General features: G+C 35.1%; 5 protein-coding genes and 3 long non-coding RNA genes across 8 annotated transcripts; all 8 read left to right on the forward strand.

The window, feature by feature from the left end:
* Positions 1 to 1,433: 1,433 nt before the first annotated feature.
* On the forward strand, positions 1,434 to 39,083 carry LOC145303927 (uncharacterized). The gene is made up of 4 exons (XM_080145598.1): positions 1,434 to 1,528; positions 37,123 to 37,302; positions 37,574 to 37,650; positions 38,016 to 39,083. The coding sequence occupies exons 3-4, from the start codon at positions 37,576 to 37,578 to the stop codon at positions 38,664 to 38,666; spliced, it is 726 nt and encodes a 241-aa protein (XP_080001724.1). The 5' UTR covers positions 1,434 to 1,528; positions 37,123 to 37,302; positions 37,574 to 37,575; the 3' UTR covers positions 38,667 to 39,083.
* Positions 18,415 to 137,533, forward strand: LOC145304363 (uncharacterized). The gene is made up of 6 exons (XM_080146230.1): positions 18,415 to 18,474; positions 95,300 to 95,358; positions 96,012 to 96,066; positions 96,697 to 96,865; positions 97,196 to 97,272; positions 136,895 to 137,533. The coding sequence occupies exons 5-6, from the start codon at positions 97,198 to 97,200 to the stop codon at positions 137,531 to 137,533; spliced, it is 714 nt and encodes a 237-aa protein (XP_080002356.1). The 5' UTR covers positions 18,415 to 18,474; positions 95,300 to 95,358; positions 96,012 to 96,066; positions 96,697 to 96,865; positions 97,196 to 97,197.
* LOC145303929 (uncharacterized) lies at positions 24,587 to 189,566 on the forward strand. The gene is made up of 6 exons (XR_013873869.1): positions 24,587 to 24,680; positions 184,669 to 184,726; positions 186,074 to 186,230; positions 187,507 to 187,565; positions 188,480 to 188,649; positions 188,891 to 189,566. It is a non-coding gene; the product is annotated as an uncharacterized LOC145303929 (long non-coding RNA).
* Positions 106,926 to 113,783, forward strand: LOC145304364 (uncharacterized). The gene is made up of 4 exons (XM_080146231.1): positions 106,926 to 109,547; positions 110,987 to 111,046; positions 112,677 to 112,844; positions 113,086 to 113,783. The coding sequence occupies exon 4, from the start codon at positions 113,094 to 113,096 to the stop codon at positions 113,781 to 113,783; it is 690 nt and encodes a 229-aa protein (XP_080002357.1). The 5' UTR covers positions 106,926 to 109,547; positions 110,987 to 111,046; positions 112,677 to 112,844; positions 113,086 to 113,093.
* On the forward strand, positions 149,502 to 153,134 carry LOC145303928 (uncharacterized). The gene is made up of 5 exons (XR_013873868.1): positions 149,502 to 149,571; positions 149,791 to 149,922; positions 151,220 to 151,277; positions 151,674 to 151,817; positions 152,852 to 153,134. It is a non-coding gene; the product is annotated as an uncharacterized LOC145303928 (long non-coding RNA).
* On the forward strand, positions 160,141 to 165,034 carry LOC145303926 (uncharacterized). The gene is made up of 3 exons (XM_080145597.1): positions 160,141 to 160,353; positions 160,837 to 160,912; positions 161,489 to 165,034. Exon 3 carries the CDS (start codon positions 162,652 to 162,654, stop codon positions 164,935 to 164,937), a length of 2,286 nt encoding a protein of 761 aa, XP_080001723.1. The 5' UTR covers positions 160,141 to 160,353; positions 160,837 to 160,912; positions 161,489 to 162,651; the 3' UTR covers positions 164,938 to 165,034.
* Positions 189,567 to 225,545: 35,979 nt separating the features above from the next.
* LOC145303930 (uncharacterized) lies at positions 225,546 to 244,939 on the forward strand. The gene is made up of 10 exons (XR_013873870.1): positions 225,546 to 225,830; positions 228,771 to 228,829; positions 229,395 to 229,443; positions 230,635 to 230,674; positions 230,862 to 230,923; positions 231,951 to 232,001; positions 242,256 to 242,311; positions 242,561 to 242,619; positions 244,184 to 244,253; positions 244,884 to 244,939. It is a non-coding gene; the product is annotated as an uncharacterized LOC145303930 (long non-coding RNA).
* Positions 244,940 to 245,710: 771 nt separating this feature from the next.
* Positions 245,711 to 246,893, forward strand: LOC145335348 (uncharacterized). Its single transcript, XM_080181083.1, has 2 exons — positions 245,711 to 245,834; positions 246,213 to 246,893. The coding sequence occupies exons 1-2, from the start codon at positions 245,760 to 245,762 to the stop codon at positions 246,891 to 246,893; spliced, it is 756 nt and encodes a 251-aa protein (XP_080037209.1). The 5' UTR covers positions 245,711 to 245,759.
* Positions 246,894 to 285,148: the final 38,255 nt, after the last annotated feature.

The raw sequence follows: 285,148 nt of genomic DNA on the forward strand, positions 1-285,148 counted from the left end.
TTATCTGTGTGTTTGTACCTAAGGATCTCGCTAACTGCTGAACCGATCGGGTTCTCCTTAACAGGGTAGCTTCTCATAGGTCCTGGGAAGGTTTATATCTTTTTTAGTGGAGGGTACCACCACCCTCCCAAGAGGAACCACAAAATATCTATTTTTTACTTAGAGACTTGAACCCAACATTTAAAAGCTAACATTTAAAGTGACAATAGAGGCTTCAAGGGGCTCCGCTAGTAATGAAGAAAGTATATCTATTTATCACATGATTTAGTTGTAGAGAAGCTTTGCTGCCAAGGAATAACTTGTCCTTTGAATTTCGATATCTGACATCATTATAATAAAGTAACAGGATGAAGGATCTCGCTAACTGCTGAACCGATCTAGTTCTCCTTAACAGGGTAGCTTTTAAAAGGTCCCGGAAAGGTTTATAACTATTTTGGGGGAGGGTTTTATTATCCGCCCAAGAGAAATCACTAAAAATCGAGAAAAAAGATTAGATACACTGAGTGTAATTATTAATGGATATATTTTAAATTTTAGTTATAGAGAAGCAGAACTTGGTCTTTGTGTTATCTTTTATGCTTAGGTAAGGGTTAAAATTATACATTTTCATAAGTAGCGCAGCTACTTGTTAACCAGGTTATGTTTGTCCTTTCCTCTAAATTCAACCCCCCCACCCTAATTTAATAGTTAAATTTCTAAAACTGACAATTAATAATATTGAAGAATTCAAAATTCTTACCAAGGCTCATACAAATAAACCCAAATAAGATTATAGATACTTATATATGATGTAATTATTAATAGACGGATCTTTTGTTTAGTTATATATAGAGAAGCCTTGCATTATAGAAATAATTCTGACCTTGGTGTTATCTTCTGAAGGTAAGAAATAAAATTATATAACTCAGCTACTCTATAAGTCACGTATGTCAGACCAATTCTCTAATTATCCGTTGGATTACAACCGGTCTCAGCCATACTGAAAAATCATATATAGCATTGTATTACAAACATTTTTCCACCAATACTAATTTACTAAAATAAAAATTTTAATCAGTTTTGTTAGCCTGGGCCTTTGGCTGGTTGCGCCTAACAAAACTGGTTTAAATCTTTCATTCTAATATCTGCGGAAAGCTGTTTGTAATACGATGCGATAAATAACTAGTATATAAAATATTGCAAAAGTATATTAGTGCTTTCACCTAAAGTTTAATTTTAGCACATATACCCACCCCCCTTTGTTTAAATAAATTGAATATATTTGAGTGGGGTTCCAGTGAAAAGCCCTACCCATGAGTTCTACCAAGTATCCAATCTAACCTAATCTGACCTAAAGTAACAAACAAACAAATGCAGCTTAAAGCAACAACAAAATTAATTCGGGATTAATAAAAAACCTATACGTTGGAGATGCAACACTTAGTAGAGTCAGTATATTTATTTATAGATGTATTTATCAATTTAGTTATAGAGAAGCTTTGCTCCTAAAGAATAACTTGGCCTTGGAGTTATCTTCTGCGTGGTGAATGTAGGTTTTAATATTTCATAATTAATAGTGGCACAGCTACTCCATATCTAATATATGTCCTCTATTTATGTCTATTTTCTATATTCTTTTTAAAAGCAATTATAAAAGGCATCTACTCCACAACTTCTTTTGTCTGTTAAACTTGGCTTTCTGTGTCCATCCATAATGATATGAATAATTCCTAAAAATGTAGAAATAACTTTGAAGTTAAAATGAACTGCCAATTAATATGGAATCATGTAATTTCTTGTAATTACTATTGTAACATGCAACTCCATTTTAACTCAAATTCATAAAATATTTGGCAATGCAATTATATGCTATGGATGTTGACAATTCATATTTTTTTATTTGTTTCATCTTTATCATGAGATATAAATATGATTATCAGATCGCAAAAATACTAGACAAGGTTATGAAGAATAATTAAATAGATTTGACAATTACAATTATAAACACAGGAAGCACAAATACAAAGCTAAAACTTTACATGATTAACAAGACAAACCTTACTACTTTACGTAATTGAATGAAAATTTTATAGTACTTGACATAGCTGAACTATTACTATTTAGCATGGAGTAGGGGTAATTCTTAAACTTGGGATCTCTGAAGAAAAATTTTAGGTTAATTAAGTCTAGTAATTATCCTTAAATTTTAGGCAGTTCTGTTGACAAGAGTGGTGTTTACAAAATAGCAACAGCAAAACAAATACATAAACTAGCAGATCCTAGATCCTCCAGTTTGAGTGGCTACCACAACAACAGCTGGGAGTGCTGTTACTACTCCTGCCAAGAATAAACTTGTTTGCAATGAGATAGCTGTATATTTAGTTGAGGTAAGTCTTTTCACAGTATTACAACTTAGCCTTTTTTCTAAAGAGAAATAATCTATGTCTGACTTCAACAAAAGGTTTCACTATCAGCTACAATTCAATTCTACTTTACAGGGAAGCTTCTTATACTTCTTAGGAAAAACTATATCTACAATGAAGGAGAGCAAGTAAATTTAGAAAAAGTTATAGAAATATTAAAAAAACATAGTTTGCAACAGGAATCAAAGATTTTGAAATAGTTTTATTGAACATTACCGTGTTAATGATTGAGAAAGGTAAAAAATTCCTTTTTAAAAAAAATCATCTTACAAATTATTATTTAGAAATGGAGGAATTAGGCAGTAGAACTGAAATGGATGAGAACACAGGTTGTGCAGGTCCTGGTAGTGATACTAAAAAGGTATGTATTCTGTAAGTGCCTAAAACTTGGTATTAGTATTGAAAATTATACAAAAGAAATATTTCAGTCACTCTAACAAAATATTCAAAGTTGTAAGAAAACTAACATATCCTAAAATACCAATACGTAGTAAAAGATATTCTAAAGAATAAATGCATATTACAATTTTAAAATCCATGTATGATCTTGCAGGCCTTTATCCTCATTGTCTACAGGAAACTTTGTATGTCTCTTCTGTCCACAATTTTTCATTTAAAACTTAAATATATAGTTAAATAGTTCAATTTTATGAAAATCTTATACCATTTTCATGATGTTACATGCATTAAAGAATATTTTACTAGGAAAGAACCTAAAAATCATGACTTAATACATGATATTTTCAGAATGAAGATGAGATGGGGTCTACAAAACCTTCTGTGTGTACATGTGAACTTAAATTTGGAGTTTCCCCTCTAACATCTCAAGATTCAAAATCTTCAAATTTGACCAAAGAACTTGGTAATATGAGTATAAATTTTCAAGGCCCTGCAGGAGAATATCAAAGAATGCTAGCCAAAGAAAAGATTGAAGAGATAAAACAGAAAGTAGCTGATTATTATTATGATTCAGAGTGTAAGGTTATAGCTATTCCAAATTATTTTGTAACACCCAAAAATCCAACAGTGTTAGGAAAAGAGGGGAAGGAAAATCAAGATTCTCAGATTTTGGATAAATATCTTGAAGAATGTTTACATCATGAGCTTGTCAATACTGCAAGAAAATCAAAGTGGAAAGCTTTCATTATGAATAGCTTCCAATCTGGAGATTGCATTCAGCAACTAGTTAAGAAGGGAAAAGACACCAGAGGAAAAGATCAAACTGCAGATTTCAATAAGCATGAAATAAAAATAAAGGCATTGTTGAACATTGAAGATATTTCTAGGGAAAAACTAGATTTATGCATAATGGAGCATTTAAAATGGAAAGAAAACAAGCTTGAATATAAAGATGCAAAGAGCTGGCTGTTTAGAAAGGAATGTTTTATAGATAATGCAAGGGTGGGGAGCAGTTACCATTTTATAAATATATCTTGTTATGATATTTTTATATGCTATAAATCAGATTTGAAGATTATTACTAAATGAATATGCATACAAAATATAAAACATTTAATAATATAGGTGCATAAAGAGCATGGAAGCAATAAGAAAAACAAAATTGAAAACACATTCTTGTATAAGTTTCCTACCAGCGATCTAGAGAAATTTTATACCTATCAATACTATAACCACAGTCTACAAGAATCAAAAACAGAATGGGATTCTCTAATAATTATCCCAGAACACAGCACTATTATAAATATAGAGGTAAAACTTGGACCTAAAGATCAAGGAGATAAAACCAAACTACTGAAAAATGCTTCAGATCAAACTAAACAGCACTTTTCATTCATGAAGAAATTATTTGGAGATATGCTTTCCAAAGATTGGGTGTTTGTGAGGGCTGCATGTGTTCCTTATTTAGAGATTGTTGAAGGTGCAGAAATACCTTGTGTCAACTGTCAGCAATTCATTCTACAAGATGTTAATGATGTAACACCTTGGTTGAATCAGATATTTGAACACAAACTTGTTACATCTGATAATCATGATCAAACAGTATATGAGGATCTAGTTGCTGAACTGATATACCACATTTCTATAAAAGCGTCAAGTAGATTTAATCAATTGATATCTGATCCATTAACCATTAGCAAAGAAGTTGAGAAAGCATTGACAGGAAAGTCTGATGGAATAACAGGAGAGAGTAATGTTCCTGTTTACATGCTCAACAATGAACAACTGCAAGCAGTAAACTCAACATCCAAGTTCCTTATCATAGATGGCGATTATGGTACTGGGAAAACATATGTTTTAAAAGAAAGAGCAAAAAAGTGTGCCACTGACAATCACAAAGATATAATATTTTACATTGATTTAACAACAATAATAAATTATGAAGAAGAGAGTTATACATCCCCAACATCTGTTATGGATGAAATGGCTAAGGTGGAGTTTGAAACTTATCCTAATGTAAGAGTTATTACAATTAAAGATCTAATTGATGATTTAGATACATTGGATTTAAAAAATATTGAAGAAATTATGTATTCCATAAATAATTACCTTAGAGACAATCTTTATGATCACCTATTCATTGATGAGATGATAATTGGAAGTTTTGAATTTCCTGGCTCTGTGAAAACAATTTGTATGACTATGAAAGTAGATACTGAAAATATGAAAGGTAGATCAGAGTGGATAGAAACTATGATAAAGAATCAGAATGCTCTAATGTTTAATCTTACAAAGAACTTACGAAACAGTCATCTCATACATAAGTTTTCTGAAGCTTTTAATTCACAAACTTCTTTAAAACATCCTGACAATAATGTCATTGGTAGCCATATATATTACTATCATAATATTCATAATATATTACCTGGCTTATTAGCCATTGCTGCAGTAGAAAAATATTTCTTACTTCAACCACAAGAAGGTGTAGTTGTATTAACAAATTTATATTACAACTCAATGTTTGATTTGTTAAAGAAACACTTTTCCTCAACTAGACCAGTTGTGTCAGACTGCAAAGCATATATGAACAAACCTGAAGGAATATTAGTAACAAATTTCTATGAATTTCAGGGTGCTCAGGCAAGGAACATTATCATAATTGATGATATTACAGAAGAAGGATATAATATTGCCTTTATAAGAAATATAAGAAATATGATACTTAGAGCAATGTCATTTGCGATTTTCATTTCAAGACAGAAAGTTCCTGAAGGAAACAAATTTGGAGCAATTCAAGATAAAAATTTACATGGCTTTATTTATGCTGAAAGAAAAGCTATAGATTGTCATCACTATCACAACAAAGAAAAACATGATATTAGTGACATTACTATGGCAATATTAGATAAGTACAAACTATTGGACAAGGATGAGGGTATTGTGATTGTAACTTACCAGAGAATTTCTAAGAATACAATTAGAGAAGCAAATACAAAGAAGTTTCTTAGTATAACTAGAGAGGAAAGAAAGAAACAAGTTAGGGAGAAAATCAAATTAGAAAATAAAGAGCTTTATAAAGAATTAAAGAGAAATATTTCTAGAAAATATGATGAAATATCTTGGAGCTACTATGATGATGATTATTATGAAATTAAAGATCTAGTAAACAAGCCAAGACATATCAATTATATCAATATAAACGATTATATCACTATCAATTATTACTCAGAAATTTATTTCAATGAAGCAATGGATATTATTGTATTTGCTGATGAAAATATAGATCATAAACATGAATTTGCAGCTTGGGGAAATGCTTATGATACTTTAGATTTTTCAGATAATGAGACAAGCATAGATGTTAATTGGAGTAAGATAAACAGAAATAAATGTGAAGCACATAGCAGAGATGCAATCTGGGAAGCACAATCAAAGTTTGCAATAATTGTTCATGATGGTAAAATAGAAACATTTAGTCAACCTAAAGAAGCTCTCAATCTAATAGAGAATGATAACCTACATGAATACATAACTAAACAAAACACAAACCTATTGACGGAGGAAGAACATACAACTAAAGAAGTAGAACAAGTCAACAACCTTCCAAATCAATAAGAAAACATAAGAACAGTATTGTTTTTTTTAATACCAAATCTACTTATATTCCAGAAAAATTTGTATATATTTTAATTCTTTAATGATAATGTATTATATAATATGTAAATTAGGTAAAAATAAGAGTTTAAAAATATTTTTTTTTGTTCAAATATTTCTGACTTCCACTACTCTATAATATATTTTGTTTGCAAGTGGTTTTGATTCAAAGAGATTTTTGGGATTACATTTCTACAAATTGTTTTCATTTAATAGCTTTTCTTAGACAGAATGGCTTTTAATTCTACTTTATAACATTAAATTTTATATTTGGTGGGTTAGAAGTTGCATGATTTGAATAAAAGGTTGCGCGTTTTTTACATCACTGACAATCTTGTCCATAGGTAGCTTCTTTATATAGATATTTAGATCTAGATTTAGCCTCTAGGGGCACTTTAGAAAGGGGGAGTTGAATTATATCTTTTATTTTAGATTTAAAATGAATTTTTTTTGAGGGGGGGGGGACGTGGTTATTGTTCTAAACCTTCCCAGGACATGTAAGAAGCTACCCTGTAAAGGAAAACCATAGTGGTTAGCAAGATCCACTGGAACAAACATTGTTTGTCAAACAGACAGACAAACATCCTGTTACTGTACTACAAAGAGGGGGCGTAGCTACTAGTAATGAATCTATAAATAAAGCCCAACAGATTAGATACAGCTTTCGTTGTAGATTGGCCTCTCATTGGTCAGGAGCCATTCAGAAGCCTATCTCTTATAGCAGCCAAGCAATGAGCGTACTTATCCCATTATTCAATGTTTTTTGTCTGAAGTTTAAGATCTCAGATACTGCTGGTCTGAATTAGTTGTACTTTTTGTGTAAGGTTTATAAATATTTAAGCTATTTTTTTACCTCCCCCCGCTCTCTCCTACAAGATAGGGGGGAAGCAATTAGTATAATTATAAAGCAACAGACAGACAGACAAAAAATAAAAGTTTTAGAATATATTCGCATTAATCCCAAATCAACAACTAATCAACAAATTTTGTAGAATAGAGCGCTGTACTTTGAAAGCAAAAACATCAAGTTTCTTTAAATTTATTTCAGCACTATAATGTACAGATTTTTACAAGATAGCATAGTATACTACAGGGTGTTTCAAAAGAAATGTTATTTTTAAAAAAACTTAATTATGCATAGAAACAAAAAACAAATATATAAAATGAATATATTTGGAAAACCTGTTCTGTTACATTTATGTTTCAAATATTTAAAAATGGTTATTGAAATAAATTATTGAAAAGTTGGAACATGTTACCACGTAGCTCCTATACTATACATAGCACAGGAATGATTCTTATATATCCAAAAACTAGACCATATTACGACTTTAAAGTTATGCACAAAATTTTTCTACTATTAACACAAGCAGCGCAGTTTGAATTTTAAAAATGTGCTCATTTTTAAACAACCTTCAAATCCATACACCATCAAAAATAAGGCCTTTGGAAAAATAGGTTTTTTAAGGCATATTACGTTGAAATAATCATTTTTGAATATTTGAAACATAAATGCACCAGAAAAGGTTTTCATTTATATATAAAGCATTTTACATAATTGTTTTTGTTTCTATGCATAATTAAGTTTTTAAAAGTAATATTTCTCTTGAAACACCCTGTATATACAGATATAATACAATAATTAAATTTTTATACTTTAATTTAAAATACCTCATAGCCACTAAAATTATAAGCTTATGTAAATATATCAATAAATAATAGTTATTCATCGTATTATAGACAGCTTTCTGCGGATATTAAAATGAAAAATGATAAGATCAAACCCTAAGGCTTAACCCCTCATCCCCCCCTCCCTACACTTTTCCCTATCCCCTCCCCAGACCACGGAGAAAACTTATTGATCAATAAATGAGGTATATATTAGCAATCTATGTCCATTTCTTTCAATAATTAAATTCTAAGTTATGATAATCAAATGCTAAAATACAAATGTCTAAGTGTTATAACAAAATTATTACTAAAATGGATGTATAATAGCTGGATATTATGACAGGGGAATTTTTGTTGCTAATATAGTCCTCAAATATTGATCAATAAGTTCCTCAAGGTTGTAGTAAAGTCATAAGGGAGGGGAGGGGGAGTATAGATATAGTGATAACCTGGGTGGAGGGGTATTGTTGTATTAGCCACTTTTGAGAAACATTTATTAGGGTATGGGAAAGAATCTCTCACAATATCCATGTATTATATATCCATTATTACTAAATTTATTTGCATTGAAATAATTAAGCTTAAAAAATCAATGTAAAAAACATAGATAATTCAAAAAAAATGCACAAAACAATGTGTCTTAAAGTGTCTTAGAAATAAGCCACGTGACGTCATAAAAATAGAGAGATGAGAGGAGAAGTGGGAAAGAAAACCCCTAAAATTAAAATGAGATGGATAATCACTCACTTATGACTTCACATGGCTGATTTTTGAGATACTTTGTCCCGCTACACAAAACAGCACTTTTGTCAAAAAAATTATTAAATTATAAGATTTAATGTAAAATGAGTATTATTTGAATTATTTATGATGTATAATTGTACAATATGTAGCAAGAAGAACTTATAATATATGGTTACCATATGCTTTATATAATTAAATTTTGGTGATTAGTTTTCGAATCATGTGTGACGTCATAAAAATACGTCAAAAAAGGAAGGATGAGTGGAGAAGTAGGAAAAGAAACTAATAAAAAAAGAGATGCATATAGACGTATTTTTATGACGTCGTACATGACAATTTCCATATTTTCAAATTCAAATTTAAATCTTTCCAATCTGACATTTTAATATCATATTTTTTTATGTAAAAATATTCAATGCTGTTTTTTTGTGTGTGTATATTGTACAAGCATGACTGGGAAAATAACAGTCTTTTCTTTGGTATCTAATATTTAAAAAGTCCTTAAATCAAGATTTTAAAAATTAAATTACAATTTAGAAAAGTTAAAAATTCCTAATTTAATCAAGCTCTTAAAAATTATATTTTCGTGCTTTCTCTTAAAGTAAGTGCCCAGTTTATTTAGTAATTGTTCAAAATAAAGAGGGGGGTTGCCCGTGGGGGTAATATATGTTCTGTGCTCGACTAAGTGCTCGATTGAGGGAAATCACCCTACTTCAGGAAAAATGCCTTTCATGGTAACTTTACAAAGTGTCTAAAAAACAGCCATGTGACGTCATAAAAATGAGGGATTATCCATTTCTTTTTGTAGGGGTTTTCTTTCCCACTTCCCCTCTCATCTCTCTTATTTTTGTGACGTCACATGGCTGATATTTGAGACACTTTGTAAAATAAAATTTACAAGCCTAGCCTAGGAGTCAGGGATCTAAAGGGATAATTAAGACAATGGCCAATAAAATGGTGTACATCCCCAATAATGATAAATAAAATTCCCTCTTCTGTAGATTACAATTATTGGTTAAAACGTTTGGATACTCAACTTAATGAATTAACTAATCAAAATTAATTAAAAGTCCCCAAAGTTGTTAAGACATCGAATAAGAAAACGTTATTAAAAACATTTTCATATTACAGCTTTAAAATAAATGATTTTGAAATGGAAGCTTTTGAATAGACAACTTATGTATGTCTGTTTAATCTTCTGTAGTTCTATTGATGTACATCCCCAATGATGATAAACAAAATTTTATTCTTCTATAGTTCTATTGTCTAGCAGCACATCATCATCTTCGGCATCTCTGAAAGATTATTCAAATTAGTGGTCGAAACATTTGGACACCTAATAAACCAATCAAAATCCACAAAGTTGTTAAGCCAATGAGAATAAGAACACGTTATTATAAAACTGTGGGGACTAGTGCAATAAACAGACCAATGTCCCCTCCCTTCCTGAGAGGGATAAGACAATGGCCGATAAATTGATGTACAGCCCCAATAATGATGATGCACAAAATTACAAGTTTTACCAGTAATTGAACAGTTTATCAGTTTTTTTTCTTTGCAACTTTTAAAGTGTCCTAGCCGTTTGGTATATCTGAGAGTATATAATCTCATCAATTATCTGTTATGATTGAGGCTGATGTCCATGAGACCCTATATATACATCAGGTCCAACAACCAAGGATAACTAAGGGGAATCATATCTCTCCTTTTCTGTCCAAGCACCCGGGATATTGGGTTAAGTAACACCTAACAAACAAACAACTCTTTGATTGCACAACCTTTGCCTGGAGGTCCTAGTGTGACTGGTAATGAGTTGTGCCTGTTTTGGGCCAAGGCATTTCAACTAAAATTCTATTAATGTCACACATCTGACGTAGCAGAATTAGGAACATTTTTTTAACATCTTTAGTTATGACGTGATGTTAAGAGAAGATTCAGTAGAGTACATAAACACAGATATATAGACATCCTGATATTTTAGAAGATATAGACCATATTTTTTAACATCTTTAGTTATGACAAGTCAAGATTCAGTAGAGTACATACACACAGATATATAGACATCCTGATATTTTAGAAGATATAGATTATAGTTTTTAACATCTTTAGTTATGACAAGTAAAGATGCAGTAGAGTACATACATCAGATATATAGACATCCTGATATTTTAGAAGATATAGACTACAGTTTTTAACATCTTTAGTTATGACAAGTCAAGATTCAGTAGAGTACATACACTCAGATATATAGAAATCCTGATATTTTAGAAGATATAGAGTTTAATTATTTCTCAATAACGGAGATTTTCAAAGCATATTGAATGCTCAGAACGGAAAATCTAATTTTGTAATTTTGACCAAAGACATAATGAATAAAGAGAAAAATATTATAATAGCCAAAAACCTGCAAATAAGCAGTCCGATGGCCATGGATGTTTCATTCAGTTTCAGCGTGCTATCTTTTAAACTTGCTAGAATTGTTCTATCAATTTTAAACTTTGCCTGATGATTCCTAAGGTATGATTTAGGAAGCGTAGCAACTCTGCAAGTATTACCATTTAAAACATGTTGATTTTTTTGGTTTCAATTATCCTATTCATCTGATTTTTCAAAAATGATTGATATTACACAAGGTATAATGTTAGAAGCAAATAATCAATTACTAAAATGTAAGTATGTCCTTAAAAAATATCCAGTATTTGCTCAGTTTTGCAAAAAAAACTTACCTACAATTTTGTTTATACTCATACATTATATTTTGTCATATACAGTCCTGAAACTCTACAAGTGTTGTTGTCTATTTGTCCTACTGTTTCAGAGCTTTGCTTAACCCTTTACAGTCGGGCCCCTTGCCGCACCTTAATCGGTCGGGGGGGGGGGGGAGGGCGTTCAACGCCCCCCCTAATTATCTCAGTTCCTATTAGAGCTAGAGGGCTAAATTTTTTTGTGCAAGTCCCCTGTTTGATAATGAATTTCCGACCTTTCATAAGTCTAAGTCAATTTTCGCTTCCTTCACCCTTTTATTTAACAACCTTTGTTTTTAGGTCTTTTTTTATTTAAAAATTTCAAACGGCTGTAATTTTCTTATTTTTGAACCTAGAAGAAAAATTTTTCCCAGAAAATGTTTATTTTTATGTAAATTTTACATTAGAAATATCAAAATATAAATTTCAGCGGCCGCAGCTGTACTTGGCAGCTGCCAGCCGCCGCAGTCGGCGGTCGGCGGGAAAACGGCGGCGGATCTTCATGAAATTTTAATACGTTATGTAGACATGTAAGAAAAGCTTAAGTTTAAAATTTGAAGTCTCTAAGTAAAAAATTGCGGCCACAGGAGCCTTTTAAAGATTTCTGGAGACCTGGAGGATCAGGACCTGCAGGATCATACCTGGAACCTGAAAGTGACTTGAACACGTGTATATCATATAAGGATGTACTACTAGAGGATTTTTTAGTATTTTGGTATGATAAAATGCTTTGTTTTAGTCAAAAAAATATTTTTGCTCTTTACCTGGATGACCCTGCCAGGTTTGCTGGCATCCTGTGCCCGCCAGGATGGAGATATTCAAAAAATTCCAACTCTCAGTTATGTGTCATACCCATACTTAAAAAGTCAAGCAGTTTGGGCTCTTTATCTTTCACACACAGAAAATGAGATAGAAAAAACCGGATGGGGGGGCGTTCAATGCCCCCCCCCCCCCGACTGTTAAGGGTTAAATGGATTTTGTCATCCTTGTTAACCAATAAGATATATGTTCTAAAATAACTTTCCTTTAAGATTTAAAATTTTAATTAATTTCAAATTTCTATGGTAATCTATAATTTAGGTTATTATATATTAGAATTGATCCTATCTCTAAAGATCTATGCTGTTTTACTATCTCTTTTTCAATATTTTAATCCTTCTATATCTCTCTTTAGTATTTACTAGCGGCTTCGCCTCTAGCCTCTAGGGGCTTTGCCCCAAGAGGTTTGATCAAACTAATTTTTTTGGTGGGGGGGGTTAGTCGACCCCACTATTTTAATTTTAGTTTTAAAAGAAAAAGAAAAATTTGGAAGGGAGGGGTATTTTTTATTTTTTGGGGGGTTGGGGGTGTCCCACACCCCAAGAAAATATCTTAAAACCACCACAGGACCAGTAGGTATATTCCCTGAAGAGTAGAGCCCATTCGGTTCAGCGGTTACCGAGATCTTAAGCTTCAGACGGACAGACATCGTTCTACTTTGTATTATAGATAATTTCTTTGTAATTACATACTTTATTATATTTGTTTCCAATTATGTTCAACAAAATTGCATTTTCTTTAGATTTAAAATATTGTTGGAAACTTAATAAAGTGCCACAAGATTTTGCAAATAAATGACACAAGTTAAAACTTTGGGGACAAGTATAATATACAGCCCAATATCTCCACCCAATGAGATGTCTTTATGATTAATAAGTAAGAGGATGTTTATCTGTGTTTCTGTTTGTCTGTGTAAACTGAAATATCTCTCTAACCACTGGACCTATATGGACCTATATGGATCCTTTACAGTGAAACGTCTTATGGATCCTGGGAAAATTAATAACTCTGTTGGGGAAGGGGAACCTCCACTCTCCTTAGAAAAAATTGTCCCTTAACCCCACCCCCTCCATTTTTTACATATCTTATTAAAACTTCAATGTAAATTGGAGAGTTGATTTCCCCAATTTCCCCTAACCTCTTGTAGAGTAGATAATATCTTATTATATAAAGCAGTAAGGTTAAGATTTGGATAAACACTGAACTAATTGGAAGATTCCTAAATTCCAGGTTTAGGCAATTCAACTTTTAGATTTACTTAACACCTAGATGCTAAAGACGCATCTGCTAGTTTATCCTATTATATAAAGCAATAAGGCGTTTTTCTTCTGTAGCTAAAAATCTTGCTAACCAAGAACCGATATGGTTCTCCTTTAGAGTTAAGTTTCTCATAGCTCATGAGATGGTTTTAGGCTATTTAATATTTATCAATAGAAAGTAGCTTGATGTTTGTCCGTCCGTCTGTCTTTTTGTTCATTAAGATCTTGGTAACCACTGATTCGATTTGATTCTACACTTCAGGGAGTATACCTACTGGTCCTGTGGTGGTTTTAGGCTATATTCTTGGGGGGTGGGACACCCACAACATCCCCAAAAACATAAAAATTCCCCCAATTTTTTTAAAGCAGTTAATTTAAAATGTAAAGGTACTTTTTCTAGTTTCTCATAAAGGAGAAAGTAACCATATGAAAATGATTGAAAGGCAATAAAACACGCATTTTATTATATATATTATGAATTTGAAGCCACCTAGCTCTGACGTCAAACTTTCTATCCAGTTTTTCATATTACAAAAAGATACAAAAATATTCATACTTTTTTTGATATTTAGTTTAGATAGATAGATAGATAGATAGATAGATAGATAGATAGATAGATAGATAGATAGATAGATAGATAGATAGATAGATAGATAGATAGATAGATAGATAGATAGATAGATAGATAGATAGATAGATAGATAGATAGATAGATAGATAGATAGATAGATAGATAGATAGATAGATAGATAGATAGATAGATAGATAGATAGATAGATAGATAGATAGATAGATAGATAGATAGATAGATAGATAGACAGATAGATAGATAGATAGATAGATAAATAGATAGATACATAGATAGATAGATAAATAGATAGATTGATAGATAGATAGATACATATAAAAGTTTTGATGCGCGCACTAACACACACAAACACACACAAACACGCACACACACACACACCTTTGAGCTTGGTTAGATATAAAATATGCCCTAGGCCTGCATGATGAGAAAGAAAAGTACTCTGTTATAGCCATACATTTTCATAAATTTCCCTTACCATGCTCTGAACCCATCTTTTAATATGTTTTTTTAATTTTGATAATCTGATATTGCTGCCATGGACTCTAAGTAAGAGTAGGTAAAAGAATAGGTAAAGAATAGGTAAAAGGCTCCCCCTGGCTTTTTAAAAAGTATATTATCTCCCTTGCTTTTTTTCCCTGTACAGATTTTAGATCCATTCTCCCCCCCCCCTAAAAAAAAGGTTGAACATTATTGACTGCTCCTATTGTCTTAATCTTGATAGAGAAAACCTTACTAATTTACTCATTTATCCACACAACTATCTTTAATTAAGGGCGTGCACATGATTTAATCTGCAGGGGATAGAGGGGCTACACATCAAAAATCAAAAGTATAGGAATAAAAGGCCGGCTGTGTGGGGGGGGGGATTAGGGGGCTGGAGTGTAACCCCTCTTGATGTATTGACATGGGTTTGAAAAAAAATAGAATATATTTAGAAATATAAAATGTGCAGAGGGTTATTTTAGTATTCCAAAAATCAGATCACTAGAAAAATTACATCACATAAAAATTTGTTCTTAACAAATTTAAAAACCAAAAAGTTTTGCATGGTAATGATTACTACAGAAATCACCAAGCAAGGTTTGAAATTAATAGGATAGTTCTAACATGCCTAAATTGGAAATACAAGCGGTTGGACTAACCCTAATTATAGTAAAAGCTGTTCTTTTAAAAAGAAAATATTTAAGAATTTTGATCAATGTAGTATCAAATCCTTACAATAAAGTAACAGGATGTCTGTCTGTTTGTCTGTCTGTGTGTCAGTATCAAAGGATCTCGTTAACCACTGAACCGATCAGGTTCACCTTTACAGGGTAGTTTCTCATAGGTCCTGGGAAGGTTTATAACTATTCTGGGGAAGGGTACCACCCTCCCAAGAGAAATCGCCCCTAGAAAAAAATTACCCCCACAAAAGATTTTTTAACTAAAATTAAAAACGAGGGGGGGGGGCACCCCCCGGGCCCTCCCCCTTTGGAGAAAGTAACCATAAGAAAATGATTGTTGGACACATACATACATATAATTTAATACCACCACTCTCTGACATCAAACTTTCAATCCAGTTCTACAACACTTTTAATACGCGCGCACACATACACAGTAACAGGATGTCTGTCTGTTTGTCTGTCTGTGTGTCAGTATCAAAGGATCTCGTTAACCACTGAACCGATCAGGTTCACCTTTACAGGGTAGTTTCTCATAGGTCCTGGGAAGGTTTATATCTATTCTGGGGGAGGGTACCACCACCCTCCCAAGAGAAATCGCCCCTAGAAAAAAATTACCCCCACAAAAGATTTTTTAACTAAAATTAAAAACGAGGGGGGGGGGGGCACCCCCCGGGCCCTCCCCCTTTGGAGAAAGTAACCATAAGAAAATGATTGTTGGACACATACATACATATAATTTAATACCACCACTCTCTGACATCAAACTTTCAATCCAGTTCTACAACACTTTTAATACGCGCGCACACATACACAAACACACACACACACACACACACACCTACAAGCTTGGTTATAATATAATATTGCCTGAGGGATGGTGAGAAAGAAAAAAACTCTCTAAATTTTTTTGATTTCCTCTGTAGCTTGTTCTGTACCCAACATGAATGTTTTTTTTTAGACACATTCTTATAATTTAAAACCACCTCTCTCTGACGTCAAACTTTCCATTTAGTTCTACAAAACGCACACACACACACCTACAAACTTGGTGTATAATTTTGCCTGAGAGATGGTGAGAAATAAAAATACTCTCTAGATTTTTATAATTTCCTCCGTAGCTTGTTCTGAACCCAAAATTTTTTGAACTCTGAAGATATTATATTGCTGGCATTGACATTTAAGATGGGAAGGGTAAATTTTAAACACAAAATGTGGGTTTTTCCCAAAACTAAATTTACAGAATGGGGGGGGGGGGGTTGATGGGGTAATTACCCTCAAATATGAATTTTACCATAGTAATGATTTATGAAAGCACATTCCACAATGTAGGTTTTGTGTCCCCCCCCTCCCACAAAAAAAAGCTTGGACGTCATTGGTTGCTGCTATATTTTAAATCAGGTAGATAAGGAAAAATATACTAATTAACCATACAACCTTTTAGGAGGGTACCCATACAATTGACAAAGTTGGGAAAATAGAGGGGGGGGGGAGGGGTCCCACTATTATATTGATAAGTAGTATAAATGGAAAGTAATTATAAGTTATAACATAAAAATATGCTTTTCAATGTAATTAGAAATTTTATGAAGTGGTTATTTTACATGGAACATTTTATATTAATGGGATTATACCAACCAACTAAGTTTTATAAGCATAGATATTATATGTACATTCTGAATACATGCAGGGATACAAGGATATGTCTAATAAAACAAAAGGAAAGATCTGCCTATCTAAAATCTTTGACATATTTCCTAATTATGTTGTAAAAGAGGGAAATAAGATATTATATTTAATTGGACATTGTCCTTACCTTCCCTGAAGTCACTAAACCATGAAAATATTTTTGCTGTGCTTCACATTTCAAATTTTTAGCTGTTCCTAAAGATTCATATTCACAAACCTTTTTGTTAGTATTATACATAAAATCTACTGTGATTTCAACTGAATAAGACTTTAGACCCATGATTATTAAAATCTAGTCTGTCTGGGCCCGGGGCAAAAGAGAGAGTTGAGTTGGCTAGTTCAGTTCTTTGTGTGCTGTGACTAGGTTTACTTCTTTAGATATTTTTAGCAGGGGATAGTACAATAGTGATTAAATTAATCTAGTATCCATTCTTCTCCTAATTTCTTTCTATAAAGTAAATCTTATAATGTGGGGAGAAGATAAATATATCATCTATTATTCTTTCACTGTATCTCTATGATTATTAGATTTTCAACAAAGATAATTTATTTGTAGGGATAGGACAGTGGACTAGAAACTATTATTTCCCATATCATTATATTAGAAATAATACTTTTTTGTTAGATATAATCATTGGTGGAAATATGAAAAGATTATTGGTTTGTATTCTATAATATCTAAAACAAAGACATCCAAGCTTTTTATTTTAGGAAGGGGTGATGTTTCAAAACCTTACTATTAGCTATAATTACATTTTTGAGGAGGTTGGGGGGGGGGGGGATGAATGCCTAAATTTAAAATTAAAATTTGTTTTTCCTGTGGCAAATTAACCCCCTATAAAAATTAAGAGGGGGTAAAGAGGGGGGGGGGAGGCGTATGGATAGGGGGGTGGGTGTAGATTTAAAAGGTTTTTGTTTAGTGGGGAATGTGGGGGAGATGTAATATTAAAAAAACACTTCTCTTTATAAAAATCTGTTAAAAAAATAGCGTTTGGGGGTTTATTGATAGGCAATCTTTTTAAGGGAAAGAACCACCTTTGTTTTATAGATGTTGTCATCCTTGTCTATATATTGAAATATATGATGTTTGTTTAGTGGGTAATGTGGGGGAGTTGTAATATTAAAAAACCCCTTCTCTTTATAAAAATCTGTTTCAAAAAAGGGTTGGGGGTTTATTGATAGGCAATCACTTTAAGGGAAAATACCAGCCTTTCTTTTCTTGATGTGGTTATCCTTGTTTATATTGAAATTTATGAAGTATTCTAAAATTTCATTTATTTCAGATAAAAATTAGCAGTATTGTTGAAAATTTGTTCTAAGAATTGAGATATACACCTGAAGGTAAACATAAATAATTACATTTTTGAAAGTGAATAATAATCATTAACAGAAAGTCTGGGTGCTTGCTTACATGTGAAGACCAGAGCACCAAAACCCCCCCCCCCCCGCTTAGTTTTGACAAAAATCAAAAATAAGGGGGGGGGGGTAGTTTTTTAATGTCTGGAAAACGGCAAGGAGGAAAAAAGCAAGGCAAGGCAAATAATTAACCCCCCCCTTAATTTTAAAGAAAATCAAAAATAAGGGGGGGGGGGGGTAGTTTTTTCACTGTACAACACGCCAGAAAGTTGAGTAAGGTAAATCAAGTAAATCCAGTATACCAGAGGGGAAACCTTATAACAGGGATATTCATGTTTTGGAGCATAATTTCCTTATTTATTGACTGATTTTAGTAATTGATGTATCCCTGAACAGGTAGTCTTAAGGAGAATATATCAGAAGTGTTTTCATGGGGACAGTTAATTAAAAAAATAACAACCTTTGAGAGGGGGATTTTTTCTTTCCTTAGGGGGTTATGGGTATCCCAGCCCTCAGAAAAAGCTTAATACCATCAACCGACCAGAAGGTTTACATCTTAAAGAGTGTAGCCTAATCGAGTGAGGGGTTACTGAAATCTTAAGCTTCCGACAGACAGACAGACAGATAGACAGAAATTGTTTTAGTTTGTATTATAGATATCAAATTTATTGTTATTTTGAATTGATATTGGACATGTCTCTTTACTTTGGGTAGCTTTGCTTTTAAAATGTTATTTAAAAACATGTAAATAGATAGACATATAAAGTCTGTGATATTTTTATATGTTATATCATGTAAATCATGTTATATCATGTAAAGAGATAGACATATAAAGTCTGTAATATGTTATATTATGTATTTGGCCATAACTCCATCAACAATTATTTCAAAACAGACCTTTTTAACCTAAGATACTGAAACAGTTCCTTTATAGGTCCAAGTAATCAGTTTTGTAATATCTTACTATTTCATGGAAGACTGATGAAAATACTAATAACATGCAAATTTGGGTGTAAGTTTTTATATATATGGAAGCCATATAATCATGAAATAGAAAGATATTACAAAACTGAATAATTTGGCTTAAAAGGAACTATTTCCGTATCTTAGGACAAAAAGGTCTGTTTTGAAAGCATATTTTTTACATAGTTATGGCCTAATACATGATCAAACATATAAAAAACTTACAGACTTAAGTAGAATGTAAATAAACAAATTTGAATGATATTGATTTGATGGTTAGTCTTATTAAAGGAATTGTATTAATTATGATAAAAAACAATAAAGGTCGCAGGGAGGGAGGAGTTTTGCTACCCCTCTCCCCCTCACTCTAACAAGGTCTTGCTAAGGTGTTAATCTTTAGTGGTTAGATATTAAATATTTTTTTTCTGTTCTATAGGATTCAGATAAGAAACTATGATAGAGTGCAGAGACAAGAGACAAGGATTCTGACAAACAATTGTAATTTAAGAATTCCATTGTAGCCACCTCCTTTAACTCTATCCTTTATACTATAAGTTGCTCAGTTACACAATCATGGATTGTATTTAATAAAGGTAATAACTTGTATTATAAACAAGGATGACAACATCCATAAGTAGCATAGCACAAAATCATGAATACAAAAACAGACAATGAGATTTAAAGAGCATTTGTTAGAGTTAAGAATAGATTTATAAATGAAAAAATATGAAAACTTTCTTAAGAATATTTATATTTTATATGAGGACTGACAGACTGACAGTCAAAGTTAATCAAAGTGTAATGATTATTTTATAAAAGTGTTACTTTTTATTGAATGTCCTATTAATTAAATGTTTTTTTTTATTGGTGTTAAGATAAAAAAAGCACAATTGAAAATCAGGTAATATCCTGTTAGAATTTTTTTTCTTCAATTTTCAAAATTTGATTACATCCCTCCCGCAGCGCTCATCCCCCTTGCCTGCCTAGCCGCAGCACTTGGCTCCCTAGCCTATAACCTAACCTAACCTAAAATAGTTGTTTTCTGTCGGTAAGGTACTAAAATTTTCAAAATTGAAAAAAATTTTTTGAAGAGGATAACGCCAAAAATCCTAAATAGCCTTGATGTTAAACATAGGAAAATATTTAAAATTGAACTTCTGACAATATGCACATAATTTACTATAAAACTTTCTGTGAAATTCATTGATACTTGATAAGGAACTTTAATTATCATTTTTTAAACAAGAAATATTCTAATTAGTTTCACATTTAAGGTTCAAATGTGAAAATTGGATGAAGCACCTCATTTCATAGAAATATGTCTTCCACAAAGGTAAATAGATAGTTTCTATATCATTAGATATCATTTATAACTCAACATTTAAAACTTTTACCACCAATCAATGGATTTTTAAGACATCACATGACTTTAAGTGTAACAAAGTTTTTACTACTGAAATGGCAATCCTTATACAAAAATAGCCGAGGTGGATTCTTAAAAAAACTTTTTGGCTCACTGCCTTACTATAATCAGTGAGGCTCGTTAAAAATTAGGTGGGGATAACTTTGCCTCACTGCGAGCCTAACTGATTTTAGTGAGCCAGGAAGCCAAAGACGTTTTATAAGAATCCACCTCAGGATCTTTGTATACCTGTACTTAAAGATCTTGTTAACTGCTTAAATGATATGGTTCTCCTTTACAGGGTAGCTTCTCATATGTTCTGGAAACTGTTTATAACTGTTTTTGGGATGGGTACTCCTAACCTTCAAAGAGAAATTGCGTCTAGAAACAAATCACCAGACACCCTAAAAAAATTACATTTTTCTTTTTTAAACTAAAAGTAAAAATCTTTATAATAAAGTAACATGATGTCTGTCTGTGTGTCTGTGTATATGTTTATACCAAAGGATCTCGCTAACCGCTGAACTAATTAGATTCTCCTTTACAGGGAAGCTTCTTTTAGGTCCAAGGAACTAATTTAACTATTTTGGGGGAGGGTACTACCACCCTCCCAAGAGAAATCACAACTAATCAAGAAAAAAATTTATTATACTTGATTTTACGAGGAGACTTGAACGCAACATATACATATTTGAAATAAAAAAAAATATTTAAAGTGCCACTAGAGGCCTCTAGGAGCATAGCCACTAGTAAAGGTTATACCATGAGAAATAATTACTATTTGTTTAGGTATCAATGCATGAAGTGAGAGAGTGGTAATAAAGTGGTCTTATCTAAATTAAACAAAGATTATTGAATATTTCCATTTCCTGGTGAGAGAAAAAAGGAGGACTATACTACAAAAAATGTTGTCATCACACTAGGAATCTGTAAAATACCTTGGTGTAATTGCAGGTACATGTTTATTTTATCAAAATCAATACCATATTTTGTGAGAAATGGACATTGAGTGTAAAAAAATATCCATCTTTTTTTCAACTCTTATGATTTATTTAGACAAACAGAATGGAGAATGTGGGGGGGGGGGGGGTAATTGCATAATAATTGCATAATTTTTGAAAATACAGGGTGTCCAAAAAATAGGAAAATATTGATCTGGTCAGAAAACACTATGGCCAAACATACTAAGACACATATTAGAGTAATTTGAAAAAAATAGCCAATTTAGACCAAGTTTTAGCTCTACAAACACAAAAATCATATTTACAGGGTGTTCCAAAATGAAATTTGACAACCTTATAGTCCTGGGTCCTCCAAACCATTATATACCACATATGCCCACAGATAAAACACAGGATTTAAGCCAAAAAAAAATGATTTTTTTTGGACAGGTATTTTGGGTATTACGCTAGATATCCAAAATACACTTTTTGTTGGACACCCTGTAAAATTAGAGTTTTTGCCAAAATAGCATTATGTGCGCTTTTTACATGAATAAACGATCATTTTGGTGTATAAAATGTATAGGTTGGATGTAAGATTGATGAAAAAATTAATTTTTAAAATTGTGAAAAAATAGGTGTTTTTTAAATTTTTGTTACCTACCTTTATAGATAGCTAGATATCTAGACATCCAGGGACTCTGAAACTTTTTTTTGGCCATCCAGCATCCTTGAATCACCCAATGGACCAAAATATAGAGTATTAACAAAATCGGAGAGGTAGTGCAGAAAAGTGGTACATTTGGCAAATAATGCACCATACATATAATTTAATACCACCACTCTCTGACATCAAACTTTCAATCCAGTTCTACAACACTTTTAATACGCGCACACACACACACACACACACACCCACACACCCAGCTAAAAACTTGGTTATGTATAAATTTTGCCTGAGGGATGGTGAGAAAGAAAAATACTCTCTAGATTTTTATAATTTCCACTGTAACTTGTTCTGTACCCAACATGAATGTTTTTTAATGTTGCTGGCATTGATGTCCAAGGTGGGGAGGGTTGTAAAGGGGTGAATACACCCACACTTAAAAAAATGTTTGGGGCGCTCGGCACTATAGTATATTTTGAATGTAAGGTTTTCCCACAAAAAAATTTACAGAATGGTTGGGGGTGGGATAATTACACTCTAGTATAAATATTACCAGGGTAATGATTTTTACATCCATCATATTTCACAAATTATAAGTTATAACATATAAATATGTTTTTCAATATAATTTGAAATTTTATAAAGTGGTTATTTTACATGGAACATTTTATATTAATGGGATTATAGCAACCAACTATGTTTTATAAGCAAAGATATTATATGTACATTCTGAATACATACAGGGATGCAAGGCTATGTCTAATATAATAAAAAAACGTTCTGCCTATCTTAAATCTTTGACATATTTCCTAATTATGTTGTAAAATAGGGAAGGGAAATATTTTATTTTATTTGTCATTGTCCTTACCTCCCTGGAGTATCTGAACCATACAAATATTTCACATTTTAATTTTTTAGCTGTTTCCTAAAGATTCATATTCACACACCTTTTCGTTAGTATTAGACATAAAATCTACTGTGATTTCAACTGAATAAGACTTTAGACCCATGATTATTAAAATCTAGTCTGTCTGGGCCCGGGGCAAAAGAGAGAGTTGGCTAGTTCAGTTCTTTGTGTGCTGTGACTAGGTTTACTTCTTTAAATAGTTTTAGTAGGGGATAGAACAATAGTTATTAAATTAATCTAGTATGAATTCTTTTCCCAATTTCTTTCTATAAAGAAAATCTTATAAGATAAATGTATCATTCATAGTTCTTTTTATGCATTTCTAAGATTATTAGATTTTTAACAAAGTTGTATTTATTTGTAGGGATAGGACAATGGACTTAAACTTTTATTTCCATTCTCATTTCACTGCATCTCTAGGATTATTCAATAATCAAGAAGATATATTTGTAGGGATAGGACAGTGGACTAGAAACTATTATTTCCAATATCATAATAATAAAAAAGAAAAGACTTCTTTGTTAGATAAGATCATTGGTGAAAAAGTTAGAAGATTATTATTTTGTATTCTATCCTTATAATAAAGTAACAGGATGTTTGTCTGTGTGTTTGTCTGTATGTTTGTCTGTGTGTTTGTATGTTTGTGCTAAAGGATCTCGCTAACTGCTGAACCGATCACCAATCGGGTTCTCCTTAACAGAGTAGCTTCTCATAGGTCCCGGGAAGTTTTATAACTATTTTGGGGAAGGGTACCACCACCCTTCCAAGTACCCCTAGAGGCCTCTAGGGGCGTAGCCGCTAGTAATATATAAAGCAAAGACATCCAAGCTTTTTATTTTCAGAGGGGGTGAGGGTTCAAAATCTTACTATTAGCTGTAATTAGATATTTGAGAAGGTCGGGGGAGGGGGGGGGGGGTTTGAATGCCTAAATTTAAAATTAAAATTAGTTTTTCCTGAGAAAATTTACATGAGAGAGTAATTTACCCCCTATAGAAATTAAGAGGGGGTAAATAGGGGGGGGGGACATATGAATAGGGGGGTGTAGATTTAAAAGGTTTTTTTAGTTGGGAATGTGGGGGGGGGGGAGGGAGTGGAAATATAAAAAAACTACTTTCTTGTATTAAAAATCTGTTTAAAAAATAGCATGTTTGGGGGTTTATTGATAGGCAATCACTTTAAGGGAAAGTACCAGCTTTTCTTTTATTTATGTTGTCATCCATGTTTATGAATTATTCTAAAATTTCTTGTATTTCAGATAAATTACCAGTATGGTTCATAATTTATTGATAGAATTAAGATATGCATTTAAAGGTAAACTTAAATAATAATCTTTAAAAGTGAAGCTTTTCTGTATTTAGAGTTGGTCCATCAGTCTGTAACATATTTGTAATTATTATGGTTAATTTAACTAGTGGATACGCCCTTAGAGGCCTCTGGTGGCACACAGAGGGGGGAGGATAGTTTAAACCCATAACTATTTTTATATTTTAGTTTTAAAAAGAAAAATCTAAAGAAAAAAAACATTTTCGTGGAGAGTAATTTTTTCTAGGGGATATTCTACTTGGGAGGGTGGTTGTACCCTACCTCAAAATAGTTATAAACCTTCTCCCACGACCTATGAGAAGCTACATTTAAATGAGAACCATATCAGTCCAGCGGTTAACTAGATCCTTTGGTACAAACACATGCATAGACAGATGAACACAGATCCTGTTACTTTATTATTTATAAGGATTCCCAAGTATTATCAATTATAAGTTCAAATTAGAAATGAATGAATAGACATATAGTGAATTGAATTTAAAAAGTTGAATGATATTGATTTGATTATCAGTTCAATATATGGGAATGGATTATATATGAATGATATTGATTTGATTATTAGTTCAATATAAGGGAATGGATTACATATGATAAAAAATAATAAAGTATTCTAACAAGAGTTTGCTCTGGGCGGGCTTAATATTCAGGTGTCAAAACATTAAATATTTTTTTTGTTATCTAGGATTCAGATAAGAAACTGTAAAATAGTGCAGAGACAAGGATTCTGACAAACGGATTTTATTGTAGCCACCTCCTTTAACTGTACTCTTTATACTATAAGTTGCTCAGTTACACAATCATGGATTGTATTTAATAAAGGTAATGACTTGTATTATAAACATTAAACATGGTTGACAACATCCATAAGTAGCATAGATAAAAAATCATGAATAAAAATACAGACAATAAGATTTAAAGAGCATTTGTTAAAGTCAATAATAGATTTATAAATGAAAAAATATGAAAACTTTCTTAAGAATATTTATAATTCATATGAGGACTGACAGTCAAAGTTAATTAAAATTCAATGATTATTTCATAAAATTATTACTTTTTATTGAACTAGCGGCTTCGCCCCTAGCCTCTAGGGGTTTTGTCCCAAGAGGTGATAAAAAAAAATTTAGGCGAAATTCATAAAAGGACCAAGGAAATCTTCTGCATAAAAAAAGGACCAAGGAAATCTTCTGCAAAAAAAGGACCAAGGAAATCTTCTGCAAAAAAAAAAAAAAATGAGGGGGAAATTTTCCTTTTTTTGGGGGTTGGGGGTGTCCCACCCCACAAGAAAATAGCTTAAAACCACCACAGGACCGATAGTTGACCCTGAAGAGTAGAATCCAATCGGTTCAGTGGTTACCGAGATCTTAAGCTTCAGATGAAGGGACGGCCAGACAGACATCAAGCTACTTTGTATTATAGATGTCCTATCAATTAAATGTTTTTTTTTAGTAGCGAAGCTACACTATAATTCGAAATGTCCGTCCGTCTGCCATCTGTCCGTCTGTCCGTCCGTGTGAGACAGAATAGGGGAAACGTGATTTTCTCGGCTCCTATTAAAGATAGACAGCTGAAATTTTTTGACAACATTCCCATTATTAACGAGCATAATTAACTATAAAACATCAAGGGCGGTCGGACCGCTTTTTAGCAGGTTTTAGGCTATTTTTGTATTTTTCACATTTCCACCATATCTTCAGTGTTTATGGTCCGATTTTCAAAATTATTTCAGTTATAGATATCAAAATTAAATTTCCTGTCGTTTAAAGAAAACAACCATGGCGGTCAGACTGCCTTTTATCAGGTTTTTGGCTATTTTTATATGTTTTACATATTTCCCCATATGTTTGGTGTTTTTGGTCATATTTTCAAATTTTTTTTGGATATCAGTATCAAAATAATTTTTCCCATTATTATGAGAATCTTTTATGTAATCTACTTTGACCGTCGTCAGTGAGCCAAAGAAGTTTTATAAGAATCCACCTCAGGATCTTTGTCTGTCTATACTTAAGGATCTCGTTAACTTCTTAAATGATATGGTTCTCCTTTACAGGGTAGCTTCTCATATGTTCTGGAAAGGTTTATAACTGTTTTTGGGATGGTTACTCCTAACCTTCAAAGAGAAATTGCGTCTAGAAACAAATCACCAGACACCCTAGAAAAATTACATTTTTCTTTTTTAAACTAAAATTAAAAATCTTTATAATAAAGTAACAGGATGTCTGTCTGTGTGTTTGTGTATATGTTTATACCAAAGGATCTCGCTAACCGCTGAACTGATTAGGTTCTCCTTTACAGGGAAGCTTCTTTTAGGTCCAAGGAACTAATTTAAGGTACTACCACCCTCCCAAGAGAAATCACAAATAATCAAGAAAAAAATTTATTATACTTGATTTTACGAGGAGACTTGAACGCAACATATACATATTTGAAATAAAAAAAAATATTTAAAGTGCCACTAGAGGCCTCTAGGAGCATAGCCACTAGTAAAGGTTATACCATGAGAAATAATTAATATTTGTTTAGGTATGAATGCATGAAGTGAGAGAGTGGAAACAAAGTGGTCTTATCTAAATTAAACCAAGATTATCAAATATATCCTTGATGGTGAGAGAAAAGAGGAGGACTATACAACTGTAGATTTTGCCGTCACACTTAGAATCTGTAAAATACTTTGGTGTAATTGCAGGTACATGTTTATTTTATCAAAATCAATACCATATTTTGTGAGAAATGGACATTGAGTGTAAAAAATGCATAATATCTATTAGTAATGATTTCTAATTCTGGAAAATATCATTAAGGTTTGAAATTGCTGACCAAGGTGCCTAAATGTTCAGGGGTGATTTTTAAAGATACTTTTCATAATGAAATATTTATTTCTTCCCTGATGATTTAGAATCAGTAAATTAGGAAGCCAGATGGGGGATGTTGTATTTGCTTAAATTCTGTTGAATTATAAGCTTTATAATTTTGAGTGAAATTTCAAAGATACTTATAATGATTTAAATATCAATCTCTTATGAAAATTTTCTTTTTAGATTAAGGATTGTGAAATGGAAGGTCCTGGGCCAGTAACAACTTGCTCCAGCACCTGTGGCCTTCAATTTGGTGTATATTCCTTAACTTCACAAGATTCTCAAACATTGAATTTGACTAAAGAATTGAATAACCTAAGTATAAACTTCCAAGGGCCTGCAGGAGAAAATCAAAGAATTTTGGCTAAAGAAAAGATTAAAGAGATAAAACAGAAAGTAGCTGATTATTATTATGATTCAGAGTGTAAGGTTATTGCAATTCCTAATCATTTTGTAACACCCAAGAAACCAACTGTGTTAGGAAAAGAAGGAAAAAAGATTCAAGATGATCAAATTTTAGATAAATACTATGAAGAACTATTACATCATCAAATTGTAAATGCTGCTAGAAAATCCAAGATTTCATGTTTTGTGATGAATGGATTTCAGTCTGGAGATTGTATTCAACAACTAGTTCAAAAGGGAAAAGAGTTTAGAGGAATTGATGAAACTGCAGATTTTAATGAGTATGAAGAAAAAATAATAAAATTATTAGACATTGGAGAAATTCCTAGAGATAAACTAGAATTATGCATAGATGAACATTTAAAATGGAAAGAAAAAAAGATTGATTACAAAGATGCAAAGAATTGGCTGTTTAAAAAGGAATGTTTTATAAATAATGCAAATTCATTTCAGGGTAGGTATTAGAAATATATAAGATCTCTATAATATTTATAATCATTAGGGGAGAGGGGAGGTGTTGAAGCCCATCCTATTATCTCAGCTCCTATTAGAGCTAGAGGGCCAAAAAAAATGTTTATGTTAAAGTCATTTTCACTTTCTTCCCCCTTTCATTTAACAACCTTTGACAGGCAGACAGCAGGAAAATAGCAGCATATCAACATGAACTTTTTATGTCATATCTAGCTTTTTGGGATTTTCACATTACTACAAATTGGCAAGGGTTACTGGGCCAATTTAAAAGCCTGTGAAACTTGAAAGGGGTTTTGTAATCTAAAAACAACGGGCATGTTGCATATCAAAATAACCTTATTTAAATACTGAGCAAGAATCTGTAAACCGATTGAAAAATATTGATTCAGTCTGTAATGATCTTCAAATAACCTACCAAAATAAACGGTTTTGGCTAAATCAGCTGTTTTAGGTACTTAATGGATATTAATATGAAATTTTAAAATCGACCAACTCTATTGTACACCTATATTTCATATAAGGATGTACTACTATAGGATAATTTAGTATTTCAATAACATAGATTTAAGTCAAAAAATATTTTGCTTTTTACCTGAATGATTGAAGATCTATATATTTTCTATAACACTTTTTACTTTATAATTTTACCAGGAAAGGTATTTCTATTGAATTTTGGTTTATTGGTTCCAACCTACTAGTGATTAAACTTTTCAACAAATAATTTTGATCTCTATAAGGGGTAATTTAGTTATCATAATTTGGGTTATATATCAATGTATTGGGCTATGTCTTATCCCCAAAGTTCCCTGTATTTTACCCACCTAAAATGATATTGAATTTGTGGTACTAGGGGCGAGTACAGGGCCCATATGCTGGAAACTCACAACACAGAGCCCCCTATGCTAAAATGTCCGGTCTGCAACTTTGAAACTCTTACAAAGACTGGCATTAAGAAACATATTATCAAGTAAGATATTTTTCTCTCAATTTATCTATTTATCTATCTTACTATGTGTATTATTAAGTAACTATATGTACATATATCTATCTGTTTATATACACAGACAGTTTTGAACATGATAATAAGACTGACATTGAATAGCATATTATCAAGTAAGAGATATATCTAAATATTATAGAGCTATTAATTATTTTTTTTATCTTAACAAAAACTTCAATCAAGATATTCAGTTATGTGCAATACACATATTTAAAAAGTCACTCAGTTGTGGCTCTCAATCTTTCACACAGAGAAAATGATATAGAAAAAAAGCTTGCAGGGTAGTTCAATGTTCTGCCCTCACCCCACCTCCCCAAGACCATTAAGGGTTACATTATGCTACATCATAAGATTTGAAAATAAATATTTATGAATTAATATGCATAAGAAATATAAAATATTTAATCTTACAGGTGGTAAAAGATAAAGGAAAAAGTAATAATAACAATATTTAAACCACATCCTTGTACAAGATTCCAGCAAATAATCTTAAGAAGTATTATTCCTATCAATACTTTAAGTACAGCCTTCAAGAAACAAAAACAGAATGGGATTCTCTTATCATTATTCCAGAACACAGAGCTATTATAAACATTGAGGTTAAACTTGGACCTAAAGATAAAGGTAACAAACTTAAACTTCTGGAAAATGCTTCAAATCAAACAAAAAATCACTTCTCTTTCATGCAGAAATTATTTGGAGGAATGCTTCCCAAAGATTGGGTGTTTGTCAGGGCTGCATGTGTTCCTTATTTAGAGATTGTTGAAGGTGCAGAAATACCTTGTGTCAACTGTCAGCAATTCATTTTACAAGATGTTGATGATGTAACACCTTGGTTGAAGTGGATATCTATACACAAACTTGTTACATCTGATAATCATGATCAGACAGTATATGAGGATCTAGTTGCTGAACTGATATTCCACATTTCTATAAAAGAGTCAAGTAGATTTAATCAATTTATATCTGATCCATTAACCATTAGCAAAGAAGTTGAGAAAGCATTGACAGGAAAGTCTGATGGAATAACAGGAGAAAGTAATGTTCCTGTTTACATGCTAAACAATGAACAACTGCAAGCAGTAAACTTAACCTCCAAGTTCCTTATCATAGATGGCGACTATGGTACTGGGAAAACATATGTTTTAAAAGAAAGGGCAAAAAAGTGTGCCACTATTAATCACAAAGATATAATATTTTACATTGATTTAACAACTATAATAAATGATAAAGAAGATAGTATTACAAACCCAATATCTGTTATGGATGAAATGGCTAAGGTGGAGTTTGAATCTTATCCTAATGTAAGAGTAATTACTATTAAAGATATTATTGGCATATCTAGAACGCATTTTACAAAAACTGAAGAAATTATGTATTCAATAAATAATTTCCTTAGAGGCAATCTTTGTGATCACCTATTCATTGATGAAATGATAAGTGGAAGTTGTGAATTTCCTGGCTCTGTAAAAACAATTTGCATGACTATGAAAGTAGATGAAGGCCTTATGAAAGGGAGATCAGAGTGGATAGAAACTATGATAAAGAATCACAATGCTCAATGTTTTAATCTAACAAAGAACTTGCGTAACAGCTATCAAATATATAAGTTTTCTGAAGCTTTCAATTCAAAAACACCTCCTAAGCTTCCTGACAATAATGTGATTGGTAGCCATATTTATTACTATCATAATATTCATATTATATCACCTGGCTTATTAGCCATTGCTGCAGTAGAAAAATATTTCTCATTTCAACCACAAGAAGGTGTAGTTGCATTAACTACTCAATATCATGACTCAATGTTTGATTTGTTACACAAACACTTTTCCTCAACTAGACCAGTTGTGTCAGACTTCAAAGCATATATGAACAAACCTGAAGGAATATTAGTAACAAATTTCTGGGAATTCCAGGGTGCTCAAGCTAGGAATATTATCATAATTGATGATATTGCAGATGAAGGATATGTTAATGTCTGGATAAGAAATATGATACTTAGAGCAATGTCATTTGCGATTGTTATTTCAAATTATATTCCTTCAGGAAACAAATTTGGCGCTATTAAAGATGAAAATTTACATGAATATATTTTTGCTGAAAGAGAAGCTATAGATTGTCATCACTATCACAACAAAGATAAACAAGATATTAGTGCCATTACTATGGCAATATTAGATAAGTACCAACTATTGGACAAGAATGAGGGTATTGTGATTGTAACTTACAAAAGAATTTCTAAAAATATAATTAGAGAGGCAAATACGAAGAAGTTTCTTAGTCTAACTACAGAAGAAAGAAAGAAACAAGTTGGGGAGAAAATTGAATTAGAAAACAAAGAGCTTTATGAAGAAATGAAGAGAAATATTTCCAGAAAATATCATGAAATTTCTTGGAGCTACCATGATGAGTATGAAATTAAAGATCTAGTAAACAAGCCAAGACATATCAATTATATCAATATCAACGATGATTCAGAATTTTATTTCAATGAAGCAATGAATATTATAGTATTTGCTGATGAAAATGTTGATCATAAACATAAATTTGCAGCTTGGGGAAATGCTTATAATACTTTAGATTATTCAGATAATGAGACAAGCATTGATTTTGATTATTGGAGTAAGATTATCAGAAATAGATGTGAAGCACGTGGCAGAGATATATTCTGGGGATCACAACCAAAGTTTGCAATAGTTGTTCATGATGGGAAAATAGATACATTTAGTCAACCTAAAGAAGCTCTCAATCTAAAAAAGGATGATAACCTACATGAATACATGACTAAAAAAACTTTGGAAGATCGAGTAAAGGAGAATAACTCTCTCCTGTCATATTTAAGGGCAGATATTAAAAAACTGTCTGAAACTGTTAGTAAAGAGATAAGTGCTCAGTCAAAGTTCAGAACTGACACTGAAAGCTCCCTAAAATTACTGACTGAAAGGGTACAAAAGCTGGAGACTGATGCTGCTGAAAATGTTGCTGTCATCCTTAATCAGCAGAAAAACAAGATTTCTGAACTAGAGGATAAAGTTGACTATTTGATGCAGTGAAGTAGAAAAAGGCAACAACCTTCCAAATCAATAAGAAAACGCAAAAAAACAGTATTATTCTTAAATACCAACTCTACTTATATTCCAGAAAAATTTGTATATACTGTAATTTTTTAATCATAATGTATAATGTAATATGTATATTAGGGAAAAATAAGAGCTTAAAAATATCTTTTTTTTTCTTCTCTATATTTATGACTTCCACTACTCTATAATTTATTTTGTTTGCAAGTGGTTTTGATTTTAGGGATTATAGTTCTACTAATTGTTTTTACTGACACTCTTGTCCATAGGTAGCTTCTTTTTTTTTTAGATGTTTAGCCTCTGGGGGCACTTTAGAAAGTGGGTGTTGAATTAGATTTTGTTTGTTAGATTTAAATTTTTTTTCTTTTAGGGGGGGGGGGGTCAACCAACCCCAACCATTGTAAATTTAAGTTTAAACATTTTTTTTTTTTTTGGGGGGGGGGGTTATTGTTATAAACTTTCCCAGGACATAAGAGAAGCTATCCTGTATAGGATTACTATATCGGTTCAGTGGTTAGAAAACAAACAGACAAACACCCTAATACTTTATATTATGGTTTTAGTTTTCAAAATATGAAATATACTTTTCATTTTATCAACCTTACTTTTATTTGTTGAATCACTTAACTTTGTTTTTAAAAGCGAAGCTTTTCTATAATTAGAGTCGGTCCGTCCGTCAATCCGTCCATAAAGGATAGCTTTTATCATTAATTTAGGCATGTTAGAATTGTCAAATCGATTTCAAACTTTCTATTATGATTCCTGTAGTAGTTAGGTCGATATAGAAAGCGTAGCAACTCTATAATCGTTACTAGAATGTCAGTATGTCAATTTCAAACTTGTTGATTTTTAACTTTTTAACAACAATTTTTTATATGTTAAAATTATCCAATTTGATCTAATTTTTGGAGTACTGATTCCTATTACAATAAGATAAATATTATAAGCAAAGCATCTCTATAATCAAGTCCTAAAAGTGTAAGTATGTCCTTAAACATTACCCTGTTTTAACCAGTTTTTAGACAAATTTACATTTATATTCTGATTTTTTAGCTCTAACACTATACAAGTGTTAATGTTCGTCTGTCCTTCCGTTTCATAGTTTCGCTGTTATGGTTGTTGTCACCCTTGTTAAAAGCGAAGCTTTTCTATAATTAGGGTCGGTCCGTCCGTACGTCCTTCCGAGATAGATAGCTTTTATTCGTTAATTTAGGCATGTTAGAATTGTCCTATCGATTTCAAACTTTGCATGATGATTCCTGTAGTAGTTGGGCACGATTTAGAAAGCGTAGCAACTCTATAATCATTACCAGAATGTCCGTACGTTCATTTTAAAAATGTTGATCTTTCTACTTTTTTAACAACAAATTTTCAAGTGTTCTAATTATCCGTTTGATCTGATTTTTGGTATATTGATTCCTGGGACAACAACGAACAATATTATAAGCGAAGCAACTCTACAATCAAGTCCAAAAATGTAAGTATGTCCATAAACATTATCCTGCTTCAAGCAGTTTTTTTCAACAAATTTACTTACAATTTTGCTTCGACTCTAATACTTTTAAATTCTGATTATTCAGTTCAGATACCATACAAGTTTTAATGTCCGTTCGTCCTACCGTTTCAGTGCTTCGCTTTTATGGATGTTGTCATCCTTGTTAATTAATAATCAAGACTGACGACATTTGGATAAACTTTGATTTAAGTTTGAAAATATTATCAAATCTGGAATTTTTTCGGTATTTTATATAACATTCATAAAAGCGAAGCTATAAAATAAGAAGGAAGGACAAACAAACCTGCTTCAACAATGAATTTAATTCAGAAAAAAAATCACGAAACCTATACGTGTTTTTCAGCTGTCATTGGGGGGCAATACATGGTAAAATTATTTTAGATTTATTTCGCTTGTTACCCCCCCAAAAAAGTTCGATAATAGGTGCAGTGGTTAGCGAGATCCTTCGGTACACACACACACACACACACACACAGATCCTGTTACTTTATTATAATGGGATATACTTGCTTTACTTGTAAAACTATGCCAAAAAGATATAGGAATCATCATTTCAACAATTAGTTTAATAAGACATCTCTGTCGTGCAGCAAATGTTGAGGTCAAAATGAAAAAAAATGAGTTGTAGCTTATTATCATAGTAATCATCTTTCCAGTATATATGGCTTTCAAACCGATTAATGTCCGCTGGATAAGAACCGGTTCTCAGCCATACTGAAAACAATCTTATACCACATCGTATTAAATAATGACAATTTTCTGCGGATATTAAAATGAATAGTTATTGAAACCTTTGAAACCTCAGGGGTAAAAAAAACTATTAATTTTAATATCCGTGGAAAGCTGTCTATCATACAATGCAAATGATAACTGTAAACATGCCTAACTAACAGTGAAACGACAATTTGCTGATAAAAGATATTACCCAGAGATCTAAAGGGATAAGACAATGTCCGAAAAAATGATGTACATCCATAATGATGATACACAAAATTACTCCAAATTATTGATTTAAACGTTCGAACAATCAACTTAGTTAACTGAAAAAGTCCCCAAAGTTGTATAGTCAACGAATACAAAAACATTGGGGACTGTCCATCGTCCCCTCTCTCTATCTGATTTTATCAGTGTATATTTATAAAGAAATTGGAAATCCTTATAATAAAGTAGCAGGATGTGTGTTTGTCTGTCTGTTTGTTTGTACCGAATGATCTCGCTAACTGCTGAACCGATCGGGTTCTCCTTAACAGGGTAGCTTTTCATAGGTCCCGGGAAGGTTATAACTATTTTGGGGGAGGGTACCACTACCCTCCTAAGAGAAATCGCCCTTAGAAAAAAATACCCCCCCCCCATTTTTTTTATAACTTTTTCTTTGAAAAATCTAAAATAATAAATTGGGTTATCAAATTCGACACTTCCCTCCTAAAATGCCCCAAGAGGCCTCTAGGGGCGTAGCCGCTAGTACCTAGATACATTGAAATAAACATTTACACATATATTAAAAAATATTTAATTCGCTATCACTCAATTCAATTTAGACACTTCATCTTTTAAAACAAAGTCTACTTAATATTTTCTAATCTTAGACATTTTAATATGACCATTAAACTTTAAAAATTAACAAAGATAGCAACATCCATGAAAGCAAAGCTCTGAAACGTTAGGACAAACAAACGTTAACACTTGTAGATTGTCAGAACTGACTAATTAGAATATAAATGTAAAAGTCGAAATGAATTTGTTAAAAACTGACTAAATACAGGATAATGTTTAAGAAAATACTTACATTTTAGAGATGCTTTATTTATAATATTGTACTTTGTTGTCTAAATGCCTAAATTAATGAAAAAAGCTATTCGTTCCGGGCAGAAATCAACCCTGAATATAAAAAGATTCGCTCTTAAAAAGAATCCTAAACATGTCTAACAAGCTTTTCTGAATTAACCTTGTTTATAAAACGCCTTGGTGAAAAACCTTGAAAACCCCCATTATAGTGCCTATAAAAAATGACGCATACTGGCCTACCATTGGTCAATTAAGATATATACTTGCCTGCCATTGGTAATTTTGTCTGAGTATTGGCCTATCATTGGTCAATTGTATTTTATGACGTCATATTTTTATAGCCCGACTATAAACACAGAGAGAAAGGGGACATTGGGCTGTTTATTACACTAGTCCCCAAAGTTTCATAATAACGTTTTCATATTCGTTGACTTAACAACTTTTAATTAATTTTTATTGGTTGATTATTAAATTGAGTGTCAAAATATTTCAACCCCTCAAGTAATCTACAAAAGTGAATATTTAGTGTATCATCATTTACAACAGGCAGAACTACAACTGGCTGTTTTTAAAAGCGAAGCTTTTCTAGAATTAGGGTCGGTCCGTACGACCGTCCATACGTAACGGATAGCTTTTTTAGATAATTTAGGCAGGTTAGAATTGTCCTATCGAATTCAAACTTTGCATGATGATTCCTGCAGTAGTTAGGTAGGATTTAGAAAGCGTAGCAACTCTATAATCATTACCAGAATGTCCGTACGTCCATTTAAAACATGTTGATATTTTACTTTTTTAACAACAAATATTTATGTGATCTAATTTTCCGATTGTTCTGCTTTTTGGTATGCTGATTCCTTGGACAACAAAGTACAATATTATAAGCAAAGCAACTCTTTAATCAAGTCCTAAAATGTAAGTATGTCCAAAAACATTATCCTGTATCAAGAAGTTTTTCAACAAATTTACTCACAATTATGCTTTGCCTCTTATTCATTTATATTCTGATTATTCAGTTGTGATACTAAAGTACAAGTGTTAATGTCAGATGTCCGTATGTCCAACCATTTCAGAAACTGCTTTTCCCTTCCGGCGACTAGTGATATACAGTATACACAAGCAGCACAAATAAAAAGCTAAAACTTTATATGATTTGGAAGATAAACTTTACTACTTTACATAATTGGATGAAAATATTATAGTACTTGACATAGCTGCACTATTACTATTTAGCATGGAGTAGGGGTAATTCTCAAACTTGGGATCTCTGAAGAGAAATTTTAGATTAATTAAGTCTTTTAGTCTAGTAATTATCCTTAAATTTTAGGCAGTTCTGTTGACAAGAGTGGTGTTTACAAAACAGCAACAGCACAACAAATACATTAACTAGCAGATCCTAGATCCTCCAGTTTGAGTGACTACCACAACAACAGCTGGGAGTGCTGTTACTACTCCTGCCAAAAAAAAAACTTGTTGGCAATGAGATAGATATATATATATGGTTGAGGTGAGTCTTTTTACAGTATTACAACTTTTTCCCAAAGAGAACTTATCTATGTCTGTCAGCAACAAAAGGTTTTACTATATGCTATAATTTAATTCTTCTTTACAGTGAATCTTCTTAAAGGCAAGTCAATTTAGAAAGAGTTAACAAAATGGTAAAAAAATATAGTTTGCCAGTCAAAGATTTTGGAATAGTTTATTGAAGATACATTTTTATTATAGAGAAAGATCAAAATAACTTTTTAAAAAATATAATTTTACAAATTATTATTTAGAAATGGAGGAATTAGGCAGTGGAACTGAAATGAATGAACACATAGGTTGTACAGGTCCTGGTAGTGATACTAAAAAGGTATGTATCTGTAATTTTATAGTGCCTAAAACTTGGTATTAGTATTGAAAATTATTCAAAAGAAATATTCAAAGTTGTAAGAAAACAAACATATCCTAAAATACCAATACCTAGTAAAAGATATTCTAAAGCATAGATGCAAATTACAATTTTAAAATGTATGATCTTGCAGGCCTTTATCCTCAATGTCTACAGGAAACTTTGTATGTCTCCCCTGTCCACAATTTTTCATTTCAAACTTAAATATATCTTACATAGTTCAATTTTGTGAAAATCTTATACCATTTCCATGATGTTACATGCATTAAAGATTCTTTTACTAGGAAAGAACCTAAAGATCATGACTTAATACATGATATTTTCAGAATGAAGATGAGATAGGGTCTACAAAACCTTCTGTGTGTACATGTGGACTTCAATTTGGAGTTTCCCCTCTAACATCTCAAGATTCAAAATCTTCAAATTTGACCAAAGAACTTGGTAATATGAGTATAAATTTTCAAGGTCCTGCAGGAGAATATCAAAGAATTCTAGCCAAAGAAAAGATTAAAGAGATAAAAGAGAAAGTTGCAGATTATTATTATGATCCAGACTGTAAGGTTATAGCTATTCCAAATCATTTTGTAACACCTAAGAAACCAACTGTGTTAGGTAAAGAAGGGAGAAAGAATCAAGATGATCAAATTTTGGACAAACATTGTGAAGAAACCTTACATGATCACATTGTTAATGCTGCTAGAAAATCGAAGTCTGAATATTTAGTGATGTTAGGATTTCAATCTGGAGATTGCATTCAACAACTAGTTAAGAAGGGAAAAGACACCAGAGGAAAAAATCAAACTGCAGATTTTAATGAGCATGAAAAAAGAATAAAGGCATTGTTGGACATTGAAGATATTCCCAAGGAAAAACTAGATTTATGCATAGAGGAACATTTAAAATGGAAAGAAAACAAGCTTGAATTTAAAGATTCAAAGAGCTGGCTGTTTAAAAAGGAATGTTTTATAGTTAATTAAAGTTCATTTGAATGGATTAAAAGCAGTTCCCCTTCTATTAACCCCGTACAGATCAGGGGGGGAGGGGGTGCTGAAGCAATCAGGAACTTCCGTTTTTTAGGAAGGTCATGGCAGTTTGATTGCTCCTTGACCGATTTTCTAAAGAGCAATATGACAAATATGACTAGAAATAGATATTCTTTTGTTATAAAATTTGGTAATCTGAACATCAAAATTGGCCACTCTACTGTTGTTTTTATATTTAGCAGTTGGCTGCTAAAAAGCGGCTAGGAAGCAGTCTGACAGCCGTGATTAGAAAAAGTAATTTTCTCTAAAAATGCACATGAACCACCAGAAAAAAAATTTATGTCTTTATCTGTAACAGTAGCCGAGATACAGGTGGGAGTGGTTAATAAGCCCCCCCCCAAAAAAAAAAAATTCTATTAAGGTGCAAATTTGGGTCCCAATTTGTAAGGGTTAATATATTTCGTGTCATTTATTTTATTTCTGTTATATGCTACAAAAAATATTTAAAGTATTATTGAATATGTATAAGGAATATAAAACATATAATATTGTAGGTTCTTAAAGAGCATGTAGGCAAAAAGAAAAACAAAATTGAAAACACATTCCTATATAAGTTTCCCACCAGCAATCTAGAGAAATTTTATACCTTTCAATACTATAACCACAGTCTACAAGAATCAAAAACAGAATGGGATACTCTAATCATTATTCCAGAACATAGTACTATTATAAATATAGAGGTAAAACTTGGACCAGAAGATAGTGGTGACAAACTTATACTACTGAAAAATGCTTCAGATCAAACGAAACAGCACTTTTCATTTATGCAGAAATTATTTGGAGGAATGCTTACTAAAGATTGGGTGTTTGTCAGGGCTGCATGTGTTCCTTATTTAGAGATTGTTGAAGATGCAGAAAAACCTTGTATCAACTGTCAGCAATTTATTCTACAAGATGTTAATGATGTAACACCTTGGTTGAATCAGATATTTGACCACAAATTTGTTACATCTGATAATCATGATCTAACAGTATATGAAGATCTAGTTGCTGAACTGATATACCACATTTCTATAAAAGAGTCAAGTAGATTTAATCAATTTATATCTGATCCATTAACCATTAGCAAAGAAGTTGAGAAAGCATTGACAGGAAAGTCTGATGGAATATCAATAGAGAGTAATGTTCCTGTTTACATGCTCAATAATGAACAACTGCAAGCAGTTAAATCAACAGCCAAGTTCCTTATCATAGATGGTAACTATAGTACTGGAAAAACATATGTTTTAAAAGAAAGAGCAAAAAAGTGTGCCACTGAGAATAGTAAAGATCAAATATTTTACATTGATTTAACAGCAATAACAAATCATGATGAAGAAAAGAGTTTTACATCCCCAACATCTGTTATGGATAAAATGGCTAAGGTGGAATTCGAATCTTATCATAATGTAAAAGTTATTACTATTAGAGATCTTATTGGCATATTTAGATTGTCAGTTAAAAATACTGAAGAAATTATGTATTCAATAAATCAATTCTTTAGAGACAATCTTTGTGATCACCTATTCATTGATGAAATGATAAGTGGAAGTTGTGAATTTCCTGGCTCTGTGAAAACAATTTGTATGACTATGAAAGTAGATAATGGCTTTATGAAAGAGAGATCAGAGTGGATAGAAACTATGATAAAGAATCACAATGCTCTATGTTTTAATCTAACAAAGAACTTACGAAACAGCCAACTAATACACAAGTTTTCTGAAACTTTCAAATCAAAAACACCTCCTAAGCTTCCTGACAATAATGTCATTGGTAGCCATATTTATTACTATCATAATATTCATAATATATCACCGGGCTTATTAGCCATTGCTGCAGTAGAAAAATATTTCTCGCTTCAACCACAAGAAGGTGTAGTTGTATTAACAAATTTACATTACAACTCAACGTTTGATTTGTTAAACAAAAACTTTTCCTCAACTAGACCAGTTGTGTCAGACTTCAAAGCATTTATGGACAAACCTGAAGGAATATTAGTAACAAGTTTCTTGGAATTCCAGGGTGCTCAAGCTAGGAACATTATCATAATTGATGATCATTCAGAAGAAGGATATTATAATTACTGGATAAGAAATATGATACTTAGAGCAATGTCATTTGTGATTCTTATTTCAAGACTGAAAGTTCCTGAAGGAAACAAATTTGGAGCAATTGTAGATGAAAATTTACATGGCTTTATTTATGATGAAAGAGAAGCTATAGATTGTCATCACTATCACAACAAAGATAAACAAGATATTAGTGCCATTACTATGGCAATATTAGATAAGTACCAACTATTGGACAAGAATGAGGGTATTGTGATTGTAACTTACAAAAGAATTTCTAAAAATATAATTAGAGAGGCAAATACGAAGAAGTTTCTTAGTCTAACTACAGAAGAAAGAAAGAAACAAGTTGGGGAGAAAATTGAATTAGAAAACAAAGAGCTTTATGAAGAAATGAAGAGAAATATTTCCAGAAAATATCATGAAATTTCTTGGAGCTACCATGAAGGGGATGTAATTAAAGATCTAGTAAACAAGCCAAGACATATTAATTATATCAATATCAATTATTACTCAGAATTTTATTTCAATGAAGCAATTAATATTATAGTATTTGCTGATGAAAATGTTGATCATAAACATAAATTTGCAGCTTGGGGAAATGCTTATAATACTTTAGATTATTCAGATAATGAGACAAGCATAAATTTTAATTGGAGTCAGAGATACAGAAATAGATGTGAAGCACGTAGCAGAGATATAATCTGGGAATCACAAGCAAAGTTTGCAATAGTTGTTCATGATGGTAAAATAGATGAATTAAGTCAACCTAAAGAAGCTCTCAATCTAATAGAGGTTGATACATACATACTACATGAATACATACCTACCAATAGAGTTATTGATTTAATTGCTTTTTTCAATAAGAAAACATGAACCTATTGATGGAGGAAGAACATACAACTAAAACAGTAGAACAAGTCAACAACCTTCCAAATCAATAAGAAAACACAAGAACTGTACTGTTTTTTTTTAATACCAACTCTACTTATATTCCAGAAAAATTTGTATATACTTTAATTTTTTAATAATAATATATTATATAATATGTATATTAGGGAAAAATAAGAGCTTAAAAATATCTTTTCTTTTCTATATTTATAACTTCCACTACTCTATAATTTATTTTGTTTGCAAGTGGTTTTGATTCCTATTGATTATATTTCTACTAATTGTTTTTACTGACAATCTTGTCCATAGGTAGCTTCTTTTTTTTAGATCTTTTGTCTCTAGGGGCACTTTAGAAAGTGGGTGTTGAATTAGATTTTGTTTGTTAGATTTAATTTTTTTTTGTTTAGGGGGGGGGGTTAACCAACCCCAACCATTGTAAATTTAAGTTTAAACATTTTTTTTTTTTGGGGGGGGGGGTTATTGTTATAAACTTTCCCAGGACATATAAGAAGCTATCCTGTATAGGATTACTATATCGGTTCAGTGGTTAGCAAACAAACAGACAAACACCCTAATACTTTATATTATGGTTTTAGTTTTCAAAATATGAAACATACTTTTCATTTTATCAACCCTACTTTTATTTGTTGAATCACTTAACTTTGTTTTTAAAAGCGAAGCTTTTCTATAATTAGTGTTGGTCCGTCCGTCAATCCGTCCATAAAGGATAGCTTTTATCATTAATTTAGGCATGTTAGAATTGTCAAATCGATTTCAAACTTTCTATTATGATTCCTGTAGTAGTTAGGTCGATATAGAAAGCGTAGCAACTCTATAATCGTTACCAGAATGTCAGTATGTCAATTTCAAACTTGTTGATTTTTAACTTTTTAACAACAATTTTTTAATATGTTAAAATTATCCAATTTGATCTAATTTTTGGAGTACTGATTCCTATTACAATAAGATAAATATTATAAGCAAAGCATCTCTATAATCAAGTCCTAAAAGTGTAAGTATGTCCTTAAACATTATCCTGTTTTAACCAGTTTTTAAACAAATTTACTTACAATTTGTTTCGACTTTTATACATTTATTTTCAGATTTTTTAGCTCTAACACTATACAAGTTTTAATGTACGTTTGTCCTTCCGTTTCAGAGTTTCGCTGTTATGGTTGTTGTCATCCTTGTTAATTAATAATCAAGACTGACGACATTTGTAAGTGATAAACTTTGATTTAGGTTTTAAAATATTATCAAATCTGGAATTTTTCGGTATTTTATATAACATTCATAAAAGCGAAGCTATAAAATAAGAAGGAAGGACAAACGAACCTGCTTCAACAATGAATTTAATTCGGAAAAATCACGAAACCTATACGTGTTTTTCAGCTGTCATTGGGGGGCAACACATATAAAAAATTATTTTAGATTTATTTCGCTTGTTACCCCCCAAAAAAGTTCGATAATAGGTGCAGTGCAGTGGTTAGCGAGATCCTTCGGTACACACACACACACACACACACAAATCCTGTTAAATTATTATAATGGGATATATTTGGTTTACTTATAACACTATGCCAAAAAGATATAGGAATCATCATTTCAAATCAGTTTAATAAGACAATTATAAATATTAATTGATTATATCTTGTTAAAATAATACCTTATTATTACAGTAATTCTCTTTCCAGTATGGCATTGAAACCGATTAATATCGCTGGATAAGAACCGGTTCTCAGCAATACTGAAACAATCTTATACCACATCGTATTAAATAATGATAATTTTCCATGAATATTAAACAAAAATCATAAGATTTATACCAGTTTTGATAGTCCGAGCTTTCGGCCCCTCAGGGCTAACAAAACTGGTTTTAATAAATTTTCATTTTGAAATCCACGGAAAGCTGTCTATAATACCATGCGATTGATAACTGTAAATATGCCTAAAGATCTGAGAAACTTGTAACGGACAAAGAAACCCTAAACGTAGAAAAGATTTGCTTCTAAAAGTATTATCTTGGGAGGGAGGGGACAATCAGCTGTTTATTACACTAGTCCCCAAAGTTTTGTAATAATTTATCACATTCGTTAGCATAACAACTTTGGGTACATTCATTGAATTTTCATCAAGTTGAGTGTCTAAACTACAAAAGGGGTAACTTTGTGTTTCATCATTGGGGATGTACATCAATTTATCGGACATTGTCTTATCCTTTTAGATCTCTATTATCAGTGTTTTGCTAAATTAATTGGAAATAACTAAATATGTAGATACATATAAATAAACATTTACACATAAAAAGATATTTGATCATGGAAAGAAAACGAAGTTGCTGGTTTCGTCGTTTTTTCACAGTAGCTTTTCTCCTATTTCTAGTCCCTGCGGGGGGCTCTAGCCCTGCGGGGCATATTTTCTAACCCCGTGGGGCAATCATTAACATTTAATTAACCTAACCTAACCTAAAATAACCCTTCTAAAGCTAGTGTGAAAATATGACTATAAACACAGAAAGAAAGAGGACATTGGGCTGTTTATTAAACCAATCACCAAAGTTTCATAATAACGTTTTCTTATTCGTTGGCTCAACAACTTTTAATTAGTTTTGATTGGTTGGTTAAAATGTTTTATTGTTATTGGGGATATATATCAATGTATCGTCCATCGCCGCAATTTTTACAACCGGCAAAACTACAACTGGCTGTTTTTAAAAGCGAAGCTTTTCTAAAATCAGGGTCTGTCCGTAGGTCCGTAGGGTCTGTACATAACGGATAGCTGTTTTTGTTAATTTAAGCAAGTTTGAATCGTCCCCTTGGTTTCAAACTTTGCATGATGATTTCTGCAGTAGTTAAGCACGATTTAGAAAGCGTAGCAACAATATAAACGTTACCAGAATGTCCGTACGTCTGATTTTGGTATTCTGATTTCTGGGACAAAAAAGTACAATATTAAAAGCAATGCAACTCTTTAATCAAGTCCTAAAATATCCTAAAATTTACTCACAATTTTGCTTGGTCTCTTATTCATTTATATTCTGATTATTCATTTCTGACACTATACAAGTGTTAATGTCCGTATGTCCTACCGTTTCAGAGCTTCGCTTTTATGGATGATGTCATCCTTGTTTTATTTTGTTCACTACAATAACTTTAAAAGTAAGATAAGTAAGATAAGAAAAATATTTTGTATAATGAAAAATTGAAATTAATAATTTATTAAATATATCTGGCTACGCCCCTAGAGGCCTCTTTGGGTAATTGAGGAGGGGGGTTAATCGTCAACTCTCTTTTTAAATTTTAGTCTCAAAAGTAAACACTATTTTTTTGGAACAAGGGTGTTTCACCCCCCAAGAAAGTAGCTTAAAACCATCACATGACCAGTAGGTATATTCCCTGAAGATTAGAGCCCAATCGTTTCGGTAGTTATTGAGATATTAAGCTTCAGACAGACAGAAAGACATCGTTCTACTTTGTATTATAGACAAGCGGTTACGTCCCTATAATCTAAGGACTCCCTATTTATAGAGGCAGAGTGGGGCTAGAATAAGAGTTAAAAGAATCTCAAGAGAACCTGATCGTTTCAGTAGTTATTTAGATTCTAAGCTTCAGACATAAAACCTTACTACTTTGTTGTCATTGCCCCCTTTTTTTTGCTATTGGATCTAATACTAGGATCTCTGTCTGTCTGTTTGTTTGTACCAAAGGATCTTGCTAACCGCTGACCAATATGGTTCTTCTTTACCATCTCATAAGTTCGATATATATTACTTATGGATGTTGCATCATATACAATTGTAATTCCAGCTGGCTAAACAATACCCCATCCCCACCCGTACTACTGGAGTAAAGTACTAACCAATAAATGAGTAACTTAAGAATATGGAAGGTGGACTGGGGGGTTTCAATGCTCAATAAGGTACTTTTTGTGAAATATAGCCCGAAATATATTGTACGTTCTAAATAACATATCATTTAACCAAGGTTGTGTTTATCGTTTCATAGTCAGTTGGCCGCGGATGCGGAAATAATAAAGAACTGGTTTCTATCCACCGGATATGAATCAAATCCAGAGAAAAATGTTAAATTTTGTTTTGTCTTATCTTCATATAAGCAGATAAGCTGTTGTCAAAGCATAACTACTCTTATATATACTAGCGGCTACGCCCCTAGAGGCCTCTAGGGGGCATTTGAAGAGAGTCGAATTTTATAACCCAATTTTATTATTTTAGATTTTAAAAGGGGGGAGGAGGAAATTTTTTTCTAGGGGCGATTTCTCTTTGGAGGGTGGTGGTACCCTCCCCCAAAATAGTTATAAACCTTCCCGGGACCTATGAGAAGCTACCCTGTTAAGGAGGACCCGATCGGTTCAGTGGTTAGCGAGATCCTTCGGTACAAACACACAGACAAACAGACATCCTGTTACTTTAGTATAAGGATAGTTTTTTATCTTTCTTTCTTTCTCTCTCTCTCTATTTTTCGCTATTCTCTCTCTCTCTCTGTCTCTCTCTCTCTCTGTCTCTCTCTGTCTCTCTCTCTCTCTGTCTCTCTCTCTCTCTGTCTCTCTCTGTCTCTCTCTCTCTCTGTCTCTCTCTCTCTTTCTCTCTATTTATCTATTTCTCTCTCTCTCTCTCTCTCTCTCTCTTTCTCTCTAAACTTTATTAACTGTAATGGCTGAGCTACCTATAGACGTATCTTACTTGTCGTAGAGTTCACTTAAAATAAGGAATATAGACTGTTCTTCACAAATTTAGTCGAATAAAATCATGTAAAATATGGTTTTTTTTATCAACTATAATTTAATTATACCAACCCTTAACATATTTTTGGAAATGTTTTTTTTTACTTCTAAGATAAAAAGCTGATTTTGTTGTGATTTTTTTCTTCAAAGTTCTACTCAATAAATTATTCTGACTTTTTATTTGACAGGTTGTTTCCCTCAATGTGTCTTATTGAACAAAGAACACCTTTAGCCTTATTTTGAAATAAATTTTAAATACCTTTAGCTGAGGCTCTGCTGCCCTAAGTGTAATAAGACACAGCTGCCGCAACTGTAATGAGACACAGCTGCCGCAACTGTAATGAGACACAGCTGCCGCAAGTGTAATGAGACACAGCTGCCGTAAGTGTAATAAGACACAGCTGCCGCAACTGTAATGAGACACAGCTGCCGCAACTGTAATGAGACACAGCTGCCGCAAGTATAATGATACACAGCTGCCGCAACTGTAATGAGACACAGCTGCCGCAACTGTAATGAGACACAGCTGCCGCAAGTATAATGATACACAGCTGCCGCAACTGTAATGAGACACAGCTGCCGCAACTGTAATGAGACACAGCTGCCGCAACTGTAATGAGACACAGCTGCCGCAAGTATAATGATACACAGCTGCCGCAACTGTAATGAGACACAGCTGAAGCAACTGTAATGAGACACTGCTGCCGCAACTGTAATGATACACAGCTTCCGCAACTGTAATGAGACACAGCTGCCGCAACTGTAATGAGACACAGCTGCCACCTTTAATTTGTGCCCTAGTGACAGCAGCTTATTTTTGTGCTAGCTGCACCCACATTATTTGCCACGTATTATTAAAAATTAAACTGAAAGATAAGTAAGGATTATTAATATTTTAGTTGTTTCTTTACCTCGTTGTGATAATAACAAGCAATTAGTTATAGATTTTATTTAAAAGGTAATTATTAAAACGTTTACATCCTATACACATAACAAATAATGATAATAATAATAGTATTATAATACAGGTATTAAATATTCATATATAAACAATAAAATTGAATATGAATAAAAATTAAGGACAGATCAATCAAATAATAATTATGTACATTGTCAAAGGAATAAACAATCTCGTGAGAGGTACGGCACCTCGGGGCTAAACAAAGCTGGTTTTTATCTTATAATTGTACATTCTATATCCGCGGAAAGCTGTTTATAAAAGCTGCGAGAAATAACTATTCCCAGCTTTAATTGTGTAAATCATTTCAAAACTTTCATTTTGAAATATGATTATAAAAATGAAAAAAAAGTTAAACATAGTAAGGATGGTATAGTGTTAGGTACTCATGATTTAGATAGATTAATTCTGTTTTATAATAATTATTTTAGTTATAGAGAAGCTTCGCTTTCAAGGACTTTGCCTTTTAATTATCTTTTTTTTGGTTGGGGGTTACATTTTTTTCTAGGGAACGATTTCTCTTTTCAGGGTGGTGGTACCCTCCCCCCGAAAATAGTTTTAAACCTTCCTGGGACCTATTTAGGGACAAACAAACAAACAGACAGACAGACATTGTTCTTCTTTGCATTATAGAAAAAAATAAGGAAGATATAGTGTTGGATACACACATACATGAGTTACAATTATCAATAAACATATTTCTTAATTTAGTTGTAGAGAAGCTTTGCTCCTCTAGAATAACTGTGACCTTAACACCCCGTCATAACTAAAGACGTGAAAAATTCCAGGTGTATGACATTAATAGTTAGTATAAGGAAAATGCCTTGGATCAAAACAGGAGCAACTTTATGGAACTTCCAGACAAAGGACGTGCAATCAACATGTTAGTTGTCTGTTGGGTGTTACTTCACCTAACACACTGGCTGTTTGGAAAGAAAAAGCAGAGATCTAAAGGGATAAGACAATGGCCGATAAATTGATGTATATCCCATGTGATGATACTCATAATTACCCCTTCTGTAGATTAAAACTAGTGAAAATAGTTGAAATGTTTGAACACTCAATTTAATGAATCAACTAATCAAATTCAAGAAAGTCCCCAAAGTTCTTAAGCAACCCAATAAGAAAACATTATTAAAAAACTTTGAGGATTAGATAAAAATTAAATAGAAAGCCTTTTTTTAAATGCTGTCCACTGAAACAAATATAAAATTTTGTAGAGCAGATACTCTGTGATTATGGTATGTTTGTATGTACATTTTTGCGTTACTCTGTATTTCCTAAATTTAAAGGGGGGTGTAGGGGGAGGAGGGAACATCTAGGGACAGTTGTCCTTCCCCTTAATTTTGCCAGGGGGAAGGGGGAGGATACACTTTTGTATGATACAGAGTTTTATCCTTGTAGTAGCAATGCTTCTCTATAATTCACATTGTCTGTCAATCCGTCCGTCATTCAGTCAGGACTTTACAACTTAAGAGTGAAATTTAAGAAACCAATATAAAGACAGAGAAAATGGGGAATGTTATTCGTTGGTTCAAAATTTTTTGGGTATTTTATTGAATTTTATTGTTTGGTTCAATTTTAATCTACAAAAGTTTGTAAAATGGACATTGGGTATGTACATAAATTTATCGTCCATTATCTTTTACCTTAAAGGAAGCATGCAAGAAATACCACGCTTTAAATGCTGAAAGACTGCCACAAGTAGACCAAATACCCCAAATTTGAAGCCTTCAGCTTCTATAACAAAAAAGTTCTAGGCATTTTAAAATGACATTTTATGTACAATGTAAATTTTGAATGAATTGCAATGCTCATGTTGAAAATTAATTATTAATTATTGAAACTTTAAAATTAAACTACGTGGCCTAGAAACAAAATTAAAAGCTTATTTTTGTCATAAATTTAGGTTTCCAGTAACTAATTATATTTTTACAATAAAAATATCCATTTTTATAGTCAAAATCATTAAAAAAAATTAAGTTTTACTTGCGTTGTACCGAATGTACTGTAGCCAATCAGAAGGCTGAATCAGCTTAACAACCAATCACAGCTAAGCTTGTAATAGTTTACACCTTTGTTTCCGCTATGATTTTCGTTTAAAAATGCAATTTAAATCGAATTTTTTTCATAGATTTTGACTATGAAATGTGGTGTTTTTATTGTAAAAATGTAATCAGTTACAGGCAATCTAAGTTTCTGACAAAGATAAGGTTATAATTTTATGTCTAGGCAACGTAATTTAATATTGTTTTTTCTTTTATGAGCATTGGAAATCTTTCAAAAATTCCATTGTACATAAAATGCTATTTTGAAATGCCTAGAACTTTTTTGTTATTGAAGCTGAAGGCTTATAATTTGGGGTATTGGGTCTTCTTGTGGCAGTCTTTCAGCAGTTAAAGCGTGTTATTTCTTGCAGGCGTCCTTTAAGATCCCTTGAATTGCGTGCTTAACGGAGCATTAACCTGCTTGAAAGACCAATATGACGTTCGGACAAACTCTTGTTATTGAGAATAGCTACGATCCTGAAAATGTTTGTTTTTTAAAAATCACGCTTGTTTTTTATGATTAAGATAAACTTTTATTCTTTATTGACACTTTTTAACGTGCCCTTCATTGACGTCAATCCTTGATATCTAAAACAAGGATGTGACAACATTTTTTTCGGTTTTTGAAACATGAACGACAGACAGACGAACAAAACATTTATTAGAATTGCATATGCCATAGAAATCTTCACTGAAAAGTTCAGCTGTCTATCTTAAATAGTCCCGAGAAAATATCATTTCCCCCACAATGTTATGTACTTACTGACTGACGGACATATAACATGAATTATAGAGTAGCTTCGCTACTTATAAACTTTATTGTTGTTTTCCAATGATTTGTTGACTTAAGAAGTGAACACTTTTTAACGTGTCCTAGATTGACGTCAAACGGTCAGTTATATCTATAATACATTTTACTGCTGTAATAATAACTAGCGGTTACGCCCCCTAGAAGCCTCTAGGGGCACTTAAGGTAGGAGGGGGAAAAGTCGACCTCATTCCATTTTAAATTTGAGTTTCGAAAGAGTAAAAAAAATATTTTTTTTTATGGGGGGGGGAGAGGTGTGAAGACACCCTCCCAAAAAATAGTTTAAAACCGTTCCAGGACCTATAAGAAGCTTCACTGTAAAGGAGAACAATATTGGTTCAGCGGTTAGCGAGATCCTTTGGGACAGACAAAAAGCACTTACTACTTTATAAAATAGGATAATTAGTGAAGTTACTCCATAATGTTGGGGTTGCCTAAAACAAATCTCGCAAGTACTTGAGCGAACCAAAGCCACTAGTTTTAAAAAAGAAAATAAAACGCATCCTTACAAATAATTTCAAAAAAATAATGTACAAATAAAAGAATTGAAGTAGGTTTTGACTGAACACAGTAATAGTGTCTGACTAATTATGACGTAACAAAAAAAATTAGCCAATGAGAGGCCACTATAAATTTTACCATTGGTCAATAGCGCCCTCTCATTGGCTAATTTTTTTTGTTACGTCATAATCAGTCAGACACTATTACTGTGTTCGTTTTGACTGTTTTTTTATGTTATTATTTTTCAGTATTGTTATCAATATCCGCTGGATTAGAACCAGTCCTCACCAAGTATGGCATCGTATTACAGACAAATTTTCTACTCGTATATTTAAAAAATGTAAAATTAATAACAGTTTTCTTATCCTGGTTGTTGTTGTTGTTGTAGCCATGATTCTCTGAAGTTAGGACTCAGATGCACACGGAGACTGGAAGTGAGAATCTTTTGGCCAATCTTAGATTGGTAAGCTTCGCGCACAGCTGATTGCATTCTATGCTACATTACAAGCTGACCCGCAATTCTCGTGGAAGCTACTCAATTATTACATCACCCTGGCCTAGAGTTTTGGCGGGTGTTCCATATTAAGCCACCCTAATTAATGGCACTCTCATACGAGGAGTATGGATGAGGGAAAGCATGGTTAGAGCTGCTTGATTTGTAGATTCCTAACTTTCTACAAATCTCCCCCCTTACAACCCTAGGGCATCTTAGGGAAGGTTGCGTGATCATAATCTGACAAATTGCGACAGCATTTGTCAACCAAGTGCAAAGTCTATGTGGGGACTTGAACTCGGTTTCTCCTAACCACAGCGTAGTGCGCTAACCACTACACTATGGGATCCTACTCTAAATCCTGGTTATTCGGCCCCTCGGAGCTAACAAAACTAGTTTTAATTATATATTTTTTTTTAAATTTTGATATCCGTGGAGAGCTGTCTATAATACGATGCGATAAATAACTATTAGCTGTCAATAGCTACTGCACTAGCTTTAATCGATAAAGTAAATAAATTTGGAGATTTCTTTCTAACAAACTAGGATGACAACATCCTAAAAGGCACAGCACAAAATTAGATACTAAATTATGATAAAAAAAGTTATGATAAAAGAAAGTCGATCTAAAATTAATAATTACAAGACCATTAATTCTTTCTATGAAGACAATTTTAGACATGATTAATTTAATTTGCAAGATTTTTAATGACTTTTAGACGTCATTTATACAGTAGCTTTAACTGATTTTAAAATGTTCAAACATACCCCAATATATTTACTAGCGACTACGCCCCTGGCATATAGGCATTTTTAAAGGGTTAATAAATCTGCAGAGAAAAAGCCTAAAACAATCTGAAGACTGAAATCTAAACATAAACAGCCTAAATTATCCCAGAACCTATATGAAGCTTTCCTCTTATAATGAGAACTTAATCAATTAAGTAGTTAATGAAATCTTATGCTTCAGACAATAAAACTTTACTACTTTATATAATAGGATAGAAAATGTTTGCTTATAATAAAAACAAGGATGGAAACATCCACAAAAGTGAAGCTCAACAAACTAAATAGTCAGACAAACGACCATACTTACATTTCAATACTAAATTTTAGAGATGCATAGCTATTAGCATTATGTCTAACCGTCCTAGGAATCAAGGATAATTATATCAAATGTAAATTTAATCAAAATTTGTATGTAATAATATTATAGAGTTGCTCCGCTTTCTAGATTGCACCTAACTGTTACAGGAACTATCCTGCCAATTTAAAATCTATAGGACAATTCTGTCATGCCTAAATTAACGAGCTATCATCTATGGACGTACGGACTGACAGAATGTAGAAAAGCTTTGCTATTATTAAAAAACACAAGGGAAGGGGACATTGGGTTGTTTATTATTATGTGGTAAGCCAAAGCGTTTCAGCTCACCGGTTGCGAGTTCGAGTCCAACGAGCCCTAGCCTTGAAGTATTCTACCAAAACAAACTAGCAGGATTTAGTCATACAGAAATTATATATTTAACTGAATAATATTTACAATGGATGTTTACTATATATATACAACAGATTATAACAATAGGTTAGGTTTGAAGGGGGTGTGGGACACAAGGGCTTAGCCCACGGCGGTAGACAGTCTGTGGGGGTAGCTGTGGTAAAAGGGGAGGCAGCGCCTCCCGGTTGTATAATTGTGTGAGGGGCGCGTGATAGCTGCGTGTCCGTGCCCCTCCCCATATTTAGACAGGCCAGTTTGACTGCTGGACAGCGGGGTCACCGGCGGTCATGAGGTAAATGGTGATATAATGGGATTAGTGCAGAAGGCTTGTTATGATAAGTCACTGCGTAGCAATTCTGTAAACTGCCCGTCCGTCTGTTGCCGTATTACCACAACCTCCCCTTCAAGGGCTGCGGGGCTCCCAAGCCACCAGGCCTTGAACCTGGGGATACGGCAACCTCTGTCTGTGCATGACAACATCTTCCTGGGGCACAGCTCGGTGGAGGACAGCTCTGGCTATACAGGCTCCGCGGGACACTCGCTGCTCTGTCTGGCTGTGGTTGGATATCAGCATTGTCAACTCCCGGTTGGCTTCCAGCCGTGGGTTGGCGACGGCCAGGCCCCGTCGTTGGAAGTTTTGCCTTGTTTGCAGGACTAGTTCTGTCTCGGCAGGTAGCTGGACACGGAGGCCTAGGCTAACTCTGGAGGCTCCCAAGGGGGGAATAACGATGGAGGAAGGCGCGTAAAATTCCATGGGGGCGCCTGCCTGGTCCAGGTTACTTGGCCTCCTAGCTCCCACTCGGATGGGGACGGCTGTCATCAGCCGGGGGCACATCGCTTCAGCTTCATCCTCTGGGGCCGCCTCTTCCATCTCAGTGGCCGCCTCTCCTCCTGCAGGCTCGCTGCTGGCCGGCGGGTTCTCCATGTCAGTATCAGGGTTCCAGATGGCATCCCTAGGTGGCTCTGGAGCTGGCGGCGGCGGCGGTGGTTCGTTGGGTTGGTGCTGCAGGTTCTCTTCTACAGGGTCGCGATCCTGGCCGCTAGGCTGTGGGGCGGCGGCTGCTGGCTGGTACACTGGGAACTGTCCTGGGTCACTAGCTGGCAGCACGCAGCTCCGGCGGGCAGCTCGGTGGCGTCCTCGTCGCCGTCCAGGTCGCCTTGGATGTCTGTTGGAATCTGATGGGCAGTTACATCTCCAGTGTACTTGCGCAGTCGGCCAACATGCGCGGTGATCTCCAAGATCTTGGCTGTTGGAGAGGCAGGTTTGATGACATAATGGACGTCTGTGGCTTGTCGCACTATCTTCCAAGGGCCAGTCCATCTCTTGGTAATCTTGGCTGCCTTCCCTGGCACCAGGCGGGGGGCCAGATACCAGACCAGGTCTCCAACTTTGTACTTGGCCGTGCCTTCGTAGGCGGCTGCGCTCCTCCGGATGGTTCCCTCCTCTCGCTGCTGGATTGCGTCGTACACGGCATGGTAGCGTTGCAGGAGAGCTTGGACGTTGGCTGGGACCGAGGCATACTCAGTGTCTGGCAGCCGGAGCACCATGTCCACCGGAAGCTTGGCCTCTCTCCCAAAGTAGGCCAGGAACGGGGTCACGCCCGTGGATCTGCAGGCCTTGGTATTGTAGGCAAAGGCAATGGCAGGCAAGTGTGGCTCCCAGTTGTTATCGTCTCTGTCTAGGAACAGCCGCATGCCTGTGTTGAGCGTCTGATGGAACCTCTCCACCCGGTTGGACTGCGGGTTGTAGGGCGGTGGATGTGTCAGGCCAATCTCGAGCTTGGAGGCCAGTTCCTTGAATACCTGGCTGGTAAACTCCATCCCATTGTCGGAGTGGATCTTCAGGGGACATCCGAACGTGGCCAGGTGGCGGTGCAGAAGGGCTTCAGCAACCGTGAGAGTGCGCTTGTTGGGGATGGCGTAGAGGCTGACAAACCGGCTGAACCCATCCTGACAGGTGAGGATGTAGCGGTTCCCAGCTGGGGTCTCTGGCAGAGGCCCCACTAGGTCAATAAACAGGACTTGCTGTGGATACCCCTGGCGGGAGGGCACGTGTATCCCTAACTTCAACCTTTCCTTGGTAACCTTCTGTACACACTCAGGGCAAGTCTGAACCATCAGGCGGACGTCACGGGACAGGTTGGGCCACCAGAAATGCATGGCGACGCGGGCAATAGTAGCGTCCATTCCAAAGTGCCCGGCCATGGGGGTCCCATGGGCCAGAAAGAACGCGTCCTGCTGGAGGGCCGAAGGCAGCAGGTATCTTGTTCTCTCTCCTGTCAGGGTCTGGTCAGTGGTGGTGAGGCAGCCATGCTCGTCGAGTCCCAAGGCTGCGAAGCGGCTGGCGTACTGCTGCTCGTCTCGTTCCTTGCCGCGCAGCTCAGCCTTAGTTGGGGCTTTGCCATCGGCCACCCACTGGCGGACACGGAGCAAGAGGGGGTCCTGTGTCTGTGCCTCTAACACTCTAGCCGGGTCCAGCCGCGCGGCAGAGGGCCGGCCAGCTGCGGGCTCCCCTAGCTGGCAAAGGGTGTGAATGTACTCAGCTTGCTCTGCTAATTCTTCGGCGGTGGCTGTCGGCATATTATCGTCCTCCCGGCGGCTGAGGGCGTCAGCATTGGTGTTCTGGGTGCCAGGACGGTGGCAGACAGTGAAATCTAGGGCCGCTAGCTCCTCCTGCCAGCGGGCCACCATCCCTGTGGATGTGTTCAGTGACTTCATCTGTAGCAAGGCTGAGGAATCAGTGTTGATCTGGAAGCTACGGTAGGACAAGATGCCGTGGAATTTCCGAATTCCATACATGATGGCGGCCATCTCTCCCTTCCAGGACGGGTAGCGAGTCTCGGGGTCGGTTGTCTTGCGCCCCACGGCGGCAATCAGCCTCTCCTTGCCGTCCTGGCATTGGCTGAGGATGGCGCGGCTGCTGAAATCTGTGGTGAGCTGGAACACAGCTGGCAAGTCAAACCTGGGCGGCGCTCGGATGGGGGCTTGGCGAAACTTGTCCTTGAGCTGTAGCAGCTGGGCTTCCATCTCAGCCGTCCAGGTCAGTGTCTTGGCCGTTTTCTGCCGATTCATCTCGTAGGTGAGGTCGGCATACTCTGGGATGAACAGGCGGTAGTATCCAAAGAACCCCAGGAGCGCCAGCAAGTCCTTGGGGGTGATGGGGGCCGGCCAGTCAAGGATGCGGTCAATATAATCCTCTTGCATGGCTATCCCCTCACGGCTGAGGGTGTGGCCCAGATAGTCCACCTTGGCTCGAAACAGCTTGGTCTTGGCTGGCTTGAGGCGGATTCCTCCCCTGCGGTGGGCTTCCAAGACTTCCCGGAGCCTAGCCAGGTGGGCCCAGGTATCCTGGTGAAAGGTCAGGACGTCATCAAGATATGACTGGAGGTTGGCCGTGCCTAATGGGTTCAGGACTCCTGCAATAAATCTGGAGTAGACAGACGGTGCCGTAGCGAGGCCAAAGGGCATCCTTTTCCATTGATACAAGCCCCTAGGGGTGGTGAAGGCGGTGCAGGGCCGGCTGTCCTCGGACACTCGGATGGTGTAGTACGCAGCCACCGCGTCTAAGGCACTGTAGACGCGGTGTCCTCCCGCTCGTTCTACCAGCTGCTGGATCCTGGGCAAGGGGTAGCTGTCCAGCTCAAGGCACTTGTTGAGGGCTCTGTAGTCGACTGCCCAGCGGGTGCTCCCGTCCTTCTTCTTGATGGGCACCAGGGGGCTGCTCCAGGCGGAGTCTGAAGGCTCTATGACTCCCTCTTGCAGCCAGGTGTCCAGTTGCTTCTCCAGCTCAGCCTCCTGCCGCGGGTTCAGATCCCTAAATCTCTGGCGGATCGGCTGGGTCCCTGATTTGAGGCGCAGCTGTAACTCTACTACGTCAGTGCAGCCGGGGGTAGAGTTTGAGAAGACGTCCCTGTACTCTGATAACATGGTCCAGACCTCCTTCTTGAGCAGGGGGTCCTTGCGCAGAAATTCGTTCTCCTCCATCTCAAGGGCTGCCCACAGCTCCTGCATATCTGGGGGCTCAACAGGCTCTTGGAACGAATGAATACGAGGGGGAGGCTTGTCAGAAACCTCCAAAATGTCAGGCTTGATCAGCTCCCCAGCCACGGGGAGGCCGGCGTCCAGCAGGAGGGGCATCTCCCCTTCATTTACCACCAGCACTCGAAACACGCTGGCGGAGCCAGGCCTGTGGGCATACAGGCCTTCTGGGATGACAAGATCCTCCCCAAACCTCTGTTCTGGGGCAGATAGTTGGATGGCATCCTTAGTACCGTGCCCCACTAGTTCAACAGGGACAGCCATGACACCGCGGCCAGGCAAGACCACCCTCTTGGCTGTAAGGAGGTGGGGTGGTTGGCCATCAGTTGGGGTGACAGTGCTTAGCCTGTACGTGGCTGGCACGGGGTCAGCTTCGGCTCCGGGATCCACCGGCCGCGATTTGACGGGCTCGGCGTCGGGAGGGGCTGAGGTGTCGGAGCCAGGCATGGCTCCGAGGGCGTCCGGCCACGATTTGACGGGCTCGGCGCTAGGAGAGGCCGGGGCGCTGGGACCAGCCTGGGCTCCGTGGGCGTTCCGCCGCGACTTGACGGGCTCGGCGCTAGGAGAGGCTGAGGCATCGGAGCCATGCGTGGCTCCGGAGGCGTCCGGCCACGACTTGACGGGCACGGCGCCGGGAGAGGCTGATTCCTGGGGGTTGAGCGTGGCTCCGGGTGCATCAGACCGCGACTTGACGGGCCTGGACTCGGACTTGGCCGGTTGAATTGCTGGGGGCCCCAGGTAGAGGGGGCCAGGTGGACACGGCTGGCCGTTGATGAAGGTGTCGGCAGAGAAGATCGGCTCTGGAGGGCTGGCAATCTCGGGAAACGTCGTTGGCAGGTTCTCTAGAGGCACCTTGGGCACTGGGGGCAACCCCATGGCTAGCAGGTTGGTCCCCCTATGGGCGTTTAGCGCAGCATCCACCCAGTGCGTGCCTTTCTCAACTACACGCGGCTGCTCTGGCAGTGGGCCTGGCAGAGGCCCCTCGTAACTCAACTCTCTCTCGGCTGTCTCCCGGTCGATGGGGACACCATGGAGTGGGATGAACTCCCCACGCACCCACAAGCAGGGGGGTTGCATGTCGAAACAGAGCCTAGTTCCGAACTCCTTGAGAAAATACCCTCCTAGGTTCAGAGGGTGTGAGAGATTCCGTACCACAGTCACGTGGTACAGATGGAGTATAAGAGTGTGTGAAACTGCCATATATAATTCATATAATTTTCCGATTACCTGGAGAGGCTGGCCTTCCTCGTTAGCAGTCAGGATTTGGGTGTTGTCTGGAACCAACATCTGCTGCACGCCCATTGCGTGCATGAGGTGTTCAGAAATGACGGCAGACCCTGGTACACGGTTGCCAGAATCGACCATGGCATCAACCTGTACGTGCTGGGTAGGGTCAGGAGTAGGAAATCTCACCCTGACATGGCAGGGGAAGTGGAGGTCCTGCCCTTGAGACAGGGGGGCCTCCCGCTCGGCTGGGGTCGGCAGAAACTTCGGCGGTGGCCGAACCGCAGCTATGGTAGTATCGCTTACCATGGTGTGTAGACCGCTGGTGGTGGCTTAGACTGTAGCTTCGAATCACTAGTGCTTATCAATTATCACTGGGTCAACAATTTTATATTTCTTTTTATCACTTGGTTGACATTTATACACACTTATGTGTAGTTATCACTAGGAGCTCTAGGTGTGATTCTGGAAGCACTGGCAGCAGGGGAATGTCCGTCCTGCAAGGGTCAGAGGGATGGCGGCGGCAGGGAATGTCCCGTCCTGCAGCGCCGCTGGTTCGAATCCCGAAAGATGGTGGCAGGGAATGGCCCTTCCTGCAGCGCCTCGGGTTCGAATCCTGGGAGGCAGCGGCAGGGAATGTCCCGTCCTGCCGTGCCTTTGGCTCAAATTCTGCTATCCGTCGCAGTGGTAGGCCTTACTTGTGTGCTGAAGCTTCGCAGCCACACATTGCCTTCTCAGGGAGACCAGCACTTAGCTGTCCGTCTCGTAGGTTTGGCCTGGGTGTCCTGGGGCTTGTCCCAGCTACACTTGCCAATTTAGACTCAGTTTTGTAGCCGTCTGAGCTAAATTATCCGATAACCGTGGCTGCGCACCTAGCGCTACTCCTACACGGTACGGAAAAAACGCCGTAAACTGGCGCTTTTAGCAGGCTAAATCTGCTTGCCGTAGGCCAGAGGCCTACATAATGCGTTCAAATGATGGAAAATCGACCTAAAAAGGCCGTCTCACGGGTCAGTTGGCTTCTCAGTTGGCAGCTGACTGTCCCCTTACTTGCAAAAGGGTCCAATCAGAGGTAGAATAGGCTAATTTCTGTAGGGCTCGATTGAAACACGCTGACACCAAGATGTGGTAAGCCGAAGCGTTTCAGCTCACCGGTTGCGAGTTCGAGTCCAACGAGCCCTAGCCTTGAAGTATTCTACCAAAACAAACTAGCAGGATTTAGTCATACAGAAATTATATATTTAACTGAATAATATTTACAATGGATGTTTACTATATATATACAACAGATTATAACAATAGGTTAGGTTTGAAGGGGGTGTGGGACACAAGGGCTTAACCCACGGCGGTAGACAGTCTGTGGGGGTAGCTGTGGTAAAAGGGGAGGCAGCGCCTCCCGGTTGTATAATTGCGTGAGGGGCGCGTGATAGCTGCGTGTCCGTGCCCCTCCCCATATTTAGACAGGCCAGTTTGACCGCTGGACAGCGGGGTCACCGGCGGTCATGAGGTAAATGGTGATATAATGGGATAAATGCAGAAGGCTTGTTATGATAAGTCACTGCGTAGCAATTCTGTAAACTGCCCGTCCGTCTGTTGCCGTATTACCACAATTACACCAGTCCCCAAAGTAGTAAAGAAGGAGTAATTTTGTGTATCACCATTGGGGATGCTTTTTTTAGATTCTATTGTTTTTTTTCCTGTTAAATGAGAAGATGGGTGCAAAAAGTCCTTATAAATTGCTAATTATTTTTTATGAACAACATTTTGGAGCTTTGAAATTTTGATCTTAGCCCTTTGAAAGTAAAAAAATTTTCATTTTATCCATATTAAACAAAATGAAATATCGGCTATTATGGGTTAGTTTTAATTTTTTTTTTGATAAGATTAAGTAACAACAATAATTATGTATATACCCAAAAGGATTTTTTCTTCAGTTGAAAATATAAGTAGAAAATAAGTAAAACTTGTTTAGTTTTCCTCTAAATTTTTTCACATAAAATGGTACCTCCTGCAAAAACGGCTGCATTTTGGATTTTATTGAAAAGTGAAATGAAGTTACCTAACCTAGGGTAATGAAATGTCCTAATTCAGGTTCTGACACAAAAGTCAAATCACCCTTCAAATGCACTGTGATTGCTTTATAAAAGTACATGAAAATCTAGTGCAACATCCATATAGTAATATATCAATTCATGTTTTTTTGTACACTATATTATGCACTGGGATTTCTAACTACGTTTTATAAGAAATTAATATTATTAATTACAAACAAAGTGAGCACAATAAAGTTCAGGTTTTAGACACATTACTTTTTCTTTACATAACCTTGCTTTTTAATTGGAATTTCTAATTACGTTTTAATAACTAAATATTTATTGCCATTTTTACATAAATAGTTTATTGATGACGAGTAAATTAAGAGTCCGTTTATTTATAGTTTTATTAAAATGTACAAAACATAGAGATTTGACATCAAAATATTATTTGAACTTTTAGAGTGTATGTCCAGTAAAGTCTTGTAAACCACTAGATTAATGACTACATGTTGTTTAGGAAATTGTGGGTAAGGTCATTAACAGGTTTTAGGCTATTTGGTTTGTGACTGGGGAATGGAGTTTAGGTTGAAATCTTAATAAAAGTATTAGGGTGACTATTCGTTTGTCTGCATTGAAAACTTCTATTTTGATATGGCTCTGTTTTACAATGAAGCTTCTTATAGATCCCAAGATGGTTTTCAACTATTTTTAGGGAGGATACCTTCAATTTCATGAGAGTAATATAAGAAAAATACCAACCTCCAGAAAAAAATATCTACTTGAAAGCAAGGGAATCAATATTGATATTATAGTAAAAAACTAGATAGTCAACTAGTTCCCTATTGCATTGACCTTGTGTCAACTCTCAATTGAGTCTTTTAAAATCAACCAATGGTAATGAGAATATCAACACAGCCAATAAACAGAAAGATCTTTTATCTCAACTTACCCACCCCTCTCCCCATACCCTTTTTAAAGTGTTCCTAGAGGCCTATACGGGCGAAGACTCTTGTGTTGAGGAGAAAAACAAAACATTGATAAAAATTATGCATCCGGCAAAAAAACGTGAACTATATCATATATTCAATTGAAATTTCAAGAATAAAATTATTAAAAAATGCATAGTTACAAAATACAAAGATAAGAAAAGAAAGATTGTACATTAAAACAGACAGGAAGGCCATTTAATGTTCAAACAAGGATGTCAACATGACCCTGGAAAGGACCCCTCCAAGATTTTCTTTCATACTTCTTTTTTTTTTTAAACTTAATTGGAAAGTGAAGCCACTTACAACCCTGAACTCCTCCCCTCCCCCCCCCCTCACCTCAAATGTCCCTAGAAATGTCTTGGGGCGTAGCCGCTAGTATCTTAAATAGGAGCTGAGAAAATCCCATTTCCTCCATACAACTTAGACACACGGATGGACGGACAAAGTGAAATAAAGAGTAACTTTAAGTAAATAAATCTTTTTTATCTTTTTGTAAACCTTGCTTTTGTTTTGGAATTTCTAATTACGTCTTTTTAAAAACGAAACTTTTCTATAATTAGGGTCCGTCCGTCTGGAACGGATAGCTTTTTACGTTGGTTTAGGTATGTTAAAATTGTCCTAGTGCATAGTGTTTCCTGCAGTAGTTAGGTGGATTTAGAAAGCATATAAACTCTATAATCAGAATGTCCGTACGTCCATTTTAAACAACAAATTTTTATGTCACAAAATAATCCGATTGATCTAATTTTTTTAATACTGATTTCTATGATAACAAAGTAAATGTTATAAGCGAAGCATCTCTATAATCAAGTACTAAACATGTAAGTATGTCCTTAGACATTATCATGTATTTAAGCAGTTTTCAGCAGTTAATTTTGCTTCGACTGTTATACATTTAAATTCTGATTATTTAATTCTGAACTCTATAAGTGTTAATGTTCGTTTGTCCCACCGTTTCAGACCTTCACTTTAATGGATGTTGGCATCCTTGTTGCATTATTAACGCAGTTACTTAAAAACACTCCATATATTATTACTTGGATGTAGCACCAGATTTTCATGTACTCTAATAAAATTATAATTGCAGCTGGCTAAAACTCGATACCCCCACAGTCACACACCTCCTATAGTATATACTTCCCTTCTGCTGTATGAACGAACTGACTAATGAATGAGTTCCATATAATTATTAGCAACCTAAATTGATGACAAATTTTACCCCTGTCAATATATCCACGTATACTATATCCATTTTTAAAACAAATAGCATTACAGACTGTTACACACCAGAGAAAGAAGAACAATGCATTGCTAATTACACAAATCTCCAAAGTTTTATGATAACGTTTTCTTATTCGTCAGCTTGACAACTTTTGGGACTTCAGTTAAGTTTGATTGGTTCGTTCATCAAGTTGAGTGTTCAAACGTTTTAACCACTAATTTTAATCTACTACTTATTTACGTACATCATTTTATCGGTTATTGTTTTATCCCTTTAGATCCCTGTGTACACACACAACTATCCAGACTGGTACATACACACACATAAACTTCCACATATATGTACTCATAATCCTGAACCAACCTATGTATGAACACAATCTCATATACACAACATTACAGACCAGTACACACACACACACACACACACACAAACATATATATTAACTATACCAGTACAAATTCACTATCTCATACAGTTGGGGAGTTGAATCCATTTTTATAGAAGCAGAAATATAATCTATGAATACGGTTTTGACCCTCTAAAAACGTGATCAACCATTCCACTTTCCCCTCTCTTGGTGATGATATCATCAACGCCGATATGATTTTTGTAATCTACCATTCCAATTTTGCCTCTATTGGTGATGATATCATCAATGCCGATACGATTTTTGAAATGTACCATTCAATTTTCAAGAGAGGCAAAACTGGAGTAGTGGTTTACACTTTTAACATCAACATAATTAAAACCATACATACTATTTTTAAATTATGTTAATAATAGGAATATATAAAATACTTTTTATAATAAATTTTTTTATGTAAAATAAAAATAATAACTAGAATATACCATTAATATTCACATAGCGATTCTAGAGCAAGAAACTTTAACTTTCAGCAATCAACAAACGAAAACTTCAGTCCTATGTAATTTTGGGTCCAGAATCATAATCTGTTAAAACTAAAATCCTATGTCTTCCTATTTGCAATAAAATCGCATTAAAATTGCAACAAATATTTGCGATACCTTATTTTCATCTTATAAGAAACAATAATTTATTTTGCTAAAATAAAAATTAAAGTTAACCATTTATTAAATACTTTCATATCTTTAAATTTGCAAAAAAAGATATTTTTTTGCAGAATAATGCCATTTATGTCAGCGATATAAAAAGTCTCCTTAAAAACAGATTGTTAGAAAAAAAAGTAAATGTAAGTATTATAATATGTTTTTCTGAAGTCATTTAATAAATTTATACAGTAAAAACCAGAATTGTGCAACTTATTTGAATGAAAAGCCAAAAAACGTAATTTGCAAAAAAATTGCAACCCCTAAATCACCTAGAAAAATAAACTTTTAACCAAACTAAAGTAATATGTTTTAAAAAACATTAAAAAATATTAATCTTTTATAAAAGAAAGTTTGTTAAAAAAGTTCTAATCAAATAGAACAAGGCAAAATTATTTTTTCAAAATGTAAACAAACACTTAACTTTGAATATTTCTATACTTTTTCTAAAACTTAAAAATCAAATCGTACTTAAAATCAATGTTTTGTTTGTTAAATCTTCTTGTGGCGAGATTTTTAAATGTTATTTTTTCATATGTATTGAATAATCATAAAAAAAGAAAAAAAATTGCATTAAGCCGATTCAAATATATTAAATATTTCCTTATAAAGACAGCAAAATAAAAAAAGGTGTTAAATAAAAATCATTTATATTTATTTCTTAAGCTGTATAACTTTTTAAAAAATTTTAAAACATGATTTTTGCTAAAATAGATATTTTTTCATTAAAAGGAAATATTGTTTATCAAATCAGCTGTTATTAAAGAATATATCGTTTTCTTATGTTGGGCTACGAATAGTAATTTCAAGGGATCGACAGCCGCGCACAAGCCTAAAATTCCGCAGGTGTGCAAAATAAGATTTTAATAAGGAGAATTGTCTGTTAAGAAACAAGTTTAGATTTTCAGCTTAATTTTAAAGATATAATATGACGATTTAACTGAGGCTTACCCGCGGCTGTTGAACCCTGTTAATTTAAATTAAAAACTATATATCTTTAACAGTCTTTAACCCTCAAAAGTAGGACCCCTTTCCGCATCTTAACCAGTTGTAATTGGATGTCCTCCTTATTGAACAAAACTCAAATAAAAGTTGGGTACGATTTAGGAAGCGAAAAAGCTATATATTTCTGACCACAAAATGCTGATTTTTACTTTTCTAACAGCTTTTGTTGATAAAATTATCATATTCATCTAATTTTTAGATTACTCACAACAATTTTATAAGTGAAGCATCTCTATATTCAAATGTATGTTCTTCAACAGTATTTACGTAATTTTGCAACTTTATGTACAATTTTGTTTAATAACTACAAATTAATTGCCTGTTTATAAAGTTCTCACATTCTACTTTTGCACGCATCTGGGCCCTATTTTTTCATTTGCAAATTGAATACATGTTTGCGGGAGATAATTTAAATTTCGTCTTGGTTACCGCAAAATAATGCGGCACTGCTTTGACTGTAATAAAAAAACTCCAATGCTAATTGCCTAATAACACGTTTTTTATAGTATTATTTCTTATAAAATCAAATACGAACGCTAATGCATTAAAAATCTGTTATAAATTACAACAAATTAATACTATTATTTTTTTACCACTGGGAGTTATTTATATGAACATTTATGTTATGTTGTGAACATTTTGGCAGACAATTATTTATTTTAAATTTATAAAGGTAAAATTTTCAGGGATCTAAAAAAAAGTTTAGATTTTTTTTCATTTTAAAAGATAATTTAATTAATTGTCAATAATCGTATTTCAATATAATATATTTTTGATAGGCAATATATTAGTCCTAAAAATTGAAAGTCGTCGTACTGATTTTAATGATAAGGTTTTTAATTTAAAAAAAAACTTAAATATCTCTGAAGAAGGGGAAAGAAGGATTTAACTGTAAATGAAAACATGAAATATAGGCCTTAATTTTATCGCCACACTTTGCGGATTCTTGCGGAGAGGTGTGGATAGTATAATTCGCCTCTGACTCGATGTGTATTATGTCGATTTAAATAAGGAAATCAATGTTTATGAATTCGCTGATATGTAAACATAATTGTACCATTCCAGTTTCGCCTCTATTGAAAGTGGAATGGCACATTTCAAAAATCGTATTGGCGTTGATGATATCATCATCAAAAGAGGGGAAAGTGGAATGGTAGATTACGTTTTTAGAAGGTCAAAAACATAATCATATATCTGCTTCTATAAAGATGGATTCAACTCCCCAACTGTCATATACACAACTTTACAGACCACTATAAACACACACACACACTATGAAAATACCCCATTTGTAGATTACAATTAGTAGTTGAAACGTTAGGACCCTCAAATTTATGAATCTATATTAATTAAAATTCTCCAAGGTTGTTAATCCAACGAATAAGAAAACGTAATTATACAACTTTAGGGACTAGTATAATAAACAGCTCAATGTTCCCTCCCTCCCTGGTCCATAATGTAGTGCTTCATTTCAATGGGGGTAAAGTAATTTTTTAGGCTTCTGTATAAAGATTGATTCTGAAATTTGTTAAGAAACTTTTGTTGGTCAATATATATTATTTATATATACAATAGACTGGCCCCAAAAAATGAATTTCTAAATCTTTACCATATCAATTTGCTGATACCTTGAAGTTGTTACCGACTCAAAACAGACCTTCTAGTGAAAACTAATAAAAATTAATACTGCAAAAAATAATTTTATTGTTTATTATTAAACCAGGAACAAAGAGCAAGGCATATCTTTAATTAATTTTTGTCAATGATTTTGCAGTATGAATTAGCTTTCCCAAATTATTGTAATTGTACATAAATATATTTTAACACTTTCAATCTTCATATGTTTATTTCTGGTGATTTAATATTTTATTTCAATGTTTGTAAACAAAATCAGACAGAAAATTTGATGTTTTGCTTTAAATCTCGTGTAAGGCTTTCTTAAATGGGGAAGAAAAGGTAAAAACAGGGATCGGAAGCCTCACGTAAGCCGCGCATAAGCCTCAGTTTTAAACCTGCTTGTGAGCAGAAAAAAAAATTTCAGAAAGAAGGATTGTCTGCTAAAGAGCCGTTTTATACATCCAGCTGAATTTTATTGTGATAAAATCACGATTTCACTGAGGCTTACACGCGGCTTACGTGAGGCTTCCGATCCCTGGGTAAAAATAAAAATGCATTTGATGAGGTAGCAATAGATTTTTTCTTAAAATCAATTATAGGGCTAAAATCTACAAGCAATGCGTGTAGGGCGGGTCGATTTAAATCTTTTTTTTTTGAAATTTCACATAAGTAGACATTGGCAAGGGTTACTGGGCCAATATAAAATCCTGTAAACTTGAAAGTTTTTTTTTTACTCCAAAAACAATTGGCGCGCAGGGGTTATTAAAAGTGCCCTCCATTATAACACCAAAAATTGAAATTCCTTCAAACAAGGCATGTTTCAAATCAATATATGATATATTGATATGCAACATGCCTGTGTTTGAAGGAATTTCAATTTTTGGTTTTATAAGGGGGCGGGCACATTTTATACCCCCCCCGCGCCTGTTGTGTTTGGATTAAAAAACCTCTTTCAAGTTTCACAGGGTTTTATATTGGCCCAGTAACGCTTGCCAATGTCTACTAATGTGAAATTCCACTTTCAGTGCATTGAAAAGCTATTTGGGCCATTCTAATATATTTACAATTAACAAAAGTAATGGATATAGGTTTTAAGTAGATGTATTGACAGGGGAAAGTTTGTCGTCAATTTAGCTTGCTAATAAAGACCCAATTTATTGGTTAGCTCGCTCATCCAATGTTATCATCACTTTATCAGAGTTTCAGAGTTCGTGAAAATCTGGTGCAACATCCAAGTAATAATATATCCATTAAACAAAAGTTTGTTATAAATTATCCACGTCATATTCTAATATATATAGAAAATTCAAGAACAAACATAAAAGGTTTTATAACTGCTTCGCTTATCTCTATCTTGCCATTGGATTTATTATTACCTGGATCTTACAACAGATTTTTATGTTCTTTAATAAAGTGAAACTTGTAGCTTTACCTTTGCCCCATCCCATCCCCTCCTACTGGATAAACAAATTATTGATATGAACCCTTAATGGTCGGGGGGGGGGGGTCAACGCCCCCCTACCTCAACCAATAAAGATGCGGCAGGGGGCTATAAATGAAAATTGCCACTTAAATTAACGACAACTTTTCCCCTGTCATAAAATCCATTAGAACATATATAATAGTTATTTATTGTATCGTATCATAGACAGATTTCCACGGATATTAAAATGAAAAATATAACGTTAAAACACAACTTCTTAGCGAAGGCCCGGGCTAATGATACTAGGATAAAATTTATTATTTTCCTTTTAGATTTGTGGAAAATTGTCTATAATATGATGTTATATGAAGTTTTAATCCAGCGGATATTAATCGGTTTCGAAGCCATACTGGTACAGGATTTCAACTGCACTGCCTTATCTCTTCCTCGTCATATTTAAATCTATATAAAATAAACACTTTTTACTTTTATCTTTTATATTTCAGGTAGAGGAGTGCATGTGATAACAACTCAAACAAGGTCACAATAAAAGGTAAGAAATTATTATTTTAGTTAACTTCCATTTGCATTGTAAATCTTAAATACTTGTTAAGTATGGCCTTGAACTGAATAATATCTTTGGTGTTTTGGTCTGATATTCAATGTTTTCAATGATAATAGTATCAAAATTAAATCTCCTGTTGTTTTGAGCATCAAGTATGTAATTTACTTTGACCGTCAGTCTGGCAGTTAACATACAAAAATCAAACATTAAAATATAAAGAAATATGTAAGAAAAATTTCGTGATTTTTTCTCTTATATTCTTGATTTTAACAATTGCTCTTTAAATTATTTGTTTATAGTCTTATAGAAATGTTTTTGGCTTTGCTACTTACTCTCTCACTCTCTCTTTCTCTTTCTCTCTCTCTTTCTCTCTCTCTTTCTCTTCTCTCTCTCTCTCTCTCTCTCTCTCTCTCTCTCTCTCTCTCTCTCTCTCTCTCTCTCTCTCTCTCTCTCTCTCTCTCTTCTCTCTCTCTCTCTCTCTCTCTCTCTCTCTCTCTCATTCTCTCTCTCCTCTCTCTCTCTCTTTCTCTCTTTCTTTCTTTCTCTCTCTCTCTTTCTCTTATATGCATAAAAAATGAGCATGTTGGAAATGGACATATGGTAATGATTATAGAGTTGCTGCGCTTTCTAAATTGTGCCTAACTGTAACAGGAATAATCATGCAAACTTGACTCCTCTATGCTATGACTATCTATGCTATGACTATCTAATGTATGTCTGTATGTATAAAAACATTACATATAGTAAAACAACGTTTTCTTTCCTTCAATTTATCTTAAATTTTTATGCTTCCACAATCTTCATATAACATTAACACTTTGTACTTTGTTGTCCTAGGAATCTGTATTCCAAAAATCAGATCAATCGTGTGATTTAATCACATAAAAATCAACATTTTTAAAATGGACGTACGGACATTCTTGTAACCATTACAGAGTTGTAACGATTTCTAAATCATACCAAACTAATACAGGCAAAGTTTGGAATTGTAGATTCTAATCTAATTAAATTACAAAGAGCTAACAGTCCCTGACATACGGACGGGCGGACAGACTAACCTTAATTAAAGAAAAGCTTCGCTTTTAAAAATATGGAAGAAATATTGCTTCTATCGCATATATTTGTTTTAGTTAAAGAGAAGCTTCGCTCCTAAGAATAACTGTGGCCGTGGCCTTGGTTATAATCCGTAGTTAGGTAAGGATTATAATTTCATAATTTTTAATAGCGCGACTACTCTTTAACAATGATATGTCTGTCCGTTATTTTAAGTTAATATATTTATGAATTGATATTTTGTCTGTGAGTTAACCTTTCACATATGTATTTAGAATTTACTGATTTTTAAACTCATATTAGTTATTCATAAAATACAGAAAATGAATAAAATAAAAGATGTGTTAGGTACACATATATAAGTTTGAACTATTGAAAAGGTATTTGTTATTTTAGTGTTAGAAAAGTTTTGCTCCTCTGGAATTACTGTGGCCTTGTCGTTGACATTCGTAGCTTGGTAAGTGATAAAACATTTACATAAGTAGCGCAGATACTAGGTTATGTCTGTCCGCTCATACAAATAACTTTTTCTCTATTTTTTACCACCAAAAAGGGGATTTTTATCTTTTTGGAGGGTTGGGCGTGTCTCAGTACCAAGAAAAATAGAGTAAAGGTCTAATGTTAGGGACACAAATATATACAGAATTATTTAGAATTATTGATTGACGTATTTATTAATTAAGTTGTAGAGAAGCTTTGCTTCCAAGTAATAACTTGTCCTTGGTGATATCTTTTGTTTTTAGGTAAGAAGTATAAGGTCAACTGTATTTGAGTTGCCGATTGTGTACATAGTTTCCTCGTGCTATCTCAATATTTAACAATAATAAGCTTCAAACTTTGATTTTTTTTGGAAGTTTGAATTTTTTTTTATACATTATACATTCAAACTTTTAAAGTTTGTTTTTGTAGCTAGTAGTAAATACTGAGATAGCATGAGGAAACTATGTACACAATCGGCAACTCAAATTCAGTTGACCAAGTGTAATTATTCATTATTATAAGAATCACAGCTACTCTTTAATCAGGTTATGTCTGTCAGTTACATTATCTATATATTCTCTATATTACATACTAGCGGCTACGCCCCTAAAGCCTCTAGGGGCACTTGAGAAGGGAGAGTCGAATTTGATAACTCGATTTATTATTTTAGACAGAGATACATCTTGTTACTTTATCATTTTATGAAAAAAACTTTGCCTTGGTCTTTTCTTTCGTTTCTTTCCTTTCCTCTAAATAGATGTTTATATTATTTAAAACTTTTTATTGGCCTTTGCATTGCAAAATTTAACAACAAATCATACAGGCAGGGAAAAGGGAATGATATTCTATTAATTCTAATGGAAAATTTCCCCAAAACCCCCTTTCTCTCCCCTTCCTACCCACCCCCCCCTCAGATTAAAAAAAACACTTTAAACGGTTTCATGATTTTTTGTAGAAAACTTTAAAAGGTTTCGTGATTTTTTTGTATAATTTATTGTTAGAAAAGATACCCCTGAATACAGGAAAAGTCATAAAAAAGAGGCTCATAGAAAAATACAGGAGATTATATACAGAAAGTGTTATTATTAATGGATATGTTTTTAATTTTAGTTATAGAGAAGCTTTGCTTTCAAGGACTTTGCCTTTGAATAATTTTTGCAGTTTAGGCAAGGAGTAGAATTATTCATTTTAATAAGTAGCGAAGCCATTCTATAATTAAGTCTGTCCCTTCCCTTAAATATCTGTTTTATCATTTTAAAACTTTCTATTGGCCTTTGAATTTCTAAATCTGACGAGAAATACAGGAAAAGTCATTAAATCAAGATTAAAACAAAAATAAAGAAGATTAAAACCTTCAGAGGAAATTATTAATAAATATATTTATTATTTTAGTTATAGAGAGGATTTGCTCATAAAGAATAACTGTGACCTTGGACTTATCTTTAAGCTTAGGTAAGTGTTAAAATTATACATATTCATAAGTAGCGCAGCTACTCTAAAAGATATGTATGTTCATTCCTCTAAATAGCTGTTTACTCATTTAAAAACTTTTCTTGTCTTTAAATTTCGAAATCTGACATCCTTATAATAAAGTAACAGGATGTTTGTCTTTGTGTTTTTGTATGTTTGTCCCGAAGGATCTCGCTAACCGCTGAACCGATCAGGTTCTCCTTAACAGGGTAGCTTCTAAAAGGTCCCTCAAGGTTAATAACTATTTTGGGGGAGGGTTCCACAACCTCCCCAAGAGAAATCACAAAAAATCGAGAAAATCTTTAACATAGAGACTTGAACGCAACATAGAAATAATTACATATTTGAAATAAAAAAACAAACATTTAAAGTGCCACTTGAGGCCTCTAGGGGCGTAAGCGCTAGTTAAATAATATAGGAAAAGTCTTAAACCAAGGCACATACAAAAATAAAGAAGATTAGTTTAATTGTAATTAATAATGGATGTTTTTGTTATCTTAGTTACAGAGAAGCTTTGCTTTCAAGAACTTTGCCTTTGAATTATCGTTGCAGTTTAGGTAAGGTGTAGAATTATACATATTAATAAGTAGCGCAGCTATTCTATAATTAAGTCTTTCCCTTCCCTTAAATATATGTTTTATCATTTTAAAACTTTTTATTGCTATGTATCAAATTTTTATTCACTACATTATTTTTCTAGTTTTCTCTATTTTACATATGTATTTAGGAAAAATTTTATGTTCAAATTAGAGTTAATAATTGACGTATCTATCAATTTAGTTATAGAGAAGCTTTGCTTATAAGAATAACTTTGGCCTTGGACTTTTATTTTGTTTCTTTCCTTTCCTCTAAATAGATGTTTTAATCATTTTAACAACAAATCATACAGGCCGGGTAAAGGGAATGATATTCTGACAAACAATTCTCATGGAAAATTTCCCCACAACCCCCTTCTTCTTTTCCTCCCCTTCTTACCCACCCCTCCTCAGTTAAATGAAACACTTTAAAAGGTTTCGTGATTTTTTGTAGAATTTATTGTTAGAAAAGATACCCCTGCATGTAGGAAAAGTCATACAAAGAGGCTCATAGAAAAATTAAGAAGATTAGATACTATAGGGGTAATTATTAATAAATATATTAATTAATTTAGTTATAGAGAATCTTTGCTCCTAAAGAATAACGGTGGCCTTGGTGTTATCTTTTAAGCTTAGGTAAGTGTTAAAATTATATATTTTCATAAGTAGTGCAGCTATAAGATATGTATGTCTGTTCATTCCACTAAATAGCTGTTTTACTCATTTAAAAACTTTTCTTGTCTTTAAATTTCGAAAACTGACCTTATAATAAAGTAACAGGATGCTTGTCTGTGTGTTTGTGTTTTTGTATGTTTGTACCGAAGGATCTCGCTAACCGCTGAACTGATTTTGTTCTCCTTAACAGGGTAGCTTTTAAAAGGTCCCAGGAAGGTTTATAACTATTTTGGGGGAGGGTTTTATTATCCTCCCAAGAGAAATCACAAAAAAATCGAGAAAAAAGATTAGATACACTGAGTGTAATTATTAATGGATATATTTTAAATTTTAGTTATAGAGAAGCTTTGCTACTAAGCAGAACTTGGCCTGTGTACTATCTTTTATGCTTAGGTAAGCAGTAAAATTATTCATTTTCATAAGTAGCGCAGCTACTTGTTAAATAGGTTATGTTTGTCCTTTCCTCTAAATTCAACCCCTCCCCCCCAATTTAATAGTTGAATTTCTAAAACTGACAACAAATAATATTGAAGAATTCAAAATTCTTACCAAGGCTCATACAAAAAAAAAAACCAAATTAGATTAGATACTTAAGATGTAATTATTAATAGACGGATCTTTTGTTTAGTTATAGAGAAGCCTATCATTATAGAATTAATTGTGGCCTTGGTGTTATCTTCTGTGTAGTGAAGGTAACAATAGTTATTTCTCGCATCGTATTATAAACGGATAAACGCGGATATAGAATGTACAATTAAAAGATTAAAACTAGTTTTTTTAGCCCCGTGGTGCCGAAGGCACCGGCTAAAAAAACTGGTTTTAATCTTTTGATTGTACATTTTTATATTCGTAGAAAGCTGGATATAATACGGTGCTAGACATAGTTTTTTCGTATGGTTGAGAACCGGTTCTTATCCACCAGATTCGAATGAATACAAGAATAGTTATTTCTTGTATCGTATTATAAACGGCTTTCCACGGATATAGATATATCCCGTGGTGCTGAAGGCACCGGCTAAAAAAAATAGTTTTAATCTTATGATTGTACATTTCTATATTCGTAGAAAACTGGATATAATACGATGCTAGACATAGTTTTTCGTATTCATGAGAACCGGTTCCTATCCACCGGATTCAAATGCATACGAGAAATAAAATTATAAAACTCAGCTACTATGTATGTCGGGGATTATAACCGGTTTTTAGCCATACTAAAAAATCATATATAGCATTGTATTACAAACAATTTTCAACCAATATTAAAATGAAATCCAAAAATTAATACCAGTTTTATTAGACCGGGCCTTTGTCTGGTCGCGCCTAACAAAACTGGTTTTATTCTAATATCTGCCGAAAGCTGTTTGTAATACGATGCGATAAATAACGAGTAAATCAAATATTTCAAAAGTATATTGGTGCTTTCACATAAAGTGCATTTTTAGCACATATAACCCCCTCCCCCTTTGTTTAAATAAATTCAATATATAGGAGTGGGTTTCCATTGAAGAGCCCTATCCATTCGAGTACCCAGTTCCCAATATAACCCATCCTAACCTAACCTAACCTGAACTAAAGTAACAAGCAAACAAATGCAGCTTATAACAAGAACAAAATTAATATGAAAAAAAAATTACGAAACCTATACGTTGAGGGGGGGGGGGGCAACACTTAGTAGAGTCAGTATATTTATTAATAGATTTATTTATCAATTTAGTTATAGAGAAGCTTTGCTCCCAAAGAATAACTTGGCCTTGGTGTTATCTTCTGCTTGGTGAATGTAAGTTTTAACATTTCATAATTAATAGTGGCTCAGCTACTCTATATCTAATGTATATCTGTCAGTTATAAGCAAAGCAACTCTATAATCGTTACCAGAAAGTCAGTACACACTTTAAAAATGTTACATTTAAACCTTTTTAACAACAATTTCTAATGTGTTATGATTATCATCTTATTTTTGAAATATAGTTTCATCATGGTTTTATATGGAAAAAAAAACTTTGAAATATAAGGCATTTTTTGATTCAATATCATCGAATGTTTTGTTGAGTTCAAATGACAAAATAAAAAAACACGGCATAAAGCACCAAATGCTGTAAATTGCAAAAGTACAAGAATTAAACTGCTTACAATATTACCAACCCTTCTTTTAATATACATTTTTTATTGAAATAATATACTTTTGTGTCAAAGCTTTTGAAAGAACAGTTTGAACTCAACAAAACATTTGATGATATTGCATGAAAAAAGCTTAACATTTCAAAGTTTTTTTCATATAAAACCATGGTAAAACCTATCTTTTTAGTTGATATACGAAAAATTAAACATAAACCCAGTATATTTTCACTAAAAAATATTATGGATCAATGCTGGAAGGTGCTTAGAATAACTTGGTCTCGTTCATTCATAGCCCCCTTTCAAATATGGGGTAGGGTTGCTTTTTTGTTATGCCATCCCTGCAGAGGTCCTAAGTCTGTTCGACTAGGCAGTTTGATGGAAACATCTAGAAAATAAATGATGAAATTATATTAACTTTGTTTGAGACAAACCCTTTTTTTCCATAGAAAAATTGGTCAGGTTAATTTCTTGAATTTGGAATGGTTCGTTTAACACTGAAAATAGATAGATAGATTGAAATATAAGATTGATGTGAAAATCCTATTTGGAAGGGTACATTTGAGAACAATAAAAATTCAAACTTCAATAACTTTTTTTGCTTTTGATACGTTATTTCAGGTTAGGTTAGGTGATTGCCCCGCAGGGTTAGGCAATTGGCCCCACAGGGTTAGAGCCCCACGCAGGGGCTAGAAATAGGAGAAAAGCTACGGGGAAAATACGAAGAAACGCTCCTTAAGGGGCGTTGCCACAAAAGGGATTATACTCGATTCTTTTACTGCAAATGCATTACATTCAAGAAAATGATAAAAATAGCAATTTGCAGTTTCTTAAAAATGCTTTTCTGGAAAGCTGAATAGCAATTCATCTTTTAAACTTATTAAAATACTAATTTTCTTTGATCTTTGTCTAAATTAATATCGAAATTATAAGATTTTTTTTACAAAATAGAAGAGTTTTCTTTATTTTTTTTGCACAACATTTTTCACATAAAGAATTTTTTTAAACTATATACCTATCATATAAGCCGCATTTTTAGAGATAATGAAAAACACCTTTTACAAATTTAATGTACTTTTTACATAGAACAAGGACATATAATTATTTTTTTTTCTGTATTCCCTCTGTTTTTTTTTCTGAAAATCTGAAAACTCTTTTTATTTTGAATCACTCTGTATATACAGATAACTAACTCCCCTTTTTTCAATTACATGTATTTTTTACACTGTATTTTTTTATATTCTTTTCGTAAACACTTTTCCCCTGTGATAGTTATATATCCATAATAATTTTCTATTGCTATTTTCATTATAACCTTTTGTAATGCTGATTCACATGACAATAAAGCACATTAATGCGAGCAATTCACACATATCATTTAAGCTCTGAAATTGAAGGATAAACAAACATTAACACTATAATACTAAATATGCAGAATATTCATGCTTAAGTCTATAAAGAGTTGTAAATTAGATATCCTCAAACTTATAAATGAATTCATGCATGTATTTACACACTTATTGTACCTTGATCATAATCACTTTAAACAAGGATGACAAAATCATACAAAGCTTAGAAGAGCATATTTGCATATAAAAGACTTGAAAAACTTAATGAGATGCTTTGCTTCAAAATTATTCTTCTCGGGATCTTTTATCAAAATTGAGATAATTATATGTAAAAACTTTCGGATCAAGTCAAGCTGAGTATGCCAATAGCCTGTTTTGGCACACGCTACTTGACTTGGGGAATATTGGCATACTCTACTTGACTAAGGTGGAAATTGGCACACGCTGCTTTACTTGACGTAATATTGGCATTCTCTGCTTTACTTGTCAAGATATGCTTTTTCTTAAATTTTAATATATGTATATATACTAGCGGCTCCCGCCCCGCCCCCCCCCCCTCAATGTCTGTAGGGGCATTTGAGGGAAGGAGAGAGCTGAAAATCTCCTTTATATTTAGGTTTTAAAAAGAAAAACTAGTGTAACAAAATCATGGTATTTTAAAGAACCAACAAGAAGCTTCATTGAAAGAAGAACCATATCAGTCCATCGATTATTTTGAAATTTAAATGGTTTTAAGCTAATTTTCGTAACTTTTCTACTACTTTGAATAAAGAGCTCCTAGATGCTAGGGACGCACTGCTAGTTTTTATATTTTACGTACATAAAGTAGTAAATTTGTAGGTTGAATTATTAAAATATAAATCGGAAAATATGTTAAATTCATCTTTTCAAAAGCGAAGCTTTTCTATACTTAGGGTAGGTCCGTCCGTACGTCCGAACGTCCGTCCGTAACGGATAGCTTTTTTCGTTAATTTAGGCATGTTAGAATTGTCCTATCGATTTCAAATTTTTATACAGACATTTTGGTAACTAAAATAGATTTTCTACGTTATTTATAATGTGCTTTACAGGAATCATAAATGCCAGGTTTAAAATCGATAAGACAATTCCAAAATGCCTAACTATATGAAAAATTGTTAAAAAGAAACATGTTCAAAATGGACTTATGGACTTTATGGTAACTAATATAAAGTTGCTACGCTTCCTAAATCATACCTTTTGGATATAGGACAATTCTAACATGTCTAAGTTAACAAAAAAGTTAACCATTCCAGACGGACCAACTCTAAATTATAGAAGAGCTGCACTTTTAAAAAGATTTAAGTAATGTTTCCGTGAAATTCCATTCCCCTTTATTAAATTATTTCACGCTTATTGTATAAAATGCCCCATCCACATTATAATTAAATTATAGGTACAGCTTCTATTCCATGCATGTCCGTTCGTCTTTATGACTAGTGATCGTAAAGGGTGTGCAAAAAAATGTGTAGATTTTTAAATTCAATTTGCGCGGTTTGTGTTGATAGTAGAAAAATGTTACGAATACCGTTGAACAGCGAACCTCGTAAAAGTGTCTGACTATGACGTCAGAAAAAATTAACAATTAACCAATGAGAGACCGCTGTATATTTTACCATTAGTCAATTACAGTGAATAATGGCTTCTCATTGGTTAATTGTTAAATCTTTCTGACGTCATAGTCAGACACTTTTAGGAGGTTCTAGAACAGCGTCTATTTTTTGGAAATATAAGAATGAATCCTCTGCTACGTATAGTTAGGGAGCTACGTGTTAAAATGTCCCAACTGACGTAAAACTTGACTTGCGAGTAAATTTTAGAATATAACTAAAAATTAAAGAAGATAATTTGTAAAAAGAGATGCCTACATTTTAAATTTCAAATTGAGCGGCTTGTGTTAATAGTAGAAAAATGTTACGCATACCGTTGTATTTTTTGGAATTATAAGAGTGGTTCCTGTGCTACAAATAATCTAGGAGCTAGGTGGTAAAATGTCCCACAATTTTCTAGCAAGTAAAGTTTTCATTCAGTTGGGACATTTTAACACGTAGCTCCTAAACTAAGCGTAGCAAAGAAATCGTGTTTATATTTCCTAAAAATAGACTTCTTAAAGGTTTTAACGGTATGCGTAACATTTTTCTACTATTATTAACACAAGCCCTCCAATTTGAATTTTAAAAATCTACGCATTTTTTTTGCACACCCTTTAACTCAGTTTTGTTCATATTTAAAAATAAATTATTTAAAGAAATATCCATATATTTTCCCAAATGTAGCTGAGTATCCAAAAATGAACCTAATTGTAGCTGAATATCCACGTGGATACTCAGCTACTATTGAGCTATGTAATGAATCTTTTTATAAAGGAGCATTTAGTATGTCATCTAATAAGTCCTTGGTTTATCAGTAATGCTCTGATGAAATTTTCTTTAAGAAAATTTATTATAATTGGCTGCTATAATAAATTATTTTTTTTTACATCTATTTTAATGCCAGAGGTAAAGACTGAATAGTCTGTATTACTTTTAGCACTTTTATAATATCTTTTATATCAAATGCTTTTTTTATGTCAAACCTGAAAAAGATTCTTTTGTTGTTTTTTTCCTGTTAAATGAGAAGATGGATGCAAAAAGTCCTTATAAATTGCTAATTATTTTTGATGAACAACCTTTTAGAGCTTTGAAATTTTAATTTCAGCCCTTTGAAAAGGATTTTTTCATCAGTTGAAAATAAAAGTTAAAAACTATTTAGTTTTCCTCTAAAATTTTTACAAAAAATGGTAACTCCTGCAAATACGGCTGCTTTTTTGTTATCTTTGTGTACACTATATTATGCATTGGGATTTCTAAGTACGTTTTACAAGAGATTAATATTATTTACAAATAAAGTGATCACATTAAAGTTCAGGTTTTAGACACATTGCTTTTTCTGTTATCTTTACGTTTACATAACCTTGGTTATAATGTGGTAAACGGCAGCAGACGGACGGGTAGTTTACAGAGTTGCTACGCAGTGGCTTATCACGTCAAGCCTTCTGCACTAATCCTATTATATCACCATTCACCTCATGACCGCAGATGACCCTGTTGCGCAGCGGTCAGATTGGATTGGCTAAATAGGGGAGGGGCACGGACACTTAGCAACCCCACACCCCTCAGGCAACTATACAACCGGGAGATGGTGCCTTCCCTTTTACTACAGCTTACCCCACAGAATGTCTACCGCCGCGGGCTACGCCCTTGTCTTCCACACCCCCTTCAAACCTAACCTATTGTTATAATCTATTTTGTATATATATAGTAACCACCCATTGTAAATGTATTCAGTTAAATATAATTTCTGTATGAGTAAATCCTGCTAGTTTGTTTTGGTAGAATACTTCAAGGCTAGGGGCTCGTTGGATTCGAACTCGCAACCGGTGAGCTAAAACGCTTCGGCTTACCACATCTTGGTGTCAGCGTGTTTCAATCGAGCCCTACAGAAACTAGCCAATTCTACCTCTGATTGGACCCTTTTGCAAGTAAGGGGACAGTCAGCTGCCAACTGAGAAGCCAACTGACCCGCGAGACGGCCTTTTTAGGTCAATTTTCCATCATTTTGAACGCATTATGTAGGCCTCTGGCCTACGGCAAGCAGATTTAGCCTGCTAAAAGCGCCAGTTTACGGCGTTTTTCCGTACCATGTGGGAGTAGCGCTAGGTGCGCAGCCACGGTAATCGGATAATTTAGCTCAGACGGCTACAGAACTGAGTCTAGATTGGCAAGTGTAGCTGGGACAAGCCCCAGGACACCCAGGCCAAACCTACGAGACGGACAGCTAAGTGCTGGTCTCCCTGAGAAGGCAATGTGTGGCTGCGAAGCTTCAACACACAAGTAAGGCCTACCACTGCGACGGTTAGCAGAATTTGAGCCAAAGGCACGGCAGGACGGGATATTCCCTGCCGTTGCCTCCCAGGATTCGAACCCGAGGCGTTGCAGGAAGGGCCATTCCCTGCCGCCATCTTTCGGGATTCGAACCAGCGGCGCTGCAGGACGGGACATTCCCTGCCGCCGCCATCCATCGACCCTTGCAGGACGGACATTCCCTGCTGCCATTGCTTACAGAATCACACCTAGAGCTCCTAGTGATAACTACACATAAGTGTTTATAAATGTCAACCAAGTGATAAAAAGAAATATAAAATTGTTGACCCAGTGATAATTGATAAGCTCTAGTGATTCGAAGCTACAGTATAAGCCACCACCAGCGGTCTACACACACCATGGTAAGCGATACTACCATAGCTGCGGTTCGGCCACCGCCGAAGTTTCTGCCGACCCCAGCCGAGCGGGAGGCCCCCTTGTCTCAAGGGCAGGACCTCCACTTCCCCTGCCACATCAGGGTGAGGTTCCCTACTCCTGACCCTGCCCAGCACGTACAGGTCGATGCCATGGTAGATTCTGGCAACCGTGTACCAGGGTCTGCCGTCATTTCTGAACACCTCATGCACGCAATGGGCGTGCAGCGGATGTTGGTTCCAGACAACACCCAAATCCTGACTGCTAATGAGGAAGGGCAACCCCTTCAGGTAATTGGAAAATTATATGAATTATATATGGCAGTCTCACACACTCTTATACTCCATCTGTACCACGTGACTGTGGTACGGAATCTCTCACACCCTCTGAACCTAGGAGGGTACTTTCTCAAGGAGTTCGGAACTAGGCTCTGTTTCGACATGCAACCCCCCTGCTTGTGGGTGCGTGGGGAGTTTATCCCACTCCGTGGCGTCCCCATAGACCGGGAGACAGCCGAGAGAGAGTTGAGTTACGAGGGGCCTCTGCCAGGCCCACTGCCAGAGCAGCCGCGTGTAGTCGAGAAAGGCACGCACTGGGTGGATGCTGCGCTGAACGCCCACAGGGGGACCAACCTGCTAGCCATGGGATTGCCCCCAGTACCCAAGGTGCCTCTGGAGAGCCTGCCAACGACGTTTCCCGAGATTTCCAGCCCTCCAGAGCCTATCTTCTCCGCCGACACCTTTATCAACGGCCAGCCGTGTCCACCTGGCCCCCTCTACCTGGGGCCCCAGCAATCCAACCGGCCAAGTCCGAGCCCAGGCCCGTCAAGTCGCGGTCTGATGCACTCGGAGCCATGCCCAGCCCCCAGGAATCAGCCTCTCCCGGCGCCGTGCCCGTCAAGTCGTGGCCGGACGCCCTCGGAGCCACGCATGGCTCCGATGCCTCAGCCTCTCCCGGCGCCGAGCCCGTCAAGTCGCGGCCGAACGCCCACGGAGCCAAGGCTGGCCCCGGCAACCCGGCCTCTCCTAGCGCCGAGCCCGTCAAATCGTGGCCGAGCGCCCTCGGAGCCATGCATGGCTCCGACACCTCAGCCCCTCCCGGCGCCGAGCCCGTCAAATCGCGGCCGGTGGCTCCTGGAGCTGAAGCTGACCCCGTGCCAGCCACTTACAGGCTAAGTGCTGTCACTCCAACCGATGGCCAACCACCCCAACTCCGTACGGCCAAGAGGGTGGTCTTGCCTGGCCGCGGTGTCATGGCTGTCCCTGTTGAGCTAGTGGGACACCGTACCAAGGATGCCATCCAACTGTGTGCCCCAGAACAGAGGTTTGGGGAGTATCTTGTCATCCCAGAAGGCCTGTATGCGCACAGGCCTGGCTCCGCCAGCGTGTTCCGAGTGCTGGTGGTAAATGAGGGGGAGCTGGTAAAGCCCGACATTCTGGAAGTCTCCGACAAGCCTCCCCCTCGCATCCATTCGTTCCAAGAGCCTGTTGAGCCCCCAGATATGCCCTTGAGATGGAGGAGAACGAATTTCTGCGCAAGGACCCCCTGCTCAAGAAGGAGGTCTGGACCCTGTTGTCAGAGTACAGGGATGTCTTCTCAAACTCTACCCCCGGCTGCACTGATGTAGTAGAGTTAGAGCTGCGCCTCAAGCCAGGGACCCAGCCGATCCGCCAGAGATTTCGGGATCTGAACCCGCGGCAGGAGGCTGAGCTGGAAAAACAACTGGACACCTGGTTGCAAGAAGGAGTCATAGAGCCTTCGGACTCAGCCTGGAGCAGCCCCCTGGTGCCTATCAAGAAGAAGGACGGGAGCACCCGCTGGGCCGTCGACTACAGGGCCCTCAACAAGTGTCTTGAGCTGGACAGCTACCCCTTGCCCAGGATCCAGCAGCTGGTAGAACGAGCTGGGGGACACCGCGTCTACAGTGCCTTAGACGCGGTGGCTGCGTACTACACCATCCGAGTGTCCGAGGACAGCCGGCCCTGCACCGCCTTCACCACCCCCAGAGGCTTGTACCAATGGAAAAGGATGCCCTTTGGCCTAGCTACCGCACCATCTGTCTACTCCAGATTTATTGCAGGGGTCCTGAACCCATTGGGCACAGCCAACCTCCAGTCATATCTTGATGACGTCCTGACCTTTCACCAAGACACCTGGGCCCACCTGGCTAGGCTCCGGGAAGTCTTGGAAGCCCACCGCAGGGGAGGAATCCGCCTCAAGCCAGCCAAGACCAAGCTGTTCCGAGCCAAAGTAGACTATCTGGGCCACACCCTCAGCCGTGAGGGGATAGCCATGCAAGAGGATTATATTGACCGCATCCTTGACTGGCCGGCCCCCATCACCCCTAAGGACCTGCTGGCGCTCCTGGGGTTCTTTGGCTACTACCGCTTGTTCATTTCCGAGTATGCCGACCTCACCTACGAGATGAATCGGCAGAAAACGGCCAAGACACTGACCTGGACAGCCGAGATGGAAGCCCAGCTGGTACAGCTCAAGGACAAGTTTCGCCAAGCCCCCATCCGAGCGCCACCCAGGTTTGACTTACCAGCCGTGTTCCAGCTCACCACAGACTTCAGCAGCCGCGCCATCTCTGCCATACTCAGCCAATGCCAGGACGGCAAGGAGAGGCTCATTGCCGCCGTGGGGCGCAAGACAACCGACCCCGAAACTTGCTACCCGTCCTGGAAGGGAGAGATGGCCGCCATCATGTATGGAATTCGAAAATTTCACGGCATCTTGTCCTACCGTAGTTTCCAGATCAACACTGATTCCTCAGCCTTGCTACAGATGAAGTCACTGAACACATCCACAGGGATGGTGGCCCGCTGGCAGGAGGAGCTAGCGGCCCTAGATTTCACTGTCTGCCATCGTCCTGGCACCCAGAACACCAATGCTGACGCCCTCAGCCGCCGGGAGGATGATAATATGCCGACAGCCACCGCCGAAGAATTAGCAGAACAGGCTGAATACCTCCACACCCTTTGCCAGCTAGGGGAGCCCGCAGCTGGCAGACCCTCCGCAGCACGGCTGGATCCGGCCCGAGTCTTAGAAGCACAGACCCAGGATCCCCTCCTGCTCCGTGTCCGCCAGTGGGTGGCCGACGGAAAGGTTTTTCCTGGCCCATGGAGCCCCCATGGCTGGGCACTTTGGGATGGACGCCACTATTGCCCGTGTCGCCATGCATTTATGGTGGCCCAACCTGTCCCGTGACGTCCGCCTGATGGTTCAGACTTGCCCTGAGTGTGTACAGAAGGTCACCAAGGAGAGGCTGAAGTTAGGAATACACGTGCCCTCCCGACAGGGGTATCCACAGCAAGTCCTGTTTATTGACCTGGTGGGGCCCCTACCAGAGACGCCAGCCGGGAACTGCTACATCCTCACCTGTCAGGATGGGTTCAGCCGGTTTGTCAGCCTCTACGCCATCCCCAACAAGCGCACTCTCACGGTGGCTGAAACCCTACTGCACCGCCACCTGGCCACGTTCAGATGTCCCCTGAAGATCCACTCCGACAATGGGATGGAGTTCACTGGCCAGGTATTCAAGGAACTGGCCTCCAAGCTTGAGATTAGCCTGACACATCCACCGCCCTACAACCCGCAGTCCAACCGGGTGGAGAGGTTCCATCGGACGCTCAACACAGGCATGCGGCTGTTCCTGGATAGAGATGACAACAACTGGGAGCCACACTTGCCTGCCATTGCCTTCGCCTACAATACCAAAGCCTGCAGATCCACGGGCGTGACCCCTTTCCTGGCCTACTTTGGGAGAGAGGCCAAGCTTCCGGTGGACTTGGTACTCCGGCTGCCAGACACTGAATATGCCTCAGTCCAAGCCCTCCTGCAACGATACCATGCCGTGTACGACGCAATCCAGCAGCGAGAGGAGGGAACCATCCAAAGGAGCGCGGCCGCTTACGAAGGCACGGCCAAGTACGAAGTTGGAGACCTGGTCTGGTATCTGGCCCCCCACCTGGTGCCAGGGAAGTCAGCCAAGATTACCAAGAGGTGGACTGGCCCTTGGAAGGTAGTGAGACGAGCCACGGACGTCCATTACGTCATCAAACCTGCCTCTCCAACAGCCAAGATCTCGGAAATCACCGCGCATGTCGGCCGACTGCGCAAATACACCGGAGATGTCACTGCCCAGCAGATTCCAACAGACATCCAAGGCGACCTGGACGGCAACGAGGACGCCACTGAGCTGCCAGCCGGAGCTGCGGCGCTGCCAGCTAGTGAACCAGGACAGTTTCCAGTGTACCAGCCGGCAGCCGCCGCCCCACAGCCTAGCGGCCAGGATCGTGACCCGGTAGAAGAGAACCTGCAGCACCAACCCAACGAACCACCGCTGCCGCCGCCAGCCCCAGAACCGCCTAGGGAAGCAGTCTGGAACCCTGATGCTGACATGGAGCCCCTACCTGCCAGCAGCGAGACTACAGGAGAAGAAGCGGCCACTGAGATGGAAGTGGCGGCCCCAGAGGGTGAAGCTGAAGCGATGTGTCCCCTACAGATGACAGCCGTCCCCATCCGAGTGGGAGCTAAGAGGCCGAGCAACCTGGACAAGGCAGGTGCCCCCATGGAATTCTACGCGCCTTCTTCCATCGTTGTCCCCCCCTTGGGAGCCTCTAGAGTGAGCCTAGGCCTCCGTGTTCAGTTACCAGCCGAGACAGAGCTAGTCCTGCAAACAAGGCCAAACTTCCAACGACGGGGCCTGGCTGTCGCCAACCCGCAGCTGGAAGCCAACCGGGAGTTGACAATGCTGATATCCAACCACAGTCAGACCGAGCAGCGAGTGTCCCGCGGAGCCTGTATAGCCAGGGCTGTCCTGCACCGAGCTGTGCCCCAGGAAGATGTTGTCGTTCGCAGACAGAGGCTGCCGTATCCTCAGGTTCAAGGCCTGGTGGCTCGGGAGCCCCGCAGCCCTTGAAGGGGAGGTTGTGGTAATACGGCAGCAGACGGACGGGTAGTTTACAGAGTTGCTACGCAGTGGCTTATCACGTCAAGCCTTCTGCACTAATCCTATTATATCACCATTCACCTAATGACTGCAGATGACCCCGTTGCGCAGCGGTCAGATTGGACTGGCTAAATAGTGGAGGGGCACGGATACTTAGCAACCCCGCGCCCCTCAGGCAACTATACAACCGGGAGATGGTGCCTTCCCTTTTACTACAGCTTACCCCACAGAATGTCTACCGCCGCGGGCTACGCCCTTGTCTCCCACACCCCCTTCAAACCTAACCTATTGTTATAATCTATTTTGTATATATATATAGTAACCACCCATTGTAAATGTATTCAGTTAAATATAATTTCTGTATGAGTAAATCCTGCTAGTTTGTTTTGGTAGAATACTTCAAGGCTAGGGGCTCGTTGGATTTGAACTCGCAACCGGTGAGCTGAAACGCTTCGGCTTACCACAATAAATTGGAATTTCTAATTACGTTTTATTAACTAAATATTTATTGTACAAAACACAGAGATTTGACATCAAAATAATAATTCTACTTTTAGAGTGTATGTCCAGTGAAGTCTTGTAAACTGCTAGATCAATGACTCCATGCTGTTTTGGGAATTATGGGTAAGGTCATTAGCAGGTTTTAGGCTATCTGGTTTGTGACTTGGGAATGGAGTTTACGTTGATATCTTTATAAAAGTATTAGGGTGACTTTTTGTTTGTCTGCATTGAAAACTTCTATTCTGATATGGCTCTGTTTTACAATGAAGCTTCTTATAGATCCCAGGATGGTTTTTAACTATTTTTGGGGAGGATACCTTCAATTCATGAGAGTAATATAAGAAAAATACCAACCTCCAGAAAAAAATATCTACTTGAAAGCAAGGGAATCAATATTGATATTAGAGTAAAACATTGGAGAGGGAAAGGGTAAAATAACTATTTCACTATTGCATTGACCTTGTGTCAACTCTCAATTGAGTCTTCTAAAATCAACCAATGGTAATGAGAATATCAACACAGCCAATAAACAGAAAGATCTTTTATCTCAACTTACCCACCCCCCTCCCCATACTCTTTTTAAAGTGTTCCTAGAGGCCTATACGGGCGAAGCCTCTTGTGTTGAGGAGAAAAACAAAACATTGATAAAAATTATGCATCCGGCAAAAAAACGTGAATACTATCAATGATATTCAATTGAAATTTCAGAAAAAAATTATTCATAATAGCTTAGTTTTAAAATACAAAGATAAGAAAAAATTTAAAAAATATTGTACATTAAAACAGACAGGGAAGGTCATTTAATGTTCAAACAAGGATGTCAACACTCAACATGACCCTTGAAAGGACCCCTCTTTTAAAAAACTTAATTGGAAAAAGAAGGGGACTTACAACCCCCAACTTCCCCCTCCCCTTACCTCAAATGTCCCTAGAAATGTCTTGGGGCGTAGCCGCTAGTATCTTAAATAGAAGCTGAGAAAATCACATTTCCTCCATACAACTCAGACACACGGATGGACGGACAAAGAGAGATAAAGAGTAACTTTGCAAATAAAATCCAATCCAATGGAAATTTCCAGAATATGAATCTTTGTTATCTTTAAATAAACCTGGCTTTTGTTTTGGAATTTCTAATTACGAATTCTTTTTAAAAACAAAGCTTTTCTATAATTAGGGTCGGTCCGTCCGTCTGGAACGGAAAGCTTTTTACGTTGGTTTAGGTATGTTAAAATTGTCCTATTGATTTAAATCTTTGCATGGTGTTTCCTGTTGTAGTTAGGTACGATTTAGAAAGCATATCAACCTATAATCGTAACCAGAATGTCCGTACGCCTATTTTAAACAAATTTTTATGTCATAAGAAATCCGATTGATCTGATTTTTTCAATACTGATTTCTATGATAACAAAGTAAATGTTATAAACGAAGCATTGCTATAATCAAGTACTAAACATATAAATATGTCCTTCTGCTATTCAAAACTAACTCAGCTAGTTAGCGGGGCATTGATGCGCTAGTACCCAAAGTCAGCCAGAACCTGCTGAATTCGTGCACATTCCCTTTAAGCCAGTACCCAAAGTCTGAGACTCTTTAAAATTGAATATTCGAACCATTGTCCCCTCTTTACTCCCTGAAAATTACCCCTTTTGTTTATTACTATCAGTAGTTGAAACGCTAGGACACTCAACTTTATGAATCAAAATTAATTAAAAGTCCCCAAGGTTGTTAATGCAACGAATAATAAAATGTTATTATATAACTTTGGGGACTAGTATAATAAACAGCCAAATGTCCCCTATATATCGATTAACAAAAGTAATGGATATAGGTTATAAATGGACATATTGACAGGGAAAAATTTGTAGTCAATTCATGAAAATCTGGTGCAACATCCAAGTAATGATATATCCATTAATCAAAAGTTTATTATAAATTATCCACGTCATATTATAATCCTTATAATAAAGTAACAGTATGTCTGTCTGTTTGTCAGTGTTTTTGTGTGTATGTTTGTACCGCTAACCGCTGAACCGATCAGGTTCTCCTTTTCAGGGTAGCTTCTCATAGGTCCTGGGTAGGTTTATAACCATTTTGGGGGAGGGTACCACCACCCTTTCAAGAGAAATATCCTCTACAAATCCCCCCCCCCCCAAAGGAAAAAATTAAACTTTTTTTAAAGTCTAAAATTACAATTATTAATTTTCCCCCTTCTAAAGTGTCCCTAGAGGCCTCTAGGTGCGTTGCTGTTAGTATATGTATAAATTTCAAGAACAAACATAAAAGGTTTTATAACTGCTTTGCCTTATCTCTATCTTGCCAATGGATCTAATATTACTTGGATCTTACACCAGATTTTCATTCCCTCTAATAAAATGAAACTTGTAGCTTTACCTTTACCCCATCCCCTCCCCTCCTACTGGATAAACGAATAATTGATATCAAATAGTAATTTAAATTGACAACAACTTCTCCCCTGTCATAATATCCATGTATATTCTACATCTATTAGAAAAAAATAATAGTTACTTATTGTATCGTATTATACACAGCTTTCCGCGGATAATGAAATAAAAGGTATAAGGGTAACATTAAGACCATTTTATTAACGAAGGGCCGGGCTAACAAAACTAGTATCAAATTTATGATTTTTATTTTATTATTCCTGGATAGTCGGATGTAATACGATGCTATGCATGATTTTATAGTAGATTTTAAAGTTCTAATCCAGCGGATATTAATCGGTTTCAAAGCCATACTGGAAAAGGATTTCAACTGCATTGTCTTATCTCTTCCTCGCCATATTTAAATATATATAAAGTAAAGACTTATTTTTATTATTTCAGTTAGAGGCGTGCATAGTGATTACAACACAAACGTCACAACACAAGGTAAGAAAATTATTATTTTATTAAACTTCCATTGTAAACTTAAATATGTACCTATGTGTTAACTTAACACTGTTTTTAACACTGTTAAGTATTGCCTTAAAACTGAGTAATATCTGCTGAATTAGAACCAATCATGAGCCATACTGAAAAATCATGAATTGCATCGACAATTTTATCAGGAATAAGTTATGACAATAAATCTAAAATAATATTTGGGGGGGGGGCAGATGTATAGGTCGTCAATTCTAAGATTATAAGCTATAGATATTTGGTTTAATATCCACAGAAAGTGTCTATAATACAATACTATAAACAGCTATCAAAGTGTTCATATACTCTGGATCAGAACCGGTTCTAGGCAATATTGAAAAATCGTGTATTGTGTTTAGACAGTTTTCTTTCTTTCTTTTTCTATGTTATTCTTCTGTTACATTTCTTTTATGGTCTATCTTTGTTTTTCTCTTTATCTACCTTTTTAAATAATAATTTGAAATGTCCGTCTTTCTGTCCGTACAGCTGCAGCCGCAGAAATTTATATTTGATATTTCTTATATAAAATTTACATAAACAAAAACATTTTCTGCAAAAAAATTTTCTTTTAGCTTCACAAATAAGAAAATTACAGCCGTTTGAAATCATTAAGTAAAAAAAGACCTAAAAATAAAGGTTGTTAAATAAAAGGGTTAAGGAAGCGAAAATTGACTTTGACTTACTTAAGGTTGAAAATTCATTATCAAGCAGGAGACTTGCACAAAAAATAGCCCTCTAGCTGTAATAGGAACTGAGATAATAGGGGGTGGGGGGTAGAAAGCTCCTCCCCCTGACCGATTAAGGTGCGGCATGGGGCCCGACTGTTAAGGGTTAAAAGATAGAAAGAGCTTCTTGTAAACACTTCCATCAAAATAGAGCATAATTAAGTATAAAACATCCATGGCAGTTGGACTACTTTAAGACAGGGTTTTAGCTACTTTTTTATTTTTCACATATAATATGTAGAATGTAAATTTAAGCAATCCCTGAAAATTTCAGCCCATTATCATTAGAAGGAGTTGTTAGGAGTTGAGAAAATGTAGGAATCGATCTAGCACCCCAAATAACAGACGGATGGACAAAACAATGTAAAGATTAGATGGGCATATGATGTAAGAATCTTATCTAAAAATTTCAGCTGTCTATCTTTTATAGGAGCCGAGAAAATCACGTTTCTCCCACTCTGTCTCAGACGGACGGACGGACATTTCGAATTATAGAGTAGCTTCGCTACTAAAAATAAGGAAGATATAGTGTTGGGTAGGTACACACATATGAGTTGGAATTACCAATAAAGTTGTTTATTAATTTAGTCGTGAAGAAGCTTTGCTCCTATGAATATCTTGGTCTTTGTTTTATCATCTGTAGTTAGGTATGTAATAAAATTATATATTTTCATAAGTGGCGCAGCTACTCCATATTAGGGTTATGTAGGAAATGTCAATAAATAACTATAAAACACAAGGATGACAACATCCATAAAAGCGAAGCTCTGAAATGGTTGGAAAAACGAACATTAACACTTGTAGAGCGTCAGAACTATATAAGCAGAATAAAATATATACGCTTAAATAAATTTTAAGTAAATGTAATGCAAAACTACTTAAGGGCAGGATACTGTTCAAGGACATACTTTTAAGACTTGATTACAGAGATGCTTCCCTTATAACATTGCACTATGTTGTCCTAGGAATTAGTATTATGAAGAACAGATGAATAGAATAGAAATATCACATCGACATGTTCTAAATGGACGTTCGGACTTTATGGTAATAGTTATAGAGTTGCTACACTTTCTAGATTGTTCTTAACTGTTGAATTTGATAGGACAATTCTAACATGTCTATATCAACAAAAAGCTAACCGTTACGGATGGAAGGGACAACTCTAATTATAGAAAAGTTTTGCTATTAATGGATGTATTTATTATTTTAGTTATAGAGAAGCTTTGCGGTCAATCCTTGCAGTTATCTTTCATGATTAGGTAAGGAGTAATATTTCATAATTGTTTAATAGCACATCTACTTTATAACTAGAGTATGTCTGTCAGATTTATTTTCTATATTATTTTTCTAGTATTCTCTATATAACATATTGACGGCTACGCCACTAGCAGCCTCTAGAATGTTTTCTATTCAATCTTGGCTAAAATCAGCAGTTTATTTATGTTAGTTATGCTTTTTTTGTTTTAGCTGTTTAACAAAAATATAAAAATATCCTCTAATTGGCGTTTTAATTTTGTTTTAAATTTTGGTGATTTCTCTTGGGAGGGTGGTTGCACCAATGCACACCCTCTTTCAATATTTAAAAACTTTTCTCGTATTCATTCGAATCCGGTGGATAGGAATCGGTTCTCATCCATACGAAAAAACTATGTCTAGCATCGTATTATATCCAGTTTTCTACGAATATACAAGAAATGCACAATCATAAGATTAAAACTAGTTTTTTTAGCCGATGCCTTCGGCACCACGGGGCTAAAAAAACTAGTTTTAATCTTATAATTGTACATTCTATATCCGCGGAAAGCCGTTTATAATACGATACGAGAAATAACTGTTCTTGTCTTTGAATTGCGAAATCTGACATCCTTATAATAAAGTAACAGGATGTTTGTCTTTGTGTTTTTGTATGTTTGTCCCGAAGGATCTCGCTAACCCCTGAACCGATCGGATTCTCCTTAACAGAGTAGCTTCTAAAAGGTCCCAGGAAGGTTTACAACTATTTTGGGGGAGGGTTCCACAACCCCCCCAAGAGAAATCACACAAAATCGAGAAAAATTTTTAACATAGAGACTTGAACGCAACATAGAAAATTTTTACATATTTGAAATAAAAAAACAAACATTTAAAGTACTACTTGAGGACTCTAGGGGCGTAAGTGCTAGTTAAATAATATAGGAAAAGTCTTAAACCAAGGCACATACAAAAATAAAGAAGATTAGATTATTTGTAACTATTAATAGATGTTTTTGTTATCTTAGTTACAGAGAAGCTTTGCTTTCAAGAACTTTGCCTTTGAATTATCGTTGCAGTTTAGGTAAGAAGGAGTAGAATTATTCTTTTTCATAAGTAGCGAAGGTACTCTTTTATAACTAGGTTATTACCTGTGACGTCAAAAAATGAGTGAGATGAGATGAGAAGTGGGAAAGAAAACCCCTAAAAATGAGATTGATAATCCCTCATTTTTATGACGTCACAGGAATCAAAAGTAGGACAGATTGGGCTTTGTCCAAATAAGGAATAAAATTGAAAACAAAGATATAACATAGGGAATACATTACATATACACAGTAGAAATCTTAATTTACGTATTTTATTTTAGTTATAGAGAAGCTTTACTCTTATAAATTACTCGTCTTTGGTGTCTTTTATGCTTAGGTAAGGGTTAAAATTAGTCATTTTTATAAGTAGTGCAGCTACTCTATAAGATATGTATGCCTTTCCATTCCACTAAATATGCCTGTTCTTTCCCTTAATTAGCTGTTTAAATGATTTTAAACTTTTTTATTGGGCCTTGAATTACAAAATTTAACAACAAATAATATAGGAAAAGTCACAAAACCAAGGCTCTTAAAAAAATAAGAAGCTTAGATACAAATAGTATAAATAGTATAAATGCATAGACGTCCAAGGGGGGGGGGGTAAAATGGGGATTATCCCCCCAAACGATTTTGGGTGTGCCGTAGGCACCCCCAAAATTTTTTTTTCATTTTATCCCCCCCCCCATTTAAAATTTACCCCTACCCTGGGAGTGCCGTAGGCGGCACCCCCAACCATTTAGGGGGGGGGGGGGTAATTACCCACCCCCAAACAATTTTTGAGGGGTAAATACCCCCCCCCAAAATAAAAAATATCTAACAAAAAATTTTTGCGCGCTTCGCCCGCATTTTTAATACTAAATATTTAATAAAATTTAAATTACCAACCCAAAAAAAACTTTTCCCCGGGGGTAAACAAAATTTACCCCTGCCAACAGATTTCAAGGGGGGTAATTAACCCCCCCCCCAAGCAAATTTTACCCCCGCACATAGGGGCAAATCCAGAAACAAGGGGATTTAATTATTTAGAGCCCGAATTTCGTGTTCAAAATGTCATATTAGGGGTTTTTGAGGACAGGGAATGCATTTCTAAACTTATCAGAGAAATTTGAGAATTTTTCAGTAGCGCAGCTACTCTATAACTAGCTTTATGGGCCCTTTAAAGTGTATCTATGTCAATTGTAGTCCGATTTTAGTGTTCAAAGTGTCAAATTAGGGTTGTTGGGGTCTGGAAATTCATTTTAGTATGAGGGGAGGGGATGGTGTAAAGGGGGTGGATGGGGAATCCTTATTTTAGCTAGCTACAAGTTTCACTTTAAGTAAAAATAAATTCATTATAAATGTGGGCATGGTTGACATCAATTTTTATAAACTTATATCTATATTTATAATGATATAAAAATTCTTGTTTACCGTTTATATGTATATTAGCGGCTTTGCCCCTAGCCTCTAGGGGCTTTGCCCTAAGAGGTATTAAAAAAAATCAAGTATCTCTGGTGTTGCAACCACTACATTAAAAAAAAAATATGGGGGAATTTTTGTTTTTGGCTAGGTTGTGGGTGTCCAACCACCCAAGAAAATAGCATAAAACCAACACAGGACCAGTAGGTATATTCCCTGAAAAGTAAAATCCAATCGGTTCAGTGGTTACCAAGATCTTAAGGGACAGACAGACATTAAGCTACTTTGTATTATAGACTAGCAGCTTCGCCCCTAGCCTCTATGGGCTTTGCCCCAAGAGGTAATTAAAAAAATAATACCTCTGGTGCTGTAACCATTACATTTTAAATTAACTGCATAAAAAAATTGAGAGGGATTTTTTTTTTTTTAAAGGGTTGAGGGTGTCCCACGCCCCAAGAAAATAGCTTGAAACCACCGCAGGACCAGTAGATATATTCCCTAAAGATTAGAATCCAATCGGTTCAGTGGTTACTAAGATCGTAAGGGACAGACAGACGGACATACATCAAGCTACTTTGTATTATAGATTAAAACCCAGGGATCTAAGGGACAAAACAATGACTGATTAATGTATGTAATATTGATGCAGCAAATTATATTACAAAAAAAATAATTGTCTGTAGATGAAAATTAGTGGTTGAAACGTTTCAACACTCAACTTAATGAACCAACCAATAAAAAATCAAACAAAATTCATAACGTCGCATTGTTAAGCCAACCAATATAAAAAAGTTATTATAAAACTTTGGGGACTAGTGTAATAAATAGCACAATGTCCCCTCCCTACCTAAATAAAACTGCAAACATTAAACATGAAGACCATGTGACTACATAATATGAAAACAAAGCATTACCAATAGACAGACGGATAGGCTAAAATAATTGACGGGGATTTTTTGTTTTTTGGGAGGGTTGAGGGTGTCCTACACACCAAGAAAATAGCTTAAACTCAACACAGGACCAGTAGATATATTCCCTGAAGATTAGAATCCAATCGGTTCAGTGGTTACTTTAATCTTAAGGGACAGACAGACGGACATACATCAATCTACTTTGTATTATAGATTAAAACCCAGGGATCTAAGGGACAAAACGATGACTGATTAATGTATGTAAATCCCAAATATTGATACACCAAGTTTTATTACAAAATTAATTTTCTGATGATGACAATTAGTGGTTGAAACGTTTTGACACTGGACGTAATGAACCAACCAATAAAAAAAATTCCTTAAGTTGTTAAGCCAACGAATATAAAAATATTGTTAAAAAACTTTGGGGACTAGTGTAATAAACAGCCCAATGTCCTTCCTCAATAAAACTACAGACATTAAACATAAAGACCATGTAAAGGCATAATTTTAAAACAAAGCATTACCAAATGACAGACGGATAGGCTACTTGCTAATTCCAATTTAGAATGATTATTAGAACACCAAGTTTTTTGCATATTAACTTTACCTTTTCGCAGTGAGGAGGGGACATTGGGCTGTTTATAACATGTTTTAACTGCTAATTTTAATCTACAAAAGGGGTAATTTTGTATATTATCATTGGGGATGTATATCAATTTATCAAACTTTATCTTATCCCTTTAGATCCCTGATATTTGTTAGAATCTATAGAAACGATTATTTAGTTACAAAATCTCGAACATAAAGAGGTTTATATTTAGGCTTACCCCCCCCCCTTCATCATTTGAAAATATTTATTACTAACTTTAATTCAAAGTCTGAATAAATATTTCTTATATTTTGCGTCTTTTATTTATATGTATTACATCTCACATTTTGACTTTAAAAGCGCGTTTAAAAGATTTTCCTAACTAACTTTTCGTGCACCCACCCTCAGAAAACGCACTAAAAACCCCTACGGGGGCGCGGAGGGGTAAATGAAACCAGTACAGGCGATTATAATATGTCTTTGGGTAATCAAATATCGTATTTTTAGCCCGTGGCAACCGGTGAAAACATGTTTCCTCTTACTGTTTAATTAAATGTTGATTATAAAACAAACAAAAAAAAACTAAAATCTTAACTTCAACTAGAATTATTAAGGACTTATTTCTTTAATTTGTGTTTTTTTCTTTTATATTGTCAAAATACATGTAGTTCATGACTCACCTGAAGTTATTTTGTCTAATTACGTTAATTCTAAGAGATTTTATAATACTTTTAAAATTGTTGGTGAAACACAAAAAGTATGCCTTTTTCTGTAAGAATAATTTTTTGCATTTCTTGACTTTCAGGCATTAGAAAGCGTACTTAAAAAGCGTATTTTTATGATTCCTTTGAAACCTGATGTACATTGGGTATGATAATACTCATAGGATGATTAAAACTTGATTTGGGGGTGGTGAATTGAATCCCCTTGTTGCCCCTATGTGCCCCGGGATAAAAATTTTGGGGGGGGGGGTAAAAAAAATTGCGGCGAGCTTCGTGCGCCATTTTAACCCCCCCCCCAAAACTTGGACGTCCCTGTATTAATGTGTATATTTTTCATATAGTCATAGAGAAGCTTTGCTCCTAGGAATAACTTGGCCTTGGTGTTATCTTGTGTGCTTAGGTAAGTGTTAAATTATTCATTTTCATTAGTAATGCAGCCACTCTTTATCTAGGGTGTGTCCCTCCCCCCTTATCATTATTCACTTTTTACACTTCCTTGTCAATAAAACAAGGATCATCATTAATCATTGATAACCCCATCCCCTTAATTTTGTAGATAAATTGAATATAAATGGGTTGTTTGTATGCCTAAACCCAAAGGGAAGCCAAGTAAAGAACTCGATATAACCCAACCTACAGAAATGATCAAATGAAAATATACCCTACAATGTTTAAATATATTTATTAACTAACAGCTACGTCTCTAGAGGCCTTTAGGGTTACTTTAAGTGATGGGGGTTGAATTCGACCCCCCTTTTTTATTGTAGAAAAAGAAAATAAGGGGGGGGGGGAGGGTTACAGTTAAAAAAAAAACATTTTAAACCTTCCCAGTACCTAAGCAAAGCTATACTGTTAAAGAGAATAGACAGATACAGACAGACACAGATCTTGTTATTTTTATAAAAAGATAAATGTATTTATTGTTTAGGTACAGAGAGACTTTACTCTTATGAATATAAGCTCGGCCAGGATGAGGATGTACTTAAATTTATCAGCCCTGGATCCCTTCTATCATTAAAAAATGAATGTAAATTATCAATTTTTATTTTGCAGGTACTGAGTAGCTTTGCTCCTAACAAGTACTTTATCCTTTGTGTAGAGGTAAAAGGTAAATAATGATTATTTCCTTTTTATACAGCAGCTACATCATAAGTAGGGTGTGTCTGTTCATCCCTCTTTTTCTTTCTTTCTTTTGTTTTTTATCTTTTTCCTTTCTTCTTTTACTCTTTTCTTTCCTTTCATATTTAATATTTTTTGGTATTAATGATTTGCTGTTTATTGATAGAATTAACCATGTTAATATAAGAGTAGTATATCTATGATTTGATTAGATATTGCATATTAAATGACTGAAAATGTAAAGATTTCTAAAAGGCATCTACTCTACAACTTCTTTTGTCTGTATAACTTGTTCTCTGTGTCCATCCATAATGATCTGGAGTAATTACTAAGAATGTTGAAAAGACTATGAAATTAAACTGAACTGCCAAATAAAATGGAATCATGTAATTTCTACTATTGTGTTTCTAACTTTTTACAAATTCAACTTAATAAGTTTTTGGCATAAGACTCTGCTATGGATTTTTACATTTTCTAATTTGTTTTATCTTTATCCTGATAAATATAAACATGATTATAATGTAACACATAAATATTTTTCATAGACAACAAGACAAAACAAACCTTACTGCTTTACATAATTGGATAAAAATATTGTAGTAAAACTCTTCAATTTTAGGCAGTTCTGCTGACAAAACTGATGACAGTTCATCAAGTATATAAACTAGAAGTACAGATACTTTAGCTTCACTGGCTACCATAGCAACAGCTGGGAGTGCTGTTACTACTCCTTCAAATCCTTCCATAATAAACATGTTCACAATTAGATAGATGTATATTTAGTTCAGGTAAGTCTTTTCAAAGAATTACAACATAACCTTTTCCCAAAGAGAACTTATCTATGTCTGACTTCAACAAAAGGTTTCACTATCAGCTACAATTCAATTCTTCTTTACAGGGAAGATTCTTATACTTCTTAGGAAAAACTATCTACAAAAACTATCTACAAATAAGGAGAGCAAGAAAATTTAGAAAAAGTTATAGAAATATTAAAAAAACATAGTTTGCAAGAGGAATCAAAGATTTTGAAATAGTTTTATTGAACATTACAGTGTTAATGATAGAGAAAGGTAATAGATTCCTTTTTAAAAAAAATCATCTTACAAATTATTATTTAGAAATGGAGGAATTAGGCAGTGGAACTGAAATGAATGAAAACACAGGTTGTACAGGTCCTGGTAGTGATACTAAAAAGGTATGTATTCTGTAATTTTATAGTGCCTAAAACTTGGTATTAGTATTGAAAATTATACAAAAGAAATATTTCAGTCACTCTAACAAAATATTCAAAGTTGTAAGAAAACAAACATATCCTAAAATACCAATACCTAGTAAAAGATATTCTAAAGCATAGATGCATATTACAATTTTAAAATCCATGTATGATCTTGCAGGCCTATATCCTCATTGTCTACAGGAAACTTTGTATGTCTCTCCTATCCACAATTTTTCATTTCAAACTTAAATATATCTTACATAGTTCAATTTTATGAAAATCTTATACCATTTCCATGATGTTACATGCATTAAAGATTCTTTTACTAGGAAAGAACCTAAAGATCATGACTTAATACATGATATTTTCAGAATGAAGATGAAATGGGGTCTACAAAACCTTCTGTGTGTACATGTGGACTTCAATTTGGAGTTTCCCATCTTACATCTCAAGATTCAAAATCTTCAAATTTGCCCAAAGAACTTGGTAATATGAGTATAAATTTCCAAGGTCCTGCAGGAGAAACTCAAAGAATGCTAGCCAAAGAAAAGATTAAAGAGATCAAAGAGAAAGTTGCTGATTATTACTATGATTCAGACTGTAAAGTTATAGGTATTCCAAATCATTATGTAGTACCTAAGAAACCAATTGTGTTAGGTAAAGAGGATAGAAAGAATCAAGATGATCAAATTTTAGATAAACATTGTGAAGAAACCTTACATAATCACATTGTTAATGCTGCTAGAAAATCGAAGTCTGAATATTTTGTGATGTTAGGATTTCAATCTGGAGATTGCATTCAACAATTAGTTAATATGGGAAAACACACCAGAGGAAAAGATCAAACTGCAGATTTTAATGAGCATGAAAAAAGAATAAAGGCATTGTTGGACATTGAAGATATTCACAAGGAAGAACTAGATTTATGCATAGAGGAACATTTACAATGGAAAGAAAACAAGCTTGAATTAAATGATTCAAAGAGCATCTTGTTTAAAAAGGAATGTTTTATAAATAATCAAGTTTATCTGAAGTTGGAGATTGATAGTATTTAACTTTCATAAATAAACATCTTTAGTTTTGATATATTTTTCTAATTATAAAACATTTAATATTACAGGTACTTAAACAGCAAGGGGGAAATAAGAAAATCAAAATTGAAAACACACTCTTGTACAAGTGTCCTACTAGCAATCTAGAGAAATTTTATACCTATCAACACTTTGTCTACAGACTTCAAGAAACAAAAACAGAATGGGATTCTCTAATCATTATCCCAGAACACAATGCTATTATAAATATAGAGGTAAAACTTGGACCTAAAGATAAAGGAGATAAAACCAAACTACTGAAAAATGCTTCAGATCAAACTAAACAGCACTTTTCATTCATGCAGAAATTATTTGGAGGAATGCTTTCTAAAGATTGGATTTTTGTCAAGGCTGCATGTGTTCCTTATTTAGAGATTGTTGAAGGTGCAGAAATACCTTGTGTCAACTGTCAGCAATTCATTCTACAAGATGTTAATGATGTAACACCTTGGTTGAATCAGATATTTGAACACAAACTTGTTACATCAGATAATCATGATCTGACAGTATATGAAAATCTTGTTGCTGAACTGATATATCACTTATCAATTAAAGAGTCAAGTAGATTTAATCAATTGATATCTGATCCAATAACCATTAGCAAAGAAGTTGAGAAAGCATTAACAGGAAAGTCTGATGGAATATCAATTGATAGTAATGTTTCTGTTTACATGCTCAACAATGAACAGCTGCAAGCAGTTAACTCAACATCCAAGTTCCTTATCATAGATGGTGACTATGGTACGGGGAAAACATATGTTTTAAAACAAAGAGCCAAAAAGTGTGCCACTGACAATCTTAAAGATAAAATATTTTACATTGATTTAACAGCAATAACAAATTTTAGTAAAGAATTATATTATACATCCTCAACATCAATTATGGATGAAACAGCTAAGATGGAGTTTGAATCTTATCCAACTGTAAGAGTTATTACTATTAGAGATCTAATTGATGAATTAGATACAGACAAAAAAACTGCAGAAATAATGTATTCAATAAATCAATTCTTTAGAGATAATCTTTGTGATCACCTATTCATTGATGAAATGATAATTGGAAGTTGTGAATTTCCTTACTCTGTGAAAACAATTTGCATGACTATGAAAGTAGATAATGGCTATATGAAAGGTAGATCAGTGTGGATAGAAACTATGATAAAGAATCACAATGCTCTATGTTTTAATTTAACAAAGAACTTACGAAACAGCCAACTAATACACAAGTTTTCTGAAGCTTTCAATTCAAAAATATCTTCAAAACTTCCTGACAATAATGTCATTGGTAGCCATATTTATTACTATCATAATATTCATAATATATCACCTGGCTTATTAGCCATTGCTGCAGTAGAAAAATATTTCTCACTTAAACCACAAGAAGGTGTAGTTGTATTAACATATTTTTCTAACAACTCAATGTTTGATGATTTGTTAAAGAAACACTTTTCCTCAACTAGACCAGTTGTGTCAGACTTCAAAGCATATATGAACAAACCTGAAGGAATATTAGTAACAAATTTCTTTGAATTCCAGGGTGCTCAAGCTAGAAATGTTATCATAATTGATGATAATTCAGAGGAAGGATATGCTAATGTCTGGATACGAAATATGATACTTAGAGCAATGTCATTTGCAATTGTTATTTCCAAACAGAAAGTTCCTGAAGGAAACAAATTTGGAGCAATTGAAGATGAAAATTTACATGAATATATTTATGCTGTAAGGAGAGCTATAGATTGTCATCACTATCACAACAAAGATAAACATGATATTAGTGCCATTACTATGGCAATATTAGATAAATACAAACTATTGGACCAGGATGAAAGTATTGTGATTGTAACTTACACAAGAATTTCCAAGAATATTATGAAAGAAGCAAATACAAAGAAGTTTTTTAGTTTAACTGTAGAAGAAAGAAAGAAACAAGTTAGGGAGAAAATTAAATTAGAAAACAAAGAGCTTTATGAAGAAATGAAGAGAAATATTTCCAGAAAATATGATGAAATATCTTGGAGCTACTATGATGCGTATGCAATTGAAGATCTAGTTAACAAGCCAAGACATATTAATTATATCAATATCAATTATTACTCAGAATTTTATTTCAATGAAGCAAGGAATATGATTGTATTTGCTGATGAGAATATAGATCATAGACATGATTTTGCAGCTTGGGGAGACGAGACAGATTTAGATTATTTAGATAATGAGACAAGGATATATGTTAATATGAGTAAGATAAACAGAAATAGATGTGAAGCACGTAGCAGAGATATAATCTGGGAAGCACAACCAAAGTTTGCAATAATTGTTCATGATGGGAAAATGGATGCATTTAGTCAACCTAAAGAAGCTCTCAATCTAATAGAGGATGATAACCTACATGAATATATAACTAAAGAAAACACAAACCTATTGACGGAGGAAGAACATACAACTAAAGAAGTAGAACAAGTCAACAACCTTCCAAATCAATAAGAAAACACAAGAACTGTATTGTTTTTTTTAATACCAACTCTACTTATATTCCAGAAAAATTTGTATATACTTTAATTTTTTAATGATAATGTATAATATAATATGTATATTAGGAAAAATAAGAGTCTAAAAAATATCTTTTATTTCTATATTTATGACTTCCACTACTCTATAATTTATTTTGTTTACAAGTGATTATTAAAGATTTTAGGGATTGTAGTTCTATAAATTGTTTTCATTTAATAGCATGTCTTAAACAGAATGGCTTTTATTTCTACTTTATATACATTAAATTTTATATTTAGTGGGTTAGAAGTTGCATGATTTGAATAAAAGGTTGCGCGTTTTTTTACATGTATATTTGGCATACTTAATATTACCACTGACAATCTTGTCCATAGGTAGCTGCTATATTTAGATCTTCAGCTTCAGATAAAAAATCTTATTTATTTATATTATATTTAGTAGCGGCTACGCCACTAGAGGCTACTAGGGGCACTTGAGAAGGGGGGGAAGTTGAATTAGATAACTCAATTTTTTATTTATTTTTTGAAAAATTGAGAGGGTGTTGATATCCCCAAAATAGTAATAAACCTTCCCAGTATTTAATAGAGGAATTATATTTTTTTTTCTGTCCAAACACCTGGGATAAAAGATTAAGTAACACCCAACAAACAACCAACATTTTGATTGCAAAACCCTTGTCTGGAAGTCCTAAATGTGCATGTTGATGAGTTGCACCTGTTTTTGGCAAGGGATTTCCCTAATCTGAATATTAATGTCATAATAAATCTAGCAAAGCAGCAGCAGGAACAGTTTTTTTAACATCTTTAGTTATGACGTGGTGTTAAGACGAGATACAACTCTGATTACGAGCTGACATGCTACATGACAAGCCATGGTCGTGGGTATAATTATAGTTATAAACACAGATATATTTAAATCCTGTATTTTATTATAGCATATATCTATGCCTTGAAAACTTGTGTTTTTCCAAAGTATATGATATTTTTAGATATGAATTAGACAAATTTACAAGGTTATTGTTCTGACAAAATAACTTTAAAAATTGTCTTCTCTTCTTGTGGTGTCCTAAAATGCTGAAGTTATTCTTTATAGCGATAAAGGTCTTTTCACGCTATCTACCTGTTGAGCACGGATAACCCCAATTTTTATTTCCTAAATGAATTAGTAGTTTTGTTTACTATGCCTGACCACTACAGGGCCTATATCTGCAGTGATCCAATATTGCGGGGCTACCCAGTACAGAAAATATAACCTAACCTGACCATAAACAAGCAAACGAATAACTATCCTTCCTTTCCCAACCCATCCTAAATTTTATATTTTTTAATCAGAGCTGGGAGGAAGGGGGGTATCAATGTTCAACAAGGTACTTTGTGTGAACGCGCCTGAATATATGGCAAGTGAATATTAAAAGATTAATCACCTTCAAAATTTCCCTGATTTCTATCATAAAATGTTTTGAATCCATTCTCATAAATCTTTCATCTTTCTCAATATTCATTTCTTTATCTAAAATAAAAAAATAAAATCATTATTGAGAAAAGCACATGAATGATTTTACTGCTCAATGGCACCGATGTCTGTTCGCACATCTATAGTACTGGAATTTGATAGGTTTAATGGAAAACTGGTAAAATCAATTACTAAAAATACGCGGGAATTGAATATGCAAAAATGCACAAAAAGATGAAATAACAACTTCTCCAGTATTTAGAGAATCACGCAATTATATTATCAAAGGGTAAAGTAGTAAGTTTTTTTTTGTTTGTAGCTAAAGATCTTGTAAATTGCTGGTTTGAATAGGGTGTGCTTATCAAGGAAGCTTTTTAAGTGTCTTGATATGGATTTATTGGATTTCTGACCTTTCCTGCCCTCCCCTAGGGGCTATGGGCGAGGCTTCAAGTATTATATTTATAGTATTATTGAAAGATTAAACCTGGACAACGACATTTTTAGTAAAGTTAAAATCAAAATTAATATGAAATTAGGTATAGGATACTTTTTAGTAGCGAAGCTACTTTATAATTTGAAATGTCGGTATGTCCGTTTGAACCGTTAAGGTCGAAACATGATTTTTTCGGCTTCTTTTCAATTTTTAGGGATTAATTATTCACATTTTTACATATTTTCACAAAGTTTCATTAATATCTCCTAAATTTTCACTTTTTTATGATTTGTGATTTAGTTTAATGTTTATTTATTTTAACATTGCTCTATATTTCATTTTTTCTGGATGTCCCTCGATAATAAGCTTTACTACTTATGGATGTTGTCATCCTTGTTTATTCAGAAATGTTATTGGTAAAATTAAGACAACATATATGTTATTGTACAAGGATAACAACATCAATAAAAGCGAAGCTCAAAATTGTTTGGACAAACTAAGGTTTTTTTTATAGTGATGCTTTGCTCATTATACTGTACTTTGTTGTCCTAGGAATTATACCTATTTATTATTATACATCTATCATTTTGAGTTACAAAAGTGAAAATATTTACTTGACATAAGATTCCCATTCCAATAAAGACAACATCAAAATTGAGAAATGTTAGAACCAGAGTATTGAAGACTTTGCACTTGTTTGTCAAATATGTATGTTGTCACTAACCCTGCAGGGTCTTGCAACAATGCTGTGCATAAGTAACCTAACCTAAATTTTGTATGATTTGCCTATTAAAATTCTGTGAAAAACTGGTTTTTGGTTATAACCCATGACAACATTTCAACTTAGATTAAAACTATTGGTTGAAACGTTTGGAAATAACTTAACTTAAGCAAAAAGAACCAAAAGTTGTTTAGCCAATGTACATATAAGATAACGTGGTTATAAAACTTTGAGTGTCTGTTTTATTTACAGTCCACTGTCCCCTCCCTCTTTCTAAAGAACTTTTAAATAAAGAATTTGACCAATGTTTTGTTAAAATATTAATGACAACAAGGATGACAACATCCATAAAAGCGAAGCAATGAAACGTTAGGACAAACGAAAATTAACTCTTTATAGTGTGAGAACTGAATAATCAGAATATAAATGTTTAAAAGTCAAAGGAAACAAAATTGTAAGTAAATCTGATGAAAATCTGCTTAAATACAGGATATTGTTTAAGGACATACTTACATTTTTAGGACTTGATTATAGAGTTGCTTCGCTTATAATATTTTTCTTTGTTGTCCCAGGAATCAATATACCAAAAATCAGATCAAACGGTTAATTAGATCACATAAAAATTTGTTGTTGAAAAAGTAGAAAAATCAACATGTTTAAAATGGTCGTACGGACATTTTGGTAATGATTATAGAGTTGCTACGCTTTCTAAATGGTACCTAACTACTACAGGAATCACTATGCAAAGTTTGAAATCGATAGAACAATTCTAACATGCATAAATTGACTAATAAAAGCTATCTATCTCGGACGGACGTACGGACGGACGGACCGACCCTAATTATAGAAAAGCTTCGCTTTAAAAAAACTTGTAATTTGTACTACAAATTACAAGTTTTAAAACGACATTTTCTTATATGTGTTAGCTCAAAAACTTTGGGTGCTCTTATCAAATTTTAATTGGTTGATTCCAATCTGATAGTGTCTAGACTTTTCAACCATTGCTCTTCATTATTGGTGATTTACATCAGTTTATCATCCATGTCTTATCCCTTTAGCCATAATGAAAACTCATGTATAGAATCGGATTACAAACATTTTCCACGAACATTAAAATAGAATCAATACCAGCTTTATTAGCCTTGGTCTTTGGCTCCTTTCATCTGACACAACTGGTTTTCATTGGAAAGCTGTCAATAATACGATGCGATAAATAACTATGTATTATCTATTATTAAAAAATAATTGCTCTTGGTAATTTTTTTTTTATTACAAGAGATCTAAAGAGAAAAGAATGATCTATAAATTGATGCAATAAAATATTGTAATAAAAATTAACCCCTTCTATAAATTACAATTAGTGGTTGACACGAGCATGCAGACACTCAACTTAATAAATCAACCAACAAAATTCAATAAAAGTTCCCAAAATTGTTCAGCAAAAAAAAAATAATAAGACATTATTATAAGACTTTGGGGACTGATGTAAATATAAAGACCAATGACCCCTCCCTCCCTGTGTTTATGAATATTCAATTACTGAAATAGAATTTGTGACGGGGTATTTTTTCTCGTCAATTTAGTGTGCTTATGTAGTTCTCAGATATATTATTGGTCATTTTTAATTCCTCAAAGAAATATGGTCCTAAATGTTCTTGATATAATAGACAATCCTAATTTTTCAAATAAATGATTTATAGAACAAGGAAGACAACATCCATAAAATATTAAATATCACAATATAACTTGTGTCAGAACTTAGTAAGCATAATAATAATAATTTGTAAGTCTAAAAAAATGTACATTTTTTTTGCAAAATTACTCAAATACAGGATATTGTTGAGAACACTAATAGTATGAGTAGTATAGGTAGTAATTATAAGTTATAACATATAAATATGCTTTTCAATATAATTTGAAACTTTCCAAAGTGGTTATTTTACATGGAACATTTTATATTAATGGGATTATACCAACCAACTATGTTTTATAAGCAGAGATATTACATGTACATTCTGAATACATACAGGGATGCAAGAATATGTCTAATAAAATAAAAAGAAAGATCTGCCTATCTGAAATCTTGGACATTTTTGCCTAATTATGTTGTAAAATAGGGAAGGGAAATATTTTATTTTATTTGTCATTGTCCTTACCTCCCTGGAGTAACTGAACCATACAAATATTTTTCCGGTGTTTCACATTTTAATTTTTTAGTTGTTTCCTAAAGATTCATATTCACACACCTTTTCGTTAGTATTAGACATAAAATCTACTGTGATTTCAACTGAATAAGACTTTAGACCCATGATTAATAAATCTAGTCTGTCTGGGCCCGGGGCAAAAGAGAGAGTTGAGTTGGCTAGTTCAGTTCTTTGTGTGCTGTGACCATGTTTACTTCTTTAAATAGTTTTAGTAGGGGATAGAACAATAGTGATTAAATTAATCTGCAACTAATTCCTCTCCCTATTTTATCAAAGTTAAGGAAAGACATTTTTTATCTCAAAGATTTTTTGGAGGGGAGTGGGGGGGGGGAGAAACATTGTTTTTGTGTGACATATTTAAATTTTCCTGATTTATAAAAAGCATGGGCTTCAAACAATAGGGTACATGACAAAAAATATTTTTATTCATGAACTTCAACTTCTTTTATTTCAGATAAATGATACCAGAATTATTCAAATTTGTTCCCAGAATAAAGTAAAGGTAAAAATAATTGATTAGATCATTTTTAAGTGAAGCTTTACTGGTTTATGGTTGGTCGGTCAGTCTATAATATATTATAGCTTTTATTATTAATTTGGGCATGCTAGAAGTTCGTGGATTCATACCCAAGAGTTTGGGCTATTTTTTAATTCCTACCCTTTCGAAAAAAGAGCCCCTATATACAGCTAGGGGCACAACCACAAGTAAGATAAAAAATATTAGCTTACTATCTTTGATTGCAGCCGAGTAAAATAGAGACAGAGAGAATGACAAGATAAAATTAAGAGTGGGTGAAGTGGGGGAATTTGAAGCATTTGAATGCAAGGGGGTGTGGTGTAGATTTAAAAGGTTTTTGTTTAGTGAGGAATGTGGGGGGAGGTGGGAGTTGTACTATAAAAAAACTACTTCCATTTCTTAAAAAATTGTTTAAAAAATAATGTTTTGGGGTTCATTGATAGACATTCACTTTATGGGAAAGTACCAGCTTTTCTTTTATGGATGTTGTCATCCTTGTCTATATTGAAGGTAAACGTAAATAATTACATTTTTGTAAGTGAATAATAATCATTGACAGAAAGTCTGTATGTCCATTTTCAATATAATAATTTTGGTTCTTTTAAACAATATCTTGTATTATACTAGCGGCTTTGCCAATAGCCTCTAGGGAAGAAGCCCTAAGGAGTATTGGGAAGTCTCCTCCTATATAAAATCATTTGTTCATAATTTGTAAAAAAAAACAAGGATGACAACATCCATAAGTAGCGAAGCACAAAAAATTTTGGATGGGAATACATAGAAGTAAATTTAAAGTGTATTTATTAAAATCAAGAATAGATTTATTGGAGAAAATAAATAGGAAACCTTGTTTTATTTTGTATGATGAAGACGGTTAAAGTAAATTACATACTAGATGCACATAACAATGGGATAATATTTTGAAACTGTTAATGCAAAAAAGTTTTAAAATTAAACCAAAAATACAGGGAAATATGTCAAACATATAAAAATAGCCAAAAACCTGCTAAAAAGCCGCCATTGTTTCTTTTCTTAAAACGCCAGAAATTTAATTGAAAACTTTTTGAAAATTTGACCATAAACACCAAAGATATGGGTAAAAACATGATAATATAAAAATAGCCAAAAACCTGCAAAAAGACAGTCTGACTGTCATTGTTGTTTTCTTCAAATGACAGGAAATTTAATTTTGATATCTTTAACTGAACAAATTTCGAAAATCGGGCTATAAACACCAAAGATATGGGGAAAAATGTGAAAAATATAAAAATAGCCAAAAACCTGCAAAAAAGCAGTCTGACCGTCATCGTTGTTTTCTTCAAACGATGGAAAATTTAATTTTAATATCTTTAACTGAAAAATTTTTGAAAATCGGACCATAAACACCAAAGATATGGGAAAAATATGGAAAATATAAAAATAGCCTAAAACCTGCTAAAAAGCAGTCCGACCGCCATTGATGTTTTATAGTTAATTGTGCTCCTTAATGATGGGAATGTAGTCAAAGAATTTCAGCTCTCTATCTTTTATAGGAGCCGAGAAAATCACATTTCCCCCAATTCATTAATTAGGGACGGACAGACGGACGGACAGACGACGGACAGGCGGACGGACGGACGGACGGACAGACGGACGGACATTGTGAATTATAGAGTAGCTTTGCTACTAAAAATGAGAGGGTGGGTAATTTTTTTCAAGGGGGCTTCACTCCAGATTTCTGTGGGAGTTAACCCAGTCTGCATATTAATAAAAGAAAAACAAGGATGACAACATCCATAAAAGCGAAGCTCTGAAACGGTAGGACAAACGGACATTAACACTTGTATAATGTCAGAACTGAATAATCAGAATGCGAATGTATAAGAGTCAAAGCAAAATTGTAAGTAAATTTGTTGAAAAACTGCTTGATACAGGTTAATGATTATGGACATACTTACATTTTTAGGACTTGATTATAGAGTTGCTTCGCTTATAATATTGTATTTTGTTGTCCCAGGAATCAGTATACCAAAAATCAGACCAATCGGATAATTAGGTCTCATACAAATTTGTTGTTAAAAATGTAAAAAAAATCAACATGTTTAAAATAGACGTATGGACATTCTGGTAATGATCATAGAGTTGCTACGCTTTTGAACTCGTACATAACTATTACAGGAATCACCATGCAAAATTTGAAATTGATAGGACAATTCTAACATGCCTAATTTAACGAAAAAAGCTATATTAAAAAGTTAAAAAACAACATGTTTAAAATGGACGTACGGACATTTTGGTAATGATCATAGAGTTGCTACGCTTTCTAAATCGTACCTAACTACTAAAGGAATCACCATGCAAAATTTGAAATCGATAGGAAAATTCTAACATGTCTAAATTAATGAAAAAAGCTATCCGTGACGGACGGACGGACGGACGGACCGACCTAATTATAGAAAAGCTTCGCTTTAAAAATCTTTGAGAGGGGGGATTTTTTCTTTCCTTATGGGGTTATGGGTATCCCAGCCCTCAGAAATAGCTTAATACCATCAACTGACCAGAAGGTATACATCTTGAAGAGTGTAGCCTAATCGAGTGATGGGTTACTGAAATCTTAAGCTTCCGACAGACAGACAGACAGACAGACAGTAATGTCAGAGCTGAATAATCAGAATGCGAATGTATAAGAGTCAAAGCAAAATTGTAAGTAAATTTGTTGAAAAACTGCTTGATACAGGGTAATGTTTATGGACATACTTACATTTTTAGGACTTGGTTATAGAGTTGATTCGCTTATAATATTGTACTTTGTTGTCTCAGGAATCAACATACCAAAAATCAGATCAAACGGATAATTAAATCACATAAAAATTTGTTGTTAAAAAGTAGAAAAATCGATAGGACAATTCTAACATGCCTAAATTAACGAATAAAAGCTATATATCTCGTACGGACGGACGTACGGACAGACCCTAATTATAGAAAAGCTTCGCTTTTAACAAATTTGAATGATATTGATTTGATGGTTAGTCTTATTAAAGGAATTGGATTAATTATGATAAAAAAAAACAATAAAGGTCGCAGGGAGGGAGGAGTTTTGTTACCCCTCTCCCCCTCACTCTAGCAAGGTCTTGCTAAGGTGCTTAATCTTCTGTGGTTAAATATTAAATATTTTTTTTCTGTTCTATAGGATTCAGATAAGAAACTATGATAGAGTGCAGAGACAAGAGACAAGGATTCTGACAAACAATTGTAATTGAAGAATTCCATTGTAGCCACCTCCTTTAACTCTATCCTTTATACTAAAAGTTGGTCAGTTACACAATCATGGATTGTATTTCATAAAGGTAATAATTTGTATTATAAACATGGTTGACAACTTCCATAAGTAGCATAGATAAAAAATCATGAATAAAAATACAAACAATAAGATTTAAAGAGCATTTGTTAAAGTTAAGAATAAATTTATAAATGAAAAAAAATATGAAACCTTTCTTAAGAATTTTTATATTTTGTATGAGGACTGACAGACTGACGGCCAAAGTAAAACAAAGTTCAATAATTATTTTTTAAAATTATTACTTTTTCTTAAATTTCCTATTAAAAAAATGTATTATTTATTGGTGTTAATCCTTACAGATTGGGGGGGGGGTCATGGTCATATTGACCCCCCCTCTAGTTTTTTCAATGTCATTTTTTTTGTAGGTAAGATAGAGAGTTGTGACTTCATGACTTTTTAAGTTTAGTAATTTTACGTCTGCAAGAGTTGATATAAGGATATCTGGTCTGTGTCGGTCGTGGCGTCCGGTCAAAGTCGGTTAGGTGGCACCAAATTTAGAAAAAATTCTAAATAAATCTTAATTTCTTCATTGTGTATAAGATAGAGACCTAATTTTTTTTCTGGTGAATACTGGGATATCAATGAACATCTGAGAATAGTGGTGTTATGACTGTTTGACCGCTTCCTGACCGATTTTATGACTGATTTTATATCCTGTTTTTAATATGGACTTATATCATGTATATTGTGGCTTCTATTACAGCAAGGGACCTAAAAATTTTTGTGGTACATCCTTGAGCAATAAAAAACTTCCGTGAGTAGTAAGGTCATGACCGTTTGACCACTCCTTGACCGATTTTTGAACGATTTTCTATTTCCTACCTGTAATTTTGCCGTTTGTAAGCTGCCAGCAGCTGAATTTCAAAACAGCTCTAGACCAACCAAATTTTTTATATAGTCTATTATTGTGATCAGAAAAAGATAAAAATATTAATAGGCGCCGCTAACCGCCGTAACCGCCGAAAATGGCGGTTATGGTCAGAAAAAGTTTTTGTTATAAAAAATGAAAGTTCCACCTAAAATTTGGTGATCCTAGCTTTAAAATTTGCCACTCTACAGCTGTTTTAATATTTAGCTGCTGGCTGCTAAAAAGCGGCTAAGGAGCGGTCTGACCACTATGACTAGAAAAGGTAATTTTCTCTAAATATGCACATTAACCACATTTTTAACTGTAATAGGAGCCGAGATAGAGATATGACCCCCCCCCCCCCCAAATCTATTAAGGTGGGAATTGGGGCCTGATCTGTAAGGGTTAAAATAAAAAAAAGCACAATTGAACATCACAAATAGCCATTGAGTTCAACTGAGGAAACTATTTTAATTGAACTTCTGACAATATGCACATAATTTACTAGAAAACTTTCTGAGAAATTCATTGATACTAGATAAGGAACTTTAATTATCATTTTTTAAACAAGAAATATACTAATAAGTTTCATATTTTAGGGTTCAAGTGTGAACATTGCATGAAACATCTTATTTCATAGAAATATGTCTTCCACAAAGGTAAATAGATATTTTGTATTTAATTAGAAATCTTTTAAACTCGTTAAACATTTATAAACTTTTATCACCAATCAAAGGATTTTTAAGACATCACCTGACCTTACACATAAAAAAGTTTGTACAAAAGAAATGGTAATCCTTATGTAAAAGTAGCAGGATTTTTTTTTCTTTCTGTACCTAAGGATCTTGCTAAACACTGAACCAATATGGTTCTCCTTGTTAAAGGAACCCTGCAAGAAATACTCCACTTTAATTGCTGAAAGCCTGCCAAGAGTAGACCCAATACCCAAAATTTGAAGCCTTTAGCTTCACTAGCAAAAAAGTTACAGACATATCAAAATGATTATTTTAGTGCAATGAACTCAGTACACTCAATACAACGCAAATTAAACTGAATTTTTAAAAATGATTTTGACTATAAAGAAGTGTTTTTATTGTAAAATATTATCAATTACTAGCATCCTAAACTTCTGCCAAAAATCAGCTTATAAGTTTCTTTCTAGGCGACGTATTTTAATAATGAAAATTCTATTATTAGCAATGAAAAACTTTCAAAATTTTCATTATACTAAATATATGATTTTGAAATGTCTATAACTTTTTTGTTTTGGAAGCTGAAGGCTTCAAATTTTGGGTATTGGGTCTACTTGTGGCAGTCTTTCAGCAGTTAAAGCGGTATATTTCTTGTAAATTCCTTTAAGAAGGTTTATAACTATTTTAGGGGGAAGATATCACAAACTTCCCAAGATAAATCGCCCCTAGAAAAAAATCACCTGCCCACCTAAAAGAAATTTATTTTTTATTTTTAGAACTGAAATAAAAATATGGGGTTGTCGACTCCTCCCTATGCCCAAGTCTCCCTAGAGGCCTTTAGGGGCGTAGCAACTTGTATTGAATTTACAGTATACCATAAAAGTTATTAATATTTGTTTAGGTATTAATATACATGAAGGCATGGAAACACAGGGGTCTTATCTAAGTTATACAAAGATTATTAATAATTCAATGTCCTTGATGGTGAGAGAAAAAAAGAAGTTGCCTATACTACTGAAGATTTTGCCATCACACTTAAAATCTATAAAAAATACATTGGTGTAATTGCAGGTATATGATGTAATTTTATCAAAGATTACAAAAATTAAAAGATATTATGTCAGGAAGGGATATTTAGTGTAACTTTATCAATGATTTAGAATCAGTAGTTAAGGAAGGGGGGGGGGGTATTGTGATAGCATAAAACCAGTTGAATTTTAATCAATCAATTTTCATTTTGGGGGGAATATATGATTTTAAAATGTCTATAACTTTTTTGTTTTGGAAGCTGAAGGCTTCAAATTTTGGGTATTGGGTCTACTCGTGGCAGTCTTTCAGCAGTTAAAGCGGTATATTTCTTGTAAATTCCTTTAAGAAGGTTTATAACTATTTTAGGGGGAAGATATCACAAACTTCCCAGGATAAATCGCCCCTAGAAAAAAATCACCTGCCCACCTAAAAGAAATTTATTTTTTCTTTTTAGAACTGAAATAAAAATATGGGGTGGTCGACTCCTCCCTATGCTCAAGTCTCCCTAGAGGCCTTTTAACTTGTATTGAATTTACAGTATACCATAAAAAATATTATATTTGTTTAGGTATTAATATACATGAGTGCATGGAAACACAGGGGTCTTATCTAAGTAATCCAAAATTATCAATAATTGAATGTCCTTGATGGTGAGAGAAAAAAAAAGTTGACTATACTACTGAAGATTTTGCCATCACACTTAAAATCTATAAAAAATACCTTGGTGTAATTGCAGGTAAATAATGTAATTTTATCAAAGATTACAAAATTAAAACAAATTATGTCAGGAAGGGATATTTAGTGTAACTTTATCAATGATTTAGAATCAGTAGTTAAGGAAGGGGGGGGGGGGGTATTGTGATAGCATAAAACCAGTTGAATTTTAATCAATCAATTTTCATTTTGGGGGGAATATAGATGTTCAAGATAGTTTTGATGATTTAAATATATATTACTTATAAAAATATTGATTTTAGATTGTGAAATGGAAGGAGCTGGCTTAGTACCAACTTGTTCCAGCACTTGTGTCCTTCAATTTGGGGTATATCCCCTATCTTCACAAGATTCTCAAACATTGAATTTGGCTGAAGAATTTAGTAAAATGAGTATAAACTTCCATGGCCCTGCAGGAGACAATAAAAGAATATTAGTCCAAGAAAAAATTGAAGAGATAAAACAGAAAGTAGCTGATTATTATTTTGATCCTGACTGTAAGGTAATAGCTATTCCAAATCATTTTGTAACACCTAAGAAACCAACTGTGTTAGGAAAAGTGGGAAAGAAAAAACAAGATTCTCAGATTTTGGATAAATATCTTGAAGAATGTTTACATCATGAGCTTGTCAATACTGCAAGAAAATCCAATATGAAAGCTCTCATCATAAACAGCTTTCAATCTGGAGATTGTATCCAACAATTAGCCAAAAAAGGGAAAGATACCAGAGGCAAGGATAATTATGCAGATTTTAATCAGTATGAGAAAAAAGTAAAGGAGATCCTTGGCATTGAAGATGTTGAAGAAGAGAAACTAAAGTCTTGTATTGATGAACATTTGAAGTGGAGGGAAAATCCAATGGAATTTCAAGGCCCAGATAACTGGTTGTTCAAACAGGAATGTTCATATTTCATATTATATATTTTGTCCTTTAAACCTAAGATTCATTTCATCATTTAAGGCAGAATTATTGTTTATTTTGATCGAATATATATTCTTAATTTGATATACCTTTTCATACTTTTTGTCAAGTTTGCTAAAAAATTTATTTTTGACTTTTAATTGTTGTTTCTTTTCTATAAAAAAATATCATTTATTATTACAACAAATAAACATTCCATTGCAAAAAACTTGATATTTGGTTTAAGTAAATATTCTTTTGTTTTGCCTTTTTCTAACATTGTGATTTAAATAACGTGGGAAAATTTTTTGATCGCGATATTTGGTTTAAGTAAATATTCTTTTATTTTGCCTTTTTCTAACATTGTGATTTAAATAACGTGGGAAAATTTTTTGATCGCGATATTTGGTTTAAGTAAATATTCTTTTATTTTGCCTTTTTCTAACATTGTGATTTAAATAACGTGGGAAAATTTTTTGATCGTGAGAACCAATTATTTTGATTTAAATGACACATACAATTTTCATTTAATTTCATATTTTGGACTTGTTGGAAAATTTTTTGACCATGAGAACCATTTAATTTTCATTGAATTTCATATTATTTTTATTATAATTTTCGGTATTAAATATCCATTTATGCTAAATTTTGTTTGCTTAAATAACTCATTTCAAAACATGTGAAATATTAGCTTCAATTATATTAGGTGTTTAAAAGTCAGATAGACAGAAAACGTTTCAATAATGAATCCAAGCAAGAGGTAATTGAGAACAATCAATCTGATTTCCAGAAGATTATCACTAACAGCTCTAACCATGATCCTTGTTCTTCAAGTCCAAGTCCTAAAAGAAAAAAGTTGTCTAATACAATTAAAAATGCATTCCTATACAAGATCCCTGATAATAAACTAAGAAACTTTTACAAATATCAGTTTTATAATTTTAGCCTTCAAGAAAAAAAAACTGAATGGGACACTATCATGATAATTCCTAAGCATAATGTTATCATCAATATAGAGGTTAAACTTGGACCTAAAGATCAAGGAGATAAACTCAAACTACTTAAAGATGCTTCAGATCAAACTAAACAGCACTTTTCTTTCATGCAGAATTTATTTGGAGGAATGCTTTCTAAAGATTGGGTGTTTGTCAGGGCTGCATGTGTTCCTTATCTAGAAATTGTTGAAGGTGCAGAAATACCTTGTGTCAACTGTCAGCAATTCATTTTACAAGATGTTGATGATGTTACATCTTGGTTAAAGCAGATAATTAATCACAAACTTGTTACATCTGATAATCATGATCAAACAGTATATGAGGATCTAGTTGCTGAACTGATATATCACATATCCATTAAAGAATCAAGTAGATTTAATCATTTGATATCTGATCCATTAACCATTAGCAAAGAAGTTGAGAAAGCATTGACAGGAAAGTCTGATGGAATATCAATAGATAATAATGTTCCTGTTTACATGCTCAACAATGAACAACTGCAAGCAGTACACTCACCAGCCAAGTTCCTTTTCATAGATGGCGACTATGGTACTGGGAAAACATATGTCTTGAAAGAAAGAGCAAAAAAGTGTGCCACTGTTAATCATCAAGATTTAATATTTTACATTGATTTAACAGCAATAACATATAACTATGAAGATTGTTTAACATGCCTTTCATCTGTTATGGATGAAATGACTAAGGTGGAATTCGAATCTAATCCTAATGTAAGAGTTATTACTATTAGAGATCTAATTGATATATCTAAACCTTTAATAAAAACAACTGAAGAAATAATGTATTCAATAAATAATTTCCTTAGAGAGAATTTTTGTAATCACCTATTCATTGATGAAATGATAAGTGGAAGTTGTGAATTTCCTGGCTCTGTGAAAACAATTTGCATGACTATGAAAGTAAATGATCACTTTGAGAGATCAGAGTGGATGGAAACTATGATAAAGAATCACAATGCTCTATGTTTTAATCTAACAAAGAACTTACGAAACAGCCAACTAATATACAAGTTTTCTGAAGCTTTTAATTCAAAAACACCTCCTAAGCTTCCTGACAATAATGTCATTGGTAGCCATATTTACTACTATCATAATATTCATAGAATATCACCTGGTTTATTAGCCATTGCTGCAGTAAAAAAATATTTCTCACTTCAACCACAAGAAAGTGTAGTTGTATTAACTACTCAATATCACAACGCAATATTTGATTTGTTAAAGAAACACTTTTCCTCAACTAGACCAGTTGTGTCAGACTTCAAAGCATATATTAACATACCTGAAGGAATATTAGTAACAAATTTCTGGAAATTCCAGGGTGCTCAAGCTAGAAACATTATCATAATTGATGATAATTCAGAGGAAGGATATGCTAATTACTGGATACGAAATATGATACTTAGAGCTATGTCATTTGCGATTGTTATTGCAAGAGAGAAAGTTCCTGAAGGAAACAAATTTGAAGTAATTGAAGATGAAAATTTACATGACTTTATTTATGCTGATAGAAAAGCTAAAGATTGTCATCAGTATCACAACAAAGATAAACATGATATTAGTGCCATTACTATGGCAATATTAGATAAGTACAAACTATTGGACCAGGATGAGGGTATTGTGATTGTAACTTACAAAAAAATATCTAAGAATATATTTAGAGAGGCGAATACAAAGAAGTTTCTTAGTTTAACTAGAGAAGAAAGAAAGAAACAAGTTGGGGAGAAAATTGAATTAGAAAACAAAGAGCTTTATGAAGAATTGAAGAGAAATATTTCTAGAAAATATGATGAAATATCTTGGAGCTACTATGATGATGATTATATTGAAGATCTAGTAAACAAGCCAAGACATATTAATCATATCAATATCAATGAATTCTCAGAATTTCATTTCAATGAAGCAATGAATATTATTGTATTTGCTGATGAAAATGTTGATCATAAATGTGAATTTGCAGGTTGGGGATACGAGACTTTAGATTTTTCAGATAATGAGACAAGCATAGATGTTAATTGGAGTAAGATAAACAGAAATAAATGTGAAGCACATAGCAGAGATGCAATCTGGGAAGCACAATCAAAGTTTGCAATAATTGTTCATGATGGTAAAATAGAAACATTTAGTCAACCTAAAGAAGCTCTCAATCTAATAGAGAATGATAACCTACATGAATACATAACTAAACAAAACACAAACCTATTGACGGAGGAAGAACATACAACTAAAGAAGTAGAACAAGTCAACAACCTTCCAAATCAATAAGAAAACATAAGAACAGTATTGTTTTTTTAATACCAAATCTACTTATATTCCAGAAAAATTTGTATATATTTTAATTCTTTAATGATAATGTATTATATAATATGTAAATTAGGTAAAAATAAGAGTTTAAAAATATTTTTTTTTGTTCAAATATTTCTGACTTCCACTACTCTATAATATATTTTGTTTGCAAGTGGTTTTGATTCAAAGAGATTTTTGGGATTACATTTCTACAAATTGTTTTCATTTAATAGCTTTTCTTAGACAGAATGGCTTTTAATTCTACTTTATAACATTAAATTTTATATTTGGTGGGTTAGAAGTTGCATGATTTGAATAAAAGGTTGCGAGTTTTTTACATCACTGACAATCTTGTCCATAGGTAGCTTCTTTATATAGATATTTAGATCTAGATTTAGCCTCTAGGGGCACTTTAGAAAGGGGGAGTTGAATTATATCTTTTATTTTAGATTTAAAATGAATTTTTTTGAGGGGGGGGGGGGACGTGGTTATTGTTCTAAACCTTCCCAGGACATGTAAGAAGCTACCCTGTAAAGGAAAACCATAGTGGTTAGCAAGATCCACTGGAACAAACATTGTTTGTCAAACAGACAGACAAACATCCTGTTACTGTACTACAAAGAGGGGGCGTAGCTACTAGTAACAAATATATAAATAAAGCCCAACAGATTAAATACAGCTTTCGTTGTAGATTGGCCTCTCATTGGTCAGGCGAATCTCAGAAGCCTATCTCTTATAGCAGCCAAGCAATGAGTGTACTTATCCCATTATTCAATGTTTTTTGTCTGAAAATATGAAATGATAATTGGAAGTTGTGAATTTCCTGGCTCTGTGAAAACAATTTGCATGACTATGAAAGTATATGATGGCCGTAAGAAAGATATGAAGAAACCAGAGTGGATACAAACTATGATAAAGAATCACAATGCTCTATGTTTTAATCTAACAAAGAACTTACGAAACAGCCAACTAATACACAAGTTTTCTGAAACTTTCAAATCAAAAACACCTCCTAAGCTTCCTGACAATAATGTCATTGGTAGCCATATTTATTACTATCATAATATTCATAATATATCACCGGGCTTATTAGCCATTGCTGCAGTAGAAAAATATTTCTCGCTTCAACCACAAGAAGGTGTAGTTGTATTAACAAGTTTATATTACAACAAAATGTTTGATTTGTTAAAGAAACACTTTTCCTCAACTAGACCAGTTGTGTCAGACTTCAAAACATATATGAACAAACCTGAAGGAATATTAGTAACAAGTTTCTGGAAATTCCAGGGTGCTCAAGCTAGGAATATTATCATAATTGATGATTTTGCAGTAGAAGGATATGATAATGTCTTGATACGAAATATGATACTTAGAGCAATGTCATTTGCGATTGTTATTTCATATTATATTCCCACAGGAAACAAATTTGGCGCTATTGAAGATGAAAATTTACATAACTTTATTTATGCTGAAAGAGAAGCTATAGATTGTCATCACTATCATAACAAAGAAAAACATGGCATTAGTGCCATTACTATGGCAATATTAGATAAGTACAAACTATTGGACAAGGATGAGGTTATTGTGATTGTAACTTACAATAAAATTTCTAAGAATATTATGGAAATGGCAAATACAAAGAAGTTTCTTAGTTTAACTAAACAGGAAAGAAGGAAACAAGCTGGGGTGAAATTTAAATTAGAAAACAAAGAGCTTTATGAAGAATTGAAGAGAAATATTTCTAGAAAATATGATGAAATATCTTGGAGCTACTATGATGATTATGAAATTAAAGATCTAGTTAACAAGCCAAGACATATTAATTATATCAATAGACAATGGAATTCTGAACTTTATTTCAATGAAGCAAGGAATATTATTGTATTTGCTGATGAAAATGTTGATCATAAACATAAATTTGCAGCTTGGGGAAATGAGAATTTTTTACACTATTCAGATAATGAAACAATTGATGATTACAGTGAGAAGAACAGAAATAGATGTGAAGCACGTAGCAGAGATATAATCTGGGGATCACAACCAAAGTTTGCAATAGTTGTTCATGATGGTAAAATAAATACATTTAGTCAACCTAAAGAAGCTCTCAATCTAATAGAGGATGATAACCTACATGAATACATAACTAAAGAGGTGGAACAACCTAAAGAAGCTCTCAATCTAATTGAAGATGATAACCTACAAACTGATGAGGTGGAAAAAATTTCCAAATCAATAAGAAATAACAAAAAGTGTAATATTCTTTAAGATCATATATATTTTTCAAAATTTGTATATAATGTAATTTTTAATAATAATGTATTATATAATATGTATTTTAGGGAAAAATAAGAGCTTAAAATATCTTTTTTTCTATATTTATGACTTCCACTACTCTATAATTTATTTTGTTTACAAGTGTTTGTGATTATAGTTCTAGTAATTGTTTTCATTTTATGGGTTTTCATAAAAAGGATGGCTTTTAATTCTACATTATAACATTAAATTTATTTTTAATGGGTTAGAAGTTGCGTGATTTAAATAAAAGGTTGCTTTTTTACATGATGTATATTTGACATAATTTATATTACCACTGACAATCTTGTCCATAGGTAGCTTCTTTATATAGATCTTTAGCCTCTAGGGGTACTTTAGAAAGGGGGAGTTGAATTAGATTTTGTAATTTAGATTTAAATGAAATTTTTTCGGGAGGGGGATGACCAACCCCCACCATTCTAATTTAAGTTTAAACATTTTTTTTAGGGGGGGGGGGACGTGGTTATTGTTCTAAACCTTTCCAGAACATATAAGAAGCTACCCTGCCATGGTGGTTAGCTAGATCCTTTGGTACAAACACTGTTTGTCAAACAGACAGACAAACATCCTGTTACTGTACTACAAAGAGGGGGCGTAGCTACTAGTAACGAATCTATAAATAAAGCCCAACAGATTAAATACAGCTTTCGTTGTAGATTGGGATCTCATTGGTCAGGGGAATCTCAGAAGCCTATCTCTTATAGCAGCCAAGCAATGAGCGTACTTATCCCATTATTCAATGTTTTTTGTCTGAAGTTTAATATGTCGGAAAATTGATCCAAATTGGTTGTACCTTTTTGTGTAAGGTTTTCAGCTATTTTCTTACCTCTCCCGCTCTCTCCTACAGGATAGGGGGGAAGCAATTAGTATAATTGTAAAGCAACAGATAGACAGACAAAACAAGTTTTAGAATATATTCGCATTAATCCCAGAGAACTAATCAACAAATTTTGTAGAATAGAGCGGTGTACTTTCAAAGCAAAAACATCAAATTTCTTTAAATTTATTTCAGCACTATAATGTACAGATTTATACAAGATAACATATTATACTACAGGGTGTTTCAAGAGAAATGTTATTTTTAAAAAACTTAATTATGCATAGAAACAAAAAACAATTTTATAAAATGCTTTATATATTTGGAAAACCTGTTCTGGTACATTCATGTTTAAAATATTTAATAGTCATTTCTCGCATCTTATTATGAACAGTTTTCCGCGGATATAAAATTCATAGAAAGCTAGATATAATATGAAGCTAGACATAGTTTTTTCATATGGATGAGAACCGGTTCCTATCCACCGGATTCGATTGAATACGAGAAATATGATTATTTAACAAATTATTGAAAAGTTGGAACATATTACCACGTAGCTCATATAATATATGTAGCACAGGAATGATTCTTATATATCCAAAAACTAGACCTTATTACGACTTTAAAGGTATGCACAACATTTTTGTACTATTAACACAAGCAGCGCAGTTTGATTTTTAAAAATGTGCTCATTTTTAAACAACCTTCAAATCCATACACCATCAAAAATAAGGCCTTTGGAAAAATAGGTTTTTTAAGGCATATTACGTTGAAATAATCATTTTTGAATATTTGAAAAATAAATGCACCAGAAAAGGTTTTCCATTTATATATAAAGCATTTTACATAATTGTTTTTGTTTCTATGCATAATTAAGTTTTTAAAAATAATATTTCTCTTGAAATACCCTGTATATACAGATAAAATAATACAATAATTAAATTTTTATACTTTATTTTAAAATACCTCATAGCCTCTCAAATTATAAGCTTATGTAAATATATCAATAAATAATAGTTATTCATCGTATTATAGACAGCTTTCCGCAGATATTAAAATGAAGATTAATCATAAAATCCTAAGATTAAAACTGGTATTAATCTTAGGATTTTTATTTTTTTTTGTGGAAAATTGTCTGTAATATGATGCTATACATGAGTCTTCAGTATGGCTAAGAACCGGTTCTAATCCAGTGGATAACAATCGGTTTTGAAGCCATACTGGAAAAATCCTGCCCATTATTGTGTGGGTTATTCGGTCAGTCAATAATAGGTATAACCATAAGATATTCGAAAAAGTAATTTTGGTAAGGTTTCGTGATTTCAGCTGTATTTTGGGGACCATTTTTACCTTACAGAAACATAAGTTAATTGTAATAATTTAGCTTATTATTAAAAATATGATGCCGATACAAAGTCATATTTACGGCAGTAATTAAATGTTAAGTTCATGAAAAGAAAACAAATAGCGAGTTTCCTCGTATTTTTCCAGTCACTTTTGATGGTTTTTTTTGGGGGGTATGTAAATGTTGATGATTGCTTCACAGGGTTAGGTAATAGGCCCCGCAGTGTTAGAGCCCCCCGTAGGTGCTAGAAATAGGAGAAAAGCTACAGTTCCTATTCAGGATATGAACGATAGATTGATGAAAATCCCCACTGATGATACACAAAATTACCCCTTCTGTAGATTAAAATTGGTTGTAAAAAGTGAAAACGTATGGACACTCAACAATCAAAACTCAATGAAAGTCCCCCAAAGTTGTTGGGCCAACGAATAAGGAAACGTTATTATAAAACTGTCGGGACCAGTGTGGGGACCTCTCTCTATGTATTATTAATTACTAGTATTTTGAATTCCTAAATAAAAATTTTTCTCTTTGCTTGCAATTAAGACTTTAGAATCACCCACATCCCCCCCACTTAAAAATTTTCCCTATCCCCTCCCCCTGACCATGAGGAAACGTACTGATTAATAAATGGAGTACATATTAGCAATCTATATCCATTTCTTTCAATAATTAAATTCTAAGTTATGATAATCAAATGCTAAAATACAAATGTCTAAATGTTACAACATAATGATTACTAAAATGGATATAGAATACGTGGATATTGTGACAGGGGAATTTTTGTTGCTAATATAGTCCTAAAATATTGATCAATACGTTCCTCCATTGTCAAGGAATGATAGGTTGAAGTAAAGTGATAAGATGGTGGAAGGGGTATTGTTATATTAGCCACTTTGAAGAAACAATATCCATTATCATACTACAGCTTTAAAATATATGATTCTGTATAAACAACGTTTGTCTGTCTGTTTATACTTCTATAGTTCTATTGATGTACATTCCCAATGATGATAAACAAAATTATTCTTCTATAGTTCTATTGTCAAGTAGCACGTCATAATCTTCGGCATCTCTGAACATAATTAAAATTAGTGGTTGTAACGTTTGAACACCTAATAAACCAATCAAAATCACCAAAGTTATTAAGCCAACGAGAATAAGAACACGTTATTATAAAACTGTGGGGACTAGTGCAATAAACAGACCAATGTCCCCTCCCTTCCTGAGAGGGATAAGACAATGGCCGATAAATTGAAGTACAGCCCCAATGATGAGGATGCACAAAATTACAAGTTTTACCAGTAATTGAACAGTTTATCAGTTTTTTTTCTTTACATCTTTTAAAGTGTCCTAGTCGTTTAGTATATCTTAGAGTTCATAACCTCATCAATTATCTCTTATGATTGAGGCTGATGTCCATGACACCCTATATATAACAAGCCCAACAACCAAGGATAACTAAGGGGAATCATATCTCTCCTTTTCTGTCCAAGCACCCGGGATATTGGGTTAAGTAACACCTAACAAACAAACAACTCTTTGATTGCACAAACTTTGTCTGGAGGTCCTAGTGTGACTGGTAATGAGTTGTGCCTGTTTTAGGCCAAGGCATTTACTATAATATATATATTGATGTCACACATCTGACATAGCAGAAGTAGGAACATTTTTTTAGTTATGACGTGGTGTTAAGACCAGATTCATTAGAGTACATACATACAGATATATAGACAGACATCCTGGTATTTTTGAAGGTACAAAGTTTAATTATTTCTCAATAATGGACAAGGAAACTAGATGCTCAGAAAAACGGGAAATCTAATTTTGATATAGAAAACTTTTGTATAGGATATGAGGAAAAATAAGAAAATAGCAAAAAACCTGCTAAAAGGCAGTCTGAAAATCATGTCATCAACATCATCAGGCGCGTCTCTCTATTTGACTATTTGAAGTTAAGAGAATACGGACACCCTGTTCCTGAAAATTATGTATATTTACCCAAACATCGAGAATTTTAAATATGCAAGTTATGTTTTATAGGAGCCAAGAAAATCACACTGTTCCCAAAAAGTTTCAGAATCGAAGGACATACATATAGACAGACATATCAAAATATAGCGTAGCTTTACTACTTAAACACCCACAATTAATTAAAAAGAAATTAAAACTAATTTTTATGAGCGCAGTAACTCTAGAATTTTGCTGATGTATCTGTCCGTCAAATGCACAAATATATGACACAAGATGTTTATAAAACTTTGGGGACAAGTATAATTTACATCCCAATATCTCCACCCAATGAGATGTCTTTACAATTAATAAGTAAGAGGATGTTTATCTGTGTTTCTGTTTGTCTGTGTAAACTAAAATATCACTCTAACCACTGGACCTATATGGATCCTTTACAGTGAAACGTCTTATGGGTCCTGAGAAAATTATTAACTATTTTGGGGGAGGGTACCTCCACTCTCCTTAGAAAAAATTGCCCCTCAAACTCCCCCCACCCGTTTTTTCCTTATCTTCTTAAAACTACAATTCAAATTGGAGAGTTGATTTCCCCACCTTCCCCTAACCTATGACCCTAGAGGCCTGTTGGAACATAGCCGCTATTTGTTAATAAAGAAAAACATTTTTAAATGCTGCACATTTAAGATTAAATTATCTAATGAAAAATTTTGTTTACATTTTTAAGTCAACACTAGCGGCTACAGTAATAAAAATAATGAGAAAAAATTCTTTTTGAGAATGGTGCTACTTTCCACGTCAAATTCAAGACAACTTTATAATAATAACTAAAAAGAAAACAGGGATTAAAACATCCATAAGAAGCGAAACTAAAAAAATATGGATAATTATCGGTAAAAATGAACTATAGAGCAGTTTCATAAAAAAAACATTAAACTAAAAAAATGACAAAACCTAGTAAGATTTATACGTGAAAATCTTGGAATCGATCTAGCACCGAAACCAATAAGTAAATCTTAATGAAACATAGTAGGGATATGTAAATTGTGAACTTATTTACTCCCTAAAATATCAGCTGTCTATCTCAAATAGGAGTAAAGAAAATCATAAAAACTTAAAAATCTAACAATTGAACTAACACCACAACCAATAAGCAAATCTCAATAAAACTTGATAAAAGTTTACAGAATATTAAAGTATACAATCCCTTTATTTCAGCCGTCTATCTCGAATAGGAGTTGAAAAAATCATGAAAACTTAAAAATGTAGAAATCGATCTAGCACCCCAATTAATTAACGAATCATAATGAAACTTGGTGATATGAAGAATAATAACATATTTACTCCCTGAAAATTTCAGCCTTCTATCTTTTAAAGGAGTCAAGAAGATAACATTTCCCTTCTGTCAGACAGACAGACGGACGGACGGACAGATGGATGGACATTTTGAATTATAGAGTAGCTTTGATACTAAAAGATGAAGACTTTATAAATGTACTAGCGGCTTCGCCCCTAGCCTCTAGGGGTTTGCCCCAAGAGGTGATCAGAAATTTTTTTTTGGCGAAATTCGAAAGGACCAAGGAAATCTTCAGCAAAAAAAAATGGGTGGGATTTTTTAGGTGGGAGGGGTGAGGGTGTCCAACCTCCCAAGAAAATAGCCTAAAACCACCACAGGACCAGTAGGTAAATTCCCTGAAGAGTAGAATCCGATCGGTTCAGTGGTTACCAAGATCTTAAGGGACGGACAGACAGACAGACGGACGGACAGACGGACGGACAGACATCTTTCTACTTTGTATTATAGATTATAAAATTTTAGATAATTTATTCTTTATTACTTGTTTACAAGGTTCATGTTTTATATTTCTGTGAACATTCATTTCTCATGGTATACAAGAGAAAGTAACTATAAAAAAATGATTGATAGACACGTACATATAATCTAAAACCACCTCTCTCTGACGTCAAACTTTTAATCCAGTTTTTAAAATTTAGGAAATAAGATATTTATTCTTTTTAAGAGCAGCTCTTTTCCAAAATTAGGGTAGGCTCGCCCGTCCATAACGGATAGCTCTTATCATTAAATTAGGCATGTTAGAATATTTGGAATATGGATTCCTTTTGCAACTAGGTACAATATTATAAGCGAAGCAGTAAAGCCCTAAAACATTACCGTGTAAATAAACATATTTTTCAACAAGTTTTTGTTGTCTCAGTTGTACTGTACAAAACAATTGATGCGTGCACTAACACACACAAACACACACACACACGTTCACACACATACCTCTGGGCTTGGTTATATAAAATATGCCTTAGGCCTGCATGGTATGGCCACAGTTTTTCATAATTTCCTCCTAATCAGGTTCTGAACCCATCTTTTAATATGTTTTTTTACTTTGATAATCTGGGGGGGGGGGGTGTAAAATGGTAAATACACCCTTCATACAAATATAGGGCTGACAAATCACCCCCTAGGTTTAAAAAAAGTACATTACATTTTACTCCCTGTCAGAGAGACATACCTCCAAAGCTTGAAACCCCGCTTCGTGTAATGGTTGAAAGCTATAGATTTATTAAAAATGGGTTTACGCCTACACCTTTAAAAACGTCAGGGGCGGGGGGTAATTACCCCTTGTATTTTTAATTGTAATTTTATCCCAATGGAAAATTTAAAAATCAACCTTGTTTTTCTCCCTTTCCAGATATTTAGCCCCCCCCCCCCCCAAAAAAAAATACACAAATTTACAAATTTATCCATTCAACCTTCTTTAATTAAGGGCGTGCACATGATTTAATCTGAAGGGGATAGAGGGGCTACACATCAAAAATCAAAAGTATAGGAATAAAAGGCCGGCTGTGTGGGGGGGGGGGGGATTAGGGGGCTGGAGTGTAAACCCTCTTAATGTATTGACATGGGTCTGAAAAAAAATAGAATATATTTAGAAATATAAAATGTGTAGAGGGTTATTTTGGTATTCCAAAAATCAGATCACTAGGAAAATTACATCACATAAAAATTTGTTGTTAACAAATTTAAAAACCAAAAAGTTTTGCATGGTAATGATTACTACAGAAATCACCAAGCAAGGTTTGAAATTAATAGGATAGTTCTAACATGCCTAAATTGGAAATACAAGCGGTTGGACTAACCCTAATTATAGTAAAAGCTGTTCTTTTAAAAAGAAAAAATTTAAGAATTTTGATCAATGCAATGTAGTATCAAATCCTTACAATAAAGTAACAGGATGTCTATCTGTGTGTCAGTATCAAAGGATCTCGTTAACCACTGAACCGATCCGGTTCACCTTTACAGGGTAGCTTCTCATGGGTCCCTGGAGGGTTTATAACTATTCTGGGGGAGGGTACCATCACCCTCCCAAGAGAAATCGCCCCTAGAAAAAAATTACCCCCCCCAAAAGATTTTTTAAACTAAAATTAAAAATGAGGGGGGGGGCACCCCCTCCTCCTTTGGAGAAAGTAACCATAAGAAAATGATTGATAGACACATACATATACATATAATTTAATACCACCACTCTCTGACATCAAACTTTCAATCCAGTTCTACAACACTTTTAATACGCGCACACACACACACACACACACCCACACACCCAGCTAAAAACTTGGTTATGTATAAATTTTGCCTGAGGGATGGTGAGAAAGAAAAAAACTCTCTAGATTTTTATAATTTCCTCCATAACTTGTTCTGTACCCAACATTTAATGTTTTTTTTAACTCTGAAGATATTATATTGCTAGCATTGACATCTAAGATGGGGAGGGTAAATTTTAAACACAAAATGTGGGTTCTTCCCAAAACTGAATTTACAGAATGGGGGGGGGGGGTGGATGGGGTAATTACCCGCCAATATGAATTTTACCATAGTAATGATTTTGAAACCACATTCCACAATGTAGGTTTCGTGTCCCCCCCCCCAAAAAAAAGCTTGGACGTCATTGGTTGCTTCTATATTTTAAATCAGGTAGATGAGGAAAAATATACTAATTAAACATACAACCTTCTAGGAGGGTACCCATACAATTTGACGAAGTAAAAGGTTGGGAAAATAGAGAACTGTTGGAGGGGGGGGGGGGGGAAGGGTCCCACTATTATATTGATAAGTAGTATAAATAGAAAGTAATTATAAGATATAACATATAAATATGTTTTTCAATATAATTTGAAATTTTATAAAGTGGTTATTTTACATGGAACATTTTATATTAATGGGATTATACCAACCAACTATGTTTTATAAGGAGAGATATAACATGTACATTCTGAATACATACAGGGATGCAAGAATATGTCTAATAAGATAAAACACGTTCTGCCTATCTGAAATCTTCGACATTTTGGCCTAATTATGTTGTAAAATAGGGAAGGGATATATTTTATTTTATTTGTCATTGTCCTTACCTCCCTGGAGTAACTGAACCATACAAATATTTTTCCGGTGTTTCACATTTTAATTTTTTAGCTGTTTCACACACCTTTTTGTTAGTATTAGACATAAAATCTACTGTGATTTCAACTGAATAAGACTTTAGACCCATGATTAATAAATCTTGTCTGTCTGGAGGCAAAAGAGAGAGTTGAGTTGGCTAGTTCAGTTCTTTGTGTGCTGTGACCATGTTTACTTCTTTAAATAGTTTTAGTAGGGGATAGAACAATAGTGATTAAATTAATCTAGTATGAATTCTTCTCCCAATTTCTTTCTATAAAGAAAATCTTGAAAGGTGGGGAGAAATGAATCATCCATAGTTCTTTCACTGCATTTCTAAGATTATTAGATTTTTAACAAAGTTTATTTGTAGGGATAGAACAGTGGACTTAAAACTATTAATTCACATATTATGATATTAAAAAGAAAAGACTTTTTTGTTTGATTAGATCATTGGTGGAAATGTTAAAAGATTATTATTTTGTATTCTTTCTATCCTTATAATAGAGTAACAGGATGTTTGTCTGTGTGTTTGCTGTATGTTTGTTTGTTTGTCAGTGTGTTTGTATGTTTGTACCAAAGGATCTTGCTAACCACTGAACCGATCAAGGATTGGGTTCTCCTTAACAGATTAGCTTCTCATAGGTCCCGGGAAAAGAGAAATCGCCCATAGAAAGTTTTCTTTTACTTTTTCTTTTAAAATCTGAAATAAGAAATCTGGTTATCAAATTTGACTCTCCCCTCCTCAAGTACCCCTTGAGGCCTCTAGGGGCGTAGCCGCTAGTAATATCTATAGCAAAGACATCCAAGCTTTTTATTTAAAGGGGGATCAAAATCTTTACATTTTTGAGGGGTTCGTGGGAGGGGGGGGGGGGTGAATGCCTAAATTTAAACCTGTTGCAAAATTTACATGAGAGAGTGATTAACCCCCTATAAAAATAAAGACAGGGTGAAGGGGGGGGGGTGGAAACATATGAATGGAGGGGGGGGGGTGTAGATTTAAAAGGTTGTTTTTTAGTGGGGAATGTGGTGGGGGGGATACTAATATAAAAAAATTACTTCTCTTTATAAAAATCTGTTTAAAAAATAGGGGTTGGGGGTTTATTGATAGGCAATCACTTTAAGGGAAAGAACCACCTTTGTTTTATAGATGTTGTCATCCTTGTCTATATATTGAAATATATGATGTATTCTAAAATTTCTTTTATTTCAGATAATAATTAGTAGTATTGTTGAAAGTTTGTTCTAAGAATTGAGATATACACCTGAAGGTAAACATAAATAATTACATTTTTAAAAGTGAAGGTTTGTCAGTCCCTTACATACATATAGCCCTTATTGTTAATTTAGGCATGTTAGAAAGAGTATAATGATTCTCATAACATTTCAAAACTATATTTTTTATTATACTAGCGGCTTTTGTTAATTTAGGCATGCTAGAATTGTCCTATTGATTCCTAACTTTGCATGGTGACTCCTATAACAGTTAAGTACAATCTAGAAAACATATCAATTCCATAACTGTTGCCAGAAAGTCTGTAGGTCCAATTAAAACAAGCTGATTTTTTACTTTTTTACATATTTTTTTGTAAGATATTCATCTGAATTTTGGATTAATGAATCTTAGGACAACAAGGTAAAGTATTATAAGGAAGTTAAAATTTATAATCAAATTCTAAATATTTAAGTATGGACTTTAACTGTATCCTATATCTGCACAATTTTGCACCAAATTTATATACAATTATTTAGATTTAGAAATGAATGTTCTGCTTTTTAAGTTCTGACACTCTACAATAGTTATTGTTTGTTTGTCCTTTGGTATGCACATAAATTTACCATGGGGGTTAAAGCGTCCTGTCCTAGAAAAATTTTGTTAAAAGTTTTTAAAATCTGCAAAAAGACCTCTTTTTAAAGCTTTCGTACCATCTCAATTTTAAAGATTTTTACAAAATTTAAATTCTAGTGTTCCAAAAAGTATCTGGCCCTTTTATATAGGTATGCAATTTTGACTTTGGAAGATTACTTGCTACATCTTTATATGTTACTAGCGGCTACGCCCCTAGAGGCCTCTAGTGGCACTATAAATGTTTTTGTTTGTTAAAGTTAATTTTTTATGTACGATACCACCTTATTTGACGTTGAAGTCTCCCCTAAATTTTGAAAAATTTGGTTTTTTTTTTCATTTCTCTTGGTAGGGTGGTGGTACCCTCCCCCAAAATAGTTATAAACCTTCCCAGGACTTATGAGAAGCTACCCTGTTAAGGAGAACCCGATCGGTTCAGCGGTTAGCGAGATCCTTCGGTACACACAGACAGACAGACACACAGACAGACAAACACACAGACAGACAAACATCCTGTTACTTTAGTATAAGGATTATTGACAAGAATAAAATTTACTACTTACTATAATTGGATTAGAATACTATGAAATATGAAGTACAATAATGCAAGTGTGGTATTCGGCAACCGTGAGCCATGCCTATGGCAACCCTGACCTGGGTTCGGGGAAGGGCCGAGGGCCCTCCCCCGAGTCCTGGGGAAGGGGTCTGCCGACCCCCTCCCTATGCCTAAAATTAATGATAGATTCTGACAGCCTTATTATGGTTAAGCTGTATTGTTAATTCCCCCCCACCCTTTCCAGGGATGGGGGATCATTATTGCCCAAACTGACTATTGTATATGTATTATATTGATTCTGTTTATGATTATTTATTCCTATCTGTGTATTTATTGTTTGTTGTATATAACGTTAGTAAACCTTAGACCCTGAATAAAGGAACAACTGAATAGACTCTGTTTATTATTTAGTGATTGCTAGAGAAGCGTAGCTTCTCTATAGTATAGGTGTCCACGTCTGTTCACACTGCCGTAGTCATTTGAACTCTGGTGTCTGCCATTTATCCTAGGCGGATACCACACAAGTACTAGATATAACCTTTCTAGCATGGGGGCAGGGTTGTTACTCAACCTTAGGATTTTTAAAAGAACTTTATGTTAATTTAATTTTTAAATAGTATTATAATTCTCCTTCAATTTCAGGCAATTCTGTTGCCAAGAGCAGTTTCTCAAAATTTTTTGACAACAAGTGCAACAAGTATAGAAACTAGAAGTAGAGATCCAGTTTTACTTACTTCACTAGCTTCTACAATAACAGATGGCAGTACTGTTGCAGCTCAAGGCGAGAATAAACTTGATTGCAAAGAGATAACTTTATATCTGTTTAAGGTGGGTCTTGCTATAGTATTACAATACAGTAATATTCTGTTATAGGAATTATCTGATTATTATTATCTGAAGCCAAAGGTTTCCCTGAGAGCAGCTAATAATTTTTTAGATTGTTTAAAGGGACGGTGAACAAAAATTTCTCATCAAATCTTAACATCATCTCATTCACATAATCTCAAAGATAGGGCAAAACAGGCTCTTGTTTCCTTAAATAATGGCTTATTCCGCCGATTTTTACTATATCCAAGATTAGGGAAAGAATTTCCGGAGTATATAAATGTGCAGTTAAATGTCTTTTTTTCCTTCTATAGCTAAAACTAATCTTTTGGACATAGTTCGTTTTTCCTAACGGTTAAGTCTACTTTTAACATAGTCCTTGCTTTAAACCAAACTGTAATTGCTTTGAAATTGATAGAATAAGCAATATTTTTTTATTTAATATCAAATACAATAACAAAGCAAAAGACAGATTTTCTTATTAGTATCCAAGTAACGTCAGTTGGCCCATCTCTCGCCAACCTTTAATTACAAATTTGTATATAATACAGGTGCAATATTTCTTTATAAACAGTCTGATAAAAGTGTAATCTAAATGTGGGTTATTTATTGTCCGGCACAATATAAAATATTATCATTTCAAATAACCTATGAGATTCAACCCTTTGTAGACAGTGAGGTATTTGTTTGTCAATAATACGAATTTAAAATCAATCTTTATTACCTAATTACTATGTTATTAAAACATAAATTGGCAATTTTATGTTATAAAATAAATCCTTAACAGTAATTAAATCATGTAAACTATGTATGACAAGTTAAATATCCCTAGAAACATTTTGATAAATAAAAACGTTCAGATTTTCCCTGTTTTTCCATTTTTCCCTCTTGAAATGCTGTAAAATCCAGGAATAAATCATCGATATTTTTGTTAATAGAACGTTTTTGGTTGATCAGTATAGTGAAAGGTGCTTAGAAAATGTTAAGATTTGATAATATGATGAGAAATATGTACATTCACAGTCCCTTTAAGTCTAGTGCAGTTCATGGTAAAATGATTCTAAATGTGATTACCTCTAAAAACCAGGAATATTTTACTGTGAACTGCACTAGAACCAATTTTTCATTACAGGAAAGATTTATTATATCTTTTATAAAAGCCTATATCAACTTTTGGGTATATCAATTTGGACAATACTAAAGATTGGAGGCCAAGCCATTTTATTAAAAAAAAACCAATTTGCCAAAGCTGAGGGAACAAAGATTTAAAGATATTGTTAAAATGGTCATGGATGTTATTGTGTTAATTAAAAAAATATTTCTAGGTATTGTATAGGAAAGATCCAAAATTACTTGTGCATTTTTCTAATCTTAATCTTGAATCTAAATTTTTTTTTCATTTAGAGATGGATGAATTAGGCAGTGGAACTGAAAAGGATGGTAACACAGGTTGTACAGGTCCTGGAGATGATACTAAAAAGGTTTGTATTTTGTATTTTATGGTGCTAAAATTTCTGGTATTAGTCTTGTTTTACACAAAGATATTTTGTGATTTTAAAGGGACTGTGAACGTAAATTTTTCTCATCTTAATATCAAATCTTAACATTATCTCATTCATAATATCTCACAGATAGAGCAAAACGCGCTTTTGTTTGCTTAAAAAACGGCTTTTTCCGACGATTTTTATAAGGTACGGGGAAAGGAAGAAATTTTCCGTATTATATAAAATGTGCATTAAATTGCTTTTTTCTCCCATTATAGCTAAAATTAAACTTTTTCACATAGTTCTAGATTTTTCCTAACAGTTAAGCTGACTTTTAACATAATCCTTGCTTTAATCCAATGTATAGTTACTTAGAAATTGATAAAATAAGCAATATTTTTTTATTGAAAACCAAATACAATAACAAAGCCAGAAACAGGTTTTTTATTAGTATCCAATTAACTTTAAATGGCCCATCTCTCGCCCACCTTTAATTACAAATTTGTAAATAATGAAGACGCAATATTTCTTTATAAACAGTCTGATAAAAGTGTAAACTAATTCTCCAAAGTGGGTTATTTATTGTTCAACACAATAAAAAAGGATATTATTATTTTATATAACCTATGAGATTCAACCCTTTGTAGACAGTGAGGTATTTTTTTTGTCAATAATACGAATTTAAAATATGTCTTTATTACCTAATTACTACGTTATAAAAAAACGAATTGGCATTTTTATAGCATAAAATAAATCCTTAACAGTAAGTAAATTGTTTCAACTATATATGACAAGTTAAATATCCCTACAAACATTATAAGAAACAAAAACGTTCAGATTTTCCCTGTTTTTTTCCTTTTTCCCTCTCAAAATACCATAAAATCAAGGCATTATTTCTGGATATTTTTGTGAATAGGACATTTTTGGTTGATCAGTGTAGTGAAATGTGCTTAGTAAATGTTAAGATTTGATAATCAGATGAGAAATTTTTACGTTCACACTCCCTTTAAAATCATTCAGATAGGCTACTATAATATTCCAGAATTGGGATCTACTGCAGTTCATGGTAAAATATTGCTGGTAATGAATGCTTCCTGTTTCCTAGCAATGTTAGAAGATTCCTGGATCTAGCATAGCAAGAAATATTTCTGTAGCTACCAATGTTTAACTTTTCTGGTTACCAGCAATTTATGCATACTCCTGGCCACTGCCATGTTTGAAATATTCCTGTTAAAAAGCAATATTTCCCTTTTTAATTCACATTTCCCTTTTATTACACTTACCCCACAATTAGAGGTTGATAAGATTCACACAACTCAAAATTGGCTATTTTGGCATGTTTGTCTGATGTGGTGAGGGGAGGGGGGGGGAGGGTAGTGGTGTTTCTCAGTACTAATTGAGGGAGTTAGGAAAAGCTATAAGATCCGCTCTGCAACAATTCACATTAAATTAAAAACCTTACACTGATCAAATTGTTAAGATAACAAATTTAAATAAAATTTACATATAATTTGTGGCATACCATTTTAATACCTTTAAAGATAACCCGTCTTTGGGCACCACAAGTATATGCAGTATTGATAAAAAATTTGTTATCTTAAGAGAATAAAGAGGTGAAATAAAAAGAGTAATGGTAGAATCCAAAATGTACCCAAAAATGTATAATGCATCTTTAATCTCTTAAAATTTAAGACTATTCACATGGACGGGTAAACTTTTATTAACTTTTAAACAGCACTGTAACATAATTTCATACTACTATTTGGACTTAATTTTTTTATGACAGTGCCAACCCTCTGGGTGTCGGAAATAATAGATAGAAAAACATTAAATGCTACTTAAAAGAAAATTCATTTGTTTATTTTTTTTTGTGAGCTGTACTTATTCCAAAGCCCTCTTTCAAGGACCTTGTATGCATATTTATTAAAAAACTATTGAAAATATAATTTGATGTGTTAGCACCGGAGCTCGCAAAGAACTGCTACTTCTTCCAAACGGTGATTGTGTTGAGGGGCACCCCTGCCCTGTGTGTGTAGGAGTGGTAAAGGTTGGTGTTGAGGTAGACACTCTGCACAGTGTATATAAGAGAGGGGGGGGGGGGTATAGATATTTACAAAAGCTAGCATATATTATCCACAAAACTACAGCATAGTAGAGTACAGTAATTCTTAATGTTTAAAGTATGGTTTTATGTTGTTACAATAGCATAATATGGTAGATATATATGTTTTGAGGATGGAACAAAATATAAATAATGAATTAGAGAGAGGGGGGGGGGGAACTGAGACAAATATCATAAAAATTTCCTTACTTCCCAAAAAAAAATAAACCATGAAACCTGGCCGCGGCACTTTTTTTTATAATTAGGTTAGTTTAGGTTATAGGGGCTAGTATTAAGCTTTGGCATTCTCTAGGCGTTCAAGTTCGTTGGTTTTTCTGTTTGATTTCAAAGCCTCACTTAGAAATAATTTAATTTATTAATACGATTAAAATTACAAATTTATCTCCCCCACTTTTCAATATATTATAAAAACAAAAAGTGGCGCCTAAATTTTGGCGCGGAAATGGATATTAAGATAGAAACAGTTAAATTTATAGGTAAAGATCCAACTACCCCTATATCCTTCTCCCACCTCTATTAACCCATTAGTGCCGAACCGGGCATTAAAACCCGGTTCCGAAAAATGGAAAAAAAACGGTTTCCGGCTTCATAATTGCATCATTCTCAGTATGAATCCCTATCTACTACCCTGGCTTTCATTTCCCCCTGGAGCAGGCAGTTTAGCTTACTTCCGTTTGCTGGTAACAAAATTTGAAAATCATGATAATTCAAAATACCCCTTCTAACTTTTTTGTTTTTATAGTAAAGTCGCTGATTTTTTTCGTGAAATCTAATGTTTATTGACAAGTACATCTATTTGTGAATTCGTTTTATCCAAATTATTATTTTTTATATGATTTTTTTATCGTTTTTTTACGCCCTATTATGACCCGGTTCGGCTTGGCCATAAATACCCAACAGTTTTAAAACCAGGCTCGGTTTCGGTTTTTGTTACCCGGTTTTAACTTTTCAACCAATAAAAATAACAGTTTACATCATTAGTAAGGGTTTGAGCCACCCTAATAACCCTAGTAATCTCTATAGGTGTCACCCAATAGTTTTATGCTCGTTTTCTGATATGTAACACCCAAATTTTATATGTTCTTTTTTTGTAGTGTGTGTCTTTTAATACTTCGAGCAACAGGTTTTTTTACCCGAAAACGGCAGCACCTATAACCGAAACACTAAATTTGAAATAAATTGCTTCGTATATTACTTGTAGCTCTATAGATTACATGAGGTTGTGTAGTTTTCAATTACGGATTGTATCAAAGTTCTAAAAAGTGTTCATCTCACTTTGGGCGTTCAAAAATTAAATTTTTGATTTTTGGTAGAAAAAACTGGGTTTTTACTACAAAACCGGGTTTTAATGCCTGTGGAAACCGCCCAAAACGGGTCATAATGCCTGGTTGGTATTTATGGCCAGGCCGAACCTGGTTTTTTTGCAACTTTCCTGTGCATGCCACTAGAGCAAAACAAAAATAAAAGTGGCGCTCGGCACTAATGGGTTAATAAGGTAATTGAAGCAACTGTCCCTTATTAATCATTGCTGTTTACCCCCTAGGAAAATGTGATAAGGGGTATGGGGTAAAAAACTCCTGCAAGCCAGTAATCTTCTCTCATTGCTGGTAACCTGGAAAATTTGCAGATTGCCAGCTAACAGGAACATAGGATTTAGGGGAATATGTGTGCTGCTGGATCCAGGAATCTTGTAATATTGCCAGGAACCAGGAAGCATTCGTTACCAGCAATATTTTACCATGAACTACAGTAGATCCCAGAATTGTAATAGATATCATGAAGTATCCATCAACTCTTATTATACCCATCCAAAATAAAATAAAAATTATGGGGGGGGGGGCCAGGGGTGAGGGAAAATACCCTTTTACCTCCTTTTTGACTTTCTTGCTTTAATAGCCACAAGACATTCAAATTTATAGAAAATCTTTTACCATTTTTCTGCTTCTTGCTGGCAAATGTCAAAAACCATCTCTAACTTCTACATTGAAAATAACTTTAGATATTGGTCTATAAGAAATAAAAAATCTTAAAATTGAAGGTTGCTAAATTAATGAGTAAAATAAGTGAACATGTCATTAACCATGATTGTGTCATAGTCAGCCATTTTTTATCAAACAGAAACAGTCAGGTTAACATATTATACATTAAGGATGAAAATGAGATGGAGTCTACAGATCCTTCCATTTGTACTTGTGGATTTCAACTTGGGTTTTTTCCTTTATCATCACAAGATTCTCAAACATCAAATTTGGCTGAAGAATTAAGTAAAATGAGTATAAACTTTCATGGACCTGCAGGAGACAATCAGAGACTTTTAGCTAAAGAAAAGATTGAAGAGATAAAACAGAAAGTTGCTGATTATTATTTCGATCCAGACTGTAAGGTTATAGCTATTCCAAATCATTTTGTAACACCCAAGAAACCAACTGTGTTAGGAAAAGTGGGGAAGGAACAGCAAGATGCTCAGATTCTGGATAAATATCTTGAAGAATGTTTACATCATGAGCTTGTCAATGCAGCAAGAAATTCAAATCTAGAAACCTTTATAATCAACAGCTTTCAATCAGGTGATTGTATCCAACAAATAGTTAAGAAGGGAAAAGATACTAGAGGCAAGGATAATTATGCAGAATTTAATCAATATGAGAAAAGAGTGAAGGATATCCTTGGCATGGAAGATGTTGAGGAGGATAAATTGATGTCTTGTATTGAGGAACATAAGAAGTGGAGGGAAAATCCTTTGCTATTTAAAGGACCTGATAACTGGTTGTTTAAACAGGAATATTAATATTTCATATGAATAATTAAGAAATTTTCCTTTTGAGATGTCTATAACATACCTTTATGAAACTTTCTAAAAAAATCTTTCTTGTCTTTTTATCATTGTTCTTTTTTATTCAATCACAATATTAGTTATTATTTCAAGAACCAAAAATTTAAAAATATGTGAAATATTAGCTTAATTTATTTTAGGTGTTAAAAAGTCAGGTAGACAGAAAACGTTTCAATAATGAATCAAAGCAACAGGAAAAAGTTGTAGAGAACAATCAATCTGATTTCCAGAATATTATAACTGACAGCTCTAACCAAGATCAGTGTTCTTCTAGTCCAAGTCCTAAAAGAAAAAAGTTGTCTAAAGACAAAAATGACAAGAACAAAGAATATCATTATACAATTGAAAATACATTCCTGTACAAGATTCCTGATGATAAATTAAGAAACTTTTACAAATATCAGTTTTATAATTTTAGCCTTCAAGAAAAAAAGACTGAATGGGACACTATCATGATAATTCCTAAGCATAATGTTATTATCAATATAGAGGTTAAACTTGGACCTAAAGAGCAAGGAGATAAACTCAAACTACTTAAAGATGCTTCAGATCAAACAAAACAGCACTTTTCTTTCATGCAGAAATTATTTGGAGGAATGCTTTCCAATGATTGGATGTTTGTTAGGGCTGCGTGTGTTCCTTATTTGACTATTCATGAAGGAACCACAGTTCCCTGTGTCAACTGTCAGCAATTTATTATACCAGATGTTGATGATGCAACACCTTGGTTGAAGCAGATAATTGATCACAAGCTTGTTACATCTGATTATGATCAGACAGTATATGAGGATCTAGTTGCTGAACTGATATTCCACATTTCTATAAAAGAGTCAAGTAGATTTAATCAATTAATATCTGACCCATTAACCATTAGCAAAGAAGTTGAGAAAGCATTGACAGGAAAGTCTGATGGAATATCAATAGATAGTAATGTTCCTGTGTACATGCTCAACAATGAACAACTGCAAGCAGTAAACTCACCAGCCAAGTTCCTTATCATAGATGGTGACTATGGTACAGGAAAAACATATGTCTTGAAAGAAAGAGCAAAAAAGTGGGCCACTGTTAATCATCAAGATATAATATTTTACATTGGTTTAACAGCAATAACATATTACAATGAAGAAGAGAGTTGTACATCCCCAAAATCTGTTATGGATGAAATGGCTAAAGTGGAGTTTAAATCTTATCCTAATGTAAGAGTTATTACAATTAAAGATCTTATTGATATATCTATATTGTCAGTTAAATTGTCAGTTAAATATACTGAAGAAATTATGTATTCAATAAATCAATTCTTTAGAGATAATCTTTGTGATCACCTATTCATTGATGAAACGATGATTGGAAGTTATGAATTTCCTGGCTCTGTGAAAACAATTTGCATGACTATGAAAGTAGACAACAGATTTATGAAAGAGAGATTAGAGTGGATAGAAACAATGAAAAAGAATCAAAATGCTCTATGTTTTAATCTTACAAAAAACATGCGAAATAGCCAACTAATACACAAGTTTTCTGAAGCTTTTAATTCACAAACTTTTTCAAAACTTCCTGACAATAATGTCATTGGTAGCCATATTCATTACTATCATAATATTCATAATATATCACCTGGCTTAATAGCCATTGCTGCAGTAGAAAAATATTTCTCACTTCAACCTAAGGAAGGTGTAGTTGTATTTACAAATCTAAATAATGACTTAATGTTTGATTTGTTAAACAAACATTTTTCCTCAACTAGACAAGTTGTGTCAGACTTCAAAGCATATATGAACAAACCTGAAGGAATATTAGTAACAAGTTTCTGGAAATTCCAGGGTGCTCAAGCTAGGAATATTATCATAATTGATGAATATGGAGAAGAAGGATATGATAATTACTGGATAAGAAATATGATACTTAGAGCAATGTCATTTGTGATTCTTATTTCAAGACAGAAAGTTCCTGAAGGAAACAAATTTGGAGTAATTGTAGATGAAAATTTACATGAATATATTAATACTGACAGATACGCTATAGATTGTCATCACTATCACAACAAAGATATACATGATATTAGTGCCATTACTATGGCAATATTAGATAAGTACAAACTATTGGACCAGAATGAGGGTATTGTGATTGTAACTTACACAAGAATATCTAAGAATATAATTAGAAAGGCAAATACAAAGAAGTTTCTTAGTTTAACTAGAGAAGAAAGAAAGAAACAAGTTGGGGAGAAAATTGATTTAGAAAACAAAGAGCTTTATAAAGAGTTGAAGAGAAATATTTCTGGAAAATATGATGAAATATCTTGGAGCTACTATGATGAGGGTAAAATTAAAGATCTAGTAAACAAGCCAAGACATATTAATTATATCAATATCAACGATTTATCAGAATTTTATTTCAATGAAGCAATGAATATTATTGTATTTGCTGATGAAAATGTTGATCATAAACATGAATTTGCAGCTTGGGGAGATAAGTTTACTTTAATTTATTCAGATAATGAGACAAGCATAAAAGTTAATTGGAGTAAGAATGTCAGAAATATATGTGAAGCACTTAGCAGAGATATAATCTGGGAAGCACAACCAAAGTTTGCAATAGTTGTTCATGATGGTAAAATAGATACATTTTGTAAACCTAAAGAAGCTCTCAATCAAATTAAGGATGATAACCTACATGAATACATAACTAAAGAAAACACAAACCCATTGAAGGAGGAAGAACATACACCTAAAGAAGTGGAACAATCTTCCAAATCAATAAGAAATCGCAAAAAGTGTTGTATTCTTTAAGATCATATATATTCCAGAAAAAAAAGTACAAAATGTAATTTTTTAATGATATTGCATAATATAATATGTAAATTAGCGAAAAAAAAAATAGTTGAAAAAAAAATTTTTTTTCTATATTTATTACTTTCAGTACTCTATAATTTATTTTGTTTGCAAGCGGTCGTGATTGATAAAGATTTAAATGGCTTCTTGTCAACAGAATGTCTTTTAATTCTACTTATAACACTAGATTTTATATTTGGTGGGTTAGATTGAATAGATTTGAATAGAAGGTTGTGCGTTTTTTTACATGCATATTTGACATAATTTATATTACCACTGACAATCCATAGGTAGATTCTTTATATAAAGGGTGTGCAAAAAAAATGCGGACCTTTTTAAAATTTAGATTGCGTGGCTTGTGTTTATAGTAGAAAAACGTTATGCATACCATTATAACCATTATGAAGTCTATTTTTTTGAAATATAAAAAACGATTCTCATGCTACGTATAGTTTAGGAGCTATGTGATAAAATGTCCCAACTGGCCTAAAACTTGACTTGCGAGTAAATCATTAAAGATTAAATTAAAGGTTATGCAAAAAAAATTCGGACCTTTTTAAAATTTAGATTGCGCGGCTTGTGTTAATAGTAGAAAAACGTTATGCATACTATTAGAACCGCTATGAAGTCTATTTTTTGGAAATATAAAAACGATTCCTGTGCTACGTATAATTTATGAGCTATGTGATAGAATGTCCCCACTGAATTAAAACTTGACTTGTGAGTAAATAATTAAAGATAAAATTTTTCCACTATTTTTACATTTATCAATACAGCTCCTAAACTAAAAATAGCACAAAAATGGTACTTATATTTCCAAAAAATAGAGCTTATGACGGTTCTAACGATATACATAGCATTTTTCTACTATTCACACAAGCCGAGCAGTTTGAATTTTAAAAATGTCCGTATTTTTCCACACAATTTTTTTATCTTTAATGATTTACTCTCAAGTCAAGTTTTAAGTTAGTTGGGACATTCTTCTACGTAGTTCCTAAACTATAAGTAGCACAGTAATGGTTCTTATATTTCCACAAAATAGACTTCATAGCGGTTTAATGGTATACATAACGTTTTTCTACTATTAACACAAGCCGCGCAATTTGAATTTAAAAAATGTACATATTTTTTTATATACTTTAATCTTTTATGATTTACTCGCAAGTCAAGTTTTAAGGCAGTTGGGACATTTTACCACATCGCTCCTAAACTATACGTAGCACAGGAATCGTTTTTATATTTCCAAAAAATAGACTTCATAACGGTTCTAATGGTATGCATAACGTTTTTCTACTATTAACACAAGCCGCGCAATATAAATTTTAAAAAGGTCCGCATTTTTTTTGCACACCCTTTAGTTCTTTAGCTTTTAATAAAATCTTACTACTCTATGTTATACCAGCGGCTACGCCCCTAGAGGCCACTAGAGGCACTTGAGGAGGGGGGAAGGTGAATTGGATAACTTATTTTTTTAATTTAGATTTAAAAATTAATTATAAACCTTCCCAGGACCGTTAAGAAGCTACCCAGTAAAGGAGAATCATAGCGGTTCAGCGATTAGCGAGATCCTTTGGTACAAACATCCTGCATTTTAGGATAGCGCCCCTAGTAACTAGGAGCTCTTAAAAAGGTAAGGGAAAGCAGAAAAAAAGCTTGATACCATCAAGAGTGGGTTAATTTAAAAACTAAATAGGATTAAACCATCCAGTGAAGAGAGAACTCAATTGGTTCAGTGGTAAATTAAAATCTTAAGCTACAGACAATAAAAACTATATTACTTTATATAATAGAATGAGACACAAGGACAATTAGTTAAATATATTTATAGGGAGCGCAGCAATAACAATATATAAATATATACAGGGTGTTTAAAGAGAAAGGTTTTTTAAAATCTTTATTTAGCATAGAAAAAAAAAATTACATAAAATGCTTTTAATATTTAGAAAATGTATGTTCTGGGACATTTATGTTTCAAATATTTAAAAATGATTTTTTTCAACAAATTATGCCTTAAAAACCGGTTTTCCAAAGGCCTTATTTTTTCAGATTTACGGATTTAAAGGTTGTGCAAAAAATGTGCACAACGTTATGCATACCGTTAGAATCATCATAAGTTGTCAATAAACAAGGAAAATGACTCAATAAGTAATTTCTGTATTTATTTAAGATTGAACAAGTTTTTAAAACTTTATTTTAGCAGCTGCTGAATTGCTGGCAGCACAGTGTCTGTTCGCACACCTTAAGTATGTGATATGTTTAGAAATTTTGTATAATCAATTATTAATTTTACTATCCGCAGAAAAATCTTATAATTCGATACAATAAATAACTATTAATTATATTTTAAAAATATCCACACAACCTTTGTAAAAATCGAAGATTTTCTATAATTCAGTACGTAACAGATAGCTCTTTTTGTTATTTTAGGCAAGTTAGAATTGTCCTATCGATTTCAAACTTTGCATGATGATTCCTATATGAGTAAGGTACAAGTTAGAAAGCGAAGCAACTCTATAATCGTTACCAGAATGTCTATACCTCCATTTTAAACATGCTGCTTTTAAATTTTTTTAACAACAAATTTTTATGTAATATGATAATCTGTTTTTTTTAGTTCTGTTTTTTATTACAACAAGGTATATTATTATAAGCGAAGCATCTCTATAAACAAGTCCTAACAATGTAAGTATGTCCTTAAACAGTATTCTGTATATAAGAAGTTTTGCAACAAATTTACGTATAGTTTTGTCAAAAATTTTATATTTATATTTTGCATATTCAGTCCTGACACTCTACAAGAGTTATTTATGTCTGACTTACCGTTTCAGAGCTTCGCTTCATGGATGCTGTCATCCTTATTATATCTAAAAATGTATTAAATAGCCTAAATCCTGCCCCAGACAAAAGATAAAAAGAACTGTAAACAGTGGATTTATTGTTCAGACGTTGAGGACTATGTTTAATTTTGATTGGTTGTTTCATTCAGTTGAATGTCCAACCAATAATTGTAATCTACAGAAGCGGTGGTTTAGTTTATCATAATTGGGGATGTACATCAATTTAGCGGCTATTGTCTTATCCCTTTGAATCCCTGAGTAAAATTATACATTTTCATAAGTAGCGCAGCAAAAGCAAAACTCAACAGAAAAAAGGGGGGTTAGGTGTGTGTAAAATTTCCGAAAATTCTCTAACATATAATTGTTCACATTATAAAAAATTTGATAGGAGAACCCACCCCCCCCCCCCCCTCCCCACGCACACACAACTAAAGGCTTCACTGAGCTATCCGTCGTAAGGTCACAATCTAGTTTTGAGATAGCTACGCTTTTGACAAACAAGGATGACAACATCCAAGTAGCGCGGAGCGGAGCACAAAAATCATGGTTTGACAAACAGCAGTTATAAAGCAGATGTTCAGTAGTAAAATAATAAAGGTATAGAAATTATAAATTTTGTACACTTTCGTAGCATGACAGACAGACAGACAGACAGACAGATAGACAGATAGACAGACAGAGGGACCAAGTAAATTATATATTGGAGGATTATGAATAATAAAAGAAATCTTCACACAAAAATTCAACCTTCAATCTTGAATAGCAGCCATGTAATTCATGTTTCCCCTATTTCTAACAGACGGACAATTTTCGATTTATAGAGAAGCTTTGCTACTAGTAAAACCCTTCATTGCATTGCAGGGATCTAAAGGGATAAGACAATGATGATACCTAATATTACACCTTCTGTAGATTACAATTAGTGGTTAAAAGGTTTGAACACTCATCTAAATGAACCAAAACATAAAATTTACCCAAAGTTGTTAAGCCAACGAAAGGTTGTTATAAAACTTTGGGGACTAGTGTAATGAACATCCCAATGTCACTCTCTCTCTGTCTTCATTAGCACACATATATCTATCTATATAGTTGTTATGCATCGCATTATATTATAGACAGCTTACCGCGGATTTTAAATAAAAATTATAAGATTTAAAGAAGTTTTTTTTATCTCCGAGGGGCCGCAGATACTGGATGACAAAACTGGAAAAATTGTTTTACTTTTATTTTAACATTTGTGGGAAATGTTGTCTAATAAGGTGTTATACATGAGTTTTCAGTAAGGCTAAAAACCAGTCCTAATCCAGCGGATTTGTATCGGTTTGGAAGCAATACTAGAAAAATTCTACAACATAAACAAATGCACCAGGAAAGAAAGGGAGGGGACAATGAAAGTAAAAATAATCTGCTGTCATTTCCTCCCCCCCCCCTTTCCCGTCATATTAATAAGCTACTAAAGGCTGAATTTTATAATAATCCGAGGGATGATTATTTTACCACCCATTGTTATATCTTTTTATCCCTGGGCCTACCAGGGATCTAAAAGGATAAGACAATGGCCGATATTTTGATGTACATCCCAATTTATTATACACCCCTTCTGTAGAAAAAATTAGTGGTTGAAACGTTTGAACACTCAAATTAATAGATCAACCAATCAAAATTCACAAAAGTCCCCAAAGTCTCTCTGGGGACCAACACTAAGTAAAATTACAATTATTTTCAAAAGAGCGAAGCTATTTTATAATTAGGGTTTGTACGAAAGTACGCAACAACGTCAGTAAGAAAGTTACCTGAGAGTGATTCTGTTTTTTAGGCGATTTTCAAGCTGTCCGACTGGGAAATTTTTCTGTGGCGATTTTTATTTAAAGGTCACGTGGGTGGTGACTTCCCACAAAATAGATTTAAACCTACATAGAACCTATGAGAAGCTACACTGAAAAGGAGAACTGTATAAGCTATTAGCGAGATCCTTCAGTACACACAGACAGACGGACATTCTGTTACTTTTTATATAAGGATTGCAGGTTGGCTTTATCCACATAGATTTTTTTCTATCTATCCTCCTATCTGTGCTGTGCCCGCACCTAGAATAAATGTATAATGCAACAAATATTTCATTTCAGGTTGATATAAACCACTGTCCCCCCCCCCCCTCCCACCTTAACTGTGCACCCAACTGGCCCAAAAAAGTTTATTGCAACAAACATTATTTTTTATGTTGAAATATCTGGCTATACTCTATAAGCACAGAATGGCCTAAAAAGTATATTGAATTTAATGTTGAAATATGTGGCTTTACCCCCCTTGTAGATACACATAACACAGGATGTAACATATTTCATTAAATATTTGAATAACCACCTTGTCCCCATCACCCCCCCCCCCCTAAGTCTGTGCACGCAACCAAAATAAAATTATATTGCAACAAACATTTCTTTTTATGTTGAAATATCTGGCTATAAATTTTGTACACTTTTGCAGCTTGACAGACAGACAAACCCCTTCATTGACACACAAAAATATATCTACATTAGTTACTTATCGCATCGTATTACAAACAGCTTTCCGCTTTAAACAAAAATGGGTTAATTTTATGATTTTTACTTTAACATTCGCAGAAAATTCTCTGTATTTTAATGTTAGACGTGAGTTTTCAGTATAGTTGAGAACCGGTTCTAATCCAGCGGCTATCAATCGGTTTCGAAGTCATGCCCCCCTTGGATTCTCGAAACATAAAATAAACAAATGCATCAGGAAACTAAGGGAGGGGACAATGAAAGTAAAATTAATCAATTCTGTCATCACCCTCCCCTCCTTCATATCTCTTAGAAAAGACAGAATATTATGATAGAATGATTAGAGGAAAAAACACTTCACCATCTATTGTCCTATACTTATATTACCTATACAGATAGTCTCTCCAAAATTGTCCAATCCCTGGTATATCTGCATTTAAATAATACCTCCCCTGGTAATACCCACACTCACACTTACCCAGGCAGGGTGGGGACATTGGACAATAAATTTTACTTGTAACCAAAGTTATATAAACTCAGTTGCTTAGTAGTACTAGGGTACTATTTTAAAAAAACATTTAAAAACATTTAATCAATACAAAATGTAATTTTGATAATCATAATTGTTAGTGAACAGAAATTTATCTTCAATTGTCTTATCCCGAAAAATCCCTGCCTTTTTTACTGCCTAAATATGTTAAATCATGGTGTCCAAATTTGTAAAATTTTTTAAAATTACATACATTATTGCTTTAATAATACTATAAGGTGTGTATGTATTTGTCTACTAAGATCTTGTAAATTGTTAGACAAATCATTTCAGATAAGTATGGTTTTAGTCCGGGGCAGGTGTAGGCTATGTAGCGAATGGGGGAGGGGGACGAAACACCCACACTAACTTATTCAATAAAAAATGAACACAAAACTTTTTCTATTAAAAAGTAATGAAATGTCTCATAGGCGTCCAAGGGGGGGGGGGGTAATGGGGCGTTTACCCCCCCCAAACGGCACCTATGGCACCCCCAAATTTTTTTTCATTTTACCCCCCCCATTTAAAATTTACCCCTACTCTGGGGGTGCCGTAGGCACCCCTAACCATTTAGGAGGGGGTATTTACCTCCCCCAAACAATTTTGGGGGGGTAAATACCCCCCCTAAAATAGAAAATCTCTAACAAAAAAAATTTTTAATACTAAATTTTTGATAAAATTTAACTTACCCCCCCCAAAAATTTTACCCCGGGGGTAAATTTTGGGAGGGGTAAACAAATTTTACCCCTGCCAACAGATTTCAGGGGGAGTAATTACCCCCCCCAAAATAAAAAGCTTGGACGCCCCTGAAATGTCTCTGTCTGTCTATCTTTTTTTTAAAGCTAAAGATCTTGCTAACCGCTGGACCATGTGAGGATTCTGATTTAAAAGTAAATATACGTATATAGCATTAGTTTTAAGCTATTTTATTATGTGGAAGGGAAAACATATCCAAAAAAATCTTTTTATTTTAGTTTTTAAAAATAATGTTCAAGTTTGGCAACCTAAACATATGTGCGTTTCTAACTCAATGCTCTGATTGCTTTAAAAGTCGAAATATCAATCCAGTTCTTAAGTGGTGCCAGATATACGCTTTTTAGGAGCAATGTACTCCTACTTATTGGCCCAATATTTTTCAACTTTTTAACAAAAAAATACTCCTAGGACAAAGGGAAAAGTAGGTTTCGGGAAAAATCCGTAAAGGTGTGTGTTTTAAGGCTTAAAAATAGTAGTAGAGCAATAATATTCAATAAATATGTGTATTTCTTATTGAAAATAACTATAGACAAAATTGTTTTTTGAAAGTTAACATAAAATTTTATCGTTCTACTACTGTTTTTAACTTAAAACACACAAACTTTACGGATTTTACCCTACTTTTCCCTTTTTATCTCAATATTTAAAAAAAAGTCCATCAAAAATTACATAATTAATTCCTTCCATAATTTTTTCAATTATAAATTGAGTTTGACTGAAATTTTTGCTCTCATTCTTAATAGTTACTTGCTTAAATAAAATTGACGGTAGTGTTCTTTTATGATCTGATTTTATGTTTCTTTTATGATCTCAAATATGTTCATCCTATTTAGGATCTTTTCCCATTCCCAATGTTGTACACCTATTTTGTAATTACTTTGATATGAAAAAAATCTGGCACATATGTTCACTGTAGAAAGCTGTTGTTACTATGTTAATCATTTTATTTAACCCGGCTTATTTATACATTTAAATACAAGCTATATAATTAATTGTGTACTTGTAGGTGTATAAGTTGTGAAATAAATGTTAAAATACCCCCTCTGGTAAATATTTGCACATGCCTGTCTTGTTTTTTTGTGATGAAAAACAGGGAGGGTAGGGGACATTGGACTGTTTATTACACTAGTCCTCAATTTTTTTTATAATAATGTTTTCTTATTTGTCGGCTTAATATATTTGGGAACTTTTATTGAATTTTGATTGTTTGTTTTATTATGTTGAGTGTCCAAACGTTGCAACCACTAATTGTAATCTACAGAAGGGGTTATTTATCTTTGTATCTTTCTGATGATTGCACAAGCATGAAACATGATTTTAAGAATTAAAAATAAAATGTTGTTTAACTTTTAAGGAAGGGGTTATTTTGTGTATCATCAATTTATTGGCCATTGTCTTATCCCTTTAGATCCCTGGATTGGTCCTAATCACCCTCCCCTTCCACAGGCAAATATCTTTGCAAGCGCCTAAGTATGTGGGTTTGGGGGGGGGGGATAGACTGACTCCCCTCCATTTTCAAGATCAGGCAGGCAAAAAAAAGGTGGAATTTCCCCCCCCCCCCTTCTTTTTAAGGTTAAGATTATAACTTTTTAAAGTAACATAATGTCTTTTTGTGTGTCTGGAGAAAAACCATGCAAACCACTGAACCTATTAGCTCTCCTTTACATTGAAGCTACTAGAAGATCCAGGGAAGGTTTATCATTATATTTTGAGTCAAAGTTCATCCATCCTCCCCAACCTTAAGTAAAATTTTAAGTCAGACAATAGAAAGCTACTATAACATAACTCTAAATGATTTTGAATATCTATGGAACAAATAATTAAACACATTTAGTTAAACTTTGATGTTAAAAGTTGCAAGTCAATTTTACAGAAATTTTTAAAAGCGAAGCTTTTCTACAATTAGGGTCGGTCCGTCCGTCCGTATGTCTGAGACAAATAGCTTTTTTTTGTTAATTAAGGCATGTTAGAATTGTCCTATCGATCTAAAACTTTGCAAGTTGATTCCTGTAGTCGTTTGGTACGATTTGGAAAGCATAGCAACTCTATAATCATTACCAAAATGTCCGTACATCCATTTTAAACATGTTGATTTTACTACTTTTTTAACAAATTTTTATGTGATCTAATTATCCAAATTATCTGATTTGTGGTATATTGATTCCTGGGACAACAGAGTATAATATTATATGCAAAGAAACTCTATAATCAAGTCATAAAAATGTAAGTATGTCCATAAACATTATCCTGTACCAAGCAGTTTTTCAACAAATTTACTTACAATTTTGCTTTGACTCTTATACATTTATATTCTGATTATTCAGTTTTCTGACACTATACAAGTGTTAATGTTCAATTGTTCTACTGTTTCAGTGCTTCGCTTTTATGGATGTTGTCATCCTTGTTATAATATAAGTATATACAGTCAATATGAAATAAATATTAATTTTCAGAAAATATGTGAAAATGTTGAGCCATTGCTTATACTACATTGCATTGGAGTAAATTTAGCTTATCTCAGGTAAAAAAAAAAAATATTTGTGGTTTTCTCCAAATGCCTAGTCCAGCACAGATTCCCCTCACCTCATCAACCTTACATTTAGAACAACCTATTTTCTTAAAACATGACTGTTATTTTACTGTAATTTTTTTAATTAAATTAAAAGTATAAATTAATTTGACCTACTTAACATTATTAGAAACTAATACTTATTAAGCATAATCCTATAATATTGTTTAGTTATGAATTACAGAAGAGTGGCTAACAAAGGAATATAAATAAGTTTGGTTGATGATGGTAAAGTAAAGTAGGTCTTAGATACAGTAATATTGGTTCCAAACTTCTACTTAAAATTCAAACTCTATTTAGCAGGTAAAAGTTTTGGTATACTATTCTGGATAGAATCTCCTCCTGTTTATTTAGGAAATAGTGGGCATTGAGTGCAAGTAAGAAAGATATGACCAGTTAATGTTTTATGTTTTAACAGTGGCATGCACTGTGTTTTAATCGGGGTTTAATTTTTTATGGAGAAAAAAGAGGAGAAGGCCCCTTCTGCATGCTTATATTTTTAGCCATTACAAATAGATATTATTACCATTATTGGCTGAGGCATGTTTTTAGTTTTATTTTACTTTTTTTTAGGCATCAAGAAGTAACATAGAATAAACTAAATTAAATTCTTTGTTAAATTTTGAATCCAATTGTCTAGACACAAAATAACGCAAACCAAAAATGCAAGTTTATTTCTCAGACCAAACACTATCCTAGCTCCTCTCCTCATTTTCATTTTCTTACCAAACATAGGGAAACAAGGATGACAACATCCATAAAAGCGAAGCACTGAAACGGTAGGACAAACGGACATAAACACTTGTATAGTGTCTGAACTGAATAATCAGAATATAAAAGTATAAGAGTCGAAGCAAAAGTGTAAGTAAATTTTTTGCTAAACTGCTTAATACAGGATAATGTTTATGGACATACTTACATTTTTAGGACTTGATTATAGAGTTGCTTCGCTTAAAAAATTGTTCTTTGTTGTCCCAGGAATCAATATACCAAAAATCAGATCAAACGGATAATTAGATCACATAAAAATTTGTTGTTAAAAAAGTAGAAAAATCAACATGTTTAAAATGAACGTACGGACATTCTGGTAATGATTATAGAGTTGCTTTGCTTTCTAAATCGTACCTAACTACTACAGGAATTACTATGCAAAGTTTGAAATCGATAGGACAATTCTAACATGCCTAAATTAACGAATAAAAACTATCTATCTCGGACGGACGGACGTACGGACGGACAGACCCTAATTATAGAAAAGCTTCGCTTTTAAAAAGAGAGTTACTATGCTAGCTAGATCCATTGAAGGAAACCGCATAAAGTCAATTGATAATAATGTTGGTTCCATTATAAAAATTTGATAAGGTTTACTTATTAAAATTAATCATTAATAAATTTTGAAAAAATTTCATTAGTTAATCAAAAACATCTTTTATTTATTATTAAGTAATAAAAAATACATATCTTTTAAAATAATATTTCTTTTCTTAATACCAAAAGAATACTTCTCTATTTTTCTTAATGTAGTTTGTTTTGTTAGATTTGTTGAGCTATGCTATTATGGTTGTTTCATCCTTATTCATAATGAATTTGCTTATTTTAGGATACAAATGTGGAAATTTTACATAGCTCTAACCTGCTCTGAAATATCTTAAGAAATGGTAAAATTTATCAGATCATGGATAGAAAGGGAAGTAGCGGGTCTCATTGTATCTTCACAGTAGCGTTTAATTAACATTTAGTTTAAGTAAATATTAATGATTACCTAGCAGGGTTAGGAAATTGGCCCTGGTTTAAAGCCCCTTGCATGGGCTTGAATTAGGAGAAATGCTACTGTGAAAATATGATGAAACCCGCTACTGCGTTTTCTTTCCATGATTTAATTCATCTGTAATAGAGGATAAAAGGCTGATGCCATTTGGATATTCTCAATTGCTATAAAAGATAGATGTTTGTGTTTTATGAAAATATTTCCATGGTTACTGTTCATCTACTATTAAACTCCTTTTACTTTTTTATCTCTGAGGCTTCTTACTAATGTTGTCATCCTTGTTTAGGAATCAATGTGTAATAGAAGACAACCTAGTGATCTACACTGCAATATAATTGAATAATATTGCAAATAGTGAACAAGTCAAGGAGAACTGAAATGCAACAAAATTAGCCATTGCCCCTTAATAAACAGTGTAGTGCATTTACAGGTAAATATTTTCTCATAACTACTCCATTAGGAAACAATTTATTTTGTAAAGAAATAGATATAAAAGAATATAATATAATTTTAGATTGAACAGATAAACTTTATTTCTACACTAAAAGATTCAAATCAGAAATGAATATGGATAGTAGAGTTTTAAATTGTAAAAAAAGTTTTTGAGTTAAGTAAAAATTGTCAATTATTAGGCATATGCTTAATATTTTAGGCATAGACAAGGTGTCTTTATCATCCAGGGGGAAATGTATATTAAATTTAAATTAAAATTAAAACAAGTTTTGTTAGACCCAAGCGGTCCTGAGTTCCGGGCTATTAAAACTGGTGTAAATTTTATTTCCTGCAAGTAGTATAGTAGTTATTTGAAATCTTATGCTTCACACAAAAACAAGGATGACAACATCCATAAAAGCAAAGCTCTGAAACAGTAGGACAAAAGAGCATTAACACTACTAGAGTGTCAGAACTGAATAATCAGAATATAAATGTATAAAAAGAGTAAAAGCAAAATTGTAAATAAATTTGTTGAAAAATTGCTTGATGCAGGATAATGTTTAAGGACATACTTACATTTTTAGAACTTAATTATAGAGTTGCTTCGCTTATAATATTGTACTTTGTTGTCCCAGGAAACAGTACCTAACTACTACAGGGATCACCATGCAAAATTTGAAATCGATAGGACGATTCTAACGTGCTTAAATTAACGAAAAAAGCTATCATTGATGGAATCTTCGCTTTGCTTTTAAAAATCTTAGTACTTTATATAAAAGGATAATACAATGTAGCTTGATGTCTGCTGTCTGTCTGAAGCTTAAGATCTCAGTAACTACTGAACCGATTTGGCTCTACTCATCAGGGGCATACAGCTACAGGACCTGAGGTAGTTTTAAGCTATTCTCTTAAGAGATGGGACAACCTAACTCCAGGAAAAAGAAAAGTCCCCTATCAAAAATTTTAAAGTTAAGGGTGAAGCCACTATATTATATATAGAATAATTAATTGATGTATTTGTTATTTCAGTTCTAGAGAAGCTTTGCTCCCAAGGAACAACTTGGCCTTGGTTTCATCTTCTGTTGTTAGGTAAGTTCCCCTAAATAGCCTGCCCAAAATCAAATACAAGCAGTACTGTAAACAGTGGATTTATTGTCCAGGCGTTTTTTAGATCAAATGTGTCAAACCACTCAATTTTCATTGTCTCACAAAAATTAATTTTCTTCTAATAATGTTAATCAATTCTAAAACAAAGCTTTTCTATATTTAGGGTCTGTACGTCCATCCGTACATCATAGTTAGCTCTTTTTTTGTACATTCAGGCATGTTAGGATTGTCCTGTGATTTCATACTGTGGATGATGATTCCTGTAACAATAATATACAATTTATAAGTGTAGCAACTTTATAATTGTTACCAGAAAGTCTGTACGTCAAATAATCATCCTATTCATCTAAATATTGGAACTTTGATTCCAAGAACTACAGGATACAATATTTTTAGCTATCGCTCTAATCAAGACGTAAAAATGTTTGTTTACACACAATTTTGTATATCTTTAAATTAATATTCTGCTTATTAAGTGTTTGTTTTTTCTACCTATTCCCTGGGCTGCCTAACCCCTCCGGGTTATCCCAACCCTGTGGAAAATTTAGCTGTCCTGCGGTGTGCCAAACCTGACCTAAAGTAATAAACAAATTATTTTCAATGCCCAATGAAGTACAGAACAGGGATCTAAAGAGACAATGGCTGTTAAATTTATTTACATCCCCAAATGATGATGAACAACATTACCCATTCTGTAGATTACAACTAATGATTATAATGAGGATACACAATATTACCCCTTCTGTAGATTACAACTAATGATTATAATGAGGATACACAATATTACCCATTCTGTAGATTACAACTAATGATTATAATGAGGATACACAATATTACCCCTTCTGTAGATTACAACTAATGATTATAATGAGGATACACAATATTACCCCTTCTGTAGATTACAACTAATGATTATAATGAGGATACACAATATTACCCCTTCTGTAGATTACAACTAATGATTATAATGAGGATACACAATATTACCCCTTCTGTAGATTACAACTAATGATTATAATGAGGATACACAATATTACCCCTTCTGTAGATTACAACTAATGATTATAATGAGGATACACAATATTACCCCTTCTGTAGATTACAACTAATGATTATAATGAGGATACACAATATTACCCCTTCTGTAGATTACAACTAATGATTATAATGAGGATACACAATATTACCCCTTCTGTAGATTACAACTAATGATTATAATGAGGATACACAATATTACCCATTCTGTAGATTACAACTAATGATTATAATGAGGATACACAATATTACCCCTTCTGTAGATTACAACTAATGATTATAATGAGGATACACAATATTACCCCTTCTGTAGATTACAACTAATGATTATAATGAGGATACACAATATTACCCCTTCTGTAGATTACAACTAATGATTATAATGAGGATACACAATATTACCCCTTCTGTAGATTACAACTAATGATTATAATGAGGATACACAATATTACCCCTTCTGTAGATTACAACTAATGATTATAATGAGGATACACAATATTACCCCTTCTGTAGATTACAACTAATGATTATAATGAGGATACACAATATTACCCCTTCTGTAGATTACAACTAATGATTATAATGAGGATACACAATATTACCCCTTCTGTAGATTACAACTAATGATTATAATGAGGATACACAATATTACCCCTTCTGTAGATTACAACTAATGATTATAATGAGGATACACAATATTACCCCTTCTGTAGATTACAACTAATGATTATAATGAGGATACACAATATTACCCCTTCTGTAGATTACAACTAATGATTATAATGAGGATACACAATATTACCCCTTCTGTAGATTACAACTAATGATTATAATGAGGATACACAATATTACCCCTTCTGTAGATTACAACTAATGATTATAATGAGGATACACAATATTACCCCTTCTGTAGATTACAACTAATGATTATAATGAGGATACACAATATTACCCCTTCTGTAGATTACAACTAATGATTATAATGAGGATACACAATATTACCCCTTCTGTAGATTACAACTAATGATTATAATGAGGATACACAATATTACCCCTTCTGTAGATTACAACTAATGATTATAATGAGGATACACAATATTACCCCTTCTGTAGATTACAACTAATGATTATAATGAGGATACACAATATTACCCCTTCTGTAGATTACAACTAATGATTATAATGAGGATACACAATATTACCCCTTCTGTAGATTACAACTAATGATTATAATGAGGATACACAATATTACCCCTTCTGTAGATTACAACTAATGATTATAATGAGGATACACAATATTACCCCTTCTGTAGATTACAACTAATGATTATAATGAGGATACACAATATTACCCCTTCTGTAGATTACAACTAATGATTATAATGAGGATACACAATATTACCCCTTCTGTAGATTACAATCACTGCTTGAAACGTTTAAACACTCAATTTGATGAACATACCAATCAAAATTTAAAATAGTCCCTATCGTTGTTGAGCAAACAAATGATATTATAAAACTTTGGGACCTATGCAATGTAATAAACAAACAGCCAAATCTGAGCACAGAATATTGATCCATATGTCCAAACACATATTTATTTTAGTTGCAGAAAAGCTTCGCTCCTAGGAATTACTTGACCTTGGTAGTGTTATCTGTTGTGTTTAGATAAGTGATAAAATAATACAAGCAGAGCAGCCATTCATAAAAGCAAAACTCACCAGGAAAGAGAAACAAAATTATATGTAGTGTCAATGCTAATTTTAGAGAATTGAAAAAAGATATGCTTGTTTCTTTTTTTTTGAGTTCTGGGAAGCCCCCTCAGGACAATTGACCCCCCGTAGGGGAAAATAACCAAATATACAAAATTCTACACATTATAAATTTGTTTAAGGAGAACCACCCCCCCCCCCCCTTACTCACACACAAACAAAGGCCTTGCTAATCTGATTGTCGCAAGTACACAATCTAGTTGTAAGATAGCTACGCTTTTGAAAAAACAAGGATGACAACATCCCAGTTGTGCGGAGTGGAGCACAAAAAAAACATGGTTTGACAAACAGCAGTTATAAAGCAGATTTTCAGTAGTAAAATAATAAAGGTATAGAAATTATAAATTTTGTACACTTTCGTAGCATGACAGACAGACAAACAGACAGACAGACAGACAGATATACAGACAGACAGATAGACAGACAGACAGAGAGGGACTAAGTGAATTATATACTGAAAGATTATGAATAATCTTCACACAAAAGTTCAACATACTATCTAGAATAGAAGCTATGTAATTAATGTTTCCCCTATTTCTAACAGACGGACAATTTTCGATTTATAGAGAAGCTTTGCTACTAGTAAACCTCTTCATTAGCACACATATATCTATCTATATAGTTGTTATGTATCGCATCATATAATAGACGGCTTTCCGCGGATTTTAAAATAAAAATCATAAGATTTAAACAAGTTTTTTTTTCAGCCTCTTGGGGCCGCAGATACTGGATGACAAAACTGGACAAATTGTTTTACTTTTATTTTAACATTTGTGGGAAATGTTGTCTAATAAGGTGTTATACATGAGTTTTCAGTAAGGCTGAAAACCAGTTCTAATCCAGTGGATATGAATCGGTTTCGAAGCAATACTAGAAAAATTCTACAACATAAACAAATGCACCAGGAAAGGAAGGGAGGGGACAATGCAAGTAAAAATAATCTGCTGTCATTTCCTCCCCCCCCCCCTTTCCCACCATATTAATAGCTACTAAAGGCTGAATTTTATAATAATCCGAGGGATAATTTAATTTACCATCCATTATCATATCTCTTAAATCCCTGCACAGACACTATACCGCTATACCCACACTCTCACTTATTCAGGGAGAGAGGTATACTTGTACCCAAAGTTTGTCTTTGTAGTTTTGGGTACTTTTATCTTGATAGTTTGGTTCATACTAGCACTGTCTAAACTTTTATAGAAAAGGAAATTTTGTTGTCATGATTAAGAGTGAAGATAAATTTATCGTCCATTGTCTTATCCCTTAATATCCCTGCACTTACCCAACAAGTTTTTTTACTGCCTAAATAAGAAGAAGAAAGGTGTCCAAATTTGTTTGATCAAAATATATTTTTTTTAAATACATGCATTATATCTGTAATCCTATATTAAAAAGTAGGAATTATTTTTTGTCTGAAGCTAAAGTCATACTGGTCCAAATTGGTTATTATTTATTAGGTAAGCTTTATAAATGTCTTTAGGTAGTTTTAGACTATTTTCCTTGAGGCTATGGCGAAGCAACAAGTAAAACTATAAGGTGTTATTATGTATGTATGTGTAATGCCTATTAAGATCCTGTAAATGTTTAGACAACTCGTGTCATTTAAGTTTGGCTTAAGTCCAAGGCAGGTTTTAGGCTATATTGGAGGGAGGACAAAACAACCCAACCCAACTAGCAAATCCTTTTCTGCTAGAAAGTAATGTAATGTCTCTGTCTGTCTATCTATTCAGAAAAAGTTTAAGATCCTGCTAACCGCTGGACCAATTGGGGCATATGACATGTATAAATAAAATATACTAACTTACAATACCTCAGTTTTAGGCTATTTTATTAAAGGGATAAGACAACACTCCTAAAAATATATTGTCTTCAAAAAAGTATTTTTGTTTTTAAATAAAGTTTTAGTTTGGCAACCTTAACATGCTTTACTATACTCTCTGCCTCAGTGCTTTGATTGCTTTAAAAGATGAAATATCAATCCGGTTAAATGAATAGTTTATCCCTTAAGAAAGAATTTGAAAGTGGTTACTATATTGTTAGTTATAAGATTTGATCAGACTTTTTCATACAAATAATATGTTATTACTAATTATGTGATTAGCAGTATAAGGTACAAAAAGTTATTTGTACTATCATAATATTAAAAGTTTTCTGCGGATATTAAAATTAAAAATTTTGACTTAAACTATTGCTAATTATTAATTAATTGTTAGCCCAGAGTTCCGGGCAATCAAAACTGGTGTTAGATTTAGAGTTTTTATTTTAATATTCGTGGAAAATTTTCTGTAATATGATATTTCAGAATGCCTGAGAACCGGTTCTAATCCAGCAGACAAAAATCGATTTTGAAGCCATACTGGAAATATTATTAAAATAAGGTAACTATAAAAAATCATAATATCCTATTATATAATCTACTAGCGGTTTCGTCCCTAGCCTCTAAGGGCTTTGCTCCAAGAGTTATTAAGAAGTCACCCTCATATATAATTTTTTTTAAGGGGGGGAGGGGTGATTTTTTCATGGGGTTTTGCCTCGAGGTTGGGGTGGGTGTTCTCCCGCCCCGCTTATTTGTTTTAGTTAAAAAAATTGTTGGAGGAAATTTTTTCGGGGAGTGGGGGTTTCTCACCCCCAAGAATAGAAACTAAAACTACCACAAGATCAGTGGGTGTATTCCCTGAAGAGTAGAAACCCAATCAGTTCACCGGTTACTGAGATCTTAAGCTTCAGACAGAGAGACAGTCTGTAGCTTAAAATCTTGATAACAACTAAAAAATGAAAAATACACCGACCTTTGTTTTTTTATAGCTAAAGATCTCAGTAACCACTGCACCTATTAGGCTCTTCTTTTCAGGGAATATACTTACTGGTCCTTTTGTGGTTTTAAGCTATTTTATTTGAGGGTCAAGAGGCTAGAGGCTAGGGGCGTACCCATGTATAACATATTTCTTATTTTAGTTGTAGAGAATCTTTGCTGCTAAGGAATAACTTTGGTTTTATCTTCTGTTGAAAGGTAAATTATATATAAATTATTTGAAAAAATATGATAAAAATTATTTATTTTCATAAGAAGCGCAGCTACTCGTTAACTAGGACTATTCGTTCCTCTAAAAAGCCTTTTCTCTCTTTTCTTTAATATTAGCGCAGCTTCTCTATATATGTATACTAATGGCTATGATTTTTTGGGGGGGTGGAGGGGGCTGGTTGTTTGTTGAAAACCTTTCCAGGACCTATGAGCAGTTATGAAAGCTGGAGGGCAGGGGATTTATACACCCCCCAACAGGTCAGCTGTTAGTGAGATCCTTCGGTACAAACAGCCAGACATCCTAAAAAATTTACTAATCTTAAATAGGTTTTAGATATTTGAAATCTGACAACAAATAAAGAATAAAATTAGTTACGCATATAAAAGGTACAATTTATGGAAGTATATATAGTTATAGAAAAGCTTTGCTACTAAGAAATATCTCAGCCTTGTTGTTATCTTTCAATATTAGGTAACTATATGGGGCTAACCAGTACAGTACCCAATGCAACCTAACCTAACCAGACCTGAGGTTAACTAAATGAAAAATCTATACTACTGTGATTTGGTACTAGTAAATATATATTTATTGTTTAGGTACAGAGAAGCTTTGGTCCTTTGAATATAAGCTTCATTTTTATGTTTTGTGGGTAAGTAAAAGGTAAAATAAAATTATTATTAGCGTAACTATTCTATAATTTATGTGGATCTGTTTGTATGTTCCTCTTTAACTATATAATAGTTTCACGCCACAAGAGTCTCTTTCAATTTTAGTTTTTTATGGGAATTTTTTCCAAGGGCAATTTAATAAAGGAAAGATGGAGCTACCCTATCCTAAGATAGTTTTAAACTTTCCCTGGACCTTTCATGCTACGGACAGATTTCCTGTTACTTTTAAAAATAAAAGGGGTTGGGGGGGGGGGGGCGGGTTTGATTTCTTATACCTAACATCTTGGGGGGAGGGGGCATAATTCTATGGGGCCCTTTTTTTAACTCTTTCAATAATTGGAATCCGGTTTTTTTTTAAATTGTCCCTGTGCTAATGTTGTCTGTTTGTCTATTTGTTATTTCTTACAGCTTCATAAACATTTGGTGATATATTTTTGGTTGCACCTGGATGCAAATTTTCTCATTTGTTTTATCCTTCCCATATGGTCTAAATAGATCCTCCCTAAAATAGAGAAATCTATTGGTAAGATTTAAATAGAAAGACAAGAACAAACTTTACTTCATGCTTCTATTGGATTTGAATATTGTGAAATAAGAACTACAATAATGCAAGTACTAGACATAACTTTTAATTAAAGTTTTTTTTCTAGAATGGGGCAGGGTTGGTACTCAATCTTCGGATTTAAAAAAAAATATAACTGAATTTTAAGTTAAATTAAGTATTCTTCTAAATCTCCTTAAATTTTAGGCAATTCTGTTGACAACAGTGATTTCTCAAAAATTTTTGTCATTGCAACAAGCATAGAAACTAGAAGTACAGATACTCCAGTTTCACTTGCTACCAACACAACAGATGGCAGTACTCTTGCAGCTCAAGGCGAGAATAAACTTGTTTGCAAAGAAAGAATTTATATCTGTTTAAGGTGGGTCTTGCTATAGTATAACAATATAATAATAGTCTTTTATTGGAATTATCAGATTGATATTATCTGTAGCCAAAGGTTTCCCTGACAGCGGCTAATAAATTTTTTAGATCCAGCGCAGTTCATAGTAAAATGTTCCTCATTATGATTATCTCTGAAAACCTTGAACACTTTACTGTGAACTGCACTAGATCCATTTTTTGTTACAGGGAATATTTTATATATTATTTATAAAAGTCTATATCAACTTTAGGTTTGAAGAAATATGTCAATTTTGGACAATACTAAAGATTAGAGGAAGAGCCATTTAATAAAAAAAAAACAATTTGCTATAGCTTAGGGAACATAGATTTAAAAATATTATAAAAATGGTTACAGATGTTATTGTGTTAATTAAAAAAAGATTTCTATTGTATAGAAAATATCCAAAATTACTTATGCTTTTTTCTAATCTTAGTGTTTCAAAATTTTTTTTTCATTTAGAGATGGATGAATTAGGCAGTGGACTGAAATGGATGAAAACACAGGTTGTACAGGTCCTGGAGATGATACTAAAAAGGTTTGTATTTTGTATTTTATGGTGCTAAAATTTCTGGTATTAGTCTTGTTTTACACAAAGATATTTTATAACTTTAAAATCATTCGAAATTAATAAGCTACTATAATATTCCAAAATTGTAATAAATATCATGAAGTACCAATCAACTCTTATTACCCCCCCGGCAAAAATAAAAAATAAAATTTTTGGTTTTTTTTGGGAGGGGGTGGGTAAATACCCCTTTACCCCCTCTTCGACTTTCTTACTTACATGGCCACAAGACATTCAAATTCATAGAAAATCTTCTACCATTTTTCTGCTTCTTCAAGGCAAATGCCAAAAAACCATCCATAACTCCTACATTGAAAATAATTAATTTAATTTTTATATAAATATATTTCAGTACAGTTTTAAAATTACTTTTAGTTATTAGTTTTCAAGAAATTAAAATTCTTAAAATTGAAATTTGCTAAATTAATGGGTAAAGTAAGTGAACACATCATTGAACATGATATTGTTATAGTCAGCCATTCTTTATCAAACAGGAACATTGTATTAGTATAACATAGTATAAGGGTTAATATAGTATACATTTAGGATGAACTTGAGATGGAGTCTAGAGATCCTTCCATGTGTACTTGTGGATTTCAATTTGGAGTTTTCTCTATATCATTAAAAGATTTTCAAACATCAAATTTGGCTGAAAAATTAAGTAAAATGAGTATAAACTTTCAAGGCCCTGCAGGAGACAATAAAAGAATATTAGTCAAAGAAAAGATTGATGAGATAAAACTGAAAGTTGCTGATTACTATTTCGATCCAAAGTGTAAGGTTATAGCTATTCCAAATCATTTTGTAACACCCAAGAAACCAACTGTGTTAGGAAAAGTGGGGAAGGAAAAGCAAGATGCTCAGATTTTGGATAAATATCTTGAGGAATGTTTACATCATGAGCTTGTCAATGCAACAAGAAAATCAAATATGAAAGCTTTCATCATGAACTCTTTTCAGGCAGCTGATTGTATTCAACAATTAGATAGTAAAGGGAAAAAAAACAGAGGCAAGGATAAATTTGCTGAATTTAATGAATATGAGAAAAAAGTGAAGGAGATCCCTGGCATAGAAGATGTTGAAGAGGAGAAACTCAAGTCTTGTATTGATGAACATTTGAAGTGGAGGAAAAATCCAATGAAATTTCAAGGACCAGAAAACTGGTTGTTTAAACAGGAATGTTCATATTTCATATGATAGACTATATATTTTGTCCTTTAAACCTTAGATTAGTTTCAACATTTAAGGCTCAATTGTCTTTTATTTTGATCTTAATTTGAGATATTTTTAACTAGACATACTTTTTGTCTAATTTTCTAAAAAAATCATCTTTTGGCTTTTCATTGTTGTTTCTTTTCTATTAAAAAAAATATCATTTATTATTACAACAAATACAAAACATGTGAAATATTAGCTTTGATTACATTAGGTGTTTAAAAGTCAGATAGACAGAAAACGTTTCAATAATGAATCAAAGCCAGAGGAAAAAGTTGTTGAGAACAATCAATCTGATTTTCAGAAGATTATCACTAACAGCTCTAATCAAGATCCTTGTTCTTCAAGTCCAAGTCCTAAAAGTAAAAAGTTGTCTCATACAATTGAAAATACATTCCTATACAAGATACCTGATGATAAACTAAGAAACTATTACAAATATCAGTTTTATAATTTTAGCCTTCAAGAAAAAAAAAACTGAATGGGACACTATCATGATAATTCCTAAGCATAATGTTATCATCAATATAGAGGTTAAACTTGGACCTAAAGATCAAGGAGATAAACTTAAACTACTAAAAGATGCTTCAGATCAAACTAAACAGCACTTTTCTTTCATGCAGCAATTATTTGGAGGAATGCTTTGCAAAGATTGGGTGTTTGTCAGGGCTGCATGTGTTCCTTATTTAGAGATTGTTGAAGGTGCAGAAATACCTTGTGTGAACTGTCAGCAATTTATTCTACAAGATGTTGATGATGTAACACCTTGGTTGGATCATATATTTGAACACAAACTTGTTACATCTGATAATCATAATCAAACAGTATATGAAGATCTTGTTGCTGAACTGATATATCACATATCAATTAAAGAATCAAGTAGATTTAATCATTTGATATCTGATCCATTAACCATTAGCAAAGAAGTTGAGAAAGCATTGACAGGAAAGTCTGATGGAATATCATCAGAGAGTAATGTTTCTGTTTACATGCTCAACAATGAACAACTGCAAGCAGTAAACTTAACCTCCAAGTTCCTTATCATAGATGGTGACTATGGTACTGGGAAAACATATGTTTTAAAAGAAAGAGCAAAAAAGTGTGCCACTGTTAATCATCAAGATCTAATATTTTACATTGATTTAACAGCAATAACAAATTATATTAAAGAAGAGAGTTATACATACCCAACATCTGTTATGGAAGAAATGGCTAAGGTGGAGTTTGAATCTTATCCTAATGTAAGAGTTATTACTATTGGAGATCTTATTGGCATATCTAGAATGCAATTTACAAAAACTGAAGAAATTATGTATTCAATATATCAATTCTGTAGAGATAATCTTTGTGATCACCTATTCATTGATGAAATGAAAATTGGAAGTTGTGAATTTCCTGGCTCTGTGAAAACAATTTGCATGACTATGAAAGTTAATGATGGCTATATGAAAAAGAGATCAGAGTGGATAGAAACTATGATAAAGAATCACAATGCTCTATGTTTTAATCTAACAAAGAACTTACGAAACAGTCATCTCATACATAAGTTTTCTGAAGCTTTAAATTCAAAAACACCTCCTAAGCTTCCTGACAATAATGTCATTGGTAGCCATATTTATTACTATCATAATATTCATAATATATTACCTGGTTTATTAGCCATTGCTGCAGTAGAAAAATATTTCTCACTTCAACCACAAGAAGGTGTAGTTATATTAACAACTTTATATTACAACTCAATATTTGAATTGATAAAGAAACACTTTTCCTCAACAAGACCAGTTGTGACAGACTTCAAAGCATATATGAACAAACCTGAAGGAATATTAGTAACAAATTTCTGGGAATTCCAGGGTGCTCAAGCTAGAAATATTATCATAATTGATGATTATTCAGATGAAGGATATAATAATATATATATAAGAAATATGATACTTAGAGCAATGTCATTTGCGATCCTTATTTCAAGACAAAAAGTTCCTAAAGGAAACAAATTTGGAGCAATTGTAGATGAAAATTTACATGGCTTTATATATGCTGAAAGAGAAGCTATAGATTGTCATCACTATCAAAACAAAGATAAACATGATATTAGTGCCATTACTATGTCAATATTAGATAAGTACAAATTATTGGACAAGGATGAGGGTATTGTGATTGTAACTTACAATAGAATATCTAAATATATTATGAAAGAGGCAAATACAAAGAAGTTTCTAAGTTTAACTAGAGAAGAAAGAGATAATCAAGTTCAGGAGAAAATTGAATTAGAAAACAAAAAGCTTTATGAAGAATTGAAGAGAAATATTGATAGGAAATATGATGAAATATCTTGGAGCTACCATGATGAGGATGAAATTGAAGATCTAGTAAACAAGCCAAGACATGTCAATTATATCAATATCTATTATTCCTCAGAATTTTATTACAATGAAGCAATGAATATTATTGTATTTGCTGATGAAAATGTTGATCATAAACATGAATTTGCAGCTTGGGGAAAAGAAACTTCTTTACATTTTTCAGATAATGAGACAAGCATAAATGCTAATTGGAGTAAGAGATACAGAAAAAGATGTGAAGAATGTAGCAGAGATGCAATCTGGGAAGCACAACCAAAGTTTGCAATAATTGTGCATGATGGAAATTTAGAAAATTTCAGTCAACCTAAAGAAGCTCTCAATCTAATTGAGGATGAAAACCTACATGAATACATAAATAAAGAGGTGGAACAATCTTCCAAATCACTAAGAAATCGCAAAAAGTGTAGTATTCTTTAAGATTTGATATATTTTCCAGAAAAATTTATATATAATATAATTTTTAATGATGATATGTTATATAATATGTATAGTAAGAAATAAAATGGTTTAAAAATATTTTTTATTTCTATATTTATGATTTTCACTACTCTATAATTTATTTTGTTTGCAAGTGGTTGTGATTAAATAAGATTTTATGGACTATAGTTCTAATGATTGTTTCATTTAATGCCTTTTCATAAACTGAATGGCTTTTAATTCTACTTATAACATTAAATTAATATTTGGTGGGTTAGAAGTTGAGTGATTTAAATAGAAGGTTGCACGTTTTTTTTACATAATATATATTTGGCATAATTTATATTACCACTGACAATCTTGTCCATGGGCACATTAGAAAGGGAAAGTTGAATTAGATTTTGTATTTTAGATTTAGAATGAAATTTTTTTTATTTAATTTATGAGCCTATGATTTTAGCCTGCCTATTGTAGAATAGAGCGTTGTACTTTCAAAGCAAAAACATCAAGTTTCTAAATATATTTCAGCACTATAATGTACAGATTTTTACAAGATAACATAGTATACAAAAAAAACTTAATTATGCATAGAAACAAAAAACAATTATTTAAAATGCTTTATATATTTGGAAAACCTGTTCTGGTACATTTATGTTTCAAATATTTTATAGTCATTTCTCGCATCTTATTATGAACAGCTTTCCGCGGATATAGAATGTAGCACTGGCTAAAAAACTGGTTTTTATCTTATGATTGAACATTTTTATATTCATAGAAAGCTGGATATAATATGATGCTAGACATTGTTTTTTCGTATGGATGAGATCCGGTTCCTATCCACCGGATTCGATTGAATACAAGAAATATGATTATTTAACAAATTATTGAAAAGTTGGAACATATTACCACGTAGCTCCTATTCTATACACAGCACAGGAAGGGTTCTTTTATATCCAAAAACTAGACCTTATGACGATTTTAAAGGTATGCACAACATTTTTGTACTATTAACACAAGCAGCACAATTTGATTTTTAAAAATGTGCTCATTTTTTAACAACCTTCAAATCCATAAACCATCAAAAATAAGGCCTTTGGAAAAATAGGTTTTTTAAGGCATATTACGTTGAAATAATCATTTTTGAATATTTGAAACAAAAATGCACCAGAAAAGGTTTTCATTTATATATAAAGCATTTTACATAATTGTTTTTGTTTCTATGCATAATTAAGTTTTTAAAAATAACATTTCTATTGAAACACCCTGTATATACTATTAAAATAAAAAAAATTAAACATTTGGTTCCAGGGGCCAAAAAAACTGGTATTAATCTTATAATTTTTATTTTGTATTTGTGGAAAATTGTCTGTAATACAATGCTATACATGAGTCTTCAGTATGGCTAAGAACCGGTTCTGATCCAACGGATAACAATCGGTTTTGAAGCCATACTGGAAAAGTCCTGCCCATTATTGTGTGGGTTAGTCTGTCAGTCAGTAATAATAACCAACAATCTATAATACAAAGTAGAACGATGTCTGTCTGTCCGCCTGTCTGAAACTTAAGATGTTAGTAACCACTTGACCAATTGGGCTCTACTCTTCAGGGAATATACCTACTGGCACTGTAATGGTTTTAAGCTATTTTCTTGGGGGATAGGGACACCCCTAATCCCCCCAAAACCATTTTGGTGCAAAGCCTCTAGAGGCTAGGGGCGAAGCTGCTAACATTCGAAAAAGTAATTTGTTAAGGTTTCGTGATTTCAACTATTTTTTGGGGAATGACTTCTTTTTAACAAAGATTTTAATAATAAAGTTTATTATTAAGAATTAAAAAATCAGGAAAATTTGCTTTTTGACATTGATTTAACAATTTTGTAAAATGTTAAATTCCCAATGATGATACACAAAATTACCCTTACTGTAGATTAAATTACTGGTTGAAACATTTGGACACTTAACTTTATAAACCAAGCAATTAAAGTTCAATTATAGGCTCCAATAAAGTTGTTAAGCCAACAAATAAGAAAACGTTTTTATAAAACTTTGGGGACTAGTGTAATAAACAGCCTATTGTCCCCCCACTCTCTGCATTACTTTCCACAAGAATTTTTTAACTCCTTAGAGAAATTTTCTCCCTTTGCTTGATAATAAGACTATAACCCCCCCCTCCCCTCCCCTTAACCACAGAGAAAACTTATTGATCAATAAATGGGGTACATATTAGCAATCTAAATTGACAACAAAATTCCCCAGTCACAATATCCACGTATTCTATATCCATTTCTTTCAATAATTAAATTTTAAGTTTAGGTAATCAAATGCTATGTGGCAGCCAAAAGTCAAAATTATTAACAGAATTATTACTAAAATGGATACGTGGATATTGTGACAGGTGGATTTTTTGTTGCTAATATAGTCCTCAGATATTGATCAATAAGTTCCTCGAGGTTGTAGTAAAGTCATAAGGGGAGGGGGAGTATAGATATATATTAGCCACTTGTGAGAAACATTTTATTAGGGTATGAGAGAATCTCTCACACTATCCATGTATTATATATCCATTATTACTAAATTTATTTTATTAGGGTATGGAAGAGAATCTCTCACAATATCCATGTATTATATATCCATTATTACTCAGTATATTTTATTAGGGTATGGAAGAGAATCTCTCACAATATCCATGTATTATATATCCATTATTACTCAGTTTATTTTATTAGGGTATGGAAGAGAATCTCTCACAATATCCATGTATTATTTATCCATTATTACTCAGTTTATTTTATTAGGGTATGGGAGAGAATCTCTCACAATATCCATGTATTATATATCCATTATTACTCAGTATATTTTATTAGGGTATGCAAAAGAATCTCTCACAATATCCTTGTATTATATATCCATTATTACTCAGTATATTTTATTAGGGTATGCAAAAGAATCTCTCACAATATCCATGTATTATATATCCATTATTACTCAGTATATTTTATTAGGGTATGGAAGAGAATCTCTCACAATATCCATGTATTATATATCCATTATTACTCAGTTTATTTTATTAGGGTATGCAAAAGAATCTCTCACAATATCCATGTATTATATATCCATTATTACTCAGTATATTTTATTAGGGTATGGAAGAGAATCTCTCACAATATCCATGTATTATATATCCATTATTACTCAGTATATTTTATTAGGGTATGGAAGAGAATCTCTCACAATATCCATGTATTATTTATCCATTATTACTCAGTTTATTTTATTAGGGTATGGGAGAGAATCTCTCACAATATCCATGTATTATATATCCATTATTACTCAGTATATTTTATTAGGGTATGCAAAAGAATCTCTCACAATATCCATGTATTATATATCCATTATTACTCAGTTTATTTTATTAGGGTATGGAAGAGAATCTCTCACAATATCCATGTATTATATATCCATTATTACTAAATTTATTTGCATTGAAATAATTAAGCTTAAAAATCAATGTAAAAAACATAGAAAATTCAAAAAAATGCACAAAACAGAAGCGGGACAAAGTGTCTCAAAAATCAGCCACGTGACGTCATAAAAATGAGAGAGATGAGAGGAGAAGTGGGAAAGAAAACCCCTAAAATGAGATGGATAATCACTCATTTTTATGACATCACGTGGATGATTTTTGAGAAACAGCACTTTTGTCCAAAAAAATCATTAAATTATTAAATAAAATATTTAATGTAAAATGAGTATTATTTAAATTATGATGTATAATTGTACAATATGTAGCAAGAAGAACTAATATATATGGTTACCATATGATTTATATAATTTAATTTTGGTGATTAGTTGATGTTTTGGAATCATGTGTGACGTCATAAAAATACATCTATAAAGGAAGGATGAGAGGAGAAGTGGGAAATAAAACAACAAAACAGAGATAACTTTAGATGTATTTTTATGACGTCGCACATGACACTTTCCGTATTTTCAAATTTAAATTTAAATCTTTCCAATCTGACATTTAAATATCATATTATTTTATGTAAAAATATTTGATGCTGATTTTTGTGTGTGTATATTTTACAAGCATGACTGGTAAAATAACAGTCTTTTCTTTGGTATCTAATATTTAAAAAGTCCTTAAATCAAGATTTTTAAAATTAAATCATAATTTTACAATTTAAAAAGTTAATAATTCTTAATTCAATCAAGCTCTTAAAAATTATATTTTTGTGCTTTATCTTAAAGTGCTGCCCAGTTTATTTAGTAATTGTTTAAAATAAAGAGGGGGGTGGGGGTAATTTATGTTCTGTGTTCGACTAAGCACTTTGAGGGAAATCACCTTGTTTCAGAAAAAATGCCTTACGTGGTAACTTTACAAAGTGTCTCAAAAAACAGCCATGTGGCGTCATATCTTTTTTTGTAGGGATTTTCTTCCCCACTTCTCTTCTTATCTCCCTCATTTTTATGACGTCACATGGCTGATATTTGAGACACTTTGAAAATAAAATTTCCAAGCCTAGCCTAGGAGTCAGGGATCTAAAGGGATAAGACAATGGCCAATAAAATGATGTACATCCCCAATAATGATAAACAAAATTCCCTCTTCTGTAGATTACAATTATTGGTTAAAACGTTTGGATACTCAACTTAAAGAATTAACTAATCAAAATTGATTAAAAGTCCCCAAAGTTGTTAAGACATCGAATAAGAAAACGTTATTAAAAACATTTTCATATTACAGCTTTAAAATAAATGATTTTGAAATGGAAGCTTTTGTATAGACAATTTATGTCTGTCTGTTTATTCTTCTATAGTTCTATTGATGTACATTCCCAATGATGATAAACAAAATTATTCTTCTATAGTTCTATTGTCAAGTAGCACGTCATAATCTTCGGCATATCTGAACATAATTAAAATTAGTGGTTGAAACGTTTGAACACCTAATAAACCAATCAAAATCACCAAAGTTATTAAGCCAAAGAGAATGAGAACACTATATCAAAAATTCATTAGGGACTTGTGCAATAAACAGTCCAATGTCCCCTCCCTTCCTGAGAGGGATAAGACAATGGCCGATAAATTGATGTACAGCCCCAATGATGATGATGCACAAAATTACAAGTTTTACCAGTAATTGAACAGTTTATCAGTTTTTTTTCTTTACATCTTTTAAAGTGTCCTAGCCGTTTAGTATATCTTAGAGTTCATAACCTCATCAATTATCTCTCATTATTAAGGCTGATGTCCATGACACCCTATATATAGGTCAGGTCCAACAATAATGGATAACTAAGGGGAATCATATCTCTCCTTTTCTGTCCAAGCACCCGGGATATTGGGTTAAGTAACACCTAACAAACAACCAACATTTTGATTGCACAACCTTTGTCTGGAAGTCACACATCTGACATAGCAGAATTTTTTTAACATCTATAGTTATGACGTGGTGTTAAGACAAGATTCAGTGCAGAGAACATACACACAGATATAAAGACATCCTAATATTTTAGAAGATATAGACTATAGTTTTTAACATCTTTAGTTATGACAAGTCAAGATTCAGTAGAGTACATACACTCAGATATATAGACATCCTGATATTTTAGAAGATATAGACTATAGTTTTTAATATCTTTAGTTATGACAAGTCAAGATTCAGTAGAGTACATATACACAGATATATAGACATCCTGATATTTTAGAAGATATAGACTATAGTTTTTAATATCTTTAGTTATGACAAGTCAAGATTCAGTAGAGTACATACACTCAGATATATAGACATCCTGATATTTTAGAAGGTATAGACTATAGTTTTTAACATCTTTAGTTATGACAAGTCAAGATGCAGTAGAGTACATACACTCAGATATATAGACATCCTGATATTTTAGAAGATATAGACTATAGTTTTTAACATCTTTAGTTATGACAAGTCAAGATTCAGTAGAGTACATAAACACAAGATATATAGACATCCTGATATTTTAGAAGATATAGACTATAGTTTTTAACATCTTTAGTTATGACAAGTCAAGATTCAGTAGAGTACATACACTCAGATATATAGACATCCTGATATTTTAGAAGATATAGACTATAGTTTTTAATATCTTTAGTTATGACAAGTCAAGATTCAGTAGAGTACATACACTCAGATATATAGACATTCTGATATTTTAGAAGATATAGACTATAGTTTTTAATATCTTTAGTTATGACAAGTCAAGATTCAGTAGAGTACATACACTCAGATATATAGACATCCTGATATTTTAGAAGATATAGACTATAGTTTTTAACATCTTTAGTTATGACAAGTCAAGATTCAGTAGAGTACATAAACACAAGATATATAGACATCCTGATATTTTAGAAGATATAGACTATAGTTTTTAACATCTTTAGTTATGACAAGTCAAGATTCAGTAGAGTACATACACTCAGATATATAGACATCCTGATATTTTAGAAGATATAGACTATAGTTTTTAATATCTTTAGTTATGACAAGTCAAGATTCAGTAGAGTACATACACTCAGATATATAGACATTCTGATATTTTAGAAGATATAGACTATAGTTTTTAATATCTTTAGTTATGACAAGTCAAGATTCAGTAGAGTACATACACTCAGATATATAGACATCCTGATATTTTAGAAGATATAGACTATAGTTTTTAATATCTTTAGTTATGACAAGTCAAGATTCAGTAGAGTACATACACTCAGATATATAGACATCCTGATATTTTAGAAGATATAGACTATAGTTTTTAATATCTTTAGTTATGACAAGTCAAGATTCAGTAGAGTACATACACTCAGATATATAGACATCCTGATATTTTAGAAGATATAGACTATAGTTTTTAATATCTTTAGTTATGACAAGTCAAGATTCAGTAGAGTACATACACTCAGATATATAGACATCCTGATATTTTAGAAGATATAGACTAAGTTTTAACATCTTTAGTTATGACAAGTCAAGATGCAGTAGAGTACATACACACAGATATATAGACATCCTGATATTTTAGAAGATATAGACTATAGTTTTTAGCATCTTTAGTTATGACAAGTCAAGATTCAGTAGAGTACATACACTCAGATATATAGACATCCTGATATTTTAGAAGATATAGACTATAGTTTTTAATATCTTTAGTTATGACAAGTCAAGATACAGTAGAGTACATACACTCAGATATATAGACATAGATATTTTAGAAGGTATAGAGTTTAATTATTTCTCAATAACGGAGATTTTCAAAGCATACTGGATGCTCAGAATGGAAAATCTAATTTTGTAATTTTGACCAAAGACATAATGAATAAAGTCCGATGGCCATGGATGTTTCATTCAGTTTCAGCGTGCTATCTTTTAAACTTGCTAGAATTGTTCTATCAATTCTAAACTTTGCCTGATGATTCCTAAGGTATGATTTAGGAAGCGTAGCAACTCTGTAAGTATTACCATTTAAAACATGTTGATTTTTTTGGTTTCAATTATCCTATTCATCTGATTTTTCAAAAATGATTGATATTACACAAGGTATAATGTTAGAAGCAAATAATCAATTACTAAAATGTAAGTATGTCCTTAAAAAATATCCAGTATTTGCTCAGTTTTGCAAAAAAAATTTACCTACAATTTTGTTTATACTCATACATTATATTTTGTCATATACAGTCCTGAAACTCTACAAGTGTTGTTGTCTATTTGTCCTACTGTTTCAGAGCTTTGCTTAAATGGATTTTGTCATCCTTGTTAACCAATAAGATATATGTTTTAAAATAACTTTCCTTTAAGATTTAAAATTTTAGTTAATTTCAAATTTCTATGGTAATCTATAATTTAGGTTATTATATATTAGAATTGATCCTATCTCTAAAGATCTATGCTGTTTTACTATCTTTTTTAATATTTTAATCCTTCTATATCTCTCTTTAATATTTACTAGCGGCTTCGCCCCTAGCCTCTAGGGGCTTTGCCCCAAGAGGTTTGATCAAACCAATTTTTTTGGTGGGGGGGATTTTTTTTTTTTGGGGGGGGGGTTAGTCGACACCACTATTTTAATTTTAGTTTTAAAAGAAAAAGAAAAAATTGGAAGGGAGGGGTATTTTTTATTTTTTGGGGGGTTGGGGGTGTCCCACCCCCCAAGAAAATATCTTAAAACCACCACAGGACCAGTAGGTATATTCCCTGAAGAGTAGAGCCCATTCGGTTCAGCAGTTACCGAGATCTTAAGCTTCAGACGGACAGACATCGTTCTACTTTGTATTATAGATAATTTCTTTGTAATTACATACTTTATTATATTTGTTTCCAATTATGTTCAACAAAATTGCCTTTTCTTTAGATTTAAAATATTGTTGGAAGCTTAATAAAGTGCCCAAAAGATTTTGCAAATAAATGACACAAGGTGTTTGTAAAACTATGGGGACAAGTATAATTTACATCCCAATATCTCCACCCAATGAGATGTCTTTATGATTAATAAGTAACAGGATGTTTATCTGTGTTTCTGTTTGTCTGTGTAAACTGAAATATCTCTCTAACCACTGGACCTATATGGACCTATATGGATCCTTTACAGTAAAACGTCTTATGGATCCTGGGAAAATTAATAACTATTTTGGGGGAGGGTACCTCCACTCTCCTTAGAAAAATTGCCCCTTAAACTCCCCCCTATTTATTTCTCATTGTATAAAAGAAAAAATAACCATAAGAAAATGATTGATAGGCACTTAAACATGTATTTTATATATTATGAATTTGAAGCCACCTAGCTCTGACGTCAAACTTTCTATCCAGTTTTTCATATTCGGTCCGACACCGCGTCATAACTAAGACGTTAAAAATGGTTCCTACTGCTGCTTTTTCTGGTGCGCGACATAAATAGTTAGAGTAAGGGGAATGCCTTGGCCCAAACCAGGCGCAACTCACTACCATGCACAGTTAGGACTGCTCAGACAAAGGTCGTGCAATCAAAGGGCAAATGGACGCTTTACACCGCAACCCTAGGGCTTAGGGCTGACAACCCTATCCCATATCCATAAAAAAAGCCACACTGTTACAGAAACACTGACAAATTGTCAGTGGCCTATGCTCCCCCTTGTGGAGTGAAAGGGCTTGTTACTGTTTTTTTTTTATATTTAGCTTAGATAGATAGATAGATAGATAGATAGATAGATAGATAGATAGATAGATAGATAGATAGATAGACAGACAGATAGATAGATAGATAGATAGATAGATAGATAGATAGATAGATAGATAGATAGATAAATAGATAGATAGATATAGTCCACATAGAATGAACAAAAGTTTATTTGTAAAACATCATGTTTCATGCATTTCTGGTAAGCCGAGCGTACTCGGCCCACGGGGTAACGAGTTCGGATTCAACGGGCCCTAGCCTTTAAGTATTCTACCAAACAAACAAGCAGGATTCAATCATACAGAATTATATATTTAAACTGAATAATATTTACAAGTTATGTTTACTATATATATACAACAAAAATATAACAATGGTTAGGTTTGAAGGGGGTGTGGGGCGCCAGGGCTTAGCGCCCGACGGTAGACAGGCTGTGGGGGCAGCGGTGGTAAAAGGGGAGGCAGTGCCTCCCGATTATATAAGCGCATGATGGACTCGTGATAGTTGCATGTTCAAGTTCCCTCCCCACATTTAGGCAGGCTAGTTTGACCGCCGGGTGCGGGGTTAACAGCGGTCATGAGATGGATAGTGATATAATAGGATTAGTGCGGGGGGTTTGTTATCATAAGTCACAGCGAAGCAACTCTGTAATCGGCCTGTCCGTATGGGCGTCGTATTACCACAACCTCCCCTTCAAGGGTTGCGTGGCTCCTGAGCCACCAGGCCTTGAACCTGGGGATACGACAGCCGGCTCATGCGCCGGACAGGCAGTTCTTGGGGCACAGCTCGATGGAGGACAGCTCGGGCTACACAGGCTCCCCGGGACACTCGTTGCTCGGTCTGACTGTGGTTGGTGATCAGCATTGTCAGCTCCTGGTTGGCTTCTAGGCGTGGGTTGGCCACGGCCAGGCCTCGCCGCTGGAAATTTTGCCTCGTCTGCAGGATCAGTTCTGTCGCGGCTGGTAGCTGGACACGGAGGCCTAGGCAGACTCTGGTGGTTCCTAAGGGTGGAATGGTGATGGCAAAGGGCGCATAGAATTCCATGGGGGCGCCTGCTTGATTCAGGTTGCTTGGCCTCCTAGCTCCTACCCGGATGGGGATGGCTGTCATCAGCAGGGGGCACATGGCTTCTTCTTCTTCTTCTGGGGCGGCCTCTTCCATCGCAGTGGCTGGCTCTTCTCCTACAGGCTCGCTGCCGGCTGGCAGGTTCTCCATGTCTGCGTCAGGGTTCCAGATGGCGTCTCTGAGCGGCTCTGGAGCGGGCGGCGGCGGCGGTGGTTCGTTGGGCTGCTCCTGCAGGTTTTCCTCCACTGGGTCACGATCTTGGCCGCTAGGCTGTGGGGCGGCTGCGGCTGGCTGGTGCACTGGGAACTCTCCTGGGTTGCTAGCTGCGGGCGCCGCCGCTCCAACTGGCAGCTCGGTGGCATCCTCGTCGCCGTCCACGTCAACTTGGATGTCTTCTGGGATCTGGTGGGCAGTCACATCTCCAGTGTATTTGCGCAGTCGACCTACATGCGCGGTAACTTCTGAGATCCTGGCTACTGGAGAGGCAGGTTTAATGACATAATGGACTTCTGTAGCTTTCCTCACTACTTTCCAGGGGCCAGTCCATCTCTTGGTAATCTTGGCTGCCTTTCCTGGCACCAGGCGAGGGGCCAGGTACCAGACCAAGTCTCCAACCTCATACTTGGCCGTGCCTTCGTAAGCTGCCGCGCTCCTCCTGATGGCTCCCTCCTCCTTCTGCTGGATGGCATCATAAACTGCATAGTAGCGCTGCAACAGAGCTTGGACGTTGGCTGGAACTGAAGCATATTCGGTCTCTGGCAGCCGTAGCACCATGTCCACCGGAAGTTTGGCCTCTCTCCCAAAGAAGGCCAGGAACGGGGTCACACCAGTGGATCTGCAGGCCTTGGTGTTGTAGGCAAAGGCGATGGCAGGCAGGTGTGGCTCCCAGTTGTTATCGTCTCTGTCTAGGAACAGGCGCATGCCTGTGTTGAGCGTCCTATGAAACCTCTCCACTCGGTTGGACTGCGGGTTGTAGGGTGGTGGATGTGTCAGGCCAATCTCGAGCCGGGAGGCCAGTTCCTGGAATACCTGGCCGGTAAATTCCATTCCATTGTCGGAATGGATCTTCAGGGGGCATCCGAACGCGGCCAGGTGGCGGTGCAACAGGGCTTCAGCCACCGTGAGGGTGCGCTTGTTGGGGATGGCGTAGAGGCTGACAAACCGGCTAAATCCATCTTGGCAGGTGAGGATGTAGCGGTTCCCAGCTGGGGTCTCTGGCAGTGGCCCCACCAGGTCGATGAATAGGACTTGCTGTGGATACCCCTGGCGGGAGGGCACGTGGATCCCCTGCTTCAGCCTCTCCTTGGTAACTTTCTGGACACACTCAGGGCAGGTTTGTACCATCAGGCGGACGTCACGGGCCAGGTTGGGCCACCAGAAGTGCATGGCAACGCGGGCGATAGTTGCGTCCATCCCAAAGTGCCCAGCCATGGGGGTCCCATGGGCTAGAAAGAACGCGTCCTGCTGGAGGGCCGAAGGCAGCAGGTATCTTGTCCTCTCTCCTGTCAGAGTCTGGTCAGTGGTGGTGAGGCAGCCATGCTCGTCAAGCCCCAGGGCTGAGAAGCGGCTGGCGTACTGCTGCTCGTCTCGTTCCTTGCCACGCAGCTCAGCCTTGGTTGGGGCCTTGCCATCAGCCACCCATTGGCGGACACGGAGCAGGAGGGGGTCCTGTGTCTGGGCTTCCAATACTCTAGCTGAATCCAGTCGGGCGGCAGGAGGCCGGCTAGCTGCGGCCTCCCCTAGCTGACCCAGGTTGTGGATATACTCAGCCTGCTCTGCTAATTCTTCGGCGCTAGCCGTTGGCATGTTGGCATCTTCCCGGCGGCTGAGGGCGTCGGCGTTGGTATTCTGGGTGCCAGGCCTGTGGCAGACGGTAAAGTCTAAGGCCGCTAGCTCCTCCTGCCAGCGGGCCACCATCCCTGTGGATGTGTTCAGTGATTTCATCTGTAGCAGGGCAGAGGAATCAGTGTTGATCTGGAAGCTGCGGTAGGACAAGATGCCGTGGAATTTGCGGATCCCATAGATAATGGCGGCCATCTCTCCCTTCCAGGACGGGTAGCGCGTCTCAGGGTCGGTTGTCTTGCGCCCCACGGCGGCAATCAGCCTCTCCTTGCCCTCCTGGCATTGACTCAGTATGGCAGAGATGGCGCGGCTGCTGAAATCTGTGGTGAGCTGGAACACTGCTGGTAAATCAAACCTGGGCGGCGCTCGGATGGGGGCCTGGCGGAACTTGTCCTTGAGTTGCAGCAGCTGGGCTTCCATCTCAGGCGTCCAGGTTAGGGCCTTGGCCGTCTTCTGCCGATTCATCTCGTAGGTGAGGTCTGCATACTCTGGGATGAACAGGCGGTAGTATCCAAAGAAGCCCAGCAACGCCAGCAAATCCTTGGGGGTGCTAGGGGCTGGCCAGTCCAAGATGCGGTCAATATAGTCCTCTTGCATGGCTATCCCCTCACGGCTGAGGGTGTGGCCCAGATAATCCACCTTGGACCGGAACAACTTGGTCTTGGCTGGCTTGAGGCGGATCCCTCCCCTGCGGTGGGCTTCCAAGACCTCTCGGAGCCTGGCCAGGTGGGCCCAGGTATCCTGATGGAAGGTCAGGACGTCGTCAAGGTATGACTGGAGGTTGGCTGTGCCTAGTGGGTTTAGGACCCCTGCAATAAACCTGGAATAGACCGACGGTGCCGTAGCCAGGCCAAAGGGCATCCTTTTCCATTGATACAAGCCCCTGGGGGTGGTGAAGGCGGTGCAGGGCCGGCTATCCTCAGACACACGGATGGTGTAGTATGCGGCCACCGCGTCTAAAGCACTGTAGACACGGTGCCCGCCAGCTCGTTCCACCAGTTGCTGGATCCTAGGCAGGGGGTAGCTGTCCCGCTCCAGACACTTGTTGAGGGCCCTGTAGTCGACGGCCCAGCAGGTGCTCCCATCCTTCTTCTTGATGGGCACCAGGGGGCTGCTCCAGGCGGAGTCCGACGGCTCTATAACTCCTTCCTGCAGCCAGGTGTCCAGTTGTTTCTCCAGTTCAGCCTCTTGCCGCGGGTTCAGATCCCTAAATCTCTGGCGGATCGGCTGGGTCCCTGGCTTGAGGCGCAGCTGCAATTCAACCACATCTGTGCAGCCGGGGGTAGAATTGGAGAAGACGTCCCTGTACTCTGACAACGTAGTCCAGACCTCCTTCTTGAGCAAGGGGTCCTTGCGTAGGAACTCATTGTCTTCCATCTCCAGGGCCTCCCACAACTCTTGCATGTCTATAGGCTCAGCAGGTTCTTGGAACGAGTGGAGACGCGGGGGAGGCGTATCAGAGACCTCTAAAATGTCAGGTTTGACCAGCTCCCCTGCCACTGGGAGGCCAGCATCCAGCAAGAGGGGCACCTCCCCCTCATTGACCACCAGTACTCTAAACACAGTGGCAGAGCCAGGCCTGTGGGCATACAGGCCCTCTGGAATAACAAGGTCCTCCCCAAACCTCTGTTCTGGGGCAGCTAGTTGAATGGCATCCTTGGTGCGATGGCCTACTAGCTCAACAGGGACCGCCATAACCCCGCGGCCAGGCAGGACCACCCGCTTGGCTGTGCGGAGCTGGGGTGGTTGACCGTCAGTTGGAGTGACAGCGCTTAGCCTATACGTGGCTGGTGAGGGGTCAGCCTTGGCTCCGGGACCCACCGGCCGCGACTTGACGGGCTCGGCTTCTGGAGAGGCTGACGTGTCGGAGCCAGGCGTGGCTCCGGGGGCGTCCGGCCACGATTTGACGGGCTCGGCGCTGGGAGAGGGCAAAGTGCTGGGTCCAGCTTTGGCTCCGTGGGCGTCCGGCCGCGACTTGACGGGCACGGCGCCGGGAGAGGCTGGGGCCTGAGAGTTGAGTGTGGCTCCGGGTACATCAGACCGCGACTTGACGGGTCTGGACTCGGGCTTGGCTGGTGGACTGGTTGGAGGTCCCAGGTAGAGGGGGCCAGGTGGACACGGCTGGCCGTTGATAAAAATGTCGGCGGAGAAGATTGGTTCTGGAGGGCTGGCAATCTCAGGAAACTTTGTTGGCAGGCTCTCCCTTGGCACCTTGGGCACTGGGGGCAACCCCATGGCTAGCAGGTTAGCTCCCTTGTGTGCGTTGAGCTCAGCGTCCACCCAGTGTGTGCCTTTCTCAACCACACGCGGCTGCTCAGGCAGGGGGCCTGGCAGAGGCCCCTCATAGCTTAGCTCTCTCTCGGCTGTCTCCCGGTCAATGGGGACGCCACGGAGTGGGATAAACTCCCCACGCGCCCACAAGCAAGGTGGTTGCATGTCGAAACAGAGCCTAGTTCCGAACTCCTTGAGAAAATACCCTCCTAGGTTCAGAGGGTGTGAGAGATTTCGGACCACAGTCACGTGGTATAGATGGAGTATAAGAGTGTGTGAAACTGCCATATATAACTCTTTTAATTTTCCAATTACCTGGAGGGGCTGGCCTTCCTCATTAGCAGTCAGGATCTGGGTGTTGTCCGGAATCAACATGCGTTGCACGCCCATCGCGTGCATGAGGTGCTCAGAAATTACAGCAGACCCTGGTACACGGTTGCCAGAGTCAATCATGGCATCAACCTGTACATGCTGGGCAGGGTCAGGAGTAGGAAACCTCACCCTGATATGGCAGGGGAAGTGGAGGTCCTGCCCTTGGGACAAGGGGGCCTCTCGTTCGGCTGGGGTTGGCAGAAACTTTGGTGGTGGCCGCACCGCAGCTATGGTGGTATCGCTTACCATGGTGGCTTAGACTGTAGCTTCGAATCACTAGAGCTTATTAATTATCACTTGGTCAACAATTTTATATTTATTTTTATCACTGGGTTGACATTTTATACACAATGATGTGTTGTTATCACTAGGAGCTCTAGGTGTGATTCTGGAAGCACTGGCAGCAGGGAATGTCCGTCCTGCAAGGTTCAGAGGGGTGACGGCGGTAGGGAATGACCCGTCCTACAGCGCCGCTGGTTCGAATCCCGAAAAATGGCGGCAGGGAATGGCCCGTCCTGCAGCGCCTCGGGTTCGAATCCTGGGAGGCAGCGGCAGGGAATGTCCCGTCCTGCCGTGCCTGTGGCTCAAAATCTGCTATCCGTCGCAGTGGTAGGGCTTACTTGTGTGCTGAAGCTTCGCAGCCACACATTGCCTTCTTAGGGAGACCAGCACACAGCTGTCTGTCTCGTAGGTTTGGCCTGGGTGTCCTGGGGCTTGTCCCAGCTACACTTGCCAATTTAGACTCAGTTTTGTAGCCGTCTGAGCTAAATTATCCGATTGCCGTGGCTGCGCACCTAGCGCTACTCCTACACGACACGGAAAAAGCGTCTTAACTGGCGCTTTTAGCAGGCTAAATCTGCTTGCCGTAGGCCAGAGGCCCACATATTGCGTTCAAAATGATGGAAATTCGACCTAAAAAGGCCGTCTCACGGGTCAGTTGGCGGCTGATTGTCCCCTTACTTGCCAAAGGGTCCAATCAGAGGTAGAATAGGCTAGTTTCTGTAAGGCTCGATTGAAACACGCTGACACCAAGTTCTGGTAAGCCGAGCGTACTCGGCCCACGGGGTAACGAGTTCGGATTCAACGGGCCCTAGCCTTTAAGTATTCTACCAAACAAACAAGCAGGATTCAATCATACAGAATTATATATTTAAACTGAATAATATTTACAAGTTATGTTTACTATATATATACAACAAAAATATAACAATGGTTAGGTTTGAAGGGGGTGTGGGGCGCCAGGGCTTAGCGCCCGACGGTAGACAGGCTGTGGGGGCAGCGGTGGTAAAAGGGGAGGCAGTGCCTCCCGATTATATAAGCGCATGATGGACTCGTGATAGTTGCATGTTCAAGTTCCCTCCCCACATTTAGGCAGGCTAGTTTGACCGCCGGGTGCGGGGTTAACAGCGGTCATGAGATGGATAGTGATATAATAGGATTAGTGCGGGGGGTTTGTTATCATAAGTCACAGCGAAGCAACTCTGTAATCGGCCTGTCCGTATGGGCGTCGTATTACCACACATTAAGCAATCTTCAGTTACAATTTAATACATAGATTAATAGATAGATAGATAGATAGATAGATAGATAGATAGATAGATAGATAGATAGATAGATAGATAGATAGATAGATAGATAGATAGATAGATAGATAGATAGATAGATAGATAGATAGATAGATAGATAGATAGATAGATAGATAGATAGATAGATAGATAGATAGATAGATAGATAGATAGATAGATAGATAGATAGATAGATAGATAGATAGATAGATAGATAGATATATAGAAAGATAGATAGATAGAAAGATAGATACATACATACATAGATTAAAAGATAGATAGGCAGACATATGCATAATACATATAAAAAAAAGTTGTACTACTACTATACAAAACTATTGATGCGCGCACTAACACACACAAACACACACACTAACACACACACACACTGTTGAGCTTGGTTAAATATAAAATATGCCTTAGGCCTGCATGATGAGAAAGAAAAGTACTCTGTCATAATTTCCTCCTTACCATGCTCTGAACCCATCTTTTATTATGTTTTTTTTAATTTTGATAATCTGATATTGCTGCTATGAACTCTAAGTAAGAGGGGGGGGGGGGTATAAATAGGTAAAAAGGCTCCCCCTGGCTTTTTGAAGTACATTACATCATCTCCCTTGCTTTTTTTTCCTATACAGATTTTAGATCCATTCCCCCCCCCCCCAAAAAAAAAAAAGGTTGAACATTATTGACTGCTCCTATTGTCTTAATCTTGATAGGGAGAAACTTATTAATTTACTCATTTATCCACACAACTATCTTTAATTAAGGGCGTGCACATGATTTAGGCTGGAGGGGATAGAGGGGCTACACATCAAAAATCAAAAGTATAGGAATAAATGGCCGGCTTTGTGGGGGGGGGGGGGGGTTAGGAGGCTGGAGTGTAACCCCTCTTGATGTATTGACATGGGTTTGAAAAAAAATAGAATATATTTAGAAATATAAAATGTGTAGAGGGTTATTTTAGTATTCCAAAAATCAGATCACTAGGAAAATTACATCACATAAAAATTTGTTCTTAACAAATTTAAAAACCAAAAAGTTTTGCATGGTAATGATTACTACAGAAATCACCAAGCAAGGTTTGAAATTAATAGGATAGTTCTAACATGCCTAAATTGGAAATACAAGCGGTTGGACTAACCCTAATTATAGTAAAAGCTGTGCTTTTAAAAGAAAAAATTAAGAATTTTGATCAATGTAGTATCAAATAATAAAGTAACAGGATGTCTGTCTGTTTGTCTGTCTGTGTGTCAGTATCAAAGGATCTCGTTAACCACTGAACCTATCAGGTTCACCTTTACAAGGTAGCTTCTCATAGGTCCTGGGAAGGTTTATAACTATTCTGGGGAAGGGTACCACCACCCTCCCAAGAGAAATCGCCCCTAGAAAAAAATTACCCCCCCAAAAGATTTTTAAAACTAAAATTAAAAATGACGGGGGGGGGGGAATGCCACATACCCCCCTCTTGGAGAAAGTAACCATAAGAAAATGAGTGATAGACACATACATTTAAAACTACCTCTCTCTGACGTCAAACTTTCAATCCAGTTCTACAACACTTTTAATACGCGCGCGCACACACACACACACGCACACACACACACACACACACACACATACCTACAAGCTTGGTTATAATATAATATTGCCTGAGGGATGGTGAGAAAGAAAAATACTCTGTAATTTTTTATAATTTCCTCTGTAACTTGTTCTGTACCCAACATTTCATATTTTTTTTGAACTCTGAAAATATTATATTGCTGGCATTGACATCCAAGATGGAGAGGGTAAATTTTAAACACAAAATGTGGGTTTTTCCCAAAACAAAATTTACAGAATTTGGGGGGGGATGGATGGGGTAATTACCCGGCAATATGAATTTTACCACAGTAATGATTTTTGAAACCACATTCCACAATGTAGGTTTTGTGTCCCCCCCTTCCACAAAAAAAGCTTAGACGTCATTAGTTGCTGCTATATTTTAATATCAGGCAGATGAGGAAAAATATACTAATTAACCATACAACCTTCTAGGAGGGTATCCATACAATTTGACAAAGTAAAAGGTTGGGAAAATTTGGAGGGGGGGGGGGAAGGGTCCCACTATTATATTGATAAGTAGTATAATAGAAAGTAATTATAAGTTATAACATATAAATATGCTTTTCAATATAATTTGAAATTTTATAAAGTGGTTATTTTACATGGAACATTTTATATTAATGGGATTATACCAACCAACTAGGTTTCATAAGCAGAGATATTATATGTACATTCTGAATACATCCAAGGATACAGGGATATGTCTAATGAAACAAAAAGGAAGATCTGCCTATCTTAAATCTTCGACATTTTTTTCTATTTATGTTGTAAAATAGGGAAGGGAGATATTTTATTTTATTTGTCATTGTCCTTACCTCCCTGGAGTCACTAAACCATGAAAATATTTTTGCTGTGCTTTACATTAAATTTTTTTAGCTGTTTTCTAAAGATTCATATTCACAAACCTTTTTGTTAGTATTATACATAAAATCTACTGTGATTTCAACTGAATAAGACTTTAGACCAATGATTAATAAATCTTGTCTGTCTGGGCCCGGGGCAAAAGAGAGAGTTGAGTTGGCTAGTTCAGTTCTTTGTGTGCTGTGACCATGTTTACTTCTTTAAATAGTTTTAGTAGGGGATAGTACAACAGTGATTACTATAATTTGATTATATCCCCATTTCATTCTATAAAGAAAATCTTATAAGGTGGGGGAGAAGATAAATATATCATCCATAGTTCTTTCACTGCATCTCTAGGATTATTAGATTTATAGCAAAGATAATTTATTTGTAGGGATAGGACAGTGGACTAGAAACTATTTTTTCCCATATCATAAAAATAAAAATAAAAGACTTCTTTGTTGAATAAGATCATTGGTAGAAAAGTTAAAAAAATATTGTTTTGTATTTTATAATATCTAAACAAAGACGTCCAAGCTTTTTATTTTAGGAGGGGGTGTGGATTCAAAACCTTACTATTAGCTATAATTACATTTTTGAGGAGGTTGGGGGGGGGGGGGGGAGGATGAATGCCTAAATTTAAAATTAAAATTTGTTTTTCCTGTGGCAAATTAACCCCTTATAAAAATTAAGAGGGGGTAAAGAGGAGGGGGGGGGGAACATATGAATAGGGGGGTGTAGATTGAAAAGGTTTTTTTAGTTGGGAATGTGGGGGGAGGGAGTTGAAATATAAAAAAAAACTACTTCCATTTATTAAAAAAATGTTTAAAAACAGCGTTTGTAATATTAAAAAACCACTTCTCTTTATAAAAATCTGTTTGGGGGTTTATTGATCACTTTAAGGGAAAGTACCAGCCTTTCTTTTCTTGATGTGGTTATCCTTGTTTATATTGAAATTTATGAAGTATTCTAAAATTTCATTTATTTCAGATAAAAATTAGCAGTATTGTTGAAAATTTGTTCTAAGAATTGAGATATACACCTGAAGGTAAACATAAATAATTACATTTTTGAAAGTGAATAATAATCATTAACAGAAAGTCTGGGTGCTTGCTTACATGTGAAGACCAGAGCACCAAAACCCCCCCCCCCCCGCTTAGTTTTGACAAAAATCAAAAATAAGGGGGGGGGGGGTAGTTTTTTAATGTCTGGAAAACGGCAAGGAGGAAAAAAGCAAGGCAAGGCAAATAATTAACCCCCCCCTTAATTTTAAAGAAAATCAAAAATAAGGGGGGGGGGGGGTAGTTTTTTCACTGTACAACACGCCAGAAAGTTGAGTAAGGTAAATCAAGTAAATCCAGTATACCAGAGGGGAAACCTTATAACAGGGATATTCATGTTTTGGAGCATAATTTCCTTATTTATTGACTGATTTTAGTAATTGATGTATCCCTGAACAGGTAGTCTTAAGGAGAATATATCAGAAGTGTTTTCATGGGGACAGTTAATTAAAAAAATAACAACCTTTGAGAGGGGGATTTTTTCTTTCCTTAGGGGGTTATGGGTATCCCAGCCCTCAGAAAAAGCTTAATACCATCAACCGACCAGAAGGTTTACATCTTAAAGAGTGTAGCCTAATCGAGTGAGGGGTTACTGAAATCTTAAGCTTCCGACAGACAGACAGACAGATAGACAGAAATTGTTTTAGTTTGTATTATAGATATCAAATTTATTGTTATTTTGAATTTATATTGTGTATGTCTCTTTACTTTGGGTAGCTTTGCTTTTAAAATGTTATTTAAAAACATGTAAAGAGATGGACATATAAAGTCTGTAAGTTTTTATATGTTATATCATGTATTTGACCATAACTCCATCAACAATTATTTCAAAACAGTCCTTTTTAACCTAAGATACTGAAACAGTTCCTTTATAGGTCCAATTAATCAGTTTTGTAAATAATATCTTTCTATTTCATGGAAGACTGATGAAAATACTAATAACATGCAAATTTCTTTGTAAGTTTTTATATGTATGGAAACCATATAATCATGAAATAGAAAGATATTACTAAACTGATTATTTTGGCTTTAAAGGAACTATTTCTTTATCTTAGGTCAAAAAGGTCTGTTTTGAAAGAATATTTTTGGCCTAATACATGATCAAACATATAAAAAACTTACAGACTTTAGTAGAATGTAAATAAACAAATTTGAATGATTTGATTTGATGGTTAGTCTTATTAAGGAAATTGGATTAATTATGATAAAAAAACAATAAAAGTCGCAGGAAGGGAGGAGTTTTGTTACCCCTCTCCCCCTCACTCTAACAAGGTCTTGCTAAGGTGCTTAATCTTCTGTGGTTAAATATTAAATATTTTTTTCTGTTTTTCTAGGATTCAAATAAGAAACTATGAAATAGCTCAGAGGCAAGAGACAAGGATTCTGACAAACAGTTGTAATTGAAGGATTTCATTGCAGCCACCTCCTGTATCTGTACTCTTTATACAAAAAGTTGCTCAGTTACACAATCATGGATTGTATTTAATAAAGGTAATAACTTGTATTATAAACAAGGATGACAACATCCACAAGTAGCATAGCACAAAATCATGAAGAAGAATACAGACAATAAGATTTAAAGAGCATTTGTTAAAGTTAAGAATAAATTTATAAATGAAAAAAAATATGAAACCTTTCTTAAGAATTTTTATATTTTGTATGAGGACTGACAGACTGACGGCCAAAGTAAAACAAAGTTCAATAATTATTTTTTTAAATTATTACTTTTTCTTAGATGTCCTATTAAAAAAATGTATTATTTATTGGTGTTAATCCTTACAGATTGGGGGGGTCATATTGACCCCCCCCTCTAGTTTTTTCAATGTATTTTTTTTGTAGGTAAGATAGAGAGTTGTGACTTCATGACTTTTTAAGTTTAGTAATTTTACGTCGTCAAGAGTTGATATTAGGATATCTGGTCTGTGTCGGTCGTGGCGTCCGGTCAAAGTCGGTTAGGTGGCACCAAATTTAGAAAAAATTCTAAATAAATCTTAATTTCTTCATTGTGTATAAGATAGAGACCTAAATTTTTTTCTGGTGAATACTGGGATATCAATGAACATCTGAGAATAGTGGTGTTATGACTGTTTGACCGCTTCCTGACCGATTTTATGACTGATTTTATATCCTGTTTTTAATATGGACTTCTATCATGTATATCGTGGCTTCTATTACAGCAAGGGACCTAAAAATTTTTGTGGTACATCCTTGAGCAATAATATACTTCCGTGAGTAGTAAGGTCATGACTGTTTGACCACTCCTTGACCGATTTTTGAACGATTTTCTATTTCCTACCTGTAATTTTGCCGTTTGTAAGGTGCCAGCAGCTGAATTTCAAAACAGCTCTAGACCAACCAAATTTTTTATATAGTCTATTATTGTGATCAGAAAAAGATAAAAATATGAATAGGCGCCGCTAACCGCCGTAACCGCCGAAAATGGCGGTTATGGTCAGAAAAAGTTTTTGTTATAAAAAATGAAAGTTCCACCTAAAATTTGGTGATCCTAGCTTTAAAATTTGCCACTCTACAGCTGTTTTAATATTTAGCTGCTGGGGGCCTGATCTGTAATGATTAAAATAAAAAAAGCACAATTGAACATCACAAATAGCCATTGAGTTCAACTGAGGAAAATATTTCAATTGAACTTCTCACACTATGCACATAATTTACTAGAAAACTATCTGTGAAATTAATTGATACTTGATAAGGAACTTTAATTATCATTTTTTAAACAAGAAATATACTAATAAGTTTCATATTTTAGGGTTCAAGTGTGAACATTGCATGGAACATCTTATTTCGTAGAAATATGTCTTCCAAAAGGTAAATAGATATTTTGTATTTAATTAGAAATCTTTTAAACTCGTTAAACATTTATAAACTTTTATCACCAATCAAAGTATTTTTAAGACATCACCTGACCTTACACATAAAAAAGTTTGTACTAAAGAAATGTTAATCCTTATGTAAAAATAGCAGGATTTTTTTTCTTTCTGTACCTAAGGATCTTGCTAAACACTAAACCAATATGGTTCTCCTTGTTAAAGGAACCCTGCAAGAAATACTCCACTTTAATTGCTGAAAGCCTGCCAAGAGTAGACCCAATACCCAAAATTTGAAGCCTTTAGCTTCACTAACAAAAAAGTTATAAACATATCAAAATGATTATTTTAGTGCAATGAACTCAGTACACTCAATACAACGCAAATTAAACTGAATTTTTTAAAATGATTTTGACTATAAAGAAGTGTTTTTATTGTAAAATATTATCAATTACTGGCATCCTAAACTTCTGCCAAAAATCTAGGCGACGTATTTTAATAATGAAAATTCTATTATTAGCAATGAAAAACTTTCAAAATTTTCCTTATACTAGATATATGATTTTGAAATGTCTATAACTTTTTTGTTTTGGAAGCTGAAGGCTTCAAATTTTGGGTATTGGGTCTACTCGTGGCAGTCTTTCAGCAGTTAAAGCGGTATATTTCTTGTAAATTCCTTTAAGAAGGTTTATAACTATTTTAGGAGGAAGATACCACAAACTTTCCAAGATAAATTGCCCCTAGAAAAAAATCACCTGCCCCCCTAAAAAAATTTATTTTTCTTTTTAAAACTGAAATAAAAAATATGGGGTGGTTGACTCCTCCCTATGCCCAAGTCTCCCTAGAGGCCTTTAGGGGCGTAGCAACTTGTACTGAATTTACAGTATACCATAAAAGTTATTAATATTTGTTTAGGTATTAATATACATGAGTGCATGGAAACACAGGGGTCTTATCTAAGTTATACAAAGATTATTAATAATTCAATGTCCTTGATGGTGAGAGAAAAAAAGAAGTTGCCTATACAACTGTAGATTTTGCCATCACACTTGGAATCTATAAAAAATACATTGGTGTAATTGCAGGTATATGATGTAATTTTATCAAAGATTACAAAAATTAAAAAATATTATGTCAGGAAGGGATATTTAGTGTAACTTTATCAATGATTTAGAATCAGTAGTTAATTAAGGGGGGGGGGAGTATTGTGATTGCATAAAACCAGTTGAATTTTAATCAATAAATTTTCATTTTGGGGGGAATATAGATGTTCAAGATAGTTTTGATGATTTAAATATATATTACTTATAAAAATATTGATTTTAGATTGAGAAATGGAAGGAGCTGGCTTAGTACCAACTTGTTCCAGCACTTGTGTCCTTCAATTTGGGGTATATCCCCTATCTTCACAAGATTCTCAAACATTGAATTTGGCTGAAGAATTTAGTAAAATGAGTATAAACTTCCATGGCCCTGCAGGAGACAATAAAAGAATATTGGTCCAAGAAAAAATTGAAGAGATAAAACAGAAAGTAGCTGATTATTATTTTGATCCTGACTGTAAGGTAATAGCTATTCCAAATCATTTTGTAACACCTAAGAAACCAACTGTGTTAGGAAAAGTGGGAAAGAAAAAACAAGATTCTCAGATTTTGGATAAATATCTTGAAGAATGTTTACATCATGAGCTTGTCAATACTGCAAGAAAATCCAATATGAAAGCTCTCATCATAAACAGCTTTCAATCTGGAGATTGTATCCAACAATTAGCCAAAAAAGGGAAAGATACCAGAGGCAAGGATAATTATGCAGATTTTAATCAGTATGAGAAAAAAGTAAAGGAGATCCTTGGCATTGAAGATGTTGAAGAAGAGAAACTAAAGTCTTGTATTGATGAACATTTGAAGTGGAGGGAAAATCCAATGGAATTTCAAGGCCCAGATAACTGGTTGTTTAAACAGGAATGTTCATATTTCATATTATATATTTTGTCCTTTAAACCTAAGATTCATTTCATCATTTAAGGCAGAATTATTTTTTATTTTGATCGAATATATATTCTTAATTTGAGATACCTTTTCATACTTTTTGTCAAGTTTGCTAAAAAATTTATTTTTGACTTTTAATTGTTGTTTCTTTTCTATAAAAAAATATCATTTAATATTACAACAAATAAACATTCCATTGCAAAAAACGCGATATTTGGTTTAAGTAAATATTCTTTTATTTTGCCTTTTTCTAACATTGTGATTTAAATAACGTGGGAAAATTTTTTGATCGTGAGAACCAATTATTTTGATTTAAATGACACATACAATTTTCATTTAATTTCATATTTTGAACTTGTGGGAAAATTTTTTGACCATGAGAACCATTTAATTTTCATTGAATTTCATATTATTTTTATTATAATTTTTGGTATTAAATATCCATTTATGCTAAATTTTGTTTGCTTAAATAACTCATTTCAAAACATGTGAAATATTAGCTTCAATTATATTAGGTGTTTAAAAGTCAGATAGACAGAAAACGTTTCAATAATGAATCCAAGCAAGAGGTAATTGAGAACAATCAATCTGATTTCCAGAAGATTATCACTAACAGCTCTAACCATGATCCTTGTTCTTCAAGTCCAAGTTCTAAAAGAAAAAAGTTGTCAAATACAATTAAAAATGCATTCCTATACAAGATCCCTGATAATAAACTAAGAAACTTTTACAAATATCAGTTTTATAATTTTAGCCTTCAAGAAAAAAAAACTGAATGGGACACTATCATGATAATTCCTAAGCATAATGTTATCATCAATATAGAGGTTAAACTTGGACCTAAAGATCAAGGAGATAAACTCAAACTACTTAAAGATGCTTCAGATCAAACTAAACAGCACTTTTCTTTCATGCAGAATTTATTTGGAGGAATGCTTTCTAAAGATTGGGTGTTTGTCAGGGCTGCATGTGTTCCTTATCTAGAAATTGTTGAAGGTGCAGAAATACCTTGTGTCAACTGTCAGCAATTCATTTTACAAGATGTTGATGATGTTACATCTTGGTTAAAGCAGATAATTAATCACAAACTTGTTACATCTGATAATTATGATCAAACAGTATATGAGGATCTAGTTGCTGAACTGATATATCACATATCCATTAAAGAATCAAGTAGATTTAATCATTTGATATCTGATCCATTAACCATTAGCAAAGAAGTTGAGAAAGCATTGACAGGAAAGTCTGATGGAATATCAATAGATAATAATGTTTCTGTTTACATGCTCAACAATGAACAACTGCAAGCAGTAAACTTAACCTCCAAGATCCTTTTCATAGATGGCGACTATGGTACTGGGAAAACATATGTCTTGAAAGAAAGAGCAAAAAAGTGTTCCACTGTTAATCATCAAGATTTAATATTTTACATTGATTTAACAGCAATAACAAATTTTAATAAAGAAAAAAGTTATACAAACCCAACATCTGTTATGGATGAAATGGCTAAGGTGGAGTTTGAATCTTATCCTAATGTAAGAGTTATTACTATTAGAGATCTTTTTGGCATATCTAGATTGTCATCTAGAAATACTGAAGAAATAATGTATTCAATAAATCAATTCTTTAAAGATAATCTTTGTGATCACCTATTCATTGATGAAATGATAAGTGGAAGTTGTGAATTTCCTGGCTCTGTGAAAACAATTTGCATGACTATGAAAGTTAATGATGGCTATATGAAAAAGAGATCAGAGTGGATAGAAACTATGATAAAGAATCACAATGCTCTATGTTTTAATCTAACAAAGAACTTACGAAACAGCCAACTAATACACAAGTTTTCTGAAGCTTTCAATTCAAAAACACCTCCTAAGCTTCCTGACAATAATGTCATTGGTGGACATATTTATTACTATCATAATGTTCATAACATAACACCTGGCTTATTAGCCATTGCTGCTATAAAGAAATATTTCTCACTTAAACCACAAGAAGGTGTAGTTGTATTAACAACTTTATATTATGACTCAATATTTGAATTGATAAAGAAACACTTTTCCTCAACTAGACCAGTTGCGTCAGACTTAAAAACATATATGAACAAACCTGAAGGAATATTAGTAACAAATTTCTGGGAATTTCAGGGTGCTCAAGCTAGAAATATTATCATAATTGATGATTATGGAGAAGAAGGATATAATACTAGTTATATAAGAAATATGATACTTAGAGCAATGTCATTTGTGATAGTTATTTCAAGACAGAAAGTTCCTACAGGAAACAAATTTGGAGCAATTGTAGATGAAAATTTACATGACTTTATTTATGCTGAAAGAGAAGCTATAGATTGTCATCACTATCACAACAAAGATATACATGATATTAGTGCCATTACTATGGCAATATTAGATAAGTACAAACTATTGGACAAGGATGAGGGCATTGTGATTGTAACTTACAGAAGAATTTCTAAGAATATTATGCAAATGGCAAATACAAAGAAGTTTCTTAGTTTAACTAGAGAAGAAAGAAAGAAACAAGTTGGGGAGAAAATTGAATTAGAAAACAAAGAGCTTTATAAAGAATTGAAGAGAAATATTTCTAGAAAATATGATGAAATATCTTGGAGCTACCATAATAAGATGGAAATTAAAGATCTAGTTAACAAGCCAAGACATATCAATTATATTAATATCAATTATTTCTCAGAATTTCATTTCAATGAAGCAATGAATATCATAGTATTTGCTGATGAGAATATTGATCATAACCATGAATTTGCAGCTTGGGGAAATGAGTATTATACTTTACATTACTCAGATAATGAGACAAGCATAAATTTTAATTGGAGTCAGAGATACAGAAATAGATGTGAAGCACGTAGCAGAGATATAATCTGGGAATCACAAGCAAAGTTTGCAATAGTTGTTCATGATGGTAAAATAGATGAATTAAGTCAACCTAAAGAAGCTCTCAATCTAATAGAGGTTGATACATACATACTACATGAATACATACCTACCAATAGAGTTATTGATTTAATTGCTTTTTTCAATAAGAAAACATGAACCTATTGATGGAGGAAGAACATACAACTAAAACAGTAGAACAAGTCAACAACCTTCCAAATCAATAAGAAAACACAAGAACTGTACTGTTTTTTTTTAATACCAACTCTACTTATATTCCAGAAAAATTTGTATATACTTGAATTTTTTAATAATAATATATTATATAATATGTATATTAGGGAAAAATAAGAGCTTAAAAATATCTTTTCTTTTCTATATTTATAACTTCCACTACTCTATAATTTATTTTGTTTGCAAGTGGTTTTGATTCCTATTGATTATATTTCTACTAATTGTTTTTACTGACAATCTTGTCCATAGGTAGCTTCTTTTTTTTTAGATCTTTTGTCTCTAGGGGCACTTTAGAAAGTGGGTGTTGAATTAGATTTTGTTTGTTAGATTTAATTTTTTTTTGTTTAGGGGGGGGGGGTTAACCAACCCCAACCATTGTAAATTTAAGTTTAAACATTTTTTTTTTTTGGGGGGGGGGGGTTATTGTTATAAACTTTCCCAGGACATATAAGAAGCTATCCTGTATAGGATTACTATATCGGTTCAGTGGTTAGCAAACAAACAGACAAACACCCTAATACTTTATATTATGGTTTTAGTTTTCAAAATATGAAACATACTTTTCATTTTATCAACCCTACTTTTATTTGTTGAATCACTTAACTTTGTTTTTAAAAGCGAAGCTTTTCTATAATTAGTGTTGGTCCGTCCGTCAATCCGTCCATAAAGGATAGCTTTTATCATTAATTTAGGCATGTTAGAATTGTCAAATCGATTTCAAACTTTCTATTATGATTCCTGTAGTAGTTAGGTCGATATAGAAAGCGTAGCAACTCTATAATCGTTACCAGAATGTCAGTATGTCAATTTCAAACTTGTTGATTTTTAACTTTTTAACAACAATTTTTTAATATGTTAAAATTATCCAATTTGATCTAATTTTTGGAGTACTGATTCCTATTACAATAAGATAAATATTATAAGCAAAGCATCTCTATAATCAAGTCCTAAAAGTGTAAGTATGTCCTTAAACATTATCCTGTTTTAACCAGTTTTTAAACAAATTTACTTACAATTTGTTTCGACTTTTATACATTTATTTTCTGATTTTTTAGCTCTAACACTATACAAGTTTTAATGTACGTTTGTCCTTCCGTTTCAGAGTTTCGCTGTTATGGTTGTTGTCATCCTTGTTAATTAATAATCAAGACTGACGACATTTGTAAGTGATAAACTTTGATTTAGGTTTTAAAATATTATCAAATCTGGAATTTTTCGGTATTTTATATAACATTCATAAAAGCGAAGCTATAAAATAAGAAGGAAGGACAAACGAACCTGCTTCAACAATGAATTTAATTCGGAAAAATCACGAAACCTATACGTGTTTTTCAGCTGTCATTGGGGGGCAACACATATAAAAAATTATTTTAGATTTATTTCGCTTGTTACCCCCCAAAAAAGTTCGATAATAGGTGCAGTGCAGTGGTTAGCGAGATCCTTCGGTACACACACACACACACACACACACACACACAAATCCTGTTAAATTATTATAATGGGATATATTTGGTTTACTTATAACACTATGCCAAAAAGATATAGGAATCATCATTTCAAATCAGTTTAATAAGACAATTATAAATATTAATTGATTATATCTTGTTAAAATAATACCTTATTATTACAGTAATTCTCTTTCCAGTATGGCATTGAAACCGATTAATATCGCTGGATAAGAACCGGTTCTCAGCAATACTGAAACAATCTTATACCACATCGTATTAAATAATGATAATTTTCCATGAATATTAAACAAAAATCATAAGATTTATACTAGTTTTGATAGTCCAAGCTTTCGGCCCCTCAGGGCTAACAAAACTGGTTTTAATAAATTTTCATTTTGAAATCCACGGAAAGCTGTCTATAATACCATGCGATTGATAACTGTAAATATGCCTAAAGATCTGAGAAACTTGTAACGGACAAAGAAACCCTAAACGTAGAAAAGATTTGCTTCTAAAAGTATTATCTTGGGAGGGAGGGGACAATCAGCTGTTTATTACACTAGTCCCCAAAGTTTTGTAATAATTTATCACATTCGTTAGCATAACAACTTTGGGTACATTCATTGAATTTTCATCAAGTTGAGTGTCTAAACTACAAAAGGGGTAACTTTGTGTTTCATCATTGGGGATGTACATCAATTTATCGGACATTGTCTTATCCTTTTAGATCTCTATTATCAGTGTTTTGCTAAATTAATTGGAAATAACTAAATATGTAGATACATATAAATAAACATTTACACATAAAAAGATATTTGATCATGGAAAGAAAACGAAGTTGCTGGTTTCGTCGTTTTTTCACAGTAGCTTTTCTCCTATTTCTAGTCCCTGCGGGGGGCTCTAGCCCTGCGGGGCATATTTTCTAACCCCGTGGGGCAATCATTAACATTTAATTAACCTAACCTAACCTAAAATAACCCTTCTAAAGCTAGTGTGAAAATATGACTATAAACACAGAAAGAAAGAGGACATTGGGCTGTTTATTAAACCAATCACCAAAGTTTCATAATAACGTTTTCTTATTCGTTGGCTCAACAACTTTTAATTAGTTTTGATTGGTTGGTTAAAATGTTTTATTGTTATTGGGGATATATATCAATGTATCGTCCATCGCCGCAATTTTTACAACCGGCAAAACTACAACTGGCTGTTTTTAAAAGCGAAGCTTTTCTAAAATCAGGGTCTGTCCGTAGGTCCGTAGGGTCTGTACATAACGGATAGCTGTTTTTGTTAATTTAAGCAAGTTTGAATCGTCCCCTTGGTTTCAAACTTTGCATGATGATTTCTGCAGTAGTTAAGCACGATTTAGAAAGCGTAGCAACAATATAAACGTTACCAGAATGTCCGTACGTCTGATTTTGGTATTCTGATTTCTGGGACAAAAAAGTACAATATTAAAAGCAATGCAACTCTTTAATCAAGTCCTAAAATATCCTAAAATTTACTCACAATTTTGCTTGGTCTCTTATTCATTTATATTCTGATTATTCATTTCTGACACTATACAAGTGTTAATGTCCGTATGTCCTACCGTTTCAGAGCTTCGCTTTTATGGATGATGTCATCCTTGTTTTATTTTGTTCACTACAATAACTTTAAAAGTAAGATAAGTAAGATAAGAAAAATATTTTGTATAATGAAAAATTGAAATTAATAATTTATTAAATATATCTGGCTACGCCCCTAGAGGCCTCTTTGGGTAATTGAGGAGGGGGGTTAATCGTCAACTCTCTTTTTAAATTTTAGTCTCAAAAGTAAACACTATTTTTTTGGAACAAGGGTGTTTCACCCCCCAAGAAAGTAGCTTAAAACCATCACATGACCAGTAGGTATATTCCCTGAAGATTAGAGCCCAATCGTTTCGGTAGTTATTGAGATATTAAGCTTCAGACAGACAGAAAGACATCGTTCTACTTTGTATTATAGACAAGCGGTTACGTCCCTATAATCTAAGGACTCCCTATTTATAGAGGCAGAGTGGGGCTAGAATAAGAGTTAAAAGAATCTCAAGAGAACCTGATCGTTTCAGTAGTTATTTAGATCCTAAGCTTCAGACATAAAACCTTACTACTTTGTTGTCATTGCCCCCTTTTTGTTGCTATTGGATCTAATACTAGGATCTCTGTCTGTCTGTTTGTTTGTACCAAAGGATCTTGCTAACCGCTGAACCAATATGGTTCTTCTTTACCCTCTCATAAGTTCGATATATATTACTTATGGATGTTGCATCATATACAATTGTAATTCCAGCTGGCTAAACAATACCCCATCCCCACCCGTACTACTGGAGTAAAGTACTAACCAATAAATGAGTAACTTAAGAATATGGAAGGTGGACTGGGGGGTTTCAATGCTCAATAAGGTACTTTTTGTGAAATATAGCCCGAAATATATTGTACGTTCTAAATAACATATTATCTAACCAAGGTTGTGTTTATCGTTTCATAGTCAGTTGGCCGCGGATGCGGAAATAATAAAGAACTGGTTTCTATCCACCGGATATGAATCAAATCCAGAGAAAAATGTTAAATTTTGTTTTGTCTTATCTTCATATAAGCAGATAAGCTGTTGTCAAAGCATAACTACTCTTATATATACTAGCGGCTACGCCCCTAGAGGCCTCTAGGGGGCATTTGAAGAGAGTCGAATTTTATAACCCAATTTTATTATTTTAGATTTTAAAAGGGGGGAGGAGGAAATTTTTTTCTAGGGGCGATTTCTCTTTGGAGGGTGGTGGTACCCTCCCCCAAAATAGTTATAAACCTTCCCGGGACCTATGAGAAGCTACCCTGTTAAGGAGGACCCGATCGGTTCAGTGGTTAGCGAGATCCTTCGGTACAAACACACAGACAAACAGACATCCTGTTACTTTAGTATAAGGATAGTTTTTTATCTTTCTTTCTTTCTCTCTCTCTCTATTTTTCGCTATTCTCTCTCTCTCTCTGTCTCTCTCTCTCTCTGTCTCTCTCTGTCTCTGTCTCTCTCTCTCTCTCTCTCTCTCTTTCTCTCTAAACTTTATTAACTGTAATGGCTGAGCTACCTATAGACGTATCTTACTTGTCGTAGAGTTCACTTAAAATAAGGAATATAGACTGTTCTTCACAAATTTAGTCGAATAAAATCATGTAAAATATGGTTTTTTTTATCAACTATAATTTAATTATACCAACCCTTAACATATTTTTGGAAATGTTTTTTTTATTTCTAAGATAAAAAGCTGATTTTGTTGTGATTTTTTTCTTCAAAGTTCTACTCAATAAATTATTCTGACTTTTTATTTGACAGGTTGTTTCCCTTAATGTGCCTTATGGAACATAAAACCCCTTCAGCCTTATTTAGCTTGGGGTAAAATAGTTTATCTACGGGTAATATATCCCTGTCCTGGATTTTTGTTGTCAATAAAAAACAAGGCTCTACCAGAGAGATAGGGGACAATGGGCTGTTTAATTCATTAAAAGGCCCCAAAGTTTTATAATAACTTTTTCTTTTTAGGGACTGTTGATAAATTTTGATTTAATTAATTGAGTGTTATTACGTTTCAACCACTAATAATCTACAGAAGGGGTAATTTTGTGTATTAACATTGAGGATGTACATCAATTAGTCGGCCATTGTCTTATACCTTTAGCTGAGGCACAGCTGCCGCAACTGTAATGAGACACAGCTGCCGCAACTGTAATGAGACACAGCTGCCGCAACTGTAATGAGACACAGCTGCCGCAACTGTAATGAGACACAGCTGCCGCAACTGTAATGAGACACAGCTGCCGCAACTGTAATGAGACACAGCTGCCGCAACTGTAATGAGACACAGCTGCCGCAACTGTAATGAGACACAGCTGCCGCAACTGTAATGAGACACATCTGCCGTAACTGTAATGAGACACAGCTGCCGCAACTGTAATGAGACACAGCTGCCGCAACTGTAATGAGACACAGCTGCCACCTTTAATTTGTGCCCCAGTGACAGCAGCTTATTTTTGTGCTAGCTGCCCCCACATCCAGGCGGCTGAATGCTTATTTGCCACGTATTGTTAAAAATTAAACTGAAAGATAAGAAAGAATTATTCATATTTTAGTTGTTTCTTTACCTCGTTGTGATAATAATAAGCAATTAGTTATAGATTTTATTTAAAAGGTAATTATTAAAACGTTTACATCCTATACACATAACAAATAATGATAATAATAATAGTATTATAATACAGGTATTAAATATTCATATATAAACAATAAAATTGAATATGAATAAAAATTAAGGACAGATCAATCAAATAATAATTATGTACATTGTCAAAGGAATAAACAATCTCGTGAGAGGTACGGCACCTCGAGGATAAAAAAGTTGGTTTTAATCTTATAATTGTACATTCTATATCCGCGGAAAGCTGTTTATAATACGATGTAAGAAATAACTATTCCCAGCTTTACTTATGTAAATCATTTACTGATTTTAAAACTTTAATTTGAAATATGATTATAAAAATGAAATAAAAGTTAAACATAGTAAGGAAGATATATTGTTAGGTACTCATGAATTAGGTAGATTTATTCTGTTTTATGATTATTATTTTAGTTATAGAGAAGCTTTGCTTTCAAGGACTTTGCCTTTTAATTATCTTTTTTTTGGTGGGGGGTTACATTTTTTTTCTAGGGAACAATTTCTCTTTTCAGGGTGGTGGTACCTTCCCCCCGAAATAGTTATAAACCTACCCTGTTAGGGAGAACCGGATAGGTTCAGTGGTTTTCGAGATCCTTTGGTACAAACAAACAGACATTATAGATAAAAATAACGTAGTTATAGTGTTGGATACACATAACTATGAGTTACAATTATCAATAAACATATATTAATTAATTTAGTTGTAGAGAAGCTTTGCTCCTCTAGAATAACTGTGACCTTAACACCCCGTCATAACTAAAGACGTGAAAAATTCCAGGTGCATAACACTAAAAGTTAGTATAATGAAAATGCCTTGGATCAAAACAGGAGCAACTTTATGGGACTTCCAGACAAAGGACCTGCAATCAACATGTTGGTTGTCTGTTGGGTGTTACTTCACCTAACACCCTGGCTGTTTGGAAAGAAAAAACAGGGATCTAAAGGGATAAGACAATGGCCGGTAAATTGATGTACATCCCAAGTGATGATATGCATAATTACCCCTTCTGTAGATTTAATAGATTAATAGTTGAAATGTTTGAACACTCAACTTAATGAATCAACCAATCAAAATTCAAGAAAGTCCCCAAATTTGTAAAGCAACCCAAAAAGAAAACGTTATTAAAAAACTTTGGGGACTTGTGTAATAAACGGCCCATTGTCCCCTCCCTCCCAGCAGTAAATGAGAGATTTTGCTCCCTATAGTTATCCTGGGTTGACAGTATAATCTCCCGTATGAGGTAACTGATAAGTAAGGGGTGATGCTTTAAGACTCTAAAACAGGGATATAGAACCAAGGACGTCCAAGCTTTTTTTTGGGGAGGGGGGGGGGATCAGGGAGGTAATCATAGAGGCAAAAACGTCCGTCCGAGCTTTTTTCTTGGTGGGAGGGAGAATAACAATTAAAAATTCATTTGCGGGGGGGGGGGTAATCATTGTCCCTGTATAAAACCCTAAAATTATTGATAAATATCTGCCGAACCGCCGCACTCGCCGAAAACTGCCAAACTTTTGGGGGTATTTCTAGTCAAATTAGACTATTTTGAATCATTTAAGAGAACTTTACAAAGAAAATTCATAATATGAACTAAATGCTTATTTTCTTGTGCACCGAACGCTATATGGCTCACTTTTTATATTTGTTCATCCATGTTTTTTTTGTACTTCGCTACCTTTGGATGTGTCATATTTGTTTTTAAATAGAATTACCTTTTTTAAATGCTGTCCAATGAAACAAATATGAAATTTTTGTAGTGCAGATACTCTATAATTATGGTATGTTCGTACGCACGTTTTTACATTACTCTGTATTTCTCAAATTATCTATTTTGACAACCTTCCTTGATCAAAATCGAGGGGGGGAGATGTATTATCATTGGAAATCTACATCAATTTATCGTCCATTGTCTTATCCCTTTAGATCTATCTATCTATCTATCCAACCAATAAGGTTCTCCTTTACAGTGAAGCTTTTTATCAGTTCTTAAAGGGTTTTAGGAATTCTGGTTATGGTTCTGGGTTATTTTTCAGCCCTTTCATATATCTTCAAATATAGAGCCCCTAAAGGCCCTAGGGGCCGTGTGGGTAGTTCCCTATAATTCACTTTAGTTACTCATTTCAATTATTTTTTTTTCCAAATTTATTATGTTGAGGGTTTGCATGCCTAACCTAACCGGGTTTAAATATGTATCCCTGATACAAAACGGGCGACTATAATCAGTAAAAAGTAATAAAAAAAACATATAAAATAAAATAAATTGAATGAAAACAATTCACAAATGGATGTAGTTGGCAATAATCTTTAAATTTCACGAAAAAAATCAGCTACTTTACTACAAAAACAAAAAAGTTAGGGCCACTATTTTGAAATCACCTCGTTTTTCGTTGTTTTCAAATTTTGAATACCGATTTGGCAAACTGAAGTAAGTCAGAATCTCTCCTTTGGGGGGAAATAAAAGCCATGGCAGTAGAGGTGGGAGTCGCACAGAGAATGATGCAACTTTGAAACCAGAAACCGTTTTTTTTTAATTTTTGGTAACCGAGCAATTTAACCCAGTATGTCACGAATGGGTTAAGGTTGGAGGGGGATAAGTCAACCGCCCTTCTACTTTTTAATTTGAGTTTTTATAAGGAATATTAAAAAAAATTTGGGGGGGGGATTTTTAATTGGGAGGGTAGAGATACGCTCTCCCAAAATAGTTAAAAACCTTCCCTGTACCTAAAAAAGCTTAATTGCACTGGAAAATCAAATAGATGTCATTTTTTATGAAAAAAATTTATGCATTGTATAAACACCTATAGACTATCAAGAGTTACACAAAGAAAGGGGGAAGGAAAAAGAGAGGGGGAGAACAGGTTTTAAGAATTCCGAGATATGTAATAACTCCAACTTCTGTCATCGTATTTATTACATCCCATCTCCATCCTGGCGGGCACAGGATGCCAGCAAACCTGGAAGGGTCATCCAGGTAAAGAGCAAAAATATTTTTTTGACTTAAACAAAGCATTTTATCTTACCAAAATACTAAAATATTCTCTAGTAGTGCCTCCTAATATTAACCCTTAACGGTCGGGGGGGGGGGGGGCGTTGAACGCCCCCCCTTCCGGTTTTTTCTATCTCATTTTCTGTGTGTGAAAGATAAAGAGCCCAAACTGCTTGACTTTTTAAGTATGGGTATGACACATAACTGAGAGTTGGAATTTTTTGAATATCTCCATCCTAGCGGGCACAGGATGCCAGCAAACCTGGCAGGGTCATCCAGGTAAAGAGCAAAAATATTTTTTTGACTAAAACAAAGCATTTTATCATACCAAAATACTAAAAAATCCTCTAGTAGTACATCCTTATATGAAATACAGGTGTTCAAGTAACTTTCAGGTTCCAGGTATGATCCTGCAGGTCCTGATCCTCCAGGTCTCCAGAAATCTTTAAAAGGCTCCTGTGGCCGCAATTTTTGACTTAGAGACTTCAAATTTTAAACTTAAGCTTTTCTTACATGTCTACATAACGTATTAAAATTTCATGAAGATCCGCCGCCGTTTTCCCGCCGACCGCCGACTGCGGCGGCTGGCAGCTGCCAAGTACAGCTGCGGCCGCTGAAATTTATATTTTGATATTTCTAATGTAAAATTTACACAAAAATAAACATTTTCTGCAAAAAAAATTTCTTTTAGCTTTAAAAATAAAAAAATTACAGCCGTTTGAAATTTTTAAGTAAAAAAGGACCTAAAAACAAAGGTTGTAAAATAAAAGGGTGAAGGAAGCGAAAATTGACTTAGACTTATAAAAGGTCGGAAATTCATTATCAAACAGGGGACTTGCACAAAAAAATTTAGCCCTCTAGCTCTAATAGGAACTGAGATAATAAGGGAAGGCGTTGAACGCCCCCCCCCCCCCCCCCCCCGACTGATTAAGGTGCGGCAAGGGGCCCGACTGTAAAGGGTTAAATACAGGTGTACAAGTCTATTTCAGGTTCCAGGTATGATCATACAGGTCCTGATCCTCCAGGTCTCCAGAAATCTTTAAAAAACTCCTTGCATGTCTGCATAACATATTAAAATTTCATAAAGATCGGCCTCCGTTTTCCCGCCAACCCCTGAAGGCGGCGGCTGGCAGCTGCCAAGAACAGCTGTGGCCGCTGAAATTTATATTTTGATATTTCTAGTTTAAAATTTACATAAAGATAAACATTTTCTGCAAAAATAAATTTTCTTCTAGCTTAATTTTGCCAGGGGGGAGGGGGATAGGATACACTTTTGTATGATACAGAGTTTTAACCTTGTAGTAGCGATGCTTCTCTATAATTCACATTGTCTGTCCGTCATTCAGTCAGTCCTTTACAACATAAGAGTGAAATTTAAGACACCAATATAAAGACAAAGAAAGAGGGGACAATAGAATGATACTACAAAACCAATTTTTTTTACGAAATGTTATTCGTTGGTGTATTTTTATTGAATTTTATTGTTTGGTTCAATTTTAATCTACAAAAGTTTGTAAAATGGACATTGGGGATGTCTTATGTTATTGTCTTTTACCTTAAGATCCTTGGAATTGCGCGCTTAACTGAGCATTAACCTGCTCAAGACCGATATGACGTTCGGACAAATTCTTGTTATTGAGAATAGCTACGATCCTGAAAATGTTTGTTTTTTAAAAATCACGCTTGTTTTTCATGATTAAGATAAACTTTTATTCTTTATTGACACTTTTTAACGTGCCCTTCATTGACGTCAATCCTTTATATCTAAAACAAGGATGTGACAACATTTTTTTCGGTTTTTGAAACATGAACGACAGACAGACGAACAAAACATTTAAATACTAGAATTGCATATGCCATAGAAATCTTCACTGAAAAGTTCAGCTGTCTATCTTAAATAGTCCCGAGAAAATATCATTTCCCCCACAATGTTATGTACTTACTGACTGACGGACATATAACATGAATTATAGAGTAGCTTCGCTACTTATAAACTTTATTGTTGTTTTCCAATGATTTGTTGACTTAAGAAGTGAACACTTTTTAACGTGTCCTAGATTGACGTCAAACGGTCAGTTATATCTATAATACATTTTACTGCTGTAATAATAACTAGCGGTTACGCCCCCTAGAAGCCTCTAGGGGCACTTAAGGTAGGAGGGGGAAAAGTCGACCTCATCCCATTTTAAATTTGAGTTTCGAAAGAGTAAAAAAATTATTTTTTTTTTTTATGGGGGGGGGGAGAGGTGTGAAGACACCCTCCCAAAAAATAGTTTAAAACCGTTCCAGGACCTATAAGAAGCTTCACTGTAAAGGAGAACAATATTGGTTCAGCGGTTAGCGAGATCCTTTGGGACAGACAAAAAGCACTTACTACTTTATAAAATAGGATAATTAGTGAAGTTACTCCATAATGTTGGGGTTGCCTAAAACAAATCTCCCAAGTACTAGGGCGGGCTAAAGCCACTAGTTTTAAAAAGAAAATGAAACGCATCCTTACAAATAATTTCAAAAAATTAATGTACAAATAAAAGAATTGAAGTAGGTTTTGACTGAACACAGTAATAGTGTCTGACTAATTATGACGCAACAAAAAAAATTAGCCAATGAGAGGCCACTATAAATTTTACCATTGGTCAATAGCGCCCTCTCATTGGCTAATTTTTTTTGTTACGTCATAATCAGTCAGACACTATTACTGTGTTCGTTTTGACTGGTTTTTTATGTTATTATTTTTCAGTATTGTTATTAATATTCGCTGGATTAGAACCAGTCCTCACCAAGTATGGCATCGTATTACAGACAAATTTTCTACTCGTATATTTAAAAAATGTAAAATTAATAACAGTTTTCTTATCCTGGTTGTTGTTGTTGTTGTAGCCATGATTCTCTGAAGTTAGGACTCAGATGCACACGGAGACTGGAAGTGAGAATCTTTTGGCCAGTCTTAGATTGGTAAGCTTCGCGCACAGCTGATTGCATTCTATGCTACATTACAAGCTGACCCGCAATTCTCGTGGAAGCTACTCAATTATTACATCACCCTGGCCTAGAGTTTTGGCAGGTGTTCCATATTAAGCCACCCTAATTAATGGCACTCTCATACGAGGAGTATGGATGAGGGAAAGCATGGTTATAGCTGCTTGATTTGTAGATTCCTAACTTTCTACAAATCTCCCCCCTTACAACCATAGGGCATCTTAGGGAAGGTTGCGTGATCATAATCTGACAAATTGCGACAGCATTTGTCAACCAAGTGCAAAGTCTATGTGGGGACTTGAACTCGGTTTCTCCTAACCACAGCGTAGTGCGCTAACCACTACACTATGGGATCCTACTCTAAATCCTGGTTATTCGGCCCCTCGGAGCTAACAAAAGTAGTTTTAATCATATATTTCTTTTTTAAATTTTGATATCCGTGGAGAGCTGTCTATAATACGATGCGATAAATAACTATTAGCTGTCAATAGCTACTGCACTAGCTCTAATCTATAAATTAAATAAATTTGGAGATTTCTTTTTGACAAACTAGGATGACAACATCCTAAAAGGCACAGCACAAAATTAGATACTAAATTATGATAAAAAAAGTTATGATAAAAGAAAGTCGATCTAAAATTAATAATTACAAGACCAATAATTCTTTCTATGAAGACAATTTTAGACATTATTAATTTAATTTGCAAGATTTTTAATGAATTTTAGACGTCATTTATACAGTAGCTTTAACTGATTTTAAAATGTTCAAACATACCCCAATATATTTAGCGACTACGCCCCTGGCATATAGGCATTTTTAAAGGGTTAATAAATCTGCAGAGAAAAAGCCTAAAACAATCTGAAGACTGAAATCTAAACATAAACAGCCTAAATTATCCCAGAACCTATATGAAGCTTTCCTCTTATAATGAGAACTTAATCAATTAAGTAGTTAATGAAATCTTATGCTTCAGACAATAAAACTTTACTACTTTATATAATAGGATAGAAAATGTTTGCTTATAATAAAAACAAGGATGGAAACATCCACAAACGTAAAGCTCAACAAACTAAATAGTCAGACAAACGACCATACTTATTCAATACTAAATTTTAGAGATGCATAGCTATTAGCATTATGTATAACCGTCCTAGGAATCAAGGATAATTATATCAAATGTAAATCTAATCAAAATTTCTATGTAATAATATTATAGAGTTGCTCCGCTTTCTAGATTGCACCTAACTGTTACAGGAACTATCCTGCCAATTTAAAATCTATAGGACAATTCTGTCATGCCTAAATTAACGAGCTATCATCTATGGACGTTCGGACTGACAGAATGTAGAAAAGCTTCGCTATTATTAAAAAACAGAAAGGGAGGGTTGTTTATTATTATGTGGTAAGCCGAAGCGTTTCAGCTCACCGGTTGCGAGTTCGAGTCCAACGAGCCCTAGCCTTGAAGTATTCTACCAAAACAAACTAGCAGGATTTAGTCATACAGAAATTATATATTTAACTGAATAATATTTACAATGGATGTTTACTATATATATACAACAGATTATAACAATAAAAGGGGAGGCAGCGCCTCCCGGTTGTATAATTGTGTGAGGGGCGCGTGATAGCTGCGTGTCCGTGCCCCTCCCCATATTTAGACAGGCCAGTTTGACCGCTGGACAGCGGGGTCACCGGCGGTCATGAGGTAAATGGTGATATAATGGGATTAGTGCAGAAGGCTTGTTATGATAAGTCACTGCGTAGCAATTCTGTAAACTGCCCGTCCGTCTGTTGCCGTATTACCACAACCTCCCCTTCAAGGGCTGCGGGGCTCCCGAGCCACCAGGCCTTGAACCTGGGGATACGGCAACCTCTGTCTGTGCATGACAACATCTTCCTGGGGCACAGCTCGGTGGAGGACAGCTCTGGCTATACAGGCTCCGCGGGACACTCGCTGCTCTGTCTGGCTGTGGTTGGATATCAGCATTGTCAACTCCCGGTTGGCTTCCAGCCGTGGGTTGGCGACGGCCAGGCCCCGTCGTTGGAAGTTTTGCCTTGTTTGCAGGACTAGTTCTGTCTCGGCGGGTAGCTGGACACGGAGGCCTAGGCTAACTCTGGAGGCTCCCAAGGGGGGAATAACGATGGAGGAAGGCGCGTAAAATTCCATGGGGGCACCTGCCTGGTCCAGGTTACTTGGCCTCCTAGCTCCCACTCGGATGGGGACGGCTGTCATCAGCAGGGGGCACATCGCTTCAGCTTCATCCTCTGGGGCCGCCTCTTCCATCTCAGTGGCCGCCTCTCCTCCTGCAGGCTCGCTGCTGGCCGGCGGGTTCTCCATGTCAGTATCAGGGTTCCAGAAGGCATCCCTAGGTGGCTCTGGAGCTGGCGGCGGCGGCGGTGGTTCGTTGGGTTGGTGCTGCAGGTTCTCTTCTACAGGGTCGCGATCCTGGCCGCTAGGCTGTGGGGCGGCGGCTGCTGGCTGGTACACTGGGAACTGTCCTGGGTCACTAGCTGGCAGCACGCAGCTCCGGCGGGCAGCTCGGTGGCGTCCTCGTCGCCGTCCAGGTCGCCTTGGATGTCTGTTGGAATCTGATGGGCAGTTACATCTCCAGTGTACTTGCGCAGTCGGCCTACATGCGCGGTGATCTCCGAGATCTTGGCTGTTGGAGAGGCAGGTTTGATGACATAATGGACGTCTGTGGCTTGTCGCACTATCTTCCAAGGGCCAGTCCATCTCTTGGTAATCTTGGCTGCCTTCCCTGGCACCAGGCGGGGGGCCAGATACCAGACCAGGTCTCCAACTTCGTACTTGGCCGTGCCTTCGTAGGCGTCTGCGCTCCTCCGGATGGTTCCCTCCTCTCGCTGCTGGATTGTGTCGTACACGGCATGGTAGCGTTGCAGGAGAGCTTGGACGTTGGCTGGGACCGAGGCATACTCAGTGTCTGGCAGCCGGAGCACCATTTCCACCGGAAGCTTGGCCTCTCTCCCAAAGTAGGCCAGGAACGGGGTCACGCCCGTGGATCTGCAGGCCTTGGTATTGTAGGCGAAGGCAATGGCAGGCAAGTGTGGCTCCCAGTTGTTATCGTCTCTGTCTAGGAACAGCCGCATGCCTGTGTTGAGCGTCCGATGGAACCTCTCCACCCGGTTGGACTGCGGGTTGTAGGGCGGTGGATTTGTCAGGCCAATCTCGAGCTTGGAGGCCAGTTCCTTGAATACCTGGCCGGTAAACTCCATCCCATTGTCGGAGTGGATCTTCAGGGGACATCCGAACGTGGCCAGGTGGCGGTGCAGAAGGGCTTCAGCCACCGTGAGAGTGCGCTTGTTGGGGATGGCGTAGAGGCTGACAAACCGGCTGAACCCATCCTGACAGGTGAGGATGTAGCGGTTCCCAGCTGGGGTCTCTGGCAGAGGCCCCACCAGGTCAATAAACAGGACTTGCTGTGGATACCCCTGGCGGGAGGGCACGTGTATCCCTAACTTCAACCTTTCCTTGGTAACCTTCTGTACACACTCAGGGCAAGTCTGAACCATCAGGCGGACGTCACGGGACAGGTTGGGCCACCAGAAATGCATGGCGACGCGGGCAATAGTAGCGTCCATTCCAAAGTGCCCGGCCATGGGGGTCCCATGGGCCAGAAAGAACGCGTCCTGCTGCATATCTGGGGGCTCAACAGGCTCTTGGAACGAATGAATACGAGGGGGAGGCTTGTCAGAAACCTCCAAAATATCAGGCTTGACCAGCTCCCCAGCCACGGGGAGGCCGGCGTCCAGCAGGAGGGGCATCTCCCCTTCATTTACCACCAGCACTCGAAACACGCTGGCGGAGCCAGGCCTGTGGGCATACAGGCCTTCTGGGATGACAAGATCCTCCCCAAACCTCTGTTCTGGGGCAGATAGTTGGATGGCATCCTTAGTACGGTGCCCCACTAGTTCAACAGGGACAGCCATGACACCGCGGCCAGGCAAGACCACCCTCTTGGCCGTACGGAGGTGGGGTGGTTGGCCATCAGTTGGGGTGACAGTGCTTAGCCTGTACGTGGCTGGCACGGGGTCAGCTTCGGCTCCGGGATCCACCGGCCGCGATTTGACGGGCTCGGCGTCGGGAGGGGCTGAGGTGTCGGAGCCAGGCGTGGCTCCGAGGGTGTCCGGCCACGATTTGACGGGCTCGGCGCTAGGAGAGGCTGGGGCGCTGGGACCAGCCTGGGCTCCGTGGGCGTTCGGCCGCGACTTGACGGGCTCGGCGCTAGGAGAGGCTGAGGCATCGGAGCCATGCGTGGCTCCGGAGGCGTCCGGCCACGACTTGATGGGCACGGCGCCGGGAGAGGCTGATTCCTGGGGGTTGAGCGTGGCTCCGGGTGCATCAGACCGCGACTTGACGGGCCTGGACTCGGACTTGGCCGGTTGAATTGCTGGGGGCCCCAGGTAGAGGGGGCCAGGTGGACACGGCTGGCCATTGATGAAGGTGTCGGCGGAGAAGATCGGCTCTGGAGGGCTGGCAATCTCGGGAAACGTCGTTGGCAGGTTCTCTAGAGGCACCTTGGGCACTGGGGGCAACCCCATGGCTAGCAGGTTGGTCCCCCTATGGGCGTTTAGCGCAGCATCCACCCAGTGCGTGCCTTTCTCAACTACACGCGGCTGCTCTGGCAGTGGGCCTGGCAGAGGCCCCTCGTAACTCAACTCTCTCTCGGCTGTCTCCCGGTCGATGGGGACACCACGGAGTGGGATGAACTCCCCACGCACCCACAAGCGGGGGGGTTGCATGTCGAAACAGAGCCTAGTTCCGAACTCCTTGAGAAAATACCCTCCTAGGTTCAGAGGGTGTGAGAGATTCCGTACCACAGTCACGTGGTACAGATGGAGTATAAGAGTGTGTGAAACTGCCATATATAATTCATATAATTTTCCGATTACCTGGAGAGGCTGGCCTTCCTCGTTAGCAGTCAGGATTTGGGTGTTGTCTGGAACCAACATGCGTTGCACGCCCATTGCGTGCATGAGGTGTTCAGAAATGACGGCAGACCCTGGTACACGGTTGCCAGAATCGACCATGGCATCAACCTGTACGTGCTGGGTAGGGTCAGGAGTAGGAAACCTCACCCTGACATGGCAGGGGAAGTGGAGGTCCTGCCCTTGAGACAGGGGGGCCTCCCGCTCGGCTGGGGTTGGCAGAAACTTCGGCGGTGGCCGAACCGCAGCTATGGTAGTATCGCTTACCATGGTGTGTAGACCACTGGTGGTGGCTTAGACTGTAGCTTCGAATCACTAGAGCTTATCAATTATCACTGGGTCAACAATTTTATATTTCTTTTTATCACTTGGTTGACATTTATACACACTTATATGTAGTTATCACTAGGAGCTCTAGGTGTGATTCTGGAAGCACTGGCAGCAGGGGAATGTCCGTCCTGCAAGGGTCAGAGGGATGGCGGCGGCAGGGAATGTCCCGTCCTGCAGCGCCGCTGGTTCGAATCCCGAAAGATGGTGGCAGGGAATGGCCCTTCCTGCAGCGCCTCGGGTTCGAATCCTGGGAGGCAGCGGCAGGACGGGACATTCCCTGGCTCAAATTCTGCTATCCGTCGCAGTGGTAGGCCTTACTTGTGTGCTGAAGCTTCGCAGCCACACATTGCCTTCTCAGGGAGACCAGCACTTAGCTGTCCGTCTCGTAGGTTTGGCCTGGGTGTCCTGGGGCTTGTCCCAGCTACACTTGCCAATTTAGACTCAGTTTTGTAGCCGTCTGAGCTAAATTATCCGATAACCGTGGCTGCGCACCTAGCGCTACTCCTACACGGTACGGAAAAAACGCCGTAAACTGGCGCTTTTAGCAGGCTAAATCTGCTTGCCGTAGGCCAGAGGCCTACATAATGCGTTCAAATGATGGAAAATCGACCTAAAAAGGCCGTCTCACGGGTCAGTTGGCTTCTCAGTTGGCAGCTGACTGTCCCCTTACTTGCAAAAGGGTCCAATCAGAGGTAGAATAGGCTAATTTCTGTAGGGCTCGATTGAAACACGCTGACACCAAGATGTGGTAAGCCGAAGCGTTTCAGCTCACCGGTTGCGAGTTCGAGTCCAACGAGCCCTAGCCTTGAAGTATTCTACCAAAACAAACTAGCAGGATTTAGTCATACAGAAATTATATATTTAACTGAATAATATTTACAATGGATGTTTACTATATATATACAACAGATTATAACAATAGGTTAGGTTTGAAGGGGGTGTGGGACACAAGGGCTTAGCCCACGGCGGTAGACAGTCTGTGGGGGTAGCTGTGGTAAAAGGGGAGGCAGCGCCTCCCGGTTGTATAATTGCGTGAGGGGCGCGTGATAGCTGCGTGTCTGTGCCCCTCCCCATATTTAGACAGGCCAGTTTGACCGCTGGACAGCGGGGTCAACGGCGGTCATGAGGTAAATGGTGATATAATGGGATTAGTGCAGAAGGCTTGTTATGATAAGTCACTGCGTAGCAATTCTGTAAACTGCCCGTCCGTCTGTTGCCGTATTACCACAATTACACCAGTCCCCAAAGTAGTAAAGAAGGAGTAATTTTGTGTATCACCATTGGGGATGCTTTTTTTAGATTCTATTGTTTGTTTTCCTGTTAAATGAGAAGATGGGTGCAAAAAGTCCTTATAAATTGCTAATTATTTTTTATGAACAACATTTTAGAGCTTTGAAATTTTGATCTTAGCCCTTTGAAAGTAAAAAGATTTTCATTTTATCCATATTAAACAAAATGAAATATCGGCTATTATGGGTTAGTTTTAATTTTTTTTTTGATAAGATTAAGTAACAACAATAATTATGTATATACCCAAAAGGATTTTTTCTTCAGTTGAAAATATAAGTAGAAAATAAGTAAAACTTGTTTAGTTTTCCTCTAAATTTTTTCACATAAAATGGTACCTCCTGCAAAAACGGCTGCATTTTGGATTTTATTGAAAAGTGAAATGAAGTTACCTAACCTAGGGTAATGAAATGTCCTAATTCAGGTTCTGACACAAAAGTCAAATCACCCTTCAAATGCACTGTGATTGCTTTATAAAAGTACATGAAAATCTAGTGCAACATCCATATAGTAATATATCAATTCATGTTTTTTTTGTACACTATATTATGCACTGGGATTTCTAACTACGTTTTATAAGAAATTAATATTATTAATTACAAACAAAGTGAGCACAATAAAGTTCAGGTTTTAGACACATTACTTTTTCTTTACATAACCTTGCTTTTTAATTGGAATTTCTAATTACGTTTTAATAACTAAATATTTATTGCCATTTTTACATAAATAGTTTATTGATGACGAGTAAATTAAGAGTCCGTTTATTTATAGTTTTATTAAAATGTACAAAACATAGAGATTTGACATCAAAATATTATTTGAACTTTTAGAGTGTATGTCCAGTAAAGTCTTGTAAACCACTAGATTAATGACTCCATGTTGTTTAGGAAATTGTGGGTAAGGTCATTAACAGGTTTTAGGCTATTTGGTTTGTGACTGGGGAATGGAGTTTAGGTTGAAATCTTAATAAAAGTATTAGGGTGACTATTCGTTTGTCTGCATTGAAAACTTCTATTTTGATATGGCTCTGTTTTACAATGAAGCTTCTTATAGATCCCAGGATGGTTTTTAACTATTTTTGGGGAGAGAGTAATATAAGAAAAATACCAACCTCCAGAAAAAATATCTACGTGAAAGCAAGGGAATCAATATTGATATTAGAGTAAAACATGAGATAGAGAAAGGGTTAAATAACTATTTCGCTATTGCATTGACCTTGTGTCAACTCTCAATTGGGTCTTTTAAAATCAACCAATGGTAATGGGAATATCAACACAGCCAATAAACAGAAAGATCTAGGTGTCGCTTCGGGTACTAGACCTTTCTCCACGCACCTTGGAACATACATACAATACTTATGATTGCGGTGTAAAGTGTCCATTCACCCATCAGACAACCAACTCTCTGAGATGCACGACCTTTGTCTGAGAAGTCCCAACTGTGCATGGTAGTTGCGCCTGTTTTGGGCCAAGGCATTCCCCCCACTCTAACTATTTACGTCGCGCATCTGACATAGTAGCAGTGGGAACCATTTTTAACGTCTTTAGTTATGACGTGGTGTCGGACCGAGATTCGAACCTATCACCTTCCCGACGACGAGCGGATGCGCTACGTGTTGAGCCACAGTCGCGGGTTAGCTGCTAGTATCTTAAATAACAGAAACAGTGACAAGCCCTTTTAACTCCACAGGGAGAGCATAGGTCGCTGACAATTTGTCAGTGTTTCTGTAACAATTTGGCTTTTTTATGGGATAGGGTTGTTAGCCCTAAGCCCTATCATTGCGGTTTAAAGCGTCCATTTGCTCATCAGACAACTAACCCTTTGATTGCACGACCTTTGTATAAGAAGTCCTTAATGTACATGGTAGTGAGTTGCGCCTGTTTTGGGCCAAGGCACCCCCCCCCCCTTAATCTAACTATTTATGTCGTGCACCTGACATGGCAGCCGTAGGAACCATTTTTAACGTCTTTAATGTCGGATTGAGAATCAAACCTTTCCGACGACGAGCGGATGCGCTACATGTTGAGCCACGGTCGCGATAGTATCTTAAATAGAAGCTGAGAAAATCGCATTTCCTCCATACAACTCAGACACACGGACGGACGGACAAAGTTTCCTATAGTAGTTAGGTATGATTTAGAAAGCATATCAACTCTATAATCGTCTATTTTAAACATGTTGATTTTTAACAACAAATTTTTATGTCATAAAATAATCCGATTGATCTAATTGTTTTAATACTGATTTTTATGACAACAAAGTAAATGTTATAAGCGAAGCATCTCTATAATCAAGTACACTTGTAAGTATGTCCTTAGACATTATCTTGTATTTAAGCAGTTTTCAGCAGTTAATTTTGCTTCGACTGTTATACATTTAAATTCTGATTATTTAATTCTGAATTATATAAGTGTTAATGTTCGTTTGTCCCACCGTTTCAGACCTTCACTTTTATGGATGTTTGCATCCTTGTTGTATTATTACTTTAAAACACTCCATATATTATTACTTGGATGTTGCACCAGATTTTCATTGAATCTAATAAAATTATAATTGCAGCTGGCTAAAACTCGACACCCCACACACACCTCCTTTAGCATATATACTCCCCTTCTGCTGTATGAACGAACTGACTAATGAATGAGCTCCATATTATTATTAGCAACCTAAATTGATGACAAATTCTTCCCCTGTCAATATATATCCACGTAGAATATATCCATTTTTAAAACACATAGCATTACAGACTGTTACACACCAGAGAAAGAGGGGACAATGAATTGCTAATTACACAAATCCCCAAAGTTTTATGATAACGTTTTCTTATTCGTCAGCTTGACAACTTTTGGGACTTCAGTGAAGTTTGATTGGTTCGCTCATCAAGTTGAGTGTTCAAACGTTTTAACCACTAATTTTAATCTACTGCTTATTTATGTATTATCATATGGGATGTACATCATTTTATCGGTTATTGTTTTATCCCTTTAGATCGCTGCGTACACACACATATACACAACTCTCCAGACTGGTACATACACACACATAAACTTCCATATATATTCATGAACAAACCTATGTATGAACACAATCTCATATTCACAACTTTACAGACCAGTACACTACACACACTTTTATTTACCAAATCTCAAAACAAACAATATTGTCAGTCCATAATCAGGGTAGTAGAGTTCAGGGATCTAAAGGGATAAGACAATGGCCAATAAATTAATGTATATGTGGTATACGGACAGCCCATTGCTTATAGAGAAGCTTTGCTCCCAATCTACGTGAAATTTGACATTTCCCAACCCCTCTACGCTAATCTAGGATTAGTGATAAATAATCCTTTGTTGTTGATAACAATAGCTGTCACACAATTATCTTGATCCTGCCATGAGCGAACCTACCCCTTTTCTTCGCCCTCACCTGTCTACCCCAACACCGGCCTACCCTTTGCATCCCTGCGCAGAAGACACAGACCCAGCTCGAGCACACCCCTCACAGCTCCTCCCTCAATCTATTAATAACCTTTGATTTTACTATATAAATGTGCATTATGACTGTAATTATTCAGAATCCAATTCACCTGGAACCCAGCAGAGCATCTCCAGGTAGATGCCAAGTTGGACTCGGGCAATTGTGTGCCCGGGTCCGCTGTCATTTCCGAGTCCTTCCTGCATGCCATGGGGATACCTGCTAGTTCCCGACAACACTCAGATCCTGATGGCCAACAAAGACGGTCAACCGCTCCAGGTTATAGGCCGATTGCGCCACCTCTATATGGCGGTCAGCCACACACTCTTCCTCCATTTACATATTACCGTTGTAAGGAATTTTTCCCATCCACTCAACCTGGGTGGCTACTTCCTCAGGGAGTTTGGGACAAGATTGTTCTTCGATATGTCCATCCCCATGCTCTGGGTGCGTGGGGAATTTATCCCCCTCTGTGGTGTCCTGGTCACCCGTGCTGATTCTGAACGAGAGCTAAGTTATGAAGGGCCCTTGCCGGGGCCACTACCCAAGCCACCCTGTGTCATTGAGAAGGGCACCAACTGGGTGGACACCACGCTCAATGCCAGCAAGGGAGCCAACCTGCTAGCCATGTCCCTTCCGTCAGTCACGGACCTGCCTACGGTGGAACTGCCGTCCACCTTACCTGAGATTGACAACCCCCCAGAGGCCTTCCTGACCGAGGACACCTTCATCAACGGCCAGCTGTATCCTCCTGGACCCATCCCTGAGTGCTCCTGAGTCAAGTTGCGGCCGGCTACGCACGTCCTGAATGCTAACGAGGCCCAGCTCGTTATGGCCAAACGGGTCGCTCTACCAGCCCGCAGCATCACGGCAGTTCTTGTCCAACTACTTGGCTGGCACGTCAAGACCGCCATCCACCTAGCTGCCCCGGAGCAACAATTTGGGGAGGACCTCAGTATTCCGGAAGGATTGTATGACCACAGGCCTGGATCAGCCAACGTTTTCCGAGTCCTGGTCATCAACAAGGGGGAGCGGACTCTCCTGCTAGACGCCGGCCTCCCGGTGGCTTGGGAGCCCCAGACCCGCAGCTCCACGCCATGGAAGACCCTGGGGACATGCAACAATTGTGGACAGACTTCGAATTGGAGGAAAATGAGTTCCTTCAATGGGACCCCTTGCTCAAGAAGGAGGTATGGAAGCTAATCTCAGAGTTCAGAGATGTGTTTTCCAATTCAACTCCAGGCTGCACAGACTTGGTAGAATTGAAGCTACGCCAGGCAGCGGTTCAGAGACCTGAACCCCCGACAGGAAGCAGAGCTCGAGGCCCAGCTGGAGACCTGGTTGCAAGAAGGCGTCATCAAACCCTTGAGCTCTTCCTGGAGTAGCCCCCTGGTGCCCATTAAGAAGAAAGATAGGAGCACCCGCTGGGCTGTGGACTACAGAGCCCCCAACAAATGCTTAGAGCTGGACAGCTACCCGCTGCTGAGGATCAAGCAGCTAGTGGAATGGGGAGGCAGACACCGGGTATATAGTGCCCTAGATGCGGTTTCCGCCTACTACACCATCCGCATAGAGCAGGATAGCCACCCTTGCACGGCCTTCACTACTCCCAAGGGCCTGTATCAGTGGAAGAGGATGCCCTTTGGCCTGGCCACAGCCCCGTCAGTCTACTTGGGTTCATCGCAGGAGTCCTGAATCCCCTGGGTACAGTGAACCTCCAATCATATCTTGACAACATATTGTTGTTTCATAATGATATGTGAGCCCACCTTGCCATGGAATCCTGTCCTACCGCAGCTTCCTGATCAACACCGACTCCTCAGCCCTGCTGCAGATGAAGACTCTCAACACCTGTACTGGGATGTTGGCTTGCTGGCAGGAGGAGCTGGCAGCCTTGGATTTAATGGTATGCCACCGTCCTGGTTCCCAGAATACAAATGCTGACGCCTTAAGCCCCCAAGAGGACAATAATATGCCGGCCCCAACAGCCAAGGAAGAAGCAGAGCAAGCTGAGTATGTCAACAGCCTCTTCCAGCTAGGGGAGCAGCTACCAATGCTACAAATGGCCACCTTGGGCCCCAACCTGATCCACCTGGACCCAGAACAAGTATTTTCTGCCCAAACCAAATATCCCCTGCTGCTGCGAGTCCGCCACTGGGTGTCTGATGGGAAACTGCCAGCCAAACTAGACAAGTCTAGGGATGAGCAGCAGTATGCCAGCCGATTTGCAGCCCTGGGCCTAGACCATCACCGCCAGGCGCTGACTGGGGAGCGAACCCACTACCTTCTCCTACCAGAACTACACCAGGATGCTTTCTTCTGGGCCCATTGAGCCACCATGGCCGGCCACTGGGATGGAAGCCACCTTGGCCAGAATCACCATGCATTTCTGGTGGCCTACAATACAACACGATGTCCGACTGATAGTCAAGACCTGTCCAGACTGTGTGCAGAAAATCACCTAGGAGCGGTTGAAAGCCGGGATACACATGCCATCCCACCAAGGCTACCCTCAGCAAGTTCTGTTCGTCGACCTGGTGGGACCCCTACCCAAGACACTGGCCGGAAACCAGTATGTCTTGACCTGCCAGGATGGGTTCAGCCGCTTTGTCTGCCTATGTGGACATGGTGCTCAGGTTGCCAGACGTCGAGTTTGCCTCTGTTCCTGCCAATGTACAAGTCATCTTAGAGCGCTACCAAGCAGTGTATGACGCCATCCAACACCAAGAAGATGGAACCATTCATAGAATTGCCCCCGCTTATGACGGTACAGCCAAGTACGAGATTGGCGATGTAGTGTGGTACCTTGTTCCCCGCCTGGTACCTGGGAAAGATCACCAAGAGATGGACAGGCCCCTGAAAGATAGTCCGACGCGCCACTGATGTCCATTATGTCATTGCCCCGGTATTGCCTACCCCCAGGATTTCAGAACGGCCCATGTAGGAGGACTGTGCCGATACACTGGAACATCACTGCCAACCAGATCCCGGCTGACATTCAGGACGATATTGACGGAGACGAGGATGCCACCAACTTGCCGGCCAGATCCACTGACGCTCCACCTAGAGAGGCAGGCCAGTTCCCTGTCTGCGCCCCCTCCTATGCCCCCTGTTGACCAACCTGTCCACCCAACCTGGACAAGGTGGCTCGCCTCACCCGGCGCCTCCACCAGCACCTGCCCAGCCAGCCAACCCTGTCTGGACCCCGGATGAAGAAATGGAACCACCTACCACAAAGGCTCTAGCTTCTTATAAAAGCGGGAAGTTTGTAAATATTTTACTCAACACACTAAATCCTTACAATTTTCATGAGAAATACGCATTTTATAAGGCATACAAAATGCTCTAATTTTCGTTCTATTTAACGTAATTTTGTAATTTTTTTTGCTGGTTATTTCATTTTACATATACTTTTATCATTTTATCAAAAAAAAATTTATCTTTTTTCATCATTTTTTGGAGAAATTAATGCTTAAACTAAGGGTATCTTTAAACGCAAAATTGACGCACTTAGAATAAAAAATGCGTATTGAGTACAAAGGGGGGATAATTTCAAGTCATGCATGTTCCAAAGATATCTTTTTTTCCATAAAATTTTAATGTTTAGTCCACCGGAGATTACCCTGAAAATCATATATCAATTTAGGAAGGTAATTTTTGTAGAATAGTTACTGAATTTACAACTTTATGTACACTAAAAGTATAGTTAAGATCAAAGGCGTGCAAAAGGTTGGTGTAGGGGTTGTTTACACCACCCTTGTAAAATTAAGGGGGATGGATACACCTCCCTAGGTGTCCACCCATGTCCACCCTCTTGACAAGAGCCTACACCCTCAGATACACCCCTCTATAAATTCCAAGGGGGTGTAAAGGAAATAAATTTACACCCCTTAAAATAAAGAGTGGGGGGGGGGGGGAGGTGTTTAAGGCGGGTGTATAAAATTAAGCCACTGATTAAGATAATTCTATGCTATCTATTTTTAGATAAATTAATCATTAATTTCCAGACTTAACTAAAAAAAATCTTGCAATATTCTGTACAACTGTACTGTACAAATTTTAATCAGTAAATAAAAGTGATTGACACAAGAAGGAGCTCTCATACATATGTAATTAAACCACAGTTAATACCTCTAAAGATCTTGATTGATATATATTTATAACTTTTAATATTGTTTACAATAGTGATTAAAGTTAATGTTGGGGAGGGAGATATTTCCCAATCCTCTTTTTAAAGTTTGTAAAAATGTATTACTTATGTAATGAAGTTTTGGTGACATACTTAAATAAACTATCCTTGATTTTGGTTAAAGGGAGCTGTTAAAAGTTGTAAGTGTCAAAAAATTTAGGTGGTTATAAATTAATGGAATATAACCTGATATTATTATCATTTATGTACAAAAAGATTATAGATACAGTATTACACTTTTTTTCATAAGTAAATTGGATAATTTTTTTTATTTTTTATTGCAACACAAGGTTATTTGTTTATCTCCTGGTACAAGATTCAACATTATTATTAGTTAAATCTAATTTTCTATTGAAACAAGCATTCAACCATTTTTACAGTATTATCGATTTTAATATGAATTATTAAATATGTATTATTAACCCTTAACAGTCGGGCCCCTTGCCGCACCTTAATCGGTTGGTGAAGGGGTGGGCGTTCAACGCTCCCCCCCTATTATCTCAGTTCCTATTAGACCTAGAGGGCTAAATCTTTTTTGTGCAAGTCCCCTGTTTGATAATAAATTTCCGACCTTTTATAAGTCAAAGTCAATTTTTGCTTAGTTCACCTTTTTATTTAACAACCTTTTTTACTTAAAAATTTTAAATGGCTGTAATTTTCTTATTTTTGAAGCTAGAAAAACAATTTTTTTACAGAAAATGTTTATCTTTAAGTAAATTTATATTAGAAATATCAAATATAAATTTCAGCGGCCGCAGCAGGCGGTCAGCAGGGAAAACGGCTGCGGATCTCTATGAAATTTAGATATGTTATGTTGACATATAAGAAAAGCTTACGTTTAAAAGGGGGACGTAACTGAAGCTTTTTTGATGCTGGGGGGGGGGGGGTTCTCCGGAACCACTTGATGAACCATGCAAATTTTTTGGACTTAAGCTTTTAGGGGTATGAACATCTTATGGTTTCAAAGTCAACCCCTTACCCCCATCCCCTAGCCCCCTGGGGCTCAAAACCCCCCCTAAAAATGAACATAACCTTAATTTTCTCTTCTAGTTTAAAAGTCACCCCCCTGCCGCCTACTCCTAGCCCTCCGGGACTCAAAAAAACCCTAAAAATGAACCTAACCTTAATTTTCTCAGAAACCATTTGACCAATAGAGATGAATTCTTAAACTTAAGCCTTTATGGTTATAAACTAGCTTTTGGTATAGAAGTCACCCCCCTGCTGCTAACCCCTAGTCCTCCGGGGATCAAAAAAACCCATAAAAATGAACCTAACCTTTATTTTCAAGGGGGTGACTTATAATCTAGGAGTTAGTTTATAATCATAAAAGCTTAAGTTTAAGAAATCATCCCTATTAGTCAAATGGTTTCTGAGAAAATTAAGGTTAGGTTCATTTTTACGATTTTTTGGAGCCCCGGAGGGCTAGGGGTTGGCGGCAGGGGGGCAACTTAAAATCTAAAAGTTAGTTTATAACCATAAAAGCTTAAGTTTAAGAAATCATCCCTATTGGTCAAATGGTTTCTGAGAAAAATAAAGGTTCATACCCCTAAAAGCTTAAAGTGTTCACGAAGCTGGAAAAAAGCTGATATATGTCACTTATTAATGTTTTTTAAGAGTACTATTTTGAGAATTAAGTCTTAAATACTTCCCATTTAAAAATAAATCAAACTTTAAAAAAACGAATTTATTCCCTTGAAAACATCGTTGTAGTTTGTGTTTAATTATACATATCTAAAAACCTATCAAAATCGACAAATAACAATCTTTTAGTTGAAGTTTACTTGCAAATTTATAGTAAAATAAAAGCTTTTGTTACGTACCCTATTTAACTAACTAAAAAATGTTGAAATTGCTATCTACGGATAGATTAAAAATTTTCTTCCGATGGTCACAGAAATAAAGCCATATATGGTAAAGATAATGGTACCAGGATATTCATTTTTTCCTTTATTTAAAAATTTATATAAATATCTACATATCTACATGGCTTTAGATATGTGACGTTAAAAATCATTTGAAATCATTTAATTGCTTTGTATATGTATGATAAAATGTAATATAACCATTGAACAGGATACATACAGGCAATTGATAATATTATAATTGAAACTATAAAATTAAGCTATTCTCGGGACCATCAATAATGTATCATCTTATTTAACGCCTATCTCAAAAAATGCTTATCTCAGAAAATGCTTTTCTAAAATACATTTTAAAAAGCAAAGCATTGTTTTATATCTAGCAATCAATATATTAATAAGAATATATTTTGATATCATTGATATGACTTAATTTTATTCATTTTGTATAAAGACACATTCATGTATTAAAAATTGTTAAGATAAAGTCCAAGCTTTTTATCTCTAACTAGTGGCTATGCCCCTAGAGGCCTCTAGTGGCACTTTAAATGTTTTTTTTATATTTGAAATATGTCTATGTTGCATTTGACATTTATGTTTCATTGAATGCTCTTTGTTAAATCAAGAACCATAATTTTTTTTTGATTTCTTGTGATTTCTCTTAGGAAGGTGGTGGTACCCTCCCCCAAAATAGTTATAAATCTTCCCAGGACCTATGAGAATCTACCATGTTAAGGAGAACCTGATCGGTTCAGCAGTTAGCGAGATCCTTTGGTACAAATATACAGACACACAAACACAAAAACACACAGACAAACATCCTGTTACTTTATTATAAGTATATTAGCTGAGAAAACAGGTTGGAGCATTTTTTAAGTACAGTCAGGTTGAATTAAACACACACACACATACACACAGACAGAGTACGGACACCACAGAACTTGATTGTATTAAAGTTTATTCTTCAAAACATGGAATAGGATAAAGAGCACACAAATTCTATTCTTTTAATAAATTTATATATAAATCTGTTGTATATGGATGTACAATAATAAAAGCAAGGCTTTATTTTAATACTAAACAAAATTACGTAAAGATGGTTCCTGAGATATTAAATCAAGTCAGTTTATAAAATAACATGTCTTTTCAGTTATGGGAATACAATTATTTACTTATTATAGTTATTGAAATTGTCCTATATTGGTCCAAACTTATAACTTAAAATACACTGAAGGGACTGCAACTTTTACAATATTCAAAAATGTTTGGTTTCTATATTTCAACTTAACAAAATTTGTTGGTACCATTTGTACAATGACAGGTAAGAGAGGGGACGAAGAAAGAAAGAGGGAAATACAAACGGCTATAAGTTGGGTTTATAAACAAAATCTGTATGATTATAAATCAATAAATTAATAAACTTGTTTAACCAAGTTGTCGAGATTTTACATAATATAACCAGGGACGTCCTAGGGGGTGGAGGATAAAGGGGTAGGCATCCCCAAAATTTTTAATTTTTACCCCCCTTAAAATAAAAAAGCTTAGACGTCACTAACTCTATGACATAAAGATTTCTCCCCCCAAAATGAACTTTGTGATGCTGTAGGCATCTCAGAAATTGTAATTTTTAATTCTTCCCCCCCCCCCAATAAAAATGCTTGGACGTCCTTGAAAAGTATGATCTATGTTATCAAGATTTTCAATGATAAACAACCTTTTTGTTTCAAAGACCCAACTCTGTGTGAATGAAACAGTGATATTACTGGATAAAAATTAATTAAAATCAACTTATATATTATCCAGATTTTATTTAATTGACAACCTTTTTGTTTTAAATCCCCAACTCTGTTGAATGAAACAGACAACTACTTAAAATAATGGGCCCTGAATGTTTATTTTATATGGATTTTTCATTTAAATAATGTTTAGTTGAAACTTATGTATATTGATTGTAGGAATATGAATTTAAGGCTTTAAAAAAAATTAAATAAAAAAACAAAATTTGGATATCTAGGGTTTAAATATAGGCAGGTATTTAGAAAAATTTGACTCTTTTCCGATAATTGGGAGAAAAAAAAGATTGCTTTTGTTTATGGAAAACCTTTAGTAAGACTGCTAATTTTTTTGCTAGATATGTATAGCAAATGATATTTCTTTATTCTTTTTGCCCAATTTTATTCTTAAATCATGTATTTTCTGAAGATTTCAACAATTTTTCATATGTTAGTGTACCTGCATAGATATATCAATATTTGGTAACTGATTTTACGAAATTAACGCAGGTTTTATATTTAATTGTAAACCAAGTTTGAACATTTATTTCAAAAGAGGTGTAGTACAACAAAATTTTTGTAGTATAAATTTCGTTGTTTTTATGTGTAAGCAAAGAAAAGGGTGATTTTTCCTTAGTCTCATAAGTGCACAGATTGTTGTGGTATTTTTGTGAGAAGTGGATCTCGGCATTCTTAATTAATTTATTTCTACCTTTATGGAATTTTTAAGGCATTATTCAATGAAAATTACTTAAAACATAAGAAAAAGTAAATAAAAATGCAATTTGAAAAATTAGCTTCGCGATCACTTTAAGTCCAAAAAATTTGAACGGTTCATCAAGTTGTTCCGGAGAACCCCCCCCCCCCCCAGCATCAAAAAAGCTTCAGTTATGTCCCCCTTTTACGTCTCTAAGTCAAAAATTGCGGCCAGAGGAGCCTTTTAAAGATTTCTGGAGACCTGGAGGATCAGGATCTGCAGGTTCATATCTGGAACCTGAAATTGACTTGAACACATTTTATATGAGGATGTACTACTATAGGATATTTTAGTATTTTGGTAAGATAAAATGCATTGTTTTAGTCAAAAAATATTTTTGCTCTTTACCTGGACAGACAGACAAAGGGGTATTGCCTAAAAACAGTTTGGCTGCTATATGAATCATTAAAACCCACCATAAAAAGAAATTTACATTAGTTTCATTATTTCGATACTCAACGACCCCCCCCCCTCCCCAACTCAAAGGGGTTTATTATTTCTTAAAACCAATAAGTGACTTCTAAGTAGGGTTGGGCCGAATACTTTTTTGACCGGATACCGGATATCCGGCTGATTTCTAATGCCGGATATCCGGTTCCGGCCGGATATATGGCAAACGTTCGATATCCGGCAAATTACCGGATATCCGGCGGGATAACCGGATATCCGGCGTCAAAAATCAGCCGGATATCCTGTAACCGGATAGTTTTAATATCCGGTATCCGGCCGGATATTGAAAATGGCCGGATATCCGGCCAAACCGGATATCCGGCCCAACCCTACTTCTCAGCATAATAAAATTGAAAATACTTTTTATTTCATCAATTTATCTTAAATAGAACGAAAGTTATAATCATTTTATTGTCTACAAGAAAAATGCTTTGAGTAAAAATCAACCTAATCAGTAAAAACGTCATATTTATGCATATTTACACAGTAAATAAATTTTAAAATTGTATTCTATTGTAATGAATAACTTAAGGGGGTTGTATGAATTATAAAAAACCTAAAAAAAACCCTAATTTGGTTAAATTAGTCCACGTAAAGATTGATTTAGTACAGTACGTATGAATAAGTTGTCAATTTCCTGCCAGAGTCCTTGTGCTACGCCACCGCCAGGGCCAGCCGGCCAAGATGTCCCAGCAGCCATTCAGACCAGGACCAACTTCCAGCACCTAGGACTCACCATGGCCAACCCAGAGATGCGCGACAACCAGGAGTTGACGATGCTCATCACCAACGACAGCCACACCGAGCAGAGGATCTCCCGCAGAGCCTGCCTAGCCCAAGCCATATTCTGTTGCTCTCAATCCCAGGGGAGCCCAGCCGTACACCACGGGTCGAGACTTTTGGGTTCGAGCCCCCCAAAGTTTCGCAGGGAGAATTGTGGTATACGAACAGCCCATTGCTTATAGAGAAGCTTTGCTCCCAATCTACGTGAAATTTAACATTTCCCAACCCCTCTAGGCTAATCTAGGATTAGCGATAAATAATCCTTTGTTGTTGATAACAATAGCTGTCACACCATTATCATGATCCTGTCATGAGCTGCAAAGGGGGTAAGTTTACCCCCTTCCCTTCTCCTCAGGCAAACCTACCCCTTTTCTTCGCCCTCACCTGTCTACTAAAACACCGGCCTACCCTTCGCACCCCCGCGCAGAAGACACAGCCCCAGCTCAAGCACGCCCCTCACAGCTCCTCCCTCAATCTATTAATAACCTTTGCTTTTACTATATAAATGTGCATTATGACTGTAATTATTCAAAATCCAATAAACCTTTGAAACATACATATCTCTTTCACTGGTAACAACTATTGGAGCAGTAAAAGGGGGTTATTTGGTCTTATACTCTGCTTAAGAGTAGGGGGGTGTCTCAGTACCCCCTACTACATATATCCTTATTGATGACAAAAATACCCCTTTATAAGTCCACAAGGATATATAAGAAAACTTTATTTGTATAACTTAGGGGATTAGTGTAATAAACAGCCCAATGTCCCCTCCCTCCCTGCAGATAAAGTAAATCTTTAGGCTTCTGTATGAAGTTTGATTCTAAAATTTGTCAAGAAACTTTAGTTGGTCAATATATATAATTAACAAAACTAATGGATATAGAATATAAGTGGATATATTGACAGGGGAAAATTTGACGTCAATTTAGCTTGCTAATATGGACCCAATTTATTGGTCAGCTCGATCATCCAGTGAGATTATCACATTATCAAAGTTTCAGGGTGCAACATCCAAGTAATAATATATCCATAAAACAAAGCTGAAATGTTTTATAACTGCTTCGCTTATCTCTATCTTACCAATGGATTTAATATTACTTGGATCTTACACCAGATTTTCATTTTCTCTAATAAAGTGAACTTGTAGCTTTACCTTTACCTCATCCCCTCCCCTCCAACTGGATAAACGAATAATTGATATCAAATAGTAATTGAAATTGACGACAACTTTTCCCCTGTCATAATATCCATGTATATTCTACATCTATTATAAAAAATAATAGTTACTTATTGTATCGTACTATACACAGCTTTTCGCGGATAATGAAATAAAAGGTATAAGGGTAACATTAAGATCATTTTGTTAACGAAGACCCGGGTCAACAAAACTATTATCAAATTTATGATTTTTATTTTAATATTCCTAGATAGTCGGATGTAATACGATGCTATGCATGATTTTATAGTAGATTTTAAAGTTCTAATCCAGCGGATATCAATCGGTTTCAAAGTCATACTGGAAAAGGATTTCAACTGCACTGCCTTATCTCTTTCTCGCCATATTTAAATATATATAAAGTAAAGACTTATTTTTATTATTTCAGTTAGAGGCGTGCATAGTGATTACAACACAAACTACACAATACAAAGGTAAGAAAATTAGGGTATTTTCCCTTTTGTAGCAACTTCCTTAAGGGGCGATTCTTCGTATTTTTCTCAGTAGCTTTTCTCCTATTTCTAGCCCCTGCGTGGGGCTCTAACCCTGCGGGGCCACTTCCCTAACCCTGCGGGGCAATCAACTAACCCAATATAAACCTAATCTAATATAATCTATTAAAAGCCATTATAAAAAATACGACGAATCGCCCCTTAAGGGGCGTTGCCACGAAAGGGACTATACCCTAAAATTATTATCATATTATACTTGTTAAGTATGGCCTTGAAACTCAATAATATCGGCTGGATTAGAACCGGTTATGAGCCATACTGAAAAATCATGAATTGCATCGACAATTTTATCAGGAATAAGTTATGACAATAAATCTAAAATAATATAGGAGGGGGGGGGGGGCAGATGTATAGGTCGTAAATTCTAAGATGTATATATAAGCTTATAGATATTTGCTGTCTATAATACAATATGATAAACAACTATGAAAGTATTCATAAATTCTGGATTAAAACCGGTTCTAGGCAATACTGAAAAATCATGCATATATTATGTTTACACAGTTTTCTTTCTTTCTTTTTCTTCCTTTTTTTTATGTTACTCTTCTGTTACATTTCTATTATGGTCTATCTTTGTTTTTCTCGTATTCATTCGAATCCGGTGGATGAGAACAGGTTCTCATCCATACGAAAAAAACTATGTCTAGCATCGTATTATATCCAGCTTTCTACGAATATAAAAATGTACAATCATAAGATTAAAACCAGTTTTTTTACCCTTTTTCTCTCTTTAGAAGAGAAGCTCTTCAATGATTTGAAATGTCCGCCTTTCTGTCCGTATGTCCCTCTGTCTAAAACGTTTTGGGGGAAACATGATTTTCTCGGCTCCTTTAACCATTAACGGTCAGGGAAGGGGCGTTCAACGCCCCCCCCCCCTCTGTTTTTTCTATATCATTTTCTGCGTGTGATAGATAAAGAGCCCAAACTACGTGACTTTTTAAGTATGGGTATGATACATAACTGAGAGTTGGGATTTTTGAATATCTTCATCCTGGCGGGCACAGGATGCCAGCAAACCTGGCAGGGTCATCCAGGTAAAGAGCAAAAACATTTTTTTGACTTAAAGAAAGCATTTTAACAAAGCATAATTTTTTACTTAGAGACTTCAAATTTTCAACTTAAGCTTTTCTTACATGTCTACATAACATTAAAATTTCATAAAGATCCGCCGACGTTTATCCGTCGACCGCCGACTGCGGCGGCTGGCAGCTGCCAAGTTCAGCTGCAGCGACATTTCTAATATAAAGTTTACATAAAGATAAGCATTTTCTGCAAAAAAATTTTCTTCTAGCTTCAAAAATAAGAAAATTACAGCCGTTTGAAATTTTTAAGTAAAAAAGGACCTAAAAATAAAGATTGTTAAATAAAAGGGTGAAGGAAGCGAAAATAGACTTTGACTTAATTAAGGTCGGAAATTCATTATCAATCAGGAACCTTGCCCAAAAAAATTCGCCCTCTAGCTCTAATAGAAACTGAGATAATAGGGGGGAGGGGCTTATGGGGCCCGACTGTTAAGGGTTAAAAGATAGAAAGAGCTTCTTGTAAACACTTCCATTAAAATGGAGCATAATTAAGTATAAAACATCCATGGCAGTCGGACTACTTTAAGACAGGGTTTTAGCTACTTTTCCATTTTTCACATATTTCCCCATTTCTTTGGTGTTTTTGGTTAGATTTTCAAAATTCTTTTTTGATTATTATTTTAAAATGAAATTTCCATTTCTTCAAAGTGATTTTTGTGTTTAAAGGTGAAAGGGCATGTTGCTTTTTATGATATTTTCCCATATCTTTCGTGTTTTTGGTCTGATTTTCAATGTTTTGAGGATAATAGTATCAAAATTAAATCTCCTGTTGTTTTGAGCATCAAGTATGTAATTTACTTTGACCGTCAGTCTGTCAGTTATCATACAAAAATCAAACATTAAAAAATAAAGAAATATGTCAAAAAAACTTTGTGATTTTTTCTCTAATATTCTTGATTTTAACAATTGCTCTTTAAATTCTTTGTCCGTAGTCTTATAGAAATTTTTTTGGCTTTGCTACTTACAGATGCTGTCATCCTTGTTTTTTTCCTCTCTCTCTCTCTCTCTCTCCCTTTTCTTTTTTTATAAGCGCAGCTACTATATACATAAATATTGACTGATATTTTATAAAGAAAAAGTAAAACAAGGATGACAACATCCATAAGTAGCAAAGCTCAAAAATTATGAATATATATCAGGAAAAATTATTATGAAGCAGTGTCATACAATAAACATTAATCTTGATAAAATATTGAAATCAGAAAACCTAAAAAATCATGAAAATTTAAAAATCTAGGAATCAATCTAGCACTGCAATTTATAGACAAATCTTAATGAAACTTGATAAAATATGTAGAACATGAACATTTTCAATCCCTGATAATTTCATCTGCAAATCCTGAATAGGAATCGTGAAAACAATAGAAAACCTAAAAATCTAGGAATCGATCTAGCACCCTTATTAATAGAAAAATCTTAATAAAACTTAAGGAAAATATGTAGAATGTAAACTTAAGCAATCCCTGAAAATTTCAGCCCATTATCATAAGAAGGAGTTGAGAAAAAGTAGAAATCGATCTAGCACCCCAAATAACAGACGGATGGACAAAACAATGTATAGATTAGAAGGGCATATGTTAAAAGAATCTTCACTAAAAATTTCAGCTGTCTTTTATAGGAGCCGAGAAAATCACGTTTCCCCCACTTTGTCTCAGACGGACGGACAGACGGACATTTCTATTTATAGAGTAGCTTCGCTACTAAAAATAAGGAAGATATAGTGTTGGGTAGGTACACACATATGAGTTGGAATTATCAATTAAGTTGTTTATTAATTTAGTCGTGAAGAAGCTTTGCTCCTATGATTATCTTGGTCTTTGTTTTATCATCTGTAGTTAGGTATGTAATAAAATTATATATTTTCATAAGTGGCGCAGCTACTCCATATTAGGGTTATGTAGGAAATGTCAATAAATAACTATAAAACACAAGGATGACAACATCCATAAAAGCGAAGCTCTGAAATGGTTGGAAAAACGAACATTAACACTTGTAGAGCGTCAGAACTATATAAGCAGAATAAAATATATACGCTTAAATAAATTTTAAGTAAATGTAATGCAAAACTACTTAAGGGCAGGATACTGTTCAAGGACATACTTTTAAGACTTGATTACAGAGATGCTTCCCTTATAACATTGCACTATGTTGTCCTAGGAATTAGTATTATGAAGAACAGATGAATAGAATAGAAATATCACATCGACATGTTCTAAATGGACGTTCGGACTTTATGGTAATAGTTATAGAGTTGCTACACTTTCTAGATTGTTCTTAACTGTTGAATTTGATAGGACAATTCTAACATGTCTATATCAACAAAAAGAGCTAACCGTTACGGATGGAAGGACCAACTCTAGTTATAGAAAAGTTTTGCTATTAATGGATGTATTTATTATTTTAGTTATAGAGAAGCTTTGCGGTCAATCCTTGCAGTTATCTTTCATAATTAGGTAAGGAGTAATATTTCATAATTGTTTAATAGCACATCTACTTTATAACTAGAGTATGTCTGTCAGATTTTCTATATTATTTTTTAGTATTCTTTATATTACATATTGACGGCTACGCCCCCAGCGGCCTCTAGAATGTTTTCTATTCAATCTTGGCTAAAATCAGCAGTTTATTTATGTTAGTTTTGCTTTTTTTGTTTAGCTGTTTAACAAAAATATAAAAATATCCTCTAATTGGCGTTTTAATTTTGTTTTAAATTTTGGTGATTTCTCTTGGGAGGGTGGTTGCACCAATGCACACCCTCTTTCAATATTTAAAAACTTTTCTCATATTCATTCGAATCCGGTGGATAGGAACCGGTTCTCATCCATACGAAAAAACTATGTCTAGCATCGTATTATATCCAGTTTTCTACGAATATACAAGAAATGCGCAATAATAAGCAGTGCACCACGGGGCTAAAAAAACTAGTTTTAATCTTATAATTGTACATTCTATATCCGCGGAAAGCCGTTTATAATACGATACCAGAAATAACTATTCTTGTCTTTGAATTGCGAAATCTGACATCCTTATAATAAAGTAACAGGATGTTTGTCTTTGTGTTTTTGTATGTTTGTCCCGAAGGATCTCGCTAACCGCTGAACCGATCAGGTTCTCCTTAACAGGGTAGCTTCTAAAAGGTCCCTCAAGGTTTAAAACTATTTTGGGGGAGGGTTCCACCACCCTCCCAAGAGAAATCACAAAAAATCGAAAAAAACTAGAGACTTGAACACAACATAGAAAATTTTTACATATTTGAAATAAAAAAAAATTTAAGTGACATTTGAGGCCTCTAGGGGCGTAGCCGCTAGTTAAATAATATAGGAAAAGTCTTAAACCAATGCACATACAAAAATAAAGAAGATTATATACAAAAGTGTAAGTATTAATGTAAATAAAAAATAAAGACACAGCCCAATCTGTCCTACTTTTGATTCTTGTGACGTCATGAAAATGAGGGAGATGAGGTGAGAAGTGGGAAAGAAAACCCCTAAAAAAGAGTTGGATAATCCCTCATTTTTATGACGTCACAGGAATCAAAAGTAGGGCAGATTTGGCTTTGTCCAAGTGAAGAACAAAATTGAAAACAATAATAAAGATACAACATAAGGAATACATTATATATACATATTTTATTTTTGTTTTAGAGAAGCTTTGCTTGGCCTTGGTCTTATCTTTTTTGTTTAGGTAAGAAGTATAATTATACATTTTCATAAGTAGCGCAGCTATTCTGTAATTATGTCTGCCTTCCCTTTTTATCATTTCAAAACTTTTTAATGGACTTTGAATTTCTAAATCTGACAACAAACAATACAGGAAAAGTCATATTATCAAGACTCATATAAAATAAGTAATGATTTTTTTGTTAATTTAGTTATAAAGAAGCTTTGCTCCTAAAGAATTGCTGTGGCCTTGGTCTTATCTTCTTGGTCTTAGGTAAGTGTTGAAATTTCATCTATAATACAAAGTAGAACAATGTCTGTCTGTTTGTTTGTACCAAATGATCTCGCTAACCGCTAAACTGATCAGGTTCACCTTTACAGGGTAGCTTCTCATAGGTTCTGAGAAGGTTTATAACTATGTTCTTAGGGGGTGTGACACCCCCAATAACCCCAAAAATGAAATAAATTTTTCTTTTTCTTTTTAATCTTAAATACAAAAAAGCTAGGGGCGAAGCCGCTAGTAATCTTTAATAGAACATTTACTCTATGTATCAAATTTTTATTCACTACATTATTTTTCTAGTTTTCTCTATTTTACATATGTATTTAGGAAAAATTTTATATTCAAATTAGAGTTAATAATTGACGTATCTATCAATTTAGTTATAGAGAAGCTTTGCTCATAAGAATAACTTTGGCCTTGGACTTTTATTTCGTGTCTTTCCTTTCCTCTAAATAGATGTTTTAATCATTTTAACAACAAATCATACAGGCCGGGTAAATGGAATGATATTCTGACAAACAATTCTCATGGAAAATTTCTCCACAACCCCCTTCCTCTTTTCCTCCCCTTCTTACCCACCCCTCCTCAGTTAAATAAAACACTTTAAACAGTTTCGTGATTTTTTGTAGAAAACTTTAAAAGGTTTCGTGATTTTTTGTAGAATTTAGTGTTAGAAAAGATACCCCTGCATATAGGAAAAGTCATAAAACAAGGCTCATAGACAGGGGCGTCCAAGCTTTTTTTTTGGGGGGGGTAAAAATTTTTTAAGGGGGGGTTATTTCGTCTTTGGGGGTGGTAAAATGGCGCACGAAGCATGTCGCAAATTTCTTTTACCCCCCCCAAAAAAAAATTTTTACCCCGGGGGTAAAATTTGCTTGGGGGGGTAATTACCCCCCCTGAAATCTGTTGGCAGGGGTAAATTTAGTTTACCCCCCCCCCCTTGGACGTCTATGCTCATAGAAAAATGAAGAATATTATATACAGAAAGTGTAATTATTAATGGATGTTTTAATTTTAGTTATAGAGAAGCTTTCAAGGACTTTGCCTTTGAATTATCGTTGCAGTTTAGGTAAGAAGGAGTAGAATTATTCTTTTTCATAAGTAGCGAAGGTACTCTTTTATAACTAGGTTATTACCTGTGACGTCATAAAAATGAGTGAGATGAGATGAGAAGTGGGATAGAAAACCTCTGAAAAAGAGATGGATGATCCCTCCTTTTATGACATCACAGTAATAAAAAATGGGACAGATTGGGCTTTGTCCAAATAAGAATCATATTTGAAGTTTGAATATTTCTTGAAAAATATTAAATAAATCAAAACTAGGGTGATTTCGTAGTGAAATATTACTGTTTATCAATATTTTGTAAATATTATTTTCCCGTAAATATATTAAAATTTCTTAATATCCCATGTACCCCGGAAGTCCAAACTTCACACCTTTCTGTATATTTCCTAACACATAGAAGGGGAATATTTAAATTGAAAATCTGAATATACTAATATATATTAACAGAGGGTAATATCTTGTTACCTTCTCAGCTGGTCAACAAATATTAAAAAATATGTTTTAATATTTCAAAACCCGCTAAATTAGAATAAGGTTTGGTGAATATATTTTTGATGTATATTCACTAAATCTCGTAAGTACTGAAATAAATATAATCTATTTTTCCTTATTCCGTTCAATTTTGCTTCGACTCTTATACATTTATATTCTGATTATTCAGTTCTGACACTATACAAGTGTTAATGTCTTTTTGTCCTACCATTTCAGTGCTTTTATGGATGTTGTCATCCTTGTTAATTATGTTTTCGTTGGCTTTAGATCTTAGGGACTTTTATTGAATTTTGATTGGTTTGTTCATTTAGTTCAGTGTCTAAACTTTTCAACCTCTAATTTTATCTACAGATGGGGCAAGACTGTGTCTCATCATTTATCGGCCATTGTATGTTGTCATGTAAGTGTAACTTTTTTCTTTAATTAAGTGTATTTTTTTTGAATGTTTCTTCCAATGATTTTAAAAGTTAGTCATGACTTGACTTGTTGTTTGCCTTTTTTTCAATATGAAAAGCCACAGAGACTATGGCTGCCGAACCCTGAATGAAAGAAAAGCTTTTCTAGTATGGCTTTGAAACCAATTAATATCCGCTGCATTTTCCATAATTTTCCACGGATATTAAAATAAAAAAGTTTGCATCCTTTAATACACCAATTTATCAGCCATTGTCTTATCAAAATTAAACTAGGAAACGGCTATACTTTATTTATTCCACTCCTTGGGGGGGGGGGGGGGGCTATAAACATAGATATCATACGTGTCCTGTGACTTTACAAAGCCGGTCCAGGATATCATATTCTTAATGAATTCCGGCGAGGGGGGGGGGGGTTGTTTTACAATGATGCATAAATGATGAAAATTAGCTATTTATCTATTAATTATACATTTAATATATTTTAAGTACAACTACGGACAAACAGACATCCTGTTAATTTTAATGTAAAACAGTAAACACACATGAAGAAAGTAGGGGGGGGGGGGGTAGTATTTATCCGTATCATATTTCGCTTTACCATAGAGGGAAAGGGGTTGGCGTTGCGTTGGGATAGGATAGGAGGATAGGACATTTGAGGATAAATTTAATTCCCCTCTCATCTCTAAATATAATAATATAACTATTCATTATCATAAACAGCTTTCCACAGACATTAAAATTCTTTCTTATTATTATTTGATTAGAATTGAAAATATCCTAAATGCCTACACCAATTTATCAGCCATTGTCTTATCAAAATTAAAATAGGAAATTTATTTAATATTATATATATTCATAATTCTCCTCCTATTCTATCTATTCTTAATGAATTCCCGCGGCTTGGGGGGGGGGGGAGGGTTTACAATGATGCACCAATAATGAAAATTAGCTCTTTATATAATATACCAAATACTCAAGTTTTTAAAATTTTGTCTTATTTTTCTACATAAATAAAAGTAAATCATTGTGTTTTTTGTTATATTTAAACATTGCTATTCAATATGTTTCTTTTTATTTAAACATTTTTGTACGAACACCGTGGCTGACCCAAAGATCAAATAACAATAAATCATATTATATTTAAATACTTGCACGCACACAAGGGAGTCTTTACTCTTTCTTTAGTAATATAAATGAATAAAGACATCCTACTTTTCTTTTCTTGTGACGTCAATGTTATAAGAAAGAATTTTTATTATGGATAAATAAATAAGAAATTAGCTGTACTAAATAAGTTTATTTCATAATATTCATACACAATTGAAAATAGAAATGCATTGCCATTATGATTCTTTAATTATACGTTTATTTTCAATTTTATTTCTTCATAATTTATTGATAATATTATTAAAGTTAAACAATATAGATGTATTAAAAATAAAATATGTACAAGAAGAATGATTGATCTCAAAGCAAACGGCTCATGGCTTAGCAGCTTACAAAAAATCTTTGACGTTTGATTTGGGAATAAGGTTATTGTAGCCGAGAAACATCAGTTCCTTAACCATTTGGGCCTTGAGGTTATACCTCCTTTTGCTGAAAAGCAATTTGAGATGGGAAAATATTCTTTCCACTCTCGAATTGCTGACCGGCAGAAGGATAAGGTTCCCCAATAGCTCCCTGATTTCGGCTGGATACTGGTCCTCTTCCAATAAGTTTTTCACAGTACCATGGATTAGATCCATGGTTGCGGATCTTGAACCTTTCTTCTTATCTCCTTTGGTGGATTTTCTGTAGAAATCGACAAGGTTTGTGGCGTTTTGATTGCGCCATTTCTCCAGACCTGTGTACATGGCTGTCCTCAGAAGTTTGACTTGTTCTTCTTTGCTTTTCTTCTTCTTTGGTTTTATCTTCTTATTTTGTTGTTCTTGATATTTTTGCTTTTTTTCCTCAAAAAAAACAGCGAAAACATCGGGTTCTGAATCTTCGTCATTGTTTGTTGTTGCAGCACTGCTTGGAGCCTCCTCCTCCTCCTCGTCCTCGATGCTGGTAGTATCTCCTCCATTCTCCTGGTCAGTCTCGTCCTTGTCCTCGGTCTCGCTACATTTAGCCAACTGGATACGAATAACGCGCTCGCCGATTAACTTGGACAATTCGTAGCCATCATCCAGGATCTCTTTGGCAAATTTCTCATCAACTAGCTGGCTGGGCATTTTCTTTTCCTGTAAAAATTTATTCTTTAAATTTTAATATCTATCTCATGATTTTAAGAAAGCTTATAAAACTTAGTCTCAATTTCGAACCTAGTATTAGTGTTCACTTTTAGCGGCAGCCGCCAGAAGTAAATGCCTGCTTCTCATTGGTTACTTTTTATTTTTTTCTGACGTCATATATTCTTTTCAATTTTGATATAATATCTGTTGTAGGATGACGATTATTTGTAGCTATTTGATATGTTTTTTATTCTTATTCCTTATCATAGAAAATCAAAAATGATAAAATGAAAATCCATTAAATATCTCATTTTAAGAAAGCCTAAAACTTACGCCGTCGCCTACGATCATCTCCAGGTACGTCTTGCTGTAGGGGTGCAGAAACAACAGCGCTTTCCAACCTTCAGAATTCAGCATTTTTGTTACACGTCCTTTCAGTTTGTCATACATTGTGACAGCAAACCTGCAAAAATATAAATAAAATAAAATAGCTTTTTTTATATGTTTTTTTTGTATATTCCTCCCCTCCCTATAATACTTTTCTACATTTTATTTGTTATATCTTTAGTATGGCGCATTTTTTGCAACTAAAAAAATTAAAAACCAACCTGTTATTCTCTTTACGCAGTTTAGCCAGATTTGAAAGAACAGTTTCTAGATTAGCAAACATGCTAGGTACGGTTGCTTCCAGGGCTTGTGCAGATTTAGTGATTGGACCATCAATTTTCACCAGGACAGCTTTGATATCTGCTAACAGACCAATCTGTTCTTGAGTAGGCCATGTAATATTGACTAAACATAAAAAAAATACTTGAAAAGAAATAGTATTACAAATTTGTATCACCACATAAAAAAAAATACTTCAACTCAACTATTGTCTATTTATATTTTTGTGTTACCAAACCAAATAAAAAATTACAAATGTGTATTGTGAGTAATATATGTATACCTTTTTGATCAATCAGTGATTGTTTTACATCTTTCAGCAAGTCCTCATTCTCCAAGAGTTCGAAGAAACGGGTCAACATGTTCACAATGGAACTCCATCTTGTATCACATGGCTTCACTAGTCTAAAAAAAAGATATATTTTAAAAGTTAATAATGGCTTCTCATTGGTTAATTGTAAATGTTTTCTTTGAATTTAAAAAAAAATAATTGTTGAAACTGGCTTCTCATTGGTTAAAAAATAACACTTACATTCGTTGTTTGAATCGTTTGTAGATCTTCCTTATACGCTTATTATTGCGCAGTTTCCCATTTAATGTTGTCACATATTTCAGCGTATCTCTGTAATCCACGTTTTCCTAAATACAAAATCAATCAACCCTTCAAAACCCTTACTATTAAAAACTAAAACTTAAAAGTATGTTACTAAGAGAAACGAAAGGGAAAACAAAAGAAAGGGTGACTGAAAGGACTGAGAAAATTTAATTTAATCATTATTCATTTTGTCTTTTGATTTAAATTATTATTAATTTAATTACCTTAAGTAACTTCTTAATCTTCAAGTTTGCTGGCGGCTGGGCAATCTCCCTACAATTTAAATTACAAATTTGTATTAAATGTAAAAATGGGTTATTAAAATGTAATTTTTACAGGATATAGAAAAGCTTCGCTTTTAATAAGAGACATTGAAATTTTAATTTGAAATATAGAAAAGCTTTGCTTTTAATAAGAGTGGGTTATTAAAATGAAAAAAATTTATATATCACACCCTTTAAAATAAGTGACCTTGAAGTTGAAACTTGAAAGGTTAATGACCTATATTATACCAATATCTATCCTTTTGCAAAAGCTTTTCTTTAATAACGTATCGTCCGTCTGTCACTAATTTTACTTTCATTTACTTACTTTAACTTACACTGCATTTTAAAAGCAAAGCTTTTCTATAATTTTCTATAATTAGGATCGGTTAATTACTGTAACTTACACTGCATTTTAAAAGCAAAGCTTTTCTATAATTTTCTATAATTAGGGTCGGTTAATTAGAGTCTTCCAAAAAAATTAACTTACAATTTTGCCCTGAATCTTTAAGTGTTAATATCCGCTTTTATGGAAGAAGAAGTTATAAAAAATCCTTGTTAGTTCCAAAATGAGGGTGGGGGAAGGGGAAGATAACATGACACCTAGGCTTTATAAGTTAACCGCCCCCCCAAAAAAAAATAAAATCCCCTATATGATGATTGATATATATGATTTTGAGTTTTGACCCATCCCCCCCCCTTCCCTATTTAAGAAGGGTTGACCAAAATGAGGGTGGGGGAAGGGGAAGATAACATGACACCTAGGCTTTATAAGTTAACCCCCCCCCCAAAAAAAAATAAATCCCCTATATGACGATTGATATATATGATTTTGAGTTTTGACCTCTCCCCCTCCCCCCCCCCCCAAGAAATAACAAAAACATATGGTAATAGATAAAAGTTCCCCTTCTAACTAAGCGAAGCTTTTCTATAATTTGTATAAAAGGGTAAACCGTAAATGGATTAATTAAAATAAAAGATATATGTTGGCGTCGGCTATGAAGGCTTTTGGCCCGTGTTTTACAGACGGACAGAATACTTACTTATAATTTTGATTATACTAAATATACTTATACGTTTATGTTAATGTTTTGCATTAATGGATATTGTCATCCTTGTTAAAAATTTTCCACTCCACACATCCCAAATAACAAGCCGGAAGGTGATAATAGAAAGTTATAGTTATTAAGGAAGATTAATAATTTTAGCAAAAAAATAACACAAGTTCCCAAAGTTTTATAATAGCGTTTTCTTATTCGTTGGCTTAACAACTTTAGAGTTTTATTGAATTTTGATTAGTTGTTTCATTAAATTGAGTGTCCAAACGTTTCAACCGCTAAATCTAATCTACAGAAGGGGTAATTTTGTGTATCATCATTGGGGATAGACATCAATTTATCGCTCATTGTCTTATACCTTTAGCTCCTTGAACTATATCTGTTATCACCCTAGTAAAGCTATTAATCAAGATAATAAAACAAAATAATATCAATCATATTTATTTTATATAAAAAAGAAGTATTGTTTTGTTTTTAAAGATATGTATTTCATAAAGAAAAGACATATACATAACGAATTACATATTATAGTACGAGACTTTTATTTACATCAACATAGCTTAGTAGCTGGAAATTAATCAGAAAAAACAGGAATCACTGTGTTATTAAAAACTCAAGAAAATCAGAGATAAAATTAGTTTCTTGCCCTGCATTTTGTAACAGTTTGAAGGAAAATTGGGTTAGGAGAATTGTATGGGCATGCAGGTTGTTTTTATTCCAATTTGAAATACAGTCTTCTTTGCTTAATTTGAGTGATTTGTCTTTTGCAGCTAAAATAAGATTGGATAGTTGAGTATATACATTTAACGAGAAATCATCATAATACATATTAAATAGGTAAAAGCTTTCTTTTAGAAAAATAAATTGAGGTTGTCCATTATTATACTTAATATCTAAAAAGACAGCTAGTTTATGAATAAAATAAGAAGGAAATAAACAAAAGAATAATGCATGATCTGTATTGCTTTCTGTATTACATTTGTTGCAAATATTTGAATCGACTAATTTGAATTTAAATAGTTTATTTTTGCTTGGTAGTGTGCGATTCAATTGTTCTAGATAAAAGTTTTTGAAATGTAATATAATTGGTAAATTAAAAAGTTTCTTAATAGTAAGTTCAAAAAGTTCCTTGTCAGGAAAGAACAGTTTGTCTCTTTTTCTTGTCATTATAGAAGGTAATTCTATGTCAATTTTAGATTTATACATTTGTTTGAAATGAAAAGAAAAGAGTTTCTTGTTCTTTACCAACAATGAACTAAGTGGGTTCAGGAACAGCTTGGATTTTTGCAGGCTGAAACTAGTAGCAGAGAAGCAGGGCTTGAACGCATCAACCACTTTTTGTAACTTGTTAATTAGAATTAGATCATGAATTGATTCATGTATATTGAGATCAAGAATTGGTAGATATAGAGCTTTGGCACCAATTTTTTTGCATTCTAAAATTGAAGCTATCGTGAATTTTTTTGCATTAGAAAGAATGTGTTTGTCATTTTTAGTAAAGGGTGTAGTAATATTTGCAAAATTGGATGTCAGAATGGGTGAAAAAAGACATGTTGATTTATCATGTTCAAGGTTGTAGAAAAATTCTAAAGCTTTTTCGAAATAATCGCCGCCCTTGCAAGGATAAAGTTCTTTGAAAGTTTTTTGATATTTAGTAAGAGTAAGAAAACTAAAAGTCTTTAATAATGACTTAATAGGCATGTGTTTGTGTGTGAAAATTAAGCCAATACTTGTGTCAGGGTGGTCAGATGCATACTTAAGACAACTCATAAAACTATTAATCCATATTGAGAAAGATTGGCTTTTTGGTAATAATAAATTTAATCCACCCCTTCTAAGATCTAATTCAATCCTTGGACGAGCGATTTTTGTTCTTGAAGTAATGGTACCATCTTCTTTTCTTTGAGACCATAGGAATTGCAGCACAATTTTTTGCAATCTTTGCAGGGTTTTCTCGTCAGGGTTGTAAACTCGGTAGATGTGATAGGCTGAAGAAGAAAGTAGGGCAGAGCATAGATTTCTTCTTTTTAGCAGATTGTATCCTGGCTTAAGGGGAAACCTTTTAGCTTTCTTTTCTAATTTATAACAAAGTTCATTATATGTCATTTCTTTAGCTAGTGTTTGATTAAAGGAAATATATATCCCTAAATGTTTAAAGTATTCCACGATTTGGCCTAATTTTGATAATTCACTTGGATATGAACCTTGAACTAAGATTTTTGTTTTGTCAAAATTTATTTGCAGTCCTATACTATTTTCTAATTTGGACAGAAGGTTTATAAGTTCCAACACGTCCTTGTTTTCTTTTAAAATGGTGCTTATAATAGTGTCATCAGCAAAACTTTTTGGTCTAACAGGGGTGGGTCCTATTTTATAATAAATATGTTTAATCTTAGTACTTTCTAAGCATGCAATAAAAATATGGTTGACAATAATGAACTTTGAACCAGAAGGCGAGTCTCCTTGCGACGAGCCCCTTTTAATTTTAAACCATTTAGAGAAATATCCATTAACAGCAACTCTGAATCTACCCCTATTAGTAAAATTAATAAAACAATGAGCAAAATTGCCTTCAGGGAATATGAATGATAAAATGACATTAAAAACCTCTTCCAAAACCATGTCGAAGGCTTTAGAAAAATCAAATGATATTATTTGGCAATTAGATTGGGCTTTTTCCATGTGATTGATTTCGGCAGTCAAATTAATACTTGCATTAGACATTAATCTTGTGGGTACATAGGCAAATTGACCACTGTGGACGATTCTGTCCAAATATGACGTAAGTTTTCTATTTAAGGCTTTAGATAATATTTTGTAAACAATCTCTAACAGTACTATTGCGCGAAAGTGTTCAATTAAAGTCAGATCAAAGTTTTTTTTGGGAATGAAAATTACATTTCTGTCTTTTATCCATCTAAAGGGACTGTTGTCAATGTCTATATCATATAATTTGTTTAATGCTTTAGTAAAGAAAGTTGGCAATAAATCTAAGAGAAAAAGAAAAAGTGCTTTTGGTTGTGATGAAATTCCTGGCGCGCTTGTGTTTTTCATAGAATTAATAATCTCCCTGAATTGTTTTGTAGTTGAATATGGACTAGTGAGATTTTTAATTCTAGGAAAAATTTTTTCCATGTTAAGATCATAATCATTGAGCAAGTTATTCAATGTTGACTTTGGAACACACTCAGGGCTTATAATTTTAGCATGTTGGTTAGCAAACAAATTAGCCAACTTTTGGGGAGATGTTACTGTTTCTCCATTTGTATTGATTTTATACGACGTTTTTTTAAAGTTTGGTATGTGCCTAAAAGTCATGTTGTTGTATCCTCCATCATATTGCAGCCTCCGAAAATATTTAAACTCTGCTTGTGAATACACAAGAGACTTAAAATATTCCTGTTGACTTGATACAAGTTTCTGTATTTGTTCCACTGTGTCAATGTTGGGTTGATTTTTCATACTTTTGTACAGTTTAGAAATTTCATCATCAAACGATTTAAGCTTTATAGAGTTTTTTGCCTTGTCTTTTGAAAAAAATTTGTCATGAGCTTTTTTTAAATGTGTTAAAAGGTCAAAAAATGCTGAGGTTTCTTTGTATTCTAAATGATCAAATGACACTTCATTATCAAATAAGTTTGGATTTGTAACATAAACCTCTTTAGTATTTTTTAGGTGTTGTATTTCAGACAAATCATACAAAAATGAAATAGTTTCTTTTTTTAAATGCTCAACAAAGTCTGTTTTTTTGAAGAGATGACTTTTCCATGTAGGAGAACAATAAGTAAAGGACTTTCTAAAAGACACAGTACAATGCTTATGATCGCTGAAACTATTGTGTTGGAATTTTATTGAATTAAACATATTAAGTATTAAAACAATTTTTATCAGAAGCAGTTTTGGGAAATTCGCATATTTTGCAAATGGAGTATTAGTAGAAAATTAGGATCATGGAAAGAAAAACGAAGTTGCGGGCTTCATCGTACGTTCACAGTAGCTTATGAAGATTAGGTTAGGTTAGGTAAAGTAAATTTTAATGATTACCCGACAGGGTTAGAAAATATGCACCGCTTTTTGCTTCTTATAATTTCGGTATTTTTTAATTAACGTTAAGCTACAAAAAAAGCCAAGAAAGTTCTAGAAAATATGCCAAGGTTCCGTGATTCCTAATCATGCAAATCACATGATATTTAGCTAAAAAATATTTTATATTCTGTCCAGAAGGGTAGTGAGATATTACAGAATTTTAATATTTTATATCCCCTATATTTTGGACTATTTCACACCTCTCGGACAAGGGTCAGTATATACTCGTATATGGAAATATAATAATAAACCCCTTACACCCGATATTATCAGACTTTTTCCCACGGACCCCAAATAAAACGAAAATTAGCCGTTTATTGCCCTAACTTGAACATTTACAGAGTCAAAATAATATTTGAAACTTCACATATGACTGTAATAAGGAATAAAATTGAAAACAAAGATAAACATAGGGAATACATTACATATACACAGTAGAAATCTTAATTTACGTATTTTATTTTAGTTATAGAGAAGCTTTACTCTTATAAATTACTCGTCTTTGGTGTCTTTTATGCTTAGGTAAGTGTTAAAATTAGTCATTTTTATAAGTAGTGCAGCTACTCTATAAGATATGTATGCATTTCCATTTCACTAAATATGCCTGTTCTTTCCCTTAATTAGCTGTTTTAATGATTTTAAACTTTTTTATTGGGCCTTGAGTTACAAAATTTAACAACAAATAATATAGGAAAAGTCACAAAACCAAGGCTCTTAAAAAAATAAGAAGCTTAGATACAAATAGTATTAATGTGTATATTTTTCATATAGTTATAGAGAAGCTTTGCTCCTAAGAATAACTTGGCCTTGGTGTTATCTTGTGTGCTTAGGTAAGTGTTAAATTATTCATTTTTATTAGTAATGCAGCCACTCTTTATCTAGGGTGTGTCCCTCCCCCCTTATCATTATTCACTTTTTACACTTCCTTGTCAATAAAACAAGGATGACAACATCCATAAAAGCGAAGCTCTGAAATGGAAGGCCAACGAACATTAACACTAGTAGATTGTCAGAACTGAATTAGCAGAATATAAATGCATCAGTACAAACAATATTGTAAGTAAATTTGTTGCAAAACTGCATAAATAGATGATAATGTTTAAGGACATACTTACATTTTTGGGACTTGTTTATATGGATGCTTTGCTTATAACATTGTACCTTGTTTTAATAGGAATCAGTTTTCAAAAAACCAGAAGAATCGGATAATTTTAACATACAAAAATTTGCTGTCAAAAAAGTTAAAAATCGACACGTTTCAAATGGACGTACGGACATTCTGGTATGGATTATAGAGTTGCTACGCTTTCTAAATTGTACCTAACTACTACAGGAATCATCATGCAAAGTTTGGAATCGATAGGACAATTCTAACCTGTCTAAATTAACGAAAAGAGCTAACTCTCTGTGACGGACGGACGAACAGACGTACGTACGGACGGACCGACCCTAATTATAGAAAAGCTTCGCTTTTAACAAGGATCATATATCGTAAATATCTACAACTTTTTAACAGTATATTAGTTTGATATAAAGTGAATTCTAATCACTGATTGATAACACCATCCCCTTATTTTTAAAGGCGAAGCTTTTCTATAATTAGGGTCGGTCCGTCCATAGGTCCGTCCGTCCGTAACGGATAACTTTTTTCGTTAATTTAGGCATGTTAGAATTGTCCTATCGATTTCAAATTTTGCATGGTGATTCCTTTAGTAGTTAGGTATGATTTAAAAAGCGTAGCAGCTCTATAATCATTACCAGAATGTCCGTACGTCCATTTTAAACAAGTTGATTTTATACTTTTTTAACAACAAATTTTTATGTGATCTTATCATCCAATTGATCTGATTTTTGGTATATTGATTCCTGGGACAACAAAGTATAATGTTATAAGCGAAGCAACTCTATAATCAAGTCCTAAAAATGTAAGTATGTCCATAAACATTATCCTGTATAAAGCAGTTTTTCAACAAATTTACTTGTTAGTCCTACCGTTTCAGTGCTTCGCTTTTATGCATGTTGTCATCCTTGTTTAGATAAATTGAATATAAATGGGTTGTTTCTATGCCTAAACCCAAAGGGAAGCCAAGTAAAGAATTCGATATAACCCAACCTACAGAAATGATCAAATGAAAATATACCCTACAATGTTTAAATATATTTATTAACTAACAGCTACGTCTCTAGAGGCCTTTAGGGTTACTTTAAGTGATGGGGGTTGAATTCGACCCCCATTTTTATTTTAGAAAAAGAAAATAAGGGGGAGGGGGGTTACAGTTTTAAAAAAAACATTTTAAACCTTCCCAGTACCTAAGCAAAGCTATACTGTTAAAGAGAATAAACAGATACAGATCTTGTTACTTTTATACAAAGATAAATGTATTTATTGTTTAGGCACAGAGAGGCTTTACTCTTATGAATATAAGCTGGGCCTTAATGTTTATCTTTTGTGTGTAAGTAAGAGGTAAAATAAAATTGTTAATTACGCAACTAATCTATAACTGATTTATATCTGTTTGTCTGGTTCTCCACCAAAGTGGTTTCTAGGGACAATTGAGGGAAGTCTCCCCTCCTCTTTCAATTTTTGGGGGTAATTTCAATTGGAATGGTGGATTTATTCTATCCTGAAAAAGTCATAAACTTTCCCATGACCTATAAGAAACTTTGATGAAGCTGTTAGTAAGATTCTTTTCTACAGACAGACACTTTGACAACATGTAGACTAATGGGATGGAAGTTTCTAACCCTGGCCTAAAGTATTTAAAATCAAATAAAAATTTGTCTCACTTATTGCAATTTTAAAACATGAGGGAGGGGTATTATCATTGCTCAACAAGGTAGTTTATGAGAAGCTACAAGATATCTTACAGTTTTATTCATGGAGGGAGGGGACATTGGGCTGTTTATTACACTAGCCCCCAAAGTTTTATAATAAAGTTTTCTTATTTGTGTCCAAGAGTGTCCAAACGTTTCAACAACCAACTGTAATCTACAAAATGTGTAATTTTGTGTCATCATGAGGATGTACATAAATTTATCAGCCCTGGATGCCTACTGTCAATAAAAAATGTATATTATCAATTTTATTTTGCAGGTACTGAGTAGCTTTGCTCCTAACAAGTACTTTATCCTTTGTGTATAGGTAAAAGGTAAATTATGATTATTTCCTTTTTATACAGCAGCTACTTCATAAGTAGGGTGTGTCTGTTCATTCCTCTTTTTCTTTCTTTCTTTTGTTTTTTATCTTTTTCCTTTCTTCTTTTACTCTTTTCTTTCCTTTCATATTTAATATTTTTAGGTAATAATGATTTGCTGTTTATTGATAGAATTAACCATGTTAATATTAGATTAGTCTATCTATGATTTGATTAGATATTGCATATTAAAAGACTGAAAATGTAAAGATTTCTAAAAGGCATCTACTCTACAACTTCTTTTGTCTGTTTAACTTGGCTCAATCTATAATGATCTGGAGTAATTACTAGAAATGTTGAAATGACTATGAACTGCCAATTAATATAGAATCATGTAATTTCTTGTAAATTCCCCACTTACTATTGTGTTTCTAACTCCTTTTTAATTCCACTTCATAAATATTTGGCGATGTTGACATCCTATGATTTATATTTTATAATTTGTTTTATCTATATCATGAGAAATATAAACATGATTATCATATCACAAAAATACTTCTCATAGACAAGGTAGTGTGAAATAATTGAATAAATTCAACAAAAGGATTTACTATGTGCTATAATTTAATTCTTCTTTACAGTGAAGCCTCTTAAACTTCTTGGAAATGGGGAAAAGCAAGTCAATTTAGAAAGAGTTAAAGAAATAGTAAAAAAACATAGTTTGCTAGAGGAATCAAAGATTTTGAAATAGTTTTATTGAACATTACAGTGTTATTTATAGAAGAAGGTTAAAATCCCTTTTTTGAAAGTATAATCTTACAAATTATTATTTAGAAATGGAGGAATTAAGCACAGGAACTAAAATTGATGAGAACACAGGTTGTGCAGGTCCTGGTAGTGATACTATAAAGGTATGTATTCCCTATTTTTTTAGTGCCTAAAATTTGGTATTAGTCTTGAAAATTATACAAAAAAATATTTCAGTTTATACTTTTAAAGTTGTAAGAAAACAATAATATCTCAAAATACCAACTCCTAGTAAAAGATCTCTAAAGCATAGTTGCATATTACAATTTTAAATCCATGTATGATCTTGCGGGCCCTTATCCTTAAGGTCTTTAAGAAACTTTCCATATCTCTTCTGCCCACAATTTTTAAACTTAAATGTATCTTACATATTTCAATTTTGTAAAAAATCTGTGACCATTTCCAAGATGCTTCATTCATTAAAGATTCTTTTACTAGGAAAAACGGCAGTAAAATTATCACCTAACACATGATACATTTAGAATGAAGGTGAGATGGGGTCTACAAATCCTTCCATGTGTACAATTGCATGTGGACTTCAATTTGGAGTTTTTCCTCTAACATCTCAAGATTCAAAATCTTCGAATTTGCCCAAAGAACTTGGTAATATGAGTATAAATTTTCAAGGTCCTGCAGGAGAATATCAAAGAATGCTAGCCAAAGAAAAGATTAAAGAGATCAAAGAGAAAGTTGCTAATTATTACTTTGATCAGGACTGTAAAGTTATAGCTATTCCAAATCATTATGTAGTACCTAAGAAACCAATTGTGTTAGGTAAAGAAGGGAGAAAGAATCAAGATGATCAAATTTTGGACAAACATTGTGAAGAAACCTTACATGATCACATTGTTAATGCTGCTAGAAAATCGAAGTCTGAATATTTTGTGATGTTAGGATTTCAATCTGGAGATTGCATTCAACAACTAGTTAAGAAAGGAAAAGACATCAGAGGAAAAAATCAAACTGCAGATTTTAATGAGCATGAAAAAAGAATAAAGGCATTGTTGGACATTGAAGATATTCCCAAGGAAAAACTAGATTTATGCATAGAGGAACATTTAAAATGGAAAGAAAACAAGCTTGAATTAAAAGATTCAAAGAGCTGGCTGTTTAAAAAGGAATGTTTTATAGATAATAAAAGTTTATTTAAAGGGATTAATTAAAAGCAGTTCCCCTTTTATTAACCCCGTACAGATCAGGAGGGGCGGGGGGGGGGGGGTGCTGAAGCAATAAGGAACTTCTGTTTGTTAGGAAGGTCATAGCAGTTTGATTGCTCCTTGACCAATTTTCAAAAGAGCGATCTGACGAATATGACTAGAAAGAGATATCTTTTTGTTTTAAAAAAAGCTCCACCACGGCGGCTCACTCACTTATAGAAATGGGAAACTTATAAAAGTTTTACTCAACACACGAAATCGTAACAATTTTCATGAGAAATACGCATTTTATAAGGCATACAAAACGCTCTAATTTTCGTTCTATTTAACGTAATTTTATAATTTTTTTTGCTGTTTATTTTATTTTACATATACTTTTATCATTTTATTAAAAAAAATTTTCTTTTTTCATCATTTTTAGGAGAAATTAATGCTTAAACTAAGGGTATCTTTAGACGCAAAATTGACGCACTTAGAATAAAAAATGCGTATTGAGTACAAAGGGGGGATAATTTCAAGTCATGAATGTTCTAAAGATATCTTTTTTTCCATAAAATTTTAATGTTTAGTCCACCCCACGTCACCCCGAAAATTATATATCAATTTAGGAAGATAATTTTTGTAGAATAATTACAGAATTTACAACGTTATGGACTCTGAAAGTATAGTTAAGATCAAAGGCGTGCAAAAGGTTGGTATAGGGGTTGTTTACACCACCCTTGTAAAATTAAGGGGGATGGATACACCTCCCTAGGTGTCCACCCATGTCCACCCTCTTGACAAGAGCCTACACCCTCAGATACACCCCTCTATAAATTCCAAGGGGACGTAAAGGAAATAAATTTACACCCCTTAAATAAAGTGGGGTTGGGGGTGTTTAAGAAGGGTGTATATAAGCAAGTCACAGATTCAGATAATTATATGCTATCTATTTTTAGATAAATTAATTACCAGACTTTACTAAAATAATCTTGCAATATTCTGTACAACTGTACTGTACAACTTTTAATTAGTAAATTGGGACATGAGGAAGCTCTCATACATATGTAGGGGGGGGGGGGGGTGGAGTTAATGCAACCATCCCATAATCAATTAATCCAAATTTTGTTATGAAAATTGGCATGTGTAATCCTTGGTAGGTCTGTTTTTCAAAATTTAACAAAAAGTTAAGCTTAAGGGGGGGGGGGTTAAGGCAACCATCACGTAATCAATGCACAAATGGCACTTAGAATTTGAATTTCATTACAAAACTATTAATCCTATTTTCCCAAAATGGAACAAAAAGTTGGAAAAGTAATGGCTAATGGCTGTTTGCTCAGCTGTTTAGCCGTTTTTGGGCTATTTTCAGGGCAAATCCATCAATAATCATGTAGGAATCATCCATTAGGGATAGGTTTTAATGGGTGCTGAGCTGAAAAATACTACCAAAAATAGTGGCAGCTGGGTAATGGCTTATAAGGTTATAAAAAAATTGAATATTTCCATGGAATTAAACTTTTCTTAATTAACATTATAACTTTATGTCATGGACATATTACTAAAAGAACTTTTTTTAATTTCTAGATTTCGCTGTCATAACAGCTAAAATCTGCCAAAAATGGCTGAGAACGGCTGTCAACAGCCAAAAGTATATATTGTAGATTAAATCATCCCGCCCTGGAAAAATTTTGATAAAAGTTTTGCCCCCAGTAAAAATTGGTTGATTTAAGCAAAAAAATGACCCATGCTAAATATTTTTCTGTGATGCAATAATTGTGACCTCATGAGCACTGCAAAGTTTTTGAAATCTGCAAAAAAAAAATTTTTTTTTAGTTCTTTTGTGTGATCTCAATTTTAAAGATTTTTACAAAATTTCAATTCTAGTATGTAAATATAAACCTGAAATTTAACAAAAAAATGGAGCAGTCTCAATTATAACATAAGAAGGTGTTGCAAGTAATTTGCAAAGTCAAATTCCATTTTTGCAGAGTTTTTCTTACATAACTTAAAAATAAAAATTTTAATTTGGTTTTCATTTAGATGCAGTAACTACTGTAACCAGGCAGTTTCAAAATTTTAGCTCAATATATATCAATTTTGCTCACCTTCCAACACTAAACCCCCTTTATTGATAAGAAGACCATTAATTTTATTTGGGGTTTCCCTCAAAGTTTTTACACAGATAGTGTTAGTATTTATAGTGAATTATGACCTCTTGGAAGATGTGACATGTCTAGGGTAGGTTTTTTTTTAAAAACATACTTTTGCTTTAATGTATGTTAAATTATACCAATAACCATATTTTAATTTTCAGTACCACCCACTTAACAGCTAGAACTGGCTGGAAACAGCTGGGAGTGGCCAAGAGTATGATGAGTAGATAGGGCTTTTGATGTGTCTAAGGGTAGGTTTTTATGGGTGCTAAGCTCAAAAATACCACACAACATCCATATGGCAGCTTGCTAACGGCCGCAGCTCAGCTGGGAGCGGCCAAGAGTAGAATAAGTAGATAGGGCTTGTGACATGTCTCTAGGTAGGTTTTTAACAGTCTGTGTAATAGCCCCAGCTGCCAAATGGATGGACCCCTACTATTTATAGTAGTATTTTTGAGCTTGGTACCAATAAAAACCTACCCCTAGACATGTCACAAGCCCTATCTACTCTTCATACTCTTAGCCGCTCCCAGCCATTTTCAGCCAGTTCTAGCCATTTAGCAGCTGGTACAAGAAATTTTAAAAATGGATATTTAAAGCAAAAATATGTTTTAAAAAGTTGATTCCTATGTAATTAATGATAGTTTTGCCCTGAATATAGCCCAAAAACGGCTAAACGACTAAGCTGCCAGCTGTCAATTTTCCAACTTTTTGTTTCATTTTGGGAAAATAGATAAACCAAGGATTACTCATGCCAAGTTTTGTAATGAAATTCAAATTCTAAGTGCAATTTGCGCATTGATTACGAGATGGTTGCATTAACTCCCCCCCCCCCTTAAACTTGAGTTAATTCCTTTAATGATCTTGATAGATATATGTTTATAACTTTTAATATATTTTACAATAGTGCTCAAAGTTAATGTTGGGAGGGATAAATATCCCAATCCTCTTTTTATAAAAAAATTTTAAAATGTAATAAATTTCTTATGTAAAGTAGTTTTGGTAATATCTTAATAAAATCACCCTTGATTTTAGTTAAAGGGGGCTGTTAAAAGTCATAAGTGGGGTGTCAAAAAATTTAGTTGTTAATAAATTAATGGAATATAACCTGATATTATAAATTTGAAACATATTTTTGATGTACAAAGAGATTAAAGGAGCATGAATAATTTTTTATTTGTTTTTTTTCAACACAAGGTTATTTGTGTATCTCTTGGTACAAGATACCACCATATCATTAGTTAAATCTAATTTTTTTTATAAATTAAGTGAATCATTCTGTCAGACCAAGGGTAGAAACTCAGCAGATAGACAGACAGACAGGCAAGAAGAATTATCAAAGTTTGACTATAATAGACAATTAATTAGATAAAATCCAATAGAGAACCTGTGAATAATCAGACAGACGGAGGGATAGACAGACAGACAAGACAGACAGAAAGACATACAGACAGACTAAAGGACAGTTAAATAGTAACAGACAGTCTTTGAGGCGTTAATAAATTACAATTAGGCTATGCTAGATGATTCATTGAAATCCAAAAGAAAGGCAGTTAGACAGATAGACAGACAAGTGGTGGGACAGACAGATAGAGGGACAGACAGACAAATGGGTACTGCCTAAGAACAGTTTGGCTGCTATATGAATCATTAAAACCCACAATAGAAAAGAAATTTACATTAGTTTCTTATTTCGATACTCAACGCCCCCCCCCCCTCCCCCACTCAAAGGGGTTTATTATTTCTTAAAATCAATAAGTGACTTCTCAGCATGATAAAATTGAATATACTTTTTATTTCATCAATTTATCGTAAATAGAACGAAAGTTTTAATCATTTTATTGTCTACAAGAAATATGTTTTGAGTAAAAATCAACCTAATTGTCAGTAAAAACGTCATATTTATGCATATTTACACAGTAAATAAATTTTGAAATTGTATTCTATTGTAATGAATAACTTAAGGGGGTTGTATGAATTATCAAAAACCTAAAAAAAACCTAATTTGGTTAAATTAGTCCAAGTAATGATTGATTTAGTACAGCACATATGAATATGTTGTCAATTTCCTATCAGAGTCGCAGTGCCACCTAAAATTTGGTAATCTTAGCATCAATATTGCGCACTCTACAGTTGTTTTAATATTTAGCAGCTGGCTGCTAAAAAGCAGCTAGGAAGCAGTCTGACAGCCATGACTAGAAAATATAATTTTCTCTAAAATTGCACATAAACCACTAGAAAAAAATTTATGTCTCTATCTGTAACAGTAGCCGAGTTAGAGGGGGGATGGGTTAATTAGCCCCCCCCCAAAAAAAAAAAATCTATTAAGGTGCAAATTGGGGTCCCAATCTGTAAGGGTTAATATTTCGTGTCATTTATTTTATTTCTGTTATATTCTACAAAAAATATTTAAAGTATTATTGAATATGGATAAGGAATATAAAACATATAATATTGTAGGTTCTTAAAGAGCATGTAGGCAATAAGAAAAACACAATTGAAAACACATTCCTGTATAGGTTTTCCACCAAAAATCTAGAAAAATTTTATACCTATCAATACTTTACTTACAGACTTCAAGAATCAAAAACAGAATGGGATTCTCTAATCATTATTCCAGAACATAGAGCTATTATAAATATAGAGGTAAAACTTGGACCTAAAGATCAAGGAGATAAAACAAAACTACTGAAAAATGCTTCTGATCAAACAAAACAGCACTTTTCTTTCATGCAGAAATTATTTGGAGGAATGCTTTGCAAAGATTGGGTGTTTGTCAGGGCTGCATGTGTTCCTTATTTAGAGATTGTTGAAGGTGCTGAAATACCTTGTGGCAACTGTCTGCAATTCATTCTACAAGATGTTGATGATGTAACACCTTGGTTGAAGTGGATATCTGAACACAAACTTGTTCCATCTGATAATCATGATCTGACAGTATATGAAAATCTTGTTGCTGAACTGATATATCACGCTTCTATTAAAGAGTCAAGTAGATTTAATCATTTGATATCTGATCCAATAACCATTAGCAAAGAAGTTGAGAAAGCATTGACAGGAAATTCTGATGGAATAACAGGAGAGAGTAATGTTCCTGTGTACATGCTTAACATTGAACAACTGCAAGCAGTAAACTCACCAGCCAAGTTCCTTATCATAGATGGTGACTATGGTACAGGAAAAACATATGTCTTGAAAGAAAGAGCAAAAAAGTGTGCCACTGACAATCATGAAGATTTAATATTTTACATTGATTTAACAGCAATAACATATTACAATGAAGAAGAGACTCATACATCCTCAACATCTGTTATGGATGAAATGGCTAAGGTGGAGTTTGAATCTTATCCGAATGTAAGAGTTATTACTATTAGAGATCTTATTGGCATATCTAGATTGTCATTAAAAAATATTGAAGAAATTATGTATTCAATAAATCATTTTCTTAGAGACAATCCTTGTGATCACCTATTCATTGATGAAATGATAATCGAAAGTTGTGAATTTCCTGGCTCTGTAAAAACAATTTGTATGACTATGAAAGTAGATGATCGCTTTATGAAAGGTAGATCAGTGTGGATAGAAACTATGATAAAGAATCACAATGCTCTATGTTTTAATCTAACAAAGAACTTACGAAACAGCCAACTAATACACAAGTGTTCTGAAGCTTTCAATTCAAAAATATCTTCAAAACTTCCTGACAATAATGTCATTGGTAGCCATATTTATTACTATAATAATATTCATAATATATCACCTGGCCTAATAGCCATTGCTGCAATAGAAAAATATTTCTCACCTGAATCAAAAGAATGTGTAGTTGTATTAACTACTCAATATTACAACTCAATGTTTAATTTGTTAAACAAACACTTTTCCTCAACTAGACCAGTTGTGGCAGACTTCAAAGAATTTATTAACAAACCTGAAGGAATATTAGTAACACGTCTCTGGCAATTCCAGGGTGCTCAAGCTAGAAATATTATCATAATTGATGATATTGCAGAAGAAGGATATGATAATTACTGGATAAGAAATATGATACTTAGAGCAATGTCATTTGCGATTCTTATTTCAAATTATATTCCTTCAGGAAACAAATTGGGCACTATTGAAGATGTAAATTTACATAAATATATTTTTGCTGAAAGAGAAGCTAAAGATTGTCATCACTATCACAACAAAGATAAACATGATATTAGTGCCATCACTATGGCAATATTAGAGAAGTACAAACTATTGGACCAAGATGAGGGCATTGTGATTGTAACTTACGAAAGAATTTCTAAGAATATTATGAAAGAGGCGAATACAAAGAAGTTTCTAAGTTTAACTAAAGAAGAAAGAAAGAAACAAGTTGGGGAGAAAATTAAATTAGAAAACAAAGAGCTTTATGAAGAATTAAAGATAAATATTTCTAGAAAATTTGATGAAATAACTTGGAGCTACCATGATGAGGTTGAAATTAAAGATCTAGTAAACAAGCCAAGACATATTAATTATATCAATATCAATTATGGATCAGAATTTTATTTCAATGAAGCAATGAATATTATTGTATTTGCTGATGAGAATATAGATCATATACATGAATTTGCAGCTTGGGGAGAAGTTAATTCTTTAGATTATTTAGATAATGAGACAAGCATAGATTTTGATTGGAGTAAGAGACGCAGAAATAGATGTGAAGCACGTAGCAGAGATATAATCTGGGAAGAACAACCAAAGTTTGCAATAATTGTTCATGATGGGAAAATAAATACAATTAGTCAACCTAAAGAAGCTCTCAATCTAATTGAGGATGATAACCTACAAACTGAAGAGGTGGAAAATTCTTCCAAATTAATAAGAAATCACAAAAAGTGTAATATTCTTTAAGATCATATATATTTTTCAGAAAAATTTGTATATAATGTAATTTTTTAATGATAATGTATAATATAATATGTACGTAAGGGAAAAATAAGAGCTTAAAAATATCTTTTTTTCTATACTTATGACTTCCACTACACTATAATTCATTTTGTTTGCAAGTGGTTTTGATCCATATAGATATTTGGGATTATAAATCTACTAATTGTTTTTATTTAATGTCTTTTTTTAAACAAAATGGCTTTTAATTCCACTCTATAACTTTAAATTTATATTTGGAGGATTAGAAGTTGCGTGATTTAAATAAAAGTTTGCGCGTTTTTTTATATGCATATTTGACGTAATTTAATTACTACTGGCAATCTTGTCCATAGGTAACTGCTTTATATAGATCTTTAGCCTCTAGGGGTACTTTAGAAAGGGGGAGTTGAATTAGATTTTGTAATTTAGATTTAAATGAAATTTTTTTGGGCGGGGGATGACCAACCCCCACCATTTTAATTTAAGTTTAAACATTTTTTTTAGGGGGGGGGGGGACGTGGTTATTGTTCTAAACCTTTCCAGAACATATAAGAAGCTACCCTGCCATGGTGGTTAGCTAGATCCTTTGGTACAAACACTGTTTGTCAAACAGACAGACAAACATCCTGTTACTTTACTACAAAGAGGGGGCGTAGCTACTAGTAATGAATCTATAAAAAAGCCAAACAGATTAAATACAGCTTTTGTTGTAGATTGGCCTCTCATTGGTCAGGAGAAATTCAGAAGCCTATCTCTTATAGCAGCCAAGCAATGAGCGTACTTATCCCATTATTCAATGTTATTTGTCTGAAGTTTAATATGTCGGAAAATTAATCCAAATTGGTTGTACCTTTTTGTGAAAGGTTTTCAGCTATTTCCTTACCTCTCTTGCTTTCTCCTACAGGATAGGGGGGAAGCATTAGTATAATTATAAAACAACAGACAGACAGACAAAACAAGTTTTAGAATATATTCACATTAATCCCAGAGAACTAATCAACAAATTTTGTAGAATAGAGCGCTGTACTTTTAAAGCACAAACATCAAGTTTCTTTAAATTTATTTCAGCACTATAATGTACAGATTTATACAAGATAACATATTATACTACAGGGTGTTTCAAGAGAAATGTTATTTTTAAAAAACTTAACTATGCATAGAAACAAAAAGTTATTGAAAAGTTTAAAGTAAGTTGGAACATATTACCACGTAGCTCCTATAATATACGTAGCACAGGAATGATTCTTATATATCCAAAAACTAGACCTTATTACGACTTTAAAGGTATGCACAACATTTTTCTACTATTACCACAAGCAGCGCAATTTGATTTTTAAAAATGTGCTAATTTTTGAACAACCTTCAAATCCATAAACCATCAAAAATAAGGCCTTTGGAAAAATAGGTTTTTTAAGGCATATTACGTTGAAATAATCATTTTTGAATATTTGAAAAATAAATGCACCAGAAAAGGTTTTCCATTTATATATAAAGCATTTTACATAATTGTTTTTGTTTCTATGCATGATTAAGTTTTTAAAAATAATATTTCTCTTGAAACATCCTGTATATACAGATATAATATAATAATTAAATTTTTATACTTTATTTTAAAATACCTCATAGCCTTTAAAATTATAAGCTTAAGTAAATATATCAATAAATAATAGTTATTCATCGTATTATAGACAGCTTTCTGCGGATATTAAAATGAAAAATGATAAGATCAAACCCTAAGGCTTCACCCCTCATCCCCCCCTCCCTACACTTTTCCCTATCCCCTCCCCTGACCATGGAGAAAACTTATTGATCAATAAATGGGGCACATATTAGTAATCTAAATTCACAACATAAATTTCCCAGTCACAATATCCACGTATTCTATATCTATTTCTTTCAATAATTAAATTTTAAGTTTAGATAATTAAATTACTTAGAAACAGTCAAAAATACAATAAGTCAAAATGTTATAACAAAATTATTACTGAAATGGATGTATAATAGCTGGATATTATGACAGGGGAATTTTTGTTGCTAATATAGTCCTCACATATTGAGATATAAGTTCCTCATTGGTCAGGGGATGATGGGTTGTAGTAAAGTGATAACGTGGGGGGAGGGGTATTGTTATATTAGCCACTTGTGAGAAATATTTTATTAGGGTATGGGATGAATCTCTCACAATATCCATTATCATATTACAGCTTTTAAAAAGTATGATTTTGAAATAGAAGTTTCTCTATAGACAATGTTTGTCTGTCTGTTTATACTTCTATAGTTCTATTGATGTACATTCCCAATGATGATAAACAAAATTATTCTTCTATAGTTCTATTGTCAAATAGCACGTCATAATCTTTGGCATCTCTGAACATAATTAAAATTAGTGGTTGTAACGTTTGAACACCTAATAAACCAATCAAAATCCCCAAAGTTTTTAAGCCAACGAGAATAAGAACACGTTATTATAAAACTGTGGGGACTAGTGCAATAAACAGTCCAATGTCCCCTCCCTTCCTGAGAGGGATAAGACAATGGCCGATAAATTGAAGTACAGCCCCAATGATGAGGATGCACAAAATTACAAGTTTTACCAGTAATTGAATAGTTTATCGGTTTTTTTTTCTTTACATCTTTTAAATTGTCCCAGCCGTTTAGTATATCTTAGAGTTCATAATCTCATTATTTATCTGTTATAATTGAGGCTGATGTCCATGACACCCTATATATACATGGTGTTTAAAAAAAACTGCGTTTTCCGGTTTTGGGAAACAACCAGAAGGAGTATGAAAAAAATAATTATATATTCTAATTCTCTATAAAAATATGGATAAATTTTATAAAAGGTGATTTTTAATATCTCTTGAAACAATAGCGCTTTTTAGAGCTTAAATAATTCAAAATGTATTTGTGTTGCTTTATTCTTGTAGAATTTAGGGCTATAATGTTCAACTAAAGTCTTCTTTTTACTTGAAAACGACAGTATAGCATGCTCAACCAAATATTCTAATAATTACATTTAAAATCTAATTCAATAAGCTTTATTAAAGAATAAATGATTAACTTTATTCTTGCTTTAATTATAATTCAATTTGATAGAATTAAAAATCTTCATGTTCGTTCCTCACTCCTCCCCCTTTAATTTCCTAATCCCTTTTGATTGATACATGACATATTACTCAAATATCAAGTTATTAAAGAAAAAGTCTTTATTGCGATAGGTTTGAACCAAGATAACTTGCTTATTTTTAAAGATATTGAAATGAAATAAAAAGTTACTTGTTTTATTCTTCAATGCGCACAGTATTATAAGAGATTCCTTACTAAAAAATGATGTTGAAATAGAGAAATAGAAAAAAGTAAATTCTGAAGAACCTAAAAAGCTCTTTGCATGTAGCAAAAAAGGAAAAAATGTAAAAAATCTTTAATGGTTACATTGGTTTAACCTTTTGTTACTTTAATATTGCACTTTTCAACCTATATGTTGCACAATAAATGAGTTATTTGATTATAATTGTTATCACAGTTTTAGCATTAGGCATTTTTACCCTACATATACCTTTCAGTACAGCCGCATTTTTAGAGATATCAAAAAACACCTTAAGTAAATGTTATGTACAATTTTACAGAGAATATGAACATATAATTATTTTTTTCATGCTCCTTCTGGTTGATTCCCAAAACTGGAAAACGCAGTTTTTTTTAAACACCTTGTACATAAGGTCCAACAACCAAGGATAACTAAGGGGAATCATATCTTTTCTTTTCTGTCCAAACACCTGGGATAAAAGACAAGTAACACCCAACAAACAACCAACATTTTGATTGCACAACCCCTGTCTGGAGGTCCTATTGTGACTGGTAATGCGTTGTGCTTGTTTTGGGCCAAGGCATTTCCCATAATATATATTAATATCACACATCTGACATAGCAGAATAGGAACATTTTTTTAGTTATGACGTGGTGTTAAGACCAGTTTCATTAGAGTACATACATACAGATATATAGACAGACATCCTGATGTTTTAGAAGGTACAGAGTTTAATTATTTCTCAATAATAGACAAGGAAACTAGATGCTCAGAAAAACGGGAAATCTAATTTTGATATAGAAAACTTTTGTATAGGATATGAGGAAAAATATGAAAATAGCAAAAAACCTGCTAAAAGGCAGTCTGAAAATCATGTCATCATCATCATCAGACGCGTCTCTCTATTTGACTATTTGAAGTTAAGAGAATACGGACACCCTGTTCCTGAAAATAATGTATATTTACCCAAACATCGAGTATTTTAAATATGCAAGTTATGTTTTATAGGAGCCAAGAAAATCACACTGTTCTCAAAAAGTTTCAGAATCGAAGGACATACATATAGACAGACATATCAAAATATAGCGTAGCTTTACTACTTAAACACCCAAAATTAATTAAAAAGAAATTAAAACTAATTTTTATGAGCGCAGTAACTCTAGAATTTTGCTGATGTATCTGTCCGTCAAATGCACAAATATATGACATAAGGTGTTTATAAAACTTTGGGGACAAGTATGATTTACATCCCAATATCTCCACCCAATGAGATGTCTTTATGATTAATAAGTAAGAGGATGTTTATCTGTGTTTCTGTTTGTCTGTGTAAACTGAAATATCTCTCTAACCACTGGACCTATATGGACCTTTATGGATCCTTTACAGTGAAACGTCTTATGGATCGTTAAAAATGGTTCCAACTGCTGCTTTTTCTGGTGCGCGACATAAATAGTTAGAGTAAGGGGAATGCCTTGGCCCAAACCAGGCGCAACTCACTACCATGCACAGTTAGGACTTCTCAGACAAAGGTCGTGCAATCAAAGGGCAAATGGACGCTTTACACCGCAACCCTAGGGCTTAGGGCTGACAACCCTATCCCATATCCATAAAAAAATCCACACTGTTACAGAAACACTGACAAATTGTCAGCGGCCTATGCTCCCCCTTGTGGAGTGAAAGGGCTTGTTACTGTTTTTTTTTTATATTTAGCTTAGATAGATAGATAGATAGATAGATAGATAGATAGATAGATAGATAGATAGATAGATAGATAGATAGATAGATAGATAGATAGATAGATAGATAGATAGATAGATAGATAGACAGATAGATAGATAGATAGATAGATAGATAGATAGATAGATAGATAGATAGATAGATAGATATAGTCCACATAGAATGAACAAAAGTTTATTTGTAAAACATCATGTTTCATGCATTAAGCAATCTTCAGTTACAATTTAATACATAGATTAATAGATAGATAGATAGATAGATAGATAGATAGATAGATAGATAGATAGATAGATAGATAGATAGATAGATAGATAGATAGATAGATAGATAGATAGATAGATAGATAGATAGATAGATAGATAGATAGATAGATAGATAGATAGATAGATAGATAGATAGATAGATAGATAGATAGATAGATAGATAGATAGATAGATAGATAGATAGATAGATAGATAGATAGATAGATAGATAGATAGATAGATAGATAGATAGATAGAAAGATAGATAGATAGATAGAAAGATAGATACATACATACATAGATTAAAAGATAGATAGGCAGACATATGCATAATACATATAAAAAAAAGTTGTACTACTACTATACAAAACTATTGATGCGCGCACTAACACACACAAACACACACACTAACACACACACACACTGTTGAGCTTGGTTAAATATAAAATATGCCTTAGGCCTGCATGATGAGAAAGAAAAGTACTCTGTCATAATTTCCTCCTTACCATGCTCTGAACCCATCTTTTATTATGTTTTTTTTTAATTTTGATAATCTGATATTGCTGCTATGAAAGTAAGAGGGGGGGGGGGGGTATAAATAGGTAAAAAGGTTCCCTTGGCTTTTTGAAGTACATTACATCATCTCCCTTGCTTTTTTTCCTATACAGATTTTAGATCCATTCCCCCCCCCCCCAAAAAAAAAAGGTTGAACATTATTGACTGCTCCTATTGTCTTAATCTTGATAGGGAGAAACTTATTAATTTACTCATTTATCCACACAACTATCTTTAATTAAGGGCGTGCACATGATTTAGGCTGGAGGGGATAGAGGGGCTACACATCAAAAATCAAAAGTATAGGAATAAAAGGCCGGCTGTGTGGGGGGGGGGGGGATTAGGGGGCTGGAGTGTAACCCCTCTTGATGTATTGACATGGGTTTGAAAAAAAATAGAATATATTTAGAAATATAAAATGTGTAGAGGGTTATTTTAGTATTCCAAAAATCAGATCACTAGGAAAATTACATCACATAAAAATTTGTTGTTAACAAATTTAAAACCAAAAAGTTTTGCATGGTAATGATTACTACAGAAATCACCAAGCAAGTTTTGAAATTAATAGGATAGTTCTAACATGCCTAAATTGGAAATAAAAGCGGACGGACTAACCCTAATTATAGTAAAAGCTGTGCTTTTAAAAGAAAAAAATTAAGAATTTTTAACGTTGTATGAACAAACCATTATAATAAAGTAACAGGATGTTTGTCTGTCTGTGTGTCTGTTTGTCTGTATCAAAGGATCTCGTTAACCGCTGAACCAATCCGGTTCTCCTTTACAGGGTAGTTTCTCATAGGTCCTGGGAGGGTTTATAACTATTCTGGGGGAGGGTACCACCACCCTCCCAAGAACTCGCCCCTAGAAATGAAATTACCCTCCTAAAAGATATTTTTTAACTAAAATTAAAAATGAGGGGGGGGGGGAGGACCCCCTCCTCCTTTGGAGAAAGTAACCATAAGAAAATGATTGATAGACACATACATATAAAAAAAACTACCTCTCTCTGACGTCAAACTTTCAATCCAGTTCTACAACACTTTTAATACGCGCGCGCACACACACACACACGCACACACACACACACCCAGCTACAAACTTGGTTATGTGTAAAATATTGCCTGAGGGATGGTGATAAAGAAAAATACTCTCTAGATTTTTATAATTTCCCCTGTAACTTGTTCTGTACCCAACATTTAATGTTTTTTTTAACTCTGAAGATATTATATTGCTGGCATTGACATCTAAGATGGGGAGGGTAAATTTTAAACACAAAATGTGGGTTTTTCCCAATACTAAATTTACAGAATGGGGGGGGGGGGGGGTTGATGGGGTAATTACCCTCAAATATGAATTTTACCATAGTAATGATTTTTGAAACCACATTCCACAATGCAGGTTTTTGGGTCCCCCCCCCCAAAAAAAAAAGCTTGGACGTCATTGGTTGCTGCTATATTTTAAATCAGGTAGATGAGGAAAAATATACTTAATAACCATACAACCTTCTAGGAGGGTACCCATACAATTTGACGAAGTAAAAGGTTGGGAAAATAGAGAAATGTTGGAGGGGGGGGGGGGGGGGGAAGGGTCCCACTATTATATTGATAAGTAGTATAAATAGAAAGTAATTATAAGTTATAACATATAAATATGCTTTTCAATATAATTTGAAATTTTATAAAGTGGTTATTTTACATGGAACATTTTATATTAATGGGATTATACAAACCAACTTGGTTTTATAAGGAGAGATATTATATGTACATTCTGAATACATGCAAGGATACAGGGATATGTCTAATAAAATACAAAGATCTGCCTATCTTAAATCTTCGACATTTTTGCCTAATTATGTTGTAAAATACGAAAGGGATATGTTTTTTTTTATTTTGTCATTGTCTTACAATCCCTGGAGTCACTAAACCATGAAAATATTTTTGCTGTGTTTCACATTTCAAATTTTTAGCTGTTCCTAAAGATTCATATTCACACACCTTTTCGTTAGTATTAGACATAAAATCTACTGTGATTTCAACTGAATAAGACTTTTGGCCCATGATTAAAAAATCTAGTCTGTCTGGGCCTGGGGCAAAAGAGAGAGTTGAGTTGGCTAGTTCAGTTCTTTGTGTGCTGTGACTAGGTTTACTTCTTAAATATTTTTAGTAGTAGATAGGACAATAGTGTTTAAATTAATCTAGTATGAATTCTTCTCATAATTTCTCTCTATAAAGTAAATCTTATAATGTGGGGAGAAGATAAATATATCTTTCACTGTATCTCTATGATTATTAGATTTTTAACAAAGTTGTATTTATTTGTAGGGATAGGACAGTGGACTAAAAACTATTAATTAACATATTATGATAATAAAAAAGAAAAGACTTCTTTGTTAGATAAGATCCATGGTGAAAAAGTTAGAAGATTATTATTTTGTATTCTATCCTTATAATAAAGTAACAGGATGTTTGTCTGTGTGTTTGTCTGTATGTTTGTTTGTGTGTTTGTCAGTGTGTTTGTATGTTTGTACCAAAGGATCTTGCTAACCGCTAAACCGATCGCTGATCGGGATCTCCTTAACAGATTAGCTTCTCATAGGTCCCGGGAAAAGAGAAATCGCCCATAGAAAGTTTTCTTTTACCTTTTCTTTTAAAATCTGAAATAAGAAATCTGGTTATCAAATTTGACTCTCCCCTCCTCAAGTACCCCTTGAGGCCTCTAGGGGCGTAGCCGCTAGTAATATCTATAGCAAAGACATCCAAGCTTTTTATTTAAAGAGGGATCAAAATCTTTACATTTTTGAGGGGGTCGTGGGAGGGGGGGGGGGGTGAATGCCTAAATTTCAACCTGTTGCAAAATTTACATGAGAGAGTGATTAACCCCCTATAAAAATAAAGACAGGGTGAAGGGGGGGGGGTGGAAACATATGAATGGAGGGGTGGGGGGGGGTGTAGATTTAAAAGGTTGTTTTTTAGTGGGGAATGTGGTGGGGGGGATAGTAATATAAAAAGATTACTTCTCTTTATAAAAATCTGTTTAAAAAATAGGGGTTGGGGGTTTATTGATAGGCAATCACTTTAAGGGAAAGAACCACCTTTGTTTTATAGATGTTGTCATCCTTGTCTATATATTGAAATATAAGATGTATTCTAAAATTTCTTTTATTTCAGATAATAATTAGCAGTATTGTTGAAAATTTGTTGTTAGAATTGAGATTTACACCTGAAGGTAAACATAAATAATTACATTTTTGTAAGTGAATAATAATCATTGACAGAAAGTCTGTATGTCCATTTTCAATATAATAATTTTGGTTCTTTTAAAACAATATCTTGTATTATACTAGCGGCTTTGCCCCTAGCCTCTAGGGAAGAAGCCCTAAGGAGTATTGGGAAGTCCCACTCATATATAACATCGTGTGTTTAAAATTTGTAAAAAAAGCGGGTGGGTATTTTTTCAAGGGGGCTTCACCCTAGTGTTCGGTGGGATTTAACACAGTCTGCATATTAATAAAAAAATAAAAACCTTTGATTTTTTCTTTCCTTAGGGGGTTATGGGTATCCCAGCCCTCAGAAAAAGCTTAATACCATCAACGGACCAGAAGGTTTACATCTTAAAGAGTGTAGCCTAATCGAGTGAGGGGTTACTGAAATCTTAAGCTTCCGACAGACAGACAGACAGACAGATTGACAGAAATTGTTTTACTTTGAATTATAGATATCAAATTTATTGTTATTTTGAATTTATATTGGGCATGTCTCTTTACTTTGGGTAGCTTTGCTTTTAAAATGTTATTTAAAAACATGTAAATAGATGGACATATAAAGTCTGTAATATGTTATATCATGTATTTGACCATAACTCCATCAACAATTATTTCAAAACAGACCTTTTTAACCTAAGATACTGAAACAGTTCCTTTATAGGTCCAAGTAATCAGTTTTGTAATATCTTTCTATTTCATGGAAGACTGATGAAAATACTAATAACATGCAAATTTGGGTGTAAGTTTTTATATATATGGAAGCCATATAATCATGAAATAGAAAGATATTACAAAACTGATTACTTTGGCTTAAAAGGAACAATTTCCGTATCTTAAGACAAAAAAGTCTGTTTTTTTTACAGAGTTATGGCCTAATACATGATAAACATATAAAACAAGGATGACAACATTCATAAGTAGCGAAGCACAAAAAGTCGTGGATGGGTATATGTACAAGAAGATTAAAAGTGTATTCATTAAAATCGAGAATTGATTTATTTGAGAAAATAAACACGAAACCTTGTTTTATTTTGTATGATGATGACGGTCAAAGTAAATTAAATAAAAGATGCTCATAACAATGGGAAAAATTATTTTAATACTAGTATCCAAAAAAGTTTGAAAATTGGACAAAAAACACCAAAAATATGGGGAAATATGTCAAACATATAAAAATAGCCAAAAACCTGCTAAAAGGCAGTTTGACCGACATGGCTGTTTTCATAAAACGAAAGGAAATTTAATTTTTATATCCTTAACTTAAAAAATTTGGAAAATCGGACCATATACACAAGATATATGGAGAAATACATGAAAAATTTAAAAATAGCAAAAAACCTGCAAAAAGGCAGTCTGACCGTCATGGTTATTTCTTAAAACAACGGCCAATTTATTTTTGATATCTATAACTGAAAAATTTTTGAAAATCGGACCATAAATACCAAAGATATGGAGAAAAATGTGAAAAATATAAAAATAGCCTAAAACCTGCTAAAAAGCGGTCCGACCGCTATTTATGTTTTATAGTTAATTGTACTCCTTAATGATGGGAATGTTGTCAAAAAGTTTCAGCATTCTATCTTTTATAGGAGCTGAGTAAATCCAATTTCCCCCATAGCGTTACGGATGGACTGATGGACGGACATAGTGAATTATAGAGTAGCTTCTCTACTAAAAACTTACTGAATTACTTCAGTGGTTAAAAATTAAATATTTTTTTCTGTTATTCTAGGATTCAGATAAGAAACTCTGAAATAGTCCAGAGACAAGAGACAAGGATTCTGACAAACAACTGTAAATGAAGGATTTTATTGTAGCCACCTCCTTTAACTCTATCCTTTATACTAAAAGTTGGTCAGTTACACAATCATGGATTGTATTTAATAAAGGTATAAACTTGTATTATAAACAAGGATGACAACATCCATAACTAGCATAGAACAAAATCATGAATACAAAAACAGACAATAAGATTCAAAGAGCATTTGTTAAAGTCAAAAATAGATTTGTAAGAGAAAAAAATTATGAAGCCTTTCTTAAGAATTTTTATATTTTGTACTAAGACTGACAGACTGATGGTCAAACTAAATGAAAGTTCAATAATTATTTCATAAGATTACATGTCATATAATCTAAATGTATTATTTTTTGGTTGTAAAATAAGAAAAAAAAACAATTGAACATCACAATTAGCCATGAAGTTAAACATAGGAAAATTTTTAAATTGAACTTTTCACAATTTAATGCACATAATTTAGTATAAAATTTCTGTGAAAATCATTGATACTAGATAAGGGACTTTAAATATATTTAAACAAAAAATATCTAATAAGTTTCACATTTTAGGGTTCATGTGTGAAAATTGTATGAAGCACCTTTTTATTCTTAGAAACATGTCTTCCATAAAGGTAAATAAATAATTTGTATCTAATGAGAAATCTTAAAACTTTTAAAACATTTTAAACCTTTTACCACTAATCAATGGATTTTTAAGACATCAGCTGACATTATGTGGTATCCGCCTCGGTTAAATGGCAGACACCCTAGTTCAAATGATTACGGCAGTGCGAACAGACGTGGACACATATATTATAGAGAAGCTGCGCTTCTCTAGCAATCACTAAATAATAAACAGAGTCTATTCAGATGTTACTTTATTCAGGGTCTAAGGTTTACTAAAGTTATATACAACAAATAATAAATACACAGATTGGAATAAATAATCCAAAAGCAAAATCAATATAAAATACATATACAATAATCAGATTGGGCAATAATGATCCCCCATCCCTGGAAAGGGTGGGGGAACCAAACAATACAGCTTAACCATAATAAGGCTGTCAAAATCTATCATTAATTTTAAAGCATAGGGAGGGGTCAGGCTGACCCCTTCCCCGGTACTCGGGGGAGGGCCCTCGGCCCTTCTCCAAACCAAGGTCAGGGTTGCCATAGAACATGGCTCAAGGTTGCCGAATACCACAACTCTCCCCTCGGAAGGCAGGGAGGGGGTTTCCCTACCAGACTTCCGACAGTGGTTGAGGCCTTCGGCCCGCTCATTATGGGACTATTATTTACAAGAGGTAACAATTCAATGGAATCCTAGTGGTGATTTTCAGAGCTGATGGGCCCCCAACGTGGGGTAGAAGGTAGAGGCTGGCTTTTGTTGGGCACGTAGCTCGGCGCCAGCGGGTGTCAGGTTGGCATGGGGCGCAGCCGCTGCTGGACCGGTCAGCAACGGGGCATTCTGGTTGGCGTTGGCAGCGGCTGGAGCACTGGCTACCAGGTTGACTGTCTGGGCGACAGCCTGGCCTCCCGAGGGGCCGCGGGGCTTTCCAGAGTGCGGCCCAGGCTTGCCTAGGCGGTCATTCCCACTATCGGCTGATTTCATGGACACCATTTCCTCGGCTGCTTCCCAGCCAATAGGAATGGCATCCCAGTCCATTGAAAAGTCCCGGGACTTGGCATGGGTGATCCTGGCCCTGGCCAAGGCCTTACGATACAAGGTTGGGTGATACAGAAATACTTGTGACATCGCGTTCAGGGCGGCCCGTACACCTCCTTATGCAGCTGCCAGGGAGTGGATGGTTAAGTCTCCCAGCAGCTTGAGAATCAACAGCAACAGACACAGTATGGCTGCGCCATCTCCCCACTCGTGAATAGCCTGTCTGAATCCAGCCCAGACATCCAGGGTTTCCTCCCCTTCCTCCGCCAGTCGGTCAATATTGTAGGACACAATCCCATGGTCTCCGGTGGCTGAACAGCTGCCTTGCTGGACGCTTGAGCCATACGACAGGCCGGTCAGCATGGCGGCCTTATACGCCGGGAACGCTAGTAGCTGCTGCCAGTCATTCAGCTCGGCCTGGGAATACAATCCTCCCGAGCTAAAATCATCCAAGGGCTCGGTCAGCAGTTGCTTGGGTGTATCCAGCGGGGGCAGCCTCTTCTTAGGTGCGAGAGTTAGCTCTATCCACCCTTCCTCGGCGTGTACAGTTAGGGGGTAGGTGGAGGAGCAGAGAATCTTGGTGGCGTGACCGCTATACGCCTTTGTCACGGTATCTACAAATCCTGTGGGCTCCACCGGCTCCTTGTCCCAACATTCATTGCTCTCCCTTACCACGTACTTATTACGTTGGCAGGTAAGCTGGAGCAATACATCTCCCCTCAAAATAGAGAACGTGCTCCCCTGGACACGCACCGGATGGGCCGGGTCTAGCTGCTGGAGCTTCCAGCAATTGGCCGCTACTTCTTCTGCTGCTGCGCTTCACATTCGAGTTTCCAGGGTAAATCCGATGTAACCCGCGTGTATCTGGGCCTGGAGGGGGACATCCACGTCCCTGGCCGATACTCTGGGCAACGCTGCCGCGGCCGGGTCAGCTGCCACGAACAATGCTGGGTGGTTGGTGGCATGGGCCTCGAAGTCGCAGTTCACTATCGAGGTGGGGGTAGTCATGTTGATAAAGAATTGTGCCTGATGGTCAACCAGGAACGCATCCATCACCAGGCTGGGCTGGAGGCTGCGGATCAGCCTCAAGGGGCAATCTCTCCCCAGAAGGTCCCACACGTACGTGGCCTCTCCAGTGACACAGGACAGCTCGGACTGGGGACACGCTAGGGTCAGGTGGTCGGACTGGGACTCCACCCGTCCGTTCTCAACTACGTAGGTCTCCTCCTTGACCAGCAGCCGTCGCTCCTGGAGCACTAACTCATTTCGGTACAGCTGGCCTTCAAAATGGACCTCCTCCCCTTCACAACCCACCCCCTCGGGGCTGTTGACCAGTGCGCCTACCATGTCGAGGGTAAAGAACAGGGGGTGGTTCAGCTGGAACGTCAATGGCTTGGTCTTGCCTGGCAGGGTGTAGACTCGGCTCCGGGCCAGGTCCAGGCACGTCTCTGGGTCAATCTTGGTTGGCCGCATGAGGGTGGGGACCGAGGTCACCTTCAGGTGGCCCCAGACTCCACACCTAAATGTCCACTGGGACACTGTGAGTTGACAGCTATATCCTGTGGTCTCCCGGATCTTAACTTGCTGCAGGATATGTACCTCATGGCCCAGAGGCACCTCCTGGTGTAGCAGCTCCTTGCTACACATCTGCTCTTTGTTGAAGGCGGTGACATGGGTGGGGTTGGCACAGTCCCACCCTACTAAGACATAACTAGTTGTAGGCCACACAGCTGCTAGCAATAGGCCCCACAGAACCATCCACCAATGGGAGAATCTGCCAGACAGCCACCATCCTCGCGCGCGCATCTGGGGATTCTCGGCTCTGGCCACAACTGCTTCCTGGGGCTGGATACTGCTGGACTGCTCCTGGCTAGATATAAATTTCCATTGAGTGTTATCTTTAGACGCCCGGGGCGTCCCGATACCCTCCCCAATGACGGACTGACAGGCGACTGGCGCCTGTCTGGGCGTCGGATCCCCTAGCCTCAAGGTGGCCCTTCCCTCGTCCATGGCATGCCCAGTGGCATGGGGCTGTAGTGCGTGTGGCACAGGCTCGCCCTGTATTACATCCCTCCCCTGCCCTAGGAACTCGGGTGCATGTGGCACAGGCAAGTCCTGATAACCCCAAATCTCAATCTCCCCAGCCTCTGGTGCGGGAGGCACAGGCAAGGCTGGAGGGTTACAATATTTTGGGTACAATGCATTTGTCAATTTTAACTTATCCTGGCTCAGTTGAGGGTGGTAGACAGCTGGACTCTCTCTGCTGGCTAGGGGCTCTAGATGAGGGACAGCTGGACTCTCCCTGCTGGCTGGGGGCTCTGGATGATGGATAGCTGGACTCTCCCTGCTGGCTGGGGGCGCTGGCTGCCTGGGGGTGACGGATGTCACCCCTCCCTCTGGGGCTGCAGGCTCGTTCCGGGGTCCAGGTCTCTCGGTGGCGGCGACGGTTGTCGCCCCAGGCACCAGTGTGGGGGCGCTGGATAGCACCCCCCAGTCTTCACAGGTGGTGGCGGCGATTGCCGCCCCAGACATCAGCTTGGGGGTGCGGGACCGCACCTCTCGTCCTTCCCAGGTGGCGACGCCGGATGGCGCCCCATACATCGACTCAGACTCGCTGGCTAGTGCCTCTCGCCTCTCCCGCTCGGCGGCCGCCAGGGCCTCCCCGTACACCGTCCAGGTGGCGCTTGGTAGCGCCCCTCCGCTCTTGCTGGGGGTGACAGGGGTTACCTCCTCCTTCGGGGGACTTGGTCTGGCAGGCACCATCATGTTGAGGCTGAATGGCAGAGGCCGCAGGACTTCTGGCTCCGCAATGTTGGTTGGCTGCACGAACTCCGGTCCCATGTGGTTGAGGCTGAAGCCCAGGCCAACCCGGTTGGGTTCAGCCGCTCCTCCCAGCACGTTGATCCTGGCTGGGATAGTCCCAAACTGCGGCATTCCTTCTGAGTGGCCCACAGCGCTGGGGGCGGCTGCTTGCTGGAGTGTTGCTGGGGGCGCGCTCCCTTCCATGTTGGCTACCTGGCTGGGCTTCCCTGAGTGAGCGCCCTTGCCGGCTACACGTCTCCTGCCGGCTACCTGGTCCCAGTCAGCCTTGCACTTGGCTGCCATATGGCCTGAGTAATGGCAACGTTCACATCTGGCAGAACAGTCACGGCGGGGCTGGGTGCGTCGCTCTTCTAGGCTGACCTCCATAGGCGTAGGACAGTCTCTGACTCGGTGGCCCTTCCCATGGCAGCGGTCACAGCGGCCTGGAATCTTGGAGGCGTCGTCTGGTGCAACCTTCCCCATCTGGTGGAGACCTGGAGCCAAGGCGCCAATCTCCATTGGCTCCGAATCATCGTACTGGGGCAACTGGACGCTGGCCGATCCCGTGAGCCCGTCGGTGGCGTCCACTAGGCACACACCCTCCTTCAGCTGCTTGGTGATCATGGTCACGGTGAACATGGCTCGCCTCGTGTACTCAGGTACCGAGGTGATCTCATGTCCCATCATCTCGCGTTTCACATTGGCGTTGCGGATGCCGCGGTTAAGCTCATCGATGAGCAATTCCAGGTCTTCGTGGCTGTAGGCCTCCCTGTACAGCGTGCACTTGGTGGATATGTAGGCTTGGATGGGCTCCGTCGAGTGTTGCCTGTAGTCCCTGAAGGCTTGCTTCAGGGTCTGGGACTCATAGGCTGGACGAAATAACATTTCACACTCGGCCTTGACTTGTTCGTAGGTCAAGGCTTGGCCTGCTTCTCCAAACAGGTGGGAGGCCATCTCCGCCGCTTGCCCCGCCAGGGATAGTAAAAGGGCGTTGCGGCGGTTCAGTGTGTCATGGGGGGGTACGCGGTAAGCCGCCCATGACATTTCCAGCCTCCGGATGTGGGAGTTCCAGGACTGCTTGGGCGGTCCTCGGTACTCCGGCAGGTTACTCAACATCAGCTTGCGGTACTCGGCTGGAGCCGGCTGGGGATCGTCCTGGAGCCATCCTTGGAGCTGGTCGCCTCCTTGCGCTTGTTGCTGCTCCATCGGGTCAAAGGTTCAGCGACGGGACACTAAGTCTAAGTCAATACTATAGGCAGCTTACACTTATGGTTACTATCCTAGCAGCCACTACCGTTTATCACTTGGTTGGTAGTTTGAACTACAAAGATCTAAAATAGGTGTACACTAGGGTACTTTTCACTAGCTTCTAAGCTTTAGGGTAGGCTGGTAGGTGTAGAGAGTTGTTGAGGGTCTGAACTGCTGTCAGGAACTGATTTGGTTTTCCTTATCACACTGTAGATAGGGAGGGAGGAGCTTGCAAGTTTTTTTCTAAAAATATCTCTGTTGTATGCTATAGAGTAGCTCCTCTCCTGTGTGTGTGTGAAATCCCCTTTTCTTGCAACGCGCCTACGCGCCGTCAGAGTGCGCACACAGGTAAAACGCGCATCTATCCCTCAATCTGCTCTCTCATTGGTCCGCTTTATCTCCTTTGTCCGTCGAATTTTCGTTGCGTCCCGAGCTCCGCTGCGCAACCCGTGAAATGCGCTCCGTTCTCCCGGTCGCTGTCTCCGCACGGTAGACGGACTTATCCGAGTGTGGGGAGAAGGGGGAGCGCGTGAGGGGACGGGGTAAAGCCGCCCTTCCCCAGATGGGGAGGGGGGGGTGCCGCAGGTTTGAGGTGACTGGGTGGTGAGGTAATTGGGCTTCTCCCTTAATCCTTGGCTTATTCTTATGTCACCTCAATTGTATTTGCTTCAATTTATGGTGGGCCCCTCCCCTTCCGTTGGGATAAGGGGGTGTATTTGTCGTGCTGCAGGTTTGGGGGTCAGATTGTTTACCAATGCATTGTTATCTTACATCTAGGTTCTATTTTTGGCTTTATCACAATACACAACAATTATTTACCAAGCCCTGCCCATAAATCTATTGTTTAGCTTTCACACCAGGGTGGTAATCCATAAAATCTGATGTAATATCTGTTTTTCTCAATGGGTGGCTGCGCTGTAGCCTCTCAGGATACTTGGAGTTAACGTAGTTTTTCTTCTGCTTGGTACACTACACTCGTATTTTCGCTCACAGCTCGCAGCTATTTTGCTTGTTTCAGCCAGTTGGCGGCAGGGAATGTCCCGTCCTGCAGCGCCGTGGGTCCGAATCTGGGTGGTGGCGGCAGGGAATGTCCCGTCCTGCAGCGCCGTGGGTTCGGATCCTGCTATCTTTTGCAGTAAATGGTGGCCTGTTTTCAGCCGTTTGCAATTATTTGGCCTGTTTCAGCCAGTCCGCAGGCCTGTTTCAGCCTTTGAGCGCCCAATCCTCCGTTAGATTTCATCGCTCTTCGCGGTCCTCCGTCAAGTTTCGCCGCTCTCCGCAGTCTCTCGTCCGATTTCGCTGCTCTCCGCAGCTCTGGTTCCGCCACTCTCCGTGGTCTTTCGCTAGGTTTCGCTTCCACAACTGCCGGATACAGAGTTAGACCTTGCTATCCAGGGTGGGTAATTCAGGTTGCTTGTGTCAGTTTTGCCAGTTTCACACAGCTGTCACCAATTTGTGGTATCCGCCTCGGTTAAATGGCAGACACCCAAGTTCAAATGATTACGGCAGTGCGAACAGACGTGGACACATATATTATAGAGAAGCTGCGCTTCTCTAGCAATCACTAAATAATAAACAGAGTCTATTCAGATGTTACTTTATTCAGGGTCTAAGGTCTACTAAAGTTATATACAACAAATAATAAATACACAGATTGGAATAAATAATCCAAAAGCAAAATAAATATAAAATACATATACAATAATCAGATTGGGCAATAATGATCCCCCATCCCTGGAAAGGGTGGGGGAACCAAACAATACAGCTTAACCATAATAAGGCTGTCAAAATCTATCATTAATTTTAAAGCATAGGGAGGGGTCAGGCTGACCCCTTCCCCGGTACTCGGGGGAGGGCCCTCGGCCCTTCTCCGAACCAAGGTCAGGGTTGCCATAGAACATGGCTCAAGGTTGCCAAATACCACAATTACACGAAAAAAAGTTTATACAAGAGAAATGACAATCCTTATAGTAAAAGTAGCAGAATCTTCATTCTGTAGGAAAGGATCTTACTATGCACGGAACTGATATGGTTCTTCTTTTACAGGGTAGTATCCCATATGTCCTGGGAAGGTTTACAACTGTTTTAGGGGTAAGATACCACCAACTTCCCAAGAGAAATTGCGTCTAGAAAAATCATCATTCCCCCTAAAATAAATTTTCTTTTTATTTTTAAAACTAAAATCAAAATTAGTATTCAATATAGAATATGCCATGAAAAATAATTAATATTTGTTTAGGTATCAATGCATGAAGTGAGTGAGTGGTAACAAAGTGGTCTTATCTAAATTAAACAAAGATTATTAGATATGTCCTTGATGGTGTAATTGTAGGTGAATATTTATTTTATCAAAATCTGGAAACATATTTTGGAAGAAAGGGACATTGAGTGTAAAAAGAAATAAATCTTTTTTCACTCATGTGATTTATTTAGGCAGACAGAATGGAGAAAGGGGGAAGGGTAATTGCTTATCATATATTTGTAATAATTTCTAATTCTAAAATATGATTAAGGTTTGGAATTGTTAAGCAAGGTGCCTAAATATTCAGAGGGGATTTTTAAAGATACTTTTGATAATAGAATATTTATTTCTTCTCTGATAAGAAGGTGTCCAAACTTTTGTGATTTTGTAAAAAAAACAGCTAGTTGGTGCTTTAAGTGATAAGTTTATGTAAAATGATCCATAAAATTTACATATGAAATTGTTTTTTTTTAGACCTCTTATTTTTGAGTTAATCAATAATTAAGTGGGTTTTAAGGTACCTATGTTCAAAGTTTTGATTCACCTGGATTTTATAAATTGATTTTTTCAATAATTACCCGACAGAATTCAAACAGTAAGATGTCAAATTAAAGATCTTACAATTTTTGTTCATAATGGCAATTACCATAATTGCGTTTTAGTACCTTAAGACCAACCTAATTAGAAAAACTGATACTAATAACTGAAAGTACCGACTATCTGTTTTAATAAAATATCACAAAAGATAGGACACCTTCTTTAGAATAAGTAAATTAGAAAGCCAGGTAAGAGAGGTTGCACAAAACCTGTTGAATTATATTATTTATACTTTTGCATATACAAAGTGTCTTATCATTTTGAGCGAAATTTCAAAGTTATAATGATTTAAATTTCTATCCCTTATGAAAATATTGTTTTTAGATTGTGGATTGTGAGATGGAAAAAGCTGGCTCAGTAACAACTTGTTCCAGCACTTGTGGCCTTCAATTTGGGGTATATTCCTTATCTTCACAAGATTCTCAAACATTGAATTTGACTAAAGAATTGAATAACCTAAGTATAAACTTCCAAGGGCCTGCAGGAGCAAATCAAAGAATTTTGGCTAAAGAAAAGATTAATGAGATAAAACAGAAAGTAGCTGATTATTATTTTGATTCAGAGAGTAAGGTTATTGCAATTCCTAATCATTTTGTAACACCCAAGAAACCAACTGTGTTAGGAAAAGAAGGAAAAAAGATTCAAGATGATCAGTTTAGAGATAATTATCTTGAAGAACAATTACACCATGGGTTTGTCAATGCTGCAAGAAACTTAAAAATGGAATCATTCATCATTAACAATTTTCAGGCAGGGGACTGTATTCAACAACTAGTTAATAAGGGAAAAGACACTAGAGGAAAGGATCAAACTGCAGATTTTAATAAGCATGAGATTAGAATAAAGGAATTGTTGGACATTGAAGATATTCCCATTGAAAAACTAGATTTATGCATTGAGGAACATTTAAAATGGAAAGAAAACAAGCTTGAATATAAAGATGCAAAGAGCTGGCTGTTTAGAAAGGAATGTTTTATAGATAATGCAAGTTTAATTGTGGTTGGGGATTAATAGCAGTTTACTTTTTATTAATATACATATTAAATTCATTTGATATAAAGATATAAAACAGTTATTATATTAGGTGCATAAAGAGCATGTAGGCAATAAGAAAAACAAAATTGAAAATACATTTTTGTACAAGTTTCCTACCAACAGTCTAGAGAAATTTTATACCTATCAATACTATAACTACAGTCTACAAGAAACAAAAACAGAATGGGATTCTCTACTCATTATTCCAGGTCACAATGCTATTATAAATATAGAGGTAAAGCTTGGACCAGAAGATAGTGGTGACAAACTTAAACTACTAAAAAATGCATCAGATCAAACAAAACAGCACTTTTCTTTCATGCAAAAATTATTTAGAGGCATGCTCTCCAAAGATTGGATGTTTGTTAGGGCTGCATGTGTTCCTTATTTAGAGATTGTTGAAGGTGCAGAAATACCTTGTGTCAACTGTCAGCAATTCATTTTACAAAATGTTGATGATGTTACACCTTGGTTGAAGCAGATAATTAATTACAAACTTGTTCCATCTGATAATCATGATCTGACAGTATATGAAAATCTTGTTGCTGAACTGATATTCCACATTTCTATAAAAGAGTCAAGTAGATTTAATCAATTGATATCTGATCGAATAACCATTAGCAAAGAAGTTGAGAAAGCATTAACAGGAAAGTCTGATGGAATATCAATAGATAGTAATGTTTCTGTTTACATGCTCAACAATGAACAACTGCAAGCAGTTAACTCAACCTCCAAGTTCCTTATCATAGATGGCGACTATGGTACTGGGAAAACATATGTTTTAAAGGAGAGAGCAAAAAAGTGTGCCGCTGACAATCACAAAGATATAATATTTTACATTGATTTAACAACAATAATAACTAAAGTAGAAGAGAGTTATACAAACCCAACATCTGTTATGGATGAAATGGCTAAGTTGGAGTTTGAATCTTATCCTAATGTAAGAGTTATTACTATTAGAGATCTTGTTGGCATATCTATATTTCAAGTTACAAAAACTGAAGAAATTATGTATTCAATAAATCATTACCTAAGAGTCAATCCTTGTGATCACCTATTCATTGATGAAATGATAAATGGAAGATTTAAGTTTCCTGGCTCTTTGAAAACAATTTGCATGACTATGAAAGTATATGATGGCTATATGAAAGGTAGATCAGAGTGGATAGAAACTATGATAAAGAATCACAATGCTCTATGTTTTAATCTAACAAAGAACTTACGAAACAGCCAACTAATACACAAGTTTTCTGAAGCTTTCAATTCAAAAATATATTCAAAAAAAAAACATCCTGACAATAATGTCATTGGTAGCCATATTTATTACTATCATAATATTCATAATATATCACCTGGTTTATTAGCCATTGCTGCAGTAGAAAAATATTTCTCACGTCAACCACAAGAAAGTGTAGTTATATTAACAACTCTATATTACAACTCAATATTTGAATTGATAAAGAAACACTTTTCCTCAACTAGACCAGTTGTGGCAGACTACAAAGCATATCTGAACAAACCTGAAGGAATATTAGTAACAAATTTCTGGAAATTCCAGGGTGCTCAAGCTAGGAACATTATCATAATTGATGATTTTGCAGTAGAAGGATATGCTAATTTCTTTATAAGAAATATGATACTTAGAGCAATGTCATTTGCGATTGTTATTTCATCAGAGAATATTCCTACAGGAAACAAATTTGGAGCAATTGAAGATGAAAATTTACATGACTTTATTTATGCTGAAAGAGAAGCTATAGATTGTCATCACTATCACAACAAAGATAAACATGATATTAGTGCTATTACCATGGCAATATTAGATAAGTACAAACTATTGGACAAGGATGAAGGTATTGTGATTGTAACTTACAAAAGAATTTCTAAGAATATTGTGAAAGATGCAAATACAAACAAATTTCTTAGTTTAACTAAAGAAGAAAGAAAGAAACAAGTTAGGAAGAAAATTGAATTAGAAAACAAAGAGCTTTGTGAGGAATTGAAGAGAAATATTTCTGGAAAATATGATGAAATATCGTGGAGCTACCATAATTGGCATGAAATTAAAGATCTAGTAAATAAGCCAAGACATATCAATTATATCAATATCACTTATAACTCAGAATTCTATTTCAATGAAGCAATGAATATTATTGTATTTGCTGATGAAAATGTTGATCATAAACATGAATTTGCAGCTTGGGGAAAAGGGACTTCTTTAAATATTTCAGATAATGAGACAAGCATAGGTGTTAATTGGAGTAAGAGTTACAGAAATAGATATGAAGCACTTAGCAGAGATGCAATCTGGGAAGAACAACCAAAGTTTGCAATAGTTGTTCATGATGGTAAAATAAATACATTTAGTCAACCTAAAGAAGCTCTCAATCTAATAGAGGATGATAACCTACATGAATACATAACTAAAGAAAACACAAACCTATTGACGGAGGAAGAACATACAACTAAAGAAGTAGAACAAGTCAACAACCTTCCAAGTCAATGAAAAAAATGCAAAAACAGTATTATTCTTTAATACTAACTCTACTTATATTCCAGAAAAATTTGTATATACTTTAATTTTTTAATGATAATGTATTATATAATATGTATATTAGGGAAAAATAAGAGCTTAAAAATATCTTTTTTTTTCTATATTTATGACTTCCACTACTCTATAATTTATTTTGTTTACAAGTGATTATTAAAGATTTTAGGGATTATAGTTCTACAAATTGTTTTCATTTAATAGCATTTCTTAAACAGAATGGCTTTTAATTCCACTTTATAACTTTAAATTTTTTATTTGGTGGGTTAGAAGTTGCATGATTTGAATAAAAGGTTGCTCGTTTTTTTTTACATGTATATTTGATATAATTAATATTACCACTGACAATCTTGTCCATATGTAGCTTCTTTATAAAGATATTTAGATCTATATTTAGCCTCTAGGGGCACTTTAGAAAGGGGGAGTTGAATTATATTTTGTATTTTAGATTTAAAATGAATTTTTTTTGAGGGGGGGGGGGACGTGGTTATTGTTCTAAACCTTCCCAGGACATATAAGAAGCTACCCTGTAAAGGAAAACCATAGTGGTTAGCAAGATCCACTGGAACAAACATTGTTTGTCAAACAGACAGACAAACATCCTGTTACTGTACTACAAAGAGGGGGTGTAGCTACTAGTAACGAATATATAAATAGAGCGCTGTACTTTTAAAGCAAAAACATCAAGTATTGATTTTGTTTCCAGTAAGTTTATCAGAAATAGATGTGAAGCACTTAGCAGAGATTTTATCTGGGAAGCACAACCAAAGTTTGCAATAATTGTTCATGATGGGAATTTAGGAAATTTCAGTCAACCACCAGAAGCTCTCAATCTAATCAAAGATGATAACATACATGAATACATAACTATAGAGGTGGAACAACCTAAAGAAGCTCTCAATCTAATTGAAGATGATAACCTACAAACTATAGAGGTTGAAAAAATTTCCAAATCAATAAGAAATCGCAAAAAGTGTATTATTCTTTAATACAAACTCTACTTATATTCCAGAAAGATTTGTATATACTTTAATTTTTTAATAAAATATAATATGTATATTAGGGAAAAATATGAGCTTAAAAATATTTTTTTTTATATTTATTACTTCTACTACTCTATAATTTATTTTGTTTGCAAGTGGTTGCGACTAATAAAGATGTTAGGAATATTAGTTCTAAATTTTTTTCATTTAATGCCTTTTAATTCTATTTTTAACATTCATTTTTGTATTTGGTATGTTAGAAGTTACGTGATTTTAATAAAAGGTTGTGCGTTTTTTTACATCATGTATATTTGACATAATTAATATTACCACTGACAATCTTGTCCATATGTAGCTTCTTTATTTAGATCTTTAGCCTTTAGGGGCAGTTGAATTAGATTTTGTATGTTAGATTTTGAATAAATTTTTTTGGGAGGAGGGACGAGCAACCCCCACCATTTTAAATTGAAGTTTAAACATTTTTTGGGGGGGTTGGAGAGTGGTGGTTAGACTATAAAAGTTTTAAAGATTTTTAATCAATATAATAGATTTGAAATCTGCATAAAATTTTAAGGATTTTTTATAAAATTAGTTTTTTATATAATTCTTTATTTAAAGGCGCAAATACAAATTAAGTTAAATAATTTTGAGATCTGTGATTGGTGGATTGAAAACTATCTGCGCTCTGATTGGAGAAGCTTAAGTGACGTACATCATTCAACCAATTAGAGCGTAGGTAGTTTCCAATCCAGCTATCCTATTGGTCAAAATTTATTAACTTAAATCGTATTTGCGCCTTTAAATAAAGAATTATATAAAAAACGAATTTTATAAAAAATCCTTAAAATTTTATACAGATTTCAAATCTATTATATTGATTAAATATCTTTAAAACTTTTATAGTCTAGTGGTGGTTATTGTTATAAACCTTCCTAGGACATACATATGAGAAGCTACCCTGTAAGGGGGGACCATACTGGTTCAGCGGTTAGCAAGATCCTTTGTTACAAACAGACAGACAAACATCTTGTTACCTTATATTAAGGTTGTAGTTTTCAAAATATGAATCTTACTTTTTATTTTGTCGCAGCAAAGAAACTTTATCAACCCTACTTTTATTTGTTGAATCGCGTATCTTTGTCTTTAAACTGTTTCTAACCTATTTTTAAAACGTATATAAAAAATATACTATGACACCAGTAGAATCAGACTGCAGAGCCTAAATTTGAATTAAGTCCCCAATAAACTTTTTTGGGGGTTTTTAAATAATAATTTTTACTGTTGCCGTGATCATTTTGACCAAAGCAAAAGGTCTTTTTTTATTTGGGTAAAATTCCTAGCTTTTAGAGTGTTTTGCTTCATAAATATTGTATTCTGGTATAGAGTAAAATTAGGCCTTATGATTTTACTATAAAAATTCACTAAAAAGTTAATTCTTTATAATATATCAACGAATTAACATTAACATGTTTGTGTTCTCTCACTTATTTTAAAAACATAAAAAATGGCTGTAAAGGGTTAAATGACAACAAATGTTTATGCAATACAACAAATTTATTTTTGTCACTTATACAAATGTGTTATAAAATAAGATTATTCAAACTTATCTTTTAAAATAATTTTAAAAAGTATGTATCTTTTATGTGTATGGTTTTCATTCTTTTCATTTTAATTAAATAAAAAATATTTAACTACATTGGAAATACGTCACTTTGTGAAAACACTCTTTTTTTGAATTGTAAAGATTTATATAAAACTAGACTTCTTATTGGTTAGATTTCAGAATTATTTGTTTTATTGTAAATCTTAGATTTTTCAATGAAATTAATTGTTTTGGGAAAAAAAATTATTTCCAATGAACAGAGTAATGTTTTTTTATTGTATCAATATAAAGTGAATTATATAAAAATGTTCTGTAAGCCACAATATTACCCGAAGTAAAAAAAGAGCTTTTGCTTCAGTCAAAATGATTACAGCAACACTAAAAATTAATTTTTAAATTCCCCAACAAAAGTTTATTGGGCACTTAATTCAAATTTGGGCTCTGCAGTCTGATTCTATAGGTGTCCTAGTATATTTTTGACCCCCCATTCAAAAATAGGTTAAAAACAGTTTAAAAGCGAAGCTTTTCTATAATCAGTGTCAATTCGTCCGTCAATCCGTCCATAATGGATAGCTTTTATCATTAATTTAGGCATATTAGAATTGTCCTATCGATTTCAAACTTTGCCTGGTGATTCCTGTAGTAGTTAGGTCCGATTTAGAAAGCGTAGCAACTCTATATTCTTTACCAGAATGTCCGTACGTCCATTTTAAACCTTGATTTAAAAAAAATTAACAACAATTTTTTATGTGATAAAATCATCCAATTGATCTGATTTTAGGATTACTGATTCCTATTACAATAAGGTACACTATTTTGAGCGAAGCATCTCTATAATCAAGTCCTAAAAATGTCAGTATGTCCTTAAACAGAATTCTGTATTTCAGTAGTTTTTCAACAAATTTAATTACAATTTGTTTCGACTTTTATACATTTATATTCTGATTTTTAGCTCTAACACTATACAAGTTTTAATGTACGTTTGTCCTTCCGTTTCAGAGTTTTGCTGTTATGGTTGTTGTCAATCTTGTTAATTAATAATCAAGACTGACGACATTTGGATAAACTTTGATTTAAGTTTGAAAATATTATCAAATCTGGAATTTTTTCGGTATTTTGCACTCATAAAAGCGAAGCTATAAAATAAAAAGGTAGGACAAACGAACCTGCTTCAACAATGAAATTAATTCGGAAAAATCACGAAACCTATACGTGTTTTTCAGCTGTCATTGGGGGCAATACATGATAAAATTATTTTAGATTTATTTCGCTTGTTACCCCCCCAAAAAAGTTCGATAATAGGTGCAGTGGTTAGCGAGATCCTTCGGTACACACACACACACACACACACTTCCTGTTACTTTATTATAATGGTATATATTTGGTTTACTTATAACACTATGCCAAAAAGATATAGGAATCATCATTTCAAATCAGTTTAATAAGACAATTATAAATATTAATTGATTATATCTTGTTAAAATAATACCTTATTATTACAGTAATTCTCTTTCCAGTATGGCATTGAAACCGATTAATATCCGCTGGATTAGAACCGGTTCTCAGCCATACTGAAAACAATCTTATACCACATCATATTAAGTAATGATAATTTTCCATGGATATTTCTTAAAAAATAATACCCGTTTTGTTTGTCCAGGACTTCAGCCCCTCAGGGCTATCAAAACTGGTTTTAATAAACTTTCATTTTGATATCCGCGGAAAGCTGTCTATTATACCATGCGATTGATAACTGTAAACATATCTAATCAACAGTGAAACGACAATTTGCTGATAAAAGATATTATCCAGGGATCTAAAGGGATAAGACAATAGCCGATAAATTGATATACATTCCAAATGACAATACCCAAAATTACCTCTTCTGTAAATTAAAATTAGTGGTCGAAATGTTTGAACGCTCAACTTAATTTACCAACCAAAAGCTAAGTTTGTCTGACCTTTGTACCACTCTGATGTTTGTATAGTCTAATGTTTGTCCAGTCTGACGTTTATCTCTCTGACATTTGTCGCTCTGACGTTTGTCTCTCTGAAGTTTGTCGCTCTGACGTTTGTCCTAGTCCCCTAAAAATGTCTAACTAGTTTTCCGAATTAACCATGTTTATAAAACGCCTTGATGAAATAAAAAACCTTGGAAACCCCATTATAGTGCCTATAAAAAATGACGCATACTGGCCTACCATAGGTCAAACCAAATGTAAACTGGCCTGCCATTGGTAATTTAGTCTGTGTATTAGCTTATCATTAGTCATTTGTATTCATTGGGCTGTTTATTACACTAGTCCCCAAAGTTTCATAATAACGTTTTCATATTCGTTGAGTGTCCAAGCTTTTCATCTACCAATTGTCACATACATAAAGGTTTATTTTGTATATCATCATAAACCATGTACATCAATTTAACAGTGATTGTTTTATCCCTTTAGATCCCTGCTATAAACAGCTTCTACAATGAAATAAAAAAATCTTGAACTTTTAAAACCCCATCTATCGAATTCGTCTATTCCCTTCAAAATAATACTTACAGGGGGAATTCGTCTAAATAACAAACTTTTCAACCAATAATTTTAATCTACAAAAGTATATAAATAGTTTATCATCATTGGGGATATATATCAATGTATCGTCCATTGTCTTATTCCATAAGATCCTTGGATAAAGTTGGTTTTGGACGCCGCAATTTTTACAATCTGCAGAACTAAAACGGGCTGTTTTTAAAAGCACAGCTTTTATATAATTAGGGTCTGTCCGTAGGTCCGTCCGTACGTATCGGATGGCTTTTTTCGTTAATTTAGGCAAGTTTGAATTGTCCCCTCGATTTCAAACTGTGCATGATGATTCCTGCAGTAGTTAAGTACGATTTAGAAAGCGTAGCAACAATATAAACGTTACCAGAATATCCGTACGTCCATTTTAAACATGTTGATTTTTTTTTACTTTTTAACAGTTTTTATGTGATATAATAATCTGATTGATCTGATATTTAGAGTACTGATTCCTATTACAATAAGGTACAATATTACAAGCGAAGCATCTCTATAATCAAGTCTTAAATGTAAGTATGTCCGAAAACATAATTCTGTATTCAAGAAGTTTTGCAACAAATATACATATAATTTTGTCAAAACTTTTATATTTTTTATTTTGTAAATTCAGTTCTGACACTCTATAAAAGTTAATGTTCGTCTGTCATACCGATTCAGAGCTTCGCTTTTATGGATGTTGTCATCCTTGTTTTGTAAATTTTTATTTGGTGACATGTAAAACTGTCTTAATTGCTTTTACCCTTAACGGTCGGGGGGGGGGGGGGGCGTTGAACGCCCCCCCTTCCGGTTTTTTCTATCTAATTTTCTGTGTGTGAAAGATAAAGAGCCCAAACTGCTTGACTTTTTAAGTATGGGTATAACACATAACTGAGAGTTGGAATTTTTTGAATATCTGCATCCTGGCGGGCACAGGATGCCGGCAAACCTGGCAGGGTGATCCAGGTAAAGAGAAATCTTTTTTTGACTTAAACAAAGCATTTTATCTTACTAAAATACCAAATTATCCTCTAGTAGTACATCCTTATATGAAATAAAGGTGTTCAAGTCAATTTCAGGTTCCAGGTATGATCCTGCAGGTACTGATCCTCCAGGTCTCCAGAAATCTTTAAAAGGCTCCTGTGACCGCAATTTTTGACTTAGAGACTTCAAATTTTAAACTTAAGCTTTTCTCACATGTCTACATAACGTAGTAAAATTTCATAAAGATCCGCCGCCGTTTTCCCGCCGACCGCAGACTGCGGCGGCTGGCAGCTGCCAAGTACAGCTGTGGCCGCTGAAATTTATGTTTTGATATTTCTAATATAAAATTTACATAAAGATAAACATTTTCTGTAAAAAATTGTTCTTCTAGCTTAAAAAATAAGAAAATTACAGCCGTTTGAAATTTTTAAGTGAAAAAGGACCTAAAAACAAAGGTTGTTAAATAAAAGAGTGAAGGAAGCGAAAATTGACTTTGACTCACTTAAGGTCGGAAATTCATTACCAAACAGGGGACTTGCACAAAATTGTTTAGCCCTCTAGCTCTAATAGAAACTGAGATATTAGGGGGTGGGGGCGTTGACCGATTAAGGTGCGGCAAGGGGCCCGACCATAAGGGGTTTAGGGGGTACGGAAGTGGCGTCATGTTCTTTGATATACATTTCAGGGATCTAAAAGGATAAGACAATGACCGACAAATGGATGTACATCCCCAATGATTATACACAAAATTACAACTTATGTAGGTTACAATTAGTGGACCTTCAATTAAATAAACCAACCAATCAAAATTCAATAAATGCCCCCAAAGTTGTTGGGCTAATGAATAAGAAAACGTTATCATAAAATTTTGGGGACTAGTGTATGATTAACAACCTAATGTCCACTCCCTCCCGGCATAAATTTAAACTCTTTATTCTGGTAAATACTAGTTTGGGGGTGTTTCATCACGTCTGCAAAATTTCTATTTTTTTTCGTTAAAAAAAAACTAACTTGCTCTTCTACTCTCCCTATATAGAGAGGGGACAATGGGTTGATTATTACACTAGTCCCCAAAGTTTTATAGTAACGTTTTCTTATTCATTAGCTTAACAACTTTGGGGACTTTAATTTTGATAGATTGATTCATTTAGTTGAGTGTTAAAATGTTTCAATCACTAATTTTAATCTACAAAAGGGGTAATTTTGTGTATCATTATCGGGGATGTACAATTCACATCAATTTATCAGTCATTGTCTTATTCTTTTAGATATTTAAAAAGAAATACAATATTCTAAGACATGACGATCTATATTTCGATTTTAGCAATCATTTTGTCTCTCTTGTAGAAGTGAATCAGGCAATATTAGCTTGGTCGTTTTTAGCAAAAATGACACTCTGTAATTTCGTAAATGATGAAACACCCATTTTGGCCTCCGATTATCTCTCTCTCTCTCTCTCTCTCTCTCTCTCTCTCTCTCTCTCACTCTCTGTCTCTCTCTGTCTCTCTCTGTCTCTCTCTCTCTCTCTCTCTCTCTCTCTCTCTCTCTCTCTCTCTCACTCTCTGTCTCTCTCTGTCTCTCTCTCTCTCTCTCTCTCTCTATTTCTCTCTCTCTTTTTTTGCTATTGCACCACTTTATATACAAAAATACTGGGTCATCAAGTTGAAATTTTTAGTCCAATACAATTCTTTTATAATTGATGTTTGGTTCATAAGGCCTTGTTGGAAAAATTTTTAACATAAGCCCCACTTAGTTAGGTTAGGTTACCTACAGGGTGGGGCAAATAAGACCGGACAAATTCTAACTTCTAAACAAATGAACATAAAATCGTCAATTTTAAAGATTTTATTGAATTTTGAAAACTGGCAAGCAAAATAGGTATATGACTATTAGATTATTCAATAAAATCGCCGCCAGCCTCAATCACCGCCTTCACCCGCCCCCTGAACCGCCCGCAGGCCCTGGTCACCATGTCCTTGACCAAGCTGGCGAATTTCTCCTTGATGGTGGCAATGAGGAAGGTCTTTGTGGTATAGGCACGTCTATTGGTGCATGCTTCAAAGTAGCCCCAGGCCCAAAAGTCTATTGAATTAAGATTG

Source organism: Acartia tonsa, chromosome 13 (assembly GCF_053477335.1).
Source record: "Acartia tonsa isolate MP-2025a chromosome 13, ASM5347733v1, whole genome shotgun sequence".
Taxonomy (NCBI): Eukaryota; Metazoa; Arthropoda; class Copepoda; order Calanoida; family Acartiidae; genus Acartia; species Acartia tonsa.

What these genes read in the sequence shown, in the direction of transcription:
- LOC145303927 (XM_080145598.1), top strand. Translation starts at nt 37,576, where the DNA reads ATGGAGGAATTAGGCAGTGGAACTGAAATGAATGAACACATAGGTTGT. An exon ending in CTGGTAGTGATACTAAAAAG is followed by an intron (nt 37,651 to 38,015) that starts GTATGTATCTGT and finishes TGATATTTTCAG; the next exon opens with AATGAAGATGAGATAGGGTC.
- LOC145304363 (XM_080146230.1), top strand. Translation starts at nt 97,198, where the DNA reads ATGGAGGAATTAGGCAGTGGAACTGAAATGAATGAAAACACAGGTTGT. An exon ending in CTGGTAGTGATACTAAAAAG is followed by an intron (nt 97,273 to 136,894) that starts GTATGTATTCTG and finishes TTATACATTAAG; the next exon opens with GATGAAAATGAGATGGAGTC.
- LOC145304364 (XM_080146231.1), top strand. Translation starts at nt 113,094, where the DNA reads ATGGAAGGAGCTGGCTTAGTACCAACTTGTTCCAGCACTTGTGTCCTT.
- LOC145303926 (XM_080145597.1), top strand. Translation starts at nt 162,652, where the DNA reads ATGATAATTCCTAAGCATAATGTTATCATCAATATAGAGGTTAAACTT.
- LOC145335348 (XM_080181083.1), top strand. Translation starts at nt 245,760, where the DNA reads ATGGAGGAATTAAGCACAGGAACTAAAATTGATGAGAACACAGGTTGT. An exon ending in CTGGTAGTGATACTATAAAG is followed by an intron (nt 245,835 to 246,212) that starts GTATGTATTCCC and finishes TGATACATTTAG; the next exon opens with AATGAAGGTGAGATGGGGTC.